General features: G+C 42.6%; 8 protein-coding genes and 1 pseudogene across 18 annotated transcripts; 7 read left to right on the top strand and 2 right to left on the bottom strand.

Annotated features, from left to right (window-relative positions):
- Nucleotides 1–14614: 14614 nt before the first annotated feature.
- tox2 (TOX high mobility group box family member 2) lies at nucleotides 14615–117922 on the top strand. 5 transcript variants are annotated; one of them, XM_028999442.1, is made up of 10 exons: nucleotides 14615–14698; nucleotides 61933–62025; nucleotides 73738–73797; nucleotides 88133–88390; nucleotides 101911–102144; nucleotides 105894–106124; nucleotides 111401–111481; nucleotides 114234–114626; nucleotides 115251–115390; nucleotides 115537–117922. In XM_028999442.1, exons 1-10 carry the CDS (start codon nucleotides 14696–14698, stop codon nucleotides 115577–115579), a joined length of 1536 nt encoding a protein of 511 aa, XP_028855275.1. In that variant the 5' UTR covers nucleotides 14615–14695; the 3' UTR covers nucleotides 115580–117922. The 5 variants fall into 5 exon arrangements, with proteins under 5 accessions (XP_028855275.1, XP_028855273.1, XP_028855274.1 ...); XM_028999440.1 differs by lacking the exon at nucleotides 14615–14698 and adding an exon at nucleotides 30337–30543; XM_028999443.1 differs by lacking the exon at nucleotides 14615–14698 and adding an exon at nucleotides 51498–51540.
- Nucleotides 117923–130326: 12404 nt separating this feature from the next.
- snta1 (syntrophin, alpha 1) lies at nucleotides 130327–151829 on the bottom strand. Its single transcript, XM_028997902.1, has 8 exons — nucleotides 151446–151829; nucleotides 141569–141754; nucleotides 134426–134624; nucleotides 134004–134193; nucleotides 133326–133447; nucleotides 133043–133239; nucleotides 132074–132261; nucleotides 130327–131967 (listed from the first exon to the last, which is right to left on the bottom strand). The coding sequence occupies exons 1-8, from the start codon at nucleotides 151726–151728 to the stop codon at nucleotides 131875–131877; spliced, it is 1458 nt and encodes a 485-aa protein (XP_028853735.1). The 5' UTR covers nucleotides 151729–151829; the 3' UTR covers nucleotides 130327–131874.
- tlr22 (toll-like receptor 22) lies at nucleotides 142295–146968 on the top strand. Of its 2 annotated transcripts, none has more exons than XM_028997900.1 (2): nucleotides 142295–142413; nucleotides 143522–146968. In XM_028997900.1, the coding sequence occupies exon 2, from the start codon at nucleotides 143658–143660 to the stop codon at nucleotides 146517–146519; it is 2862 nt and encodes a 953-aa protein (XP_028853733.1). In that variant the 5' UTR covers nucleotides 142295–142413; nucleotides 143522–143657; the 3' UTR covers nucleotides 146520–146968. The 2 variants fall into 2 exon arrangements, with proteins under 2 accessions (XP_028853733.1, XP_028853734.1); XM_028997901.1 differs by lacking the exon at nucleotides 142295–142413 and adding an exon at nucleotides 142787–142854.
- Nucleotides 151830–158991: 7162 nt separating the features above from the next.
- Nucleotides 158992–191007, top strand: cbfa2t2 (CBFA2/RUNX1 partner transcriptional co-repressor 2). Of its 4 annotated transcripts, none has more exons than XM_028997852.1 (11): nucleotides 158992–159101; nucleotides 179687–179830; nucleotides 180357–180598; nucleotides 180685–180774; nucleotides 185177–185355; nucleotides 185866–186113; nucleotides 187226–187311; nucleotides 187567–187768; nucleotides 188405–188473; nucleotides 189094–189284; nucleotides 189537–191007. In XM_028997852.1, exons 1-11 carry the CDS (start codon nucleotides 159074–159076, stop codon nucleotides 189825–189827), a joined length of 1770 nt encoding a protein of 589 aa, XP_028853685.1. In that variant the 5' UTR covers nucleotides 158992–159073; the 3' UTR covers nucleotides 189828–191007. The 4 variants fall into 4 exon arrangements, with proteins under 4 accessions (XP_028853685.1, XP_028853686.1, XP_028853687.1 ...); XM_028997853.1 differs by lacking the exon at nucleotides 158992–159101 and adding an exon at nucleotides 169264–170133; XM_028997854.1 differs by lacking the exon at nucleotides 158992–159101 and adding an exon at nucleotides 170537–171696.
- On the top strand, nucleotides 170198–170346 carry LOC114801491 (uncharacterized; annotated as a pseudogene).
- A 6056-nt stretch (nucleotides 191008–197063) lies between the features above and the next one.
- On the bottom strand, nucleotides 197064–224499 carry necab3 (N-terminal EF-hand calcium binding protein 3). 2 transcript variants are annotated; one of them, XM_028997480.1, is made up of 15 exons: nucleotides 224395–224499; nucleotides 222949–222984; nucleotides 222490–222774; nucleotides 219427–219451; nucleotides 211682–211790; nucleotides 210430–210455; nucleotides 209894–209991; nucleotides 206769–206905; nucleotides 203915–204039; nucleotides 202576–202655; nucleotides 202074–202127; nucleotides 200988–201100; nucleotides 199358–199435; nucleotides 198748–198839; nucleotides 197064–197971 (listed from the first exon to the last, which is right to left on the bottom strand). In XM_028997480.1, the coding sequence occupies exons 3-15, from the start codon at nucleotides 222616–222618 to the stop codon at nucleotides 197943–197945; spliced, it is 1095 nt and encodes a 364-aa protein (XP_028853313.1). In that variant the 5' UTR covers nucleotides 222619–222774; nucleotides 222949–222984; nucleotides 224395–224499; the 3' UTR covers nucleotides 197064–197942. The 2 variants fall into 2 exon arrangements, with proteins under 2 accessions (XP_028853313.1, XP_028853312.1); XM_028997479.1 differs by lacking the exon at nucleotides 224395–224499 and having other exon boundaries at nucleotides 222949–223663.
- Nucleotides 223822–238169, top strand: itcha (itchy E3 ubiquitin protein ligase a). The gene is made up of 24 exons (XM_028997477.1): nucleotides 223822–224042; nucleotides 227209–227270; nucleotides 227448–227589; nucleotides 227957–228081; nucleotides 228620–228751; nucleotides 228935–228980; nucleotides 229063–229235; nucleotides 229660–229879; nucleotides 231446–231541; nucleotides 231630–231804; nucleotides 231903–231972; nucleotides 232237–232321; nucleotides 232476–232604; nucleotides 232962–233034; nucleotides 233805–233876; nucleotides 234229–234317; nucleotides 234711–234870; nucleotides 234980–235113; nucleotides 235202–235342; nucleotides 235475–235595; nucleotides 235761–235865; nucleotides 236111–236207; nucleotides 236400–236472; nucleotides 236581–238169. The coding sequence occupies exons 2-24, from the start codon at nucleotides 227246–227248 to the stop codon at nucleotides 236678–236680; spliced, it is 2583 nt and encodes an 860-aa protein (XP_028853310.1). The 5' UTR covers nucleotides 223822–224042; nucleotides 227209–227245; the 3' UTR covers nucleotides 236681–238169.
- Nucleotides 238170–239265: 1096 nt separating this feature from the next.
- Nucleotides 239266–241500, top strand: pxmp4 (peroxisomal membrane protein 4). 2 transcript variants are annotated; one of them, XM_028999096.1, is made up of 4 exons: nucleotides 239266–239429; nucleotides 239873–239935; nucleotides 240036–240234; nucleotides 240317–241500. In XM_028999096.1, the coding sequence occupies exons 1-4, from the start codon at nucleotides 239317–239319 to the stop codon at nucleotides 240584–240586; spliced, it is 645 nt and encodes a 214-aa protein (XP_028854929.1). In that variant the 5' UTR covers nucleotides 239266–239316; the 3' UTR covers nucleotides 240587–241500. The 2 variants fall into 2 exon arrangements, with proteins under 2 accessions (XP_028854929.1, XP_028854930.1); XM_028999097.1 differs by having other exon boundaries at nucleotides 239324–239445.
- A 1380-nt stretch (nucleotides 241501–242880) lies between these two features.
- tgm5l (transglutaminase 5, like) lies at nucleotides 242881–248075 on the top strand. The gene is made up of 14 exons (XM_028998303.1): nucleotides 242881–243283; nucleotides 243509–243688; nucleotides 243811–244071; nucleotides 244166–244284; nucleotides 244467–244595; nucleotides 244683–244860; nucleotides 244956–245091; nucleotides 245171–245274; nucleotides 245388–245627; nucleotides 246000–246029; nucleotides 246138–246347; nucleotides 246498–246646; nucleotides 246730–246866; nucleotides 247681–248075. The coding sequence occupies exons 1-14, from the start codon at nucleotides 243277–243279 to the stop codon at nucleotides 247832–247834; spliced, it is 2034 nt and encodes a 677-aa protein (XP_028854136.1). The 5' UTR covers nucleotides 242881–243276; the 3' UTR covers nucleotides 247835–248075.
- The last annotated feature ends 29430 nt before the right edge of the window (nucleotides 248076–277505 follow it).

Raw genomic sequence — 277505 nt, 5'->3', positions numbered from 1 at the left:
CCTGGACCGTAGGTGCAACATACAATACAACAGAACAGCAGCACTCAGACACATTTTTATAACAAAGCTAAATATACTTTACTTAAAGAATGAAATAATATGAGTTACATAAGAGAAGAGGTGGTGTAAATGTGTGCAGTAGTGCATTAAGTAGAAATAGTGAAAATGTACTGAAGAGTACCATAAAACTAAACAAAAAATTGTTCGAACGTACCAATTGTGCAAGTATTGCAATATGAGGGCAGTGTTCAAGAGCCCTAGTTTGTACCAGTATCAAAAGGATGTCCGTTCAAAATATCCTCCGGAAATCTAAAGCAGATTTGTCTGAAAATCAACACACAGATTATTACAGATTATAGTCCTTGTGGGTCCATCTGATCCAGCCAACCTTCTCAATCAATCAGCACAAACATACAAATGTTCCCAAATGTTCCCAAATCTTTAATTGTTGGTCTGGTCTTGATAAGTGTGTGATAAACATTTACACCTCTTGATATTGCCACAGATTATCTCATCATTACATAATCCCCTATTAAAAATGTGCTTAAGACCTCTAGCATTATCAGTGTTGAAAAATATTTAACATTTAGACCTATAACTAGTGTAGCGCCTGTCTTGTAAGATAAAGTGGACGTGACACACTGACCATTTTTGTGGCAGCTCACTGCATCAGACCTGAAAGGTTTTATTCCAGGATTCTACTGCACCTTGTCAGAAATGTTTCTGCATCGTCACTGTAAACCCTGCACTGCACTTAATCCTCCGAATCTGAATAATTGAAGAGCTGCATATTTGCAGGTTCAGTAAAGTCGGTGGCCATTTTTCGCCTGCATGGTCGTGTAATAATCCACAGTGTATTCATTTTGTATTTTCAATATATTTTGATCTCAGATGGTACTCTGCTTAAAAATGCACAATAAAAAAAAAACAAAATATACACCATGCTAAATGTATTTATGTTTATTAATAATTTTAGTTTTGCAAAAACGTTCGAATATGAAGTCGAAACTGCAGCTTTCTAAAAACAACCTTTTCGAAACTATTTGCTGTGGTCAGTGAACCGATGGGCAGCAAAAATGAAAAGTGATCACTAGGTGGCGCCAACACAACATGGAATTAAATTACGAATATAATCTTATGTACAGGTTAAAAGATGGCGGGTTCATGCGCCAGTGCTGTAAACTTGCGTTTCCCTCTTCTAAAGTCATGATTAAGTTCTGGTAAATGTCACCTAGTTGAAAAAGTAAAAGTAAAAGCAAACTAGAACCCTAAAACTAAGATGCAGAGTTTACACCCTTTGTGATACCGCGGTGCCCACGGCCTTGCCAGGTGCCTGTCTGTTCTCATGTGTGCTGGGTCCTGATCACCCACAGCTGCCACTTTAGATGTGAGCCAAGGAACCATCCCGAGTGATGCTATATGTCTGTTTCATGTCTTTCCGGCCATTCCGCAGTGGTTTCTTTTGTTTATTAAAAGTTCCCTAGGTTTTAAATGTCATGTGTTTGTGCCTCCTCCCTCACGTGTGGCGTTACACCCCTGATGAACAAGGTATTGTCAGTGTGAGTTGTACATTCACGTTGTTCCATTGTTCTTTCGAGCAGGACACATGTATTCATACCTTCCACAGTGGCTCACAATACAGGTAAAAAAAAAAATCTTGAAATGTACACATAGGTGGGTGCCTTTGCACGACTAAATGTTCATTTGTAGTGATCTGCATGTCTACTAAAGATTTGCAAATAAGATTTACATTTACAATTTAAAAATGATCTTTTCGGTTTTGCCTTTACACACTACATATAGACAATACTATGGTATACAGTTTCTTTTAGAGTAATATTCAACTTAATCCTCATTGCATTAATCACAGAGTTATAATAATATTTTTGTTCTTTTCCAAATTCTACATGCATTAAAATTTACATAAACTTTATCTTGTATATTACACAGGTTATATCTGTATTGTTATATCTGTACATCATTGGCCCCTACACTTGAATCGCTGGAGCCCACAGAGATAAACCAGCCCCCTTAAGAAAGCTTTACGTCTCGAGGTTGCATGCCCTTGGGTGTCTCCTAATGACTGTCAGGCATGTGGAGAGGGCTAAAGACCTGTCACCCAAACCTGCCCACGTTGCCTATGAGTCTAGATCCAGCGGTGAAGCCGGAGACCACGAGGGTTCACAGTAATCGGGTCCCTATCTGACCCAGCCCGTAATTACACTCAAACAGCATTAATCACAGGCAGGGCCTTTTTTAAATACAATACTGCGGGCGCTGTTTAATATTTGCCCCTGTTAGCGCAGGGCTGCTGCTGCTGTTGTTTTAGTAATGCCGTGCAGACTGACTGTTTTTTGGTGAGGAGGAGACAGTTGGGGGCTCCAGGGGAAATTAATAATACATTGATACAGTCACAGAGAGACCGAGCGAAATGAAAACAAATGCGTTTACTGCGAATATGAGACCCATCAGTGGCATGTAACCTGCTTCTCATAGGAAGATCACAAAAAAAAAGAGTCAAAAACGAGTCCAAAAGGAGTCAAAACCCGTGTATCACCACGTCTGTTATCTCCATTAATGTTTCAATGTAGATATTATTTTAATGTGAAAACATAAACTGCACTGCAATATAAGTGAAAACACTTTTAGGATGACAGCTTTTAAAAAGGGAGTGGCAGACATGGAGAATGATGAATAAAATATTTGAATATATTAAAAAAAGAAGCAAGAAAAAGAGTGGCTTGAAATATATGGAATAAAATGTGATTTTTTTTTGAAGATGTATTGCTGACCTTGAAGTATGCAGAGGAGGCCTATTCCTCCCCCCGGTGCATGCAATGTCAAATGGAGGTCTTCAAACAACATATTATGCATACAATATTTATCATATCTGTATATTCAACAATTCTCTCCATAGGGCCCGTTTTTAAAGCGGCTTTTTAAATATTACTGAAACGTCGCCACAATGGCTTATTATTCCGTGTGTTCGGCAAATGTAATTCCATAAAGCTTTTAAAAGCCAATTTAATCATCTATAATTTACGGGTATTTTCACTATTTTGGAACGGTTATCATTATTTAAACGGCTGAGTGGGAAAGGAACTGGAGGGGTGTGTGGGCACGGTTAAAGAAAAGGCCCTTTAACAATGTTAAAGGAGCAGTTTGTCGACCGAGAAGAAGGAGATAAACAGCTTGACTAACTGTGTGTCATCATTGGTGAGGTTGCAACATGTGAGAGTTTTGATCTTGAGTCACTTTTCTTGCCTTATTTCTAAATTAGTAATGTGCTCGCGTGGCACAGGCTAAACTTTCATCATCTGGTTTCATTTTTCAGAATAATGGGGAGGTATAGCATAAATATACATTACCAGTCATAAGTTTGGAAACGCCTACTCCATGGAGGCTGTGGAGATTATGACCAAGGGTATTTTTGAAGAATCTAATACAGGAACCATATATTTAGTTTATCAGAAAATGAAACACTATGGACATCTTCATGAGGTGATCCTTAATACGAGTGAAGAAAAAACAAGTTCATAGGGCGTAGGAACACAGGAACTATTTCATTACCGTAGGAAAATCATCTCCATTGTCTAATACAGTGGGGCAAAATATTTAGTCAGCCACCAATTGTGCAAGTTCTACCACTTAAAAAGATGAGAGAGGCCTGTAATTTTCATCATAGGTATACCTGAGAGACAAAATGAGAAAAAAACATCCAGAAAATCACATCCTCTGGTTTTTAAAGAATTTATTTGCAAATTATGGTGGAAAATTAGTATTTGGTAACTAACAAAATTTCATCTCAATACTTTGTTATTTACCCTTTGTTGGCAATGACGGAGGTCAAACGTTTTCACAAGTCTTCACAAGTCTTCACAAGGTTTTCACACACTGGTATTTTGGCCCATTCTTCCATGCAGATCTCCTCTAGAGCAGTGATGATTTGGGGCACAATTGGCGGCTGACTAAATACTTTTTTGCCCCACTGTATGTGGTGGTTGAGAGAAACCAAGAGTATGCTGTCATCACAGCAAAAGATCTCTGCTTTGAAGAGCCTAAAATATGAAATCTTTGTTCATTTTTTTTTGTTTAGTCTCATTTCTAGGTCTGTCAACTTCTTAATTAACAAGTGAACTGTATCTTTAGGAATGAAGTCATTGTTATTCACTCTTAAGATCCCCCAAAAGCCTGTGAACCTCATGTCCAGTCCCGGCAGGTCTCAGACACAGGCTCGTCACAGACACACCAAGTCTGGGCGCCTCTGCAGTTGTGTGTCTCCGCTTGACTCTGCAGTGTCTCCATATTCATGCAGGCATTGTCTCTGGCCAGAACGAATTCCACATCCGTGTCACGGGCCACACAAACACAGCTATTAAATATTATGAATAAATAAATGAGTTAATTTTGGCAGCCCCGGTTATTTCACCGTTTTCTTCTACAAAAAGGAATGAGTCCGAGTGTTTGACTGGCATTGTACACAGATATGTCTCTTTTTGCAGTAACATACATTGGGACGTTTAGAGAAACATTTTCCATAATTGATTACAGTACAATGAGTCAGGGGTGAGACATGTGAGGAGTGGCAGTTTAGTGCATGTGCTGCGTCTGCGTTTCGTCCAGTCAGACATGTGACCGCTCGGGCTGATGAGAACTGAAACAGAACAGTATTTAAGTGAGCTCTTTTTCTCCCTCACGTCCTGCCACTATCTTGCTTTTTCATCGCCAGCTCTTTATCGCTCTCTTTATGACTCCTCACAACCACACCCTTGGCCGGGGGAAACCCAACGACACCTCGTTTCTCAACAAACACCCACTTTCGCACAATGCCCATTCTTTTTTTCAGTTGTCGTCCCTCTTTCTCATTAAAAACTGTCTGATTAGTTGCACTCTTCTGTAAGTAGCAATGTATTTATTCTTTCTTTCTACATTCTTGATTTACACCATTATTGGCTAGGTGGCAATATGTTTAATTCAGTGTTTTGTGTGTAAGATTATTATTATTGTTGTTGTGAATGGACACATGGACCACAGAAATCGTGGATGAAACGTACAACATAAATCCAAATTCTGCTCACTGCGTCCCAGTGGCTCTTGAAGAATTTCGGATATTGCACCTTCTATGCCTCCCCGGCTCTAGTCATTAGTAGATATGCATTTTTGTGTGTGTTGACCTTTTTTTTTTATCTTTAATGAGTGCAAACGGCCTCATGTGTGACCAGTGTCACTCTGTCCACGCGGTGGTTGGAACCACTTTATCTGTTATTTATGTCATTGGAAGCGAAAGCCATTTTGCTTGTGCGGTTCTGTCATGCGGTAGAATTATGTGCGTGTACATATCTGGACATAGACAGGGAGTTAATAGTTTGTAATCGCACCCATAGCATCGTTTGTACCTGTATGCGCCTTCTCCGTCATATGCTCCTCATAAGAAGCGTACCGCGCTCTCCTGGTTTTCTTCTTCTTTTGTTGTTGTTGTTGTTTTTTTGGGGGTTTATTATTTTTAAATGTGAAAAACAGAACAAAACCAGGTCCCTAACAATGCGTACCTCAGGAGGCTTGCACCGAGTCTGCCAATACCCAGCATTCAGTTCTCCTTCCCTTGTACTATCTTTCTCATTTTATCCACCAAGAATCAACAGCAGACATAAATGAGAATGGAAGTGATGAATAATGCATGTGGAGCTTGAACGCACCTTCATGCTGGAGTTTGGGCCTCCTTTCCTGTGCAGCTCCAGCAACACAGGTTTTCATTTTCGGTGACAATAAAACTCTGCATGGCAGAGACTGATGAAAAACAAGATTATTCCTGATATCTGCTGGGCCAGATAAGGAATGATTGTGGTATTTTCAGAAAGCTTGTGCATCTTAAAAAGGTGTTTCATCCACTGGAAAACAGTTTTGATTGCTGCATAAAAAAAAAAACACAAAGGTGTTTTGTTTTCTTATATTGCATACGATAAGACGTCCGTAAGATCCGGATTGGGTTGGCTGAAAAAAAACAACAAAAAAACAGGTAGACCCATCATCAGCTCAGGTAGAAACATACTCCGTACTCAGTGAAATGCTTTGTGGCCACAAATCTGCATAATATGCCACTCTGCTTCATTAAACTCTTAAATTATGAATCATATCCTCCCAAACATATGAAAATCATCATTATTTAAAATCTTCCTATAGGTTCAGAAGGTCAAGTTATAATTTGCTCTTGCTACAAGATGTGATTTAGTACCCAAATTGCTTCTCATGTAGGTTACTTGCAGGGGTCAGATATGCCAAACTCCATAACATTAGAAGCCATCAAGCTAACTAGCGAATAAAATGAACGTTGTTCAGCATGATCACATCATTAAGTGCAGCGGCTGAATGTTTCTGTGCTTTCAGAGGTAAATGAGGGGTTTACTCATCGGCCTCATATGTATCTTCCCTCGGCCTAAAAGCATACGAAATGGCATGAGAATGCATTTTTTTCCATGGTTTCAGACTCTATCCGAGCTAATAGGCTTTCCACTGCAATTACTGCTCTTTAGAATCAGGTAACCTTTAAAGGAAGATTTCAGAGATGACTCATCACGATCTAATTTTAGAACCCAGCGCACTCTTGATTGGCCTCGAAGTACACAATTAAACAGAATATAACGTGGCGGAACGTGGCGCTGCAGGTAGATTTCCACCATCCACGTCCATTCACGTGGCAAGAAGGGAGGACTGTATTTACGCTATAATTTCACAATCGTTTCAACAAATGCGACATGTTTTCTGTCTGTCACTTGTTAAAGTATATTATTTGGTTCGTCAAGTGCAGAGCCAAAACCAAAACCGAGAATAAAAAGGAATCTTCATCAAAAGACGAATTCAGCTGAAATGGACGAAGGTTGCTTTCAATATTTATGCATCTCAAAAAATTGGAGAAAAGAATAACTTCCAAACCACCTGCTAGGCACATTTTATTTTGTTGGTTAAATGTCAGTATGGAATGTTCAATCTTTTTTCACTGAATGCTTTAATTTGTGCATCTTCCCCATAGTTCTTTGCAATGCTGTGTTTTTCCTCAAGGTTGCACAATTTTTATTTACTGTGCTATTGGTGTGTTGTGTGTCTGAATCTCCTGTCACCTGTCATCCCCAGTTAAGCTCGATTGTTCAGATCATGATTCCAATGCTAACACGTAAAAAGGTTGTGGAAGTCAAGCTCTAGTCGCAATGAAATGTAGTCCCGTGAAATTGTGTTCCATATTTGAGCATGCACTACACCCTATCTAAAGCCTTAAAGAGAGTTCGGTTGGGGGCTTTCTGTGAAATTCAGTGCCGGTACAGGCAGCTGAGACCAAATCGGTTTTCCCAAAGACGGAATGGTGCACCCACTAAAGCACTGGCAGTGGTTTTGGCTAGATTTCTAGAGCCTCTTTGAAGGGAGAGGAGCGAGAGAAAAAGAGACGTTTTTCCACCATCAAGGTTTCATTTCTTCAGCAATTGTAATGTGTTTGCATTTGCCTGCCCATTTCTATTTTGAGTGTATTTACCATATTCAACACATTTACCGTATTCTTTTCGATGTTTCTGGGCAAAGGCGTAAGTTTCTCAAGAAAGGGACATTTTGTCTTGAAATAACCTTGTGGGTTGAAAGCATTGATCAGGGTCAGAAGCAGTGTGAGATATAAGCCTTAAGTCTTCAGAATCAAAAAAGTAGCAAATCCTTAGTAATAAGTTATTAACAATGTGCTGCTGTTTGTATTACAGTGTGATAAAAGTGAGAGGCAGTCATGCAACCTTGCTGGTGTCTCAGTTCCCCTTGACCTTTACCAGTGTGATGGAACGTGCATCAGTGTGTCAGATTCAGAGCACAGTCATACTAACACTCTTCACTCTCACAGGCTTCGCAATCGATATACATAACCCTCACGCTAAATACCTGGCACTTCACACCACAATGACATTTTTTAATAATCCGCCACGTACAGTAACACGAAATAGGCTTAAGCTATTTTACCGTATTGACCTGTGGAGAGGCTTCTGAGGCAGTCCACGTGTCATTGCATCATACGGTCTGCCACGGCATTGATCCGAAAGTCAGCGCTTTACATGTCCACATGGTGAAGCTCAGCCAATGTATTGAAGGTCTCACACATACATGGACACCAGCGTGCAGTCTGTTCATAAGTTATTCCTGCTTGGACGTTCAGTGGGTCGTGATGACGGTATTTCTGGCGGACATTATTCATTTTTTAATTTGATTAAAACTGGCCTATGAGAACAGCCTTCAATATGTACTACTGTTCAAAGGTTTAGGATCATTAATGAATTTCCTTGTTTTACATGCAAAATAGGAGAGAAGTAGAATTAAAAATATGACAAACTTATTAAAAAATTGTCACTGACAAAGTCGAACCCACATTTGCTGCTGCACTAGATACTCAACTGGACTGAATTTGACCAGTTTTATTACAGTGCAGTTGGTTTCATTTTAAAGGGTTTGCTAATAATTAGTGAACCTTTGGAAGTGCCAGAATTGCATTAGTGAACAACACTGGACCGGCTGATAATGAGTCTCTCTAAATTTGTGCAGATTACATTTCCAGTTATCATACACATTTACAACATGAACAGCGTCCAAATTGGATTTTTGATCAGTTTTATGTTTAGATTTTAATGGACTAAACAACAGTTTTCTTTTTTAAAAAAGGAAATTTACATATCTCTGTACATAAAAAAATTATTTAATACTGATTGCATCTTAAATTCTTTTCCACCTCCACTCTTTTTGTTTAATCGCTCATGGCTAGGAAACACACAAATTAACCTTTGTGTGTCACTCCCACACATCCTGACCTACTAACATGAAAGGGGCATACTTACTGGAAAAGACAGGACCACCCACAGTGATTTAGCCCCAACTTTTCACCAGCATTCACTAACTGAGCATTTTTAAACAGAGACTTCTGTTTGTTCACAGCCGTCTAAAAAATGCATTCAGTCATTACAACGAAAGCGATAGCCATGCTTGGGCCTGACATGGAATAAGAAGTTGTTGCAGTCCAGAGCAGTTATTGCCATTGTGTAACATCTGTGGCATCTGCAGTGAAAACATAACAAGCCTTTAAAGTCACATGACATTGTCTGCTCTTAGCCATGTGATAATCTCCATCTTAAAAAAATGTACCCTTCAGGGCCCGACTCCAATTTCCTCACAGACGCCTTAGCTGTTCACACTAAATAATATTTCAAGGAGCCAAAAAATAAAAAGAGAGGAAACGAGACAAGGAAATGGGCCACTGAAAATCCTAGTGATTTTCTTATTTAAGAAAGAAAAAAATTAATGTAAAATAATGCATGTTCTTTGATGTTTTTTCCCCTCCACTGCCTTTAAAAACTGTGCACAATTTTTTTTAACAATTCTCTTTAGCTGTTTCCAAATTTCACTCCATCTGTGGGAATGTGATACTTCTCTTCAGCACAATGAAGGAGAGAAGGCTGTGTTTCCCATAATCCCCCAATCCATTCAACTCTCTCATCATATCATGCAAATTCGCCAGCGCAGTTTGAGGACAGGATCCTGTTCCAAACGTATGCCTGAATCTGGTAAGATACAACAATTTATTATGCATGCATTGCACCAAGCTTATGATAATAAGGTATTAAATTAGTACTGGACATTATTGCTCCTCTAGATCATTTCTGCTCAAGAGATTTTCATAAAAGTCACAAAAAGCAAAAGGAAGCAGATTGTGGGACAGATGAAGTGCACACCATACTCCCACAGCAGTTTTTGATCATTTAGATCACCGTCACTGAGGGTTTGCTATATGTTTTCTGGCTCTGACACTGGGCACATGACCAGGAATGGCTGTTTTTTTCCCTTCTTATGCTAAATTGATTCTTAGTAAAGCTATTTGTGCAATACAGGAGGCACTCAATTTCCTCCAAATGAAAAGAGTGCATGTGTATTAAGAAAAACTGAAAATAAATATGGTGTTTTGGCAAGGAAGCAAATCCACTTTCATCCTCGGCCTCACAATACGAGAGCGGCTTATCTGCATTACCCTACTAATTATTAAGTCAGTTTGCTGTGTTATTAGAGCAGCTTCATTCGATTGAGTGAACCAGAGTGAACACACACATGGCTGAATCAGGTCAAAACAGTTTCATTAAAGTGTTGTTACCACAGTATTCTCTCATAAGGTGGATTTGAAAGAAAGCGCAGAATTAGTAGATTTTGAACATTCATTTTGTCACAGTTAATCACTGGCCGAAAAAATGATTATCTAGTCTCAGCCAAGAATTTACAAAGAGTAAACTGTGCCTCTGACCGGACTTTCTGAGAGGGCAGGTGCTTGTCTTTGAGGGTGGGACTTTTTGCGGCATCATCATAGCGGGATTTGTTTATTTACTTAATTATTATGAGCATGAATATGGACAGACACTTCTAATGGCAAGTATGCTTGCATAGACAAATACAATAATATTGTTCATATGTATATTTTAAATAAGACTACCTTGCTAGTTGTACACTAATGGCGATGCACGATGGTTGTCTGACTGACGGGCTCATGATCGAGACGTTGAAATTGTATTTTAATTTGTCTTTAATCATCAAAAGCAGGGCATGCATGTGCTGCGCCGGGTACATGAATTGCAGCATTAACAGTGACTGCTGCTATGACGACAAGGAAAGGGAGGGACCATGAGCACGTCTCACAGAATTATACAATTGTCAGAGATTAGATGCTTTTAATTGGAAACTGAAAAAATGGCAAATGTATATACACACACACACACACACACACACACACAGTATATATGTTTCACATAAATGAGCCATTTGTTTTCAGTTTCCAATTAAAAGCATCTAATTTTCGACAATTGTGTAATTCTGTGAGATATGAGCATGTATATAAATATAAAATATGCCATATATATAAAAACTTGGGAAAAATATGGGGAAAGGTCATTTATTAAGATTGTGGCCAAAAAAGGGTGGGTGCTTGAGGGTGCCTTCTGAATGATTAAATAATGTTAAATGAATGATTGTGTTTATGTAAAATGATGTGTAACTATGCAAATGATATGTGCCACAATGCCCATATATTGATCTGGTCCCCACAGAGATTAATATGGCAAAAACACAGAACCAGCTGGGTTAGAACATCAACCAATCAGATTGATGCACTGCATGCTAGCACATCAATTTAACCTCACAGCCATTTCCTGACATCAAACTTGGAGAGACTTTTACCTGATTGCTGTTCCTGCATTTCAGTCTTGTTGTCATAGCTTCTTTTCTTTGATATTGACACTATGCTGTTGATGGTGTAAAAACACTTCTGTTTCATATTCTAATTTATTTTATCTGCCGTAATCCCATGAATTTTCAAGTAATCTCTCATTTCAACTCTTCTCTAAACTCTATAGGCTTCATGGTGGCCTCGTTGTTCTTCACTTAAGTTCCTCAAAGATGTTCATTTTCTTACTATTTTTCGGATCTTTATAAGAACCTCAAGGTCCTTTAAAAGTTCCATTGCGAAAAACAATCAATAGTACAGTAATTATGTACTGAACTGAAATAGTAAAGAGGGTGACTACTGAAATGACAGGATATGACTTTTTAATTCGATTTTTAACCCAGCTTTACACACATGCTACGGTGAAGAGTTGCTATGCATGATGCACAAGTTGCTATGCATGCATGCGCCATTTTTTCTGAACACATATTAGCATCAGTAGTGCTAAATATATACTTATATGGCCATTACCACAGCATAATGCTCACTCCACCACACAGCCCTGTGTGCTGCAACAAAAAACACAAACAGCATGTGGGGAAGTCTACTTTATCTGCATTATAACACTGAGCATGGGTGCACACTGCTGCATGTCAGTGTCGTCCCTGCCGCTGTGCTCAAAAGCAAAATATGAGCCTCACCGTAACACACATGCAACGGGATTAATCGATGTAAATAATTGCATCAGCGCGGATTTGCATCGTCCATCAGAGAGCGAATGCTTGTGATATGACTGCCTCATTTCGTAATAGCCAGGCTGCAGAGGGAGAAGGAGAAGGGGAAAATGAACAGAGCGGAAAGGAGATGAGTTGGGGGGGGCAGGTGGGGTCTGGTTGGTGGGGGTGGGTATGATGTGGTTTTAATACAAGCAGTCACAGTTATTACTCCTACGGCTGCACAGACCAACCGAACATGCCACATCCTAATCGCCCTTATTTATTTAATTCCATTGTATTTGCCCGGATTAAATCCCAACATTAATAATGTTTTCATGACTAATTAATGTTTTGCACCTTGCCAAGAATCGTTTTCTTCCACCACTAATTCTAATTGGTCCAATTAATCATGCGAAAGGTAATTAGCATACTCAGATGTGATGGAAAGCCACTTAGGTCCCCCAGGGATTTGCAGAGCTTTTTGTTTCTCGATACAAATAAAAAATTAGTCAAGGGTGGTGGTGGCTTGACGCCTAGGCGCACGGCACATAATACTAATGACTGTGTTCTTTTGTGGGGATTCATGTGGGAATGACAGCTGTATTCAGACATGCTACTGGCAAACGAACAGAGGCAAATCTCAAATAAAGACAACTGTAGGGAGAAGCGGACTTGTTTTGTAACCTTTTGAAATGAACTGCCGTGGGACGTTTTTTTTGTGTGTGTATAAAATGAAAGCAGAAAGTGTGTTTTATTTTTTTTTGTCTTTCATTCGGGATGCTGTGTGTGATGTGTGACATAGATTGTACTACTTTTTTTTTTTTCTGTAAAACAGTTCAAAGAGTTTAATTCAAGTGTGTTGTGGTTGTTGCTTCGACTTTTGTCAGCTCCGACGCTGTTGTCTTGCTTGTTTGCAACGTTCAGCAGGCCTCATTGGTTAATGAGCAATTAGGCTTTCATTTATCACTGCAAAGAGGAGTGGGGGGGGGGGGGGGGGGGGTCAAAGGGGAAGTGACGCAACCGCAACACCCTGAACTGAGCGGAGCCGGGGAGGTCACAGGTTTTTGTTCATAAAGAGGAGGAAGAGTGTGATTTAAATGTTTGAAGATATCTTCATACCGGGCAACTTAAATGTCACCCAGAGCGGAAGCGACCGTTATGAACTTCAAAGTGACACACGCAGAGGGGGAAAAAAGAGAGAACAGAATGTTTTGAGAGTGATTAATTCATCAGAACATCAAGGCAGGTAATATGTATTTGCCCATGTGGTCTTAATTTGGCTGTGGTTGTGTAAAAAAAAATGTACAAAAAATTAACTATAAAAAAATTTCCCTGAGGTGCGGCGTTTTTTTTGTGCTTGCTCTTCCACACGTGAGCTGTAAGTATTGGAAGCAATTTGGCTGCAGAAGCTCAGCGTATCGATCAGCTGCGGTGAGATGAATAACCTGCCAGTCTCATATCATTCCAACCTGACTCTATATAAAGCATAGGGCCTCTTCTCATGTGCTGCATTTTAATGGCCTGTACATCATAGCAGGGCTGTATTTAGATGAGCAGAGGCCTGGCGGTTATGAGTGCGTGAACAAGCTGCAGCATCCTAAAACCGGTCTGGTTAATTTTGTATAAATAAAGAAACACTGAGGTCTTGTGCAGCAGTTCTGACAATGTCTGAAATATTATCCCTTTATTATCTTACTGCACTAAACAATACCCACACGGTTTGACCCGGAAATGCATTCTTTACCACAAAGTATCATGAATAAAACAACGAGACCAATTATTTTTTCAATATTTCACTAGAAAAATTCTGACTTCTGTCATGTACAATTAGAATATAAAAAAAGGGGGAGGGGGCAGAAACAAGATAAGCTCTGTATTTTTAGAACGTAAACATTGTCAATTTAATTGCGCTGGCATAAATATTTGATATTAAATAAATTAGATCTGTAGCTAAAAACATTTTTGTAAATGGAATTTTATCTGTAAGTCAATGCCATTAGCAGCCTGAGTCGGTGCAGCCTCGGGGGGCTGTAATTAACTCCACTCAACCGCGCCTAAACATTTTTGACGTTTTTCTTCGTCCAGAATTAACTGTCACAGCGGAGAGAGAAAGTAACCATCTTGTCACATTGGGTTTATATAAGGATCGCAGAGTGCTGTCTGTTCTGTCTCTCAAATCCTCCCTCCCTCCCTCCCTCTTCTTCTCTCTCTCTCTCTCTCTCTCTCTCTCTCGTTCTCAGTAATGCTTCCTGATGACTGGAGATGATGGAAACTATGACAAAGCCAGGACCTGCTGCTGGGGCACAAGTCAGTTCCACCGACGTGCTCCAACTACCAGGCTGGTTTTTATTCCACACTCTTCCCTTCGACTGGCGTTTTTAGCATACGCTGGATCACTTTCAAAATGGTAGACAAACCTTCCCCGAGCACAGATATGTTCTGCTGTGCTTCATTTCAATGTTCTGTAATTACCTCACTTCAAAGAGGTGAAAGTCATTTTTGGGCCATGACTAAACTTGTGGTTTCATATTCTCGAGCACATTTTCCCCCTTTTTCAGTCAGTAACAGTTGCACTGTGTGTTTTGGCAGAGCCGACCTACCCTGTTCTGTACCGTAGCTAATAAAAAAAAAAAGGTATGAGAGCACGCCAGTTCCAGCATCTACTCAATAGTCTGAGTTCAGAGATGCAGAGGCTATAAATGCCATCTGGGGATGTGTCATAAAATCTACAGTGCACAGCTCTCCAGTCCATTTGCATGACATGGTAAGTACACACAAATTGCAGGTAGACCTGGTTTTGGGCTTGTAATTGTACATGGCCGTGTGATTCCCAAATACATAGAGCAGAATCATCTGGTAAAATTCGACTGGTTATTTCAAGCTGTTTCTCATTAATCCAACATTGGAGCTAGTGTTCCTCACTAAAACTCACAAAACATTTTTTAAAAGCTGAACAAGAGGGAGTTTTTGATTCATTTATGCCCAAGAGTGGAAACGAGTAGTAAAAAGAGAGTTTTCTCGACAATATAATGTTTTTTTTGCTTGCCAACATTTTATTAGATTCCAAATGGATGTGAAAAACCTTGTGTTACAAATGTAGATGTAATATTTCTTGCCATTAACATGTCCAATACAACCTATACAATTCCTTAGGTCATACAAATAACAAATTCTAATGATAAGCTGTTATTTCATTTTTTTTTTTTTCGGTTTTAGTGAATTTGATATTGTAAAGGGGTTATTATTTTATAAGGTGATTATTGTAATGGCGACCACTTAATAGCTCTCCGAAGAAATTAGATTAGAAAAAACATTATTAGTCGCCAGTTTTGTATTACCTAACCCATCAGCGATTCTGCCTGAACCACAAATAAAATCTTTAGACACTATGGGTTTATCCGTGTACCCTTTACATTGTCAGGTTAGTGAAAGTGAAGTGAAGTGAAAGTCATTGTGCTACACAGCACAGCACACAGTGACAACAAAATGTGTCCTCTGTTTTTAACCATCACCCTTGGTGAGCACTGGGCAGCCATGCAGGCGCCTGGGGAGCAGTGTGTGGGGACGGTACTTTGCTCAGTGTCACCTTGGCGGTTCGGGATTCGAACCAGCAACCTTCTGATTATAGGCCACCGCTGCCCCGTAAAGCTTGCAATCTAGAAGATATTTTAGGAAAATGTTTGAAGTTGGAAGAGCAACTTCTGCAAATGCCTTGCGTGCCAATTCAAACATGATCACAAAGACCAATGGACATTATTCCTTACACTTTATCCAACAATGATGTATGTAAGAATAACCAGGGTGGTTGTAGACTAGTGGGTAACACACTCGCCTATGAACCAGAAGACCCGGGTTCGAATCCTGCTTACTACCATTGTGTCCCTGAGCAAGACACTTAACCCTAAGTTGCTCCAGGGAGACTGTCCCTGTAACTACTGATTGTAAGTCGCTCTGGATAAGAGCGTCTGATAAATGCTGTAAATGTAATGTAAATGAATAACCAGTGTGAAAAAAAGTTTGACATAAAATATTCAAACGAGCTGGTTGACCAGCTAGGGCTTTAAAAACTGTCTTGTACCGATGGTTACCAGAGATGGGTAGTAATGAGTTACGTTGACTTTTTGAAAAAAGGGTTTACAACCCCATACTTTTTACTTTTACTTGAGTACAATATTGAATTAGAAACTCCACTCTTACTTCTTTTCACTGCTTAACACTTAAACACTTTAAACCATTTATTCCATACTTTGGATATGCTTTATTTTTTGACAGTAGATCTACCTTCAGTAGATCTAACACATGACTACGTTTCACCATTCAGAGGTAGACACAATAATCACATGACACCGTTTCACCAAATCAGACGTAGCCATTGCAGCAGTCACATGACCACACGTGGCGGCACAAAGTCACACATAGCACAGACATGGAATGAAAAATGGCAGATGAATACAGAAACAATTCAGAATCTCAGTCTTTCATATAGACCCTGGTAGCTTTTTTAAAGATTTTGTTAAATGCCGCCTTGAGCTAAGTAGACCTCTATACATTTTCTGTGGAGGAAGGAACTAGCATTATCGTTTAGCTGTTTTATTTAATATAGTAATGCTAACACATTTAATTAGTTTATATTACATGATTTGTACGCTTAGATTTAGTCCATTAATTACTACAAATTACTTTAATAGTATATACTTCTGCTGAGACCAGGATATTACAGGGTGTAAGTTTATTATATTGTGTGTATGAATAGGATACAAAAACTGAGTAAGACCCAACATTGTAACTTAAACAGGTTAACCAAGGGGTAAAAATAATGTTTTATTCATGTTTACACATGTTAAATAGCATAAGTACCCCTTTCTTGAAAAATAAAAAGTACAATAAATTCCACAAACACTTATCACAAGAGGGACTTGCAGAGGTTTAAGACATTAACAAACGTTACATACACACAAGCAGAGGTGAACGTAATTAGGAGACCTAATCAGGGCCAAAAACCAGTGTACATTTACAATGCCTGTGTCCAAATAGCGGCTTTATTACGATTCTGCTCCCAGTTATTACAGAGCTTTCAGCTTCCAAAAAGTTTCCATTTTTGCAGCCAAACAGAATCTAACTTTTCAGTTTTGATTGAATTCACCCATAGTCTTAAAAAATGCCAATCATCCCAGAAATGTAATCCCAGACAATGTTTCAGAAGATGAAAACACAGACTCTTTCGGAGGCTCTGAAACTACAGTCCTACAGGAGAAGACCCCAGTAGGACCGCATGATTCACTCATTGTGTCTGCTCAGTTATTTTCTTTACCCAAACATTGGTCTCTCTCGCACGGAATGAAGGAAATCAGCCTTTCCGACAATTCTGGAAATGTAATGACTTCATTTACATCACCGAACAGTCAGCTCCACTCACACACAAAACTGAATATACCATCAATACATGACTGATATACATTCCATGCTGGTCTTTTTCAGGGATACATTAGCCATTAACATTGTCGTCATGTCTTAGTGTTGGTTTTCAGATGTAACCATACACACTAAATGCAACAAAAGAATGAATGCATCAGATGCACGCTTTTGCTTTTGCGGGAGAGTCTTGCCTCTGCCATAATTACAGTAGTGATTTCCTATATCAGTAGTTATGAAAGGATGTCAATTATGCTCCTTTCAGTCGGAGAAGTGCATAATGCCAAGATGACACTCCTACAAAAGCTGTGGGATTGCATTACCCACCCTGAGCTCTGATTCCACACCAAAAGCTCAGGACACATCATTTACCTCTGAATACCTAAACGACAAATCGCCCGTGGTAACACACTGTAGAAAAGTGTGAGGGGAAGGTGATGGCAGACATTTTCTCCTTTCCTCTGCATTTTTAATGGATCTGCTCTACTGAGCATGTGTGGCAGTGATAAGGTCATGCATGCAGTTGCATTCTGGGTAAATGGAAGGAAGGGCTCTAATAGCATTTCATCTTAAAGGATATGCCTTATTTGTGAGACATATTGTTTTTTTTACCTGGATCCAGTGTATATATTCCCAATATTTACAGATTGCATTAAGAAATAAAGACAAACCATGTGAAAAGTTACAGAGAATAATGTTGAATGCACCCACTCAAACGGTAAACTGCACTGGGCTCTTAGTATTGGAAGACAATCAGGAAATTCTAAAAAAACAAAAAAACAAAAGAATTGCGTTCGTATCACTTTTATTCTGGCCATTTTTTTTTTGCAGATAAAAACAAGTCCAAATTAAATGAGAGACAATGAAAACACACTCGCGTGCTCCTTTTGAACCAGACTCCTGTTTCAGCTTAAATAAGTCCCATCATCACCATGACAACAGTTGTGCGGGTAACATGGAAACATATTAATGTAAAACCATGGCAACGTTTTCCAATTGAATTAAGCAGCACCTGTGCACATTACTGTGAGAGATAAAAGACTAAAAGCACTGGCTGCCTCTCTGAACAGCTGTGCCCGACTCATTTCAATTCCATGTTTATTTTCCACCAAGTCAGACATTTTGTTTGGGGATATGTGCATTTATTCCATGGATGTAACAAAAGCACCTTATATAACAGAGCCGTGCTGAATGTTTTTTCGCTGCCATCTCGTGTCTGTTTAATCTAATGTGTGATTCAATTGCTCTTGAATCCCGGGGAAGGTTATGTGCCTATTTGATTATTTCAGAAAGCAGACATTTATTGGGAAAACAAAAGGGGTGAGATCTGCTTTCTTTATCATAATACCATCACTAATGATCGGCCCAGAGCTCCTTAATCTCTAGTGGGAGACGGGGGGTGGAGAAAAGGGTGGAAAGAGAATCAACAGCAGATGTACAGTCCATGTCCCCTCCCCAAGAAAAATAAATTGACCTGTGGCATGGCATCATTCTCTTGTAGAGCTTCTCTACACATTTTCTCTGTATTAAACAAAAATCTATGACAACTATATATATTTTGGTCTAATAAGCAGCTTTTCATAATGCCTCATGCTTGCATATTCTCCAATACTGCAGATGTCTCCAATTTGGTGTATATACAGTAGCATGTGTAAAGAATCTTCAATACCTCGTTGTTGGCATTAAAACTTAACTAGCACATTGATAACAGCATAGAAATAAAGCAGCACTGTTTAGCCATGCCACCCCATGCTCCCAGAGAACAGATCTCTAACTGGTAAAGATTTAATAGCCTCCTTCAGCATGCCTGTACTGTAATTGCAGAATGTTATGTTCCACAGTCTGAAAAATAACAGCCTTATCTTATGAATATTTATGATAAATATAGCAATTTGTGATAAATATTTAATGCCAACTCTTTCAGAGGACCGCTTTTCACAGCCCATAGATTCACAGGCTGTAGGCCGGTTAATGTTTTTCCATCAATTCAAACTGTCTGACCTTAAGATTATTCCTATACCTTTGTGTTTTTCGTATAATTTATCTATGAAATAGTGTTGAATTTTTGCTAAATTATCACACCGCGAAACACTGAACCTCAGGCTTCTGCTTAAATGTCTGCGAAATTACCATGTGGTTACTATTCCAGACTATATCCTAAGTGTGCGCTAGAATCTGCTGGGGTGTTTGGTCTTTGTTTAGTGACCGGGTTTGACGGCGATCGATGGTGAAGATGGGTTCGTGGGCTCTGCTCAGCTATGCTTTCTTATTTTTTTGTTGATTGCAGAAGTAGGCTTGAGCCTTTTGAGAGAGTGAGAGAGAAAGAGAGAGTGGTAATATAATCACATGAGATAAAAGGAAAATCCTGTAACACGCACTGACACACAGCTTACATCAAGAGCACAGAAAGAAATGGGAAAAATGTACTTCTGATAAAAAAGCCATGTTACTCTTAAAGTATTAATGGATCCATGAAAGACTCTAACACATACAGTACATCATCCACTTGGAATTCATAAGCAGTAACTCAGTACACATCATGCTGGAAAATAACACATCCGAACTCTCTCCTTCGCTCCATTCGCTCGCTCCTTCCTCTTTCTTCACTCCCTATTTATTTCCTCCCTTGTATCCACATGATTGACGGATGCTTGTATCATAGTGTTTTTCACTTTTCTCTCTTTCTTTCTTTATTTGCAAGTGTATACATAAGTGTGTGTGTGTGTGTGTGTGTGTATGTTTGTGCACTGCTGTTTGGGGGTTGTGACTTATTTTTCACTTTTCCCCAACTTCCTGTGAGTCACCCGCGCGGGAGGAAATGCTTTACAGCTGTACCTTATTTTGTGATGTGAAAACATGTCGTGATGCACGGCCCGAACAAAGGCAGGAATCTGCAGCAATCTGCTTTTGCTTCACTTGTAAATTCCTGTGCACCTACTTAATTTGCGCTGCAATTCAATGCCAAAGTGCAGTTAAAGGGGTTGCATAACCTTTGCTTATTTAAGTGTGAGCCGAGAGTGGCTTATGTAACTTTACTAGATGGCAAAAACTCCTAGGTCCCTGTCATCTATCTAAAATTTAAGATTCAGCTTTTTGCTTTGCTAAAACGTCACTTCTCTGTCCTTGATTACTATGCATGAGCAATTTCTTTTTCCTCAAGCTTCCTCATTGCATTCACCAGCACAGCAGAGTCATCCGTTGTTCAGGGACTGTCAGTGGTGCTTTAGGGTTTGCTTTTTTTTTTTCAATGTCAAAAAAGTTATAGCAGAGTGATTAAACACAGATTTACACATTACTGCTGCATGCTCCCAATAAGGCTTAAATTGGGCCAGTGCAGGTGCAAAAACAACATGAAAGAGCTCGAGAAGATCCCATCAGTCACGAGGCATGCGGGTGACACACTTCATGCTTCGTGTTTTCATATACGGGCAAATGCATGAGCAGAAGCAAAGCATTTTTCATTTATACAAATTTTAGTTTTAAAAGTGCATTTGCGATTGTGTATAGGTTTTTTTTGGGTTGTGTATGTTTGTGTGTTTCTGTTAGCAATACTTTATTGAGCGCACTGAGATATTATCAGGCCAAACCTGTTGCTCTATATATTTCCGGGTGAGCTGATGGAACATTGCCTAGTCATTACGTAAGACCAAATGGCATTCTTTCAAAAAGAGGGGTGGGGGGGTGTTACAAAAAGCAAAGTTACACAGCTGTTAGCAACCTATGGCAAGGTTTTTGATCATGCCCATTGTCTCTTGTAACATCTTTATTTTAAAGTATTTTACATTAAATTAAATGATTATTATACACATGCAAGTTGCTTCTTGGTTCTTTGTACCATTTCCATTCCAAAGTTTGATCATGATATCATCAATGATCCTGTCTCCAGTTTCTTTATTTTTGTGAAGACACACACACACACACACACACAGGACTTCCAGTGAAGGTTACATGACATAATGACAGCAGATGCTGAGCATTACCTTCGCCAGCACTGTAATGATAGAGCCAATCAGTCTGAGTGACTCCCAAACTCCTCCACAGCAGCACATTTAGGTTATTAGTTCTAGTGAGGTGTCTAGTGACAGGCGGACCCAGCGCTACCATCCGATAAGTGCGGTGCCACCATCACTTTATGTCCTTATGACAGTTAAACGCTTTACACAAGAGACACAAGGACACAGGCGAAAGCTGAGGCCTGTGTGAATGTCTTAATTAGCTAAGCCAATATTAAAGTTCATGGAAGGAACACTGACACGGAAGCATGAGGGAGAGAGTAGAAAAATGCACACATGCAGAATTAAGAACATACTTTCCATTTTCATGATTTTTTTTTTTTTGCAGCTTTCCCCATATGAGCAGTTCTCAATACTTCAATATACCTGATGGGTTTAGATTAGACTTCTTTGTTGCACACTCAGTATCGGGAAAGATATTTTTTGAGATATTTTCAGGGCAGAATGAGATTAAATTCCTTGTTTTTTGGAAGCTCGAAATTTAATTTACCGGCAATCCAATCTGACATATCCGTGTTTAATTTGATTTAATCTTGAAGAGTCTCGTCTATTTTCTCCATAACTGAATTACAAATATCGCTATCCTTGTTTTTATGGATCTCCAAGTATGTTTTCAAGACATATTCAGATGTGTGGGCTCTGAGGCCAGCTTCATGAAAACGTGCCGTGTGTTCTCAGTGAATTGAAAACATGCTTGATGCTTGTTGCTAGACACACATTCCAGAATTCCCACCAAGCATAACAAAATTCTTATTATTCAGCGTTCTTTTCTAGTTGGATACGTGATTTAATTATAAATGATAATATTGTCCTCTCGTTGTGAATCACTGAAAAAATGTAAATAGACTTTATGGCTTTGTTAGATCTGGTCTGACCCCCTTGTGCTTTAATGACCATGTCCGCTGGACTCCAGACGCGGTCCACGTAATAACAGCACGATGTGAGAAGGTTTCGGAGACAAACACAGAGTCTGTTAACCTGACTGCTGTCGCACATGTAGTGACCTACAAATAGAGCGTAATCTGAGCTTTTAATCGTTCAAATTCAGTTTATTTCCATATTCAAAATCCCATATTAGGTCAATGAGGTCTTGGACATCGCAAATATTACATAACCATGCTGTTAAAAATGAAAACAATAATATATATAAAAAAAGCAGCAAACAAATGAACAAATGATGACAAATAATATATAAATATTGATGTTTTCGGCTAAAAGACAATATGGTGTTGGTGCCTTCCCAACAGAATGGAAAAAATAGTCTGTATGGATAATGAGTGTAATAATTAGCATGTGAGTGTAATCGGAGTTTCTGAGGTTATTACATTAGTCCACACTATCACACTCAGGGTGGCACAGCAAAAAAAATGGACAGATAAATGGTCTAACAGGGGGAAAAAATGCCAAGTGACCCAGTTTCACTTTCCAGTGATAAGCTTTTAGATAATCAAGATGAAACAGCGAAAAGGGGGAGACACCCTGAGGCTCTGACAATCATAACTTCTCAAACTAATCAGACAATCGAGTTCATTAGTGCCCCGGCTGCACAGCAACTGGTGAGGAATCCAGAATTGATGACCGCTGCACAGGATTCTGGGAGGAGAAAGCCATGCGTCCTCCAACCTGACGTTTGGGCGTTGTTGGGTTTTTTTTTCTTTGGTGGTGAGCCGTAGATGGCTTCTGTGGAGAGCTGAGTCCCCCCCACACACAATTTTTTTTTTGCCCCCACCCTGATGACCTTTCTCATCTAATGCGCCATGTTTGTTAAAGGTCAACGTTGTTGTGTTTTCTCTGTGTTGATTTTGATGCACAATTGAAAATGCCTGGAGAAGCACTGTGATGTATAAATATTTCTCTGCCTCTGTCAGAAACATGGAAAGGGCAAGTAATCATAATGAGATTTAGTATCTCATATCAATGCATTGTTTCATTTGCTTCCATACATATTTCAGCACACCTTTAAAAAAAAGGTTTTCAATCTTTGAACAGTTCTGATGCATTACCTCAAACGTTCAAAAGGACTTTAAAAGAAATGAGAACACTAGAGACTTGAACCTGCTGGCCATCTTCAGATGTGGCTGAGTCACAATGCAGATGCCGAAATCACGCCACTTCTTTCCTTTAATGACTTATACACAGCTAGTCTTCTTCACATAGTGCACCCTGCTGCCGTCTCATCCCCCATGCAAATGACACAGCAGATCAAGTCACCTTCTTTCACCGTTCCATGGGCTGGTCATGGTGTCTTCATGCCTGATGCAGGGGTTCTCAACAGTAGACAGATGTCGCCGAAAGCTGTGAAAGATTGTATGGTCTGACATCCTGTCACCAGTTCACCGGTTCTTTCACCGTCTCCCGAGAACACCACACAGAACTGACACACAATTTGGAATCTAGGAGTCTTCTTCATGCTAGAATTTTGTTTGTATTTTTCCAAAGGTTTTTCGGGGGTTCAAATACATTTTAGATGTTCAAAGTGGACCGTATTGTACAAGACACTGTTCAGACTGTAGAATAGATGAGAAAAAACTGTTCTTCAAACACGGACTAATACACCTTCTACAGCTTTAAAGATTATAAGAAAGGTTTAAGTAGCTTTATCTGACAGTGAAAAAACATGAAAATCTTCAGAGACAAGATCTATCTATCTATCTATCTATCTATCTATCTATCTATCTATCTATCTATCTATCTATCTATCTGTCTGTCTGTCTGTCTGTCTGTCTGTCTGTCTGTCTGTCTGTCTGTCTGTCTATTTATCTATCTATCTATCTATCTATCTATCTATCTATCTATCTATCTATCTATCTATCTATCTATCTATCTATCTTTCTCTCTCCCTCTCTCTCTCTCTCTCTCTCTCTCTGTATATATATATATATATATATATATATACACACACACACACACACACACACACACACACACACACAACCAAAATGAGTTAGAATTGTGGTGACCTTCATAAGAATTGTTCTTTAAAAAACAGGCACACAGGAATGGTTTTTGTTTTCTGCTGTAGCACGCAGAGGAATAGATGGTAAAGCATGCAAAAAACATGCTAACAGATCATTTGCAAAGTATGCTCAAAAAAGCCTTTTATGTCAAGCCTAACCACAAAAAGCGTAATTGCCTGCAGCCTGCAAAACGCTACAGCAACAGAAATTTCAGCTATAAACACTCCAGGTAGGTGTGGTGTACAAAGTAGGGAGGCTATAAAGTAAAGGACCATATCCCAACTGTAAAAATGTTCCATGGGGCTGGTTTTCCTACAGTGCCATGTTCCATGGATAGGACCAGGACATTTTACCCCAGAATATCTGAACTAAAACTGGACAATCATTGGATCTTCTAGCAGGACAATGATCTGAATCATATGTCCAAATTCACAAAAAAAATTGCTGACCACAGAACCAGAAACAAACAATTAAATGCGGGGGTGCAATTCTTGGTAAGAGGTTTGTTTTTCTCTGAATGAGTTTATTTCCATTAAGGAGGGGGGGGGGGGTGAATTGAATAATGGATTTTCTCATTTATTGAGTGTAAGATGAAGCTACCTCCCCAAATGGAGGATTAAAGGTGGATTTTGAATCCTTTTTACAATCTTTACAGGGGGTGCAAATAGGTGCGGGGGACTCAGAGATTTTGGAAAACCTTGTCTTAAACTGATTCCAGAGCAAATTAAATTTATTAATAACATATATGCACACACACGGACACTTTGCTTTATTTTCTTGCAAATATGGTGCGATATTGTCCAATGGCACAGCATGGAGCAAGTGACATTCCCGTCCGTATTTTTTGCTCTCAAATCTCACCGTCAGTCCCGCGCCTCCGAGTGCACGGCAGCGTTTGAGATCTGAATATGTGCGAGCGCCGCTTACAATCACTTCAAATCACACGCGTCCCCAGCCAGAGTGGAAACATTAATCAATTAAGGAGGCCCTTTTAAGATATGAAAGAGTTGGGAAGTCTGGCCGCCCCCAAATGAAAATGTTGCAAATCAAGTCACAGGGCGGCTCTTTTCCACTCGTCCTGAGCCCCCTCTCGCTCTCTCTTTCTTTTTCCCATTCTGTCTCTGCTCTCCTCTTTCTCATTCATCTGCCTCCGCCCCTCCCCCTCTTTTCCATCGCCCCATTGCAGCACAAGCAGATGAAACAGGGATCACTGCTCGTGTGATGCCTATATGCAGCAGGCTGAAAGGAGAGGAATGGACACATAACGCCGAAATGTATCAAGAAACAGGCTCATTTTTCCCAACGGGACTTTCAATTTTTCAGAGCCCCTAAAAATGCCCCGCCTTTTTTTCTAGTCTTTTTTTTTTTTTTTTTTTTTTTTGCAAGAGCTCTGGAGATGAAAGTGAACTGTGAAATGGCAGAATGCCTGATGATAACCAAACTGCTGATCTAAGTCATCTCATTGGCTCAGAGTCAATTCCTTTGTCGGGGGGGGGGATTCTACTCTTCAGCGGCTGAAGTGCCCACGTTTGGTTTTAAATGTCACATTTATTACGTGTAAGCACATGTTGCCGTGACAATTATTCACAATCTAAAGAGTTTGTTGTGGCGCGCAGGGGGAGATGGGACACAGGACCACCTTCACAAGACGTTCATTTGTTACATTCTCTAGTAACAGCCTGTAAGCATGTAATAAAACAAACAATCCCGATATTCCCAAATGACCATGAAATCAACCACAGGTAAACACCGGAAAAATGCTTGTCAAGTGTGAATTACCCAAGATGGCAGAAATTCTGACAACTTGTCAAATTCCAGGAACGATGTGCCGCACAGCCAAGTGCACTTCTGCCAAAATTGACAACGTTGCTCGTTATGCTCGCCCTGCAGCGCGCTAAACGCACTCTATATGCAGGCTGTTTCATACCTCGCAACGCGTATAAAGGCTTTTTTTCTGCAGCACGCAAGTTCAGAAAATGAGCATACCAAGGCAAAGGTCAGTAGAGGTCGTGGGTGGGGTTGGGGGGCCGGGGACTTCCTGAACTGCGGCTTTCAATCTGCAATTTTAAAGTCAGGAAACAGAGAAAACATTGTCAGAGCCGAGGGCCACTGAACGTCAGCAGGTGTTCAGAGGTGAGGAGCAATGTTACACTTATGCAAAAGGCAGGTGCCATGGTAAACATGGCTAAATGCTGGAATACATTGGCACACAACTCTAAATCTTTTTTTTTTTTTACTTTTAAAAGCTAAGATAATTAAAACTAGGCAAAACAGAGCATGTGCCTATTAAAGAAAAACATTGGGGGTTAGGCATAATAATTTTTACTTGGCCTCACCCACCCACCCACACACAAAAAAGAGCACTTCTGCTAACACAGCCCCCGAAATGAGGTGCCTGAGAATGAAAGAAAAACTAATACAGAGTGTGAAAGGAGAAGAGAGATGAATCTGTGTGGCTAACACTAACCCTTTTATATACCTTCATTGGATCCAGCTGCTGAATGGCTTGTTGTGTTGAGAGAGAGAGTGAGAGAGAGAGAGAGAGAGAGAGAGAGAGAGAGAGAAACAGTCTTCAATTATACACATACAAAAATACCTGTCTCTGTCCAGCATGACTTTTGAATACCAATGCATGATTTTGTTATACTGTGTTACATTGTGTGTGTGTGTGTGTGTGTGTGTGTGTGTGTGTGTGTGTGTGTGTGTGTGTGTGTTTTTAAGGACGCTGAGACAAACATCTTTGTTTCTCGAGACAAAAACTCTGCGTTATGAACTCTGCATACTTCTAATGGCCAGAGCTCCATCTTACGCAGAGGAGGCCAGTGACGAAACCTCAACTTGACAGGTTCATCTCCAATAACCAGCGACTGTTCTGATGGTCTTATCATCCTGACACCAAATAACACTTGTGTAACCTTCTTGTATTTATCTTCAAGAAATACATAGGAAAGTCCATCAGTCCATCCAGCTAATATAAGAGGTGAATTCCAGGTACATTTCTTACAGAATAATTCATGTTGGGTACTAAGATACTACAGGGCTGTTGCTCAGTAAATAAATAAAATAAATAAATAAATAGATTTCTGGTGCATTACAAAACTTAATTAATCACAAATTGTTAATTACAATGATTGAAAGTATTATTTTATGGGGGAAAAAGACTTTTTACTATTCCCATTTGACATTCACTGCATTTTATAGAGGCTATAAAATCTGGGACTGCATTTGTTCCGCTAATTGCCTAAGTGGCTAAGTAAGTAATTAAGGCCGAATGAAGTTGTGGCTGTAATTAGTTTTCGTGCGTTTGTTGGGAAGCAGCCCATCGATTGTTCGTAAATAAAAACTAATCTTTAGTATTCACGCTGGCGCGGTTCTTATTTCTCATCCTTTTTTTTGTTAACCACTGAAGGAGGGGAGGCACTACGCATTCCATTCCCATGATGCCATAGCATCCCTGTGCCTGTTAACCCCCTGTGTGCACACACATCCGCACAGAGACCCGCACACATACGCACAGACGAACCCTGCAGTAGCTCCACCCACTCCTGTATACACAGGAAAGGACACACACACACAGGTATGCAGATAGAAACACACACACACACACACACACACACACACACTGAACTGTAAGCTGTAGCAAGCTGCACACCACAGGCCCGCCGTGTGCTCCATCTGTGACTTTTATTAAACACATCCCCGCCCTGAGCCCGGGCTCAGCCACAGGCCAGCAACATGGACACACACACACACACACACACACGGGGTAATGAGCTGCCTGACACACCAGCAGTCCCGCGGAGAGTACAAGTGTCCTACTGTGATGACAATGACAACTCACTTTCTCACACGCGCGCACACACACACACACTCAAATACAGAACGTGCCGTGGGACGCAGAGATGCTAAAACACAGAGGCAACCAGCGACTCATTTACACACACATTTACACAAACACACACGCGGAGTGGCGCAAAGGCACACAATCAACACTTCAATGACACCGAAAAAAAAGCGAAATATCAGAGAAAACTGCACAGCGTGTTGCGTTCAGATTCGGGAGTTGCTTTGAGAAGTTATTTGAGGCTATTTGCGTGCTTTCTAGGCTGATGGCAAAAAAAAAAAAAAAAATTCTTAATCTCAGGGACGTTTTTACAGCGAATCCGTGTATAATTCATGAAATAACTTCTTTGAAGCCTTTAGCGCTTAGCATTTAGCATTCCAAAAAAGCAAAACTGACCGAACCCACGAACATTTTGCGCAGAAGAGCTATAATAATGTTAAACAAGGCAGGGTGGTGGCTTTCATCATCATCCTCCCTCCTTCTTCTTCTTCTTACTACTGCGGTTAAAGTGTTTCCGAGTGTTTGTTAGACAGAGCTGCACCAGCTAGTAGGCTGCGTGTGTAGTATCTCTAGAGTATCTAAAACATTGCTTCTTCCATTTGTGCACTTGTGTCAGTTTACTCAAAAAGTACCTCTTATCTATTTTGAAAGAATAGTTACTGCTGATGAATTAAAAAAAAGCTACAAGCATACAGTACAGGCCAAAAGTTTGGACACATCTTCTCATTTAATGTGTTTTCTTTATTTTCATGACCATTTACGTTGGTAGATTCTCACTGAAGGCATCAAAACTATGAACTATGAACACATGTGGAGTTATGTACTTAACAAAAAAAAGTGAAATTACTGAAAACATGTTTTATACTCTAGTTTCTTTGCTCTGATTACTGCTTTGCACACTCTTGGCATTCTCTCGATGAGCTTCAAGAGGTCGTCAACTGAGATGGTTTTCCAACAGTCTTGAAGGAGTTCCCAGAGGTGTTTAGCACTTTTTGGCCCTTTTCCTTCACTCTGCGGTCCAGTTCACCCCAAAACATCTCGACTGGGTTCAGGTCCGGTGACTGTGGAGTCCAGGTGTTCATGTGGTGTCCACATGTGTTCATTCATAGTTTTGATGCCTTCGGTGAGAATCTACCAACGTAAATGGTCATGAAAATAAAGAAAACTTTTGGCCTGTACTGTATATGAGACTAGTAGCTGGTTTCAGCTACTCTTAGCTGGTGTAGCTAGCGTGGCCGGCGTAAAAACAGGTGTCAGATGGTCAAACTCGCTGGTGATGTGAGCGAGTTCACATTTTACATTTATGGCATCTATTCAGGGGGACTTACGACCAGTCGTGACGGGGACAGTCCCCCTGGAGACAGTCCCCCTGGAGGATTAAGCGTCTTGTTTGGGGACACAGTGGTAGTCAGTGGGGTTTGAACCTGATCCTTCTGGTTAGCCGGTCAAGTTGTCCTTTATTTACACATTGCATTTTTTTTTAAGATTGCGAACGCTTTTTGGGTCGGCACCCCGACGACAGTACACGGTGACACGGTACAGACTTCGCGTGTTAATGTCCCGGTTCTGCCACGTTTGTACCGGGGCGAAAGTGAACCGCGGCGCGGCGACCCGGGTGGATTTCACCGCCCAATTTGTCCGTCAGTCCTTAACTACTCCGTCGTCCTCGTTTACGGAGAGACGGCGCGCTGTCCCTCCACACTCGGGGCGGCGTAACCGGAGCAGCTGCCGGTCAAACGTTCCCTCTCCCATCGGCAGAGGTCGCCTGGCGTCGGGTGTGGACGGGACGGTCGCGGCGGAGCCGAACACGCTTCCCACATGGCCAGGCGACACGGAGTGGAGCCGCGCACTGGGACAAATAACAGCGACGACAACGAGAAAAAGAAACATATATATATATATATACACGAATATACATTTTTATCGCGCATCCGTCCACGATGTCTCTTCCTCTCTGACCGAACCCGAATGAATTAAACCCAATTTGTAGGAGAAAAAAAACGTGGTAATAACCATCAGATTCCTTTTCACCGCTGGACATCTGCGACCCGAGTTCTTATTTTTTATTTTAGCGCATAACGGATGAGAGAAGAGAGAGAGAGAGAGAGAGAGAGAGAGAGAGAGAGACTCAACCCCCTTTTCTCTTTCAGCCCTTCTGTTTCTTTTTGTTTGGTTTTAACAATAGAGAGGGAGAGAGAGAGAGAGGGAGAGAGAGAGAGAGAGAGAGAGGCGACTCAGACGCTCAACCTGCTTTCATGCCGCCAGTCTTGCGGACTCTGAGATGGACGTGAGGTTTTATCCTGCACCCCCTTCAAGCGTGGGCTCATGTTCTTTACCTGCTGACTCCGGCCTCGGCTCTTTGGACTATTACCACTGCAACAAGGTAAAAAAAAAAGAAATTAAAACCAGAAAAGAAACAATAAAGAATAAAAAGATACATAAACGCTTGCGCGCGCGAAAAAAAAAGTGGGTGCGCTCCCCTGCCCACTATAAACGCGTCGGTGTCGTTTATCGTGACGCCTCGGGATTCGGGTGCTTCGCTTGTATTATCGCCGTGAAAACTTATCGCCGCGGGATGCCGGTCCACCTGCACTTTCCCCCAACTTCCCTGCACTTCCCGGCGGCGGAGGTTGTTCCCCGCCCCGTGGCGTGGAGCCCCGGGGATGCGCGCCGTGCGAGTGCTGGGAATGCACTTCACTTATTCATTATTTTGTACATTTGTCGCGTTTGTGTCGAGCAAAAAAGAATGGAAGACAGAAGCGCAACTTTTCTTGCGCTGTAGGTTGCTTTATTTCGTGCGTGGTGGGAATGCGTGGCGGTCCACGGCGAGGTGCGCGGCGCTAGACGCGTGGGCAGCGGCTACACCTCCGGGGAGGTTTTGTGTAACGACGCTGGTGGTGAAAACAACGTCAAATCTGACGTCGCCGTGCTGGAGACCGGCGGTCCACGTTTCTGACCCCCGCCCGGTGCACGATGGGCCGAATCCACGCGAGTTACCGGCGCGTGGCCGGGCTCCTGCACCTGTCCCCGCAGCGGCGTGCCCGCGACTGTGGATGGACTCGCACTTTTTTTCACGCTGCGTGCGCGTGCAGCCCACGGACGGGACGTTGACCGACGCCTCGGTTCTGCCTTTCACGAACACGACTCGACATCCCACAGTAAAAAGAGCACGTTCGGGTTTCCCGACATGATGCCATAGACATCTCCTAATTCTTAACGTTTCGTGCCTTGCTGATTCTTTATTTCTTTTCTGGTCCGCGTGTAATAACCCATCTCCACGGGTTTCTGGCAATATTTTAATGCTTCGCCTTATAGCATTTGTGATGTTTTTGGATGCACATGAAAGCCCTTATCATCTGCTAACATTTTATTTTAACTTCTTTTTCTTTCTTTCTTTCTTTCTTGTTTTATTATATATTATTTGCATGGGGACCAATCAGCGGTGGCGATTAATGAGCCTGGGCTGTAGGTTGAGTAATCTCTCCCAGGCCCCTCGGATCCTATTTTAGACCCCTGTGCCTGAATGGCGGTTTTGATCGGGAGCTATTTCCAGTGTTCTCCTGCTCTCATCAAGTATTTAAGGGCTAAACTACAGCTTCCACCAGATGTCAGATATGTTTTTTTTTCCTGAGGTCCAACACAATAAAAGCTCTCCATGAACAAATGTGATCAGTGGTAGTTTAATGACCAAGGGCTGTTGAGCCACAGATGCAGCCATTATTTAAGCCACCGAGAATCCGGTGGCCAGTATGACTGTAGATGCATATAGATAAAACAGGATTATGGAAAATAACTCTCTGGACAATGCGGCATTACTGGGTAAATTCAGTAAACTACTTCATAGAAAGAGAGTACGCCGAAGTTCTAATGGATGCGATAGAAGACAGTCATTTACATAAAGCCGAGATTAAAGCGGCAACCGTTTCACACAGTGATCCGTGTCATGTCGAGTGAAAATCGCGACATTGTCCCCTGTTCCTAAGTAGTTGTGCACGCTATGATTTGTTTAATTATAAAGCTACGAAAAACTTTGTGTGCCTATTGTGATTATAACCTGCGTATCTGTACGCCATATATGTGTCATGTATGAGTCATCTTGTAATAAGACACTGGCTTGAAATAAATTGTAATTTAGTGAACTATGTTTATACAAAAGGACCCTGGTTGAGCTAGTGGCTTTCCAGCACATGGGAACCATCATACAGTAGACGGAGGAATGCATGCCAAACCCATACTTAAAAAAAAAAGTCTTATGGAAGTAGACGTTATGAAAACAGTTTGGGAAAAAAAAAAAAAGAATCACTATGATCTTAAAAAAAGAAGTGAAATGAGAGCACACTTGACAGAAAGACTTGTAGGCCACTGTTCAAAGCAGAGATGCTAACAAAATTCGGAGTAGTGAGAGTACAGTACCACCGAATGAACCGGAAGTGGTCACGGAAACTAGGCCATCCAATTATGAGCAACATTCCACTTCCTGAGCTAACTCGCTAACCTGCTAGCATCTGAGTTGCTTGTGGTGTACGGTAGAAGTGTTTTAACGTCAACTTTAGCAGGATTACTGGCAGAAGTGTGCTGGTTAGTTCTTATGCTTTAAGTGTGCACCACATTTCCATATGAAGTTTACATGAACGGTGCCCGGAATGAATTAATGCACAGTTGCCATGGCAACTCAAAGTACTCCAACAGTTATTTCTCACATGGAAAACTGTGTATGGAAAAAAAATCTGCCATCCACAGAGATGTCATGGATGATTATATACTGTAAATTCAGCCCCTCTCAGCTCTTTGCCACACTAATAAAACTTCATTTTCTTTTATTCCAAGCGTGACCGTATGGTTCTAACGAAGAAAGAAACAGGCCATGCTAATACAGAGTGAGACTCAGACACTGTAAATGGTTTATAGTGCCGGACCCTAAATCCATAATGGATTAAAATCTCCAGCGTTTCTCTCCCTTACATATAATGTCTCTGAGCTTTAGCTGCAGTTGGCTTATGAGTCATATACAGTTTCAGCAGACATTTCACCCCTCTCTCCCTCTCTCTCTCTTCCCTGTCTTTCTTTTCCTTCTCATTTTTTCTCTGATGAGTGGGCGTATTGTTTGTTCAGCATACGCTCTGTGCATGCCTTTACTAAAGGCCACTTCTTCATAAATGCATATTTCACCAAGAGACTATTTGTCGAATGCATTATGACTTGCACGTAGCCTGGGGCTAATTGACTTTGTTAAAAAAAAAAAAAGGAGTTGCATAGGTTATGCAGAGCTGCTCCGTTTTTCTTATTTACTGTCATTGCACAGAGAAAAAAAAAAAGTAAAATACAGCAGAAAAGGTTTTCTAAAAAAGTAGTGAATAAAACATTCACCCACGCCATGCTTGAAACTTTTCTGGTACGAAGGATGTTCATCTTAGGTATGGTGTCAGTGAGATTAACTCTTAGTGGCCAATTTAGTACTCCTTTATTTAAACATCTTTTTTTTTGGTCTTCAAATTTCCACCCTTAAAATAGACTTTTCTTGTAAGTGGCTGACAGAAAAGAAGATTGTCATGATCCTGACCCACAATGTGAATCAAACAGTTCAGTGTGTGGGTGATTTACTGTCACCTCTTTCCAGGGGATTTTTAATTAAATTGATCCTCATTCATTTTTGCATGTTTCTTTCTCTCTTTTTTTAGATGTAGCTGAGAATCTCATCATATCAGGCTGCAGATGCAGAACTCTGACCCGTCTTGAAGCTTTTAGACCGGCCTGTAAATGAACTAAAAATAACCCTGAGGCCTTGCAATTACTGGAAATGGGCTGCAGCTCAGCATATCTCACTGTGAAAATGTCTTTTACTTCAACAAAGAAAAGATCAATAAATTGTGGTGTACCATCAGCACTGTGAGCACCGTCTCCAGCAAGGCGTGGAGCTGTTTGCACGTCCACTAAGGACTTTTTAAAAAGCAGGATTCGCTCGTTTGGTACAATTTGATTTAAGTCCTTGTTTTAAAAGCTGGGGACCCCACAGAGTGAAAAGAGAAAAAAAAAAGTCTTAATCTGTGTTTGTGCGTATGTCTGTGCGCGTTTGTGGGTGATGCATTCAGATTGGTAATACACCCCGAGGCAAAATCTATGGAGCGTGTGATTTGATGGGAATAAGCCTCAGGTGTACAATTGTATCCCTGACTTAACTGTAACATTGTGTGTGAAACCCCCTACCCGTAACACACACTCAAGCACACAAAGACATGAAGACCTATGCTCACACACATGCCATTTTAGAGCAATCCAGTCATTCCACTTTGATCACATGTATTTGATGTCCCTCCATGACCACTTTTGCAGATAGTCACACTTGCTACTTTGAATTTTTCACCACTTTTTTGGCACGTTTCTCACCATGTCTCGCTTTTCCTTGTTGCAAAAGCCCTAATAGAGATATGAAATGAAGTGTTATGCCAGCAGGCCTGACTGCATTGGGAACACAGAGAAGTTAATTAAGTGGAAATAACAGGTCTTAGGTTGACAGAATGTACTTGGGCTTTGCTGTGGCCATTCATTTATTTTGCTGACTGGGGAATCCATGCCGCAATGCTATTCTGACGGTGAAAAGTGTTAACCTATGCAGATCATAAAGCATGGAACACATCACAAAGAGAACAACGTTTTAAATTTACGCAGTCAAAAGATAAATATGCATCACGCAAATTTAGCAAATTTTAGACTAACAAACTTTCAAAAAGGTTAAAAAAATGATTCTGTGTGAGGTAGAAGGCATAAAATGCGTATGCACTGTATGGCTGTTACGGAACTTGCTAGGCCATTTCTAGCGTATGGTTAGCACATAGCAAATACGCGCCACCAACATTCACCACTGACGACGCCTTATCAAGTGTAATGCTGCCCAAAGATCTAAAAGGTTGTATAATGCTGAATGTGAATGTACAGAATGTGAATGTGAATATGAAAACCACAGGCTAAAGTAGAGTTCATATTGGTAGAGCTAGCTTTCGGTTCTAGTGTTGGTTAGCAGTTGGCTAGCTAGCTTCAGTTGCGTGTTAGCTGTCACCATTAGCTTGGTTTGTTGGACTTGCATGCCCCAAGCTAAACTAGTGATGACCTAATAATTAGGTTCACAATGAATATAAGTGTATACATATACATTCTTGTCCTTATATCCAAAATTGTTTTGTGAATTTTTTTTGTGTACTAAATAAGAATCTGATAGCTGCACACTTGTGTTGCTCAAATCGTTTGTTTCTTGTGGAGCATTTATGTGGCTTTTGCAAGAAATGTGTATTTGTTAACGAACAATAACCCTGTGAGAGTAATTATTTTGGTTAGTTGCCATCATTGGTCATGACAAGCTTACATTATCTGATACTGATACCGAGATAATGTCCATCTCTTGTGCATTTAAGCCTGAAAGTGATACACCCATGATGCATTGCAGGTTTATATCTAGGTGGTTTACTTTCACAGTTTGGTGAGAATAATGCAGTTGTTACCATAATTATGTTGGACCTGATGTCTCTTTCTGAGAACCTGGTGAGACTCACTGTTTAGCAGAAGTCTCACCGCGATTTAGAGTTGAAGGTGAGATTCAGAAGAGAACAAAAAGATTGAGGGGAAAAGAAGCTGAAGAGGAAACGCGGCCATGATAATACTGTGATATGTATCTGGTGCCTGGCATTTTTCTTCTTCTTTCTTTTCTTTTCTGTTTTGAATTTTATTTTATTATTATTTTTTGTGTGTGCATTGGTTGCGGAGGGGGAGATCGCTCGCTGTCTGCTAATTGGGTTTGGCATGGAGAGCGCCGGAGTTACAATGAGTGGGCTGATCCTTTTGAATGGCTCCTGGCATGATGAAGAATAGCAGGCTGATTCAGTAATGCTTGCAAGTAAATAATAATGATGGCTGTCCCGCGGGAGATAGCTTGGACTTAGAACCTGCTGGATATAAAGAGAAAGTGAAAAAGAAAAGTATTTTTTTCTTCTGCCTCCCTCTGGAGCTGCCAAATCCTACTGTGTACAGATACCACATCTCATAATGTTTGCAGATAGTTTTGGCCGTTGAAACGACGGCGCACTTTTAATTTTTAGTGTCGCACCTGTCCCCGTTGCGGCCGTCCTCAAACACAAGACATTTCTGAAATCTAAACCTGGGCTTATTTTGGTTGCTGAAAGAAACTATTTGCAGATGTTAGTTTTTAGCAAACTGGCGGCAGATTAATATCTTGTGGTTTGAGAGTAGTTTTCACCAGAGGAGAAAGCCTCATGAAAAGACCCCCACTTCACTTTCCTCCACATTGTGCAGTTCGAAGAGGATCAACTCCTGTTTGATGTCGGGCGCTTGCTTCCTACTAGTTGCATTAGTGAAACAGCGGTGTGCCATTGTGCCGTACCCCGTCAGGAAGTGGCTCATGTACGCCATCGCCGCTTATTCCTGCTTGTTTTAAAGGCCCTACATTCAGGAGGGGTTGCTGGGTGGACTGAATGTTTTTTCTTTTTTTGCAGTCTTCTGTAATGTCAATCAGCGACATGGAAAACCAAAAATGATCCCTGCCACCAGATGTGTTCCAGCCCAGATCGTCACTTGAAAGACAGACGTTTATTGTTTTAGTGCACTTGATGTGGTTCAAAACCCAAACTGCATGAAATGCTGATTGATGGCTTTCACTAAAGAACAAAAAAAAAATTCAAAGGTGGTGGCGGTGGGGGTGGATTTAAAATCTAGCTCTGTGCAATTTAACCATTTCCTTGCCCTTTTCCATTTCTGAAGATGAAACCAGCAGAATTGGGAAAATACAGATTGATTGTCATAAAGCTCTGTTGTTTCAAGTGAGTGAAGGTAATATAGTCTTATACAGCAGAACAAAATGTTTAACTCTGAAAACTGAAATGCAGGGAAATCTCCCTGCATTTTTGTTAAATTAAACAAATAGGACAAGTTAATTAGAATTATTAAGATGACAACAACCATTTGTGGCTCTACAGCTTTTACCCAACAGGAAGACATGTCACATTTAGTACTTATTTGTGTCACTTGCGTGGTTTTCATTTCATTTTCTTTTTTCTCCACGTTTGTGCATATATATAAAACGTAGTCTTTTGGGGGGGTTGCCATTATGTGCTGCTGTGAAAGCTTTTTAGGTGGAATCTGCCGGTTTTTCCAGTGTTGCATGCGTCCTTGACCCTGCTTAGATAATCCCATGCATCTGGACAACGGGAAGCTATTGAAAACACAGCAGCAAGAGGATTTTTTTTTTCTCTTCTTCTATTATCTCAAAGGCAGATATTTATCAAGCCGATATTGCATGCTAGTCCATTGTGTTATGCGGCACTGGGGATTGAAGATATTCATTTTGATTATTGGTAGGCCAGTAATCAGAAAGCAGGATCCTATTTTATTTCTGTGCTGTCATTACCTGGTATTGGGCCAAGATCACTTTTTTTTTTTTTTAGATACAGACTCACAGTTCGGGGGCTCAGAATCATTGTGCTGTCTGACACAGAACTGCAGAAGAGGGCCAATTAGAGGGCCTACATTTCACTGTGTATAATTAAGAATATAACGAACAATGAATCGTGTCAGCGTTAGTGGAGCACTTTAATAGATACTAGTTTTACTTTTCTTCAAAACCTGACGCTGTGCTTCGGAGAGGAAGCGAAATAAAGGAAGGGGGGTAGAGGGAGAGAGAGCGGGAGAGAAAACAATTTCATGGAGGTTTGACAGGTCATAATGTGGAAAGTTTGACATGGTCTGGAGAGCGCTGATATTGTATCTCCGCTGATTATCGGCCTATTTAACTAGGGGCCTGTGGAAATAGTTATTAGTTCAAGCCCGCAATTTTAAGAAAAGGGGTGGGGAGCCTGACCTAGCACTGTGTGGGCAAACAGTGAAAAGTGAATCTGCCAGAAAGTTGGCTCGCTCTGCACCATGCCCAGTCATCACTCTCTGAATGTGGTGTCGGGGGCATCTGATAGGGGCTCTTACGGCATATGTAAAAAGAAAAGAAAAAAGTTTCCAACATTAAAAGTGTCAAACACAACCATCTTCCATTCCAAAAAGCGTCAAGAGGGCCGAGCTTGGATTCCATAGGATAGACGTGTAGCAAAAGGGAAGAAATAAACAGAGATGGGGAAGTATGGCGCGAGGGGGGGAAATGCAGCTGTGGGCTGAATTAGGAGAGTGTGTGCTCGGCTGGGTAAACACCAGCAGTTGTCTTAGCTTCCTATGGCATGTGCTGTGCAAACACAATGAGAGATGGCTGGCTCGGGGCCGAGCCCAGGAACAGCTCTGGGGCCTGGAGCTGGAGCCGCCCGGGGCCCTGTCTGTCTGCACACAGGACGGGCAGCTCGCGTCGGACGCTACTTGTGGCCACTTGAGAGCAGGAGCAGGCAGATTTGTGCACTATGAGGACAATACATTTATCTGATAGTGATACAAACTCAACCTGGCTGTTACACATATTTCAAGTTTTATGTTAAAGACATAAAAGTGTAATATTTGGATATGTTTGCAATATTTGCATATTGGTAATCATTGTATACTTGCAATATTTGCAATACTGTGGTCTGTAGCAGTAGCCAAAGCATTTCACTGCATATCATACCGTGTATGATTATGTATGTGACAAATAAAATTTGAATTTGAACTGGCACTGGCACCCAGCAGCAATGCATCTAGGTATTTCATTGAGTTTTTAAAAATAGTTTTTTTTGATTGTGCATGGGTGGTACTGGAATACAACTTTGGAGAGTGCTATCGTGGACAACAGACAGTGATAGTACTGTGGAAATCTCGATTATTACTGTTTTTTTTTTTTAACTTATTTAGGTCAATGGGCTGTGAGAGCCTTGCGTGAAGCCAGCACAAAGTGCTATTCAGTTTTTGTTCGTGTCCACAAGACAGAGCACTCATCACAGTTTTTTTTTTCTACTTGCAGTATCCTGTTTGGTGATGCGCCTGCGGTAATGAGGTCATGTTTTCTCACATATGATAAAACCATGCAAAATATAACGTGCGAAATGAAAGCTGCAAAAATCCCCTCCGGTACGGAATATGCAGTCTCACGCCGGAACGTCAGCTTTGGATGCTGGTAAAAGCACGAGGCAGACACGAGAGAAACCGGGTTCCGGTCTGGGAGCCTTAATGGAGGTGATGCTGCTGTGGTGCGCGTTTACAGGTACAGGAAGACCTGCTTCCGAAACAGCCTCGCCTTCTGAAGTGGTTCGTCACGTCAGCAGCTCAGGCCCCAAGTCGGCACCCGTCGTGGAGGAGATGTGCTTGGCGGCGGGCCCTCGCACACGTACGCGCGCTCATTTGAGGTTCCCTCCAGGATTAGGGCCGGTGTTTGTTTGCTTTGAGATCCGGCGGGTCTGGGCAGCCCTGCGCAGGCTCGGGGCCGATTGCCATTGGGCCCCTGCCATTTCCCCATGGCGCAATGTGTGCCCAGTGTGTGATTTCAGCATATCATTCCTCGCCTCCCCGACGGGCCCCTCTCCTCTAATTGAGCGCAGCGATTTTTGTTAAAGGCCGTTTACTGCTGCTCAATTTGCGGACACATAAAAATCGGTGGAACGAGCGTTTTTTTTTTTTGGTTGTTTTGTTTATTTATTTGTTTATTTCTATATTTGACGGTGCCAGCGCGTTTCTGATTGGAATGCGGCGCGTTGCCGTCACGAAGATAGCGTACGATCAGCGTCTAAACGGGCTGCGATCCCGTTCCCACTCCACTTCTAATCTGTGACACAAAGGCTACGGAATCTGGAGGCTGTGGCGCTGCCAGCGCTCGGGTGACAGATTGGAAGGGCGTGTGGGTAGCGGTACATAATCATATACAGTACACAAAACAAACTATGGCAAAGGAACCGAAGGCCGGCTTTATCACACTGTCAACATGTTTCAGAACAATTCTACACACTTCTACGCAGCGGGGCTGGACGGTTTATTCTAGAAAGCAGGAAGTCGCCGCGCTTCTTTCTAACGGGGATCGGTGTGAAAATAGCTCTTGGTGAAAGGAAGTGAACGTGCCCGCCAGCGAAGCGGCCCGAGGACCGAGGAGTCGGTGTTGCTGGTCTAAAAGCGTGCGTTTGCGTGGACGGGATGAGCTCGCGGCCTCGTAATTGCTCATTGGTGGACAGACAAGGTCGTGAGGTTACGGTTGGACACCTTATAAGACAAGAATAATAATAAAGCACGCACAATGAGTTTTTTTTATTGAATCACAACAGCCCCCGGCGTGTGAACGTACTGTAAGTGCAGCAGTGGAGAGAATAACGTGACATTAATTAGCCTTAAACACACACACACACACACACACACTCACACAATTTCCTACGCCAGCTCTTTTCACTGCTAACTGTTGTTTTGGCTGCTCCGTGCCTTTTTCCTCTGACCCTGGTGAAAATGGTGAAAAACATGATTTATTATTGTTTTACTGTGTTTTTGAAAATATGTGTAGCTGAGATTGAACCTCAAATCATCAAATCACACTTTAATTTTTTTTTGCTAATGAACCTATTATTTGAGGGAGCATAATCTGGAAATCCAGATGAAGCTACGGATAACATGGTTGAGATGAAGATGATTTTTTTTATCATTTATTTTTGGATTTGCCAGCAGTTTTTTGAGTTTAGAATGCGTTTATTCACCGTCTGTCACTCATGATCACATGGAAATAGTTTGGTTAAAGCCAAGTTATTTCTTTTCTTTCTCTCTGCTTTGAGTGTGTGTTCTTGAGGTTTTATCAAGATCGCTCACAGTACAAAATGTCCTATAAGGGATTGGCTGCTGTCCAGAAATGCCCTATTTGCAGCCTGCTCTCTCTGTGAAATTTTTTTTTTTTTTTAAATATACCCTTGCTGTGTGCAGTTTGTATTGCCGCCTTCCGTTTATGCACCTTTGAAATTAGTTTCAGGATGAGTCTGCCACTGTGGCTTCCCCCTTTGACATTTCAGAGATACGTGTAGCTCAAAAGACCTGGGTTTACTGTAATCTTTTTGTTTTTTCTACTACTGCTGGCTGAGTTTTAAACCCTTAATGAGGTTCACTGCTTTTTTCTAGTACAGAAACACTTATCAATGTTTTTAGTGCAGCTTGAATGCGCCGTTTTCTTTTTTTCATCTAACACTTTTCTGATTTATTGACTCCAGCGCCCTTTCGCCCAATTCGGGTTGTCAACACAGAGACGTCGGAGGAGTAGAAGTCAAGGCCGTGTGTGGAATTGCATAGTTCTAACAGTGTTTTCAGATAGACAGTAGGAATTTTAAGAGGCGAGAACTGTGTGTGAGAGTATGTTTATGGTGTTAGAATCACGCCCAAGCAGATAAATTCCCTTCGCTGTTAATGGTTGCCCTGCCTCATTAGGCGTTTAAAGAGAAATTAATTCCGTTCCGTGTATGCCCGCTTCTATGTCAATTTGCACTTTATCAACCCAATCTTGCTTCACTTTTTTAACCAAGCACCTCACTGTGGTCAAATTTCACTTCATTTTTTTCTCAATTTGGTTTGCTTAAAATACCAAAAATAGTTGTAATATCGCAGCATTTGTGTTATAAGTGACTGTGCCTGCGGAAAGATAAAAGAGGACATGAAAGGCTTCACCTTCCTAAATGTGTCACTTTAAAAAGAGAAAAGAGGAGGGAAAAATATTAACAGAAAAGTCCAATTAAAGCCACTCTGCTAATGTATCAGTGAACTCTGTCTTTTTGCCAAAGCACCCTTTTCTGTGAGGTGAGTAATGGCATTTTCTTGTACCTGTCCTGTCAAATCAACTCCTTCTGCACTATTACGGCTGTGTTTTATAGTGGCGCGGGGGGGGTGGCCGTTCTCACTTTTCAGCTTGAGGCTTAAGACTGTGCCGAAAACACGAAGAGTAAAAAGTAAAAATGAAAGCTGTTTGTTGGTGAGGTGATGATTGTGAGATATGGTGAGATTTCGGGGGTAACACTTTGACAATTCATGATAAGTGAAAGTGAAGTGATTGTCATTGTGTAACACTGCAGCACAGCACACGGTGACACAACGAATTGTGACCTCTGTTTTTAACCCATCACCTTCACTGAGCAGGGAGCAGCCGTTACAGGCCCCCGGGGACGGTGCAGTGGCACCTTGGCGGTACAGGATTCGAACCGGCAACCGGGTCCTTTTCCTTACCTGTTATGCCTCCTGATGTCCCGATTACCGCATACACAAATCTGCACTGGAACAGTGGGGACAATCAAGCAAATAATCCTAAATGTAACTCTCATTCACTCTGAATAGGAAACTGAGACAACATGCAGACCGGCTGCATAATCAAAGCATGGCGCTGACTTAGCAAGAACTATAACACAATGTCACCATATACGATTAAAGCTAATTAAATGAAGATAAGCGTAAAGCGCATTACGTAGCCATTTTGATGACTTAAGCTGTATTGAATTTGTAGATATTATGGGAAGTAGTTTGATCATTGGGAGATTCCAGAGTCCAGTTTAAAAGCATTCAGGCCTACGAACTCAGTGCAGTCAGTGCACTCTTTTAGCAGTTTAAAATACATGAATATGCTGCATTACTATAACACATTCGTATGAACAGGAATAATGTGAAGTTATTGTCGTTGCCGAGTCAACATTCATATTGAGCCGCGTACTTAGCAGCTTTTTACTACGGCCAGTATAAGTAACATAAAGCCGATATCACTCTCTTTTCTGTGTGTTTTTCATCCTGAGACTTAATCCCACATCCATCTGGAAGAGCATGCTAAATCAGACATAAAAAAAAAAACATGTAATAAAACAGCTGAAACAAGCCCACTTTTGCCTCGTGGAGGCACATTGACACCAGGGATGGCTGAGCCCCGCATGCCAAGCCTTCAGGGCGTCGGTTGGGGTTACGCTTTCATGCGAATCACATGCCAGGATACACACAAGCACACGCTCACATCTCAATAAGCACTGGCTGCAGTAGCATTCTCTTACTGTGCCTCGCCTAAAGATGCTAACAGAAAGCGCGGGTGGCCAGATGTGTGGGGTTGCCATGATGGGAGAGAAAGGAGACAGACCTGGGATTATAAAACAGAACAGCTGGTCCGTAAAGCCCGGACACAAAAACCTACAAGCCCTGGGCTCATCGTAAGTCCGCAGCACTGCTCGGCGCTTTTGTATTTAACCTTAAGTCGCAGTGTTTTAGCCACCAGCAGATTGGAAGCAAGGGGATGATGTGTAATACTGCATCGCTCACGTTTATGCTTTCAACAAGCAAATCTCTTATTAAAACGGACTAAATGGGAAGTGCTAATATCGATTGTGATGTCATTATGTAGATTTTTAGGATTTCCCTGAAATGTCTGCTAGCCCACTAAAATGATCAGCAGATCGCAGTCAAACCCACGTTGGTGTTGGTCACATTCTGACATTTGGCGCATTTATTGCTCACCCTCGTTCCACATTTATTGCAGTGTTCTCTTCGCTATGCAACATATTGTAAACGCATAAACGCAGTTCGGCCGTCTCCGGATGAATAATGAGGCAGTGTGGCGGTGACCCAGAGGTCGCTGAACTTGTCCATCAACCGGCCGACCCAAATATTTCAACCCCCCCTGCTAACAATGTGTCTTTGAACAACTCACTGAACCCTGTTCTGCTGTAAGGGGTCTGAGGCTCAAAGTGCTGAATCGATTCCGGATGAGCCCGGAATGCCAGATATATGACAATTGAAGGCCATGAGATTGAATGCTTTTTGTTTGTTTGTTTGTTTGTCATTTCTTTGCTGTTATTTGTGTCCTCATTGCCATGGGGATGACACATTTTTTGCAAGGTGGCCTCTTTTGAGGATGCGGTATTGGCCTCTGAAACAGGGGGTTCTGAAGGACATTTCCCTGTGCAGGTCTGAGCGCCGCCAATCAACTGCACAGACCTCACGCTGGGCACACACAGAAATATACATGTACACACACAAGACGCACACTGGATCTGTGCACAGTTACACACACACAAATGCAACACACACTACCTTTCTTTCTTAAGGACACACACAGGGATCTCTGTACCTCTATATCTGCCTCATCCTCTCACACCCACACACAGAGTCTCACACAAACAGACACGCACAAACATATCGAATTGTTTTTTCGTTGCTATACGTACACACACCACACATTAAAGCATCTGGCTTGGGCTACACAGCGGCCCGCTGCTGTAAATATTTTTCATTCCCCTGGCAGTCCGCTGCCGGAGTACAAATGCATCTCTCCGCCGCGGAGCGCTCTTGGAAAGAAAAAAAAAAAAAAAACAAGGGTCAGCTAGGAACACGGCTGTGTGAGAGTGCGAAGTGAAAGAGAACAGGGGTCCGGAGAGAGAGAGAGAGAGAGAGAGAGTACATCTTCATGCTGGACCCTGAGGTTTTTAAACTGCAGCAGAAAAGGATGCTTTATGCATCGTTTGTGAACCCTGATCTAAATGAGGATTTCCAGGTAATCTTGCTAGTGCTGTAAGGAAATTACACCCACAGTGTGAGCACACACACACACACACACACACACACACACACTGTGTGACAGCCTTACGTTGATTTGCATTAGACGGCATCGGTTGCAATCGCAGAACTAAATGGCTGTGACAACGTCTGCAGCGGTGCCAGCTGTCGCACATTCATCGAGTTATTAAAGTAATCTTCTGTGATTAAAAATGCTAATTTTCCCTAAATCGTTTCTGAGTTTACATCTTTTTTTTTCCCCCCATTAAGCGAATTAATTATATGGGAAACGAAACAAGGGCTGATGATTTAATCTTTTACCGTCTCTTGCCTGTGCCTCAGCCACAGCAATCCTGATTTATTTTGGGACCTGGAATCCGATTACACTTTACAAAAGGAATAAAACAAGATGGTGGTGCCTAGGGACAATGGACTTCCACGGGCCGCCTCCTTCCCTTTCAGTTTTATTTAATAAATCAGATCTGGTCTGGTCTGGGTATGTCTCAAATGTTATGATCATCCATTTGAATATTACATGAGCAAATGAATAAACCTGCAATGTCTTCTCAGAGAGATCAAATACACAAATTCAGGTTACGATCACAGTAAGCAGTAAAAACAAACTGCCAGCCCTTTTTGATTCATGTATATCTGGCTTCCACAAGGGGAACCGTGTTTAAAGTGGGATAAGCTGGTAGGGATGATTGACAGCTATCACACACTCATTACAGATGTTTCCATTGCCACCTCTCCTACTTGCCCTTATACATGGGTGCACTATATGCATTCATAAGGACGGTGTCTGTTGTAGTCATCTCGGGATGATCAGTTCATTAATTCAAGCGGTCTGACCGGTGAACTAAGGAATCTGACAGAAACATGCTTGTGTGTCCAGCCTCGAACCCGTTCAGGTGATATGTCTCCACCTGCCACATCCTTATTCTGTTCCAAGCTAGACAGTGTGGATCAATTCCTGGAAACAGCTCCTGAAAATCTGTGATTTGGCTTTCGATGTCATGCTGACAAATGCCATTGTTGGCAGTCAGCTCATAATCTGTGGTCATTTCTTGGACACTAGGAGTTTGGACACAAGAGCAGACAATTTATGTCCTTATAGTACACTGTGTTTTACATTACCAAAGCATAACCCTTTACCTTTATCAATGCAGAACCTTTGAGTAGAGTTACAGTCAAATGATTTTTTTTCTCAGTTATTAATCTACTAAATTTGTTGTACAAGAGCAATATGCTTTCATGCACATTTGTGTTGAAATACGTGTACTAAAAAAGTACAATGTAACTCATTTTATCCAATTAGCTGTTATTCCTTACGGATGAGAGGAAGTTCTTGGCCCACTGGCATATGGCTCCACTTTTATTCACCGCAGACACTTGATACGTCGTCAAATATTGAGTTAGATGGTAAGCCATGATAATACACTTCTAAATCTGTGACAATCATTCCTCCTTTGCTTCGACCTTCAACTGTTCCAGGCAGCAGCCATCAGATGTACTGTAGGTGCGCTAACAGATGTGAAGCGTGGGGCTGTGAGGGAACGAGAGGAGGTGATTTTGGTGGGGAAATATTTTCATCTTTCAGCGCTCTCTCCAATGTCAACATTTCTGCATGCATTTACATCTTTAACTCCTGCTGTAATTTGATTGCAGGGGTCGGTAGGCAATGCACAAAAATAAATAAATAAAGGTGGAGAAATCCCAGAATGCCACGTGCAACTCGACTTTTGTGCGAAACCCAATCCTTTTTTATTTTGCAACTGAAAATGAACAATTAAACGAAACAAAAAAAAAAAAGTCCTATTCGGTCACCATGAGCTCATAGTCAGTAGCGCTATAACATCTCACCCCCCCCCCCCAACGTTTGCACTCAGGATTCAAGTGACATTGCTGTAAAATCTCAGCAAATTAAACCAAAGCAGCAGCGAGTTTGGATCCCGTCCAACACCCACCCACCCTGTTTTCCTCTCGTGTCTTTCTTTTTTCCTACCAGGATTTTCTTTTAGCCAACATAGGTATGAATGTGTGTGTTGTGTGTGCGTGTGCGTGTGTGTGTGTGTGCGTGTGCGTGTGTGTGGTTAAGTAAGTATGTATGCATGTGTGTCAGATGTATTTTTCTTTCGATCAAATGTATTCAGTCACATTGCAGCGCCTTAGGCCTTCCAGATGTCAGACATAACAGAGTCTTGTCAGCGCTGAAGTCTTGGTCCTAAATGGGTCAAGCAGCAAGTATCAGCCAGTGCACACAATGACCCCACTGTTCCTCTCATATTAAAGCACGCCAGGTGGTTCTCTCTCAAAGTCACAACCAAATAAATAACACACACACACACACACACAGGGTTTTATAGAGAGATTAAATCAGGATTGTTGTTCGAGTTTGAGGAAGCGGGGGCTTTTTTTTATAACTGTCCATACCTCGTCCCTTCTCGTTGTAGGGCTGCAAATATTAACACCAGACACTGCTTGAAATGAGAAGGCGCACAACGGCTCGGCCAATCAGTAAATCTGTTTATCTGTAGCTCCATGCTCACAGTCTGGGATGGGCCATTTGGGGGGCGGGGGGGTTGGCTGTTTTATTTCTCCTCAGCCTCTTTCTCTGTGTTTGGGGCAGGAGGGGGGAGTCGGAGGACCATGATGTATGATTTATGGTTTGATTACGTTTCGCCATTTCTCTGTGGCTGAGAGGCTCGATGCTAAAGAGTTGCCTAAATCACACAAAGCCATTTTTTTTTTTGTTTCCCCAACATGCCTCAGTGCAGCCACCAATCCTTCATCATGGATGGAGGGAGGGCGGAGGGGGGGTCTGATGAAGAGATAAAATGTAGAAAGGAACCTTCTCCTTGCTTCCTTTCACTCTCTTTTTTCTTCCATTTTACCCTTTCAGAGTCGCATGCGCTGTTGCCAGACTGCCGTGTCCGTGGGTGTGCATGTGCTGTAAATACACACACACCCATACACACACGCTCACAGCAGTTGGCTGTCTTTTCAGCGCACTTACCTCCATGTTGGCATTGCCAATGTAAAAATTGGCCATTTGCAGATGCCCATAAAGCTAAGTGGGCGAAGTTCAAGGAAATTTTGGGGAGTGTGATACAGCAGGAAAGGAATTTCACCTTTTGTGTTGCTACAGTAGGACCCTCACTCTCTTTAGACCCATCACTCCATTACTCTTTTCTCACCCAGACTGTTTAACGTCTTTTCATCCCACAACTTTTAATTAACTCTACATTTAACCTTGAAACATACTTCACTCTAGACCGATTTGTCACTTATAGAGCTTTTGCCCTCTTGTCTGTCCTTCAGTGCGGTACCTTCACTAAACCTGGACCCAAAAAGGCCAACTGTGGTCGGACAAGTTCTTTTATATATTTATTTATATTAATTTGTTCTGAAGATCAATGAAATGATAAAGTGAGCTGTTAAATTTCTTTTTCTTCTTTTTGCATGTCTTTGTTAAGTATGTGTGTGATTAGCAGTCTGCGTGAAATAAAAGTGCTCAGGAGCTGCGTATCCCATTATTCACCATTAGTTATTATGAGGCAGCATTGATCCTAAATGCAATTTGCCCGAACGCTTTAATGCAGCCGCCCTTCAACTGCTCATATATTTTTTTCCATTTCATTTGCCACCTAAACCCCCCCCCCCCCCCCCCCCCCCCCCCCCCCCCCCCCCCCCCCCCCCCCCCGCCCACCCCGTACTTTTAAAACTGAACTGCTTTCTCTAGTATTGAACTAACAATTTGTGATGCTTTGAAAAATGTGTGAAGGCCGGGCAGTTACACCAAAAGAGCTCATTCCATTATAGAAAATGACAAACATAAAAACCTCAGCAGGTTAGAATATGAACAGTTTGGTAAAGGTTATAACCTGTAAAAAAAAAAGAGAGAAAGAAAGAGAAATGTCAGCGTGTGAATGGCAGGAAGTGTGTGTGTTACGAGGAAAAAGCTGCCACTGGCACCCGCTGAGTAAAAATAGGGCAGTGGGCAAGTAGCAGGAAGCCAGTGGACTGTGGCCTCTGGTAGGAATGTCTTCTGGAGCTCCGAGATAAGAGATTTAACTCTCTCCTGCCTGAAAACCAGTCCCATTAAAGTGCGTCGTGCCCCCCTATCATACCCAGAACTGGACTACAAGGCCCCATGCTTGTGCCGGAGCCACAAGATGATGCGGCCTATTTTGCGCCATAGTTCAACCAGGTGACACGTTAACTGATTTGTCCAGTGTGACGTCGTCTCATAAACTCAGAAAGCTCACCGTGACAGGTGTCCGGTCACATTTGCAGAGGTTTCGCAAAAGCGATAAATTCTTTATACAGATCGACTTCAGAGGTCACGCTGAATACACTTGTATGGTAGGCTGGTAGGTGTTAAAATAATGTGGATGGGCAGTTCTGAAGATATGGTTCTGGTGAGAAAAGAAAATTATTCCACATAAAATAATTATGCCACGGCTTGTTCTGACCTTGCTACATGGTTGGCTGGGAGGCATTGCAAGAGCGTGAGTTCTCATAAAATCCTCAGTCTAACGGCATCTCTATTGGTAAGTGTCTGGATGACTTACCAATAACCTGAAAGACATAAAAAAAACATTCATTCCATCAAATTAACGAATACTAGAAATGGTCTTAAATAAAAGATTTTGAATATAGTTTTTTTCTTAGAATGCGATTCACCCATTCCCCAGAAAGCTACCCTCATTCCTGTATAACTCTATGGGATTTTATTTCTTAAACTGTCGTATAATAGCAACAACACACCCAAGGTTATACCATTCACTATAGGCGTTAGTATGCCAGTCTATGATGGTAGCTACATTTCAATTAAACCCTCATATTGTACAAATTGAAACTGCGCTTTCAAAAAACACTCACATATGTTCCCAATACATTTTCGTGCTTGCAATTAGTAAATGTATGTTTCATATTCCTGCAACAGAAGCCCTTTTTTGACTCATACTAAAATGACAGAACATATGTAGGTCTTTTGCAATTGCATTATATCAACATTTTGAAAATATTGCTTTAGCATTGCGCACTTTCAGTGTTTCAAATGCATCCTATAACTTTTTATTGTTTTGTCCTCACTTGCGTTTCGTAGCAACTTAATCCACGTTTGGTTAGTGTGAACTTCCAAAACAAAGTTAAGACACCTCATCCACTGTTGTTAGCTGCTGGAAGAATCCAGCTACTTATGGCAGGTTAGGAACTGGTCTTGGTGTTTGGGAGAAGAAGAGCAGCACCTGGTCCTGGACCTCCTACGTTCTGGATAAAGCTCTGAAGCACCATGTGCTGGCACCGGTGCAGCATTCTACAGTGCTGAGTTTTGACAGCACACACACGTTTGGCCTGGAACATTGGGCCTGATCAGCTGCTGCTGCTGCTGCTGATGCCAGGGAAGGCGGCGGGGGAGCCTGAGTGCGTTCTTCTTCCTCCTCTGCGGCCCAGAGTCTGTCACGGAGCTGACAGGGAAGGTAGCCGAACATGCGGCTTCATCTCTCGCGTCCTTACACACTGATGAGCCAAAGTCTATTTCAAATAATGCCAGGAATAGTTCATCCCGAACGACATTCGCACACAGCAGGAGGTCAGGCAAATGATGTCACAGTCCGGAGACTCGGATCTTATTTATTTGGTTTGGTTTGACCCAAGCGAACGACTGGATGGAACCTGAGCTGTTTACCTGTTTCAGTTCTGAAGGTGCCACATTGAAATGAAACCTAGTGGGACCTTGAGTTCCACAAGATATACTGGTGAACCTTGGGAGGCTCAAGAGTGTATCACTCTGTCTTTTATTCTTAGTTTAGCTGTCTTTTTGCTTCTCTTCTAATCCCATCCACACCTTCTGTTTTACATCTCTCTCCATCTCCCTTCCTCTCCCCCTCTCTACCCCTGCAAAGGTCTGTATTATATCACACAGGCTAAATGAAAAGATGAAGGCTGGACTGTGGTGTGCCTGTGTAATCTGGCCCTGTGGCATGCCATTACCGGGCTAATGAGAGCTGTCCACAGCCCAGAGAGAGAGAGAGAGGGAGGCAGCTGCTCTAACCACCCCTGACAGACTCATTACAGAGCTGGCACTGAGCGGGAAAGCCCTCTCCTCTCCAATCCTCTCCTTCTCCTCTCCTCCTCTGATTCTCCCTCTCCGCAACACATTCCTCAGATTCACAAGTTTACGCCATGACTAATTAGAATGTTGTGTATGTCGTCCGCAGTTTATTGGTGACCTGCCGGAGCTGATTGCTCTGCATGCGATTACAGTAATAATTTCACATGCATGTCAACGTTTTATACAGCGTGGCATTACGTTGGATTATTGTGTTAGTCTAATAATGGCCTGTCGGATTAACATACCCCGATAATGCGAGAGTTGACCCAAACTGGCCCAGACGCTCTGTGCATCAGCGGGTTTGACCTGGAAGTGACAGAAGCACAGCAGAGGTCATGTTGTTGGTGCTCTCCAGGACCACACAGCGCCACTGCCTGCCTCGAGGTGACGCCTTAACCACAAGGGATGGTGTGCATGTCATTCGCAAAAGAAGCAAAGCGTACAGCACGTCCGAAATGTACCGAGCTGTAAAGCTGACCAGTTTGTTTGTATATTGCCAGCAAGCAGAGTTAGATGTTTATTGCCAGTATTTAATTCAGTGGTCCAGTTAAATGGCTCGGTTGAACCAGCTTGATTAAGCTCCTCCCAATGTAACGTTGTTCTACATAATATAACTTTTCCAAAAATTGCATTAAATTTATGTTAATGAGTGTAAAGAGCTATAATTTCACAATGAGTGCTTGTTAGTATTTTTTTTTTCACAATAATCAGCTGACCAACTGACACACAGAATCAGCGTTTTCATATCCTGCTTGTGTCCCTGTGTGTGAAGCTCCGTGGAGGACGACTTACTCGAGTTCGTGCGGTGGGCCTTAGGTGAGTTGGGGTAAAATGTTGTAAAAAAATGCCGTGAGAGCGTCTTCCTCTCAGAGCTCAGGCGAGTGTGGCCGGCCGAGTCAGGACGGGCAGAGGGCAAAGTGAAGAGTGACATCCTGCTGTTTTCAGCTGTCGGTTGTTTAAAGTGCACTATCACACACTGCGATGTACCTGATGTTCTCACAGGAAGTGCGCACACGCACACACAGAGCACACACACCAGTACAATGTAAAAATGATAAAGTGCCTTGTTTCAGCTGGGACTTCCCCCTAGCAGACTAAAAGGTAAACAGCACATTACCGGCTAATTTAGCTGCCAGCGCTGCCAACCAATCAGCTCGCGGCAGCACAGGACCGTGAACAAACAGAAAGAGAGAAGGGGTGGGGAGGGGGGGAGTGAGGTAGTGCAGTGAACGAGTGAAATGTGGGATAAGAAGAGAAAACAATGGAGGGTGGGCACGGTGCCAGCGGCACTAGCCGAGGGGAACGCCTTGATGCCAATTATCGGGGGTGGGGCAGGTCCTCTTGTGCTGAGTTAGGCCCAGAAGGAGGCCTTTCATGGCACATCGTTTCGATACTGATGTCGACTCGAAAATCACCGTCTCAATCTCTGGATATTGGAGGCGTGTCGGAACCTTAAGCGCAGTAGAGCAGCCAAAAATGTCCCATCATGCTGTTCATACAGGTCTTGTACTATATTTCCTCCACCTGGCTGCATGTCACGCCAGTGTGTTTGCGCACCGTGGTCAGTGATGTGTGAGCTCACACCAGCTGTCAGGGTAAAGTTACCTGTAACACAAGCCCCCTCGTGTTGTATTATTTACGCTGATCTGCCATTAATGATAGGGAACAGCATGTGTGTGTCTGTGTGTTTGCATATATATAGTGTTGTACTCGCGTGTACCTCTTAAGTGTTTACAGTATGTGCTGCGAGTTCATGTACATTGTCTACGTTCTAAGCTAGGTTCTACTGCCGATGTTCATAATTTGTTATATATTGCTTTCAGCCAGGTTTACATTTATTTCTACAAGTCATATGTCAGCGAGTGCATAGGTGTGTAGTATGCGTGGTTTAGTGGATGTAAACATTGCTGACTGCTGTGTGTGTGTGTGTGACAACTTTATTTTCATGGCGCTCCCCTCACTGGACAGGAATGGTCAGCATGTGAGAAGAATGTCAGACAGTCCAGACCGATAAAGAGCCTCTTATGGACTCTTATAAGTAGCTCTGCCCACTTCACACACTTGCTACATTGGCTTGAATGCATACGTGTGTGTGTGTGTGTGTGTGTGTGTGGGCGTGTGTGCATGTTAAACTGTGCAAGTGAGCATGTGCACATTTTCAGTATGCACTTGAAAGCAAGTTATTGCTTTCTCATTGCAGAGGGACTGCCCTTTTTTTTCTGTTTTATCACAGTTCCATGGCAACCATCCAACTCTACCAACCTGAATTTGACCCACAGAAGCGACGTGTTGCCCTTGGAGACCACAGGTTTCATTATTGCATAAACAGCCGGCTGTGCGGTAAACAAGTGTGATGTCTCCACCAGAGTAAAGACTGAATCGTGTTTACTGTGGTCGGATCGGAACGCCGTGTTTCCGCACGATGACGGGAGATCAGGTGACGAGACAAGTGCCGTTGTCTCCTGCGAGACAGAAACCGTTGGTTTGACCTTTTTCTGCCAAAGTCATGACTGCTTTGAGATGTTACACTTGACGCAGGTTTGGTTGGGAGCGGGTTCTGACCGGTGCAGGCTATGAAACGCCTTCAGTCAAAGGGCAGCGTACCCCTGGAGGCTGGAAGCGTAATTTGCTGTAATTATTGCCACACGCTCACAGTAACACATCGTTGCTCCATCGTGCTCCTGGAGGACCACCTGCCAGAAGGTTTTCTTTCTGACTCGCACTGTTTCCGACCTGCCACATTCATTACGAGGCTGTTAAGACACGCGGCGGCCTTAATTAGGGTCGGGTTAGAGTGAAAACATTCTGGCAGGAGAGCCTTCAGGAGTAAGATTGCTTCAAAGCACACACACACACACACACACACACATGTTGTGAATGAGAGATAGAGTACATGAGCAAATGTAAATCTCTGCATTGTTCCAGGTTAAATCAATATTGGTAGTATTAATCGTTTACATTTTTTTTTAATTGAATCAATTAATTTATTTTCAAATGATTTCACTTCATTGTGAAAGATGCTGTAGCTTTTCATTCCTCTTATTCATTGTGACCTATAACAAAATGGTATTAAACATTCATACAGGTGTCAATGGAAGGAAGAGGGGCAATATTTCAATTAATTTAAATTAATTAATAACTTAATTAATCTCAGTATCAGTCCATTTCTGTCTATTTAATCCAAGTCTTGTGCTGAAACATTGAGGAACTATTTAATGATCAACATTAAGACCACTGACAGTTGAATAATACTGATTATCCCTGTACAGCTTTTTTTTTTTCATTTTTGCTTGTGAGACTTTTAAGTTTCGCTGCTCGTTTTTACAGTTTCACTGCTGGCTTTTCAGTCGCTCCACCCCGTTTTACATTTACGCTGCCTGAGGATACGGTTGGACTCTCTTGTGTGGGCGGGGCTTCGCCTCATCGACCAACAGGTATTTGAGTGACAGCTCCATGGAAAACATAAAAAATGAGGCTACGGATGCCATAACTCCTACCCGATGTGGCACAGTACTCGGATCATGCCGCCAAAGTCACTACCAGCACTTTTGACAACAACAAGAATTTTTATACCGTCGCCAGAAAATCATTGTTGCAATATGGTTCATGCCTGCATCGCGATGCATCGATTAAAGGATTCATTTGAACACCCCTACGCTGCAGACAGATCAGGGTGCCTGTGCATGTGCATCACCAAACTCTCCTACAATGGGTATGTGAACATCAGGACTGGACCCCACAGCAATGGAAGATGGTGTCCTGGTCTGATGAATCACATTTGCTTTTACATCAGGGCGATATACAGGGGAAAACATAATGTTATGACTTGTAGGAGTATTGGTTTCTGTACAAATGGTTTTGTCTTGTTTAGATCGTGTAAATTCTGGTATAAGTACTGGTATAAGTACCTCAAACTTCACCCTCCCTACACCAGGTAACTTAAGTAGAAATTATATATTATATATTATATTATATAATTTATACATCTACATTTTTGGTTCTCCTTTATCTGCTGTACTCGCTCATTTATTTTGTGTAAAAGGCCTGTAATGAAGGACCTTAAAGTAATGAGAAAGGTGGTATTTTTCCGTAAGATTTTTTTTCCGCCCCTCCCAACGTCTCCTGTCTTCTGTTTACTCTCCTTCGCCTCGCCGCCAGCGCGCAGTGATAATTTACGCCGTCGTACAACATGAGACATCTGCTGTCGGGGGAAAGTGCCTAAGAGCTGCCAGAGTCGCCTGTCACTGGACTAAAGCCTGCCGGCTGCGACCAGGCCGTAAACGGCTGCCGCGTCACCAGGCGGCGAAGCCTGGCCAGACCAGTGGGGGTAAATGGGTTTCTGAAGTGTTTTTGGGTGTGGCTGATTTATCCCCACCTATCTTTTTAGTGCCAGGAAATGCTGCTTATACAATCCCCGTCGGGGTGTTTATGTCCTTTGTGCTTTTTTAAAAATACACTTTTATGGTCTGTATGCCTCTGTGTACTCAGGTACACAGCACACTTCCAGTTCTCTCCAGTACTCATGAGTAAAGCGGAAAATATTTGGTCTAATTGTTTAGATGAGACAATGAGCCCTGAGTTTATTTAGTGCCTTTTGACCCCTGATTATGAAAGTAAATTCTCAGAGGAGTTTAGACAGCAGCCGCTGCCTTTAACAGTTGTTGTTAAAAGTTTTTTTTTTTATATATATATATATATATATATATATATATATATATATATATATATATATTGCAAATAAGTTCCTCCATTTACATTTTCTTTTTGATTTATTTTTTTTCCCATTTCTTTACAAAAAGAGATTATGTGAAGCAGGGTAGCCTCAATACACAATACAGGCCGACACAGGGAGTCCGCTGTGCTTTTCAGAAGAGAACTCTGCTGTGATTCAGACAAGAGCAGATGGTTGTAAGTAGATTGGTTTTAGGTTAAAAAAGAAAAAAACAATTCTTTTCTGCCAATAACACATGCAAACTGTAGATTATTTTATGGCAGTCATTTTTTCACAATAATCCCCAAACAAATTTCAAGAATGGGAATTGTGCAGATGAAGGCAGAGGCCTGTTGCATTTCAATGATGTGTGACTGTCTAGGATTTTATCTCTTCGTTGCTAGCTGTGTTACTAATTAAGTAACTTGCGGATTTTTGAGTGTTTTGTTGGCACAAACGTCAGTGTTAGAAATGACTAATTATTCTAATGACTAATTATATTAGTGGAGCAGTTAAGCGGTTAAGGAAGCGGCCCCATAATCAGAAAGTTGCCTGTTCAAATCCCAATCCGCCAAGGTGCCACTGAGGTGCCACTGAGCAAAAGCAAAAGCACTTTTATAACAGGTCATGGTAATGAAACACTTTATCATGGTAGTTTTTGGGGGAACCAATGTACCAATCTGGCACCAAAAGAGATAGACAGAACAAATTAAGTATACTGGTATGTACACAAAACATCAGAAAACACCAGCATAACCTTGAACTTGCTACACCGTCCTGTAAAAGTCATATAAAACACTGAGCATAACCATGTGTCGACTACATCTAATAATGATAACTCTTTACAACAGATTGTCTAACACAACCCCATTAGTACCAATTAGTATCAACTCCGCCTACTTTCTACTTTACAATGGAATAACCATATTGTACAATACACAACCACATTGTATAATAAACACATTCTAACATACTTTAACAGCACTGTGTAAAAGAGGTTATTAGTTACATCCAGACACAAGGACAGCACGTCAAAATTCACTAAAACCACTTCTTCACCAGAAGTCCCATCAGGAAACCCAGACAATGCCCTTTCATTATGTTGAAAGGGCATCAGTGTAACTTAACAGCCACTTCACGAGGTAATACCACACCATTTGATTGGTGACTTACAAAAATCTGTATATTCTGTAACTTTATAGCATGGTCTTAATATATCTTATATGAGCGTATGCGAGCTTAGTCTCAGGTATACCCTCTATAACATGGTATTCTAAAATGTAAAGAGGTCCAACTAAATTTCCAGAAGCAATGTTGAATCAACATAGGATGTAATTAATACCTGACTGTCAAATCAAATAAATTCAGTACAATTCAAAAAGCAGGGCTGCATTTCAAAATAAGAGTGAAAATGAGACTGAAAAATGGGAAAATTGTGCATTTTTAAATACAGTGCTAAAGGGAGGAAAGCTTGAATTTCCCATTTTCTGTGTCCTATTTTGACTCATCACATCTTAACAGCTGAACAGTTTTAGAGGCTCACTTTCTTCCCCTCTGATATTCATTCACTTTTTTGTTGATTCGCTGAGTGGTATGATGTAGGAGGCTTAACTTTTATGCAATTGGGCTGTGCGTTTTATAAAATAAGCCCCTACCAAAAAGTCTATAAAAGCTTGTGGCATAAAAAGTAGACTCGCTCTGTCAGGTTATATTATAACCATCTGTTTTGGCGATTGGCCCTTCTGGGTTCCTTCTGGGTCTGGATCCAGACCACGGTCCACCAGTTCGTGACCCCTGCTCTATAGTCTGTTCAAGATTTCCTCTGAGAATCTACTCCAATGCTGAATGAGCCGGAAGATGATTGGACATGGAGAGACTTTGATTTGAGTGAAGAGAGAAGTGGTGTGATGTGCTGGAAATTAAACAGTTGCGTAACCCAATTGTCTTCATTTCTGCCCCACCGAGAGTGTTTCTGACAGGCCCGTGAGAAGTGCTGAGCTCAGGTCCAATCCCTAACAATGTTTATCTGGTTAAAACACACACACACACACACACATGCACACACACATGCATACTCATTTAGCAGTGCACATACTGAGGGGCACACACACACTAATACATACACACTAATAATACATCACACACTCTGCACAACATGCATACATGCTTTCACACAACATATGGTATGCATGTGCAGGGTCGAGCAGAAGGCGACCACCTAATCTGTAATGCAATTGCTGGCACACACACACACAGACACTGTACATAAGTACATAAACACACACATATGCGGTACACCCCCACCCAGCACCCATCGTCCTCTCCCTCTCATGTAAGGGCGTACACTCTAACACAATGAAAAAAAATGGGTAGACCGCAGCATCTAAGATATCGTTTGGATCCACTCCAACGGATCCACTTTTTTTTTTTTCTTCTGCTTTTCTCTTCTCTTTGCCTTCTGGGAACATACTGTACTGCACTGTATCGTCTTTGCTTTGAATACTAAACAAATCAGTCTTAAATGACAAAGCCTGTGCGCAGATTGCTGAGGGGGTGGCTGGGCGGAAGGGGGGGGGTGATTAATATGAAGAGGGACCATCTTAAGATTGCTCAATCAGGGGAACAGACTGTCTGAAATAACCGCTAACTAACCCAGAAAAGCAGCTGGGCCCGAGCCAGGACTCTCCTTGTGATTATATGAGGCAGGAGTGAAGCGCTACTTGGAACATTCAACAATAACATGGGAACGACGTAGCCTACAGCACCACGGACCCAGAACTACATAAATACTCTCAGCTGTTACCACGCCGCGCTGTTGCCGGCGATGAAGAACATGCCCTTTCAAGAATAGGATTAAGGCAACAACACCGATTCTACAGTTGGCAAACATCAGTGAATTCTGTCATGAAATGTTGTCTTTTTAAAACTTTGCATGATGGGGCCAAATTTGTGATGTGAAACTTTCAATTACAAATGTGTGGTAGTAGCCTACTGGGTAACCATAAGAGCCAGGCTCAAACCCCAATTACTACCATCGTGTCCCTGAATATGACCCTTAACCCTGAGTGTCTCCAGGGGGGACTGTCCCTCTAACTACTGAATGTAAGTCGCTCTGGATCAGGCGTCTGGTAAATGCTGTAAATGTAATTATAGCAGGTGATGCGCATTTTGTCTAGCATAGTTTGTACGCCTTCTTATAATCTGACATTTCCTTTATTTATCTTTGAATGGCCACTGTGTTTGAAACCTTTTTGTATGAATAAATCTGCCTTTAAATATATGTTATTGGGAATAATTGGGTAGACGCTCATTTATAACATTCTTCTCCTTTATATGTATGTTTTTGATAAAAAATGTGTGAGCAAAGCGTCTGGAATCTGGAGTTGGTGAAAAGTATTGGCTTGCAGGTGTTTACTTCACCCCTCCCCTCCGCTCCACGTGTATACTGTGTTATCTTAATTAGAATTGCCCCCACCCCCCCCAACTCCAACAGCTGAAATTCAATTTCCTGCATTTGCATAATGAGAGCGCGGCGAGTATGGGAGCGGCTTGCAAGACTTATGAAATGCACCAATCACTTTAGAGTGAGCTAGAGGGGGGTGGTGGGGTGCTAGACGTTTTGTGTATTTCTTCGTGAGGGGTTTAGTGCTTTTAAGGTGTGATATTACCCATCCTCGGCGAAGCTATTTCGAAAGCAACGCTTTTGCGTACTCCCCTTCTTTTATGATAAGATAGTCCACACCGCCAAAACGTGGTCAGTATCATACATATAATACAGGAAATTAGGGTTAGGGTTGTGTTTGAGATTTTGACAGAATTGGAGTCGAGTGTATATTTACCCTCAGCTTACATGCCATTGGAAATCGTCTGTCCTGTGTATTTGCTTAAGTACGGCCGTGAATATTTTATTTTGGAAGGTTTTGCCCACGGTGTCCTGTTTTGTGTAACTGAAGCACTGATTTGGCATCTAGATTTCTCAACATGGCATCATTGTTCTACTGACCCGACTTTAAAGGACCGAGAGGCCAGCACTTTGATCACATACATGTTTAAAATGGACAAGCACTGAGGAATGATCTTGCCTTTGTCTTTCAAAATGTGAAAATATATATCCGTCCTCTCCTCTGCTCCCCTCTCCTCCGCTCTCCATCAGGATCATGTTTACTTTAGCCCTGGCCAAGCTAATTTATCACAGCCTTTTATGTCTTTGACATGGACCAGAATGAGATGGTTGTCAGGCCCTTTTTGTCTTTCACACTCACTCTATCCCTGACACACACACACACACACACACACACCGTTGCCAGGACCTCTAGCTCTTTCACACTCACTTTAGACGCACAAGGTATTTTTACTCCACACTTACCATGACAGTGCAGGAGTGTTTCCGGTAAACCTCGCAACAAACACACCTCTGCAGTCGGCACGGTCTCACACACAGACACACACTCCCACACGCTGCTATAGTGCAGCGCTGGTCTGCATTAAAACAAGTTTTTTTTAAAACAACAGACATGCAGCGAGGACACCATTTGTGAGGCAGGGGAAACATAGGGGCAGAGTGTGCACTTACAAGTCCACTGAGCCAAGCCACTGGCCTGACAGCTATGATGCGTTTGTGGTATGAAACTCTATTATTGGAGCTCTGGGTGCTTTACCGTGCCATTTGCATTGCAACAATTCAGTCATTTGCATTGCATTCGTGCAGCAGCAGCAGCTGGGGCGTCCGATTCAGCTGCTGGCTGATATTAAAGGGGCTGGTATATATCCTGGAACATAAACTGCATTCCGGTACATGCAGTTTTGGTGGATATTTATTATGTTTTGTTAAAATAACTTGGAAATGGAAAGAAGAGCAGTAGACTAGCATTTAGATATATGGGTGGCCTGTGTCATTAATGAAGAATCATCGCTAGTTTACTCAGTGGAAGTAACCAAAGATTAAGCCCCAAACCTTCGTACGCAACATAGATTGGATACTGTATGTGAGTATCTGTATGTGTGTGTAATCTTCTGATAAGATTTGCATAGATCTGATTGGTCTATCCATGTTCACGTGACTACAGAGAGTTTCCTGGTGGCCATTGTGTATTTTTTCTCTCACAAAGCCGCTAAATTTATCTCAGGGCAAAGCAGTATGTTTCTCACAGAAAGCAAATGTGTATGTGTGTGTCTGTATGTGTGTGTGTGTGTGTGTACATCGTGAAGAATCAGATAGAGGGTAAAAACGAATAAAGCATTTCACACGTATCAGTGAAGAGAAAGAAAAGAAAATCAATGCAGAAAAATATAAATACGCATATTGTGCCATAACAGCCAATAGCCATTAGCCCGAAATGTGCTCTATAAATACATTCAGCACCTTTTGTTGCTGTCAGCATAACGTTTCTGTTGGATGCCGGAATACCACATCTTATTATTACTTGCCACTGCACTGTACAGTGAGATTCAGCCTGTCTGCCATATCAATGCAAACAAGTTCATTTTTGGATTTTTGCTCATCCAATTTGCAGATTTTCTTTTCGATCGTAGTCATTTTATTGTATTTAAATTAACTTCGCTTCTTTCAAGTAGGATGCTTTTACATTGCCATTAAAATTACAATACATTTCTGTGTCGTTTTTTTTAAGCAGGTAGCCTTGGAGAGCATTTACGCATGCATCCAGTCCCGAGGTCTCCGCAACTTCAGTAGATTCTGTTGTGAAACATCGCCCCGAGGGCTTGTTTCCTGTGTTGATCCTTGCTCACGGGCTTCTGTGGAGTTCCCCTTAAAAAAAAGAAAGAAACGCAGAGTGGTGTTGGAGCCGGCGATGCTGTCGAATGAGGGAGGAGGAGCTCGTCTCTTGGCGGGATACCTTGGGATATCTTGTGGATCTTGAGCGTTGCAGTTTATGTCACACTGCGCGCCTTCATGAGCTCATTGGCTTGGAGGAGTGTGTGAATCGTTCGTTTCAAGACTTCCCTTCTGCCCGGGGAAAAAAAGAAATAAATAAGCTCACTGCCAGTTTTCCCACAGCTCCTGTTTTCTCAAACACGCTTCAGGGAGGGAATCCATGGTGCAGAGATGCTTCCAAATAAAGGGGCGGGCACCCAGACCCCTTTACATAGCACGTTTTTAATTGTATAGGATGTTTGCAAGTTTCGATTCTGTGAATTCTGTCTTCTTTCTTCAGACTGACTCATGCCATCCCACACATGAGTAAAGTTTAGATCGATGAACACGAAAACTTTTCCAGGAAACCTGTCGATTCCCCTTAAGAGAAAAGCACCATCCTCATTTTCATTCTCTCCACCTCCTCCATGGCCTTCTCCATCCTTCGTTCATTTTCTCACCCTCTCACAATGTTCTCACAATGTCTGTTCCCCCTACTCTGTACGTCCCTCTCTCTCTCTCTCTCTCTCTCTCGCTCGCTTTCTCGTTTTATCTGTGTTGTTTGTGTACTGCTATTGCTTCCCCTCCCTCTCTCACTCTCTTTCCCCCCACTCTCTCTCTACAGAGCAGATACGGAGCAGGAGATCGCGGCGTTAGGCTGTACGGCGGCTTGCCCGTGAGGCCCAACCCTGACGGGAAAAGGCTGCCCTCTACAGGGGTGAGAGAATCCCTCCTTTTACTGTTTGCCTTTCTCCTTCCTTCGCTCCTCCTGTCCTCAGGTCGTTGTGAACAAGCGGCCTAGGTGGCTCAGCAGGAGCATCTGGGGCAGCAGCGGTGCGGGGCTGATGGTTTCGTGATCAGGGACAGATTGGCAGTAGGAATGAGAGTGACAGATAATGATGGTCAAACAAACATGCAACTCCCTGTGGAGCAAAACTTTGCGCCCGTGGTTACCCCTCAAATGTTCCCAGAGGTCTTCTGGGTTGAGCTGAAGACACAAAGGGGGATATTGCAGTGGTTTGTGGGCAGTCGCTTCTCAGTGTATGAGTGTCTTACTCAGATCAGGGGTAAAGTCGTGAAACCCAGAGCTGGTGCTGCACAAGCCACCCATCTCACTTCATTTGGAGTCAATTACATTTACCCCTGTATAAAAACACATGACGCCGAGGACACTGAGGTCCTGGAGTCTATAGGGGGAAAAATCGGATTAGTGACTTTGCCTTGTGATGACGCTTAGCAGTGAAAAGCTGACAAGTCCCATTAAATTTGAAACATTATACAATCAGGGAAGTTCAGATTAAAATTTTCATATCAAGAAGGTTTCAAGTACCTTGTGGATAACAGCGCATTTAAAATGCTCATTAAAGTGGGTGAGATTTTTTATTCTGTAGTAGGCCAATCAGAATTCTTTAAAAAGCAATGATAATCTGTCTGCATTGGTAGCCGTGAGTATAATGGCACCATGATGAAAATGAAGAGAATGCAAGGGGAATGGAGTAGACAATTTCAAATTGAGAAGAGGTTTTCAGGAAGCTATATCTTATCAAGTATGTTGATTTCAAGTTTTCATATTTCAAGTCACAGCAGTGAAATGCTTATCAGATCGTTTTAGAGGTTTTGTGCTTGAAATGTTTTGTACAATGGATGGGTGATAGGTTTTCCTCTCCAGGATAATATATAACTGTGCTAAATCATTTACCAGACAACTATTAGATAGTAACTTGTTTGTATTGGTATAATTCTGTCAAACCGGAAGACATCTTGAAAATACACATCCCATACACTGTCTATCATAGCACTCTATGGCTCTATATAATCTCTATATTTTCATAGAGTGGCATATGTTAAATACAGTTCCTCATAACACTTTTGTGTTGAACCCCCAAGGCCTAACTAGAACTAACTTCAGATAGGAAAACTTTCAACAAGGGCAGCAGTTCATTCATCTCACATCCCAATCAAGGTACTTGTGTAGTTCTGTTCAGTTAATAACCATGTTCAGTCAATGTTCAGTAAAAACCTCAGGTACTGATTCTTCCAGGGACAGAAATTTCTGTTGAAATGCAGCCATTTTGACTCTTAACTGTTTGGCATCCATTTTGAAAGTGAGCTGAACAACTGTAAACACATCAATGTTAGCAAATGTATGTTTTAAATGGTGAAAGTGCTTATTAAAGTTCCACTGAATACCAATGACCAGATGGGATATTAGATGATGTTAATTAAAAATCAAAACTTGGACTCCCATTGGATGCCTTAAAGTAATTTGGACTTTTTGCAACATTCGTGAACCAAAATAAGGAAAATTTCATAGCCATTAGGGGTGTTAGAGAATATCGATACACCAATATGTCGCAATATTTTGCATGGTGATATTGTATCAATATCGGCACATCAAATATCAATATTTTGGTATACAAATTTAGTCCACCGAGTAGTGCTGTCTAGCGTTTTCTTTAGTCAGGTCAGCAGAGATGAGAATCAGTGTGCGGCTACAACCTCCAGTCCTCTAGATGGCGCTGTACAGCTGGGTACTTTGAAGTTTTGCATATTAGGCAGAGTGAAACAGCAAATCACGACAGACCGATCACAGCATGTTGTATATCAGCTGTTTTTTTTTCAGTGAACTGTAGAATATCGCAATATGCACAGCATCACAATATATCATGATATTATCGTATCGTGACCCCTGTATCGTGATACATATTGTATTGTGCTTCCTAATACAAACCCATAATTGGCATACATAAAAAATAACCAAATGCTGGAGGGCTAATTTATTCTATATTCTATACCTAAAGACATGTCATTAGCTAGATGACTTTGACTCATTGGCAAATTTGCTTTCACTGCTCCCACCAGAATGAAAAATGTCTCACTGACTTGTAAAAATCGTAATTAAAATCTCAGCCCAGCTTGCATTATTTTATTATTTATCAGCTAATGTATGGAGAGACAGAGCGTAAAAGAACAATGGTGTTAAAGAATTTCATTTCTGAGGACTTCCTGCTTCCTTTCTTACTCTTATCCTTTGCAAAAGAGCTTTTCTGAATTATCTCTCTTTCTGTTCGGCTCCAGGGTTCAGTCCCAGTAGTCAGGCAGTGTTGGTTGGACTCTCTCTCTCTCTTTCTCTCTCTCTCACTCTATCTTACCCTCTCTCTCTTTTTTAATTACAATAGAGATGGTATTGATGTTTCTGAAGCGTCCATCTTAAATCATTTATCAAGTGCGAGAATGCTAACAAAGCATTTCCACCTAAAAAGCTCCATCCGGCTCCACAGCGGAGAATCATATGTTATCTAAAGTGAATATTATAAATGCGTATCTGTGGAGAGAGTCGACACAAATCACGAGAATGAACAGGGTGTCAGGAGAAAGTGGGCAGCCGAGAGAAAGAGAGTGGGTGAAATGGAGGTGCGAAAAACTGCACGGAGGGTTATATATGTCCCCCCCGTCCAGAGAATTAGGTAGCCCAGGGTGAAAACGGGGTGACAAAATAGTGAGATGGAAGCCATATGCGGATAACCTGACATGCGGAGCAATGTTTGAGTTCCTTCAGTGGCAGTTAATGAGATTGACAGCACATTCTTTTTTTTTTTTAATTCCAGACGTTTATGTCTAAAAAAAGAATACAGTCTCGTTTCCTCAGTTCCGGATGTTTGCAGCTTTTTTTTTTTTTTAATTCTCTTTTTCTTTTTCAATGTACTACATGAAGGGATTCGAGTTATAAACCTTCGGGCTCTTTTTTTTTTTCTTGTGATCTCTTAAAAGCTGAAACCAAACTGTTGCCGTGTCGAATGGAGAGACAACCACTTGCCTTCAGAGGGGAGGAAACCAGTCGTTTTTTTTTTTTTTTTTTTTCCACCGCCTTCATCAGGTGCTGTGGTGAGCTCAGCTCAAGGTGCTGTAGGCAGCAGGGCCTTTGTCTGCTATCTCTCCATCTTTCTGTGAACCATATTCAGTTAAAAGTGGCTTCAGCGCTACATCCGTTCTCCTTGCCAAAATAACCTCACCCTGCACCCGCCAGCTCACCTTGCTGCTTCCTCTGAAGGTGTTCTGAGCCCACCCAACACACACACACACACTCACACACACACACATCTGCACACTTTTGCATGGTAGTGTTCAGGAAATAAGGGGTCGTCAGGTTGTGAAGGGTCACAACCTCTAGGCCTTCCATTATCATTGTTACAGTTCATGAAATATGCGTTTTAAAATGCCACATTACCCACAGAGCTGTAAAACCTTCACACTTCAGATGTCTGCAGGAGACTCAACCAGGACCTTACATCACTCGCATCACTTTTGGTTTCTGCTGTATTACCCTGGGGTAAATGGCTGATAACCGCATTAGCCCGTAGCACGTTAGCCTAGCTGGCGATCAGTGGCTGCCGGCTGTCTGGGGAACTTGTGGAGAGATTACATGACGAAGGTCAGCCAGCCCTTCAGCTTAACACAAACAATGGTGCGCTAGGAGGGCTTACGCCACCAAAGAGACAAGAGCAGAGCTCTGTAAGGGAAACAGTGGACACAAGCATGAAGAGCATCCATTGTCTGTTATCTCTGCGTGTTATGTATTTTGTCTTTTCTCTCTTTTTTCCCCCTGCAGTTTGGACAAACTTGGGTCATGGCATAGCTTTAGAGGTTCCTGCATCAGAATCTGGGGGCTTTTTATGATGGCGGTGGAACATGAGACTGGCAAGTTCAGTTCTGGTCAGCTCCGCTTATCTAATGGACGCATTGGCCCAGCCTCCAGCTGCCACAGGCTGTATTTTGATGGCGTGTCTTCAGTGAGCCTCAGAGAAGCTCTCTCTTATACACATGCACAATTACTGTGTTTGTTTCTATGAGAAGAGTACCACGGAGTATTACAGCGTGCACACGCCCAATTATGGTGCATATAAGTCATTGTCTCATTCTAGACTACAGAGGAGAAAGGGTGTAACACTGGTCCACTGTTTGTATGGCAAATATAAGACCTCCTCCCTCTTTCGCCACCCCCCTCTCTTTTTTGTGGCACTTTCATTTGTGTATGGATGCTCATGCGGCAGTGACACTGTGTCTTCCAGCGAGGAGAAAATGACAGGTTATACTTTTATGCCTTTTCAGGTTTCAAGAAAAAGGCTTGATTTCTTTTTTTTTCCCACCACCCTCGGTTTTTCTTCTCGTTCTTTTCCCTTGGTTGATTTGGAAGCTTGCATAGTCAATTATGTAGAGTGTGAGAGATGGAGTGAGTTTGAGTTGCCATATTTTTGTATGATATTAATATTTCATAAGCACTAGTCTCTGCTGAATATCTAAGTGAGGCCCTATTAAAGCCAGATCTGCTGGGGATATTATTCATCTGGAGTGCAGCAGTTTCACACACAGGAATGGCCCATGTAATTAATGGGAGCAGGGTGTATTTTCAGACAAAAATACTGTATCTCCCATCATGTACTGCCACCTTATTTCAAGCTCCTACATTTAATTGTTTGCTTGTTTGGTTTTAGTAGTGGGTACTGTACTTAGTAGGTTACTGCATGTTGCCACATTCATGCAAATTAGATAGACAGATAGATTCCCTCAGCATCTATCTATCTATCTATCTATCTATCTATCTATGCATATGGTAGTATGGTAGTGAACCAGTTGCTACGGGAAGCACAGCTGACATTAAGATAATCTAATGGAACAAGATAACATCCACAGTTGTTATTTATGCCCAGTGGGGCTTCTAGGCTTCTGTAGTTAGTTAATTTGCCGAGACAGTGAGTGTGTGTTGGTGCCAAACCAAACATTGACCCTGGTGGTCCTGGAGGATGGCTGGAGCATGGTGGGTGGTGAGCCGCTGTTCCGGCTGCAATGTCCCGCCCAGCGGTCGACAAAGCCTGGACCCCGTCCCATTTGCTCCGACCCCACCCCCCGCCCAATCGACAGCAGCAAGTTCACAGCCAAGCCGGAGAAAATAATGCGTGCTGTACCCTGATACAACAAATATGCGCCACCCCTCTTATATTCCTCTTTACCCTCTATACGCTTTTACTGTAGCTCATGCATATTCTTACACACTGCAAATTGACACACATATGCAACATTTGACATCTGCACACTAACACACAACAAAAGAATTGTTCAAGGACTGTATGCATAGATTCCCCCATCGGGCATACACGCACACACACACACACACACACACATTGCAGTCTGTGAGTTTTCTCTGAAATTCAAATTGTATTGTTAAAAAAAAAAAAAAATCTCCCTCTCTTCCACGCTTGCTTTGGAAGGAGCTCAGAAAAACCTGCCATCTATCTATTAGTGCACTGTAAATATTACATGAGCTTCACAGCGGTTGCGCGCAGTGCCATTACTCCGCGCGCACGGGTATATTATTTTAGAAAAACGCGTTGCTTGTTTATCGCGCGCCATGACCTACTTCCAGCCTGCCTCTTCAGTTCACGGCAATCTGCGAAATCTCAAACGGCCGTCCCCGTAGAACAATTACAGCGCAAAGGAACCCAAATGGAGATGTTTGTACAAAATAACATGTGTGTAATTAAGGCATAATGAGGCCTTGTCACTGCGGAATGTGCAATTAGATTGGTAATAGAAAAATGCTGCCTGTCTGCCAGGGGAAAGCAGCAGAAAGAGAGAGAGAGAGAGAGTGACAGAGGGAGAGAGAGTGGATGAAAGAATGTAGTAGCATTTTTTTTTTTAAATCATTTTTCTCTGCAGTAGCTGAATTCTCTGAAGTATCTTTGATTTGTAGACTTTTAATGTCTAACTGTGTTCCCATTGTGACATTATGAGGCGTTGGTACATAAGTTAGTCCAAAAGTGACCTGACACAATCCGGTTATACCATAATGCTATGCTCTTAAAAATTAAATTGGTAATATAATTTCATGATATGCTCTATATAACAAAACAAGACAGATGGTATATACCTTATTTCAGAAATGTGTTTTTGTATTTTTTTCATTAAGCTATATAAGGTTACAATTCTTGAATGAAAGCACCAATAATGTTCCTTGTGGGCTTGGTCCTGAGATGACTGCAACAGGGAAAAGCAAAGAAAAGGGGAACGCAGGAGGAAGGGAGGAGATAGCGCCTTGTGTTGCCAGATTGTGCCTTTTTGAATTTGATGGGCAGGAGCTCAATAATTGTTTTATGTCAAATTATCCAGGCAGTGAAATACTTATCAGACAGTTTTAGCAGTTTTAACATATTTTTGATGTCTTGATGCATTTTAGTTTCTCTTTCCAAAACGCACATAACTAACAAGCAGTGCAACCTATATTATCTTTTGAAAATAGGGATCATGAATGTTTTATTGAAAGGTTGTAGGATACTAACTATATCCTCAATATTCTATTGAAAAGCACACATTATAGTAATTGCAATGATTCCTCATGGTTTGTCAGTTATGTGAGATTGCATATGAAGTATTAGTATCGAATTCCCTTCGTCTCCATGACTACTCCCCTGGGAACGGCCAGATGTAACACTTCACCTTAATGAAGTAGTTATGCCGCACAGAGCTGCATAACCATTAAAGAAATATCGGGCGGCTCTGCAAAAGCGTCCAGCGGTCCCCACTGCTACAGATGTGGATTGACTGCGAGATGGATGCAAAAAAAGGAGACTGATGCCCCTCCCCCCTTTCTCTCTGTCGAATTCTCTCCTCCTGTTGAAAAATAGAGGTCTGTTCTTTCATAAGTGCAGCAGCCCCCCATCCCACCCTCCCCCCAAAATACCATTTCTGTGTTTATGAAATTGCTTGACTACTCCCCCCAACCCTTTAAAAGAAGACCTCTTTGTTGGCGCCTCTGGGACAGTCCCTGAATGACAGCCATTGTTGTGGGCATGATATAATGCGGGCTATAGTAATAGATTTAATGGCAGATACACACATGGTTTAGTGGCCTTTATATCAGGAGAGCACTCTATCCCAGCCCTGACGAGAAGGAGGCTGGATTGAAGATCTTGATGCTAAAAGAAAGAGAAAGAGATTGCTTGGCTTAGCCACTTCATTTTTTTGCCTTGCCTTGCCTTTTTAAAAATTTTTATTATACCCGTATGTTTACTCTTGTTTACGTCCTCCTCTTTTTACATTATCTTCCATTTCAGTGTCTGGCACCATGCTCAGAGTGCACGTTGATTTTTGGTTTTTAGTTTCCCGAAGGTAAACAGAAGCGCTGTGGCTATGCCGCCGTCTCTTAATTGTGTATCTATGGAGAGCGAAGGTCGCAGGTCAGGCGCGTCTGCATATTCATGCTGCATCCCTCATTCAGAGCGGGCCGGCACGTCAGTCGGAATATTAAAAGCCATTCAGAGAGCCGCTGCCATGCCATTCATCTCGACACTGTCATGTACTGTAGGAGCTGTCAGGCGGCCTGCACTGCATTCACTTTTCAACATAAAGCACCTCAAACCTGTTTCCATCTCTCGCTCTCTCTCTCTCTCACACACACACACACACACACACACACACACACATGTTGGCATTCTGTCTCCTTTAAAACACTGTCAGTGGAAATGAAATGGGAACGAGAGAGACGGCGCATTTGAATGTGATATCACATTGTTGAGGGGGAGTAATTAAGCCTATCAGGAGAAATCTCAAGATAGATATTTTCTCCAACTATTGCCTGGTCCCAGTGCACACCCCCCTTTCCTACACACACACACACACACACACACACACACACAGAGTGCCAGGCAGGCCTTTGCGAGCCGTCGTAATTTGTGAAGATGTCTCATTGCGGCGTTTGGATATATTTGCATGTTAATCGTGGCCACGTTTCAACGGTTCCAGCTCATTTCTTAGCCTCTCAGTCGATAAAGAAACAATTATGCCGCTCTTCAGCGCTGAATTAAGTGAGGCTCGGGCCTTATGTTTAGCGTGGACTACAACAGTACAGTAATGGAGACCATATTTCATGCAGAGAGAGAGAGAGGCAAAGCGGGCTGGTGTAGTATAGGTGTGGCACGGTATCTGCTCTCTGAATCTGGACCCAATTGAGTTTATTTGTTTGCCCGTTGGTGCATGGGTAGATGCTTGAATGCTCTGGCATGCACACACACACACACACACACACACACACACACACACACACACACACACACAAACTGACTGCTGCCTTTTTCTGTCAGCACTTTTGATTGGCATGTCATTAGATACAGTTCTGCACAACACCACGGTGTCCCATCGTAACATGAAGTGGATGGTGGTCGGGTGGGGGGTGCGGGTCTTTTCTCATTTTGTAGAGGCCGCCCCTAAATTCAAACCATACGCGGCTGGGGAGCAAACATGCACGTTGGCTTTTGTGTGCTCTCGCATGTTCCGTAACCCTGGACACGGGAGCCATCTTCTTCCTCTGTCTCGCCTTCCGGCTGCTTGTACTTTTTAACTGAACTGATTATGAACCGTGCGAGGAGGGGCTTTGTTCATTCTTGCTCTCTTCTCTTCTCTTCTTTCTTTCTTTTTTTTTAAGCTGTTCTCAAGAACAACTTCAACCCCCTTCTCTCCGAACACTCACACACACACAACCAAACCGACAGCGGTTCAGGTTTACGCAAACAGCATCTATTTTTAGTGCCGTCTTTTCATGTGCTCCTTAGCTCTGCAGACCGGAATTGTCGGTGTCAACGGCGTATCTGTGTGTTTGAGCAGACTTGCTCTGTTATTATGTTTTGGTTTTTTTTATTTTACCTTTTTTCTTTGTCTGTCCCGCCTTGCTTTGCACTGCGCTTTCCATGTCTGCCTCGATTCGATTCTTCTTTCTCGTTTTTTAATTTTACTTTTTTTGTGCTCTTTGATGCGCTCATAAATAAAAGCATGATTTGAATTTGAATTAAGCATTGGAGAGAATTGCAGGCTAATTGCATTTCTGAATGCACCATTAAATACAAAAAAATCATCTTGCCAAACAAATAAATAAATTAATTAAAACACAAGGTTCGGCAGACCTTCAGCGGGAGAAAGGAAAATGCTCGTGTTGCTGCTTTATCTACTCTTTGTCTGGCCACTCATCTATTTTCCGATTTAAGCCTGAAAGCATCCATCTCTGTGACCGAGGAAATGAATTCCATTTTCTGTGCGGTGATTGTATAAGCTAAGCTAATGGCTCCATCTGAAAGACATAATCAAGATGAAACAATAAGGAATGAGAGAAAATGAATATGGAGGAGAAGGAGAGGAGAGGGCAGAAAGAAGAAAAAAGGGATGGATAGATAGCTTTCTCTCACCCCTCTTCCAGACTGGCTGGTTGAAGGGGTGTTTTTTTTTTTTTTTTTTTTGTAATATTTGAATTTAGGTCAGTTGAAATGTATTGCCATTTCTAAATCTTTTATCAATGTTAAATGTAATGTGAGTGAGAATGAAAAAAGAGGGAAATAAATTGGCAAAATAGAGTGCAATTGTTTGAATGAATGATTGCATGATGTCACATAAAGTTTACATCTGTGATGCAGTACAGTTACATTTTATATGTATAAAATACTATATTCATGCAAAATTGTGTGAATCATTCTCATCAAATGAAGCTGAATAACCATAAAGATGGGTAATTGAATAATGGACGACTGGACTGTGTTGATAGTGGTTAATAACATAGCGTGGCGCTGTGTGAAAGACGGCCGCTGACGTTGCCAGATTCGGTTATTTTCCCGCAGGGTTAGTTTGTGGTTCCCCTGATAAATTTGCAGATGAAGGAATCTTAAATCCTGGAATCGGCAGAGAGGTTTGGCGTGCGAGTGGCTCACGCCTCGTGGACTAATTATCTCATAAACACCAGGAGCCAACTAGTGGCAGACAGAGGACTGACTCGAGCAGAAGCACGCATACACACATTCCAGGTCCAGAGCACACGTTTAAACACATTAACACCGAGTGATGGGTCCATTCCAAATAAGACCCTGAATACCGGTAAGATATAACATTGTCACGTCTGTCAGCAGTGCTCTGCCAATAACTGAGCAAGATTAAGTTTTAATAGTACAGGGGTTTAGTGCACAAAACCTCTTCATCATTAAGAATACAAATATCACTAAAACATAACTGGACAGCGACATGTTTCCCTTTGACTTACAGCACTGACATTGAACTGAAGGGATACTTAATTTCAAAGTGCAAACATTTTAGTTATGTGGATTAAAGCAAATTGTTGATATGAGAAGTATTGTTGCCTACAACATGTTTCAAGGTTACTGAGCAGAATTATCTGTGGCCAAATATCTGACATGCTTAATATCTGTTCGAGTGGCCAGTCATTTTCCAAGAGTCTCACATCATTTCCCATGTCACTTGTCACTGATCTTTTCACGGCAGTACATTGTTTTGGAGGGTCAACACCCCGGGAGAGGGTGAAAGGTCATGTAGTGTGATTCCCACCCCCCTCTCAATGCCAAACAGTTAAAGTGTAAACTGTGTCTGAAGCCTCACCCATGATTTCAATTCACTCTTAACAAAAATGTGTTTATTATTTGATTTTGAAACAACGATGAATAAAAAGAAGGTTTCCTTGATGAAGAGAAATTCTAAAAGCAGCAGTGGCTTTATGCAAATAGAGAGTTAAATATTAATGCACACAGATAGAAATATACACATAGCCACAGACACACGTACACACACACACCCACACACACACAAACGTAGCCTGTAGTGTGTAGTCTGTGCTCCCAGCCATCCCAGGCAGAGAGGCCTGGCTAAAGAACAAGTGTTAATCACACCAGCAGTGCGTCACACACACACACACACACACACACACACATATGGTGGAGGGGGTTGCCCTAGTGTGCCGACGGTCTCAGTGGGAGAGTGTGAGACGGCTAAAGGCCGTTATGCCCTCTTAGCAGCATTGTGTGTGCACATGCTTGTGTGTGTGTGTGTGTGTGTTGGAGAGTGAAACAGGGAGAGCAATAGCACTCGGGTTCCACTGGGGTAATTAACACTTCCGTTTATCCGTAACCCACCATCACCCTACATGATACACATGTGTCACCCTGTAGCGCGCACCCACCCACCCACACACACACACTCACAGGCTAGTGCGCGCACACACACACAGAGACCCCTGACTAGCCTAATTACCCCTCAGCTAACGAACTGTAATTACAGACATCCACTGGGGTGATGGAGCCTCTTCTGCTTTAGAGAATGTGACTGGCGCTGTAATTGGGCCGCTGGGTTCCAAAGCATTTCCTATAGTCTCATTTACTGTCCTCCAGCGCTTCATTCACCCGCGCGCTCCCCCTTCCATTTCTCATTTACCAATTTGCCTCTTCAAAGGCTCCGACTTTCTTCATTTCTTTTTTTTTTTTTTTTTTTTTTTGGCAGGGGGAGGGTTCCGGTCCAACTGTCGCCTACAGAATTCAGAATTTCTTCATTTTTTGCTACTTGTTGCTGAATTGGGTCTTCTATGTTTTTGTTTTTCTTTTTCCTTTCGCAGTTTGATGGTGACAACATGTACATGAATGAGAACAACCAAGAGTTTCTGTCTCCAAATCAGGTGAGTCTGACTTCTGGCCAGTATTAACTCGCCATAGTAGCTGCAGTATGTATGTTGCGGTCTCCGCACATCTACCACAGGGAAGAGGTGGTGTGAAGGTGGACATCAGCAGGGCGGCACACACTCAGTAACACATCTGAGTAGGAACACATGGTACGACATATGGTTGTGTTTGTGTTTGGGGATTTGGTGAATTTGTTGCAAGCTTCCGCTGTTACACAAATCAGGAGAGGAACTATTGCACACATTGTAGGCAGCGTCTTCATAGCTATTTGAGTAGCACACAACAGTTTGACAATTCGGTAGATTTATTGCATCCTTTTGTATTTGACACTGTGTTTATATGTGTGTTTTAGCTGTAATTGTTCAATAAATATATACAGACACAGGCCCACACACCATAAACCTTGTTTTCAGGTTTAAAAGCAATCAGCTCTTTGAGAAACTGTGGAATTCATCATCTTCCTCCAACTCCCAACTCATTTTCGGCTGTCAGCTGCTCCATTACCCCAAATTTAAACATTTTTTTTTGCTCTCACCCTCAGCACATTGACATGCATTTAGGTCAGCCTCTCTGAAGTGCAAAGCACCATAAAAAAATTCAACCGTTACTTTGAACACATCGGGAAAATCTAACCGGTTCTGTTATAATAACCTCTAATCTCACCCAGCAATCTGCAGCAATCTGTAGAAACAATCCCCCTAGTGCAGCCGAATGACTGGTGCTGGTGCTACAGATTAATGCCTACAGGGCACCCAGCCTGTAGGATGAGCTGCAGCAGCTCTGTACTGGACTGCATTGTTCCTCTCGTTGTGGATGCTTGTTCATAGAAAACCTGAAATGGGTAGTTCTATGCAATATTTGATTTGAATTTGAACGTGAGAATACGTGAGGTCTTCCGGACCTATTAAAATAGACATTGAACAGGAATAAATTGTATGAAGTGGGCATTTAACAGAATGTGTGCAAACTACTGAGCTGCTTATAGATGATGAACTGAACTGAATTTTTTAATGTATACCAAAGTGATAAATGTCATAGAGACTAAATTCCTTATTTGAATTTAATCGAATTGAATTAAAGGGACAGGATTTGGAGGCCAAATGGCTAAATGTCTTATGTTAATTGAATTAAACTGAACTGAATGTGAACTGAGTGTGTGCAGACCAGAGGGCCCGATACAGTCAAGTTGAATTGAATTGAATGTGTTTCGACTCCAGTATACTCAGGTTATAACAGTGCATTTGTTTTGTCAGTCGCAGTTCATGAGTCTATGGCTCCCATGGGCCTTCTGTCAGGCCTCGGACAGCCTGTAGTGACCTTTGAACTTGTCTGAGTGGAGAGACGAGGTCAGTCTCCGCTTGGCCTCAATTGAGCACTCTGTGTGTTAGGGGTCACCCGGCATCGCCCTGGCAACCGCAGACAAAAGAGTCTGGCTCACGGAGGGCTGACCTTGTGTCCACAGCAACAATCGATATCAGCCAAACAAGAGAGACCACCATTAGATACACTCCTCTTAAAGCTATGTGAGTGAGCGATGGAGGACAGAGGGAGAGTGAGCGTGAAAGAGAGAGAGAGGAAGAGACCTCGACGAGGATTCTGGATGTAATACTGAAGGTCCCATTTCCACTTGACATGTGCATCTGAAACTTGAAAAGCCTGTAAAGTATCGAGAGTCAATAGATGCGTTTTCTATGGAAAGACGTCTTGAGTGAGTGGTGTGCAGTCTATCCATCTGTCTGTCTGTCTGTTGATGGGTGACAAATTAGTAAGATCCTGCATTAACTCTGTTAGTAAGGAATAGGGCTGTGTATGGGAAAGAATCTGAATCTACAATATTACAATACTGCCAATCAAATAAAAATTATGATAAACTACTATTTGTGAAGTGATTGTGAAACACTGCAGCACAGCACACTGTGACACAACGAAATGTGTCCTCTGCTTTTAACCATCACCCTTGGTGAGCAGTGGGCAGCCATGACAGGCAGGGGAGCAGTGTGTCGGGACTTTGCTCAGTGGCACCTTGGCGGATCGGGATTGGAACTGGAAAACTTCGGGGCAGTTTCCTTAACTGCTAGGCCACCACTGCCCCTAAAGAACTTTTGAAATAGTTAATATAGGCTATATGAATTTTTGGGATCCTACTTAATATTGTGAATCAAAAATGTATAGTCTCACAAAATAGTAAATACTACTAAAGTGTATTGATTTGTTCGTAGTAAAGTGTACAGCTTCAATGCCCTTTGTCTCATATCCTCCAGTGTCTGTTACCCTTCTGAAGGGATGATATTCCCTTACTTGGTCTGTTCTGGTCCAGTCATTTTATATCATTTTCATACTCATCAGTGACACCTCTGTCAAGATAGAAGTGTTTCTTTATGGGTAAAAGGTGTTCACTCACAATCACTTTCTATCGATCTTCATTGCTACAAACCATGGTGGCAATATGGTCCCACAAATTAGTTTCGTCACTCAGTTCTTCAGATTTTTTTTGTGCTGCACATTCATTCATTCATCCATTCACTGCGTTATTAAAGGTTGTATTAGAAACGAAGGAAGCGTGCAGTGAATAGCTGGAATAATTGTCTAATAGAGCCACTGTTTGGAAATTCAGCAGAAGTGGGATCGGAGATTATAATCTTGCAATTAGTGTAACAAGCTTTTATTGATTGCCGGCCCGCCGTTGCAGCTCTGCTCTGCCAAGTGGGGCTCGTGATTGAAAAAGCAGGGCACGGTGCTAGAAAAGAAAAAGAGAGCGAAAGGAGGAGGGGAAAAAAAAAACTGGCAGTGGAGCCTAGGAGACAACTTGGCCGTACCTCCGCCGCAGCTTCAAAGCAATGTGTTATGGATCGGCCGAGGCTCCACTTGGAGGGTCCGTGTAAAAGGCTGATGATGAAGAGAAGCACATTTACATTTTTGAGCGGGAGTGAGGCAGACAGAGGGAGAGTTGTTGGCTGGTTGTGACTGTAGCCCCTGGCATTGGCTAATGTAAACTTTGGCTCCCTTCTCCACATTCATCTTACAAATTGGAATGATTTTTCTTTCTCCATGTAGTACTTAATGCTGCTTTTCTCTCTCTCGCCATCTCTCTCAGTCTGTCTATATACTCGCAACACTTTTATTTTTTCATCCATCATTCCAGCATTGCTGTACTTAGCCCTGGACAGTATGTTTGCTGCGGTGTGTTTGGACGAGCATTTATGGGGGTCACCGCGTGTCATCTCATCACATCTCAAATCGCACATATCTACATCCATCAGAACTCATAAGAACGCTTGTGTAACAACCACTTTGAGGGCTGTGCAAAGTTGCTCATATAGCTTTATATTTCACTGTAACTGATTAGGTCTGGTTTCAGACCACATGGCTTTTAAAGGTCTCATTGCATGATGTTTCACTCCTGACTTGTCTTCAGAACAGGAGACAAAAAAAAAGATCAGTTCTGAATAATAAACCAATAAAAAAAAGAAATGCACTGGCACATGCAAGCAGTATGATTTATTCCTTCTACTGAGAGAACTGGATGCCCTTGCCCCTTTCCGTCCTCCTATGTCCTACAGTGCCATTGGCTGTAGCTTGTCTGCAACAAGTAAGCTAGATAAAATTTGGGGCTAAAATGTGCAGTCTGGCTTGAGCGGCATGTGCTGAACCTACTGGTGCATTCATGTGACATTGTGTGAATTGGTGTTACCATGACATCAATTTTTAAATGACTGTGCATCTGGATGGTACATGGGAGGAAGTACACAATATTTGAAACACTTCTTTATTAGTGCTAAGGTAGGATTCCAGCCATTTAACAACTGTAATAATAATAATAACTGACTGTCAATCTGTAAAATTATTATTTTGCTATATAACCCATAACTGCTCCATAAAGTAGAAATGCTTCTAGGCTCTGGTTGCCATGTCTGCCACATAGCCAGCAACTTTCCTGTTCATTTATCAGTAAACAAAATCCACTACACCACATCTCTGCCACACCTGTACTGAGATGCAGAGGATAAAGAGAAGCATTCCAGGTCCGTCAGTGATTGCGTTTCGATCTCTAAGGCCAGATTTGCTTTAGTTAGTCATTCATGTTTACCCTAGAAATGTCTTATGTTGCCTAAATTTTGGTTTTGTTTGACCAGTTTAATTCACAGTAAGCGATGGAGGGAGGAGAAGAGCGACTCGCTCATCTGCTATATCTGTACTACTCTCCTGGGATCACTGTTACTGTAGTAACTCAAAGGCACTAATTCCATACAAACGACTACAGATTAATTCAGTACAAACAACTGCTTGCTATTTACAAGGTACTTTCAGTAAACTGCGATGGGACCAGTTAACTCATTGCTCTTCTAAAAAAATGAACTTGAAATGTCTGTAGTCAGAAAAATGTATAAGGATGTGACACCTACTTCTTTTTTCAGTGTTATAATTAAGAAAAAAGCCAGAGCTGTTGTTCATATAAATGGCACCATTCCCATATTAAATGGCGTGATTGCAGAGTTAAAAATATTCATTTGGCTCATGCTTACTGATAACCTATAGACAACTGTGAAAAGTTAGTCTGTGAAGTTATAATAAGCAAATCACATATTTCAGAAAATGAATTCAAATTATTTCCTGGACTTTCAGTGGCATGATACATTGCGTTGTCAGTTGAATTTGGTGGTGCACACATACATGCATTAAAACATTTTTGCATAATTAATATTTAATTTTAGAGAAATGTAATGTGAATGGAACATTTGCTATGTAAGCAGTGAACTGCAGTGTTGATATGAAATGCAATGCGTCACTTTACCTTATTAGCAGAAATATTATTAGATTACTGTAACACATTTCCATTGCCCAGCACCACCGATTTGAAGGTTCTGCTATGATTGGCTGAGCTCAAGGGCTCTTCTCTCATTGGTTTGTTTTCTCTGATTAAAGGGTCAGTGTGCAGTAAAGGTAAATTCTTGCTTTCTGCCTCACTCTCTCTCCATTTTCCTCTGTCTGCTCCTGTCCCTGCTGGTCCGAATTAAGGGCGAGTGCATTACCGTGATTTACAACTTCCTCCCGCTGTTTAGATTGAGCCTCTGGTTCTGGAGAGAGAGGGAGAGAGAAAAAAGTGGCATAAACCCCCTCTCTGCACACACACACATACACACTCCTTTTCTGCCCTCTCTCCCTCCATCTTTTGTGGAATGAAAACAAAGAGCAGGCCTGCCAAAATATTTCTATAGCTGTTCGCTGACAAAGCAGACTGGCAGTCAGAGCACAAAGCAGTGAGATGTGTGGCAGGATGGATTTGATGCACCAGCAGAAAAAAATGTGTGTGTGTATGTACTGTGTGTAACTTTGTACTCTAGTAAATGTTTTTTTTTCCTCTGTGTGTGTGTGTGTGTGTGTGTGACAGGTTGCTTTTTTTAAACTGTTCCACTTTTTTTTACCCATCAACCCTAGCTGTTTAAAATACTTTCCTGACACTGGACTGCAAACAAATGCAGCTGTAGGTTTACTTAAGGAACCCGGGTTGCCAAGTTATTGCAGTCGCCTTGTTTTTAATGCTTCTCACGGAGATGAAGTGAATCTGAGAGATGTCTAGCAAAGCTTTTTAGGCCCATTCACTCAATCGGTCATGGTATTGCATATACAAGAGCAGTCAGTTCATCAGATAGCGTTTCTGATGTTGGAACGGCCGCATAAACAGCCCAGAAGTGCCTCCGTTTTTGTATACTCTGACTTGGGCTCAACACATGACTTCCAATAGGGGGTGGGGCGGATTGTTTGCACGCATATGTCATTTTGTTATCCCTTTCTTTTTCACCTTAGCCCATAGCCTCAGCTGGTGGATTTGAAACGTCCGTAAGAATCACAGAGAGTGCCGCCGCAGTGATTAGATGTGATTTCGCTGTCAGTTGCTTTAATATCAGCTTTGCTTTGCTGGCTAATAACAGCATGCAGCATCAGTGAAGAAGACAAATGTAAAAAAGAAAGGGGGGATAATTAGTCACTCGTTGTCACTTAAATAGATGCTGGGTACGTTGCTTACAAGATCTGTTTTTGGCCTTTTGACTTTTTCTGCCGTTTTTGGCTTGAGATTAATGTTATAGTGGGCAGATAATATCAGTTTTTCTGTATGTAATGGTGATTTTTTACCTGGGCCACTACAGGAGGCAGCTATAAATGTATAAATCGCTGGTGGGGAGAGGGCAACAGGTAACGGATCAGACATAACCATATATGGAATCAATGCCTCAGTATTTAAAACAGATAAGCTGGGACTGTGTGTCCTGTGTGAGTCTAAACTCACGAAAGGCTCATGAGCATCGCTAGAGCTTTTCCACAGAGTGGAGTGTGTCAGACAATGTCTAAGAATTCCTTTTTTTTTTTTGTTACAAAAAGACCAAAAAATTAAGCACATTTATTTTTTTAAGTTTCATGCTGGTTATGTAGAGGTCACAGTGGGATATGGATCAATAAAGGGTTAGCACCATTGCATAAAATCTTAATTGTACAGAGGAAAAGAAATGATACACATTTATAGAAAAAAGCAATATTTTTCAGGACACAAAAATCATTAGGACCAGCCTCAGCCTGACCGTGTTGAGGTTAATATTTTATCAATACCTGTTATCATTTTTTATTAATGGTTTTGCATAGTCTTAGTCGTGTTTTTTTTCTCATCTAGTTAAATATCATTGATAATGGAGATATTTTATGTGGCACCAATAGAGATGTTCGTTATCTACTGAAGTCACGTTTTCCATTGCTGAGGAATAATCAGCTGCATGGAACCCCAGTTCCCACTGAGAGCCAGATGATCTATTTCAGTGCCATTATAGCACTCTGTGTGAGTGTGTGCACGTGCGTGTGTGTTATTGTGCACATCAGTGACTGGGTGACAGGAGGGAGAGTCTCTTAAGAACACACTGTTACCATTGCGGAGGTTAAATGCGAGCCATTGTCACCCAGGGTAAAATGCTCCCATTTAGTGGTGATAGCAGAGACCCCAGGACAGGGTGTGATGGGTGGGGTTGCATGTTGCGGGGTGCAAATTTGCCATTTCAGACATTGTGCAAGAAGTGTGATTGTGTCTTGTTGTGTTTTATTTATTGTTCTCCTGCTTGCATTGACACAGATGCTCCGCACATGAGCAAAGTCATGCAGAGTCATACTGAACAGTACAAAGTCTGTAGGATTCACTTGATCCACTACCTCTCAGCAGCTATGTTGAAGTTCAGGATGCAACAGCAGAGCTCACATTTAGCCAAGTTAAAAGAATCTTCTTCCCGGGGGCAAGCAAGAACCCTCCCTCTTTCTCATAAAAGATAACAGAACGCCACGTCGAAGTAAAAGCTCCTGCGCCGATGTTACATGTCTCTCGTAAATACCTTGTGTCAGGCAATAAGTTTGATTATAGTTTTAAAATCCCCCCTTCCTCAACCAGACCCTTTATCTTGTCACAAATACAAACATAAATTCAGCCAAGTTACATGTGTATGTGTGTGTGTATATATATATATATATATAAAAGGTGTGTATGTGTGTGTGTGTTGCTCAATTGCTCATATTGCTCAAGTGTTGTCATGTAAAGATGACACTCAACATGCAGTAAATAATGCTTCTCCTGCTGTCCAATCAGCACTGACGTGATGCAGTGACTCATCAAGGCATGATTCTGTAATATCTGCTAGAAAAACCACATAAAAGCCTGTTCCCTCTCAGCGTAATTACGACTTTACCTCGGTTAACATCTGCGTCTTGTCAAACCTCAACTCAATCAACTCTCTTTTTCCTTTTTTCCCCTCTTTGTTAGTCTCATGGAGTCTCCTTGGTCCCCTTTTTATTTCTGCCGACTCTTTCTGAAATGTTGGGGACAGCGGCGTCTCTTCCACTCCAGTGTACAGCAGTAATGACCTGTTAGTGCCTGGCAGTCTTGGCCCAGTGGCGTGGTCTAAAAATCAAATCTAAACAGGGTTGTGATGGAGGAGGGCATTGTGTGTCATGGGTGGGGGTCTGTTACTGATTTTTTTTATGTAATGAATTGCATTGAGGTTGGCCCAGTGCCCCGCTACGTTGCGAAGGGAGCGAGTACATTAATCCCCTCCCCTTCCTGATCTCGCAGAATCTCTCTGCTTGGGGTTAAACACAAATGATATCATTTCTGTCATCCAATCAAATCACGGTGATCTCATGACCCGGGCCATAAGAGCCATGCATAATGAAACATGACATCACACGAGAGGGACGATGCTAATCTGAGCTGACGGCAAATCGTGCACAGAGTACCTTTTGACCCCAGAGCCATGCGACAGCGAGGTGAATTGTGGAGATAGACGAAGGGGAGTTGGGGGCATTTTTTTAGACTGTTTGATGGAACATCCGTCCATTCTGCTCCCTTATTTAGGCCGGCTGGTTTGAGAGGGCTTCTGTTAATCATGTGAGGGGTATCCTGTTCCCTCTCCCAAATGAAACGGCCCCTCCCCCATTCATAGACGGGAACCTGAGACGACTGGTGTCGTGTTCCCCAAATTTCCAATGAGTGACAGATAAATGAAATCTGTGAGTTTGGGTGAGAGGGCCAGAATACATAAAGAGCAACAGAACAAGCGAAGTGCAGCGGTAACCCGACCCCTCAGAGACCCCCATCCAAACATATCACTAGTAAAACCTGCTTATTTCAGTTATTATCCTTTACATAATCACACTGTAATTATGTGTTTTTGCAACATGATACAGAAACCAGTAGATTGAAAAAATGCATTTGATATATCATAGACGCTGTGAAGAGACGTAAATGGGGCGAGTAAACATGGAAAGATTAAATATAGTTACGTTAAAACGCCTTATGCAAAGAAGTGTTAAGACAGATGGAGTGTGGGCTTCAAAATGAACTTAACTGTCATGTTTTTGCTAGTTCAAAACAATTAAAATGTTCGTGTAAGGCCACACCAAATTGGCTTCCTTTTGCCAGTTGCATCCATGGAGTCTAATTGGCTGCTGCTCTGTGAGGGGAGGGGCTGTTTCTATAGGAGCCCTGCCCCCCTACCCTTCGCTGATATGTGTCTGTCTGATCTTTAGGGTAATTTATGATGGGCTAGGCTTCCAGCACTAGACTGCCAGCCAAATCAAAACAGATGAAGCTCCTAAAAGTCTGCTCCCCCAACCCCCGCACTCTCTCTCTCTCTTTCACACACACACACACACACACAAAGGAATATTCTCACAGAAACACACACATTTGTGTTGCAAAAACACAAAATGTATTCAAAGTGTATTGTGATGGGGGTTTAAGGGTTGAATATAACTCATCATATAGCAAAGCTCTCCTGCAGGCAGATAAGTGCTTATTAGCCAGCAGACTTATCTGTCATCATCTTCTATATTACACACACACACACACACACACACACACACACAGAGAATTGCCAGCATGTGAAATCTTATATCTCTGTTTACATTTACCCACCCAGAACATCTCCACTTTTTCATTTTACTGCATTAGTTTGCCATCTAACTCATAAAACCCCAGCAGGATTATGCAGCATACCTCAGGAGACAAAGCATCATTGTTTGGGGTTTTTTTTACCTTTCACACTCTGGTATGTGGGATTTGGCAGAGCTCGCCCTTGAACCCAAGCTCGACCCGGCTGGTAGTGGCACACCGTTATTTAATTCAGCAGTTACTCTTATCTGTCACAGTTATCTCACTGGTTACTGTATAATGATAGTGACATATAAAACCAATGACCTTGGTTTAAATATCATTTTGTTTAAACCAGTCTAATCATATATTTTTAGCCTATGTAAGCATTAATATTTTTAGTATAATCATCCTGTGTATTGTCATTTGGACTATTTTGTAACAGGTAATAATCAGATATTAAAAAATACCAGGACACAATTTAAAGATTAGTGAAAAGATGAATGGTAGCTATTAATATATTATAAGGTATATAATGTATAATGTATGATTGGCTCTAATAAAATGTTTTAGCTTATTTTCTCAATGGACATCTGCAAATGTAGCTTACAATCATGGTACTGTTAAGTGCAATATAAAATGCTACTATTGCCAGATTGTGCCAACTATAATATTTGGAATGACGTGTTGTAATTAGTCTGTTGTCTAACATTAATGAATGGTGTTATATTGAATCGTATTGAATGAATAACATGATTTCCTGCATGATTTATAACAAAGAAACAGAATGTTGCAGTGAAGTATTTTCAAAAAAAGTAGGGCCCAGCAGGGTTGAGGACATATCAGTGCAGTGCTGCAAGGTAACAGGTATTGATAGGGGTGATGGACAGCAGTGGTCCTGTCTATTCCAGACAGCATGACTCACTGACAACCTTTACTCTGTGCTCTGTGCGCTTGAACATGTCTCGGCGCAACACAATGCGAGCCGGAAAGCCTCTGCATGTACAGTATATGGTCCGTTATAGAGAGGGCTGGGGCAGTAGCAGCAGCGGAGGAGGAGGAGGAGGCTTCGTCTCTGCCAGCAGAGATTACCTTCGTTCTTTCTCTTGCTGATGTTGTTCTTTCACCAGCTGTCTCTGCGTCTGTTCGCTACAAATAAAAGCAGAATGCTCTCTCTTTCTCTCTCGCTCTGAGTGTGTGTTGACCCCCCCCCCCATTACTGTGTGTCTGTATTTAGACCCTCCTATTACTGGAACAACACCAAATGGTCTTCACACTCCACATGCATTGAAAATATGGTCAGGAATCTGATGCTGTTCATTTAGAGCGATGCTACTTTCTCCTTAATGAAACCTATAAATTGAAAGGCAGCAACTCAATGCAAAAAGCCATTGTGCATCCAAATTGACTTCTAATATCCTCGAAAATTGGAACAAGAAATGGGGAAGGGGATGGGCCCAATCACTACATCTCGCCATGGAGGTAAAGCTACAATAGGCCCGAGCGGGAGGGGGGAGGGATGTGCATTAACACCTGTATACCCACAGTCACATTCCAGATTTGAGCCTTATGAATTATGCATTTCCAAAAGTATCTGGGCACGTCCTTCAGATTTACATTTTATCGTCAAGGGCATTCGGCTAAGTGCTAGCGTAATGCTGCATTTGACAAAATATCTCCCTATCCGCCCCCAGAGCTCCAAGAAAACCGTCAGCAGTCACCCTTTGTTATCTTTTCCCACTGAAAACCAACCGACGCCCCCAAATGTTTGATTAATACGTCCACTTACTGGCCCTTGATAACTGATGACTAAGCAATTGTCAGCCATTACATATGATCCCTGTTACTTTGTGTGTGTGTGTGTGTGTGTGTGTGTGTGTGTGTGTGTGTGTGTGTGTGTGTGTGTGTGTGTGTGTGTGTGGATCTGATAGTGCTTATTGTGAAAGATCACAGAGATGTGAGAATTCCCTGCCGAAGCCAAGAGAGACCCTCTCCGCACAATGCTCTCGATGTTTACAACAGACAATTTAGTTTCCTTCCAACAATTATGAGGGAAATTGAATCTCAGGAAATGTTCGTTTTCAGGTCCATTAGACCAAACAATAACACCGGCCTCCCCAAAGGTTTACAAAGACATCTGTCTTCAAAAGGGACCATTTCGAAAATTAATATCCACAGTTACAGGACAATGCCTGTGACAGAAAGTAAATCACAATTGAGCCTGCCTTTTTTTTTTTTTTTTTTTTGGAGTTCCTATTCTACGGCCAAGTTTGCCAAAGGTAACTACACAGAGGGAAAAAAAAGAAAACTTAGGCCACAATCACTGGCTAAACCGTGGCTACAGTATAATACAGCACCCTCCACAATTACTGCTACTCTTCATCATTTCTCCTCAGAAGACTCACTGCTGACATACTGGTGTTGAGGGAGGTTGTAGAAAGTGTTAAATGTGGGAATGCTACTAAATGGAGCATATATGTTCTTTGTGAGTATGTACGTATTTGAAAACGCATGTTTAAATTTCGATTTGTGATTCAGTCAAACATTTGGACACACCCAACCAGTGGTCTCTTCCGTATTAGATCTGAAGAATCTAATACGGAAGAAAAGTATGTTTCAAATTTAGGATTCTTTAGAGGTGCCAGTCTTTACCTTCATTACACTTTCAGCATCATCATAAGATAATGGTCGTTAACCTGAATGAGAGAAAAGCACCAACTATGCTTAACATGAGATCATTTTCATAATGGATGGAAACCATCTTCATTTTATAACTCAATGTGGGACTGAAATCAAAACAAAAGCGAACAAATTCCGTGGGCAAATACAATGCAAATATTGTGGTAAGCACTAAGTACCAAGTTAAATACACTACTGTTCAAAAGTTTGAAATTTTCTTGATTTCCATGAACATTGGAAAGTAAAAAATTATTGTGGTACCAAACCCACAATTGTATTAGTGCAACAGTTGTAAAAGGTTGTAAAAATGCAGCATTTCATTGGAACGTAAGGCTTATATTAATAGACAAAATAAAAAAAAAAGTGTTGTAGACATATATAGTGCAGCAACACTGTACAGAAGTATTTGAAAGTGAGAGTTCAAGAGTTTGTAATATTGTTGCATATTTTTCTGCATAGGTTTCTTCAGCTACTAATCTTTACAGAGGGTACCAATCATTTTGGAGGGCATTCGTGTTTGTAATGATTACAATTGGAGCTGTCTTTAAGTCCTAATGTGTTGAATTTTACTGAACCCAACAAAATAATCCACTCTCATGAAAAATCTTTCCAATTATTAGAACAGGCCAGAAAGCTAGCAGCAAGTGAGTGATGGGCATGTAAAAAAGAATGAGTCTTACTTGAGTAATGCGTGGTGTAGAGGTGAAACCGGAGGACTACGGATCCTTGTCTTTTTTTCTCCTCGCCCCGTATTTGCTAAAGTATTTGTTTGCAAGATAAATGGCTGTTCTGGGAAAGAAGATGACAGGCAACACAAAGATGATATTGAATTGATTTCTGAAATGTTGCAGAACTGACTGTTTGATGTATATGTGCAGACATGAATCATAAGAATTCTATTAAAAAAGCTCTTGAATGGCTGACACCGGAATATTATTTGTGATGATTAATTTGACTCCGTCATTATAAAGGGACTCGAGTCAGATCGCCTCCAACAAAATTGCTTTCCATTCCCCCTTGAATAACCCTTCTAGTTCTCTGTCCTTTTCCACTCCGCCAAACCTTTCCTTCAGAATTGACAATCATAATGCATGTACAGTAAACTAAGGCCAAATGAAAGTTGGGAAATGCCGTGGTGGGCTGCTTTGTAAGTGGAATTGCAAATACAAATATGCAAAATGTAAGAAAGAGAAATTTGCTCCCTGCACACTGACTGCTGGGCATCAAACAAATCTTGGTTATAATTTTACTAATTATATTTCCCCCTACATTCAAAGCAGCATTGCAATATGAAACCTTGTAATCTGAAAGAACTGTTTGCCATGTTCATTTTTTTATGCCAGATCTAGTCGACCTCTACAGTATCCACTTTAATACATATCAGTGCTAAAACCAATGCAGATAAGAGATCATGATTGCTCACAAGAAGTGAATCTTCTATTGAATTATGCAGATATCTGGTTATAGTACAGGCCCACCCTTCGATTTTATTTAATTTTATTTTATTTTATATAAATGAAATACTTTCAAGATGTGTACAAACAACTTAAATGTATTAGAAATAAATTAGAAACAAATGTAAGTGATGTGTTGTTTGGAATATGGATAATAAAAACGAATTGATATGGAAAGTATATGTATGAGATCCATCAAAATTACCACCCCCTGTCTTTATGACTGTGTTGCCTCTGTGCCCCTGGATCAGCGGGTGGCACCAATACACACGTGTGCTGGGTCCTATTCATTCACAAGAGGATGAATGTAGGAGAGTGCAATCAAATATTGGAAAAAATGTGAAGCTGCAGATTTTTGTTGATTTTTTTTTTGTAATTAAACCTTCACTGAACTATGTTGAGTGCTTGTGCCTCCCTCTTTTCCCGATGTCACATTACAATCACAGCAGATTCACTGCATTCTTTGCAGCAGTTTTTGGAAATAAATTGTATCCAGACTCTCCCCTCACCTTTTGAAGCATGATAAGGTCCTGATAAGTCTTGTTGAGCAACCAATCGTTTGAGACTTGTGTGGCAAAATAATGTATTAATGCAGAGCTTCAGATACATTTGGTAACTGCTGGCTACTTTTTATTTCTGGTCATGAGGCAGAACACACTGTGACAACTTGATGAGACTTTGCAACAAATAAAATACAGCCTAGTTAATAATAATCATTACTGTACATTTTCAGTGCTGGAATAGTTGTCCCATAAATGTACCATCTCATGCCTCATGAATCCTCTTTTCATTCTTCAGAACTACTCCGCTCAGGGAGGGGGCAGTGGAAACGGAGGCGGAGGGGGTGACGAGGACTACGAGATCCCCCCAATAACCCCCCCAAACCACCCGGAGCCACCCCTGCTGCACCTGATGGACCCTGAATCCAGCTACCTATGCCACTCTCTGCCACATAATGGCCTGATTAACCCCTACTCTTACCCGGAGCTGCCTGCCCTCATGATGTCCAACATGTTGGCCCAGGACGGGCACCTCCTCACCAGCCAAATGCCCTCTGTAAGTCCTGCTGGGTTATATTTCTGCTTGTCGGGCTGGCTGGCTGATTGGTTGCTTGCTTGCTGTGGTTGTATGACTGATTGCTTGCTTGATCGAAATCATCACATCATCAGTTATCCTGAGACTAGCACCATATATGCATTTTGGAGCAGATTTCTGCCTCTTTTGCTTCAGTGAACCAGATTAGATTGAGAACCCGAATAGATTTATACTTGCATTCTTTAAAAAATGGCCTTTGAATACTGTGTGATGCTGACCTGTAGTGGTCAAAGCATGACATATCTGCACCTTGATCAGTCGTTGGTTGGCAACAATTCATTATGTATCCCTTGAAAGGAGAAAATTCCAGACAATAATGCATATTAGTTCATGTTAGTAAAAAATAGTATGTTGGGAGTCAGTGTTGGGAGCAGTGGATGGTCTAGCGAGTACGGAAGCGGACCGGTAATTGGAAGGTTGCCGGTTCGAATCTTGAACTGCCATGAGGCCCCTGAGGTGCCACTGAGCAAAGCACCATCCCCACACACTGCTCCCCGGGCGCCTGTCATGGCTGCCCACTGCTCACCAAGGTGACGGTTAAATGCTGAGGACACATTTCACTGTGTGCATCATGTGCTGTGCTGCATTGTTTTACAATGACAGTCATTTCACTTTCATATTAATAAATGCTCACGCATGACTTGGAGGCTTAGTTCAGATTTTGAGAGGAATCTCTGAAAGAGTTTGTGGTTTGATTACCATCATCATAATTATTTTAAAATATCAGGAACAAATATTCTTCCATCCACTTGACATCAGAAACCACAGTTACTTAGATTATTGATTTTTTTTTCTCATGGATTTGAGAAAAAAGAACAAGATGTAATATCTTTAGGGGTGCATTGTTGAAATTTACCCACAAGGTAACTTTGTTGATTCTTATTCATCTAATGGCTTTCTGAAATGGAATTCACTCAAAATGGATATTGGGCAATGTGCTAGGGAGAGGGGGGGCAGTATCTCTACTTCACTCTGTGTAGAGATGGATATTTGATATTTAATGGAATCCATTACCCTTCCTCTTTGAAGTATGACTCTGGCGTTGACTCAGGTACCCCCAGCATCATGCTACACTATATGGGACAATGAATTCATTATCATCAGTCTCCTCGATCCATTTCAGTGCCAGTGATAGAATGGATTCTCATTTGATTGATTTCCTTGCTGCTGTAATTGTGACTGCCTGTTGTGTATTAGATGAAGCTGACAAGATCTTGGAGTATTCAAAAATAGCATATAGTTTCTTCCAAGCATATAGTTTTGATATAGATTCTCCCAATGTTTGTAGTGTTTGGCTTTGACCTTTACATGTGTCTGCAACTGGTCATTGGATTTCAGCCATTTGTGGCTGTAACCTTGTCATAGTGCAGTCTGGATAGACAGAAAAATGCACTGAAATGGTTTCAGACCTGTACATTCTTTCTGAAAGTTTGCCAGTAAAAATAGATTACAAAGCGAGTGAGAAAGTGGGAACAGTCACAACCATGAAATGGTTCCAACATGCAAAAATATGAGACATTTTTACAAAAGTGCTGTTAAAATATGCTCAAAAGTTACACTTATCATTGTGCAAACATATCTTTTAAAAGTAAAATAGCATTTTAACGTTTTTTTTTTTTGCTTCTGTTCCTTTTTCCATCCCGGTAAACAACGGCTGTGCCTCTGAAATGTATCACAGGTGCCAGGAGGTCAGTGCATATATTCAGTCTTGAGCTCAGTGGAAAAAACCCATTAGGTTTCATCTTCCCTGCTATTGTAGAGATGAGACGGAGAGAAAGGGAGAGAAAGAGAGGCAGCGAGAGCGCTAGACAGGTATACGAATGAGGAAAAATACACACAGTGAAAATAAAGGCTGGAAAAGCTGCAATTTAAAAAAAAAGAAAAATAAAGCAGTTTGTGTCATTTTTAGATTGATGTATATTTGAGAACTATTTGTGTACATTTTAATCAAATAGGATTTCATCCATCAGTATTTTTTTTTTTAGAGAAATCCCAATTTAATTAACAGCCAACCTCATAATTGCACCTTTCGCTCTACATTGTGGGTGGGAAGAAGACCCCTCTGCTGTTTAGATGCAATTCCGCACTTCGTATTGCAATTTAGGCCTAATTGCAGCCACACGGGCTTCGGGTGGCAGAGTACTTAGTGCTGGGGGCCAGAGGATGGTGCTGTTGCGGACCAGAGCTCATTAGTAAATGATGATAGAGTAATCATCCGTAAGTAGACGCCTCAAGGTAACCTCCTCTCCACCAGATCTCCAGTCTCCTCCGGTGCTAATAACAGGTGAATTGCTCATGTTAAATTGTGAGTGTTGCCCCCCCTCACACACACACACACACACACACACATCCTGAATGTCATTAAAATGCATCTACCCGCTGCATACTTAAAAATGTAAAAACGTGCTTAAAAATGTTTTTTAAAAAAACAACAGTAATAATGATAATAACAATGATGACGGAAATTCCGGATTCTAGCTTTTCTAGAAACGTCTGTAAAAGACAATATCTTTTTTTTGAATGCACTTTTCATGCACTTGACAGGCTATCTGCTGCCAGCACTAATGCGCTGGCTGTCAAACCATGAAGAAACTTTGTTCTCTCACAGAGGAGGGAACCGAAAGCGACCGTGCAGATGTGGAAAGGTGTGCTGCACCTTATAATTAGGGCACTTTACATAATACATTCTTCACTTTGTGCACTAGGGCTCCCGCAACACCCCTCGTCTTCATCAGCAGTGAGCTAAACGCTCGGCATTCTCTCAAATGCGCTCCTAAATGACCCGCCCTATCTTATTACCATAGAATTCACATCGCCCTGTGCAACACAGAGCTGTAGAGTAAATTATTTAAGATAAGCACACAATTTATATCCCTGAATCATTTATGAAGCCGTACTTGTTTTCATCATAGCCATTGTGCTCAATATCAGAGTGAAACTCTGTGTAAATAACACAATGGTTGATCAAAAGGCAGGGTACTGTAACAGTTCAATGTACTTATTTATTAATTCATTTTAAAGGCTCATTCAGCATTAGCGCTTATCAGGCTAGCATTTACTGTGAGACGTAGTCCGAAAGGCAGATTATTGCAATGAAATAATCAGGCTGTGGGACCACTTCATGCACTTGACCCCTCAATGACCCACCACCAAATATGTTTATACCTCGCCGTGCCAGGCCGAAAATCAGCTGAACTCGTGGAGGTGCAAATTATCACTTTTTGTAGGTTTTAGTAATTGCTGTCCTAACTAATAAAGTTGTGTGTGTGTGTGTGTGTGTGTGTGTATCTGTATGTATGTATGTATATATATATATATATATATATATATATATATATATATAGAGAGAGAGAGAGAGAGAGAGAGAGAGAGAGAGAGAGAGAGAGAGAGAGAGATCAGATCATTTTGCCGCTATGTAGTTTCCTATAGGCAATTAACGTTTGTTTTTTTTTTGTTGTTGTTTTCCATGCTTCCTATTTGCGCAAAAAAATTACAGCTTGTACTTTAGAAAATGGATGGAGAATTCACTGGCTTGTGGGTTGGAGGTTCCATAAATAGCCCCAAAGATGATGGCTCTCCAGAGCTTTATGTGGAAGTCATGATCAGAGATTCAAACTAGCTTTTATCAAATATGCTACTGCAAACTTAGAGTGGATGCTGAAATGTTGCAATAAAGAGGAACAGAAAGAATTCTCTTGTAGGTCATGTTTTCACCGGACCTGAGCACTGAACCAATCATAGTGGTATGTATTTTCTTCCTGAAAGAAGAGAAAATGTATTAAAGTGAAAAATCAAGGCTTATGTGAAAGTAGACTTTAATAAAAGGATCGTATAGATTGCGAAAATGCATATGAACCTATTTATTTAGTTTATTTTCAGTGCAGAAACATGACTGAAAGCATTTTATACTGAATATTACATGGATGATTGATGCTTTTGCTGAAAGAAAAAAGCATTCTGTGTTCAATAAACCCATGAAGCAAGGGGAAAAGAGAGAAACCCATGGTTTTTAAACAGCTTTCATTTCACCTTTGTGATTATTTATTTTCAAATAGTCCTTCAGGGTAATGTTCCATTTTCTTATTTCACACCCCCTTTTCCCATAAATGAGCCATCGGAGTAATAAATCACCTCACAAACAGAGACTTGTGCAAACCATGAAAAGTCCAAAGATTTATGTAACACATTCATGTTTTCCACTTCCTCATTTTAGTACTGCTCTGAGAAAGCCCGTCTAATAAAAGCCCCTATTAATATTTCCTGTTGCTTAGCAACCGCAGGCAGCAAGTAATAGCATTCCATGGAAAAATAGATGACCGACCGATAAGGAAAAATTCAATTCTTTTATTATCTCCTGGGAGAAGCTGCCTTATTTCTATGTGCAATATGATATGAGACTTGCTTGTATATTAAGAAATATTTTAAAGAAATAGAAGTTATTTTCCAATTTCATTATACCAAAAAGGGGACCCATCTTTGTCACGCTTTCTTCCTCATTATATACATATATATATAAACTCAATTAGCCTCAGGATTGAGCTAATCAAGGCTTTAGGCATGGATTTAATTTTTCATCTTTTTCTCTTCCTATTTAATTATATACCATCGGAGGTGTTGCAGAAACCGATGCAGCACAATGCACCCAATCAGACCTGCATTATACTGTATATCTCGACTGTGTGGAGGTGTAATACCTCCACAAAATGAAATGCAGGGAGCAGTTGTAGTAACAAAAAAAAAAGTAATAAAATTGCAGGTTGAGGAGAAAGTATTCAGAAACCTGGCCAGAAGAAACGGTTTATTTCACTGTTATTTTAGCACGACCACGGCTGTTACAGCTCGCCGCCATCGCAGCCGCCGACCCTCTACATAAAATTAGCAGAGAGCAGTGGGTGGGAGCGGGTCGAAATAAATGTGGTGTCACCGGAAAGGGGCTTGTGCTGCTCCCGCCGCCCTGGCATTTGCACCTGATGGGCTGCATTGTGTGTCCTGAGCCGTGGCTTTGAGGCGACATTATGAGCCCCTCACGACCCGGAGACAGTCGAGACAACGGCAGAAACGGCTCAGGGCCCGGTGGTCCAGAGCGGCCCACAGCCTCGATCCGGTCACCTTTACACCAAGCTGCGGGATAGAGGTTCTTTTTTTTTATTTCCCTCGTTCACGTTCAGTCTTACTGTCGCATGAAATGATGTACATATTGGTCAAGGCTAAATCTGTATCCCGGAATCTGTCATTTTATGACAGCAGGGAGCGGAGTGGCCAGCAATTCTGCATTAACCAGCGTGGAACCGCGGGGAGGAATCTGATCCTGCTTCTCCTTCCCCTGCCCTCCGTCAGCTAAAGAGCATTAGCTGCAGGAAATGTCCTGAGTACTGCCTTTGTCTCCAGTCACTGCAATCATTCCCCTGCTTCTTATAATAGGAATCTCCATTATAGTGACATCATAGACCCAGATTTAGGCAACATTGTTGTTCACGGTGGAGTTTAAATTTAATGGAGGGCTAGGGATCTACTGCTGGGCTCCTGTCTGAAAAAGGCATTTACATGTGTAAAAAAAAAAAAGCATCTTCTTATTCCCTCGATTACATGGAGAGAAAAATAGCAGAGAACACAAATGTAAGGTGTTAAGACACTTGCAAGTAAACTGACAAATGGACCTAATTGTTACCATGACTCTCCTGCTGTGAAAGGTATGTGTGTGTTGTGAGTGCATGGGAGCCTGTGTGTGTGTGTGTGTGTGTGTGTGTGTGTGTGTGTGTGAGAGAGCGAACCTGTTTTTCTCATTAGATCAAGCAGAAATGTACTGTCTTCCCGTCTTATGTGTGGATTCTGCCTCTCTTCTTCCAAAGCCATTTCAGAGCTGTCATGTCAAACAAGTATCTAGTCTTTAGTGAGGAAGAAGGGGGGGGGGGGGGGGGGGGGGGGGGGGGTGGTTGATGAAAGTGAAAGAAGGAGGGAGAGGATGAGAGACGAGGATGAGGGAAAGGGGTGTGCACTAGATGGAGGGAAGAGAGCGCGAGGGCGAGTCTGAAGAAAGAATAGATGTGCTGACACCGCCAACTGCCGTAAGGAAATTGCATGGATTGCATTAAGGCCTCTTTTAATCCGAACAGACGGCTCCTATGTTAGATGTTGTCTTGGTTGCGCGGTCTTCCATCTTGAGCGAGTGGATTTAAAAAGTAGTGTGAGTGTCTTCTGTAGTGCGCTGCCGGATTGTGAGGCTCCAACTCACAAAGACGTGGTTTACTGTGGCAACAACAGAGGACTACATGAGCATTTGCAGGAATGTGTGTGATATGTTGCCTGCTCGCTTTCTTCTGCATCTTTATTAACTTTTCACGTCTTTGAAGGGCCCTCTGTGGCTATAGTTACACTGACAGGCTGAAGGGAGGGATTTTTCTTTTCTTTTTGCTTATTGACAGTTGATTTTTTTTTTTTTTCACAATGGTTTTAATCAGTAGTGTCTAATGTTGGGTCTGTCCACTTGGAGACATGGGTCAGATATTAAGCAATGTCTGAAAAGTCAGAATAGCCTAAGCTGGGACAACTGTGGACAGAGACGGACAGACGGACAGAGGTTTTCCATCTTATAGGAATACATTGAATGAAGGGGGAGCCAAGTGGAGCTCGGCTCCCCTGGACACGTTACAGGGGGAACCCTGCCAGGGAAAATCCACCTTGTGTTGTATTTCATTTTCCAGGCAGTTTTATCTTCCTGAGATAAAAAAAAAAAAGAAAAAGTTAAATTGCATCAATGTCATGTGAGTTTTTAACATATCGCATAGCATTTTCCAAAAATTGAGATGGAATCCGAATTTCGCAGTCAGGCTTAGTTCTGGACCCGAGGTGCCACATTCAGAGCCAAATATAAAACAGTCGGAACGTGGCATGAACGTGGCGCACTCTCACTGTAAATGATTACATCTGAAGCGATCCCTTTGTTTGCCTCAGTGGCCAGAACGTAACGTATTTGCTGTTTGCCGACATTAAGGCTGTTTATTTTCTCAACATCCATCCTCATTTAGAAGGCTGATCGTTTTCCAGGGACCTCGAAATTACATCGCTCTTAAATCAAAATGATAGAAAAAGCTCAGAAAACACAGATGTCTCTGTCAGCGGCCGTGACACGCTGTTATGAAACAGATTTTCTCCACAACAACAACATGAACATCCATTTCGCTCTTTTTAATTAGTCTCCTCTACTGAAGTGAAATGTATTTTTCATTTTAAAGTCAAACACATTTCACCATGTTCCCTTGGGACTTTTTGAAACATAAAGATGTTCTTTATGTTTTTTTTTTTATATATATATATAAAATATATATCGGAACCATGTCTATTTCTATTATATTTGACTAATGTAAACATTTTAATGGTCATGTAAAGTAAAGTACAGTGGGATATTGTATGGTATGGTATATTGCATGACAGCATGGTGTGATATGATGTACAGAACAGTACAGAATTAGATTAGATCATCAGAACTACATTATTAGATGAATGAGTTCTATAGTCCGAGGTTTTTTGAGCAGTATGTATGAAACGGTTTGTAGTTGTAGTGTATGGTGTGTATTGGTATGCAGCCATTTTGTGTTCGGTTGATGCACACTGGTGACATGCACATGCATGCGTTTGTGGGTTAAACCCAGATTTTACTTAGTTTGGAATCCCGCCCCTGAAATTTGGTTCATTTTTTCTTTCCCTGACATTTAGTCAGATAATGTCATTCACTTCTTCTACAGTAGTACTAAATTTAGAACTATTACACAGTGCAACAAGCAACGTTTTATCTGAGATTTAAATATTGCTTACTTAAAGTAAACTTTCTGTAAGGTATTTTGGACTGGTCTGGTATGAAATTTAATGCCATGGCATTATATGTTTCGGTGTAGTATGGCTTCATATGTTATGGTGTGGTGTAGTATGGCTTCATATGTTATGGTGTAGTATGGCATCATATGTTATGTTCTGGTGTAGTATGGCATCATATGTTATGGTGTGGTGTAGTATGGATTCATATGTTATGGTGTAGTATGGCATCATATGTTATGTTCTGGTGTAGTATGGCTTCATATGTTATGATGTGGTGTAGTATGGCATTATATGTTACAGTGTAGTATGGCATCATATGTTATGTAGTATGGCTTCATATGTTATGGTGTAGTATGGCATCATATGTTATGGTGTGATGTGGTATATGACATATGATGAGGGTCTTTTGTATGAGATAATATGAGTAACACGCTGCATGTATAACATTCTATGTTCTAGGTCTGATCTGGTGTGGTATAGTTCGGTACACTTTGTATACAGAATGAAGAGAAGAATTATGTATGAAGTAGTATGTTCATTGCATGTTACGGTACAGGACGGTACAGTCTGGTACATGGTGGGATTTCCAGCACACACTGTGCCTGATAAAAAGCTGAGGCAGGCATTGTTTGCTTAGCCATTTAAACAGTCAATGATTCATAAAGCTGATCTCTTAACACACTTTTATAAATGACCCTCGCGGGCGTCTGCACAGCTGTGGCGGGGCTAGCCGGAGTTCAACGCGGGCGCTCGGGGGAGGGGAAGAGTGACGGCCGAGGGTTCTCTTCTTGCCCCGAGGCCGAATGCGGAGTCACAGCGAGGGCGCGGTGGGGCGGCTGCGGGCTCGCTCTCCCTTTCGCTCTCCTTCTGCGGCTACGCATGTTTACCGTTCCTCTGAAGGATCAGTCTTCGGCACGCCGCTAATTAAAGCTGCCACGGCCGGGAGCCTGCGGGGATAATGTTCTATTATTATAGTCATTTGTTTCAATTAAACGCTCTGTGATTTTACAATAGCAACTGTGAACCTACACGAGTAAGCCATCACTCCCAACAAGATGTCTCCAATCAGAACGGAGGGAGCGGCGGAGGGAGCGAGGGACTACTGAGTGAATGGGAATAAAGAGACTTGCCACTTTTTGTTTGTTTGTTTGCTTTTCTCGTCCTGCCACAGACGTACATGGCACCCGCGGCTCTGCGAATTTACCCTGGCAAACCCAGAACCCGCCGACGGCAATGAGCCACTGTTCTCTGCAAACAGCAGATGCATTATGGGGTTTCAGACCTGTGCAGCAGTCATTCACCTGTGTCCCATTCGGGCGCTAATGATAATGCATTTGTTTTCATTTCACTTGCATTCGTTTGTGATTCAATTTAATGTCTTTCTGTAGATGAATATTATGTGCACATCGCACAGCAGGTTTCAAATGGTTTTTATTTTGCGGAAACCAACCATGTTCTAGTTCACGGTGACTAGAAACATGCAAACTAATTTCCACTATTTCACTTTGCAGTGCACGAGGAACCTCTCGAAGCTCTCTGTATTTATTGCATTGTTAAGAGCTGCATGTATATATTTTATTCCGGGCTTTTGTGCATGCTTAATCTAAATGGCTTACACCCATGCACTCATACTTCATGTTAAGTGCTACCACGAGGACGTGGACCTCGTGATCTGTGAGAGTGCTCAAAACAATAATATACAGCGGCGGTGGGGCGGCACGTCTGGCGGACAATCGCATCACTAAAAGTCTGCGAAATCTCATCACGGCAAGAAGCTGTAATGTCAAAAGAGCTAAAATGGAGGCAGCCGGTCCTCTTTTCCTTTTTACGTGCCAGGCTATGGATAATGGGCAGTGTAAAAATGGGTCCGGGCACATACAGTGTGTGAATGTTTTATGGCCCGTCCGGTCTTGGCTCCTGGCTGGGGTGGCTATGCTCGGTGTGGTCAAATCTCTTAAGCTAAATCAAACAGTGCAGGCAATCCTGGGCTAGATGAAACCATTTCAAAGGTAGGGTCATCGGATCAGGGGAACAATGGCTTTCTGATATCCCATCTCACACACAACGCGCAGCCCATAATTGGAAAGCCCTTGTTATTTGGGTCCCATTTGACTATGATGTACAAAGACGAATACAAGCAGGAAAGGAATCGGGGGGGAACTTTCCAGTGCTTTTGTTTCACGTGCATGCATGCACACGTGCGCACACACAGGAAGTACATGTGTGTGCAAGCATATGTGTGTTTTTGTTCCTGCTTTGCTTCTTTTCTTTTTTTTTGCATATCACTAAGAATATTTCAATGTACTTGTTTTTTCCATGTCATGGAGGGCAGCGAAACCTTGCTTATATGAACATACGGAGGAGCCTGCTTAAAAAAATATATATATATATATTTTACCTGCGGGCGCATTGCCACTGATGACAGTGCAGCATATTAGAGTCAGGGAGAGAGGACTGTTTGTCTTGTGGAAGCGAGACAGTAATGGCCAAATAAAAGACCATTACCCAGACACAAGATTCCCCCCCGCCAGGGATGATACCATTTAGCAATTAGCATACAGTACCTATGGCAACCAGTAACCTTTGTGAGAGTCTTTCATAATGTTTGTACAGCCGGCCCCCACCTGCTTTATATAGCTTTTACTGATGACTGTTTGAGATAGGGCTCTTTCTATCAGTCTCTTTTCTTCCGCACCCCCTCCCCATTCTCTTTTTCTTTGTCTTACTTTTTTTGATTGTTTTTTGTTTTTTTTGCCTCATTTTCTACTTCTTTTCTCTCTACTTCACTATTTTTCACGCTATCTCTTTATCACTCACATTCTTTCCAGCTGAGATGAAAGAGAGAGCGACTCTCTCTTTTGCATTGCATGCAAAGCACAAAATATGAAAGCCCTGGCAGAAATTAAACAGTGTCATAACAGTAAATTCTGTAGGACAACGGAGAGCTTTGCATGAATACGCTATCAGCAAACTGCACACACACACACACACACACACAAACACTGGCACACACACCAGCCCAGCACAGACATGCACACAGCACATACCAATCCATTCAACTGTGCTGTGCCATGGAAATGACTTTTTTCAAGGGGTTTTTAAAAGAACCCAGCACATCTTCTCTCTCTCTCTCTCTCTCTCTCTCTCTCTCTCTCTCTCTCTCTCTCTCTCTATATATATATATATATATATATATATATATATATATATATATGTGTGTGTGTGTGTGTGTGTGTGTGTGTGTGTGTGTGTGTGTATGTGTGTATGTGTGTATATATATATATATGTATATATATATGTATATATATATGTGTGTGTGTGTGTGTGTGTGTGTGTGTGTGTGTGTGTGTATATATATATATATATATATATATAAAAACACACACACTTGTGCTTGTAGTCAAAACCAACTTGCACTGGAAAAAATAAGATTGTGTGTAGGCAGGAATCAGTGTAAATTCCAGTTTTTCAGATTTTTTTAATATTATTATTATTATTTCATAGTGAAAGAGCAAGAAAAAGACCGGGTATGTCTGACTCTCAGCTCTCTGCTCATGCTACTTAAGGGTTATGGTGTCATTCATCCTGAGAACTCCTCCAATCGTGGCACATTACGGCACAGATCGCCGAATAGGAGAAAACGGAGCGGGCACCTTGCTCCTCAGCGCCCCTGACTTCTCCTCTCCTTGTCTTTTGTGTTGTTTATAAGAAACACAGTGTGCCCGGATTAAACAGCAGGGCGATGAGTCTACCCAGAGGCTGTTGCTATGGAAATAGGGCTGCTGTAGCTATGATAGGCCATTCATGTTTGATTAATTGGTTTTTCAATGCTTCTTGGTTTGTGAAGACCCTTAAAGAGCAACTCCACAGAAAATGGAAAATTAATGGATTTTTTTTTTCTCCCCCTCTCTCTTTCTCTCACTCACACACTCACTCTCTTTCTCTTTAACATTGAAGCTATTTTTTTTTTTTTTGCTTTTTTCTTATTTATTTCTTTTTCTTGAAGTGATGGTGTCTTTGAAATATGATTTGAGGTTGGAGGTTGTGCTCAGTCTGGGTGGGGGTGGGAGCAATCTTTTTTTTTCCCGTTGTTGTTGTTTTTTTCCCCTCTCCACCGTGAACATTTGAAATGCAAAAGGAATGCTTTTGTTCGAAGCTGCCTTTTGTTACCAACCACTGCAGTAAACACAAATCCAAATGTCTTCTACGGCCCAACACTCCCCTCCAGACCACCGCACACGCTCCACAAACCTCACACAGCATTTTCCATCACCCACCTTCAGAGGCCAATTAGTATGATTACAGAGTTGGGCCTAGATCACAGCTCTGGCTTTAGCATTAAGCTGGATGTGCTTTGCTGAGGCCCTCTCTTCCTTTTTCAAGTGCAGAAAACTAATATGTAATGTATAATTTAACTCATGCATTTTTCACCACGCTAATAAATGCCAGTTCATCATTTTTTGATTCGCACTGCTCTAAATATTCCTATTTATATGTAGATTAATGTCGCCATTTACATCTGTACACATCGACTGCCTTCATGAGGAGATATTTTTTGATGCGTTGGAAATGAGGCATGATGAAATATTAAGGGTGAAGCGTGGAAAAAATGTTAACGCCTAGCTTTGTTTGGCTAGTCCTTCTCTGTAAATAAAGTCATAATTCTGTTCCTTCTTAATCAAGTTCTAGAGTCATCAGTATTAGAATGGTGGCCATAACATTATGACGGGTGACAGGTTGATGAGACAAGTGAATGTAATTGATTATCTCGATACAGTGGCACCTAGCAGTTTTTGGGCATATGTTAGGCAGCAAGTGGACATTTTGTCCTTGAGGTTGATGTGATGGAAGCAAGTGTGAGGATTTGAGGGACTTTGACAAAGGATGGCTGGGTCCTAGCACCTCCAGAACTGCTGCTCTTGGGCGATTTGCCTGGCATGTAGTGGTCCAAGAAAGTAGGTGGTTTATAGGGAACACCAGCTGACCCATTTTGTTCAGTCTAATAGTGGAGATGCTGTAGATTAAAACGTTAATGCAGAATCTGATGAAATTGCGTGTGTCTTCACTTATCTGAAGAAGATTTGGCTCCAGTACCACCTGCATTAACTGTTGATGCTCACCAAGTGCAACAATTCCCTGCCAGACTGAAGAAATGGTTCAAGAACGGTTCGAGGAACAAAACAATATATCTGTGATCTTGACATTGGAGCCCATGCCTTGATGAGTCAGTTTTAGCGGCAAAAGAGGGAACTTCTCAATACTATGTCATATAATATTATGACTGATCGGTGTAGATGAAATAGAAGTAATTTTTGAACATATATATGGGTGTTGGCTAGTATATGATTATGATGCTGATACCTAAATAGAAAACAGCTAAACACCTTGTTATCATTCTGAGAGGTAAAGTTAGGAGATGTCACCAGACTTTGCAGGTTTATTCTTCTCAGTTATTGGTTGAGGGGTGAGGTAGTGTGAACAAGTATATTTTAATCTTAATTATTTATCACATAATGAAAATTAGTATAAATGTGTCGATTAAAACCCCTTGTCTTTAACCTGAGGCAAATTGGGAATTACTTTTTTTCTGTTTCAATCTGGCTTAATTGGGATTTTCCAAATATAAAGAGCAAAAAATAGTAAAGATTGGTCTTCTTCTCTTACCCTAGATCCAGGAGCTGTCGCATCAGGACCACCCCCATTACCCCCCAGCCTGCCCTCCCCCCCTGATAAACAGGTCTCCTAGGATACTGCCCCACCCAATGACCGCACTCTCCCAACTCAGCTCTCAGATTGGCCGAGGGGCCCTTACCCATGGTTCCCCCTCACCGCCAGGAAGTAAGTCAGCCACGCCCTCTCCCTCAAGCTCCGCCCAGGAAGAGGAAACAGATTACCACTCAAAGGTACTGGTGAAGAATTTGGCCGATATATTGCTGTACATTTTCAGGAGGGGTTGTGGTGTTTGCCGTTTAGCTTTTTCAGCAAGTCAGAATGGTCTCTGCTCCTTATGTTTTATTGTCCTCAGAATCCAATTACTCTGGCATGTCCCTCATCTTCTCACTATATTGAGGTTTCCGTTGAAATTTAATTGTGAATGTTTCAGTAATGTGCAAGTCGCTAGGAGTTCTTCATTATCACCATTCCCTCCCCTGACCCTAATTAGATTGGAAAGTGAAAAGAGCAAATTAACTTACATGATGTCTAAAGTTACATGGTCTAACAGATGCTGATGTACAGCTCTTTGCGGTGCACAAAGACTGGGACAGCATTTTCCAAGCAACCCCAATCCCAGTGTCCATCTATTAGTGTGGTTTTGTCAGACGGAATCATACCCGGCTTGTAGACTTGCCTTTGCTCTAAAAACATGGTAATTCTACAAGCTATTCATTGTTCCACCAAATATCCTTTTAAATATATTGAAACAAGAAGTATAGCAATCAATTAAATTCAGTTCCCCAATTAGCCTGGCTTTTTTCCTTCCCTTTTGGCTGTGCAAGATGAGAATTAGTCAACATCTGTAAAAAAAAAAAAAAAAATCTCCTGAATTGAATAAACATTTAGCATCAATCAGTAGAAGGTACCCACATTTGCTTCTGCTCCCTTTTGTGATGCACAACACTTCTGCTTTTTTTCTCTGCTCGGCCCAATGGAACACATTCTCATTAAGTCTAATGAATTTAATTTATGTAAATCCGTACAACAAAGCATACAGTGATTCACTCCCACTGAATATGTTTTTCCCATTACCTCACGATGCACGAAAAAGCAGACAAGAGAGGGCATACAGGGGCTTTAATTGAACATAGGTGCCTTAAAATTATCAGCATGTGTAAGACATGCACGTACTCGCATAATCTCTCTCTCACTTCCTCTCGTTTTATTACTTCAGCATTCGTATTGAGTGCTTTAAAGACTCTGACCCAGCAGATGTGATAGCAAACAGTTTTGCGTGTATTTGCCTCTTTTTTTACGGCATGAGAACTAGTCATCTTTAGTACAATACTAGCAAAAATAAGAGTGCTTTTTTTTCTTGTCCATGGTCAACACGCACATTCATTCACTGCTTCGGCAGTACACTGTACTACAGGCTATGCTGTATTAAAATTTCAGGCAGTGATAATTATCCTGCTGCAATTCACGTGCTACGACAGCGAACCACATTAGTGTGCAGTCTTCAGAACAAAGCCAGTTAAGGCTAATTAGCCTGCAAAAATCCCTCTGGAAGATTAATTCCTCAGGACTGGAGTAGGGATGCTCTGCATCGCGGTTAAATGTTTTTTTAGACTACGCATGCTTTCGGTCTGGGATTGCATGACTGTGTGTGTGCGTGCGTGTGTGTGTGTCTGTGTTTTCTGTAGATGGCAGCCATGTCTCTGGAACTGTGAACTTTTTCTTGATTGTGTTTTGGTCTTATGGATGCAGCTGGACACAGTCGGGCTCTATTCTGATGATGTTGAGTATGCAAATCTGCAGCCACATTGTCTTTTCACAGGCTTCTTGTGTCTCTGCAGTGTGTGATGGGAATATAGAATGGTGTATTAAAAGGGTTTTTGCATTTCCTGATGTACTGCTGCCAGTAAATGCTGCTTTATGCTCACTGTACATATATAAACAAGGATATTCACTTCATTCGTTTCGACCAACACCATTTACACACTCCTGTATATTTTACAATAGAATAGATGGTATACAGTGCATAGTGGGCAACACACCCACCAAAGAACCAGAAGACCCAGGTTCAAATCCAGGTACTACCATTGTCCCCTGAACAAGACACTTAACCCCGAGTGTCTCCAGGAGACTTTCCATGTAAATACTGATTGTAGCTCTGGATAAGGGTGTCTGATAAATCCTGTAAATGTAAATGTAAGAACCAGAAGGCCACAAAGCCACAGGTTCAAACACCACTTACTACCATTGTGTCCCTGAGCAAGACACTTAAGCCTGGATGTCTCCAGGGGGACTGTCCCTGTAACCCTGTAATTGTCCCTCTGGATAAGGGCATCTTATAAATGCTCTAAATGTAAATGTAGATGCATTCACTAGCGGGCAGTTTAAAGTCCATGACTTTTGATCTCCTGAAAAAAAAGCTGGTGCCAGTGAAGACTGTCAAACACACGAATTTATTAAGATTGCTTCCTCTTCTATGGTTTCTATGTCTGTGTTTTTTTTCTTTGCCATTTTTTGGAACTACTGGCTGTACTGAAATGCTTTTCTGTTCTGTCCACATCTGCAAGCTTCTCGGAAAATGTTCCCAATGACGGATAAAATGAACACAGAAGGCTCTCGCCTTGTTGTGCATAAATAGGCCTCTCTTTTTGGGGGGTCTTTTCACCTTGGTGCTGAAGGCCTCACATAAGGTGGTAGTTTCTACTGCCCAGAACGAGTTCCTTCCATGTTTTTTAATGCACCTGGTTTGAGGTTTGGTTTGGGACTCTGGAAAGCAAGCTCTCGCAGCACCGTGAAACATCAGCATCCCACATTACAACTGTATTTTATCTGTGACTTGAAAGTGAGAATCATAGGAGAATTGTTTAACCAAGCACACTTCTTCAAAAAATAGTGCAAAAAAATCTTATTTCAGAAATGTGCAAAAAAAATTTATATAATGTTCATGGTTATTCCTGATGTTCATGGTTGTGGGATTCTTTTGACTTTTTTATCCCTCCTGTCACACACTTTTGTTGGGGAAAAAATTTCAGTCCCTTAAATAATTAAATAGATTTTTTTTATATGAATAAGCAGCAGATATATATGTGCACACCAAATATGATATCAACTCAAGTAGCACTGATTCAAATGGGATATTAACAATGCCTGTGCAACTCTGCTTGCATTAAGCAATCAATTTCACCCTGAATATTTTAGTGCTCTTTCACTACTGCTGGTCCCAGTGCTTTTATCTCGGTGAGGTAGGCTGAAAGGGAAAGGGGTGAAATAGAAACAGGAAAAAGAGAGAGAGGGAGTTGCAGTGTCAATAAACTGTCCGAGCGGATTACGTGGCTCAAGTTTGATTGAGTGCATGCTCTGTGTTCTGCTGTGCGCATGCACATTTTTATTTTATGATGTTTATAGATAAAAAGGAGTGCATAGACAATTTGCATAGCCAAACATGAGCATAACGACTGTCTCATTAACCACATGGCTTTTATAACCAGCAGGTATTGCATGCTTCTGTCAAACATCAGCAGAGTCGGGCTGCCCCAGTAGAACAGAACAGAATATAAAAACAAGAAATATGAACTTAAAGCCAATTTGCATCAGTAGATATCTTTTCTGTTGTATATATGGGTGTGGAAATAAATGAGCGTAGAAGCTCTTTTGTGGGGCGTTTTGCTGATGGGTCAGTGCAAATCAATAGAATTGGATTGTGAGTGATCACCTTTATCCCTATGATGAAGCAGTTCTGTCTGGCAGGAGTGCTGTCTGCACAGGTTATGGTTGATGAGTAAGAAGACATGACCTTCAGTGAGCCTGCTGAACACATGTAGGCGACTAGACGGTGTGTGTCTTCATTCCATTCCAGTAACTGGAGAATATTTTGATCAGGGTCATTTCTTCATAATTGGACCAGTGATTGTCCCTCGGTGTCTGTGTGTGTAATTTGTGCTGTTCGTTTTACTAACAGTGATGTCTTGCCTCATGCCTTTAGCTCACAGGAGAAAAGCGGCCCTCCTCCGACATGATGAAGCCCAAGCCCAAACCACAGAAGAAGAAAAAGAAGAAGGACCCCAACGAGCCACAGAAGCCCGTCTCGGCTTACGCCCTCTTCTTCAGGGACACCCAAGCGGCCATCAAGGGCCAGAACCCCAACGCCACCTTTGGAGATGTGTCCAAGATTGTGGCCTCCATGTGGGACAGCTTGGGAGAAGAGCAAAAGCAGGTGAGAGCGAACATCCCAATACAATCCACACGGCAAAGCAATAGAGAACACAGGCCCCAGGGCTCCGTCCAATCAGGCTACAGGAGCAAAATGGCACATCAAGGAGCTCTGATGGTATTGGCTGAAACACTGTCACATAATACATTTCTTTGTCATTATATACATAAAATACTATTTAACGGGATATATTGTGGCCACAGGTCAACAACCAGTGGCTGCAGGCATTGAGAAGAATGTGGCAGAGCACGGTGATGCCCTGCATCGGCCGAGCTCGCATTATTTTTAGCATACACTCCGTAACTGAGCTCCTCCATTGCATGTCAAAATAAAAGCACCTGTCTGCATGACAGAGTGCAGTCTGTACACCCTGCCACCGTGTGATATTTTTCTGTCCTCTCACACTCCCTCTCTCCCACCCACTCACGTCGGCTGGACTTTTCCACGGCTGCCGTGTCCTTTTATTTGCAGTTAATTTTTGCCTCCTTCAGTGGAGCTCTTCACCATGAATCTTCATTTCGCTCCTGACACCCTTGAATGCGAATTCCTCATTTCCTGGCCTTTTATTTATATCTGTTGCCTGGTGATTTGATCATGCTGGGAATACAAGATTAGCCATCGCCTCGCCCTTGAATTCGCCTCAAGGACATCTGTTCCCGAAATGTTATTGTTTGCACTCCTTAACCCTTTGTAGCCAGGCTCCTTTTAAAGTCAAATTCGGTACCTTTCTCCTGCTCTGTTGCTCCTAAATAATTTGATTTCTGCATGAAAAAGAAGACTGTCCTTGAGTAATAATATCTATTTATTCCCCAATTCAGCACGTAATATTCACCGTAGGATAATAAGGCAATACAGTCCACCACCAGGGGGTAGCTTCCTGAACAGGATAATGGAGACAGTGCCATCAGGATAGAAATCCCAAATGGAACTGAAACTCCCATGGGTCATCTGAATGGTCACATCAGAGCCATTTACCCCTATATGTGATCCAATGGTGATCATTGGTTTTAATTCACCATAATATTTTACCAAATGTGGTAAAAATAGCTCTCCAGTGGTGTTAGATTAGAGTTTGCAGTGTTCATTGCTGAACAACATTTTATAAATGATATTGTCCATATTAAGGACCAAAGTGGTCGCAATTTTGAATCATTCTCTGATTGCATTTAATGCAAAGCCTAATAAGCCTCATAAAATTCTTTCCAAAATGGCGACTCTCTTGCTGGTGATGCAGCCATTACAGGGTGATTGATGGCCCCCTGCTCCAATGGATGAGTGTTATTTCCTCTGGTGATGGCCATGGCCTGTCACTTATACCAATGAAGAATATGTTAAATGACACTGAAGCACAAAGCTGCAGTGGCCTTATTGCAGGCAGACCCTTTTTTCAGGAACGGCGTGCAGACTGGCAGCGATAACCCTTTCAGATCCACCATTCATTACGCCGCTGATAAAAAGCTGTTGCCTTATCCGTGCTCCACCTGCCTGGCATTTCATAACCCCCTAGACCAAATCTGCATCGTGTATCCGAGCCACGGCGAGCTGTAAGCGCCTGTATTTTCCCAACTCGACTCGAATTCTCATGTACAAACGCTGTGATTGAGCAAAGTTCATAAAACATGTGTGAGTTATCACCAGCATCGCTTGGCTGGGAGAAAGGTGTGAGAGGGTGGCCTGCTGCGTTTATGGTGCAAAAACTCAAAACTATGTTATCACATATGACATCCCTTAGTAAAGCACAATCAAGCTATTGTTAAATAAAAAAAAAATGCAAGTTTAAAAATAAGTTTTCCACTTTGGTGTTCAGAAAGTTTTACGCTTCTTTTATTTACTTGGCAGAGAAGAGAAAGTTGCTCAATATTCATTTGTTATTCAAATGGTTAAATGAGGCCAGCAGAGTGTAATGCATTTTATAAATGAGATATAATACATATATTTAGTGGTAGTGTCTTTTTTTTTTTTTTGGTCAACTTTTTGTCCTTGAAGGGAGTACGGTGTATGTTTCTTATGCTGCTTTCAAACTCATTCTATCCATTTTGTGGTCTCTGAGAGATGAAGTAAACCTCTTCATTTTTTTACGTGGCGTGCCGGTCCCTGGGGACCTGCGCTTTGTGGTTTGAGGACGGCTCATTTATCGGCCGCTTTCCTTCACTTCCCAGTCAGTGTTACTCCAAACACGCTGGTATAAAAAAAAAAGGAAAGAAAGCGATGAATGCTGTCGCAAAAGGCTTTGCACCGTTTAATTGAGACCGTTCAGTTCAGTGTGTGCTAAATGAAAGGTCAGGAGAGAGAGAGGGGGGGGGGTAGGCAGATGAAAAGAAATGATAGGAGACCGAGAGTGAGAGACGACATGAAGGAAGCCAGGTGAGTTGGGAAAAGGGAAAGGAAGACAAAAAGAACGAAATGAAAGTGTTCACTCGTCGGGCCCATAGTCTCTCTTTTCCTCCCTCCCTCTTTACCTCTTCCCCGCTTCTTCCTTCCCTATCAGACCCCCAGGACAGTCGCCCCTCCCGTGTCAATGGGTCTGCGAGTTATTGTCTTCCATAATTAACCGGTTATCAAACAAGAACATTTCATTAAGGTACAATTACCAGCTAATTCTACCGGGACACCCGTGATGTTGGGATTACGACCGCAACATATGCTCCGCGCTCTGCGGTTATTTTTAATTCATCGCGACCCGCAGCCTCTGACGGCTTCAATTGCTAATGAAGCCACTCACTTTGGAATAATTAGAAATCCTTAGGCATGGTAATTTATTTAAAAGTAGCTGTCGTTCGGCGACTCATTAGCTCAGTTAAATTAATTTGAAACTAAAGCTGCTGGGAGTGCTGGGAGTTCACTACAAAAAAAAAAAGCCGGCGCTACCTCTTTCAATATTTAAGTGTCGGCACTTCAGGGTCACAACTTTGTATTAATGTAATAAGGCTTTATTCTGTGTTTTTTCTTTTTTAATCACTGTTTTTTTGAGAATGAGTTTAGACTGTGCTGTGTGCTAGAACCATTTCGACACTGTAGGGTTCCTATCTGTCACACGCAGTGTGTGAGTTTGTGTAATAATATAATAAGTTCCTGTTTTTGCAACTCTATTAAAGATAAGCATGCGTGGGGTACAGTTTGCATGTGCAGTGTGTGTGAGTGTGGTGTGTGCAAGTGAATGTGTGTGTGTTTTGGAGATGGCCTTCTATAGAGACAGTATGCATGATTATAGTAAGTGTGGTTAGTGTGGGTGTGTGTGTGGAATGGGGGTTGTGTATACCATGAGCCCAATTACTTTGCGCATGCTCTGAGTGTGTGTGTTGGGGGTGGTATGCATGATTGTAGTCAGGATGGTCTGAAAGAGACAGAGTGAGAGTGTGTTGGGGGGGGTTAGGCTCTGCACAAACAATAGATACAATATATAAAACAGTTTGTGTAATATTTATATATATATATGAAATTGCATGTGTTTGTGTAATAACCTACTACATAACATACTATACTGTCTAAGTGGGCATGTATATATGTGTTAGTGAGCATGTATCTATATTCTTATAATGGATAATGGATTTTGTGAAAAAGGGTACTTTTTTACAAAATGTTCAATCATAGTAGTAGTTTAAAAAAAAGGCCTTTGGTAGTTTGAATTTAAGTTTAGCAGATTTGGGTTTATAAATGCGGTCCTAACAAAAAAATTTAAATCAGGCCTGTATGTGTGTGTGTGTGTGTGTGTGTGTGTGCTGGAGCCCTCTGTCTCCGGTACTTGCTCTGTGACGGACAACGTGTATAAGAACACGTGTCTTCTGTTGCGGCCGGAACGCAAGCATTTGTGGATAATTCTAGCGTTTTTTCTTTCCTGTGGCTGACCACGCGCCATAATGGCCATATGGAAATGCTTAAATCTCAGCATAGCTATTCTATGCAGTTTAATAAGCCCCCTGGAGACATTGATGGGTGGTGGTGGTGGGGGGTGGCATTGTTGTTTTTCACATCAGCCAGAATGACGTCGTACTTTACCTCAAATTAAATCACTTTGTTTTTCTCATCAACTATAAAAAACGCTGCAAACTGACAGAAAATGTACATTATATTTTTAGCATAAATTTAGCAATAAATCAGTTTTAAGCAGCGCTGATTTGCGACTCCTTCTTTTCTCTTTACATTTTTTTTTTTGCCCGGGAGACAGAATTGGAGCCATTATGCCGAGATGGCAAATGATTGACACACTATTACATTAGCCAAAATTCCTGATCTAAACACTTCTTTCGTGGCTCATTCTCCAGATGCAGACTGCCGTTTCCTAAAGATATGTGCTGTTGTCCTTGTTTTGTTTTTTTTTCATCCCATTGCTTTGATGTGACATCCACTCTGATAAAGCAATGTGTTTCCTTAATGGAGTCCACAATAGGAATGCTAAGGGAGGAATAGCAGGATTTTTTTTTTATAGTCTCTGCTTGCATCGGACTGAAAGCATACAGCATATTCAATTACAGAGATAAACTGGAAACCCGGCATTAAACTCTAATGCAGGAACCTGTGAAGGGTGGAGACAGAGCTGAGTTTCATATAGCCTTCCGTGGATGTTTGAGGAGCATATTGACCAAAGCCAGATATTTAAAACACATACTATACACAGCAACTATTATTTTCAGAAGAAATGTGTCTTATGATGGCCAAGGCCAAGGTTAAACAATGAAGTGTGCTGAAGAACTATATGCGTGTGTGTGTGTGTGTGTGTGTGTGTGTGTGTGTGTGTGTGTTTCTGTGTCTAAGAGAGTGGGGTAAGAACTACAGTTTTATGTATGTTTTCCCTAATTTGGTAGTAACAGTCACCATATGTGAGCACTACATCCTCATAAACCTTGAATTCAACTGTGCCTATAAACCTGTGAAAGGTTATTCCAGAATATCTTGATGAATTAACACCAAACATTCATTTAAACGAGACGGAGCTTATTTAGCCTAAAATCGATGTACTTATGTGATCATTTTGTTAACATTGTGGTAGAAAGGTTTGTCCCTATGTACATCTCCACTATGTGCCTGTCTCTGTGTGTGTGTGTGTGTGTGTGTGTGTGTGTGTCTGTGGTTGTGTATGAGTTAGTTCCTACTAGAGAGCCTGCTGTCCCAGCAGATCAGTGATTCATGGGTTTTAATTTCAAGGCCATGATGATCTAATGTGGTGTAGACAGACATGTTGTCTGTCTGTCTGTCTGACTGGCTTTTTTTTTCCTGAAAGGGTGAATGTGTGAGTCAGTGTTGCCATCTCTGATCGCCACTGCGTTCTTGTTTTCTCACAGGCTTACAAGAGAAAAACAGAGGCGGCGAAGAAGGAGTACCTAAAAGCCCTGGCAGCGTACCGAGCCAGCCTGGTTTCCAAGGTAACGGTGGGGGTCATGTCTTTGATATCCATGGGTCAGCGGCGATATGAGGGTGATAAATTAGACAGGGAATTCAGGTAACCTCAGGGGAGGGGCTGCCCAGAGACGAGTGTGTGTTATAGTCATAGACAAGCAAATTTAGGCCCTGAACACACCCTCTCTACTCAACATATTTACAATCTCAAGAAAGAGAGAGGTTACAGAAGCAAGAAAGACGTTCTCATAGCATGGGGTTCCATTCCCTCAACACTTCCAAGGAGGAAGCCTTGGTTCTTCCACAATCCCAGCATGCCTTGCTACCTATGTGTGGTATTGAGATGGAGTGGCTCACAGCCACACACACAGACTCTGCCTCCTTTTATACAGCAGTCCTGCTGTTCCTCTAACACCTGAGCAAAATGCATCTGAGGCACCTTGAAGAAAGATGGCACCCATTCATTTGCTGCTTATTCCCGTGTGAATTTTAATGAAGGTTTACATTTGATAAAGTGCAATTCAGTGCAATCTGCTCTTCTGTCGTTGTTCAATAAAGACGCTGAAAAGACATTAACAGGAAAGAGATTGGTGTAAAATAGACAAGCTTGTCACATACATCCAAACTCAGGAAGGTTTCAATAGAGTTCACTGCAAACATCAAATCTCTCTCTCTTTCTATCACTCACACACACACACACCTTTTCAATCCCCTCATTTTGTATCCATTGTTTCCTTTTTGAAAAACACAAATTACATTTCCATGCTAAGCCCCCCTCCCTTTTTCTCTTCTCTCCTCCCTCCCTCCTTCCTGCTCTCCCTCTCTTGTACTTCCTCTTGAGCTCTCTCGCCCCAAAAACAAGTGGGCTGATTAAGCCGTGAATATGTTATTCATCAGCCCACTCCCATCGCTGCTTTTATTAAAACCCCATTCTCATCCTTCATTTTATGTAATTAAATATTCCGTCAGAATCTGCTTTTCTCTCACTCTTTGATTGATATGTCTGTGGACTGGCAGGCTTTGAAAAGGGGGGGGGGAGAAAAAAAATGAAATAACAGCAAAATAAGTGCTAAAAAAACTCGCATATTCAACGATTCAGTAGGAGAGACGAACAAAAAATGATTTTAATTACTTTGAGACGTGAGGATATTGAAAGCATCTGTGCATGTAACAGAAGAGGGGAATATTTTTTTTTGTAAGGTTTGGGGGGGTATTGAATGTAGACGGAACGTTATTTTGAGAGTGTTGACTCCTCAGCAGCTAAGTGTGCACCTGTTAGCAATTGTGCGTCGGCACTGTTAACTCATTGTTAACTCCATACAGCGGTTAACACGTGTTTTAGCCCGAGCGAGGACCGAAATTGCGCGCCTTTGTGAAACAGGCTTTTTAAAAGTTTGGTTTCATACTGGTTTTCTTCTGTACAGAGGTACAGCACAGGCGTACAGTACACGATGACATGGTTATTAGTGTCACACTGTGTCACACAGACCTTACCACAGGGCCGCAGGAGTGTTGTTAACATAGGGTTGTAATTGTCACTTTTATAAAATGGTGCCGACATCATCAATACAATCTTATTATATTAATTAATTAATAAGCACTGTAAACAAGGTTGTGGTTGACACTAAAACTGGCAATAGCAAAACCAACATAAAAGTAGCCACTGTGAATAAAAACGGTCGTGTTTGTATCACATTAAAACGTCAACGCTTGCAATTAATCTGGAAACATTAGAACATTATTATTTTTAATGCTGTACACTGATCTTCCCATAACTCCCATAATACTGCAAAAACTAAACGACTGAAATGCATTCTGGGTTGGCAGCTGGTTCAGTAGCGGTGTGAGTTTGCACTGTTGCTTATTGTCCATTTTACAATAGAGATGTAGAAAAAAAGATAATCTTTTCAGATGAATTATTATTCTTTTTGAACAATATTTATCACATCTCTATTTTGTAGTCTTTCTTCTCTTTCTGTATGTTACTATGGTAACATAGACTGTTTTGGTACCTCGATGCGAGCACATTAATTCAGATGCATCTCATTCCACAGTGTCACATGACCATAACTGCTGCCTGAACAACGTTGCTTAGGAACAGCGAGGTCATAGATAGAACTGTTTCTTTGCTGAAGCTAAATCAAACGTTTCTATTAACATAGAAATATGATAGCACAAAAACTATGTGCTGTGCTATAATAAAATTATATCGAGATTCAAGTGTATGACCACATCGATTGTATTATGGCTTCCGTTTTCCATTTGCAGTCACATGTGTGCACGTACCGGCTCAGCCAAAATTTAGAACTGGAACTAACCATTTTATAATCTTTTGTACCGCACAGACAGAGGTCTTACATGAGGTACGCATGTGGCATATTCCTCACCCCTGGATCTGTTTTTTTTCGCTCGGCCACAAATGCCTCTCTCACCTAGTGTCATCCATTCATTCTTTCATCTTTCCATCTGTAACTACTTATTGATTATTTCTGTCAGACTGCTCAATATATGTAGGCATTGCCAAATAGCCACAAGCAATAGATCATGCTAGTGATTCTGACAGATAATAAAAAGGTCTCGGAGAGTGTTATATGATGGCATTTGCGATAAATATGAACGAGATACGGCCATTTAAAATTGGTAGAATAGAAATGATAATAAATGAAATTTCTGATCAAATATTTTATTCATGCAACTGTAATCCATGAATCAATTTGCATGCCTTTTAATCTAATAGTCCAAAAATAAATCTAATCCATGGCATCTCCTCTTTTTCAGTCCTACAACGACCCAGTGGAGACAAAAAGCTCCCAGTCAAGCCAGCCTTCTCACATGATGCCACCCAACCCACCTCTCTACAGCGTGCCCCCACAGCCCTCTTCTCCCTATCTGGGCCCAAGCCCCTTCCCCCTGTCAGATCTCCAGAGCTACGCCGGGGCTCCCAGACACGGGCTGCCCAGGCCGCTGGGCCAGTCCTCCATGCTCCCCAGTCTCAGTGCCTCTCCCCCCTCCTCTTTCCAGATCAGCCCTCCCCTACACCAACAGCTCTCCCTGCACCAGGGCTCCCTCCTCAACCAGCCAATCCGCATGCAGCAGGTCCAGTCACAGCCAATCATCTCCCATCAGATGGGGCTACAGGCCTCCCTCCACTCCCCGCCCCTCGGCCAGCAGGTTAGTGTTTGCTTCAGCTGCATCCAAGTTTCTCGTTCTCTATTGCCAGATAGTGTTGGGGTGGGTTTTTACAAATAATAACTTTATTAACAATATTTTTAGAATAATCACAGTGAATATACCATGTTTTGAAAGAAATGTCTGTATACACACTTGCAAACAAAAGGCAGGTACGACTGAACTAGCATAAAAGAGGCTGGTAATGTTAACCCACGCCAACACCAGGGCTGTAACGATTCTGTACCTCATCCATCATCCATCCTTATAGCGATAAAATAACCAGCGCTTGATGCACAACATCAACATCCATACATTCGAAATTATTAAGATGCTCTTTTTTAATCTATGTGCATTACCCCAGCACAAATCTACGCCCATTTCAACAAAATGCCTGGCTAGCCTGTTAGCAGTATTTAATGATATCAGAAAAAAGATGCATTTTAACAACGTTAAGTAATCTATTGCTTGTCTGTATGTCATTTATGAGTTCATAGAAATTTAACCACTGAACCTTCTCATATCGATCACATGCCCCTAAACTAAAGTGTAGAGCTGTCAACAAATACATAATCAACATACAAATACCAATGTAAAAAATGACCTATTCTCTGGTCTGTTCAACAGGGATTCTCTCACATACAGTCAGAATATCAGAAGAGTGTGGGAGGCTCCCAGTCCCCCGGAGCCCCGAACCAAGTGGTTGGGCAAAACCCAGACTGGGACAGTGAATACTGCAATCGGGAATGCGGAGGAAACCACTGCAGGTACGGAGCAATCCAGAAACATCTCCCTGGATCTCAATTTTTCTACCTGAATCTGATTAATTTTCCTTTTTTTAAAAAGGGAAGTACACAGACCAATCACAGTTCATTTAATTTATTTACCATGTGGTCTCTTTTCTCCATTTCAGTGGCAGCATGATAGCCAGGGACAAGCCACTCTACCTCACTTGAATTGGGAGGAGGGAAAGAGGCGTAAAAGACACCAGGGAGTCCCCGTCACCTCTCCACCCCTCTCACAACATCAGTTTTACTTTTTTTTTTCCTCAGTGTCGTTTCTTCATTTGTTTTTAGAAGGATGTGTGTTCAGAAGACTACTAGTGATCCTCTCTTTTTTGCCAAGCACTTAAAACATTTTAAGGTTTCTTATTGGAACCTGAGAGCACTCATCTTAAAAAAAAGAAAAGATTAAAAGTATAAATATATATAAAAACAAACAAACAAACAACAGAACTGCCCTTTAAGGGTCACTGAGCTTTAATTCAAATAGATAAAAGAAACCTTTTCTTTTTCCTCCTGTTTCATGGTTGTATTTATTTCTTGCTTGCTACCTGCTTTCTTGCCAGTGAGTGTCAGGCTCAGTGCTGCAACATGGGGAGATGACTTTCTGATGAGTTCAGCACGGGCAGCCCGTTATATACCCATACGGGGGAGGGGGGTGCACCAGTGTAAATTTTCTACTTAGCTGGAATTGGGCAGTAATGGTAAATGATGAAAAGCAGTAAACAGTGTAGAATATGGTCTTGGCAGATTCCAGCACTTGAATGGGACAATAAGATGTTATTGCTCTAGTGGGGGAAAAAACTCAATTTGGACAAGGAAAAAAAAGGTCATTTATTAACATCCCAGCATGTAGACTTTCTGCTTTTAAATCATCTTTTTTTCCCAGCGGTGGATGGCCTGTGACTGTGATGACTGTGTGGCGTGTGTTGTGGTGCTGAGTGATAGGAACTCAGGGCAGCAGCAGCAGCATGTCACTGCTGGCATTAAGCCCATTGGTCAGAGATTTGGTATTTCCACAGGCACTTGCCAGGGAAAAGCGGTAAATAAGTGAAATAAGTCCCCCAATGGTAAAATATACACCCTCATACTATTGAGGGACAGGTGGGGTGAATGATCTGAGTTGAAGCTGAATTGAAGCAAAAAAAAATAATAAAGATTACGATGAAGTTAAAATAAATAAAGAAACATAAACTTTTTTTTTGTAATTTTGAAGACCTTCTGAGGTCTTTTATGATCTGTCACAGTGTGATTGTAAATATCACTTTTTGGATCAAATTGGGGAAACATGTCCAGGCTTTTCATGATTTATTTCTTTCTCCTTTACTTTCATATGACTTATAACTGATTGACTTGTATTTTAAATGGTCTTTTTTCTGTGCGCCAAGCGTGCATGTGTGTACCTGCCCACATGTTACACATGCATTGGAGTCTGGGTGTGTTTGTGTGTGTGTGCGCGTGTGAGAGAGGTTTGTGAATTGGAACAGCCTGTGCAGGTCGATGTCAGAGGGGCAATTCACACTCAGTCTTGCATTAAAAATGTTTACTAGTATTCTTTTCTCTCTTTTTTTGTTCCTAAATAAAAAATTGTATTAAAAAATAATTGCAGCATCCGGCTCTACGGACGGTATCCGCATTCACACGGCTCTATATGTTCAGCAGGGACAATGTCAAAGACTGCCTAAACCTGGTCCTGAATGGCCAGCATCCCTCTTATGGACACCCAGGCCTGGAATGGTTTTAATGCAGACATTAGTTGACTCAGGTGCTGAAATGACGCAGTAGAAAATATTGAACCTGGACCACGATTTGACAGAAACAGCCCTATTATTATTATTATTATTATTATTATTATTATTATTATTATTATTATTATTATTTAGACTGGTCTGACTCTCAAATCACACAATACAACATATAGAGGTGGACTAAAATGTGCTCAATGTGAATTGTTACAGCGCCCATTCAAGCAGCAGTGGGTCTATAGTTTTCTAGTAGCTTCACTTGGTGTTCTATTGTGTTGATCTCATTCCTAAGTTTTTGTGAATAAAAAAAAATATATAAAATGCATTTGATCATTTAGTCAAACTGTTTTTTTTCCACTGTAGCATATTATTTTTAGTTTTAAATAAAGAATAACTTTTAAGACATTTTAATTTGTGTAAAAAATAAATAAACAACCTGCCAATTGTAGTAATTTTATTTGTAAAGCTAGTAATAACGATTTTAAAAATTTATCAGCATTTTTTGCAAGTTGCCCATTGGCTATTTAATATTGTTTGACAGGTTTCCTATCTATTTATGAACAAATGAGATCATTTTTTGCTTATTACTACATTGAATTTTATTGTTTGTTTGTTTGTTTTTGGGGTTTGATGATGATAATGATGATGATTTTTTGTTTTGTTTTGTTTTTTACTTTTTTATGCTGGTCTTTCCTTTTGTACCAGCAAGGTCATCTTGTGTCACTATGCCTCTTTTGTTTTATTTGTCTGTAATAAAAATGTTAAAAGTGAACTGGATGTCCCCCTGCTGTTATTTTCTTTTAGGTAATCAGAAACAGAAAGATCATTCAGAGAAAAACTATTTGCACATTTTCTGCTTATTGGCCATTCTATTAAATACACACATGTAATATATTAGGTATCGGACAAAGTGGCTATTGAGGTTATTCATTGGCTGTGTTCAGCAGAAGGAAGTATAAGGCCAAAAGGGCACTGAGCTGCACTTACGAAGCTGTGTGCTTCATTGTCCCACCCACACCATTCTGTGATCCAGACGTAAGTGGCCACACACCCTCAAACCCCGTCCAGTCAAACCTGTATAAATAAACACCATTTGATTGACTGGACCAATCAAAACAAACCTTTTCATTTACTCTGAGCAGGTCAAATTCACCGTGCATTTGGCTTTGATAGAACGGAGCTCTGAGTTTGTGATGAGTGACATGAGCGACATCTCTGCGTACATCGTTTTAGAACTGGTACCAGAGCAGGACTGCTGGTTAGGGACAGCCAGAGTTTTCAGGAGTATAAATTACCAGCCTCCTTTTCAGCTTCCTCTATTACAGAGTCATGCAGTTCAGGAGAATTGCTATGAATCTGCTCCTTCGATGTTTTATTCATTCCACAGTCACCATCTCTGGCAGTGTTGAATGGCCAAATGGATCATTATTGAACAATTGGAAACCTGAACCACCATTTCGTGATATGACACACATTATGTGGAAATCACAGTCATACATTCTTAATGAAATGTGAAATAATGGAAGAGGGAGAGAACTACAGCGTGCACAGGTGGCTTCAACAACAATGGCACTGTGCCCAAGCGCACTGGTTTTTAATTTCTGGGCATAATTTAACCCCCCCCTCTTATTTTTCAAGGCAGATTGGGGACACATCATCTTGTAAAGTTCTGACACAAGGGCGGAAAGGGTAGAAAGTACCGCACTGGCCCAAATAAAAACGTCTGTGGTGGTGACTAGATTAAAACATGGAATATGGGTCAATGGAAGTGAGTCGGCCACCAAATGTGTTGCCAGATAGAAACAAGATTTCATTTCCTTAAGTTGTTTTTCATTTTTAAATCTGTATTTGGTATACAAACCGCTTAGGGTGACATACTTGGGTCAGCACTGTTTTGTCTACTTTTCAGAAGCTAAACCCTGGATGAAATTTTGGCAAAAATGGCATTCATTTTGCCATAAAGCGTTGACCGTGATGACTGCTCTGACACCTCTGGCTTTCACGGCTCATTTTAACTGCACCCTTGGTCAGAAGCAGCTCCAAATAGTAGAATGGTTGATCAAAGTCAAGAATCATTTTCCTCCCCATTATCCCTTCACTCTGTAAACAAGCTGAATATTAAAGGCTTTTATGATTCACCGCAGATGAAATGTCCTTCTTTTCAGTGCTGCTTCAAGCTTCGTTTTTCTCTTCTTTTTTTTTTTTTTTTTCTGTTTTTAATGTCAGCCACCTCTAACCGTCTCTTCTCAGATGAGTAAGAAAAGCAGGGGTCAAGGCTTCCCATGTCTGAAAGTGTTGAACACGCGGTAAAATGAATTCTGATTTTTCTTTTTTCTGAAGTGGGTCCATCATGATGGGCATAAGGACGGGGTGGTGTTAAGACGGTAAGTCAGTTTGCAAGTTGCAGCATGGAAACTTTCTGTTTCTGCGGCACCCTTGGCTTGGTGTTGCAACGTGCTCTGAACTGACTGTAGAACTGCCTCTTCTTTTTTTTTGCTCAGCACCTTTTCTTGGGCTTGTTTGTTGTGGTCACGTAACGTATGGCCTCTGGTTTCCATGTCGACACTCATAGCAAGCGTGACCACATGAGAGCGAGATGCCACCAGCTGGGGTGTCTCGCCGGAGGGGGGTTGGGGGGGTCAGCCGTGGCTGAAGCTCATGTCCTCCTTGCTCCCTTCTCTAGCCTCCCAAGCGCGGAGTCTGTCAGTTGCTGCCGCGCTGAAACAGCAGCAGGAAACGTGGGCGGCCTTGACAAGAAAGAGGTTTCAGGTTCTGGTTATCATAATCAGAAAAAGAAGAGAACTTGTGATATACTGTGTTTCGTGACAACTGTGCCAGAAGAGAGGATGACTGTAGCAGCCTTCCTCAGCTCCTAATTACAGATCAATGTGGGGATTGATTCTCCCTTTAATAATGAAGTGTAATCAAGCAGGTCTCCTGCATTTCCTTCGGTGTAAATAAAAGTGGGAAGCGGGACCTGGACTGGCCCAAAGCTTAAGGGGAAAAGATGTTGAGGAGGGACTTCTTGGTGGCTGTCATGTGTGAGCGTGAAAGCTGGGACTGGAGTGTGCATCTTGTCCTGGGAGTCTTGATCATGCTGTCCAGCATGGTGATGGTGTAGAAGGACCTTTGCATTTGTTTGTTCACACTATCTCTGCATATTTACATGTGTGAATAGTGCTGGTACCTTCACGCAGCCATTTTGGTTAAGATGAAGCCACTGCAGTGAAATAATGCTGATGGCAACGGAATCTTGCAGAATGTGATGGCGTGGATGCATCACTGAGTGTATGGGCCTTTGACATTTGTTGGGGAATCAATATATATTTTCTTTCGGCAGTAAACAAATGCATAATGCATGATGATTAAATTGGCAGTCAGTTATGAGCATTATGAGTAACTGCATTAAATTCAGATATTAAAATATGTAAATGCCTTGACAATTATAATAAGAATATGGGGTATATACGATGCATAAGCAGAATATGTGCATTTTCATGGAAGAATGTATTCAATAGGGAATACCAACATATTGCTGCACTGGAAAGCACTTATTTTATAAATAGCAATGAAAGAATACTTCCATCTACAACACATTTATGTCAAATGTATATAAAAATGTGTGACTGACATTTGCAACTAGCAAAAATGTTTTTTTGTTTTTTTTCTGTTATGCTATGTGCATATTTTATACTGGTAAAACTTTTGTCGATGCTTTATATCTCTCTTGACACCCACATCCAGTGTAAAAAAAATGAAGTAAGTAAGAATAATCGATATGCTCAGTCACCCAAATTACTTTGAACACCTGGATTTTGACGCAAGTGTCACGAGGCAGTGGTGGTCTAGTGGGCAGGGGATTCATAAAGAAGGGTTGCGGGTTCAAATATGGGGATATATACAGTACAGGCCAAATGTTTGGCTATGAATGAACACATGTGGAGTTATGTAACTGAACAGTCTTGAAGGAGTTCCCAGAGGTGTTTAGCACTTGTTGGCCCCTTTGCCTTCATCTGCGGTCCAGTTCACCCCAAACCATCTGGATTGGGTTCATGTCCGGTGACTGTGGAGACCAGGTCTCCACTTTTTGTTAAGTACATAACTCCACATGTGTTCATTCATAGTTTTGATGCCTTCAGTGAGAATCTACCAATGTTAATGGTCATGAAAATAAAGAAAACACATTGAATGAGAAGGTGTTTCCAAACTTTTGGCCTGTACAGTATACAACCCTAACGCCGGCAAATTTTAACACTGTGACATCCTGTCCAAAATACTGCGGTATTGTGATTTTAATTTGTTTTTTTTTCAATCAAGATTCATGTCATTACTTAAGTCCTACTTAAGTTTAGGTAATTTTGCTTTCTAGAATAATTCCATTGTCACAAACATTATACAGTTGGGTCAATTCTATGGAATTCTATACACCCAACTTTGTTTCTGAGCCAAAAAAATAGTTACTGAAAAAAAGCAGTATGTAGTTATGCACACAGAATCCAGCAGAAATAAACTATTGAGTTGTGTTTTGTGACTAACTTTGAAGAAAAAATGAAGAGAAACTTGACCATTCATAGGAGGGGGTGGCTAAATTAGTACAAACAAGGTGCTTCTGAAAGTGAAATGGATTGCGAGACAAAAAAAATCATTATCCAAATCAATTGAAAAGACAACATTAAATTTGATGAAACTATTGTATATATTATGTCTCTAATTCAGATGTGACTCAGTGACAGTCCTGAGCCCAATCAGCATTTAAAAGCTCTGTTGGATTGAATGTGCTCTGAAGGACATTTAACCGAGACCTGAGCTGAATTGTATTAACTGGTGACCCTGAAAGTCCATTTCAGCAGGAAATACGCCCGCATTCAGCCCCATTCTCACCTGAAGCACCTTCACACATTATAAGCGTCTCTTCTTTTTTTTTTTGTATGTATTATTTTTGCTCTTGGGAATTGAGATCAATTGGTCCATGCGGTGAACTTGGAAGGGTTAAGCCAGAAGAAGCTGAACCCTCCCCACTCCTGCAGCACATGCCAAATCAACAGAGCCGTCCAGACCTGCATTCTCACCAGCTGCACTGAGCTCTTTAAAGTCTGCGTCTGCAAATGCAATGTGGTGTCAAAACGTCACTGCCACAGGAATCCTTCCTCATCGGGACGCCTGTCGTTCTACTCAGTGACTTAAGTTAGGTTCCCACGCTTATGGTTCTGAGGAGTCTGTGATGTGGGCCCTTTTTTTATTTCTCATTCATTTGTTTGATGGATTTATTTATTTATTTATGGGTTTTGGCAGACGTACGTTCAACATGGTGGCTGCACATGTTTGGCTACATGTCCCTGTCGCAGTAGGTGATCCACTGAACGTGCCAGAGTAAAAGATGAGGCACAAACACTCATACCATTAGAACCCAGGACCTGCCTGGGAACCACCTGCCTGATGTAGTGCTGGTTCCTCCCTGTGCCACGGAAGCAGCACTTACCCGACATTAGCAGGCATTAGCAGCAGATGGGGTGGGACCTTTCCAGCACGTTCTACAGATGTTCAATGGGAACGAGGCCTGGGGATTTCAGAGTCTACACCTTGAATTGTTTTTTGCATGCGACAGAGTCCTCTGCCATCAGGGAACAGTACTGCCACGAAGCAGCATATGTGGTCTTCAGCATTGCTTAAGTAGGTGGTAGGTCCATGCTGCTTCTTCTAGCTTGCATTCCACCAACCATCATGTCCACATGCAAATTGCATGGACAAAAACCAAAAACCAAAAAAAAAAGCGGACATGGACCTCCAGACCAGGGCCACCTTCCTCCGTTGTTCCATGGTTAACGTGAGCCTTCAGCTACACCACCCCAAGCTGTGATGCGCTGTGTGTTCTGATACTTTTCTGTGCTGAGTGAGGAGTACAGCAGCTCTTCTGTGGGATCGCGTCCTTGGGAACACACCACAAGGCCTGACGTTCGCTTGGATCCGTGCGCTTCACCATACTTCCCATGAACTTGAAGATATCCTTTGTAACAAGTTAATCGAGGTTATTCATGTTCTGGCTGCTGCGTGTTTTGGACACTTGCAGGGTTTAAAGGGACAGAGGACGTGTACTCCATTGGGATTCATTTCATTTTTTTTATTCTTTTTTTTTTTTTTGCGATGTGGGCCGGGTGCGTGTTGGACTGCCAGTCTGCCTGCCCATTATCTGTTTAGCGGTGTGCTTGTAATTTACCTAATCACATTTGTTCTAACCTCCCACACGACCCCTTCGTCTGCTGCGTGCAGAATGTGAATTTAAGATAACATAAATGAGCGTGCGCCGCACCAGGCGCATTCCGCCGCTTTTGTCATTATTGGATTATCAAATTAATCGAAGCAATTCAACGGAAGTGAACATGCAGGAATGAGGGATGCTTTTTTTTTTTTTTCAACCCCGTTCTTCCTAATTGAATTATATTTCTCATTTGTCATTTGAGCTTTTTTTGTTCTTTTGGTTTTTCTAGCAGCTGAATTTAAATGTATATATTTTTAACTAGACCTTCCTCCTGTTTAGACCTGTTCACACCTGACGACTCGAAGTTTCACGGAAAATGTAACAATGGTCCACAAACCCCCCCACCGCCCCTCTCTCTCTGTCTGTCTGCATTTGTTTGTGGACAGGAATCGTATCATCCTCACACACACACACACACTCTCTTTCTCTCTCTCTCACACACACACACACACAAGCTGAGGCCGCAGTGCTTGTTTATTTAAAATGTCCACACATGAGCATATTGTCATGAATATAAAAAAGGGTATCTGTTTTTTTAAGGCTATGCAGACATATGCCTCTCTCTCTCTCTCTCTCTCCTACCCCCTCCCCCTCCCCTTAGTGCTTCTCAAACAAGAAATTCCAATCTTTCCGAATTACTCAGAATTCTCCTCACAGACCTCTCCACCTCACTTAGGCCGCTCTGCTTTAAAATTCATAACTACATTCGCCAGAATAAAAGCATCTCCGATGGAATATTTCCAGGAAGCTTACTTGAGCAAAAAAAGAAAAAAAAGAAAAACACAATTTGAAAGGCTGCAGCTTCTATTTAATATCCTTAACCCGGGTCTTTAGTACACACCACAGTAATAACAGTCATAGAGAAAAAAAAAAGGTGGGGGGGAGTCAAAACCATGTCTGAGCATGAAATGACTACCCATAATTCCTGCCACTGGGTAAGGCACAGTCGTGTGCTGCATGCATGGATAGCAGATAGCAGAGGGAGAGAGAGAGAGAGAGAGAGAGCGCAAGGAAAGCATGAAACAATTAAACAGAGCTGAAGCTGGAAAAGTCTTCGGGAAGTCAGAGGTGGATTTTTTTGCCGGGTTTATTAGGTTTCAGAGCCCAACATACCAATAATTGTGTCATGATTGGGTGACTTGTTGTGCAAATAGTTACACTTGTGCAGGGCACTTGGCCAGTAATTACTTAATTGACGGAAGGGCCCAGCTTTTGCAGCCTTATTTATGGCCTGACCCCAGGATGGGCCCGTAAAAACGTGTGGAGAACGTCCGCACAGGATCTCCCCAGCGGGCCCTTCAACGATTCGATTAGCCGCATTAATCTGTTTCTCTTGCACGTCCCCATTTCGCTTCTCCCTCTCTCTGTGTATGGGAATGTATGTGTGTGTGTGTGTGTGTGTGTGTGTGTGTGTGTGTGTGTGTGTGTGTGCGCATGCGCGAGTATTTTGGGACGTCCTGAACTGAATTAGGTCATCTCTTCAATCAGTGTTCTCTCTCTCTCCCTCTATCTGTCGATCTATCGCTCCTGATGGAGTGATGGAGAAACAGAGACCCCTATTGACGTCAAAAAAAGAGGAACACTTTAAGCTCAGGGTAACCAATACATCTCAATGAAGTCATTAAAACAGCAGCAGACAAATTTCGCACCGTGGTTTTTAAAAAGTATTTTTATTATCAACCCTTTTTTGCATATTTAATTGGCTATGCTACATTTTACACTAACATTTTGCTGCATTGTGAGGGACCCGATTAGGTCAGCCTTACTGAGATGAAGCTGTGGTGTCACAGCGCCCCCTAGCGTTAACGCTGGTACTGTGGGCCCCATATATCTAGCCAACAAGTAGGCTTATTTAACACATTTTTAAAAAATATTTTTAACAACATTTTGGCAATGTCTTTACTCAGCTGTTCGTTTTTTGTTGTATTTGTAATTTGTACATTAACATGAAATCGGTCAGACCGACCGAACTGAACTGCTGAGATGGCGCCTTGGTATTGCAGCGCCCCCCTGACGCGACCGTCGGTACTGCAGGGCTGTCGCATTAGTTTTCACTAGGAAAAAAAAGCTTTGCATAGAAAGTGCAGAACGGCAGTTTATTAAAGAGTGCTGCACAGTGTATTTCAACCACCTCACGCTTTACATTTGATTTAGTGCAAAACATCTTGTCACCGTCCCTCTCCACCTGGATGCAGATGGCATTTGCCAGCGGGGGCCATCTGTTAGGCCGTGGTTAATTGTGTGCTGGTTGTTAAAAGGACTTTTGCATCAGGCAGAGGAAGGGGCAGCATCGCAGGACCCCATTAGGAGGAGTGGTGGCTCTTTGGTGAATGTGTGGTGAGGGGTGTGTTCATGCCTTACTCTGATTGGTACTGTACAGAGGTATGAATGTGGTATTCACACACACACACACACACAGATGCCCGCTTCGAGGCTGGAAATGGACAGTGTTCCCTTGTCTTTCCATGCTCCTCATCAACATAATAGAGACAAACAATGGCTGTAATTGTGGCCGAATGGGGGGGGGGAGCCCCCCGATGCAATCTTTTCTTCGTGTGCCGCCCCTCCCCTCTGCCGCAGCCAATTTTCTCTTTTCTCTCCTTCCTAAGTGGCCTTCCATTTTTTCTAATCAAAATATATTCACTGCACCCCCCCCCCCACCCTCCTCCCTCTCTCCCTCAGCTCGATCTGAACAACTGATTGGCAATTTTTTTCCGGCTAACTGATAGAACACTGAGGCTGCTGCCAATCTCCCGGCCCTGTTTCCATAGCAACCAGCCGGTTGTGCAGCAGAGAGGGGCTAATGTGGGCTCCATCTCCTGATTTGGTAGTCTGATAAAAACACATTATTATTTTTTATTACATCTCCCTGTTTTGTCGTGCTGGGAATGTTTCTGAAATCAGCAGTTTCATCTGTTTCTGTGTGTTCAATTTTGCTAATGATAATGGTGAAATCTTAATAGACATTCATAAGCCAATAAGCCACATAAATAAACCCGCTGGCTAATACCATGTTTTCCACTCTGACCCAGTGATACTCTGAAAGATCGCAAAAGATCTCTGGAAGAAATTTGTCATAAACCCTTTAGAAGTAGATCCTTTTGGCCCCAGACGTTTTTCCAACACACACCCCACACATATTTAGAAAATTCAAAGCATTCCTGAACAATTCTGCTGTCAGCAAATGGCATTTCCAGGAAGGAGTTTATTTGTCAAAATTGTCAAAAACAAGGTTAAGGTAGGTGATACGTGTCAAGACCACCTTCCACCATCATTGTATGGCTCTGTTTATTATCTGAATATTGCAGGCACTCCTGAAGGTGGTCAGGGGTCAGCCACACATGGACCCTAGTGAGCTTACATTTGATTTACAGCCTTTATCCAGAGCGAATTACAACCAGTAGTTACAGGGACAGTCCCCCTGGAGACACTCAGGGTTAAGTGTCTTGCTCAGCGACTCAAAGTGAAGTTTGAACCTGGTTCATGAGTTTGTGTCAAACTCACTAGGCTACCACCACCACCAATCTGACACCTTTCAATCATGATCATGTATCCCTCAAATCTTCTGACTTAACCAACACATCAGCTTGAAGAGGTGATACAGTGGTTTTAATTTTGTGGCGGGTGGTGTTTTCTTTTACTTAAAATGTGGTGCATGTTTTTATAACTGTTACCTTGGCAGCCCAGTTGAAGCATGAAAGGAATTGTCCTCTGACTGGAGATAAACCCATTCCTGATTTGATGATTGGTATGCACTTTCAGGACAGTCCTCACTGCCCCGTCTCGTCTTAAAATGGACCACTCCTGAAAGCCATTGTAATTCATTATGTATAATACTGAGATGAATTATTAACAGGCTACATAAATTGTGCCTTATAGCAACCTTAAGTGCTGCCACATTGAGATTTGTGAAAAGCCTCTGACTGGGGACGCATAATATTTCACACAGCCGGGTTTACACTAATGAGGTAGATAAGTGAAATCTTAACTCAGAGAGTGGGATTCAGTATATCAAAGCTGGCATTCGCTTTTAATTTACAAAGTTGAAATCACTCAAACACCACCAACAGTTTCTGCTCAAACTCACAGAGGATACCTCCAATGTTCTAGACACGAGGCATACTTTTTGGCATGGGGTCAAGGACATGATGCTAGATTTCGGGTGCACATGATTAAATGTCATTTAAACACCTTAATTTTTGTATAATGAACATACAAAGTTAATAACCTTTCATCAGTTTGGAGGAAATATTTATTGTCAATATGTCAGTAAGTGTAAATGTATTGACCGGTCTACAGACCATTCTCTCTACTTCCCTGTCTCTCCAAACTCCTAGAACGTTCCATCTACAATCAGCTTTCTCTCTATCTTATCCAGAACAACCTTCAGGACCCAAATCAGTCTGGTTTCCAAACTGTTCACTCCACAGTCACTCTGGCTGCATGTTGCTAGCAAAATTGTCATTGGTACTAATCTTTTTGGTAAACCACAAGATCCTTTAGACCATCCTAAGAAGCTTTTGAATTAGTCGCTCTGCATGGCAGTTCCTATCAGGATTGTAGATCATCACGTGATGGAAGGGGACCACATCTACTCCTCACAAGCTCTCTACTGTTGTCCCTCAGGGCTCAGTACTTGGCCCTATCCTGTTCTCCCTTTACACCAAATCTGTTGGTCAGGTCACTGCTAAGCAGATGACACCCAACGCTTCTCCTCTGTTCCATGTCCATCAAGATCTCTGCTTGCCTGTCTGACACCTCATCCTAGGAGGCAGCTGATCATCTAAAACTCAACTTCAGCAAAACTGAACTGCTAATCCTCACTGATTCTTCCAAACAACAGGCTCTTAAAACCTCCCCGGACAATTCACCAATCTCTTCTTTTGTCATTGCATGAAACCTTGGGTTAACCATGAAAAAATTGCCTGTCCTACTTGTCCAATGTCTGGTCATCTCCAAACTGGACCACTGTAAGTAACTTCTGCTCGACTTCTCCATCTGATCCAGAATGCTGCAGCACGACTTGTTTTCAACCTTCACAAATTCTCCCACACCACTTCACTGCTGTGTCCCCTCCACTGGTTTCCTGTAGCTGCCCCTGCATTAGATTCAAAATACTGATGCTTGCCTACAAAGCCAAGGAAGGGTAGGCACCCTTCTACCTCAGATCCGTCATCACTCCTCAACTTGTGTACTTGTTATCATACAGTTCTTGAGATGAATGAGGTCTAGTGGAACATGAAAAGTTCTAAGCTGTGCAGGACTGGTGCTCTCCAGGACCAGGGTTGTTGACCCTTGATCTAGATTCTTCTCTTGGCTCCTAGGTCGTGGAATGAACTTCCACTAGATGTTCAAACAGCTGAGTTAATAAAATCTTCAAAGCTAGAAACCTTCCTTATTAGGAAATACTTTGACTAAAGTGCTTCTTTTGTATTTTAAATATATTGAAAAAACATGAATGGGTTCTGAGTTATTAAGCTAATGGTATTTCCAGATCGGTCCCTAGTGAACCAAATGAACCAAATTTCAATGACATTTTAAAGCACTCATGTAAGTCACTCTGGATAAGAGCCTCTGCCAAATGCTGAAAATGTAAGAGTAATGACATGACCCCAGAAAACATAAAAAATTCTGAAAAATTATGTATTTTAAAAAATATGTTTGAAACAATCACATCCCACCCACTGGGGACGTGACAGTGATTTTCTTGGTTTACCCCAAGCCTGGGTAAATGGAGAGGGTTGCATCAGGAAGGGCATCAGTGTAAAATGTTTGCCATTTCCAGTGTTCGGGCAACCAGACCGATTGAGCCACTGTGGCGACCCCTAACAGGAGCTGCCTAAAAAAAATCAGATCAATGTTAAGTCATTTTTTGGGACCAACCACAAATATTGCCTCCTGTGGCCAAGCAGGAGTACGGTCATGTACGGTCCCCACACACTGCTCCCCGGGTGCCTGTCATGGCTGCCTACTGTTCACTAAGGTGATGGGTTAAATGCAGAGGGCACATTTGATTTTGTGCACCGTGTGCTGTGCTGCAGTGTTTCACAATGACAATCACTTCACTTTCACTTTCAAAATGGTTAAAAGCAATTTTCCTAACTTTTTAAAATTCTGACCATTATGAACATTTGATCATTTTGAAAAGTGATTTATGAAAAAAGAAAAAAAAAAAGGTGCATTCACATTTTTGGCCACAGGCGAGAGTTACGAGATTAACTATTTGACACTACACAAAAAATATTAATGCAACAAAATTGCATTTGACATTTCCAAGACTGTAATTAAAATGTTTGATCATTTTGTAAAGGGCTCAATTTGACCAAGTGATCTATGAAAAAAAATATTGATGTATGAGGATTTTATGGGCAATTTTGTGTGTGTGCATTTTTGACCACAAAGAGCGCCAGAGAGTGCAAAATGCATACCCAGAGTATGCATGACATCTAAGAGCAAAAAACACCGGATATCAAAAATTTGGCTAAAAATAAGATATCCAGGAGAAATTCATGCCAATTCAGCTAGAATGATCGGCAAATAAAAAAATTAACAAAAAAAAGATTAACAAAAATGCCCGAAGAGGACAAATCATATAAAAATGCCAATTTGTTCACCCTTAAAATTAAACTAAATGCCTTCTATGTATGTTAACCAGATTTTGATTCCGATATAATATATGGCATTGTCCACCTAATTGGAGGAACCTAAGAGAGACATTACTATTGGTGCTTTCAGGCAGATATGACACGTTGAAAAGCACAATGTGATGCTCATTACCATACCCATGCAAAGGTTAATTAATTTTCACTTTCAGTCTCCCCAGAACTATAGGATTAAGGTATTCTGTACATGAGTATACGGTATTTTGAGAAATAAGCAAATCAGTTATAAATGAAATTATCCAGGATTCCAACACACAATGAAAGTTAACAATCAGCATTTATTACTATTTATTATATATAAACATCCCTTCAAGGCACACTTTGTTTAAATAAGAATATACAATTAAAAGCAATCAGGTTTTAGTTCATATATATTAATGTCAGTTTACACTTTTGAAAAAAAGGCCACCAAAAAGGTCATCAAAAAAAGTTTTTTGTGCTGCTTATGTCACAGTAGAGATGAGTCTGTTAGAATGCACAGCACTTCATTGTGCAAGATACACACAACTCTTGTTAAGGAAAGATTTAGCAAACATGAACTGCCACCCTCATGAAATCATGACAAATGTTCCAGTTATGACTTCAAAGAGTTCAGCTGTCAGATGCAAAGAGAAAAAAAAAAACTTGAATAATAAAAAAATGCCTCTAGCGTGCTAAAGAAAAGAAAGCAGGTCCATTGAAATGCAGCAGATTAGAGGACTGTGCAGCATAACACCTACAGGGGGCAGTATAAATGGCTGGAATACAATTATGATAAGTATTGTCTCAATCAATGCTGGCATAAAAACATATTATTGTATTTTTTTTAATTGTTGTTATTTTTGGTGTTATTATAACATTATGAAAAAAATATTGCAGAAAAGGCAAGGTATTACAGAAAATAGTGTACATGTAATCTCATCAACAGGGCAGGGTGTCTCAGCCCTGATGAAATATTAGGTACGAATAGAGCGGAGCAGCGACTAAAGAGATTAAGATAAGGGGGTGTGTGTGTGTGACGTGATTGGTGTAGCACACTCGCGGGGGTCCGACCCCACTTGGCACTTTGATTGAGTGCACCTGCACTGCACACAGTTAATGCATCAGCACTCTGTCACCATCCCATAATGGAGGAGTAAGAGGTGCTCAACTCACACCAACCGTTTACATCAGATTGCAGGACAAAACTGCAATTCAACAGCACACGCCGCTTTGCATCACACAGTTCATAGGTGAGAATTTGCTCACATATCAGGTTGAACGTGTGAGGTGTTTCATTCTCATCAAGCTTTCTCGGGTACTGAGTGATTCCGTGTTGTGTTTACATGGGCTTCACGTACCTGAAATGGAACAAGAAGTAACACGCAGTGACACCGGCATGAAGTGGAACTTAAACTGAGCAGACAGAACATCTAACAAATTCTGCATGAGAGTCTTCGTTCAAGAGCAGAGAGAGAGACTTGGGGAACAGCTTGAGGACTTGGAAAGTATATAAACCTTATGTGAATTAGTATTAGACCCCCAATGGGCTTTACAACTTTAGTGGTCATATGTTTTTTTGCTTTTTATTAAAAAGTGTTTTTTTTCAGGTACTGAAGGTGAGGATGTCCCCAAGGTCTCTCCCCTTCTTTATTTCAAAACAAGAGACCTCTAAAACAGTCTCACTGCAGTCCTGTAGGTTTTTAGTCCAGCCTACAGTGGCGGTCCTCATGGCAGTCCACAGCCGAAGTTTGTTCAGGAGCAATGTGGTCCACCCCTCGGAGTTCAAAGGTCACCCTCTTCCGGCACTGTGGTGTTTACCTGCTGTCTCTGATACTGGCCCTGTCATCATGCCAGCAAACCCAGCCGCTTGACCTTTGCTGAGAGGAAAGAGTGGATGATGAAGACCATGGTCTTAGGGCACGAATTGAGATCCAGTTGCTGAAAGAAAGTGAACAGAAGGTAGACAAATGGAGATATATGAGCAAATGCTTGATTGGATGGGTGGACACAACAGAAACAGACATCAAAAAAAAAAAGAACGCACAATTTCTGCCTCTGGGCCCCCGAAGTCCAGGAAAATCATGCGGACGCCGTCATCAGAAGACATGCGGAGTCGCTCGAAAGGCTGCTGCAGCAGGATGCTCCGCCTGATGCCGGCCTCCTCCGTGAACAACGTGAAGCCATTGTCTATGTGCACACCCAGCATGCACTGCTTCCCATTCCAGCTACAAGCTGGCAAGAGAGGATGAATTGACTAAATAAGAAACTGATAGTAGTGTTGACAGTAAGAAAAACACTTCAAACAAACTAAACAAACTAATAAATGAATGTAAGAAATGATATTAGCATGTCCTGGGTGAACTGGTTGTACCTAAAAAACATTTGGAATTATCAAGGAGCAATAATGAAGGTACTTGGTGCTGCAGGACGTTCATACCCAAAGATTAAAGCATGCTTTGGTCAGACAAATTACCCCAGACGGCAACAAAACTGGATTATTAATCGACTCAACCACAAAATAGAAACTGATCAATTAAACTCTTACTAAGCCTGCTGCTGCCACTGTGTCCCAGGACACTTAAACCTGTTTAGCTTGAGGGGACAAACCCTGAACTGCACATGGGGCAGTGGTGGCCTAGCAGTTAATGAAGCGGCCCCGTAATCAGAAGGTTGCCGGTTCGAATCCCGATCCGCCAAGGTGCCACTGAGGTGCCACTGAGCAAAGCACCGTCCCCACACACTGCTCCCCGGGCGCCTGTCATGGCATGGCTTCCCACTACTCACTCAGGGTGATGGGTTAAATGCAGAGGACAAATTTCCCTGTGTGCACCATGTGCTGTGCTGCTGTGTATCACAAGTGACAATCACTTCACTTACTTCACTTTACTTCATGGCAGCCATAATGTGCTTGTTATTGCAATATGTAAATTGCCCAGTAGAGGGAGGTAAGACACCATTTAGCTCCTATTGTATGATGTACATGTTTTAATGCTATTTGTGTACATATACACACCCGTAGAGACCTCCTGTATGAGTTCTGCTGCACTGTGACAGCCGTCCACTAGCAGGCGGGTCCAGTTTGAAAGATCTTTGGCCGAGTCAACTCTGAAAACACGGGTCTCAACCCCCTGTTTGGTCCCAGACCGCAGCCCGAAGGACAGGTCTGAGTCCTGCAGAGGGGAGCTCTTACTGGGGCCTGAGTGGACCAATCTAACATTGGGGAGGAAGGTAAAGGGTGAGGGAACCAGAGTGCGGCAGAAAAAACTGCATGTGTGTATTTGTGTGTCTGTGTGTACCTGGTTGTGATGAGGGGATAACTCTTGTCGGGGTTATTTAGACTCTCTTTGTTGTCCGGTAGAGCGTGATACAAGATCAGGTCCCTGTCTGTTAGAAGAGCTAACACTGGCTTTTCTGAACCCTGTGAACACAGACACACGCACACGCACACGCACACACAGGGTAAGATACAGGAAAACAGGCCCTAATGTCACTAATTTTGTGCAAATGTAAATATATAAAAAATTCAAGTTTAAAGTCTGGTTACTTATTGATAATCAGGTTGAATAAGACAGTAGGATATCAGGAGCTGTAGGGTCCAATTTCGTTGACACCTTCAAGCACACTCTGTGAGTTCAGATGAAAATGTGTATGTGTAGTTAGTCCTAATGTCTAATTTAATTGCTGTTTTGGTTTTCCTGGTTTAACAACTAAATTACTGGACTGGTGTTTGTAATGGTAAGTATGGGCCAGTGAGTAAAATTCCTCTAGTTGGTCGAGTTGGTTTATGTCCCAGTCCTGGCGAGTCTTGGCCACTAGGAGCCACAAGGGAACACAGGATGATTCAGGCTCATTTTTGTGTTCATTTAAGTACTGCAAGTATTGTGTCCACTTGTATTGGCACATTTGTGTTGCTCTGTTAATAATAATAATAGTAGTAATAATGATAAATGAGGGATAGAGAGCTAATCTCCTACCTGCTCACTGATCCAGCCCAGGTGCTTGAGCTCCAGGCCGGGCTGCAGGGTCCTCATCTCCTCTTTCAGTCGTGGCACCAGCGCCAGCATGCCAGCCTGGATGGCGTTGCACCAGGCCTGAGCCATTGCTGGGTCCTTCGCTCGCAAGAACACTGAGGTCTTTCTGTCGGCTGAGGCCACCTCGAAATACCTGAGGGAGAGAGAAGAGAGGAAGCGATGGGCGCGGCTGAAGGCAGCGGGTTCGACTGAGTTTTATGTGTCTCAGTGTGTGTTTTGTTTCTGACAAACTGCAGCCGATGAGGTGACAAGAAACCCCATGAACATAATTTGCACTCGTTTCTATGCAGGTTGCTATGTGTCCATATGTGGGGGTTGCACGTGCACATTTTTTAGTTTGTCTGTGTGCATTTGGGTGTGTATACCGATCTTCTGTATCTGGGGGGCACTGCCTCCTGCCGACATGGCAAATCTTTAGCGGGATGCTCCTGGTCTCCATCAGGTCTGCTTTGGCGCTGCCCTGTCCAGCCTGTTTCTGGGGGGTTGCCGGGGGAGAATCCCACATTGCCCCAGAACTCTGCGAGGCATTTTTAAAGAAGGCTGACAGCTCCTTTAGATACTTCACTGGAAGAAGAGAGATCGGTGGGTTACTGCTAAGTTGCAACTATCAATTAATTTCATCACGCCCATCTGCATTCAATGTGTTTTCTTTATTTTCATGACCATTTACGTTGGTAGATTCTCACTGAAGGCATCAAACTATGAATGAACACATGTGGAGTTATGTACTTAACAAAAAGAGGAGACCTGGCCTCCACAGTCACCGGACCTGAACCCAATCCAGATGGTTTGGGGTGAGCTGGACCGCAGAGTGAAGGCAAAGGGGCCAAAAAGTGCTAAACACCTCTGGGAACTCCTTCAAGACTGTTGGAAAACCATCTCAGGTGACGACCTCTTGAAGCTCATCGAGAGAATGCCAAGAGTGTGCAAAGCAGTAATCAGAGCAAAGAAACTAGAATATAAAACATGTTTTCAGTTATTTCACCTTTTTTTGTTAAGTACATAACTCCACATGTGTTCATTCATAGTTTTGATGCCTTCAGTTAAAATCTACCAACGTAAATGGTCATGTCTCCCATGATCCTCAGGTTGGTACTGGGTATGTGGAGGGGGTTTGAAGGCGTAGAGCGGAGGGAGTGTGCTGCTGGTTGTGAGAGTGTGTGAGGAGGGAAAACTTATTTTCAATCCCGGACGAGACGGGGAGCCAGTGAAGTGATTTGCTCATGTGCTGCACACTGGTTTGCCTTGAAAACTGGAAGCTACATTTGTTGGTTATTATAAAATTCCCAATGACCACTTTACACCAAGAAGATATTATCATGGAACAAGAAGAGGATGAGGAACAAGTTGACTTTTGACTTCAAAGAAGTCACACACACTCACAGAGGCTATTGCAGGTTTAAATACATCTGAGAATGGAAGTCAGGAGCAGCGCTACGTACAATTTCAGTCAGTCTCACTCAGCACTCTCACTCTCACTCCCACTCACAGACAGACACACTTATTTCTGTCTATGTGGGTGTCTCTGTGCAAGGCAGGAGGGCAGAGATAGAAGGGGAGCTCAGGGTTTTCCTCCAATCCTCCATGCCAGGAATAGCCCTGTGGCCCGTCGTTCATGCCTCCCACCCCGCACCCCCCCCCCCCCCCCCCCCCCCCCACACACACACACAGTCTGCAGTCATTGCTGCCCTTCAGCCACTGCCCTCCTGCCATCAGGACCACACAGAAGGCAGAACAACCCCCCCCCCCCCACACACACACACACAGTCATGCTTGATCTTATGATCATCAGGAGTATGAACTGCACTTCCTGAATAAAAAGGTCAGGGCAGAGCTTATTCACTTCTTATTAAACTCCCCTCAGCCCAAATGAAAAGTCCGTATTTGCCTCCGTCTCAGAAAGTCACAATAGCAGTTACGGATTTCAAAAGGCACCAGCGTGAGCTCAGTTTTAATACGTTCATAATTCAGCCGCGCAGTTCAACCTATTAATCTGGCTTCAAACCCAGGGACAAAAAGGAAGTGGAAAAAGCCGGCTAATGCATGCACACACTCACACACGCAATTGTGTGTTTTTTTACCAGAGGTTGCCATGAATACCAGTACTGTGCTAAAAATACCTCATTACAGGAGCAAACAGGGCAAGGACTAAAAGACAGAGGAAAAACAACCAAATGAGAGGGATGGAGAGAACGATGAAGGGAGAGCTGTCAACTCAATGGTTTCAAACCTCAGCCTCCTACAAAAAAGGTTTCTAATGTTTACTTGCATTTACTTGCCAACATGCATGTGTGTGTGTGTGTTCATGCATTACTGTATTAGGCTGGACCAAATGTCCTCACAACCATTGGAAAATGTTAAAGCTTGCAAAATATTGGAAAAACATAAGCCTCAAATATGCATTCAACTTTAAATAACCAGTAGATTAAGAGTGTGAATCAGCTTCTTTAACTTTTGTGGAAATGTCACTGCTGTTGAAATATCCCCTGCCCAGCCTGCGTACAGTTTATATAGATTTTTCTAGATTTTAAAAAACCCACATACTTCCCTGGGTCTGCACACTCGTGCGCAGCGTAATTTTTAAAAGAACGTTATGAACCCCTCTACTATAAAGATCTGACGTTAGTATTAGAAAGACCACAGAATTGTGGAAGGGAACAAATACATCATTATATGCCATTTCTAACCTACTGCACAAATATTACATAACAGTCCTCACAAAGAGGTAATAACCAGTGTGTGTGTCTGAATACTGTCTCAGACGAGCAGGCCTTAGTCAGTCTGGATAGCATTAGGCTGTTAGTCCTGCAGTCTCTTTGGACAAACAAAACTCCGAGTTGCCATGTCAAACACAACAATGGGGTGATCCTCCCCGCTTCTCGGTTGCCGCGGGAGCGTGTGGAATGCGTCTCATTGGCTACACTGTGACTTCTGAAGCATGTGGCTCTTCATGCAAACCCCATCACAGGGTATTAACACCACCTTGTGCACAAAAAAATCTATACAGATGTGTATGTGTAAAAACACACACACACTTATTGAAAGATAAAGTGTGAGAGTTGAGATGGAAAACACAAAATAACACACGACTGTCATACACCCACGCAAGAACCCAGCAAATGGCAAAATCTCAATTCTGAAAGTGTCTCAGTGTTTCTCATTTTCTGCTGCTCTTCCCTGTTATTGCTGTCACTTCTTCCCCCACAGAACTATACGTTCCTCTTTTGCCTCTATAGGTTCTGCCGGCAGGTTCTACGTATTATGAAGATTAGGCATTATGTACGTGCAGGTAAGAACAAACATGAAAAAAAAAAACACTTCCCCTTAAGGTGAATGTCTGAGTCAGTGCCAGTCAACGTCTGTTAAACCAAAGCAGAAGTAAATGACCCGGAGTTTATCGCCCCTTCACCCCAAGACAGGTGATAAGAACAGCATACACGTACAAAAGAAACGCCTTATACAGAACAGAAAGTGAGGACGGAGTACAAAAGTTTATTGTCTATGAGAATCAATAAAAATTGGTACGAGACACACATACATAGAGGATCTACACTGACTGGCAGGAGGAAGGTCTGATGAATGCTAAATATGCCTCTGTCACATAGTCTGATATCCTAAGGAAAGTTTTGCTGCAGCTGCCTGCCCAGACAGGGAGGTAAAAGACCAAAACAGAGACACTATTGTTCAGGAAAAGTCCAAAGGACACTGGCTGTGAAGGACACGGACACCCACACTTTCTGATGGCTTCAGGACAACAAACAGGGGGATAGGACATCTTTGTTCAAGCCTCTGATTGGCCGAGCAGCTCTTGAATTTTAGAATTCCATGTAAAACCACAGACAGCACAAAGGCCTAAAGTGATATAATGATAAATTATACCATCACTATATACAGTAAGATGATCAGCGAGTCTTTCGAATGTTCTAACATCATTCGGATAATGTGATTTACTCACAATGCAGGCTTATGCAACCAATAGATTATGTTACATTTTCTTGTAATGTTTCCCAGCAATGTTATACACAAAAGACGAAGATTTAATAAAAAAGCATTTGCTTAAGTTAAGAAACATGAGGTATTCGTGTTTTCACAGACATATCTGCTAAATAAATGTGAGTGTGGTGTATGTGAATGAATGAAATTACAGTAAAGGTTTGTCCCGAGAAGAATCTGTCAAACGTTTAATGAGATGCATTTAATATCATGATGTATTGTGATATTGTATAAAACAGACTGCATTTTCTTTGCATTTTTGTAACTGTACAAAATTTATGAGAGTACTAATAATACACCACTGCCTACATAGACTTTAGCAATAAAATTTCCATACATATAGCCTATGAGGTTCATTATCTAGTTTAAACAATGTCATAAAAGCATGGCGTTTTTAAAAATTACAGTATAATAAAATGCTGTGGTCCTCAAGCGTTTTTACCCAATTAGGCACACGTCACAGGAGCCATGATTCTGCATTCACTTCACTGATCTTCTTTATCCTCATTCGGATGGATGCCTGGAATTTCTCCGACCCCAAATCCCTCTGTCCACCTCCTCCTCATCCCGTGATTCATCCTCCCCTAACACACACACACACTATCCCTCTTTCGCAACGCACCCCTACAGCGGCCCATTAGCTGAGATGAAAACTGCTGATGGTGCAGCCGTCTGAGATCTGAGGGCCGATCTCCCGATCTATCTCTCACGCGGCAGGGTCCACGCAGCCAACCGCTTTCCTCATTCAAACACTGCGGTACCACACCTGAAATCACCTGAAAATATACGTTATCACCGTGGGGGAAATAATCACAGAAATTCATGCAGAGTCAGAACAGAAATAAGTACTTTCACACAAATCTCCACAAAACCTCTCTACAGACTGGGGAACAGGCACCTCTAACAATGTACACTACATTACACACACACACACACACTACACACACAAGCATGCACAATAGCATTTTTTTTTTTTTTGCTACTCGGGGTGCATTAGACTGGAAATGTGGCGTCACTGGGTGGGGTCCCGGTGCTTTCAGTGTCCCACCCAACAAACCATACAGTAACAAGCCTTTAACAACAAACTGGTTTTAAGGTTTTTAACGCATGACTGTTCATGTCATTATAGCAAAAACTCAAACTAGTTTTAAAACCAAAGAAAAGCAGACTTGCGGAGAACTAGAGACGGGAGGGGTGAAATTGTATTTTATTTATGAAGGTTTGTGATGTTGCCTGTGATTAATTATGGCTATAAGACTACAATTATAATATAACATATCCACAGAACGGCAGCAAACTAGTAGCATGCATCACTTAGAAGATCCGTTGATTGTTTCTGATAGGAAACTTATTTTGTCCAAAATAACATTGAATTGGACAAAAATTCTGTCCAGGCCTTGTTCATGTTGTAAATGGCTGCAGGAATGTAGAGATCCATTTTCAGCAACAATTTATCTTGAGGTCCAGTCAAACTAATGCAAGTCTGTCATTTTAAGGTTCATAGCTTTGCCATGATCTTATCACAGTTGCACTCTTTAAAGAAGCAATAAAACTGGCCGAATTCAGACCAGATCTGTTTTGCTACTGACTTGTAAAATCTTAAGTTCTTGGGCCGGTTCTATATGACCCTGCAAACTCTAGTCTACTTTTAAATGTAGTATTATGGCATCTGTTTATTCCGTCTCTATTGTCCGAGTGAGCGTCTCGTGTGTTCGCATTTTTCTGCAGATGTCTGTGTTTATGTGTATTTGTGTTTACTGTCACACTGACTGGTGCGGAAGTAAATACGACGATTGCGTGTTTCTGGAAGTGGAAACTTGCTGTCATCAAAGAAAGGGAAACCGTCCTCTGTTACTAGATGCCTGCAAACGGATAGATTTATCACATTTAAGTCATTTTTATAACTAAACTCGGAACTCTGCCTGCCGTGTGGTCCTGTCAGCTGCGGGGGTGTCATTTCAGACCTTTATATAAATAAATACATATCAAATGAGATAGAAATATAAACCATCTGAAGCCAAGGGCTACATGGATCAGCACAGGTCAACACACACACACACACACACACTTTCCTTATTTACAAATCCCATTCCTCATGAAAACACTATGTGTCCTCCTCTGCATCATCTCTTCAATGTTTCTTATACACACATACACACACACACACACACACACACACACACACACACACACAAAAACACACTCATATATATAAAGGCTCTGGGCATATTTGGCTCAGTTAATGACTTCATACTTCAAATCTCTTGGCAAAAAGGAGCTCATTTATAAACACTGTATATTATTTATAGCCCTACCGAGACATCTACTATAATTAGAAGGCGGGCGGCCGCAGCAGTGAGGGGGTTAGACCTTATAAGTTCATGACAGTTCTCCTGCACAATAACAAATCATCAAAAACAACGCTGGACAGGAGGTCATGGTCTCCTCTTCATCTCGCCGTTGTGGACTATGAATTGTCTGGCTATGGAACAGGTCGTAGCAAAGGTCTGCGCAATTAATCTATATCACTAAGCGTGATGCATTTCAGGATGACAACATGTTTCGTACACGTCAGTTTCAAAAGGTCACGTTCCCTCACACCTTGCAAAAAGGGGAAATAATCTGCATATTATCTGATATGAAATATGCATAGCTCGAGTCATGCAGCCATCATCGGGAATGGTGACAGCAAGAGCAGGTGCAGGATGCGCCAACAGCAGATTCGCCCAAAGCCCTTTAAATCCCGCCCCTGTGGAAAGAGGCGCCGTACAACAGCCGACTGTCAGTCACATTGCACCATGCTATGGGTCCAAAAATCACCATGTTGTGGCGCGTCCACTTCCTCATCGGTTCACCACAACGATTACGAAGCACAAAAATACCAAACCCAGCCATCTCACTGCCATCCAGCATGTTATATTATAGCCTCGACATGTGCAATGGTTGGTTTAGATAACCCACATGGCCGCTAATTACTGTAAGTGTAATGTTTCTGAGCCACATCTAAATAAAGACTATGAGGAACGCCACACCCAAACTTCCACACAACTCACAGCTTGGCATTTACCAACATTGTGAAATGTGAACATAAAGAGTGAACATGAGTACAGTTTTTTCCCCCTGTTATTAAAGTTAAAAGCATGGCTACATGCTAAATATTTTCAAATGAGTTTATATGCATGAGTTCATATCCGAGAATAGAAATTCAATGAAAATTCTATGGAAATTGTACCTTGTAGCACACTGCCATGTACACAGTTTTCAGCCTTGCCTTGAGTAATAATTGAGATATTTCCAAAAACAAAGATTAAGCTTTCAAACGTTCTTCAGTGATGCTTCAATCCATCTACTGAACTACTGGCAGAGAATATAGAATACTTGTCATAGTGAAAATGTCTAAATACGATGGAAACATGGTAGGTTTTTAAATACTGTGCTTTCTTAGGTCAGTAAATCCTTAGCATTCAGAAATGCATTATAACAATATCTGAGATCTCTGCAACCTGACATCTTACCCTCCAGGATGACCTCTTTGCCAGTCTTCTTGAGAGCCTGCACAGCCTCGTCATGAGTGGCCTCTCTCAGGTCATAACCGTTCACGGACAGGATGGCATCGCCGACGTAGAGGGCCTCTGTCTGGTCTGCAGCCAGGCCTTTGAAGATCTTAGAAATCAAGATGGGCATTCGGTTCTCCTTCCCACCTGCACCAGAAAACGATAAGAAAATTGTCCCTATTTAACAAGTTCATTGATGACATTCCATCAACTTTTTCCCTACAATAGTCTGCTGTCTTGTCTAGACTTATTGGCTAGACAATAATATATATGAACAGATATATTCATATTGTCACATTTAAAATTACTGATGCTATCTTTGTTGGTAGGTTAGGAAAACATCAGGAGTTACATAACTAGGCATTAAACATTAAAAAAACTATTTTTGTTGCTGTGTAATAATTCCTGTCATCCTGACTATGACCTATGACGTTGTTTTTTTTTTTATAAATAAGGTTTAAAATAAGACGAGCCTAATGATTGACAACTCTCACATGATCTTGCCTTACACTAGCGAACAAGCCCCACAAGTTGCACCTGTTCAAAAATAGTGGTAAAGGGTGCCTGCCGCTTGACATGAAATTTACACCAATCACATGTATCATTTTGTCACCGTATTTTCTGCCGTGCAATGCCTTCCATTATTCTGCATTGTTCTGTGGTGAGGTTAAGAGGATGATTTGGTGGAAGTTCCCCTGATGATGCAACAGCACACTTGATGAATTATGCACTTCCACTTCCCCTAATAGAGAGACACATCCGTTTTTGTCCTTCTGCATTTGTCTGGTCCTTCATCTGCCTTGAAGGTAAGCCCTCTCTGCTTTTTCTGCATTCATATGAATTTGTATTCCTACATTCTCAATTATGCATTTACTAAAAGTTATTGCTACTTTGCAATAAACATGCAGAAGAGCTTGCAGATGTGCACTGCCGAATTCTTTTTCATTGTGTGCTTTTCACATATTTGATTGGAATGGATATGTCTTAATGCAGAGCCTATTTTTGTTTAAAAGACATTTACATTTACGGCATTTATCAGATACCCTTATCCAGAGCTACTTACAATCAGTAGTTACAGGGACAGCCCCACCTGGAGCAATTTAGGGTTAAGTGTCTTGCTCAGGGACACAATGGTAGTAAGTGGGATTTGGTTCATAGGCGAGTGTGTTACCCACTAGGCTACTAGCACCCAATTCATAAATAAGTGTTATCCCAGGAGAAATTCCCTCATTTTCATTTCCAACAAGGTCAGTATCAAGTTTCCTCACAAGAAACTTTAATATATTTAATATTATCAGTGCAATGGTGACAATATATGTGAAATGAAATGTATTTCAGGAGTAACTTTCTTTTTATTTTCATTTGTCCTTCTAATGCTTTAATTTTCCTAAGTTAAATGATCACTTATATAACCTATATTCACTTAAAGTGGTAGCATAATGGTTAAGGAATCGGCCCCGTAATCATAAGGTTGCCGGTTCGAAACCTGATCCGCCAAGGTGCCACTAAGGTCCCCTCGATCAAGGTACCGTCCCCACACACTGCTCCCCGGCGCATGAATTATTGCGTTCCTGTCATTAGCCCTACTGAGACCATGTTAAGATGTGTTTACAAGATGGATATATTGGATAAGAAGTTTCTCCATTTTGGGAGGCTAACAATCAATCCATTTTTCAAAGATTTCGGCTGAAACAAAAAGAGTCATTTAACTAGTTAGCTTTGGCAGAAAAAGTGGAAATTCTCTGACTTGAATTTGTTCATTTGTGTGAAGTTGTTAGCATGCTTCATTTCCAGTCTTGGTATCACTACATGAACATATTAGGAAAAGTCTTTTTGTGCAACAAGCTGTAGATGCAATTACAAAATAAATTTAAAAAAGTCAGCAAATGATCTAATAACCTTTACAATTCACAGGAGGTCTACTCTGATGACAGAATACAACTGGGAACCCGATTGTCATTCGGTTGGTGGAATTTCATGGATGGTGGAATTATCATCTGGATAAAGCCAGGCATATTCCAAGGTGGATAGAAACTCAACTGTGGACTTCATGGATTTCCTTCTTCTACTTCTCACTTCAATTTGTTGCTGCATTAACACGGCGGCATATTCCCTGGTCAACTGCACAGTACCCAGCCCACCCCGGGGAAAGATTTTGTGTTACAGCATGGGTTTCAGCAGTGTTCCTGCACACTTGCCTGAAAGCACGAACAACTTGGACCTTTCGTTTAACTCCATCTCCCGGATTGGACCTAGAGAGTTCGCCAACCTCAAACAACTGAGATTTCTGAACATGTCGGACAACAAAATTCACTTGGTGGAGCCAGATGCCTTTAGGCATTTAGCAACGCTGGAAGTGCTGAACCTGTCCAAGAACAAAATCACGAACGTTCCTCGTAGTTTCCTGCTGGGTCTTTCCAATCTCACGCTGCTCCGACTGGATGGAAATCAAATCACAGACATTCATCAGTCTGCCTTTCACTCACTGGACAACTTAAAGACGGTTAATCTCAGCAATAATATTCTCCATCACCCTGAGAAACTGAAGCCCTTGTTCCTTGCACCCAATTTGGAAGAGCTGAGCATCGGAAGGAACAACTTCTTGTCATTCCACTCGAGAGGCTTGTCAGCAACACCTTCATCACTGAAATGGCTGGATCTGTCCTGGAATCCGCTGAGGTTTTTTCAGTTGACGGACGATATTTTTCCTCATCTGGAATACCTCGACCTTACAAGCTGCGGCAGCAACGGAAGCCTGGAGTGGATTGTTCAGGACGCTGCCTTTCTGAGATCGGTGCGAACGCTCAACCTGAGTGCCATCCACACATCAGAAGAGGGGATGGAAAGCATATTGTTAAGCTTCAACGCGTCCTTCACAAAGCTGCGGCTCAGGAACATCCCAGCTGACAATGTCACGCGTTTCCTGGACGTGGCCTGCTCTCCTGCCCTAAGCGCCTTGCATCTAACAAGCGTTCATATCGCCAACACGCCCAGTGACATGTTTCAGCCATGTGCTTTCCTGGAGAACCTCGATTTATCGGAGGATAAAATGAGCGACATGTCACCCCTGACGTTCAGAGGTCTGCAGCAGCTACAGAAACTACGTTTAAACATTAATGCTCTTACAAAAGTGAACATCAAACATGAACTCCCGGCTCTAGAAATTCTCGACCTCAGCACAAACCGAATAGAGAACTTGCTGTGCGCTGATTTTGCTTATATGGAAAATCTTAAACATCTCTACCTGTACAAAAATAATATCAAATCCATAAAACCGTGCGTCTTTGAAAATCTGAAAGACCTCCAGGTGCTAAAACTGGGATCTAACAAAATTCTGACAGTGAAACATACGTTTACAAATGGTCAGAATAGCCTCCAATATCTAGAATTAATGTATAATAATTTGGCTAAACTGGATAGCGGGGACTTTCAAGCACTGAAGTCCCTTACGTATCTGAATTTGGATGATAACAAAATTAATGTTATAGAACCAGGAGCTTTTACGGGTTTAGCAAACTTGACTTTGCTCTCCATAGGAGGAAATAAAATAAAATCTGAAACTATAAGAAATCCTGCTTCTTTTTCGGGCATGCCTGCATTAAATGAGCTTCTTTTGCACAGCAATTATCTGTCATACAGCAGCAACAGTAAACTTCGCAGCCCACCCTTTGCGTTATTGACGTCATTGGCAAAATTGTCCCTCAATAGTCAGCGCCGTGGCCTAAAACACTTTCCCTCCAATTTGCTGGAAGGGTTAACGGAGCTACGGATGCTTTACGCTGGGAGCCTGAGCATTAACAGCCTGCCTCCAGACACATTTACTAGCAACACTAACCTGTGGTTCCTCGATCTCACTCGGAACAGCCTTTCAAGCAACGACTCTCTTCCTCCAGGAGTCTTCCAGCCACTCTCCAATCTCACCAAACTCATCGTGTCAAGGGCTCAGCTTCAAACGTTAAACTTCCTGATGAACGCCAACCTCTCCAGACTCACCACCTTACGTGCCCAAGGCAACCAGCTTCAAGGAATCAACCAAACGTTAATCGACTCGCTACCAAGTCTACAGAACCTTGACCTGACGAACAACACGTTTGCCTGCGACTGCAGCAATGCCTGGTTCCTTCACTGGGCGGAAACGGACAACTTGACCCAGGTGATATACCTGAACCGCTTTACATGCAGCTATCCAGCAACCCTTAGAGGACTTCCACTGATAGATCTCAACACCGAGTCCTGCACTGTGAACCTGGACTTTACGTTCTTCATCTTAAGCGCGAACCTTGTTATTCTAAACCTTCTTGTGCCTTTTGCCTACCGCTTCCTGCAACAGCACATGGTATACGTATACTACCTCTTTCTGGCATTCATCTATGATAAGACGAGAAAGCTGAGGCGTCAGAAAACCGCTTTTCAGTATGATGCCTTCATCTCCTACAACTCCCAGGAAGAGTTGTGGGTCCTGAGGGAGCTGCTTCCCAAGCTGGAGGAGGAGCAGGGTTGGAAGCTGTGCCTGCATCATCGAGACTTTCAGCCAGGAAAACCCATCATTGATAACATTGTGGAAGGCATATACAACAGCCGCAAGACAATCTGCCTGATCACTCAGAACTACCTGAAGAGCGAGTGGTGTTCCAAGGAGATCCAGCTGGCCAGTTTCCGGCTGTTTGATGACAAAAACGATGTGCTGATCCTGGTGTTTTTAGAAGATATTCCAAAATACCAGCTGTCTCCCTACCACAGGATGCGGAAACTGGTCAAAAGACGCACCTACCTGACCTGGCCCAGACCTACAAAAGACACCAAGGTCTTCTGGCAGAAACTCAAAATGGCTATGGAAAGTAATGAAGAGGAAAGTCCAATCATCTCTTTGCGAAACAGCAATCTGTATGACCATAATAAACCAAACTCATAGGCTGAGAAATCTATATTGTAAAATGTTTACGATAAGTTTAATCAATTCAAATCAGTAGTACTTATTTGTTATATTGCTAAAGATTTAAAGTAAATCTCTCTATTATAATAATTAAATCATTGTTCCTTACAAGAACATTAAATTAGAATATTAGGAGAGAGAAAGTGTATTTTTATAGTCCATTTTGTTAACACCCAGAGAACAATATACTGTGATTCTCATGAGCTGAAAAGCTGTGACTAGTTCCACTTCCACGAAATGTGGTTTCAGCTTGTAAGTCATTAAAAAATCAATCAAATTATTAACATTTTAAAGATTAATATCATGAACAATCTGAATACACATTTGTTTTCTTGCATATTTGTCTATTTTTGTACCTGTCATATTACCCATAATTATTAGCACAATTGTTTGGTCATTCTACATTAAAAAGGTCTGATCATTTTAGAGTACTCGACCAGGCTTTGGGTTACTTGTCAGTTTTATAAAACTTTTTTTGCTTTCACATCTTCTAAATAAAATGACAACTCACACCTCATTATTCTTTAAAGGGATGTGCAACCAAATACAATATCAAGACAAGGATGTAAAAATTGGATTAATAACAGTTGACACACTCTCAATATTAAAGAAATAAAGAAAAGCCATAAGATAAACTGAGTTATTTGAGGCAATCTAAAATATTGATTAAAACTGGACAGCACAGAACAGTACCCTGTTTTATGTAATGTGTAAATTATCTTATCATTGATCCATTAGCTATGGATAACACACATGCTGTTATGACTAATTCTTTAGTTAGGTAAAATATGCACATGCATCATTAATGTTGTGCTGGAACTGAATAATTTAAGATATTCTTCAAAATCTCAGTTTAACAAGTCTTGCTAAGCTTCTCCATGACAGCTCTTACATACGATTTTGCACTTAAAGAAGACCAACCCATATCCCAAGAGGACACTTATTAATGTTTGTGAGGATTGAAGGGTCATGTGCTCCAGTATATAAAATATTATGTCCTTTTAGCTGTGTTAAGTACGTTACTGCAATTTTGCTGAAAAGGACAGAATTCCAATTCATGCAAAGCATGCAGAGCTGTAGCACCCTGTCCTCAAAATACGACAGCAGAACGTTACATGCTTTTTATTTACTGTGGTAGTCCACAGTTCCCTCACATGTCAGCATGGTTTCCAGGAGATGCTGGTGATAGTGAAAGCTGGCATGACTTTTAACTCATTCAGAGCTGGGATTATAATATAACTCTTTTAACCTCAAACAAACTGGAAGAATTTTTAAAATAGGCCAGTCTCAGATGCAATCGAAAAACTAAAATTAGGTTGGTGCCATGTTCATTAGGTGTTAGGTGTAGAAATAAACAAGGCGCTGGGCCAATCCTGTGTGGTAATGTTTGGAAGGGGTTTCAAATGGTCCAGTTTTGTGTCATAGTGTGATCTAGAATATGGATCAACAATACTTCTGGGTCTGATAACAGCGAAGTCTGTGCAGTAGACAAGAACACTAAAGGAAAGCAGTTTAAATAGAAAAAAATAATATGAACGAGTCCTTGGCAAAGTTAGAAATAGTAATATAGTATGAATTTGGCTTATTTTTGTTGCTTTTTAAAGGTCGCCTATTGTGAATTTTTCACTTTGTCAGATTATTTAACATTAATATGAGTTCCCCTGCCTCTCTATGGTCCTGCAGTGGCTAGAATAACTGGATAAAAGTGGCTGTAATTCTGCATAAAGGCTGAATTTCAGAAAGAGACTTCAGATACAGTAATAGAGGACCAACAAGACCGATATAAAAGCAAAACACTATTCAATCCAATAATAAAACAGCCATTTCCAGCAACCAGAGTCAATCGTCTTTAACATTAACAAAGTCCAGACATATTTAGTAATTGTTTGAATGGTGGTCCATGTTTGTTACTTCAATTACATGAAGGCCCACGTGGCCGATAGTTTAGCATACATGATGCATAACCACAGCCATGCCACAGCCAGCAAGGTATCATGATACCAGAATGAGCTCAGAGTAAGGGTTAAACCACGTCTTCCTACTGAATTGGCCCGTATTTTAAAACTGATTGATCAAAAACACACAGAAAAACATCTTTTTAACCTTGAGTGGGAGGCCTGTGCAAAAAAAAAATGATTTAATACGCATAGATCTATTTAAGTGCCGCTTCGGTTAAAATGGGTCCTCTCTGTAGGTGGCCGTTTTCAATGAACTTGAAGCAAAGCCCCGTCCCCACACACTGCTCCCCGGGCGCCTGTCATGGCTGCCCACTGCTCACTCAGGGTGATGGGTTAAATGCAGAGGACAAATTTCACTGTGTGCACCGTGTGCTGTGCTGCTGTGTATCACAAGTGACAATCACTTCTCAATTGTTTTTAAAGTCAGTCCGAATCTCCAAATAAAACACTACACTTTAAATAGGGGTATTCTCCCAAATTCTCCCACACCGCCCCTCTGCTACGCTCCCTCCACTGGCTCCCAGTAGCTGCACGTATCAGATTCAAAATACTGATGCTGGCCTACAAAGCCAAACATGGAGCAGCACCATCCTACCTCACAGCCCTTATTACACCTCGCACTGCACCTCGTTTACTCCGAGCCTCCAGTACTGCTCGCCTGGTCCCTCCATCTCTGAAGGTAAAAGGAAGACGCTCATCTAGACTCTTCTCCATCTTGGACCCTCGGTGGTGGAATGAACTTCCCCTCGAGGTCAGAACAGCACAGTCACTGAGCACCTTCAAACGACAGCTCAAGACCTTCCTCTTTAAAGAATATATAGATTAAATTGTAATTTTCTTGTTGTCGAACTTTGTGTACAGAATCTACAACAGAGTGAATAAAATAGATGTATTCATAGTTGGGGTCCTAGTGAACCGGAATTGATCTCTTCATCGATGGTAACTTAAGCACGTTGTAAGTCGCTCTGGATAAGGGCGTCTGCCAAATGCCGTAAATGTAAATGTAAATGGGTATTTAAATAGAGTACGGACAACTTAAACTCAACATTATTATAAGACTCACAGTGAAACACTGTCTTGTAACGGTCTGATCGCTTTCGACAGCACTGCCCTGGACAAGTGACCTGTGACCTTTTGGACAACTCACAGACTCCCCTGACACCGGCCCGGCCGTATCAATCACACCCCTCCAAAAACGTCTTCTGCTGGACTCTGGGCCTCCATGTCAATGTTCAACTTACATCCCCTGGCGTTACGTGCAGCAGCAACGGCGCACCGACCTTCCGTGCCACGCGTTCGTACCACTTCTACAAGCGCGGGGGAGCGCCACGCTTCTTCTGCTTTCAGTCTCCCCGGAGCAATGCGAAGGTACTGATCCGAGTTTCGAGGGACGTTTGTGTATACCCTCATGCAGCACCGAGCGAAAAGTAAAAGCGAACAGTGAGAGAAGCCAAGTGTCTAAAATGCGGTCGTGATAACGAAGGTTTGTTGCTTCGAAGGGCTTAGAATCTGAAAAGATTTTTTTTTTTTTTTTGCTCACTGCGTGTTGCCTCACGTTGAAATATTCCAAAATACAAAGACCCATAAGCGAGTTGCGTTTGGAAAAATAGTTGTGGGATAGTAGGGATGTCAGAAAATGATGAAGACCACATCTAGTGATGCCTCCTTACGTAACACTGAAGGGTTTGTGACGTTTTAGAGAATCAACAGCCGTTCCATTGTCCAATACGCTGATCCCAGGTCTACTTTCCTCAGCAACTCAAAACATGAAATGTATGTAGCGCAGAAACGCTACCAAAAATATGGACTACGTTAAATCTATCTGGTAAAGTGGGAAAAGATAAAAAAAAAAAAAAAACGGGAATACTGCACATTCCACCATGAGTGACTTCTTGGAAATACGGGGACGCACTTTATATTCAGCACAGGGGTGTATTTGCCACCGCAGTCCTAATAAGAGAAAGCGGAAAGGAAGAGATGTCGGTCTGGGTCGCAAATATAGATGCACTCTTGCACTTTGACCTCTCTCTCTCTCTCCGTCTCTCTCCCGTCCCTTATTTAAACTCCCTCATTCTTCCACTCTCACTACGCCCCGGCCAGGGTGGGCTCCCTAAAATAAACGGCCGCCTCCCCTCTCCTCCCCGTTCCCGTTTGACCGTCGGTGTGTGGCATGCTGGGTAGTTTTTTTTTGTTTTTTGGTCAGCTGTTGGCGTGGTGGCGTCAGCTGGCCTCCTCCAGCACCTCCTCCACGACACCTCAGACGGCGGCGATGAAACTTTACCAACACCCCCCCCCCACACACACACACACACTTATTTTAATATAAAAAAATACCTTTATTTACGTTCTCTGCAGTCGAGACCCAACACGGATGCGGCGTTTATATCGATTTCCTTTATAAAGTAACTGATACGTCTGCTGTGGACGATATGCAGTGGTGCCACGATCATTACTCATTCTGCCCACTTCAGCACACACACACACACACACACACACACACACACACACACAGAACTTACAGGAAATAAAACGTTCTAACTTCAACTGGATTAATTCTGGTGCTTTATTAACGCCTGAGAGAGAGAGAGACAGCGAGAGAGTCGGGGTACGGTGGGGGGTCAGCAGGCCTGATCCCCGCGTCTCATCCACCTTATACCCCATAAAAGCGACCTGAGCTGCGGTGGCACGGCGACGGGCGCCACGCTGCGTGGACGTGTGCGTGACAGGACGCGGGAGGCGCTCTCTGTTTCACGGTGGTGAAAAAAAAAAAGTTTCTTGTAATCTGACTTGCTGTTTTTGTGCGGGCTTGACCTTGTTCAACTAAACCAAACGCCCCTTACTCCATTTTGTCACGGCGCGGAAAGACAAAACCGAAAAGAAAAAAGTTGAAAGTTGCATAATAAAAGTATATATTCCACGCGTGCGTATTTTCCCACGTGCGTTCTACCTTTAATGCTGATCCCCAGACCGCCCACGTCCTGCTTGGCCACTCGCACCGTGCGCTTCACGTTGGTGATCGTCTCGGGCACCGCAGGCGAGCTCAGCTTGGCCGGGTCCCCGTTCACCGCCCCGGCGGGCGGCGGGCTGCCTTTCGCGGGCTCGCCGCTGACTTCCCCGGGGCTCACGGTCAGCGCCTCCTCGGTCAGAGCGGCCAGCACGCGGACCCAGCGGTCCACGGCCACCCGGAGTTCCAGGAGTCCGGTCTTCTGCGCCCTCGTCGCGGCCGCCATGTTCAGCGCATTCCTGGAATACCGGCGGACCGCTGGCGGTCCCGTACGGAGACGGGGTGGAGGGAGATGCCAGGAGATACGGGCCCCCTCCTCCAACTAACATGGAGAAGCTACAACTGCACACAGGGAAATGTACAGTACAGAGCACACCTTCTCTGTGGAGTTATGTACTTAACAAAAAAATGTGAAATAAGTGAAAACATGTTTTAAATTCAAGTTTCTTTGCTCTGATTACTGCTTTGCACACTCTTGTCATTCTCTCGATGAGCTTCAAGAGGTCGTCACCTGAAATGCTTTTCCAACAGTCTTGAAGGAGTTCCCAGAGGTGTTTAGCACTTGTTGGTCCCTTTTCCTTCACTCTGCGGTCCAGCTCACCACAAACCATCTCGACTGGGTTCAGGTCCGGTGACTGTGGAGACCAGGTCTCCACTTTTTGTTAAGTACATAACTCCACATGTGTTCATTCATAGTTTTGATGCCTTCAGTGAGAATCTACCAACGTAAATGGTCATGAAAGAATAAAGAAAACACGTTGAATGACAAGGTGTGTCCAAACTGTACTGTACTGTATGTACAAGACACAACAAGTGCACAGAGAGACAGATGTACATTTATGAGTAGAAATAAAAATAAAGTAAAAAAAAGCAGAAGTATAAGCATGCAGTAATAATGTCCCGTAATTGGATTGGAGCGTTAAAAAGACACTAAATGGGTGAAAATGTTGTAAATGTCTGTCCTACATTATAGGAATGTCTTTAAATGATGGAATATCGGCATACAAGCAGAGCGTAACTTTATCATCAACTTTTAGTCTTGAGTTCCTGTGGAATGCTGTGTTTGATAACTTTAAAAAGCTTCTTCAATTATTAGAAAAAAACCTTTTTAATCCTTTTCATAGCAATGATTAAAAAGGCAATAAAACTGGCCAAGTTCATACTAATACAGCTTCTAGTGCATCAGCAGATATGGCTTTGACTGCATCATCATTTTAACCTTGTGAATAATTATTCTCTTCAATCAGATTTTTTCTCTTCAATCAGATTTCATGGATTTTTGTAGCATGGCAAAACATTTCAAAATTCATTAAACAGTTTCTTCACCAGTATGACTAAACCAATTGACCAGTGCAAGCAGAACTAATTCATCTAATTCATCTCACCTTACACCAGGAAGCCCCGTCTTGACCAAGAAAAATATTTATATCTTGGTAGTAGCCTAGTGGGTGACACACTCGTCTACGAACCAGAAGACCCAGGTTCAAATCCCACTTACTACCATTGTGTCCCTGAGCAAGACACTTAACCCCGAGTGTCTCCAGGGGGGGACTGTCCCTGTAACTACTGACTGTAAGTCGCTCTGGATAAGGGCGTCTGATAAATGCTCTAAATGTTAATGTTAATGTAAATGTATTTCCAGCAGGGTCTCCAGCAGAACTGCTCAATATAACCTGCTGGTTACGATCAAAACTAATACAACTTTTTGTAATAAAAAATGAACTAGGCTCCATGGAAATATAAATGTAAATTGACGAACTGGAGCAACTGGTCAATTGCAATTGGTCACGATGTGATTTTGAATGATCAGAATATTTCATGTTCATGTATATTAAGATAGATGTGGCTCTGATTAGATAGTAAATGTACTCTTACGAAGACTCTAAACTTGACTGTCCAGACCATGAAAAACAGATTAAGTTCAAGTTCAAGTCGAGTTTTATTGTCATTTAGACAGAACATAGTGAAACGAAATAACGTTTCTCCGGAACCTGGTGCAACGTGTAACATTTAAAGACAAAGTTACATCACATAAAGTGCATGTGTGTGACACGACAAACTGGGATACATAAAGTGCAAACCGGGGACACCGGTCGTGCAAGAATAACAAAAAACATTTATACAACAATGAGACATACAGCGGTAAACTAGTGAAATGAATAACAAATGTGCAAAGTAACATAGTGCAAGATAATATTTACTCAATATAACAGAGGTAGTGTGTGTGTTTGTGTGTCTGTCCAGAGTGGAAAGTCCCTGAGTGTTCAGGTGTCTGATGGCCTGTGGGATGAAGCTGTTGCACAGTCTGGCAGTGAGGACCCGAATGCTTTGGTAGATTTTTCTGGATGGTAGGAGGGTGAAGAGTGCATGTGAGGGGTGTGTAGTGTCCTTCACAATGCTGGTGGCTTTCCTGATACAGCGTGTGTGGTAAATGTCCATTATGCAGTGATGCATCTGTCAGTGATGCAGACCAAGCCTGACCAGATTTTACTATTTTAAGCCAGGTCACCATCAGCATAATTTTTAAAAAATACAGCAATGCCCGATGGTCACTAGAAAACACATGTTTCTCTATGAAGAGAATGTTGATGAGAACAAGCCTTTGTTTCTTTCACATCATGATGAGCCATTAAATCTATTTCCAGCCCTACCTTCATGTGCTGATTTCAATGCTCATTCCATTCCATTCATCATTCTTTTTTTCTCCACATTCTTCAAAAATCAGGACGGTGTGATCCTTAATTGCACATAACAGTCGTGAGACAAATCCCAGTTAATTGTCAGGACTTTTGGGAGGTGCTCCAGTCCCATATTCCAGAATAAAGTTTAGTAGCCTAGTGGGTAACACACTCGAAGACCCAGGTTCAAATCCCAATTACTACTATTGTGTCCCTGAGCAAGACACTTAACCCTAAGTTGCCCCAGGGGGGGGACTGTCCCTGTAACTACTGATTGTAAGTTGCAGTGGATAAGATAATTACATGCTAGTGTTATAATATGATTATTACGAGAGTCGTGAGAGTTTGTTTTGGGCGCCTGTCCCATCAGCTAAGACGCTGGACTTCATTAAGATGCTCATTCTGAGACATGCTAACAGGCTAGGAGCAACAAAACGTGGTTGTTTTCTCGAACCCTGCTGACTGTATCTTTCGCATCTGTTGTGTCTAGATGGCAAGGGAGCTCTGCAGCAGTCGCTCCATCCTGCAGGTCCCCACATGCCAGAATGAGTGAAGGCGGGTGATAAATGAATGGAAAATTTGAATGGCAGAATGGCGAGTAATTAATTAGTCGGGGCCATTTGTCCACATGCGTCCTCATTTGTGTTTCATATTATTTACAGTAATTATCGTCCTGACGCTGTCAATCACGTTGCATTTGCGCTACCTCATGTGGCACATACTTATACACAGTGACAGCTCTTAAGAGGCGCAGGACTATAACGTGTGTTTTCTTTTATCCCTGTAAATTTTGGGCTATAAATGTTCCAAATAGGCTAACAGATTCCTACATTTCTCCAAGAATCTGTCATCAATAAAGTATCTGGAAACTTTGAAATAGCTTTAATTTGACATCTGTTTCCAGCAGGAAACACTAGATAAAATCACAACATGCAACATGCCTGCTGAGCTCCTGAGTGTTGGTGGTCAAGAGATCATTTGGTTGACCAACATTTTGGACAAATTGATCAGATGGCTGTCATGAGCCTGGCCTTTATGACCTCCGACCAAAAAAAATGGTCCAGCACCCGGACTGCCAGGCCTGTGTCTCCCCCTGGTGGTACAAATTTCCAGTCAGAGAGGGTTGCATTTCTGATGATCACTAGGTGTCACTATGATAACAGGGTCACAACAGGCTGAGACCCTCCCACTCTCTCTCTGTCATTCATACATGCTCCCTGAAGAGGATGGACAGTTGGGCTGGTCTGATGAATAATCCAGCCTCTTCTGGATACCCATATGGGCAGGACTCGGGGCATCTGCCCAACACAGAGCTCCTCAGTGAGGCTCAGTCTGTCTGTTGGAGAGGCTTATTGGAGAGTTGAGCTCAGGGTATCTGAGTACTTGGCTGTTGTACATTTCAGTGTGGTATCATTTTCCTTGAAGAACAATGAGACCTTTATCTGCTGACTGTGGATCGTTTCTTCATAAAACATGATAATGGTATGAAGACATGATTTAAAAAAAAAAAGCCCAAGTTTAATAAAACTCTCCACCTAACGTTTACATGAAACTTCTTTTGGGTAAGGTCCTATATGAGCCTTTGAGGGCCATGAGGGCCTACTGATTACTATGAGTGATGGTTTAAACACAGAGGACACATTTCGTTGTGTGCACATGTGCTGTGCTGCAGTGTTTCACAATGACAATCATTTCGCTTTCATAAAAAAAAAAAAGTCATCAATTAATTTAAATGAATGGCTCTAATTTAATTAGCTAATTTGAGTTGGAGAATATGCCCAGTAACCATAGTAATTTTAATCAGTTTCCACGCTGGGAGGCCCTGATGATCGATAGAGCCGACTCATGATTATGTTCTGAATCCATCATCTGAAGCAACAGAAGTAACGAAACATAATCAATCAACTTTGTGATTTGGCTTCTAATGAGCAGATTGCCAGGGCCCTAAACCTGTGAGCATGGCTGTGGGCAGTTTTTAACACAAAAGGTGTCAAATTGTTTATTGGTTTAAAAATATAAATGTATCTCAGTACAGATGCTGAATGTTGCAAAAAACAATACAGGTATTGTACAAAAGTAAAAATATCCCCCTTATAACAAATGCATATGTCACCTATACATTTATACTTCTCTTGACTGTGCATTTGATATACATGTAGACAATAGGCCACGTGTTTGGGACCATCCTCATTAGAAATACGGTTTTCCATACTCATAATAATATAATAACACAAATTATCTGTTTAGCCACACAGGCCCAAACTATTAACTATTGAATGAGGAAAATAATGTGTGTTTTAGATCATTCGTATCAACTCTGCATGCTTATAAAGGTTCAGGGAAGGTTTGGACCAAATCTTTTTCCAACAATAATGGGGACAGAATGCAGTGTTTTCTTTGCTGCTGTGATAAAAGGCAACATCCTTCAAACTTACTCTGCATAAGGTTACATTAACCTTCAACATTCGTGTACATGTACTTGTAATATTTTCTCTATTTCTTCTTAGAATCCATGGTGGGTCTAAACTGGTCTGCAGTTTGAAATTTAAACTTAAAATAGCCAAAATTAAACATCATCATCATCATCGACTTTATTGCTATCACAGTAAATGTCACCTTGTTTGCTGACAGAGAGACAAAACTTTCCTCCTTTGCTTTATATTAAGTTGACTGTATGTCTTCAGATGGAGGCGTGGACATACTGTGTCATCAGATAACTGGGCACCAGCAGGTCCCATCTGGTGGACTTTAATCTGCCCTGCCTGTCCGTCTGCCCGCAGTGTCCACCGGTTCATCCAAATCCCCAAAGACAACACTGATTCTGCAATCTGTATGGGTGTCTGTGCGTGAGTGAGTGAGTGCGTGGGTCTGTGTTGTAAGTGTGTGTGTGTGTGTGTGTGCTTTGCTTCAGGGGGAGGGTAGCAATGATATTACTCTAGAGGTTTAACCAGGCGTCTGCCGGCTGACCTGAATGACCCCACAGACCACGGCCGTTTGCTCCCTGCTCAGCTGATACACTGGAGAACAGCAGGTACACACACACACACACACACACACACACACACACAGAAGCTGGCGAAGAGGGGAACAGCCAGACAGCAGAGCGGCCAGGCACTGACAGGGAGAGCAGCAGACGGTTCAGCTCAGCCACGGCCTCTGAGACCTCAGACCACAGGGATGGGGGGAGCGAGAAACAAGGCTGTCAACGAACAAGGCTTTATTATGACAGAGCAGCAGCACGGCCAAATGCCACATTGCTGCTTGTGTTTGTGTGAGTGAGTGTGTGCATGTATTACTCTACTTCTAAAGGCTGAGAAGGTTCCTCGCAAGCTTCAGACAAAACTTGTTGTTGACGCTATAATTTTTTTTCTTTTTTAACCAAATCTTAATTGAAAATAAATAATTTTTTTAGCTGAAGGTTAAGATTGAGTGCCGGGTTAGTCAGACACCTATTAGGTGCATATGTATAAGGCATATTTCACAACTGTGTGTGTGTGTGTCTGCTCTCCGTGACTTCAACAGGACACAAAAAAGCTGTTCAAAAACAGACCTGCTGTTCGTCTGAAAGACCAAAGACAAAGGGGACACACAGGCACACTCCAGGAGGATACACCAGCTGTTACACAAAAAACACACACACACAATTATGTACTGCAGTACTGAATCTGACCATCAGCTGCTATTAACAAAAGAATCGAATGAATCTGTAATGGTGGCAATGGTGACCCCGGTTGGATGCCAAGTGGCCAGGGACCCCGGGTACTAATTTATATCCGCTATAAATCTATCTAAAGAAGACAACAACAGTCTCACTTTTTTTTCATTGCTGCACAAAACAGAATCCTAAGTGTCCTTATTTATATGTGGCTTATTTCTATGGTTTTGTGCTCACTTGAGCTACTGTGCTCTATACATCCAGGAGAACTTCTCTTCCATTTAGACATTTTTAGAGATTCTTTTTGTCTAAATGTTGAGCCTGTGATCATTCTCGGCCAAATGAAAAATGTACCGTTGTCACAACGAGGGACATAACCTAGCGGCTAAGAAATCAGACTCATAGGGGTTGCGGGTTATGAGCCACCAAGGATCCCATAAGCAAGTTTCCGTCCCCACACACTGCTCCCCGGTTGCTGTTCACGGCTTTCAAAATGATGTGTATGACAATGACAAAAAACATTCCCTTTTCACACAAACCGGGTTTTATTAATAAACAGAAAAGAAGCAGGGATGAATACATAATGGACGCAGATGGAGCTTTCCTGCACGGGTGGCGCAGAGCTGATCAGGACAGACACGCAAACAGCGTTCCGTTCTTCCACGGGCGTCGTCTTCATATAACCCTGTAGGTGCGTGCGGTTTGCGATGAAGTTGCATGTCGCTGTGAGCCCAACCCATGTCAGCGCAGGCCGCTTCACGTGTTCTCAAGGTCCAGCAACCAAAGAGGCCCTGGCGAGGACGCCCCATTTCTCAAACGTGCCCTCTAATGACTCTGCCACCACAGTAGTACCATTAAAAGCACCATTTGGGCACTTAATATGAAGAATGCACAGGTGCAATGGAATGCAGCGCTTATATAATAATGATTATATATTTTGTAGTATATTAGTATACGTCTTCTTTTTATGATACCAGTCCGGCTCAGGGACTGCACCTAATTTCGTTGTTACAATGACAGTAAAGATATTCCGATTCTGAAATGTAAGGTGGTATGAAAGGAAAAAAAACAAACATTGAAACTGATCCTATTTTTCATTAAAAAATAAAAGAGAGAGAGCGAGCGAGAGAGTGTGTGTGTGTGTGTGTGTGTGTGTGTGTGCTTCAGCCTGGTGGTGGTTCTGCGGTGCTGCTTCCCTCCTTCCAGGCGCGACAGTCCCGGCGACAGCTCCGAGGACCATGGTCGGGATTCCCGGCGCTTTTCGCTGTGAGTACCTTCATCTCATTTCATGTAAATGTGTATTATTTACACTCCAACGTCTGCATATTAATATCCTGCAAACACGTGGTCGTCGGAAGGCTACTTTTTGCGCTCTTTATTCTCTTTGGTTGTTGCTGGTCTTCCTGGTACTAATCTAACCGTGAAGCCGACCGTAAACGAACGTTATACGGACGTTACGCGAACGTTACATCTCCACCCGAGTCTGGGTCCGAACGCTCGGCAACCCAGAATCCGGATAATATTATTCATGGTAATAATTCTGTATTTAATGCGCCGTGGAATGGCCTGCGTGGTAATTAGGCCTCTCCTGTTCACACTCTCCTCCAAAATGACAAAGGGAGAAGAGTGAAGTGAACGCAGTTTCCATGCAGCCTAGTCTTTCAGCTCAGCCTTGGTGAATAGGAGGGGGGGGTGTTCTGTGGGTACAGTCCCCGTCACCCCACCCACCATCCCCTTGTATTCAGTGCTGGATTTGGAGCTAATCCACCAGGCGAAGTTTCACACCATCTGGAGTTCGCATCTTCTCAAGAGCGGAGCAGCGGGAGGGCCCTCAGAAGAGCGGAGGACCTCCACCGCAGTCTGGCCAAGGGGACAATGCCATGGCAGAGAAGCCACTGCTGCCCCCCTCGGGCACCCCACTCCAAATCATTAGTTAAGCATGCCACTGATGATGATGATGATGATGGTGGTGGTGGTGTTGTCCTGTGATTACAGTTGCCACTAGAGAGCAGTAATGCCTCCTTGGGCACATCGGAGTTAATGATGACAGATCTGCTGTTGGCTTTTGGGTGGGGTGGGGCAGTAACGTACCGTGGCAGTGTGCTGTGTTTAACCTGGAACAGTCTGCGGGGCATCGTGGATGCCAGATATGATCTCCACGAAGCGACATTTTGAATAGCCGTCGCCGCCCTGTTGTTGCTGGCTTGAGCGGTCCACTTTTATGAAGTGTCCCAGTGGCGAGCCAGCCGGAGTCAGGCCCTGTCCTCGCTCCCTCTCTGTCCGCACTCTGAGAGGTTTCGGTCAGGATAGAGACCTCACCGCAGACCTCCTGCCTGGAGGCTGCTGGCAGTCGGAGAGCTTCTCTGGATCTCTGGATCCCTCTGCCTCCTGTGGTCCTTCCCCGACTGGCATGGTGATCTGTTTTATTTATCTCTCCATCATCACTGCAGTGTTAGTAGTAGCAGCAGCAATGTTTTTATTTATCATTTTTTTTATACTTCAATTTGATTAATGCATCATCGCAGATTACAGTGGTTGCAATTCATTAGATTACAATTGATTGCAAAACTGTTTGCAAGGATACGGAAAGTGGGTACGGAAAGTATTCAGACCCCCCTTAAATTTTCAGTTCATTTTTCCCTCATTAAGTTCAAGTGTATTTTAAGTTCTATTTTCCCTCATTAATGTACACACAGCACCCCATATTGCAGATTATGATTGCAGAACAAAGATGAAATTAAATATCACTTGGTCCAAAGTATTCAGACCCTTTGCTCAGTATTTAGTAGAAGTTCCCTTTTGTTCTAATACAACCATGAGTCTTTTTGGGAAAGATGCAAGTTTTTCACACCTGGATTTGGGATCCTCTGCCATTCCTGCTTGCAGATCCTCTCCAGTTCCAGCAGGTTGGATAGTTAACGTTGGTGAAGAGCCATTTTAGGTCTCTTCAGAGATGCTCAATTGGGTTTAAGTCAGGACTCTTGACTGGGCCATTCAAGAACACTCACAGAGTTGTTGTGAAGCCACTCCTTTATTATTTTATCTGTGTTGTCTTGAAGGTAAACCTTCGGCCCAGTCTGAGGTCCTGAGCACTCTGGAGAAGGTTTTCATCCAGGATATCCCTGTACTTGGCGGCATTCATCTTTCCCTCAATTGCAACCAGTCGTCCTGTCCCTGCAGCTGCAAAACACCTCCACAGCATGATGCTGCCACCACCATGCTTCACTGTTGGGACTGTATTGGACAGGGGATGAGCAGTGCCTGGTTTTCTCCACACATACTTACATCACACACACATCTCATCAGACAAGATCATTTTATTTCTTTCTCACCACCTTGGAGTCTTAGCAAACTCCATGCAGACTTTCATGTGTCTTGCACTGAGGAGAGGCTTCCGTCAGGCCACTCTGCCATAAAGCCCTGACTGGTAGAGAGCTGCTGTGATCAGTATAGTCAAACACAGTAACTTTTGAAAAGTTACCTGAGAGTTCGCTATAGACTCTAATTAGGGGTCATACTTTAAGTATTGAAGAATAAAATACAAAGATTTGCATTAGGTGTCAAAGGTTAGGTTAATTAGGTTTCTACGGCGTGTGATGGGGGGTTCTTCCACACAAATAAAATGCATGATAATCATTAAACACGTGTTTTTGTATGTATGTGTGTGCAGTTGAGAGAAAGAGACAGAGAGATTCCTTTCCTCTGAGCTTCCTCTGAGGAAATAAATGACCCAAACTCCTTCAGGTTCGCGTTATGGCCTAATCGGTTTGGCTGCAGCTGAGGCTTCCAGGGACGGCAGTGGGGCGATTCGCAGTCTTGAGGGACCCTTACTGCAGTGAGACAGAGAAAGAGAGAGAGAGGTGGGTTCTATTAGCAGTTGTTTCAGGAACAACATAAAACCACCAAGTCCAAAAAGTCCCCCCCCAGAGCCCCCCAGAATCACCTGTTTGTGTTTAGCGTGGTCCAGGGGAGCTTCATTTATGGGTACTGCTTAGTCTTAATATTAAGGTTAATTTTTACTTCATATCTCACATCAAGGGTCTGATTTGTGTGTTGGCATATAAAGCATAGAAATAAAGTGAATACATGGCTTGGACTGGAGGAAATAACTGCCCACAGGGACCTTTCTGCTTGGGATTATTTCTGTCAACTAGACGATGAATGATGTTGGTTTAAAATTGGGGATGCGGTGGCGACTCCTGGGCACCCTAATTCCACATTCCGTTTGCTATTTTATGTGCACGCTCCACCGGGATGTGCAGTTAGCAATTTTTTAAATCTGACCTGTACTGTTAAAACACGAACAGTGTGAATGGTGCATGTGTCTTGTACAAACCCAAGTGGAGCAAGAACCTTCTCCAAATGGCAGCAGATGTTTGATTTGAGGGCTCCTGGAGATTTTCTTTGTGATGAATGGCGTCTTCTGGAGCTACATTAAAGCCATGTGTTGCTGCATGCCCACAGCCTACTAATTTCTACAATATACGGGTTTTCATCCTGTTGTTGAACTCCGAAGCCAATCACATTGGAAACCTCACCATAGTTGAAAAAAAAAAAAACGTGAAGCAGCAGGCCCAGCGCTTCTCCTTGTTGTGTGCTGGGAATGTCGGCTGTGGCTTTTTCCGGCGGCGTGGGCCGTGTTCCTCATCTGCTCCCATGCTGCCGGAGACGGAGACGCGAGGCGAAGCTGGGACGGGTGGGGTGAGGTGGAGGGGGTAATTGACAGCAGGCCGAGCAGCTGTTTCTTATTGCCGGGCGCTGTGCAGACAGGCTGGAGGGATTGTCTCCAGATGTGTGCCTCCGCCTCCCGTCACCCGCCAACAACAATCCCCCGGAATGTCAATCTGTTGGAGACGTGGGCCTATTAGCGTGACGGTGTTGCTGATGTTTTTTTTTTGTGAGCAAAGACAAGAAGGGAAAAGAAGGAAACTCGGCTCACAAAAGCACTTTAAGAAGTTTATGCAGATGTTTTGACGTTTAACCAACTTCCCTGTCTCGGCTGCCTCTCCATATGAGCGCTTGTCTTTGAATGTATCATAATGTGGGTGATAGTGAGTTATATGGTTGATCTTTAGTTCACTTTATTTATTTACAGTGGTATTTAGTCGGCCACCAATTGTGCAAGTTCTACCACTTAAAAAGATGAGAGAGGCCTGTAATTTTCATCATAGGTATACCTCAACTATGAGAGACAAAATGAGAAAAAATCACATCCTCTGATTTTTAAAGAATTTATTTGCAAATTATGGCGGAAAATTAGTATTTGGTCTTATATACCCCCTGTATATACTGTATATACCTCCTGGTATCATTGTCATGTGACAAGACACTGTCTGTGTGACTTTGTCTGAACAGCTGGAACTGTTTTTTAAAAAGTGGATGTTTCTCACCCATGAATACTTATCATGTGGTAAACTGGTTTGACGCTGTCATCAGAATTGCTTAACTAAGTGAAAGTGAAGTGATTGTCACTGTGTGTCCTCTGCTTTTAACCTGGTGAGCAGTGGGCAGCCATGACAGGCACCCATGAGCAGTGTGTGGGCACGGTGCTTTGCTCAGTGGCACCTTGGAGGATCGAACCGGCAACCGCCTGATTACGGGGCCGCTTCCTTAACCGCTAAGCCACCACTACCCCACTAAAAAATGTTGTTCCATTTAATAAAAAAAAAAAAGAGTTATGCATCATAGTAAAATGTAGTCATAAGAATTCAGCGTGATTAGTTCTGAATAATTGTTGCAAAATGTGCAATTTACTGGATACAGTTTTTAAATCAATTCATGTAGCAAAAGTAAAGTCTTGGCAGAAAAAATGAAATTTTTTTTGAACGTTGTTATTCCCAGCTCTACAATTGGCTCATGCTAGGGTCATTTTGCATGTTTGACCACGGTAGCTCTTACCTAGTTCTTTGTCATTGGTAAACTAGGCGTATTATACGGTAAAAACTGAAGATGAAAATTCTGCTCTGGAAGTGAGGAGACAACCGTCAGACGACCAGCGTTTTCCATTGAAAGCCGAACTCATTTAACCAGTGCCTTTTTTAGTTTCAGCGTTTCAGAAGAGATTAGTGGCTGAAGAGATTATTTTGGCACTTGATCACCCCCCCCCCCCCCCCCCCCCCCCCCCCCACTCCTTTGTCACACATATACAGAGAACAAAGGTGCCAGTCTGGCAGGAGTAAATTAGAGTGGTCACCGTTTTTAAAGGATCCCGAAAGAGGCTTATCATCACATTAAGCTTTTCTCTTTTTTTTTTATACATCCCAACTACCTCTTTCCCCCTGCTTCCATCTAAAGAAAGTTTGGGCCCCTTTTGGGATGCCGTTCCCCTTTCTTTTGGACCCTCGTTCCTCCCACTCTTTCTCTGCTGATGGGAAGTCCAGCTGTTCCACTGCTGTCAGCGCCCAGTGGACTACTCAGGAAAAAAAGGGACAAAACTGGAGATTGTGTGAACTTCCATGCGTTCCGATGGCTGGAAATCAGGGCTGGGACGTTTCCCACCAACAGCAAGCACTCAGCACCTCTGTGGTGCTGCTTGACGTGACTTAATCAGCGATAACACAGGAGACCCGCGGGACCCTGCTCTCTGCTCATTGTTTAGCCGGGTGGGGGGGGGTAGATGCCACGTCACAATTGACTACGTTTACGTTCTACTGGGGGCTCGACACAAATCGCTTCCCTTGCCCGAGGCCGTCGCTGCCTCAGGTTACCCCGCTTCCGGGGGCCGGGAGCCCCGGGTGGGCCCTGGCCGCGGGCTGTTGTCAGTTACCCGGCGAGAGAGCGTCTGTCTGATGGTCTGTGCCAGAGGCGCTGAGAGGGATCGTTGTGCCCTTGACAAGTCCCAACAGCTCCAGGATCCATTCTGGGAGAGGCACGCCCGGCAAATCCTCTCCTGAGCCCAGAGAGAGAATGCTGTCATTTCCACTTCAAAATAAATAAAAAAAGGAATGAACGAAGTGTGCAATTATCAAGTTGTCAGGGAAACTGGGCAGTGGAGCTTCACACTCGTACTTGTTAATTAAATATGAATGTAAGGGTAAAGTGCCGAGCAATTACCTCCAGGTCTTCTTTTGACAGTCGGTGTGAATGTTGGGTTTGAAAATGAATTTAGACATTCAGAAAAGCCTCAGTTTAGAAAGCAAATCAGCATCCCAAAAGCCATATTTGTAGTGGAACCGAGTAAAAGATGTTCCAGAAATTAAACGTTAATGAGAAGGGAACCTTTCTCATTGTCATTTCATAATAATAATTATAGAATATCAAGCTATAACTGCAGAGTTGTCTGCAGTTCTTCTTAAAGATGTGTCACGTGCCAGCATGCTAGTATTAAAAAAAAAAACATACGTCTCCTGGGACTTTAGTACCCTGTGCATCAGTTGGCGGTTGAGGAAAGGCCAATCTGCCTATAACATTGCACTGCATTAATTTAGAATGAATTTAAACTAATTTACTGCAAGTACCATTTTCCTTCTTTTTCAATGAACAATTCTATAGAACAAGGTCTCAGTATTCAGTTCCATACAAATAGATATAAATAATAATAAGGACGGTCAATAACAATATTTTGCAATGAATGAATAATGATTAATCACAATGAAATTGGGTGGTAGTAGCCTAGTGGGTAACACACTGGCCTATGAACCAGAAGACCCGGGTTCAAACCCCACTTACTACCATTGTGTCCCTGAGCAAGACACTGAATGCTGACCACTAATAAAGTGTGAAGCAGGTGCTCTGGGGAGTGTCTGAAAGCGGACGTCACCTTTATCTCTATTTTTATTCCCTCCCCCGCCCTGTTTCTTCAAGATTCCTTGCACCTTTATCTCCAGAGCCGTAACTGGCTACGCAACCCGTGGTTTTAAGAAGGGGAGTGGGGGATTGGGGGGATGGGGGGGCAGAAAAGGTCCTGTCCTTCTGTGGCCAGGTGTGCTGAGCAACACTGCAGCTGAACCACCTGCGAAACACAGGTGTGGATCTGACCGTGTGTGTGTGTGTGTGTGTGTGTGTGTGAGTGACAATAACACAGCTGCTGCTCGCTGCCTGGGGCCAGAGATGGAAAGGCGGATTAAAGGCTCAACCACAGGTGGAGAGGTAGAGAGAGAGAGAGTAGAGAGAGCGTTCATGAGAGGAGACCTTCCTGTGAACGTTTGTCTCCGATCAACCCTGTCAAAAAAAAAAAAAGAGAAAATCCGGACTTTTCCTTTCCCTCTCGGCTCCTGAGCCATTTCTCGTCCCCCTTTCCCGTTTAACCTTCCTCATTGTCGAAGGTCAGACATGATCGACACAAAGAGCGCCTTTGTGGGACCTAAGTGGGGGTTTGTCCTCCCCATTCTCACAGCTCAACCCAGCACAATATCTCCATTTAGCTCCGACATCTCCATTCATCTCCAATATATATCCAATAACCCTCCTTCACCACAAATCCCCCCTTTCCCCCCCAAAAAAACACCCTCTTAAATTGGATTATAGGCGTGAGTAATTCATGCTGGTTATTCCTCATTGAAAAACACATTATCATTGCACTTAAACGGGATGAGCAGTATCATAAAACTTTATCGGCAGAATGCAGCGAGACATTTCTTTTGCCACCCAAAAAGTTTTTTTTTTTTAAATCCACGTTTCGCCTGCAGGAAACACCCAGCCTGGTTTATTGAGGCAAATGCACGCTTTCCAACTGTTGGATTCAGCCTTTTATTTTTCCTTTTACAGCGAGCAGTTGTTTATGAGTGGCTCTAATGTTAATGTACTGACAATTTGGCAATACTGGCACAGGGCGGCCAAACATGGCACAGGTGGAGCCGAAAAGTTGAACAACTCACCGTGCCCTCCGTCCTTGTTCTGTGCGTGTGTGTGTGTTTGGTTTATGGTTGTGGACAGACTGGTTATTGAATAGTGGTTGCTGGTGTATCGGAGAGAGAGAGAGAGAGAGCCTGTGGCGTCTGCGCTCTTGGCTGGCCGCTGTGGAAACTTCGGCGCAGTGTAGCCAAGTGAGCGTGTGACCCACCTCCCATAAATTTTAAGTGTCGACTCGCGCGCATGCACGCATAGGCACTCCAAAGCACACACTGCGGCCACTTACCTCGGGCACTCTCGCCCGGCACCTCTCACTGGCGGCCGGTCCAGATGTAGAACATTTTAATACAGAAACGCAGAAAAACGAATACGGTCACATTTACACCGGGCCTTGCACGCGGGCTCCGCAACACACACACACACACGCGCGGTCCGCCTCTGAGGCGAGCGTTAGAGGAGATGTGAGGGTTTTCCGTGGGTGAGTAGGCGTGTCAGGTCTTACTTAAACTAATGGCTCCCAGCAGTGTGGAATGGCCAGACACTCTGGAGCCGCTGGCGGAGGCCTGGAATGCCACTGCGGCTCAGAGCCTGTCTTTCATCCACCGGGGAGCCAGAAAGGGGGAGAAAAGAGAGAGAGAGAGAGAGAGAGAGAGAGAGAGAGAGAGAGTGAGCGAGAGGCAGGAAAAGAGTGCAATTTTTTTTTTTTTTTATGAAAACAGGGGTGTCTGGAACTGAGGACATGTTACCAACAGGCTGACGCTGAAAGGACAGGAACAGTTTGCACTGGTTATCTGGGGGCTGCTTGATATGCGTGCACACGTGAAGATGAGTTATGGTGCAAATATTAGTTTATTTAGTAGAGAAGCACTTCTTAATGTGATGCATATGCTTGGATATTGTTTTAGTTTTTGTTGAGATCACCAGTGAAGATTAGAGCCAAATTTTTTTTCTGTAATATTTTTTTGCCCAGTTGAGGTAATGGAAAACATTGGTGTTTAAGATGAAATGCATCTCCAATAATTCTAGTGGATCTCGGACTAATCAGACACAGTCGTCTGAGGGATTCAACCGAGATGTTTTTGCGCTTAGATTTAATCCCGGGTTGTGGATTTTGAATCGCTGGACTCGAGCTCAAGGTCTGATTTGTGTTTTTTCTCCCCAGAGATAGACACAGAGTGAGGTGTAGTGTTATAAATCTCTTTATGCATATATATCAGCGGAGGTGGAAAGAAACGAAAATACTCTATTCGATTAAAAAGTCCTGCCGGCACTTTTTTTTCCTTTTCGTTTTTATGCTAAAGGTTGAATTTAGCCTTGTCTGTAGAGTATCTGGTACATATTACGTGGAGACCTCTGCGCCATAAATACAAGCGTAAAACTGTGCAAGATGTTGACGTGCGAGTGGCAGCCTGTTGAATCCAGCCAAATGCAATCGGAACGCCGGTACCCCTCAGCAAAAACAGTCAGGTTTGGTGATTTCGGTTTTTTTTTCCCCCGTTGCCCTATAATAACAAGCGAAATTCATCAGTCAAGTCTTATCCTAACGTGTGCACGAATAGGCACCAGTGAGTAAAGGTCTGAGTAAAACCACGCCGTAAAGGCGTTTGTTTATGTCCCCCTCCGGCCCGTCATGGCCGCTGTTAATTTTAGGAGCGGCCTCTCACTTCCCCTGCCCCGTGACTCCTTCTCTTCGGCGAGGAGCTAATTGCCCCATTTAGACGAGGGGGTGGGGCGGCGGCGGGCCGACGCGCTCCCTCTCCGAGCTTTGACATGGATCCTCGCACCCGTTGGCGGGGGCCGCCTGGCCTGGCCTGCGAGGTCTGGCTCCGCTTAGTGATGCTAATGACGGGTTGCAGGCCAGACAGTGTGATGCTAATGAGAGCGCGCGGCCTACGGCCGGCGACGTGACGCTAGCAGGTCCCCCCCCCGGCCGAGCACGGTGCCGACGCGAATCTGCGTTCAGCAGATAAAAAAAAAAAAATCGTTTTAATTAGTTAAACGCTCAGTGTCCCTGTAGCGATAACGGCTACATTGCAAGCTAAATAAGACTTAGCACATGGACTTGGTGTCATATGTGAAAGGCAGAGATCTTGGAAAGGTTGGGCAGGATTAGATTTAATCCATGAACCAGCCAAATCAGATTATCAGAAGAAAGATACCTGCACAGATGTACATTTTTCTGTTTTTTAGTCACGTACATGTTTTAGCTTGTTTTAGCTTTAAAGCTGCATTTGACGAAGTCGTAGAGTGAAAGTGATTGTTTTGTCATTGTGATGGGGATTGTTTCACCCGGATGGCCCAAGATCACGGGCCGCGGCGTTCGTGCACCCTTCAGCTCCGGGCGGATTGAGGGGAAAAGAAGGGGCCAAATTTGAACCTGCAACCTTTCAGTTACGAGTCCACTTCCTTAGGCGCTAGGCTAATAATAAGGAATAGTTTTGGTATAAGCAGTAAGATATTTGATATTGAAGTGTAGCGTAAGTAAAAATAAAGTGTCCGCAAATGGAAATACTCTAGTAAAGTACATTTAGGCAGTGGCGGCCTAGCGGTTAAGGAAGCGGCCCCAAAATCAGAAGGTTGCCGGTTCGAATCCCGAGCCGCCAAGGTGCCACTTCCTTCGTCACTGTCCAATAAGCTTCCACCAGTACATGTCAGACTTCCCTGTGACCCCGAACTGGACCTGCGGCCTTAGAAAATTGATGGATTGTTTAATAAACGCGCATTTGTAAGATGATATGCGTTCACATGACACACTGTTTGACAAAATCACCAGCCAACTGACCACACATGCTCGGGTTTATGAGTTACGAGGTGGAATTTGCACATTGATCACATGTTCCAGTTTTCCCAGTGGCAACAGCTGTGCGTTGCTCGGAAGCGCGGCGTCCGCTCGCAGCTGCGAACGGCCCGAGTCCCAGCTGCTTCGCCCGGAAGCGCGGCGCTTGTGAGCTCGCTGCCGATACTTTCACCCGGATGGCCCAGGATCGCGGGCCGCAGCGTCCGCGCACCCTTCAGCTCCGGGCGGATTGAGGGGAAACGAAGGGGCCAAAGCGCCTCCCGTGAGAGCGCTCATAGCGGCACGTCCTTTTCGCCGCGTTCCCATCCCGCGGTGTTGATGGTGCTAAAGACAGACCGGGGAGTGAGGTCATGTGTTTGCATTTTTCTCTCTCCCTCCCTCTCTCTCCTCGCTATTTTCTGCTCTGGGGAAGAGAGGGTATGATTGTCGTTGGAAGGCTCTGTTTATTTTTCTAAAAGATGGGAGCGAGGGAGCGAGGGAGAGCGTGTGAACGTTACCAGATGCTTCAGGCTCACCGAGATACCTCATTCTGTGGGAAGGGAGGTAATCTTGGGTCCTACTGCATGATTAGCATGCGCTTTGGAGGGCCGTGGCGAAAATAAAAATAATTCCAGATCATCTGACCGTTGGAGTGGACTGGAGTGGACGCACGACACCAACGTGACATTGGCCAGTGGCCAGCACAATGGCACATGAACCGGAAGGCCACAGGTTCAAACCCTACTTACTACCACTGTGTCCCTGAGAAAGACCCTTAACCCTGTGATTGTAAATCGGTCTTACCTGGCAGGTAATCAAGATGGCGGTTCACCCAGGGCGAGGCTCAGCCATTGCACTCCGGCTGTGCTGACCCCTGCGAATTCCCCAAATGTGAGAATCTCGACTGCATAATTTCTGGTAGTGGGGGACCAGAAGGAGCCGCCAAGGTGCCACTAAGGTGCCACTGAGCAAAGCACCGTCCCCACACACTGCTCCCCGGGTGCCTGTCATGGCTGCCCACTGCTCACCAAGGGTGATGGTTAAAAGCAGAGGACACATTTCATTGTGGCACCGTGTGCTGTGCTGCAGTGTTTCACAATGACAATTTTTGAGAGCTAAATAAATGCCATTAATGTATTTGCAATGTTCTTAGTGCGACTAAGGTTGTGTTTAGACCCCTCCTGATGGGTCTGAATGAGTCAATGAGTTTTGCATCCTCAGAACGACGGTGCCAGGGCATTAACAAGTCAACAAGGAAAATCTTAATGAAGTGCTAATGTTTACCCCAGGACAATAGACTGGGAGGGGGAATCGTTTGGTGGGCCCACGTTGTTCTCGCCTGGTGGCTTCAGATCCTGGAATATTCTTCATTGCGAACAAAGTCCAAACACCTTCAGCCACATTGTATTTCGGTATTTTGGTATATATTTTAACAACTAGGTATAATAGTAGCACCTCTAGATATTAGTTCCCAATCAGTAACGTGTTCTGGAACTATAGGTTCCTCATAGCTATAGGCATTTACGTGTTGATTTTGGACCAGATCTTTGGTCTCATGAAAAAACATCTACATGATGTTACATTTTGCATTGTGTCATTATTCTTCTATAACATGTATTGCTAAAACAGACAGACAGACAGACAAGTTTTTATGTAATATAAATTGAGTTTTTATTCTTTTACTTTGATATGACAGATGCGCTGCTTGAACAGGTAGACTCTTTTTAAAGTAATGAAGAATGAGTAATTTTTTTTATATGTCTTAATAAGCACCATCGAGGGAACTCAACCCAGACTTGAGAGGAGGGCGCATCACCGTTGAGAGTTGCCCCACACCCCCCTCGGCCTGGCAAAGAATCTGTTTAGCTTTTGAGTGCCAGAACAATTAGTTATGTTAATTACACTGCCCCCTTTTACTAAGTACATAAAATAGACTTAACCAGATTGGCTGAGCTCCACCGGGGTGGGTGTGGTCTGAAATGTGACATCAGGGCCGCACTTAGTAGCAGAGTGAGGGGAGTGTGGGAACAAACGAGAGAGAGAGAGAGAGAGAGAGAGAGAGAGAGGGGAGCAGACGAGTGCAGCGTGCCTGGATATCTTTTCCCATCTGGGCTCCATCTGTGCTTCTCTGCTTGAGGAGAGCAGGCTGACTGCAGCCCACATATGTGGGAAGGCTAACACATGCCCGGCATATGAACCAGTGCAGCCAGGCAGAGAGGCAGAAAAGGTAGAAGACCCGGCCGGGAGAAGCTAGGAATAAAAGCAGGCGAAGAAACTGACTACCTTCGGGAGGAGGTAAAGGGAAAAGCTTGTGTCTATCTGTGTGTGTGTGTAGCTTTGTTTATGTACAGAGTAATTCTAGTGCTGCAGAGGTCGTGCTGTATTTAATGGCGCGCATAGAAAAGCACACGTGAGGCTCCTGGAGGCTTTAAGCTTTTGCTGACCGATGCATTAAACCTTTTACGGTCCTTTTATTCCAGATTCCACTTCACAGAACCCATTGGTTCTTATGTGGAGATCTTGCTGGTAAATACGGTACAGCGGTTGTCGGCATGTCCATCCTCGGTTCCACGTGGCAAAGTGGACCCTTCGCAGAAACTGATCTGTTTCCCATGCTTCAGGGTTGTAGACTGTGGACTGAGCTGGAGGTGGCGCGCGTGTGCGTGTGTGTGTGTGTGTGTGTTGTGGATGCTATTAGGAGCACCTTCAAGCTGAGTAAACATGGGAAGGAATGTATTTTATTCGCGTGATTTCGCGGATGGAGGTGTTTGGCTTGGAATGGGTGGCTTTCTTAAATAACTGTGTGTGTATGATCAGGCAGAGAAGGAGAGATGGATGTCCTCACTGTAACAGGGGCCAGGCCACTCCATGCCTGCAGCAGCGGGGCTGCGGAGCGTCAAAGGAACATGACTTACGACAGAGAGCGGCTGCGGACTGTCAGCCTGACAGCAGTGTGTGTGTGTGTGTGTGTGTGTGTGTGTGTGTGGCTTATTATGTGTGAGAGTGTGTGTGTCCTGTCAGTCATATTTTCCTCTAAGCGTGCAGGACCTGGATCGTTTGCGTCAGAAGGGGCAGGTCTCAATAACACATAAATTCGGACGTCTAAGTGAATTCTTTGTGTTTTAATTGTGTGCCACGTACGTTTCCACGTCGGCAGCTGTTATTGCTGTTGTGGTGTAATTATAACCGATGTATTCCTGCGCGCGTGCGTGAATGGACCCTTTGTTACCCCTCGGCGGTAATGAATGTCAGATCTGTATGGGGTCTGTCCGATATCGGCCCCCCCCGGTAGCCCCTCTCTGAAGTGCTGGCCTGTGCCCTCGGCTCACTGACCCCTTAACCGCACTCTGTACTCTTGACTGGTCACTTGGGGCCCGGGGGGGGGTCCCGAAGAAGCCCGAGAGCTTTTGCCCGAGTGGCCCCCGCTCTAACGTTCCTATATTCCCGCTGGTGTGTGTGTGTGTGTGTGTGCGAGAGTGTAGTTTAGAGTAGTCACCCTGTTTACAGCCTGCGTTTGTGTGTTGGCGGCCACATGCGGACCTTCCCGGGGCCTCTTCTTCTGCCGCCTAATTCGCTTCGCGGAGGTACGATGCCGTGGATTTCTCTCTTCCCCCGCCAGTCTGGCCCTCGCGGAGCACACGCAGACACAGACGCACACGTTGCGCTCTTTTGTTCTAGTCCACAGCTGTCTCCTTTGTTGTCCTTATCGGCGCTGTTCAGGGCTTTTTAAGCGCAGTGTATTAACACTTGTCTGTGCGAGTGTGCGCCAGTAAGTAAAACCCGGAGCTGAGACGGGACTTTCTGAAACACGGGCGCAGGTCGCTGGAAGGTTTTTAGCTGGTAAACAGCAGATTAGCCCACCAAAATGTAGGACACTGTGCCACAGAGGTCTCAGGGGGCAGTTGACGGGGGCACTAGCATGACGTAGCGGAGCGGGCAGGCGGCGTTTTTTCTCACATTATGAAGGGTTAAAACAGGGCTGAACTTCTGAGATGAACGAATCCGCTAAAGACGGAGAGCAACATGGACTCTGCAACACGGCAGGACAGTCCTCTGCGACACGACCGTGGGATCTTTCGTCCCTCTCCTACCGTTAGCCCAACTCTTTTGACAATTAGCATTAGAACACAGCCACGTTTCACACCTATGTCCGATCTGGAAGATGTTGGGATTATTCATAAAATCCCGCCAATGGGCCAGACCCATGCCGCTGCACAGTAAAAAAGTGAGAATCATGCTGCTTTTAAAAACTGCTGCATTCAGTGGCATTTGGCAGCTTGAATAAAGCTGGTTTTGAACAGTGTTCGTCTCTTCTGCGCTGGCCATGCAGTGTCAGGCTGCGTGTTAAAATCCTGCCGCTGCATTTACACCGGCTGACCCTGACAATACACACCTGGCTAGAATAATAGGATGCACACACACACGTGGAGTGTGTGTGTGTTTGCCTCTGTCCATTCATCGTCCATAAGGTCAAGTGAACTGTCAATCCAGGAACACTTGTCCTCTTGCGCGTCCTCTGAGCCTGAGGAGAGTCTGTGCTTTACTGATTTATGACCAGATCTGTGTGTGTGTGTGTGTGTGTGTGTAATGTACATATATTAGTCTGCACGTCTTCCATCTGGAGACTAACGGATCTGTGGACAGAGACCGCCTGCCACCTTGTCTGTTTTTTTTAACATGATGTGTAATTGCTGCAGCCAATCGGGACTGCTGGTGGCCCAAATGATGGATTGGGGAACAAATCAATTAGTCATGCAAAGGTGGGAAAAGCAGTAACTCAATAAGCTTGTCGGATAGTTTCAGAGCAGGGGTCGTATACTTACACTGTTCCCTGTATGTGGACACACACACACACACACACACACACATTCCGCCCAGGTGCTTCCCATGTGTGGTGACGCAGGTGTCGGTGCCTCCACGGCTGACACACATTCGCAGAGCAGCGAGAATGCATCCAGAAATGTCACCTCTGTCCCTGCAGATGTTTTTCTCCGCTGTTCGCTTTCTTAAAAAAAAACGCAAGTGGAGCAGCGCTGCCGGGATCCAAAGTCCCCCACATTCCTCTCGCGGATTTTCCTCCCACGCTGCAGGCTCTCTGGGCCAGCTTCACTCGTTCCCGACCCCCTAAGCTCTTCTCCGTCCGTCCGTATATACCGCATTCATTTGCGTCCACCTCAGACGTGTTACCAGGCAGTCTAACACACACACACACACACCTTACAGACCAACACAGACACACACACTGTTGTTCGCAAACAAATAAAACAACAGTGAGATGGTGCTCTATGGTTTGTGTGTGCGATGTACGCGTTGTTGATGCTGTTCTTTACTGGGATGCCCTGACACACACACACATATTTAAAAAAATCACCGTTCACATCTGGAGGGATTCTTTAAAATCTGCATATGTGGAAAGTGTAGCAGTAATTAAACGTTTTTTCTCCGTCCATTCTCTTTGATATATATTGTAATACGGATTATTTCCAAAATGTAAAATGCACAGTGTTTTTTCCTGCCTGTTTAAGGGCCATTGGGGGGGGATGATGGGTTTGGCATTGGCGAGAGGTCAGGGCTATAAATAAGGACCCAATAATCTCAGTACTCGTTGAGGAGAATGTGTCCTGTGGTGATTAGCATGTGCACGTGCACACACACACACACACACACACACACACACAGAACGTGAGCAACCGAATGGGGACCTGTGTGTTATTTGGTCAGTTGTCCTGGAGAAAAACAGTGGCCAACCTGTTGCTGAGCCGCACGGGCACACTCACACACACCCCACACACACCCCGCACACACACCCCACACACACCCCACACACGCGCTGGCAGAGAGCAGCAGATGTGCGCGCATTGTCAGCGTGCGCGCGGACTGACAGGCACCAGGTGCAGCTTTTGTTTCCCTGCCTTACGTCCTCTCTCCCTCGCCGTACATCTCGCCCCCTCCCTTTTCGTCCCCTCCGCTTTGCATTTCGCCTCCGCGGCCTCCCTTCCCCCCACCACCACCACCACCACCCCTCCCTCCATCTCCCCGAACACATTGTCTGTCCCTTGGAAGGGGCCGGCCGCCCTTCTGTCCCTCTCCTCTGACACAGGTGACTGTTGGGGGCCCCAGCTGGTCGGCTCCTGCCCGATTAGCTCCATATGGTTGAGAGGACAGAAGGGTGGAGAGAGGGAGGGTGGACTGGGGGGAGGAAATGGAGGAATATCTACCCCCAACACACACTCACACAAACACACACCGCTCCGCTGCTAAGGAGCTGATATCTTAACCCCTTTGTATCCATTGCTTCGGGGCCCGTTCCACCCCCCACCTTCTTTTTCTCGTTTTGGCGAGATGGTGCCCGGAGGTGGTGCAAGGTTCCACAGCCTTTGTTCCTCTGTGCTTAAACGATCTCTAAGCATCACACTACCCTAGTCATCTCCAAACCATCGTATAGCATCTTAAGCAAAGCTCATTAAGCTATTTATTTTTATTGCTTTCCTTTTTACTTTAATATGACTCTTTTAAAAGACGCTTTATGTTTGATTCCCCTCCCGATACTGTATGATGACTGCTGCTGAGGGTTATTTGATGTTTTTAATTTGATGCAGTCACATCTTTAAAAATGAATTATTTATTCTGTTTTATGGTTGACATGGCTGTGTGTGTGTGTGTGTGTGTGTGTGCGAGAGAGAGAGAGAGAGAGAGAGCGTTTTTTTATTTGTCACTGTCGTCATATGACCTTCAGAGTGTGTGTGGGTGACACAAAGTGTGCCTGAATTATAGCTCAGTAGAACTGAATAGAGATATAAATCATGTTCCATTTAATCAGTCATCATTGTCCCTGTAGCGAAATTCATTTATTGAGCAGCGTATGATTATTTTTGTCACACAAAATTTGTTGAGTACACAACAAAATTTGTCCTCTGCATTTAACCCATCACCCTTAGTTAGCAGTAAGCAGCCATGAATGGCATCTGGTGAGCAGTGTGTGGGGACAGTACCTTGTTCAAGGGGACCTGATGGTGGTATCTTGTTTTTTTTGGGTTACGAGTCCTATTCCTTACCACTGCCCCACTACCCACTGTATGATAGGTGCATCCAGATTGCATCACTTGGGTATTTTTGTTCAAAATATTTTAGTCCAGGTTTAAACCAACCACAATTTGATTTATTCATTGTAAGCGTAGTTCCTGATATTAGTCTTGATCCTATACTGACGAATGACCCAGATTGCTGTGCATGGTTTCTGTATTGATTCCTTGTTTCCTCTATTTTCTTTTCATGGACAAAACAAAATCTCACAGCTGCTGTCCTCAGGCTGGGGTTGGAGGTGGTGTGTGTGTGTGGTTGTAGCCCCGTTCACCCTCAAGGGCCACAAGCACCTGGAACCCAGCAGTGTTCCTCAATCCCTCCATCATCCTCTTCTTCTCTTATTTTTCACCACTGCAGTCTTCTTTTAATTGTGTTACAGCATTGCATGGAAATGCATGGAACATAGTCCGGCTCTGGCTTCACCACATCAGGATCTTGCTATTTACCTGAACAACTCACAGTTCTCTCCTTCTGGAACTGCACAGAGGATCTATAGACAACAACTCTCCTTTTCGACTCACATCACCAATCTTTCCTGCTCCTTCTGTACAATATCAGACTGATATGTCCTTATCTATCAACACAGATACTTGTTCAGTCCCTAATAATCTCACTGGATTACTGATTACCTTCTAGCTGGTCTACCTCTGAATGCCATCCGGCCTCTACAACTTATACGGAATGCAGCACAACTGGTTTTCAACCATCCCAAATTCTCCCACACCATCCCACTGCTACGTTCCCTCCACCGCACTGCACCTCGTATACTCCGACCCTCCAAGCACTGCTCACCTGGTCCCTCCACCGCTGAAGGTACCAGGCAGATGCTCATCTAGACTCTTCTCCTTCTTGGCCCCTGGGTGGTGGAATGACCTTCCCCAGAACAGCACAGTCATTGAGTATTTTCAAAATTCATCTTTAGAGAATAGACCAACTTGTAACTTTCTTATAGACTGATTTATGCAAGAAAAACAACAACAGAGTGAATAAAATGATTGAATTCATGGTTGAGTTCTAGTGACATGAAACCACGTTGTAAGTCGCTCTGGATAAGGGCGCCTGCCAATACTATATTCCTAGACCGATTCCTAAACAACCCAAAATCTAACTGTCATCGCATATTCTAGTTTTAGTTTTAAAAGGAGCACTTCTCACCATACAGACTTGCTGTTCAGGGGTCTGATATTGGCTGCAGTGCTGACAGCCTGTGTGGGATTAAAGGGTGAGGAGGGCAGTGGGGTCATAAGGTCACAGCTCCGTCCCGTTCATTTGTCCATATCTGCGTCAGGTTAGAATCATTATATTAGCATTGAATGAATGAATGCAGAATGTGACCTTTTTCCCTGTAATGCCGGTTCTGTGCCTTGAATCCGTCTGTGGATGTGGGGACAGGTGGCCGTCACATCAGAGGTGCATATTTGTTTTTAACTGGATCAATATTTATCAGTAATGGGATGGGTGTGAGGCAGGAGCTCCCTCAATCTTGCTCTTGTGTCACTGCATTCGCCTCACATCTGCTTTAATGTGTGTGTGTGTGTGTGTGTGTGTGTGTGTGTGCGTAAACTCTCATCTTCCAAATGCTGTGGCCTCAGGTGTGAAGTGGCAGCGGCGTATTTACTCAGCCATAGTCAAACAAAGACTTCAGGTGATGCACAATTCTCATGACCACAAAAAAGGTACAAAAACAACAAATATTATTGTGTTGACATATTTAGCCACAGATTTTAGCCACAAATATTCCAACAATTTGGAGAATAATAAGCAGTTCCATACTTCTTAGAAGTATGGAACAGAAGAACCCCAAAAGCTGTTAGATAACAGATCATTCTCATCAGCAGAAGGCCGGGTGCAGGATGAGTGTACGGTCCCTTGCTGTGTGACAGGAGCCCAAATGACTGACTTCCCTCCCCCCACCTCTCCTCTCGCTCGCTTCTTTCTTCCGTTCTTCCTGCCTCCTGGGGCACGGAACAGGTGGACTCGTGGCAGGAGCTTCTCAGACAACTGTAGGCATTTCTAGGCAGGCAAGATGAAGGGGCGGCTCGGAAAAACCAGGGCTCAGGTGCAAAGCCGAGGGAGGCGGGGGCGGCGGGAGGGTGGATGTTAAGTCAAGGGGGCCTTCAATTCATTTCCTTTCAGAAAAGATCTCTTTCTCCATCCCTGTTTTTTTTATATGGAGAGGCAATATATTATTCATTTATTAGGTCTATTGTTAATTCAATTGCAATTGTGTGCATTGGCAGAACCCTGCAATGAATTGCTTTTATTGTGCACCAGCCAAACTTCCAAGCCTTAGGCTTTTGTGTAGCCATTTGCATATTACACGCAACTTATGTCTTCAATGAATAAACATGGCCGGTCTATAGAGGGGAGGCCTTGTGTAAAATTGCGGGCGAGAAGCACAGGCGATCGCATTTGAAAACTTTTTTCAGGACCCATTATTGGAGGCGTCTCGTGACCTTTGACAGCCAAATCTCTGTGTGTCTATTAGGCAGCTCTCTAAAAAGCATTTTCAACAGTCTCATACACTCTAAATGGAGACAAGGGCCGGCTTGGCGGATCTCAGAGGAACAATAGCACCTCTGATCTACAGCAGGCCTGGCCTCTCTCTGTTTGGTGGTCCATTCAGCGGCGGCGGCGCACTGAGCCGTGCGCATTTAGCGTTCAATGGCCTTTGTGGTCCTTGTTAGCAAGCGTGAAATAGCCGATCTCTGCGCTTTTGGCGAAAGGGCTCAGTGACAGGCCATTGTTAAACGTTGACCACAAAAGGCTCCTTCAGAACAGCCTCAGCTCTAGACCTTGGAGCTGCTCATGGCCCCTGAGACATCTGCTTTCTACGAGGTGCATTCGTCTTGAGTGTTTTCAGTGATAAAACTGTTCTTGCTTGAGGAGTATGGCTGGCTGAAGTTCTTCAGACTAAGACAGGATAGGGATTTCAGTTTTTCCACTGCGGTGGTTTCCATCGTCCAAAGTGACGTTATAAGGTTCAGTCAGAGTGCTTAATCTAACGGAACAACCTGTTTAATAAGTAACAACACTGTTTCTCCACCCCCATCCTCTCTTTCCTGCCCCCTCATCTCTTTTGTCCAACCCTCCAAACCCCTCACCCCTCCCAATTCACCTTCCTCCACCTCCTTCTCTCTCTCTCTTTCTCTCTCCGTCCATCTGCCTGTGCTCTCTCGCTCTCTCTCCCTCTCCCTCTTAGACAGTGGAGAGAAGAAGATCTCTGCCATGCCCGGTTCTCCTGTGGATGTGAAGGCTCATTCCAGACCGGTCCCCTCCACCATGCCTCCTCTCCCATCAGTCAACCCCAGTGGCCCGCGGCCTGCCTCCTTCTCCTCCACCGCCTGTGAGTGGTCGCTCGATAATTCTCTCTCAGCTCCTGTTACAGCTGCCTTCTCTTTCTTTCATGTTTGAATTTTGTAAATGGTTTTTCAGTCCACTGTTAGTTTTAGGTGCCTGCATGGGTACTGAATGTGCATTTGCTTTGTCCAAGAGTTTCTCAGAAAAGTGGTGTCTAGACATGTCGATGGCACCAAATATGACAATGCACAAATCTATGTTCATTTAAATTTAAATTTAGTTGTATAAATGAATTTATGGCATTCATGTTTATAAACAGTTAATGATTTGCTCTAAAAAGTCATTAGTTTTACATAAGGGGTGTTGTTTTAAATTTGGGGCCATTTTATATCTGGGCATCAAATGGAAGTCAAGATGTAGCTAAACGATTGCCCCCTGGTGGATCATTTAGGAAATGCAAATTTGCATTCCCATTTCCATTTAAGGCATTTATCAGACACCCTTTCAACCACCCTTTGCTACAGTCTTCAGATGGAAATTCTTTATTTAAATTGTTTTCCTTATGACTTTAGTGACCAATGGGATGAACCATTCCCCACCCACTTTGAACGCGGTCCCATCCCCTCCTCAACGCTACAGCAACGGGCCGTCTTCTTCATCCTCCTCATCACTGGCCAATCAGCAGCTGCCGGCCACGTGTGGCGCCCGACAACTGAGCAAGCTGAAGCGTTTCCTGACGACGCTGCAACAGTTCGGCAACGACATCTCGCCTGAAATTGGCGAGAGCGTTCGAAGCTTAGTGCTCGCCCTAGTGGTGCGTTTGAACTTGCTTTTGATAAATTAGCAGCTGATGATAACTGAAATAAAAAATCATGTGTGTGTTTATTCGATGATTTGCAGAACTCTACGGTAACTATTGAGGAGTTCCACTCCAGACTGCAAGAAGCGACCAATTTTCCCCTGCGACCATTTGTCATCCCCTTCTTAAAGGTAAGATAGTCTAATTAGTCTATCCTTCATCTCTACTCCTGACTGTTTTGGTTAAACTGGTGAAAGTGCAAGGACTCTGTTTAACTAAATTCCCTAAATAAAATGTTTGGTCTGTGATGACAGGTTGAAACTAGCAGATGACATCCTGTTACAGCAGAAACTAAGAATATGCAGAAAAGGGCTTTATAAGGTCTGGAAGTAATATATATCCAAGGTGATGGTGATCCTTTATTAGTTTTATAGATTTATGGCTGCATATTACAACAATTGATAGCCAGGGAAACTGAGACTGCTGCACCCGGGCCTGTTTCTGATTGGACACAGGACTGTCTGAAACGATATAATTTAAAAAAGAGGCACTCTGAAAAGCAGTCCCTTCTGAGACCACATGGGTCTGTTTTAGTCATTATCACTGCTGGGTATCAAATTTTTAACACATGGTTACATAGTCGCCTCATACTTGATGCATCATCTTTCAGAGAGAGATATACATTCACAAAAAAAAAAACGAGATGAGAAGAAAGAGAGAGAGTGAGTGAAAGAGAAAGCGCCTTCCCCATCTTTTGATTTTTTTGATTTATGGCAGTTCCTGACCTCGATGGGGGGGATCATTTTGAGAGCTCGGAAGTGTGAAACATGACTATAAACCATTCCAGCTCTTTTATGGGCCCTGCGCGCCATATGGACTCCAGTGCAGATTAGCACAGGCGTCCGGTGTATTTGCCTGCAGAAAAAAAAACCCTGAATAGCAGACAGCATATGTGCTACCACAGCCTTTAAGGAAAGAAGGAGGAAGTGATGGATAATTACAGTCTGAGGAGTCTGGGATTCATTACAGAAGAAATCAGATAGAGCACGTCTAGAAAGATAGGCTGAGTGGCCCGAGGGCAGGGTACAACCTAGGATTTTGTCTGGTTGTCGACTCTCCCAAAGGATCTTTTTTCCAAGATCATTCTGGAATCTGGTCTTCTGGATTTAGTTGCACTGTGGCATGCACAAATTTCCCAGAGTCACAATAGCAAAAGTAATTATTGGTCATCAGTTTACTGTATGCATTGAAAACTGTATTTACTGCATACATAATTGAAGAGATGAAGTGAACATTGTATTTAATGGCTGTCCAGGTGTTGAGTTAATGATAGATTCTGAAGATTCTGAAAAAAAAACAACGTTTTATCATTATTATGGTATATTCTTAAATAGCAATGTCTGCATTGGAACTGCGTTTTTCTATAAGTGTCTCAAATACTCGCCATACAAGAGGAGACTTTGACTGACTGCAGTTTGGTTTTGTGTATGTGCATGTGTGCGTGTGTGTGTGTGTGTGCATGTGTGTGTGTGTTTTTCCTTAGCAACAGTAGTCAACTCCATGCTAAGTGTACAGACAAACAAATCCTTCCCATTTGTTTTAATAAGCGACAACGTGAAAACTTTGCCTCCAGGTTTTTTCCTGCCACCATCATGCTTGGTCATGCAATTTGCTACCAAAAAAACACCCTCTGACCAAATGAACTCCCTCCGAACATGCTTAACAATATCAAACATAAAAATTAGTTATTAGACCGACTCTGGGCATTTGGACTAATGATAAGATAATCCTGACTGTGATTTGAGGTCGCCTTGAGAGCTCAACATGTTCTGGCCTCTAAAATGAACTGCAGCTATGGCCTTGGACATGGTCAACACCGTCCGGTCAAGCACAGTGTCTCTTTCTGGCTGCTTGGCTAAACAAAATGTTATCACCTTATATCTGGCACTGGAGACTCCCTTGACAGAAAACATCTCTTGACAAAAAAGAATCAGTATTATAGGTTCAAAAGGTTACAAGGGTTATTTAAATGAGCAGTAAAGCATACTTTGATTATGTAAATATTGTAGTTAATGTAAATGTAAATAGTTTGATGTATCTGGCCATACAAGTCAATATTTTTCCATAAACAGAGACTCAAGCTTAGTACATTTGTACTGAAAATGCATCTCATCTGGTTACATTCACATGTCCTGATTGGTCAGGTTGTGTTGTCGGGGTGATTTATTGGCTATTTTTCATGCGCCGATGTTGGAGGTGATGGTGCGCAGGCCGCCCAGTTTGACGCTGACCAGACACCCTCTTAGAGATGCCACAGGCAGAGACGCCGAGGCTGCTGGGAGGGTTTGAGGCGCCTTGCCTCCACAGGTCTGGAGTTTGTCTCAACAGGTCCATGTAGACACACAGACGCACTTGCGATTTTTTTACTCCAGGGTGGTGTTGGTTCTATGGGCCCTGGTGTTCCTTTCTTATGTTTCTTTTATATTCTAATATTCTATATTTAATTTCTAAAGGCCAGGAACCAGGAAGAACAGACAGCTACAGTGATTTTAGTCTAGTCTTTGTGTCAAACTGTCATGTACATACTAATTTCTAGTTAAGTTTAGTCTCAATGTAGTCATATTGTGAATTATAGACTTTTTGCTGACTGTTAATGTTATACTCCCCTCATCTTTTTAATGATGTATCTTAACATAATGTCTCATTTTTTAATTCTGACTGGGTAATGCAATTCCCAGTCAGTGTAGTACAAGTACCTAGTAAATCAGACAAAAACATTTTAGTTTAGTCAAGTTTATAACTTAAAACAAGTTTATCTTATTATGAGATATATATATATATCACTTCATTGTAAAGAAAGTGCATCCAAAGATCACTTAGTTGTTTTCTCCCAGCCATTTGCTAACCCATCAGAAGTATCCTGAAATTTAATTTATGTCACAATTGCGTATTGCGGAATCTGTGGGACCAGAGATAGAGGACGAAAACTACATTACAGTCAGCCTACCCCAAGAGACCCGGTTGGAGGTTCTCCAACATTATAGGCAGGGAAGCCAGGTTGTTAGCCATTAGCCTTTATAGCACACATCTAAATGAATAAAGTAAAAATCCAAAGCACTCGTCAATTAATTGTAATGAATTCTGTGAAATCTGTGTAATGTCACCAGAAGCTCTCAAGCTTTATAACAGGGATACAAATATACAGTTTAAGAGTTTGAATGCTTTTTTATTTTAGAATTTAGTGCTTTTGATGTCTACATCTTAACTACATTCCCTGTCTGTCTGAAAATGTCAGAAAAACATAAAGATGATTTATAAAAAGCTGTTGACATCAGATGTAGGCTCAGCACCTGAACGTCTTATACGACTGGAAATGGTTACACATTCCCACATACCTACTGTAGCAAAATTCATTACTGCTTTATAGTGAATGTCTGGGAAATGCACAATGGCCTGTGTACACATGCCTGATTCCAAACAGAATATACGGTGGAGGGCATATAATAGTGTGGGGTTACTTCGCTGCCTCAGAGCCTGGACCGCTTACAGCTATTGAGGGACCAATGAATTCCAAGCCGCACCAATAATCTCTACAGCAGAATGTCAGAACATCTGTCTTTGAGTAAAACGTTGGGTCAGCCAGCATGACAGTGATCCCAAACACAGGAGTAAGTCAACCACAAGTTGGCTGAGGCTGAAGAAAAATCCGTATTGAACAATGAGAAAGTCAGAGTCCAGACCTCACAATGTGGGTTAGTCCAAATGGAACATTTCTTTCACTGTTATGTACACTAAGTAAACTATATGTTCCTCTGAGATAGTTTGCAATAAAGACAATTCTATATGCTATTCCATAATAAAATAACATTTATGCTTTGTTAAGTAAGACCGCCTTTATTTGTTATTATTGCTCAGTTAGCGATCCGATTGCTTTTTAGGAGCCTTTCGTACCGAAATCCAGCTGCGCACCTTGGTTTATCTGATATCCCTAGGCTGCTCTTCCTCCTGGAATAACATCATACTGTAAGAGTGGTCAAGTTTCTGGGTAGGGGTAGTGTTATTACAGGATGAACAGAAACATAGGCAAATTTCTAGGAGCTGTTGTTTATTAAGGTTTCGGACTAGGATTTAGGGTCGGGTATGTGGGTGGGATTAGTGTCTAACATGTGCAAAAAAATTAGTTCTCTGTTGGATTGGTGGGGTTTATTATTAAGCATTAGGTACATGGGGATGAACGGTCTCCACACCTCCAAGTAAGTCGCTTTGGATAAAAGCGTCTGCCAAATAAAGTAAAGTAAAAGTAAGTAAAAGCAAGTTCATGAGTTCGAATCCCAGCTCCAGCTCTGTTTACATGCTCTCCCAGGATTTGTCTGGGTTCTCTGGACTCCTCCCACCATTCACAGGCATGCACACTAGGTGAATTAGCAACTAAACAGTCTGTAGGTGTGAGTGAATATTTGTACTGGTTCAATTAGATTTTGACATGGACAACCTGGTATTAGAGGGCAGCAGTTTATTTATTATTTTGGGAATAATATTTTGGGGTAAGTTGGTTTGGGGTGGAGTTTCTCATCTCGACACCGTTCCTCGCAGGCCAACTTGCCCCTGCTGCAGAGGGAGCTGCTGCACTGTGCCCGTGCTGCGAAACAGACGCCAGCGCAGTACCTCTCCCAGCACGAGCACCTCCTGCTCAGCACCGCCCTTCCCTCCCCGCCCGACTCTACTGAGCTGCTGCTGGAGCCCAGCGAGGCCAAGAGACACAGTCCCAACAGGTCTGTATACACACACACACACTCAATGTACATTATAACCAACAGGTACATTTTACATGTAAAAACACACGTACACTAACTCTCTACACATTTTAAAACATCTATTCATGGAAGCTATGGAGGAAACAGCTTTATTTTTTAAGATAAGAAAGCAAACTATCTGATTGTTCAGAATTGCCCCTCATTACTGCCTTGAACACTATTGTCATCATCAGAAGCAGCTTCATGAGATTAAATTAAACCATTGTGGTTGATCGAAGCCAAGAGTGTGAAAAGCCTGCAGCTTTGAAGAGCCCAATATATATATATAAAAATATAACTTTGTATGTTATTTGATAGTTTTTTTGTCTTGCAATGTACAAACAGTTAGAAAAAGAAATACCAAGAGGTAGGTGTGATGAAATTCAGGGAATGGTAGTGTACACGTTCTGATGTATTATTTTCTATCTTCAGTGGACAGAATGTGTGTCTGAACATGAGTGTGTGTGCATGATTTATACCTGTCCACAGGAGCAAAGAGAATGGCTTCCACGAGCGCCCCCCCGCCCCTCTGGAACCCCCAACCAAGCGAATCTGCACAATCAGTCCCGCCCCCAGACACAGTCCTGCTCATACGCTGCCGTTGGCTGGCCAGATTCACCCCACGCCCCCTCCTCTGCAGCACTACGCCATTGATGACATCGCCACACCTCACCTCTACAGGGAACCACACAGAATTCTGGAGCTGAGAGAGTTGAAGGACAGGCCGCGCCTTCCAGGTAGTTTAATGGCTCACAGAAACATACTAACACCCACATTCACAGGCATTAATTATAAGGTGTAAGGGCCCATGCAGACAGCTGGGGTGAGGTGTTTATTTTCTAATGGAAGCTCACAAATTAATCATTTCCCCTGCTTCACTGCACCTCTTGTCGTAAGTGGTGTAGAAAGTAACACACTTTGCTGTGATTACCAGCTGAGAGTTTTAATGACACTCGCAGCCACAGATCACAGCTGCTTTGCACATTTAAAAAGCTAGATATATAAGTCTTCAGCGTGATGAAAAGCAGCCGTGCAATGTGTGTGTGGGTTTGAAATGACATGCATGCACTTTTAGGTTTGTCAGATCCACTTAACAAGGCCTGGTGTGTTTAGAAGTGTTCTATTCTGCGCAGTCTGAGTGACTCCCTGCTGGAATGTTGCAACAGTCTGTAGACCAAAGTATATGTGTGTGTGTGTGTGTGTGTGTGTGTGTGTGCGTGTGTGCGGGGGTCATGGTAGGGTGCATGCTGACAGCTGAGTTCCAGATGTTGCGGTCTTGCCGAAGTCTGCTTCTCATCAGTCATCAGAGTCTCTCTCTATCTCCCTTTCATGCTCTCCCCCACCCCACCCCCCACAGATTAACATTATGACTCATTTGTGGCAAAACACATTTTGTCATTTTGGCAGAACCCAGTATAGCAAAATGGTGAATCTTGAGCCTTGCACACCTGGGGCCACAGGCTTGAATCCCAGCTGCATTAGGCCTCCTGTAAGAATCTGATTCTCCTCCTTCACTGGAGGAGAATAGAGGTCTGGGTACATGCCCCACACTGTCACAGCAGCTCCAGCATGTCCTTCAACACCCTGTACTCCCATGGAGGCAGTAAGTGTTCATGGGTGAAAAGATTCATTTACATTTATTCTGGTGGTACATCATATTTGACATGAATAATATAAAATTTTGAAAAACAAACCAAATAATTGCTGAGTATAGTACTTTAGGAGAGGTAGCCTTGGTATGTAGTGATATATTCTGTTATTTGTGACTGGAAATAGTCTTCATGTTATTGTGCATTTTCCTTCACTGGTTCTTCTTTGTTCTTTATTCTTTGTGTAAATCTTTTTTTAGGCTCAAATGGAGGCTACCGTGAGGAACCAGTGGACCACAGACTAACAGAAAGGGAATGGGCAGATGAATGGAGACATCTAGACCATGTATGTATTTACTAGATCTGTTATTTTATCAAACTGCACACTTATAACCACTAAAGTTTTCCAATATGATACTAGCTGTTGGACTGCTTATGTTTTTTCCATTAGATCTTTCATTCAATTGGTTTAATATATTTGTCATAACAACCTGAGTTGCCATATGGTCAGTTTTTAAAACTTAAAGCAATCTCACAGCAGAAGGCTGTGCCTGCAGCACGAAGCGTGATGAATCACGCCTCCTGCCTGCTGCTCTCGTAGGTTCTGAACTGCATCGTGGACATGGTGGAGAAGACCCGGCGCTCCATCAACGTCCTTCGGCGCTGCCAGGAGTCGGACCGCGAGGAGCTCAACTACTGGAGGCGGCGTTCAAGCGAGCAGGAAGATGCGCGGAAAGCCAGCACTGGCGTGCCTCCTTTCTCCAAGAACCACAGTCCCCACACAGGCGAGGGAATCCGTGCAGGTGAGTGCAGCGCGCCCCCTTCTGTTCAGTGTATGTCTCCTGATTTAGTCAACATTGTTACTTCCTCTTGTGGCCATATTTAATATTACATCACTTTACACATTGTTCTCTGTATACAACATTTCAGTTTAAATATAATGTATTATTAAATATAATATAATTTGAAATGTTAATAGAAATGTTAAAATCAAAGTTCATCCTTTGTACCAATCATTCTGTAATCATGCATAAGATTAAGATTTAAAATGATACTTGAGGTGGGATGGCAGTAGTTGGTGGAAATGCTGCTTAGAAATCATAAATCAGTAAAAATGCTTGGTCTAGCTGCCTAAAGTTCAATAGGTTACATGTGTGAGTGCCTGTGTCCATGTGTGTGTGTGTTTTGTTGATCTGCCTGCCCATGCAGCAGGTGTCTCAGCGGTCGGCGTAGATCTGGTGGACTAGGCGAGGTTGTTTTCTGCAGAGAGACTTTTGGCTGCAGGAGTGCAGAGCCATCTGTGTGCTGCGCTGCTCCAAAGAGCCGCAAAGCCGGGCCCAAACCAAAACAGAACACAGTGTTCATTATTCTCTCACTGCCTCTCACCCTCGCTTGCCGTCATGGTTCAACATTTCTTTTTGTTCTCCTTGATCCTGCAGAGGCCCAAAGAGATTTCACCCCACGCCCAGGTTCTGCTTATGTGTCTGATGAGATCTGGAGAAAAGCAGGTGAGAATCCGTTTAGCCTTCAGATTGGCTGTAATTATCATATGCCCTCTGTGAATAGAAATGAAAGCGGCCTGCCGCAGCGCTCTCCCTGTTCCCATAGTTCTCCCTGTAGCATACACTTCACAAAGGTACAGCACAGGACATTATAATTGTAGTTAAATTAACAATAGATGGAATATGAAATCAAGTATAAACATTGGCCAGTGTCAACTTGGACGAGCCCAAATCTGCCAAAGCTGTATGCATATTTTTTAACTACATGCATACGTGTATATGGTTCATGTATTTATTTTATCCGATGGCTAATGCATTAGAGCTTTGCACACAAGAACGCGGGTTGTAGTTGCCTTGTGTGTAACACACTCACCTATGAACCAGTCAACCACAAAGTCACAGGTTCAGACCCCACTTACCACCTGTTACAGCTTTTATAAGGAAAAATGTTAGCTGACTATTTGACTTGAATGAGGGGTGCAAGTAATCAATCTCTAGATGTATGGTCATCATCCATCACTGAAGTCTCCCGGTGCTTATTAGCAGACATCGTTAGCCAGCATTGTTGTGTAAGTGCTGAGAAGCACTGTGCTCTGTGCTCACTATGCGTGTTTGTGTCCCTGCAGAGGAGGCGGTGAACGAGGTTAAACGGCAGGCGATGGATGAGGTGCAGAAGGCCGTGGCCGAGGCCGAGCAGAAGGCCTTCGAGATGATCACAGCAGAGCGAGCCAAAATGGAGAAAACACTGGCTGAGGCCAAGAGGAAAGCCACCGAGGACGCAATACAGGTCATCAACGAACAGGAGGATTCCAGCGAGGTCAGTTTAGACAAACAAAAATGTAAACACAATTTCTAGTGAATCTCAGAAAATGAAAAAGATTGTTTGTTCATTTTTATTAGGTATAATCATGTACACAAAGACAAATATAATGAATATAGCTAATATAAAACCTGACTGTTTTTAGCTATTTTATGAAGACAGAGATGTAGTGATAGAGATATATTCACAAATACAAAATCCATATTCTAATACATGGACACTCCGTTCACTCTCTCTGCATCTCTCCAGTGCTGCTGGAACTGTGGCCGTAAAGCCAGTGAGACGTGCAGCGGTTGCAACGCTGCCCGTTACTGCGGCTCCTTCTGCCAGCACAAAGACTGGGAGAGACACCACCTCATCTGCAGCCCCGGCCTTCAGGCCCAGCCCAAGCCCATGTCCGCCGCCAGCTCCAGGATCCAGGCCAAAGCCCCCGAGAGCGTCCCCACCTCCAGCCCCAGCCTGGAGAAAACATCCAGCACCTCCAGAGCCTCCACACCTGCCTCCCCCGTCGCTACCACCCCAGAGGTCAACGGACATTAGCCCATGGGGGTTCCTTCACAGGATGGCCACGAATGAAGCAGAACGAAAGGTGTAGAGGAAAAGGGCTTCAGTAAATCCGTACAGAACAAACTGCACCAACTGGGAATTTTTGAATTAGAAGAGAGTTGTGAGAGTTGTGAGTCGAACAAGTAGACCATCTCCCTGGCCGGCGGACAGCATGTCCTTCTCCAAGGGAAAGAAAAGACAAGGAATTTTTTTCAGGGTGGCAACAGTAACTAAGGCAGATCCACCTTAGTTCTCTGTATATTCCGTCAGCTGAGACACAGTCCCACGTTAATGCTGAAACAAACCCTTGCAGGACTGAGTGCTGACTGCTCTGCCACTCTTTTTGTCTCACGGTCAGTGTTGTCTGTTATACATGCACGCACAGATTTATCGTCTGGTTCATTTGTGTGCTTGTGTTTTTATATATATACATATATATATATATATATATATGTGGGAGGATTTTTTTTCTCTTTTTTTCCAAGGTATTTTTTTCTGTCTAATGATGATACATTTGTATAATATCAGAGCAATATAAGATCATTGAGTCACTTGTCACCAAAGTTTTATCACTTTGTGGTGTTTTTCTTGCCTGTTAACGATCTTTGATAAAAGAGTAGGACTACATGCTTACAAGGGGCATACAAAAATCACCTAATTGGGAGTGTTTCACCCAATCTGTTCATTTGGAGATCCATTAAAAAGCATCAGATAATGATGAGAACTGAGGCTGAGAATAATGTCCATTGGAGAATTCAAAATATTTAAACCATGTGACCCCAATGGTTGTATATTATATAGGCATCTGGTTGTGTGCAGAGGCCTAAACCAGAATCGGCAGCCCTAACAGGCTTTGTGAACATGTACACTGTGCTTGTACTGCAGCTCGAACCTATCAGAATCTCAGGAGTCAACTATTTCCATGGAGTTACTTCTCTGTCACATTTAGATGAAGATAAAGCTGAAGATGCTTCTTTACTTTGATATCCTTTTCTTTTGTTTTTGCCCTTTCCATTACTTTTGTTCACTATGAAATGTTGTATCTGTAAAGGAAAAGATTATCATAAATAATATCTTTATTTTGTGAGCCACATTTGTTCTTGAGCAACACATTTTGGTGAGACTTGGTAAGAAAATGGTATGAAATAGAACATTAATAAAGAATTAAATATCATGTCTCCTTCTTTTTATTGCTCAGTATGCAAGTCAGCTCTTGTTATGATAATGAATAGAGATAATTGGACGTTTCCTAATTGGAAGGTTTTTGCAATGGAGCTGATATCAACATCATCTCCAGTCTGCTCTGGATCTATGCTTCATAGAAATTTAAATGTGACACTTTAATAAATGGGCCTTTGTGTAGGGCTTTCCTCTCAGTTCATTGTTGGTTTATAATGGAAGAGGGAGACGTTTCATCTCAAGAGCTTTGCGCACAAAGAGAGCAGATACAATCATTAAAAATCACCTTCCAAGTCTTATCCCGCACTGTGTGGGAGTCATGCATATTCTCCCAAACTTGACTTCCCCAGGTGCTGTCGAGTTGGTGGTGTAATATAACTTTGAACCTGCAGGTGGCAGTATTGCCCTTTAACTTGAAGAAGGCCACCAAGCAAAACATCAACCACAGTGCCATGGAAATTTACATATTCCATGACATTGTGGCAATGACCCATGGCTAATTAAAATTCATTGTATCCCACAAGCATGCATCTTTAAATGATGTTCAGATTATTTTGCTGGCAGTCCATGAAAGGACATTCTTTCTGAGTATGAATGTAACAGTTAAAATGTAATCTGTTAACTTGTCCAAATATGGTAGATTATTACCAGTTGCCATTTATTCTTTGTTGCCAGTTATGAATTAATTTCCAGTCCAATTAATGTTAACACTTTAAAATACCAAAGCAAAGCCTGGATAAAAAATATCCATCAGTCAACCCATGCAACCAAGTATTTCGCTAAAATTGCGGCTGGCAAAGTGGAATTCAAAACCACCTAACTGGGAGTGTATCATCCCACTAAATATTCAATTAAACAAACTTTTATCTGTGTAGGAAACAGTGCTGTTGGTTATGGCAATGTTTCAGCCAGTGCTGGGAAAAAACAGAATGATGGGGAATGATTTATTTGGGTTAAGGATACCGTTACGATTCAGTGCTGATTGGTGTTTTCTTTTATTACATTTCTATTGCGCAGATCATTTCATCTCCTCAGATGGATTACACAACATTAAATGGACAATCTGTATCAAAACACCAATCGACACAAATGTGTACAACACATAGTGTCATTACATGCCATAAATCAATTACTTATCCAAACCAACCAAGCCTGTGACAGGGTGCATGGGGGACTATTTAGTCATGCTGATGAGGTCAAAGGACCCCCCCCCCCCCCCAAAAAAAAAAACATTGATCGACCAAGCCAGTGACCAGAACACATCAGCATGCTAGACAAGCATATTGGCATATTGGCTTTATTTTGGATGGTTCATTTCAGAAAGGATAAGCATCAACCAAGACTGCAGCCATGGGCATTGCTGTTCAATCAAGCACTTTGAATGATTGAATTAAATGGATGAAAAACAAAATACTGTCTGGAACAATCCATTTGCAATCTATTCATCCACTCACTCACAATCTAAATGTCAATCAGTGCAGCATCACTTGCTGTTTACAAGTGGCTGCCTTCAGACGGATTTGACTGGGCATCCGTACATACATTGGGAAAGATATATCTTTTTTTCACAATGATAATTAGATTAAATTTTTCATGCAGGGTGGGAAAAATACATCTTGTAGAATAATAGAAGAATAAAGAAAACAAACATGGTCCATGCGAAGATAATCCTATTATGTTATTGGTCCATGTCAGAATGTCTATGTGCCCTCAAGATATTTCATATTTGCTTGAGGGAAGATGTCGCTACAGCAAGCGGCACATAAAAAATAAAGACCAATGCTGTGGCTATATCTGTGAACAAAATCCAATCCAGTACAATCCAATACTGTATTTACAATGTCCATGCTCAAAGGGTAAAGTACATACTTACAATTTAAAATCATTTTCTTGTGCCGAACTCAATGATGCAACTATGCCTCCGATGCGAAAATGAATCGTTTTTTTGGTTGCCTGGGGTGCATGACAGTAGAACCTGGGGAGACTGCAGCTGGAAGCAGAGGCAAGGATTTCAACCGGCTGACACAGACGCTCCACACTTCCTCTGCGCGCCTGCCAGGATGCAGGGCGAGCTCCCCGGCCTGCCAGTCGGCCTGTGACACAGTTACCCTGAGTAGCAGGACTAAATGGCTGTGGAATGTGAATGAGTGAGAGAGCGCGTGGTGATTGGAAATGAGCACAAATGCCTGGGCCTGTGCATTACATGGCTTAATGCCTGCGTAATGGCCGCCAATCAGAGTCGCTGAAGTGTTGCCCAAGTACTAAATCCACACATTTTTCTTTAACTTTTGATTGTCTTAATATATACCCTATTGTTTCAGTTGAGTGATAAATAGCTTTTTGCACTTCAAACCACTTCTAGCCCCTCTTGAAAATTCTAATCAGGTAGATTATTATGTTCATTATTAAAATGATTTAAAAAGTGATGGGTGATATCTCCTCTTTTTAATTCTGATTCCATCTTTTAAACAAACTGAGTCACAGCTCAGCCACCATATCTGTTCATCATCTGGTTCGACACTATCTGGGGAATCTCGGGATCTACCGCTCAATCCCCCCGAATCCTTTCCACCATGGAGATTAGCTCGGTCTGTTCACACCAAGCCTTATCTGGGCCTCAGCGTTCTCTCATTATACTAAAAACTTGGTGCTATTATTCGCCCCATCAGAAAATCCACTTGACAAGCAGGGCTTTGCCTCCATGCAGGAGGCATTTTTCGTAAGAAAATGGTCCATAGCAGATGAATGAAATGCGTGCCTGTCAGCTATCACGGAATACCTAGTGGCAACAGAAAATAGGCACACTGCCTCGGAAATGTCTGTCTGGGATTAATTCAATTTATGTCTTCATTATCATAAAACAGGCTCTTTGTAAACTGAGAATTCATCAGTGTACTTTTTCTGAATAGAGTTGGATGGAATAATCTTTTATTTTGCATCAATAATTGGCTCAGGAAACTATCAAGGGTATTTTTTTATCTACTTGACAGAATTCTTTTCACCCACTCACAAATCTTCAGCCCCTTCATGTATGCATCTTGTTTTTTCTTTGATTTCTGTTTCTATCCTTTGCTTTGCACAATGATGTACCATGGTATCATGGTAATGCCGAAAATCATGTAAGGGGATGTGTTTTTCGGGTTCTGTGCTGTGTGTGCAAATGGGTCAAACACAAGACCTCATTCAATCTAACGTCATGGCTTCTCCACGGTGGAAGCGATTTAAGAAAAGTGTAGTTCATTTATTCGAGTCATTCAGGAATCATTTCCCATAAACACTGCTTTTTGTAAGGGGGGGGGGGGGGTTAAAAGGATGAAAAGATTCTGAAGGAGGACATTTAGATCCTGGCGGTGGAGAACATTTGCCCTCAGGACTCGTTTGGAGTGAAGCTCTCACTGTAACATGGCGAGGAGATGCAAGGTCAGTGCAGTGGCTGATGCTCAGTAGGGCTTTTCACTGGCTGGAGCCTGATAGGATCCAAAAGAGGAAAATATTCAGATTCCATCCTCTGCATCCCCCAAGACACGATTTAGAACGCGTTGTTTGCCTCTTGTCTGTAGTCAGTTTGACTGTGTAGTCCTTGTTGCTCGTTGTGGTGTAGGGAAAGGTGAAGTGCCAAGATAGTTGGACAATTTGAATGCCCAGGTCATAACCCTCAGGTTATGTTTTCCCCAGCACACATGGTGACTTTCAGGATGACATGTGCAAGAGTATGTGCAGGTGCTGTCCTGTTACGACTCGGCAATGTCACTGTTACCAGCTAATATTGCCATTCTGTGCACATAATGCTGGTATTTAATAGCCCGCGCCACAAAGAAAGCATATGCAGCAGATTTTATGATGCCTGTGCATTGCACGGACAATATATGCATTTGCTTACAGACCACAAGCAGTTTCAGCCTAGGATGGTTCTAGCTAGTGTGGTAGCAACCTAGAGGGCCACAGGCACAGCGTCACGATCCGGACATTTCCCAGTTCTCTGGTTCCATGTCTATCCTGACTGGAGCTTCTTGTGTGCATTGCCACGTGATTACCTCTCTGATTACGTTGATTGTGATTATTAAAATAAATGTATCTTACCTGTGTCCCTTCCTCATTCTGTTATTTGTGTTTTTACATCTGTTTTATTGGTTCATGGTTTCATCTCTGCCTTTATTTTTATCAAACCCGTGTTTTTCCCTGCAATGCGTTCCTGACACATGTTTGATCAGTGTGCAGATCCCCAAATGTTTGGACTCTTCTTCTTTTACTTTGATGCTAACCAACATTCTTAAGCCTGTGTGGTTTCTGGGGTCTTAGCCAGTAAGTAAGCAATTTGTGTGAATTGGTGGCATCAGATGAATGATCGCAGATGTTGGATGAGACCTTATGTCTGTTATTTAATGTATAAACACACTGTTCTGTCCACAAGAAATGAGAAACACTGGCTATTTTCTGTGCTGCACTCCTGTCAGGGGGAATTGTTTCCTTGTGCCTTTAAGGCCGCATTATAACTGCACCCTTTGCGTGGGTGTCATTAACATTATGCTCGCCCTCTCCGCAGAGACATGCCCAGCGAAGCCTGAAGTCCCAGTAATGCAGTGGCTCTGTTACTTACTGTATTTGTGGCTTTGATTGGACATACATGCATGCATGCATACACACACACACACACACACAAGAAGACATTGAGTGCATTGCCTCAAGAACAGCAGTATGGATGTAACTACCAACAATTTAAATGTTTTGGCATAAGCTCTGCACAACTTTGTTGCCTGTAATCAGGGGCGGTGTAAAAAGTATTTACCCTCTCAAAGGTACCCTGTTTTAAAATGTTCACTTTGTGAGATTATTTAACATTAATACGAGTTCCCCTAGCCTGCCTATGGTCCTGCAGTGTCTAGAAATGGTGTTATGTGTGAAGATTGCTTTGGCCATTTGCTGGCTACTTTGCCTTCACTCTGTGGTCCAACTCATCCCAAACCATCTGAAATGGGTTTAGGTGAGGTGATTGTGGAGGCCAGGTCATCTGATACACTACATCATGCTCTTCCTTGGCCAAATAGCCCTTACATAGCCTGGAGTTGTGTTTGGGATCATTGTCCTGTTGAAAATCAAATGATGGCTCAACTAAGTGCAAAACACAGGTGGGATGCACAATACTGTGTCGCCAGCAAAGCATCCCCATACCATTACACCACACATGTGGAAGCCATCCGCTAACCTTTTCTATGTCTTGCAAAGACACAGTGGGTAGAACCACAAATCTTAAAATTGCACTCATCAGACCAAAGGACAGATTTCCATTGGTTTAATGTCAAATCCTTGGGTTTCTTGGCACAAGGAACTCTCGTTCTTGTTCTTTCTCAGAAGTTGCTTCATTGCAGCAGTCTTATTCAAACACAATCTCCTCTGAGCACTTGATGTTGAGATGTGTCTGCTACATGACCTCTGTCATGCATTTATTGTACAAAGTATAATTATTGTCATAATACTTATCTTTTAATCTTAACTGCATAATAAACAATATTTTATTTAATTTATTTAGTATTTCTCTGTCATCCATTGCTCCACATTGTCAGTGTAACATTTTGCCTGGGGTGTGGATAGGGTTTGGAATGAGGAATCACACACCTGGGAACAACTCCGTGATCTGGGGTCAGGGGGGGAACAAGGGTGGTGAAGATGTGAGGGAGCCAAAGTGTACAACAGTAGTGACAAATTTATTTTCAATATATACATACACAGGTGAAACCACCTCCTCCACCAGGCTCCTCCAGAATATACACGTGCGTGCGTGTGTGTATAATATATTGGTCACATCAGTTGTGCTTAAATGAAGTTCCTGAAAGCTTATTCGTGTTTCCAAAAAACTCTGACATTGCTGACTACAAAGACTTTCTCGCTTTGAACCCTTTTTTCTTTTGAGAGAGGAAGATGTAGCCCTGAATGTTTTCTCTTTGAGGTTCTTCAGAAAGTGAGGCTCGAAAAGTTGGAACGGCGGTGATAAGGGTCTTTAATTAACAGTTCATGAAAGCTGCCAGGAGCAACGAAGCAAGATCAGAAACAAGATTGCAAACAATCCTTACAGTTTTATTTATTTACTATCAGTACGTACAGACTTCATGAACCACAAAAATACATTTACATTGTTGTTCCGGTCATATACATAACACAAAGTCAGCCATATGCACAAAAAAAAAAAAAAGCTATTCATTTATGACAGGCAAGACAGCTATCAAGAATTTGCAAAATGTAAAAAAAACATCTCTTAATTCATATTCAAACTGGGGAATGGAATCGGTTGTGTACTCTCTATCCAGAACAACCTATCTACACAGTATAACACACTTGGTCTTATTACTAGGAAGCATGGATGATAAAGCTAACCGTATCTGAAGCATGGCAAAGAAGTGAAGTCAGCATGCGTGTTGAAACAGCTATCCTTGATATTGCTGTACAAAAATCAGGGGGAAAAAAGGTCAGTGCCGAGTCTGTGAGTCAAGTCTATTTACTCCTAAAGCACTTCAGATTCCCACATGTGCTGATCAGCGAGCATAGTCTCCTCTTTTCAGAGCTCTCGAGCTTCAAAGTATTAGCCAGTGGCTTATGCATGGAACTGAATGGCTTTGATTTTCTATACATGCACTAGAGGAAGGACAAATCACATGCCGCTGTGTGTGTGTGTGTGTTTTTTTTTCTTTTTTCATTTTGACAGAATGCTATCTATGCAAACGATGTAAGATTTTTTTTTTTTTTTTTACAGCAAGGAAAGAAGAAAGATGGACTAAGGAAAGGTGCCGCAAGTCATTGTCAAGTGTGCGGGGAACATAGGTCTCAAGCTTTTTTAACGAACACTTGAGGACTCTTTTAAAGATTGCTGTCTTGAGTCTCATTTTTCGCATAGATGGAGGGGTTGCATTGGCGCCCTGTGTGCTGTGAGCTCTGCAGCTAGTTGTTAGTCATAATCCACCAGGAGGCTACGGAGAAACAGACAGAGAGAAAGAAATGAAACCGAGCCTCATGCCTAATTGCTCCACTGGGCAGCCTGATTAAATATCTAAATCTGAATTTCTGTGTTTATTTGGGGCAATATAAACCTACAGCATCCTCCACACAACCCCAGCATTAGCCTAATGTTCATGAAGTAATGATATGTATACACTCTCTCTCTCTAACACACACACACACACCACTGTTCTGTCAATATTTCTGACTTAAAACCTGAGGTTTTAGCTTTTACAATACAAGAGGTGCATCTATGATCCTACTGTTGGTATCATTAAGGTCTGGCAGGTTTAAAACTATTTACTACTTTGCACTCAGAGGTATCAGAATTCATTGGGTTTCTCTCAGCTAATCACAAAGACAGGTATAAAATAAAAAGTGTTAAAATGTAATTAATAATATGCTATGTACTGATAAATTGAATTAATGAATAAAATATTATTCTAATATCAATGCATGTAGCTGTGCTGAATATGAAAAAAACAATTAATTGTTCATCTTAAATATCAGATTAAATATAATGCTATGCATTACAATAAGACAATCCCGAGAGGATTACAATACTGCGCTACTACAGGTATTAATATTCAATTAATTACTAAAAACACTAAATACAAGACATTCCACTGATAAGTAATGTAACTATTAATATACAGGCTAATCAGTAAAAATGCATTTGAATGAGTCTTAGGACATCATAATTTTGAAGTGAAATATGAAATATGAAAGAAAAGAAAACACATGGTACCTGGTAACAGCATGGTGGACACCAGCTCTGGGTCCTCCAGCATGTCGATGACACAGCGCTGGAAAGTCTTGCTCGGCTCGGACTGCAGGTAGCTGCGGCAAGACAGAAATTGCATCTTGGTGAAGTCAGATCAGATGCTGGGGCGGCAGCGAGCGCAGCGTGACCCGTTATCAACACAGTCAGCGCCTGCGGCTAATAACATACAGGCACTGTAACCAAAGCTTATTATACTCCGTGTGGATAATGCTCACATTTTACACATTTCATCAAAGTTGCCAGGTTTTTTTGACCATATGTAGGTGTTGTGTGTGTGTGTTTGTGTGTGTGTGTAGAGAGAAAGTGAGAAAAATGAGAGGGATAGAGATAGAAGAAAAAAAAAAGAAAATGAGTAGGTGAGAAGAAGAATAATGAAATGAAATCTGCCATCTGCTCATCACACATCTGAAAAGTGTGCCTGGATAGAGAAAAAACCCAGATGCTTCCCAAATTAACACATAGGCACACATCCACCCACACACACACACACACACACAAAGCAGCACAATGAATAGACTCATCCAGACCCTAGGCCTAGACTCACATATGGACGTATACACACAAATATACACACCTCATCCAGGAGATGCGATCCTGCCAAAACTCATACATTATGTAGCATGACTTCTCAGGGAGCTTCTGGATAGACACACTGGGAGAAGAAAAAGGGTGGCGGGGGTGAGATGAACGACAAGAGAAAACACCAGGAATCATTTAGCACCGCTTACTGCCCTTAGCACTGGGGAATTATTTCAACAGGATAAATAAAACGCTGGCTGAACTCCACATTTAAATGTACATCTTTTCATTTATCGGACACTCATCCACTGTGATTTACATTCTCTAATTATAGGATCAGTCCCCCGGAGCAACAAAGATCAGGGGCACAAAGAAATCACACCTTGTAAGAGTGTGATTTGAAATGATGTCTGTTGATAGACAGCTACTAGCACCCCAGTACTTGCCATGCTACACTCCTGCACTCTGTAACACACACTGTATCAAAACTATTCTTATGCAGATCAGTTAACACTGGTTTAGATCTTAATATTGTATAATTTATTACGTTGTTATTATTATAATGTTTTGTGGCTGAGAGACACCACTGATTTAAGCATCTTTGCCCTCATGAAGAAGACCTATTTATGTTTTTCATATCAGTGGTTAAGGTGATGGATCTGTGGGTGGCTGTGTCGACTTGTTATTTTAGCACTTTTGACCAACCTGATTCTTTCACATATTCATCAGATTGCTTCCTCCAAGTAAACACATCACATTTCTGTTTATAGATTGATAAAAATTATTCTTACAAAACAGTCAGCTGAGCCAAATAACATAGACTGAGGTTGTTAGACCCTTGTTTACCAACCAGAATTATTGAAAAAAAGGATTGATAATCTATTTCCATGTTTGGTTTGATAATTGGTGTGGTTCCAAGATGCCTCTGACGGTGCTGCAAGCAACTGGCATTACGAGCAACTAAAAAGAAGGGTAACAGGAGGAAGGGAGGAGACCGGACCTAGTCAGTGTTGCCAGATTGGGTGAATTTGAATGTAATATTTTGGAATAAACCCAGTTCTGTTAATTAGTTCTGGCAGATAAATGCATAGATAAAAATGTTTCTGGGCGATATGGCAAAAAAATTTCCCATTTTTTCTGTTAAGTTTGTGCCATTAGGGCCATAACCAAACCTTCGCCATGCAACTGACAGTGTGTAACCTTTCTGTCAACAATGCTATCAGCTTGGAACTCCAAAACATGTCCAACATTGCTTTGGCCGCCTTCTTTCAGCAAATTTTTTTTGGCTCTTCTTTCAGCAATTGTGCACTGTGAAGGCACATGGTGATGTTGTGAACCACCGCACTGCATTGATCTTTTCAAGTCTGGCGCAAGTGCCAGCCGATCAGCCCGATGCGTTGTCATGAGCAAGGACGCTTCTGTGCTCACTGCAGGGGCAGACATGTCCCTCTTCGACCATGACGCAATTTCTGAAATGTGTGATCGAGAAAATATGCCCAAAGCTGCTCACCGTTATCCCCAGTGCCAGGCATTTTAAGCAAGTATCATTATTCAAATTTGTGCTGCTTGAGGGTTAAATGTATTTTTTATGTGTAAGCTGATGCAAAGTTTTATGTTTTTTACTGTATTTCATGCAGTGGGGTGTGATCCTGTCTATGTGTGTAAGGACAGTGTATGAAGCTCACTGTAAGTTATCGTTCTGGTTGGTCGTGGTGTCGGCGTAACTCCTCAGGGCCTTCTGGAACTCCTCCAGATCTCCCTCCACCACTGTCATTTGCCTCTGAACCAGCAGGATGTTCTGTAGAAAATAAGGGGACGTGATGTGCAAAGAGCAGCAGTGGACTGGATGAGGGAGGAGAAAGAAATTCGAGAGACCGCAGGGGATAGATGGTGATGTTGTTGTGTCACAGTGTTAGAACAAAAGATTGATTCAAAGCGCCCACTGTCACATCAGTTAGCAGAATTGTCAGCTGAACATCTGAGGCCTCTTATGCATGCAATTTGAAGAATAAATGTGGCCCTCAGAGGCTCCAGGCATGATTAAATTTTACGAACCACCCTCGGTTAAACATCCCATAAAATCTCCCTTTCAGAGTTCCCCTAGCCTGTCTGCGGTCCTGCAGTGGCTAGTGGCGAGTGGTCATTCTCCTTCACCATTCATAGAGCGGCAGCTCAGATGGTCGGATCTGGAATTTGTCCCCTTATGTCGTCATAAGAGGAAAGGTTACCTCCCCTTTCTCATGCTTTGTCCGCCCAGAGAATTTCCTCTTAATAAAGTAACTCCACCAACCGTCGTGGCTTCCAAATGTGTGAAGCATTGCATTTGCTCAGTGATTGGATGTTAAAATGAGCAAAAATGTATTTGAAGAACCAGTGGGCTAATACATTTTTTTGCTCCCCCCCTTGTCCTACCTCTCACCTCCTCATTATCATTTTAAGCTACAGAAATTGAACCAGCACATCCTGGGGAAATCTCATTGTGTGACTGGTTAAAAGTGGCTGTAATTCTGCACCACAACTGAATTTTGCAAGGGAGACTTCAGACTATTAGGGAACCACAAAGACTGATGTAAATTAAAAATATAGGGGACCTTTAAGTATAATTCAGAGGATTTTGGAATCCATTTCTGGCTGTGAAGAGGCTAATGAAACACTCAGACAGCTGTCTGTAATTCTCAGCCATCAAATGATCAGACTCTGATGAAAATTGGCCATTTGTGTAAAGCAGAAAGTGAATCTGATTGAGTCGTTGAACGTGGTAGGACACTCACAGACTTGTATGTGCTGGCGAGGGGGTCCTCCTTCAGCGGTTCCAGCTTGGGACTCTGCAGAGAATGTTGGCCCGAAGGTTAGAATTAAATGAAGATTTAGCGCTTTTTGCAGCAGACAAGTAAAGAGTAAAGCTTAGCTGAGCTAAACATACACATGATGAAGACAGATTGGCACAGCCAGATTTCACATTTAAGGGGTAGAAGGAGCCTTGTACAAAAAACTGTTTAATCAAAGTTCATGACAAACAAACATATAGGAATCTACTTTGGGGAAGTGGGACAGGGGACACTCCACACACAGCCACACCTGAAACACACAAAATGTCATACATACCACATACTCATGCTCTACAACACTGGCGCAGGCACTCTCTTACAGGAGGGAAAACTGGTGTAGGGGATCCGGAAGGGGTGCGGCCTGCACTCAGTGTCCCGGGACCAACAATCCAGGAAAGATCATTACAGTCCCCTCAATGAGTGTTAGGAGACACTTAGGACTCACCTGGCACTCCAGCTTATCAATGAGCTGCTGCAGCCTGTTGATCTGGGAGCACCAGTGGTCATCTGTGTCCACTGTCACTCCTGATGATGACACACACACACCTTTTCTATGACCATGTTATGTAATTTTTAAAATATCTGTAAACATGCATCTTAACATGTATTTCTAGGTTAAAATAATATACACACACACACACACACACACACACACACACGCACACACACCATTGCCCTTGGAGAGCAGTGGGCGCCCATGGCTGCCCACTGCTCACCAAGAGCGATGGTTAAAAGCAGAGGACACATTTTGTCATGGTGTGTTGTGCTGTGCACACAGAGAAATAAAGGTACACAAAGGGAACAATATTAAACCTCCAGGTACAAAACTGTTCCTTTCAGTTGATTGTACCTCAAAAAGAACAGGACAGATCCTTTGTAATACCATGTTGTACCTTTAAAGGTACATGAAGTGCATAGTTGTACCCATGAACCTGCACCACATAGAAATAATCCCAATAAACCCAAATGTACCAACAAAAATGCTTGTAAATTGTGAGACTTCAGCAGCACAATAGTGATGGAATGGCTAGTGGATTTGACCAATTTTCCAAAAGTGGCTGATGTTCATGTTTGTAAAGGTACAAAAAAACCCAATCCAATAGACAAAGACCTGTTACAATAGACAAAGACCTGTCATTCTCCACTGACATTGACAATATTACCCTGTCATGCAAATACCTCATTTACAACATCAACTGATCCAGAATACTACTGCAAGACTTGTTCTCACACACTACAACTCTGTTTTCAAACTGCCAAAGCAGTTCAAGACATGAACTCTTGCATTCAAGATGAATAGATGAACAGTCCTGCTCCTTCCCATGTCTAAGCATGGATTAAATAAAGGGTGACTTCTCATCTTCTCAGAGTATCAAGCATAGCATCAATCAAGTATCTTCTCATCAAAATAGCAAGACATGAATCCAGACTCTTTTCAGTTCTGGTTCATCAAGGGTAGAACCAACTTCCATTTACCATCAGAATGTCTGAGCCCCCCATCTTCAAGCAAGAACTAAAGACTCACCTTTTTAAAGAGAATCTACTGAACAAAAATAAAAGTTTTATCCTGACTGTATATTTGATTTTTTTATGTAAGGTTCTTTGCATTTAGCTTATGGTCTCTGTTAAACAGCAATTGTTGATTTCAGTCTAGCTATACAGTTATGAAGATCAGTCAAGATATGGCCTACAAAGCACTGATATGCTGTTAATGTAAAGAAACAACACAGCGAGGGTTAATTAATGATGCAGTTTAGCAGTTGCTGTGTGTGTGTGTGTGCTACCTGTAGTTAGAATCCCTGAGTAGGGGTCTGTAGGTGACAGGCAGAGGTTTTTCTGGACACGACGTCCACACCTCCTGCTGCTCTTCTGCACAGAAAGGAGCTCGGGAACGGCCTTCACTTCATTACTGAGGGAAAGAGAGGGAGGGCGAGAGAGGGAAAGGACGAATAAACGGAGAGCAGTGAACAGATGGAGAGGCACTGAAAAGAACATGCACAAAACGTAAATGCAAAATAGGAAAAAACAGAGAGCAAAAAATAAAAGATAAATGACCCAATTCTCAGAGTATTCGAAGGTAAAAGGCATAATTTGTCTCCTGTCTCCCACCATTTTGCCTCCTCTTTCTCAGGTGTAGTCACAACAACTGATCCTTAACAGGGTAATTGCTCAAGACCCAACAGGGCATCCTTTCTGCTTCAGAAGAACTTGGCAAAAATAGTCCTAATCTGCAGACCGGAACCCTGAAATGTTCAGCACCTGGTACTCCGCTGACACCACAATTACCGCTAAACATGTTGGATCTCTCAGTATTCTAATCTGTCATGCAATGGAGTTAAATTCAGTTAAACTCAAAAACCACCGTTGATGGTATACTATCAATAACATAGAACATAAGCTACTGCCATGAGTTACTGTGATTATGCCTGTTTACTCTTTGATGCTCATGGCTGTTTTCGTGATAAGCCGCAACGTACAGCAGGCAACAGGTTGTAATGTGAGTAATGTACAACTGTACATTGTAATGAGGTGGAATAATATTTGAAGAAATGAATGTGACGTGTGTGATGTGTGGTGGTCAGGCGGCTAGCAAAGTGGCCTCACACCTACACTAGGTTGTGAATCCCGTCTCAGATCTTGTCTGCGCCGGAGTTTACATGCTCTCCCTGGGATGTTATGGGTTTCCTCTGGGCTCTCTGGTTTCCTCCCTCCATCCAAAGGCATAGGTGTGAGTGTGTGAGTGAATGGAGTGTATGTGTTCTGCCCCGCCTCGTGCCCGGTGCCCCAGGATGTGCTCCAGCAGCCACGAGTAACAGGACTAAGCAGCTAAGGATAATGAATGAGTGAATGAGAAATGAATGAACGATATTGTCACATTCAGGTGTGCCCTCATCCAATCAAATTGGCCAGGTGGAACTAACACTCACTTTAACTTTCACGCCAGAAGAGTTTAATCCCATTACATATGGTTACATTTCGACTCACACAGAAGAATAGCCATCCAGGTAGTTGGTACTGTCCATGGTACTGATTCCCGATTTACCATATGCAAGCTTGTGTCTAAGCAATTACAGCAAATTCATAAAACCAAGCATCTGAATCTGGTAAAATAAAAATCAGGTTCACATCCATTTTCATGTTCACAATGCCTTGTATAACGTGCATTAAATCCAGGGTATTTGCTTCTTTCTTGTTCACTGAGCACAAGTTAATTGTTTTAAATGTCTCATTAATTTTAAAGAGAGGGAATTCTCAAATAACACACACACACACACTGCTAGCAGTACCGAGCAGAAATGAAGTGCAGAGGAATGCATATCTGTCCAAACATGACTTCATAAGCAATAAACATCATTTGTGCATTATAATCTCTTCTTCTCTGTGTCCTCAGGAGTGACTCGGCTTTCGAAGTCACTTAACTAAATGACGCAGCAAGCATCCAGTCCTGCCTGGTGTCCGGGGAAAATAGAACAGCACGAGGTGCAGACCGGCTGAAGCTCAGCCAATCCCCATGTGCTGACTCCACACCCAATGAACCTGCCACATGCAGCCTGCCACCAGCGTGGACCAGCGTTTATCGAGCCTTGTGTGTGTTTAAGGGGGGAAATATAAAATTCCGAACAAAATCTAATGCACAATACTAAAACACATCCATCTAACCATCTAGCTTTATCATTGACATGCAATGTAGGCATTACAGTTACAGTTCATATTATGTATCCTACTAGCTAGCGGATACTGGGTTACATGTATGAATGTGCTCTGACAATCTCATCTCACCACTCTTATGGTACAGCAGGAACATACATGGTATGTACAGCCCAAAATGTAGCTTAATAACTATCTTGTGTTGTTAACAGGACAGTGGTACTACTGTATTTAAGCGTTGAGTGTTGAAACTGTCAAACTGTTAACAGATAGCGTCATAATTGATTATTTATAGAAAATATGTTATCACATCACAGCTGTAGTGTCAATATTACAAAACATTAATGCAGGATTCTACATAACGGATTCTGGCTTTAGAAGTCAATATATTTTATTATGTGTAAACTTACTGAAACATAGCATTAGTTCAGTGTGTGATGGTGGATCCTTCAAAACAGACTGGAGAAAAAAAAAAAATCTATTGCTTATATTGTGCAAAGGAAATGAGATTTACCGAGCTGAGAACAGCCCATCCCACTAGCAAAAAACCCCAAAACCAAATAATAAATAATATGTTTGCCCAGTGATATTGCTCTGGTTCTTATATACCTTCTGCCATAAACATCACTCTAGTACTCACTCTATTAAGGTCTATAACCTTAAATTTAACTTAAAAGACATATTTAAAGATACAATGTGTTAAATTTCACCAGAAAGCAGCCCACAGATGTGGGGAAGAGCATTGGTCCCCCTGTCTACAGGCTAATAAACATGTCGGTCCTGGTGGTCCCTGCTTAATGAAGTTTAAATTGTCCAGATGGCAAGATCTTGCACCTTTAAAATATAAATGAGCTACGTGCAACTAATTGACATGTATCATGGATTTTGTGAATCATTACATCAATATTGTGTATGTGTGAGTGTGTGTGTGTGTGTGTGTGTGTGTGTGTGTGTGTGTGCGCCTGTGCGTGTTTGTGTAAGTGCACTCACCGTGCAGGATTGCTCTGTTCCTCCACAGCCTCCATGGCGCACTGCAGAGACATTTGTAGAGACAGCAGCTGGCTGGACGTCTCCCTCAGCATGAACCGAGTCACAAACTGTCCCAGCACAGACGAACCCTGATACTCCTGAAGACAGACAAGTGATTAAGACATAAATAAATACAATCAGACAAAGGTGTCAGTGGTTAAAAGCTGGTCTTCTCTTGAATTCTCCAGAAAAGAAAAAAAATTATTTCTAGCCTGTGCTGCTGCTTTTAGAAACAGCCCAACCGAGACAGTCAACCCAGCCGAGACTGATGCTCCTGGGACAGGAAAAACATGTACTTTCAAAATATGCAATCAGGATTTCATCTGCTGCAGAATTTAAATAAGGGACATGGGATTTTGGTTACCAATCCACTGACATTCAGTTCAGGTTCCAGACAGGCAGAATCTTTACTAATGTGATGTTGGAACTGACAAATTTGATGTAAAAATGTTTAATAGGGTCTTTTGATGATTTTACTCACACATGGTACATTAGACTTGTTTTATACATATTACACATTTTTAACTACCAGTCTGGTGTTTGATGGAGCACCATTACACTTTTAAAAAGCACTTAATTTCCATGTGAAATAGAAAAGTGCATTATCCATACCATTACTATCTCAAATACAGGGAACCCATATGATTACATTTTCTTGAAGCTGTAGTTTTGGCTCCACATGACTGCAAAATTAAAAAGCAATTAAGGGTAGTGGCAAAAATAATAAGCAAAAAAAGTATGATATTCTATAACAGTCAATAGTATTTCAAGAAGTATTCCAAGGAAGTCCAGAATGCTCTGAGATCTGCTTGGTGTTCATTTGCAAATTGCAATTTCAGATGATTAAACAGACGATCCTTTGATTATATGTGATGCATATTCAGGGTCATTGCTAGCTAGAGAATTACTGTGAGCATGCAAAACCAAAAACCTACAGAACACCAAAAGCTATTCAGGCAGACTGGATTTAGCAGATTAAATACGACTGTGACCTCCACAGTCACCGGACCTGAACCCAGTTGAGATGGTTTGGTGTGAGCTGGACAACTGAGTGAAGGCAAAGGGGCCAACAAGTGCTAAACACCTCTGGGAACTCCTTCAAGACTTCTGGGAAACCATCTCAGGTGACGACCTCTTGAAGCTCATCGAGAGAATGCCAAAGAGTGTGCAAAGCAGTAATCAGAGCAAAGCGCGGCTATTTTTGAAGAAACTAGAATATAACAGTTATTTCACCTTTTTTTGTTAAGTACGTTTTATTGTGTTCATTCATAGTTTTGATGCATTCAGTTATGAGCTAGTACAGAGCTAGTAAATAATAATATCATAATATCTGCATAAATATAGATGTTTTTATGGCGAGGTGCATTAATCTAGAATCTAGGATGCTACACGTACAGACATTTCCCAAATACTATTTGACACATAGACAGAAAACTCTCATTCAGATGTGTCCTAATTAGAGAGTCTTAATATCTAGGGACCTCTGTTATGATTGCTGGCTGCTAATGGTCCTTGGGAATTATTTTTTGCATCTGTGTCCTAGATACAGTATATTGCCTTCATTTCTACCACATCCTCCTCCTCACATACTATACATGACAACATAGGAATCATCCGCACATAACAGTGACATCTTATCGGTGCTGCCCTGGATCGAGGGGGATTTTTTGTTCACAGGAGTGAATTAGAGGGGAGTGACAGGTAATTCGCCAAAAAAAAAAAAAACTGTATAAAATTCAAACTGTGTTTCAGTATCACTTAACATCATGCTACTCATTACCATCTGACAGAAGCAGTTAAGTCAGGCAATACTCCAGCTGTTGTGTTTACACGAAACAGAGCATTGGACTAATTTATAGCATAAAAACACATTATCAGAGTATATAAGACATTAAGTAAGACGTGTCTGTGGAAAAAGCTGTCAAATAAATATAGCATTTAACCTCCCGAAGATTTTCACATATTTCACCTGCTAGCAATATATAGACATTACTCCCCCATATAGACACATTCTTACTGTAGGAAAATCATTCTTTAATTTTTAAAACACTTCCATGGCACAGTTTCCTCTGTGACTTTGCAAGTGTTCAGGCCAGATATAAGGTTATCGCACTGTACCACTGGGAGTGTCTCTGAACACACGGACATAAGGTTACCGTGAATTGTTGGCCTCCGGGGCAATGCTGGGAACTGCTGACAAAGCAGCGTAGCAATGTCCCCTTCAGCTGCGCCACGGCACGCAACGACAATGCAGCAGGGTTCAGAAAAATGCACCCGCCGTGATTCAGCCCAGCAGCCGATTATGATGTTAATTCATGCAAACTGCTCAATGCTAAAATATTCCAGAAGCAGCTAAATCATTGGTAACACTGAACTGCATGTTTCCAGTAGGATGGGCAGGCCAATTATGCTCAGTAAAAACCTGGATTCTCCCCACTCACCAACAAGGTGGTATTTATATAAATTAACACAGAAAGACGGCTTTATTTGATTTAAACGTAGATGTATTTTATGCTGCTTGGTAAGGCCCAGGGAGTATTGCACTGCAGAAAACATACAGGTTGTATTTCAATATGGGAATATATAGAAAAAAGAATTATGGAAAAATTTTATTTGGGATGATTCAAAACTACAAAAAAGGTTCATATAAAATGTGTAAATGTGAATGTGTAAAGCTATGAATGTATGCATCACAATAACACAATAAATGGATAGGGAACAGAGGTGCCACTGAGGTGCCACTGAGCAAAGCACCGTCCCCACACACTGCTCCCCGGGTGCCTGTCATGGCTGCCCACTGCTCACTCACGGTGATGGGTTAAATGCAGAGGACAAATTTCACTGTGTGCACCGTGTGCTGTGCTGCTGTGTATCACATGTGACAATCACTTCACTTCACTATTTACCAAAATTTCATGTTCACATTTCAATCATTTGTGGGTTAAAAAAATAGTTTAAAAAGTGTTAAAACAAGAACACAAAAGCAGTGAACGGGACAACTTTGTACAATATAAAGCCTGGATAAACCGTGTTGAATGAGCTGTGGTGTTGAATGAATGACAGAAACGTCACTATGACAGACCTACCTCCTTAGTCTTGTCCATTGCGTTCAAAATGGCGATGTTGAGCTTCTCTAATGCCGAGAGAACATTCATGTACTCCCCCAAGTGCTGAGAGAAGTAATCTAAGGACACAAACGGAACGCAAAAGGGAATTAAATATTTAGCATGTGTACACAAGAATCTGCAGCTTATAAATCATTCCCACTATTACAGAGACCCCACGTACTTTTTGTCTGCCAACATTTTGATCTAAGAACAGTACATAAACCAGAGCAGAGAGGATTGCATTGCTACTTATTTTTATCTGCTTTATTTTAAGTGTTACACACTCAAACCTTGATGAAGGGGGTAAAATACACAAACGTTGGTGAAATAAAACAGTTTTCAATGAAGGAGGAGTTTTTTGTTTTTTTTACAGCATCTACAGCATCTGTAGCTCCGGTGGGTTGGCACCTCAGCATTTTTATAGATACAAGATCCATTACTTTCACCAAAGTGTGTAGTTTATAAAAATGCCAATATCCGCCTCCAGAGACGTGGGAGAGAAGGAATACACATACCTGATAGTTTGTCTGTGTCGAGGTTGCTAGAGCCGGAAGGGGGGAGACAGGGAGAAAGTTAATTGAATCTGAAAGGTGTTCATTAAGCTGCTGCAGTAGTAAGAGTCCATAATGTGCCAGGTTGAGGTGTGCAGAGATGTGCAGCTTGTCAGTGGTTATTTTGCACTGGGACTCAGTCCATCTGAACACACAGATATAATCTCTCAAACAATTCCATCCCTTTTTTGGCATAATGAAGAATGTGATATTGGTGTATTTGCATAATAAATTAGCCAGTGTCATGATATTAGTTACATCTTTGAAGAAAAAACAACAACATAACTGTGAATATACAGCATGTATGCACATTCTAATAATAATAGCATTTTAATAATAATCTGAATGAATTAGATTAATGATTTGTGTAACAATGTTTAATAACAAACACACAACACACACTATATTCCTTCCCATGGCACTGTAATTTTTTTAAGTGGCTTGAGACCACCTCATCTAGGATTGCTTGGTCTTTTTATGAAACAGTGACTCCAGAGGCTAAACCATAATCCCATCAGATCAGATAGGCCTTGATTTAGAAACAAGCACAGAAACAAGTTCGGCGAGGGGGAATCTCTGTCCCGCCTAAAGGGAAGTAAATGGGCCGCGCTGAATTATGCAGTGGGCTCTGCAGAACTGTACGAAGAATAAATGTTTTAATGAGGACAGGGGCAAGGCAGGACTGCTAGAACTTTTTTTTGCTGCATGGAGACACTCATTTATTGCAGGACAGTAATTACCAAGGGAACTTTTTTTTCTGATTGCAGAGCATGACCCTTTCAGGACGGAGAGAGCAGAGAGTCTGAAGACACGAGAAAATTCAAACTTTTCCTTCTCCATGCCACAGAGTAAGGCTTTAGAAAAACTGCACCCGGTTCTTTCCCTTTGTACTGCCTGCACCAAAGCCTTGTGGATTAGACTGCCAGGCTTTGACGAGTTTTTTCATCCACCAAAAAGTTGCATTGCATTTTTTTTTTGTTTTTTTTGCAGAAGGCAAGAACAAGCATTTTGACTGGAAGGGAAAATCAGTCCTTGGAGGCTTTTGTATGACTTGTACACAGACACATTAAAGAAATAACTAGAGGTTCCATATGCATTTATGATCTCATGCTCCTTTCCTGCCATATACCCATTGGGACTGTAACAGTCAGATTAAACCTAATCTCAGAGCTGTGAACACTGAGATGAACAGAAAACTGACAGAAGAGTCACCTACTTGGTCTGCCGCCCATCAATGGAATAGAAAAGCTCCTGCAATTCCTCTGTTGTAAGTATCCCATCAGCAAAGTAAGCCTTGAACTCCTCAAAGGAGAGCTTCCCATCGTCTGAAACATGAAAGAAGAAGACAGACGTGATGAAGTGTTAATAGCATCCATGGTCTCTAAGCTTTAAAATGGTAATGTATCAGAAAATATGACCAATGATGGCAACTCAATTGAACCAGTTGTGCCTACAGAAGATTTTAAAGATCTTGGTAATAGCAGAACTAGCATTTGGCCCTGATCATGTGAGTCATGTCCGCTGGGATACGGTGATGATACATGTCACAGATAACAGTGAGAAGCAGGCCGCCTCTGGTCTTCTCACTTCGGGGAATTTCAGTCATCAAGTGCCCGGCCTGAGTAACAGAGCATCAACAGGAGACTAATTCCGGTGTCATATCACCCATTTGACAAAAGTCACCCCGGCTTGATTGTCGGTGATTGCTACTCTCGAATCAAAGCTGTGCCCACGCACATAATTTTCCCAAGACTCTCAGCTTGTGATGAAAGCATGGCCACATGGCTTATCCAGATTCATTCAGCCAATATTAATATACACATTTGAATGCAGAGATGGAAAAACAGGCTTGATGAAAAAAATAATATGGATAAATGGGAGGAGAAACTCATTTTTGAGGACATTTTGTTGCCATGATTTGGGTTAGGTTGTTCCCTTGAGATGTGAGCATAATGCAAAAGACATTGTGATCTTGTCCTGAGTGTAAATTTTCGAGAACTCAAAAATGTTAATGCACACAAGTTATTTTTATGAGTGACTAATTTGTCTCCTAATGTAAAAAAATTAAACCACAAGGACATCCAAATATTGTCCAGACCCTGAAATCATCAGATCAATCACACTGCTCACTTATTAACCTTTTTAACTTGTAACAATTGCATATTCAACTGTTAGCCTGTAGTTTGAGAATACATTTTTGTAGACCTGGGATATATTTTGGGAATATTTATGTTATCAAAATATGTCCAAAATACAACACAGGTAGATGTTGCCAAATATGATATTTTTTAATTAGTCATGAGGGGGGTTGGGTTGTATTATATTAGGGCTCATACTACTGTGCATACTATCATAACATGATGGTATGGCCATCATTTAGTGCTTCCTTTTCATAAGATCAAAAACATAAGTGTGGCTTTCCCTCTCCTCTATGTAATCACTAAAATAATGGCCATCACTTCACAATTATATGCCACCTAAATATCTCTCAACCATGTGTCAAAACTGTTATTTCTTTGCATTCTGTAGATTCTTAAACACAGCATCACAAAAATTAGGTTTTGGGCAATGCTTTCTAGAATTCTTTGCTTTATTGGCTAAATTAAACTGTGATGCATCATCCTCTAATCTTAATTGGTTTTTCTCATACCCTGCAGGAAAAGGCAGAAATATAATCTCAGGAAATATTCAAATCCATGAGTAATCATATAGCCCATGAGTGTCATATTTTTAATAGAAAGCTTTGTGCTATCTCAATCTGGTGTTGTCTCATCTAAAGCTCCTGTTGGTCCAGAAGGAAGAATACTGTAGATTCACTGAAAGTGGATATGTAGGTCCTAAGCACTTGATTTACATGTTATGTTACACAACCTGTCTAGGTTTTTGTTCTTATATGTTCAGATTAGGAACAACTATATTTGGACAACCTTTGGGACTGTAACCTTGTTTAGATGTCAAGTCTCTTGTAACTCGTAACCTGACAGATCTAGGTTACGAACTCTGAATAACAGTGCTACGGAAAAAGGGAGGGGTGAAAGGAGATAGAGAGAGCATATGGCTCATACATTATTACTGTTGGATCAGGCCTGAAAGATCTACTGTACTGTTTTGTAGGGGCCAGGAGTAGATGGAAAGTCACAGAAGTCAATAAAAATCAGGCTCTGCACTCTGAGGGGCTGTACTTACATCCAGAAATGGAGATGCAGAGAGCAACTTCAGCTCCCAGGTGACCTGAGAGATGCTGCTATGATTTCTCAGCTGACACTGAGGCATCCTCCATGTCCTCAACACCTGACAAGGCTTCATGTGCTTTGTGCACATTCCCATCACGTGTCTGCCAACATGTTTCAAAATACAAGAGCCTGGAAATGACCTTTGACTTTTAAAACCCAGTCTGCCATACGCACCTTCCAGCAATTTTAAGAAATGACATGCTCACTCTCTAATAATATAGCATACGTTAGTCTTACATTATGTATGAACATTGCAACTAAATATGGAGAATTATAAAAACACAAATCTGCACATTCATATATAAATCTGATTTGCAATGTCAATATTTAAATAGTTGAGCAGGTTGGATTTTGTTTAAGCAAAGAAGCACTGAAATTAGTTTTAAAAAATGTTAACAAAGGAATAACTTTTTTTTTTGCATGATTGTCTTTTGCAACGGTTTGCCTCCTTTTCTCCACGTCACTTGCAGCTCAGTTCCAGTTACATCAGTGTGAGTGGGTGGAGGCACAACAGTGATTGAACATCAACTTAACAGGCTCTGATGCTATGAATCTCCACAACAAGCACCAAAGCCTGTTAAACTGTTAGCCCCAAAGGGTGAAAGCACAAATGTCCAATCACTGGAAATTTCTGGACCAATTTCAAAATGAATAATAAAAAAAACCCCCGAAATGCTACAGTCCATAAGTGCATATTGCACTGTGCAGGGTAGACTCAATGTTTCAATATTTTACAGTGTACCGTTGCACCCCTCCTAGATATTTTTTTTTAGCTCAGATAGTTTTGATTTTTTTGCTGATCCAGTGCTCAGTGCATGCCACACATGCATATGTGTCAGCATGCAGCTGCATCCATTTGATTTAATATGTTAAACATGACAAATTCACTGCAGCATTGAACAGATTCTCTGTTCTACTTTGTGTTCAAACACACCTGAGGATTACTTTAACTTGTGTTTTGTGGCCCTCTGGACTATTTTCTGTTCTTGTTTTGTGCACTTTTACGGCATTTAGCAGACACCCCTATCCAGAGCGACTTACAACCAGCAGTTATAGGGACAGTTTAGAACAATTTAGTGTTTAGATTTGGCAAGGCAGACCGGCTGTTGTCCACAATACCATTGACTATTAACTTCTATTAGCTACTATTAACTACTGATATATTGTAGCCCATCCGAAGAGCCAGGCTGAGTGATCCAGCCCTTATTAGAACCGGTTTGGGTTCCACTGGTTGGGTGATGCTCTTATTCAGACACACCTCAACTTTAACTGGTTAGTTTGAAATGTCAACCAGCTAATACATCCTCCTGGAACATGTGCCTATTCTCAGGGACACAATGGTAAAAAAAGTGGTTTGATGCATTGACATGAATGATCAGATGGTTGCCCCCTATAAGTCCCACACATTTACAATACAGATGTTCCTTCCAGGCAGGTTTAAAAAGAGTGCTGGGAACCGTAATCATTATATGTCATATTTTCTATGGACTATCAGCTCTTGCTGTGTTGCAAGATAAACTTAAATATTTGTGGAAATTGGAAATATTCTGGTTATTCTGCTTTCCAATTAGGCAGGAGACCAGTCATAATTGAACATCATTGAACAACATTCTCTGAATCATGTTCAGAAGAACAGATTTTGTCCTGGTCTTCCGGTTTTGCTGTCAGTTGTTAGCTGCTAAAGCTGCTGGCAAAAACAAGAGAAACGTCAAGCGCCTCCGCATGGCATACACGTTCCCTTGGAGACGATTATTACCATGAAGAGAAGTGCTTCATGTACGGTGGAGGAGGTTTGTGGCAAGCTTGGGGTCTTCTGATTAAAACCATGCTATGAGTTGGTGGTGTGCAACACACACATCAGAAGTACAGATATGGGGCTCCATTTAATTGACAAAATATACAGAATATGAACCTTACTTGACCGCAAACAAGGTCATACATTACATTATCAGTGGCAGCAGAAGTTACTATGATGCAGCTATTATAATCTGTTATTAAGATGTGGCTTTTATAAACCTGCCACTAGGAATCTCATCTCAAATGGATCCATTTCAAACGGGCTCCTGTTCGCCTTGGGATTCCCCTGGAAATATTTTCCTCTCATGTCGTTTGGTGGGTTTTCTTCCTCTTGTTCTGGTGTTATCTCTCTCTTCTCACCTTGGTCCCCCTGTTTCACCTCCCATCAACTCCTGTCCCTCCTATTTCCTCCACTGCCTCCTTTCTTCCCATTCTCTTCATCCCTCACTGCGTCTTATCTCATTCCCCTTTTCATGCCTTGTCCTCCCCCAGCATGCTTTTCTAGTAATCTGCTCTCTCAACCTTTATTCTCTCCTCGGCTGTTGGCAACACAGGGTTTCTGTCCTTCCTCGGTTCTTCTATTTATCCCCTTTCTTCAAATGTTTTGCGTTTTCTTCTTTCCTTCATTTTATTTCATAGGCAGCCTTAAGCTGAAGTTTCAGATTGGCTGCAAGTATGGTCAGACAGACAAAGACAGAGGGACCACAGCAAGTCAGCCGAGGCAGAAGGAGAGAGAAACGGAGAAACCAGAACCAGATTAAAGATAGAATAAAACAAAAAAAAGAAAAAGAAAATACATTTCATCATTCTACCATGACACCAAATCACATTCCCTTACCCCGGGTGTCTCGCCACGACACTGTCTCACTCTCTAATCTTATAGAATGACAGCTCCAGTATTTTTGGAAGTGTCCCCCGAGCGTCGGCCGACAATGACATCCATAGGAGCTCTCGGATGGGCTTGTCACTTGATTGGCCACTGCTGCTAGGCTAGGGCTGACCTTCGTTCAGGCAACGCGCCCCGTTATGTAACAGAGCTGGCTGACGTTGCTGATGAACAATGTGACAGATTAGCATGACGTGCATTTCCTGCAGTGAGCCAGCATTTAGATTAAAGACCTGCTTTGATCAAAAAGATTGGCTTGTTGCAGTATTTTTCTAAACCAGTAAAACAGTGTATGTAAAAACAGTGTCTCGTCATCAGATATGAACCAAACACATGAACCATTAATAAATATGCAAAGCATTTTTCAATTGAAAATGGTTCAAACAAATTCAGTTGGCTAATGGAGAAATACAAAATGGTGAAGTGGTAAAATTAAGCAGGACTGAGCAGGGCTATGTGAAGTGATGAAACACAGAAGCTTTGAAAAAGTTCACCTCTCAGTCCATGTGGTTTGAGCTTGGCTATGTGGTGTGTGTAATTTTCAATTATCAGTGCAAAACATTTCAGTATTTTTCCAAGCTGTGCAGTGGGAGGGGAAAGATGACCTCATGTGGTGGGCGGGTAACACTTTTAACACATTTAATTTCATCTAAGGGTGGTAGTAGCCTAGTGGGTAACACACTCGCCTATGAACCAGAACACCCGGGTTCGAATCCCACTTACTACCATTGTGTCCCTGAGCAAGACACTTAACCCTAAGTTGCTCCAGGGAGACTGTCCCTGTAACTACTGATTGTAAGTTGCTCTGGATAAGGGCGTCTGATAAATGGTCGTAAATCTATTGTGTCCATCAAATGAAAAGTCTGCATGGGAATCTGTAGTCAGAATTTTCCACCAGGCACAAATGGCAAAGTCTTGGGGCTTCCTCTCTACTTCCTCATGCCAGATGGTTTAAACAAGCACATGTGACAAGCAAAACCATCAAGAGCATGCTTTTAATGTAAATAGTAAGGCCACCTTTGACCTTTGCCAATAAGTCCCATGTTTAGCATGTAGCATTGTGCTTAGTGCCAATTTGAAAATAGTGCCAATTAAATGTATTTTCTTAGAGTCAGTGATATGAAATAAAATAGTTCATTACATGAATTATTTTATTTTATAACTCTAATCAGATCATCAGATATTGAGATCATTGATGGTGAAGCAAATCTGAGCACCTACATTTAACCAAGGGCAGATCTTCTTTGGTCCAGCTGAAGCAATAAACAGCCAAAAATAGGACAGAATGTGGTGACTTTTAAGCCACTCTGTTGATGTGCATCCAAAAAAAAAAACATTTTGATGTCCAGAATCTAAGGCCCTCTCGTAGGAGGAACTTCAGATGGGTATTTCATCAGGAACCTTTTTTCTCAACATCTCCTGAGGAACAGGCCAGCCAAAACCCCTTTTACATGCAGTGCTCTACATAGCAACCATGCTCCACTTAACCCTCTATGTAAGTATATCTCAGAAATAATGTTTTTCCCAAAAAAGCGCTGACATGTGCTTTACATGTCCATGGAACATGGTCTCATACTAAAAGTGTCCTTCAGAAAAATCTGATGGATGATGATGAAACATAATTACCATTTAGTTGGGCAACTGGACCTTGACAAGGACACCATCAGTGCACCATCACTGATTTATGATTCATTTTAACGCTCTCTTTAACACAGATGACCTTGAAATAGCCAAAACAGACAAAAGAGAACCACAAATATCCAAACAAGCTGTTTACATTCCGGCTGCTGTAAATAGTGAGAAACGTAGAGCTGCTGTGCATATTTTTTGCTGAGGGGTGATGCTTGTCGCAGATCCCCCTTACCCATCGACTCTATAATTAGGCCCGTCACCCATTCAAGCTTTCTGTATTATTGGTGGCATCGAGTAAAGCGGTAAAGTAGGTCGTGATTTATTCTCACTGAATCTCTGGGTGTATTTCCCTCATGAAATCTGAATATTCATAAAGCCTGCAGAATGCCAGATATTATGCTAATTAGCTAAATGGATTAATTAGTAAATGGATTGTCTGATTTCCGCGGATTACACTATTGTCATGACTTGAAATGACTAGTCATTATTAAAATGACTCGGTGCCCAGTGGCCCCACAGGTTCATGATTTAACAAAACATGAAAGGTAGACGGGTGCATTGAAATCAAACACTGGAAACTATGGCAATGTATTATGTATGTATTATGTATTGTGTAACTATGTATGTAAGTATGTATGAATGTATTTCGGGTCAGATTGCTGTTTGGGTGTATGAACAACAGAGATTTTTAAAACGCTGGGTGAAAAAAAAAAACAGAGGAGCATTAAAAAAAAAAAAAAAAAAGCGATGGGTTGATTGCAGAGGACACATTTCACTGTGTGCACCGTGTGCTGTTCACAATGACAGAACAATCAATTTCACTTTCCAAAATTCATTTCGTACAAGCTAAAAATTAAGCTCAGTGCAGACTACCCCTTTTAAAATGATTGGGGAGGGGGGCAGTAGCGTTTGAAGGATGTTGTCTACAAGGACAGGCAGTCTCAGCAGCAAGATTATTAAAACACCCACAAACACTACAGCAACATTTTTTAATCTTCACTGAGAATCTGTAAAATGAAAGATTTGGTACCGCTTAATGCGGTAGGTGGTACAGATTGTTGCTGTGAAATAGAGTGTCAGTAACAAACATGGCTCATACAGAAAATAAAATGTGATACAGATGTCCTGGTGTTTCTGCAACACACATAATGATCGAAAATAACCAGAGCATAATTATGTTGCAGCACAACATCCAAGCAGGGTCTAAAACAGCTGTCTGCTCACCAAATACTGAGACGTACTGTTAACTGTACAGGGAACTCCCAGGGACGCAATCCAAGCATCTGACATCCTTTTATTTCTGACAATGTGGACGCTAGCAAGCATGCCCCATGCATTCGTCTTATTTGCGCTGGCTTCAGCACACTTAAAACAGGGTCCGGCAATGGAGGCTGGAATAAACGAGCGACTCACCATTTTTGTCAGCACGTCGAAAAATCTGCAGAAAGAAAAAAAGAAGAGAAAAAAGGTCAATGGCCTGTGTGCCTTTCTCTAGCTCAATGCTGAGCACTGCTGAATGCAGAGATCGCAATAAACCCCAGGTGCAAGGCAACAGACGTTCGTGACAGAATTATCAGATCTAAACATAATATGTTTATATCCTTTCAACATATGGTGTTGAATTGAACCTCATAATCGATGCATCGTGGACGACTCGGCATTGGTCAGTGCAGAACACAATTGATTATATCATGGTGAAGATTTCTTTGGAATTTTCCGGCGGTTCAAAGTGAACGACTTATGAACGTAACATGCATTCTTGCTGAGCTTTGTTGCTGTGTTCGACTGGCGTTTGCTTGACATGGTTTTACGCTCATCACTGTTCTTCATGGTTTTGGCAGAAATTGACACCAAGTGGACATGGGGGAGAATGGCAGCGTTATTACTGATCTGCAAACCGCACAAAACAACCATAATCCTTCTAATGCTATGGGCCAGGAGGCACCCCTGCAACACACACATCCTCATGCAAAACCTAAAGCAGCAAAAGCTGCAACAGGAATAGAAAATGCATGAAGCCTTGATCTCGGCTTTGGAGTGACAAAGTATCTAACTGCCTTCTGTATTTAAAAAAATTCTCCTTTGTTAACACCCAGCACACGGAACAGACTGTGAGAAATGGAGACACTGATTAAATCTACTTGATTAAATGAAAAAAAAGAACTTTGTACACCTTAAGCCATCAAATGGATGTGCTGATGTTCTGAAATAGCAAAAGCAGCCAGCCATGTCGTCGCCGTGCCCGTGCTATTTCGATTGTGGCATTTTCATCTGTCATCGGTGCAGTTATTATATTCAGTGCAGTATTGGTTCCTTCAACCTACGTCTGATTCATCCATCATTCAGTTTTGTACGTCATGGGAGCTTGAGCCTAATGGGCAAATATTTGTGCCGAAGTGAAAATAACACTCCAAAAAAGGAGCACTTCCCAAGAGCATGTTTCCGTCATAAAAGATGAACCCATAAATTGTACCATAAATACTTGTCTCTCACCATTATCATTTTAAATGACAGTATTAAAATAAAATAAGCACTTATTCATGGTGTCTAGGATTGATAACAGGCCAAAATAAAATGTATGGCTGAATTCACTATGACACGTTTAAAGCATTCTTTTAATTATCATTCTGAAACAAATCTACAGTAAAATAGAATGTATGGGTGTCCTTACTGAAAAAGACACTCAGCTCTACTATCAGCTGTTTAAAAAAAAATCAGGTCAGCCTTCATAGTAAAAACTGACTTTGTGTCAGCTTATTGTACAAAGACATATTGGTTTTGCAGGCCTGGCTCGGAACACAAGCCAACTCATCTACTTCATCATTAACAACGCGTTTTAAAGGTCATCCTCACTTCCCAGTGAGACGTCTGTTCTGATGTCACCATGGCAGGTGTTGAAACAGTGGGACACGCAGGTCCCACCGACTCTATTCACCAAAGAGCAATAAAACAGAGAGTGACAGAGTCGGAGCACTGAATGTGAAGCTCGATAGTCGCTGAGATGAAAAAAAAAAATCGTTTCTGTTGAGAGCTCATTAAAAGTTTTAGCGGAAATAAGTTTCAGCACTCATCTGAGGATTCTCCTTTACCTTCATGTTTTCTAGTCACACCACTTTACTTCCTGCAGGAAACAATTACCCGCCTTAGGAGACAGACTTTTAAACAACAAATAGGAATCTGGACGTGCGTTCGTGGTTCTCTGCGGATTCCGGTGAGAAAGCAATCATGTTCTGTCAGCCAGGCTGGCCGTGCACTTTAAAAAGGATTAACCTGGCGCATTACTGTCCACTCCACTTGCTTGAAGAACCCCCTTTCTCTGCTTTTATACTACCTGGGTCTTCTGTCAGCTAGTTATCTTCCATTTTCCATCTACCGTATTAGATAAATTCAATTGAATTGCCTGTAATAATTGAATAAAATGTAATATGTGATCTATTGGGCGGAGGAAGCAGAGAGCCGAGAGTCTCAAGCAGATTGAAATGCACCTGGATTTTCAGGAATTTTGCAAGATTTGTCAGTTCTGGTCATGATAAAAGGTAAGGCCAAAGACAAAATTTCAATCATTGATTCCCCTCGTCAAAAGCCTGGCATATCCCTGCGAACCCCAACTTCTCTTCCAATCCATAAAGGTGGCACACAAAACGGCTGCCGAGAAGGGACACATGCCCAGGAAGCATCTGCACCCCTCCGCAAAAACCTCCAGCACTGGCCCTGTCGGGCTTTCCCCGAGAACGAAACACCCGGCCCTATTAAACCGTACCTGGATGCAGCACTGCGTTCTCCATTAATCCAACCGCAGGAGAACTCTGCACCCACATGCTCCCGCGCAGTGCCAACTGATAACCGAATGATCATTTTAATAATCTGAACAAATCAGTTCCACCACTCTCCAAAACAGAGCATGCCGTGACAATTAACCCATACGGTGGGCGTCCCTAAGACACGTCCCCCTTGGGTTGATGCTGAAATGCAAAAATACACAGACCCATACCGCTTAAAAAACAGGCACAGCGAGAAAATGACATGAGCAGCCTTTCTAATACAAAAGCCTACAGGATCTAACACTGCCGGGTCATCGCAGACCCTGTGATGCGAGCTCTGACACAAAGTCGCATGCAGCAGCCCCGTACACCAGTAAATAATTCAGCAACGCGTTCACTGGGTCGCCCATTAGGGAGATTGGAATAAATGTTTGCATCCCGTTATTGCGTCATTCGTTAGGCAGTGTGGTCATATCCATAGAGGGAAATATGAAGGAAGCGTGTGATTATTCAATATCACTCGGTCAATGAGGAGCATATAGGTTCTGATTCTGCTCTTAGACAGACAGACAGACAGACAGACAGACTCAGTGTGTGTGTATACAAAGCTGAAAGAGAGATAGATATATATATGTAGATAGATAGATAGATAGAATGATACCTAATGCATTATAAATTATATGATATGGAAGCTATGGACATTGCGTAGACTCACGTCGTGGAAAATGGAAAGTCCGTGGACGCCGTTCTGTAGGTTCTGCTGCTGCTGCTGCAGTTTAGAACGGATGTGCTCTCGCTTGGCCGACTGGAGGCACATCGTGATCATTTCCGTGCACGCCAGCATCGTCTCGGTTCGCCGTGAAGCCGTCTGATTCCGTCGGAGCCGGAGTTGCGGTGCGCTGCGGCGTCGGCGGATTCGGCGACTGATGCTGAGCAACTTTCCGCGGACGGAGACTCCGCCTTCCCCGCCTCTGATTGGCTTGCATCCTCAGTCCAGCATCTTTCCGAGCAGAGACCCGAGTCAGAGCCACACGTGAACCATATCCGTCCTGCTCCTTCATTTATATATATATAATCTATATATATGTATTAAATGGGGAGAAAATAGTAAAATGGATGCAGGCATCTTTTACAAGAGTGCACTGGACCCAAAACCTGCAATCTTAATATTTACCCTGATTATCACTCTTTATCAGACATCTGCTGCCATCTGGTGGAGGAAACAGAACACGACGTCTTATTTCAGAGAACGCGTTGCTTTTTGGCAATTAACCCTGATCTGTTCAATAATCTACTGTACAGTTCTTATTGGGCCAAAGATCAGAAGTACTCTCCGCAGCTGGCAGGTAGTTTAGGGTGTCGTTTTATTCAGGCATCAGTTTTCACACAGAAAACAGATGCAAAATTAAATTCCCGAAAGTCCTATAAATAATGTTACTCTGTGCAATTAACAGAATCTTCCAATAATATTCACATTTGACAGTTTCATTCACTTAAGCAGACTCTCTCTATCTCGCATTTCTGCAAAAAGAATTAATTCTAATCATTAATAGTTAATTAATAGTTCTAAATAGTTAGTGTACGACAATTATCATAGCCAGTCTATTACTACTCTTTCATTAAGAATAATTAATGAGGTCTTCTGGAATGAAACTAATTCTCGAGAGCCGAATTAACCTCGCTGAAGCCGACATGGTAATAAGTCGAATCCCTTTTGACAAATATCTTTTATTCCAAATTGTTCTAATACATTTATTTTGCCAGATACACAAATCAGCTTCGTGGCTGACATCGAAACGAACTCCACTGAGCAAGACTACACTGAATAATTGATCATTTGTTTGCGCCCACAGTTTTATGGGCTTCAGACTACATCCAACAGTGCCTGCAGGAGGTTACTCGTAATAAAAACCCATCTGGAATATTACTTTTGAAGAAGTTAAAGGTACAGTCTGACCTCCAAAACCCACGTGCTGACTGGCCTGTGCACAATACTAGCAACGTGATCCGACTTCACGAAAATTAATATCGCGGTGTGAATATCGACAGCGGGAGAGTGACAGGCGGAACGGCCGGAATGTGTCGGGAATGTCGGCTCTCTGGAAGTCGAACGTCAGGGCGCCACTTTGGCTCTCTGTCACATGACGAGGCTCCGAAGATGGTGGAACGCGTCCGTTCCCAAACGCGAGATGGGCCGACGACAAACTAGACGCGAGAGTGCGACTCGGCCCCGTCTCACGCCGGATTGAAGCCGCCGCGAACGCGCCGGTAAGCGGGGTCTTTCCTCCGGGGGGGACCGCGGGGTGGGGACCGCGAAAGTAGCGCGGCGGGCGCACCTGTGACAGCTCGGCGCCGCTAGCGCGCTAGGCTAGCCAGCGTATTAGCCGCCGGCGTCACGCACCCCGGACTCCCCGCGCCGGTTTCTCGGTCGAGCGGAGAAGCGACGCCCGTCGACGCCGACGCGATGCGGATGGTTTCGGCGTCGGCGCGGCCGGGCCGGCCCCTCCGGCCGCGCAGGGCTGTCGCGGGGACGGGCTAGCGCTAGCAGGCTCGGCGCTAGCGCACCTGGCTAGCGGCGTTCGCGCATTTCCTCGTCCGGTGGCGCCCGAACCGTCCCGACCTGTTTCGTGAGTAAACCGGACGGCGCCCGCGTTCGTTATCGCGGCTGTGGAGGTCGAACCGGACGGATCGTGTTTTGCGGGTGGCGCTTGGTCGCTTGGTTTGATGGCGAAAGAAACTTGGCTCGAGTGCGTAGGTGGCAACGCAATGGCGCCAGCGTAATAATTAGGTGTCGCTCGTTTAACCACCGCCGTTCGTGGCGCGGCGTGGCCCGGCTTCCCGAGTCACTTCCACCGCAGTAAGTCGAGGATGACCTTTAATGCTCGAGGTTCGAAGTGACACCTGCGTCAGGCGGCAAAGCGGTGTGACCTGTGACTGTCTGCACGTCGCGAATCGACGTTTCCAGACCTCGAGAGATTCTATTCAGACTCGAGCTCATCGGGCGACACGACTTCCTCCTCGTCAAGCGAGCAGGAGATTTCGGTCGCCGTCACCGGGTCTAAACCGGAGCGACGTCCGCAGCTCACGTCGACCTTTTCAAATGCAGCAGGTTCTGAGCAGACATGGTCCACAGTTTCTGGCCTTTCAGGTGGTACCGGGCCGTGTGGAAGATGCCCTTTCGGCAGGTTCCAGTTTCGCTACCAGAATGATGAATAATTAACTCCGAATTAGAAGCAGTCGAGTTCCACGTCTGTATCTGGGACTCGGCAACCTGCCGATGATGGTAACCATAAAACAATAAATGCAAAATATCACGCGCTGTCAAGTTGAAGATGTTTATTTGATGGACTGAAAGTTTCCATCAGTGATCAATTTCGCATAATAATTGTGGGATGTACAGTACAGGCCAAAAGATTGTACACATCTTCTCATTCAATGTGTTTTCTTTATTTTCATGACCATTTACATTGGTAGATTCTCACTGAAGGCATCAAACTACAAATGAACACGTGGAGTTATGTGCTTAACAAAAAATGTTAATGTTGAAATGACTGAAAACATGTTTTATATTCTAGTTTCTTTACTCTGATTACTGCTTTGCACACTCTTGGCATTCTCTCGATGAGCTTCAAGAGGTTGTCACCTGAAATGCTTTTCCAACAGTCTTGAAGGAGTTCCCAGAGGTGTTTAGCACTTGTTGGCCCCTTTACCTTCACTCTGTGGTCCAGCTCACCCCAAACCATCTCGACTGGGTTCAGGTCCGGTGACTGTGGAGACCAGGTCTCCTCTTTTTGTTAAGTACATAACTCCACATGTGTTCATTCATAGTTTTGATGCCTTCAGTGAGAATCTACCAACGTAACTGGTCATGAAAGAATAAAGAAAACACCTTGAATGACAAGGTGTGTCCAAACTTTTGACCTGTACTGTAAGTTGCCAGTGCAGCCATGGCAGACGGTCGGCTAAACACCAGGAACTTGTGGTTTGTTGGGGGGTTGCTGAAGTGCAGATTCGTATGTAGCCCTTTTGCACATTGCTCCCATGATGTGGCTGTGCGGTGTGTGAGGCACGCTGCCACGCTCAGCGAGTCTGTCACACTTTTGATTTGTCACACTGTCCTTTGTGCACCAAGAGTCATTCAGTCAAACCCCTTTTCTTTGAGACGTTAAGCCAGAGCGCTGTCTGTGAAGAGCCCATGTCCTCTGGGTTGCATCACTAGTAATCCTGCAAGGATTAGACCTGTTCTGCTCCTGAATTAACACTCCAGACAGCCGTGGGGGTGGATCTGCAAGGACCAGGGGAACTTCACTTTTACCCCCCGAGTTTCATAATGAAAATAATGTTGATTTTCTTTTATTTGACGCAGGGAAACACGGTTGTTTGTGCGTTTTATGTGTGTTTTACCTGGCCCAGAGCTGATGGCAGACAGAATTACACAAATTTGATATTAATCTCATAATCCCTGCCACATGAGGCGGACATGGACTATTTTGCATCAGTGCAGTGCAGAACTCAATCGATCATGTCATAATGTCATTGCTTGGTGACGGCATAACAATTCTAGTTTAAAAGTAGTTCTGGTAGGGACTGATCTGAATTCAGCGGCGCTCCATCACAACGAATGTTTATTTGAACGCTAGTGCTGGACGCCTATGTGGACACTTTTGCTCCAATGAGTAGAGAAACGGTCAGCATTTACTCCACGTTCACCTGACGCCACAAACACCGGAGAAATTCCTGGTTCAGACGTCCGTGTAAACAAGGCCTAACTCCCGTCTCACTTACGTATAGTAATCTTGAATAATGGATGGACTCCATCGTGATCCATCGATAATTGAGCCATTGATAATGGAATCGTAAGAGCACCTCTACAAAACAGCTTTGGAAGAGAATGTGTTGGTGGTAGTAGCCTAGTGGTGTAACACACTCGACTGTGAACCAGAAGACCGGGGTTCAAATCCCACTTACTACCATTGTGTCCCTGAGCAAGAAAGTTGCTCCAAGGGGGGGGACTGTCCCTGTAACTCTGGATAAGGGCGTCTGATAAATGCTGTAAATGTATTTCACCTTAAAGTCAGTCAGGATCAATGCATCTCAATAAATTCGCATGGAAATTTGCAGAAGATTTTGTGTGTGTGTGCGTGCGCATTTGAAGCAGATTCCTGCATCTAGTTATGTAATCATACCATATGCAAATGCTGCTGCAGTAAACAGAGTCCAGTGATCTGTCTTTGTAAGGGAACCTTTTTGTAGTTGAAGCCTGAGATACCTTCAGATGAGCAGTTGCAACCGTAATGCCGTCTGTATTATGATATGATATTAGGACGTTTTACTGTGAATTTTCATAAGGCTGCTTAAAAAAGTTATTTATATTCTATACCACTCAGCATGCACTTATAACAAATGCACCCCTTGTTTTTCCTTACTTGGGCAGCTTTTCGGGATCCCTGTCAACTTTTGATGGCCACACCATGAAGGCTCAGCTTCAGATCATTGGTAAGTTCTTTCAAGGTTCAATTGATTGTTCAACAAGTTCCTGCTTTTTATTTACTTATTTTACTGCGCTTGGCACAGAGTAAGTGCTGTAAATGGTCAAACATTATTCAGAAATGATGCGTTTGCACTCAGCTTTATCATGGCAGCATAATTCTTTCTCCATCTTGCACTTGACAGTTCTCTCCGCCAAACTTAAAGAAAACAAGAAGAACTGGTTCGGCCCCAGTCCCTACGTAGAAGTGGCTGTGGACGGTCAATCCAAGAAGACAGAGAAATGCACCAATACTCATAGTCCTAAATGGAAGCAGCCAATCACAGTGTGAGTATGCTGGCTGATGTGCCTGGAGGTATAAAAAAAAAAACAACAACATTATAAACAGAAATATCCTCAGACGACCCGTACTGCCAGCTTACCAAGGCCACAGGCCTGAGAGGAGAACTCCTGTTTGTCTTTTGCAGCTAGACGCGCAGTGTGTGGCTCTTTGTTTAGCAGGATCACATGATCTGAAGCTGGGTGTCATTGTGCAGGGTGAAAACGGTGTCATTTGTTTTGTTATGAATCCTCGTTCCGGGATGGAAAGTAGAAAATCGGCCTGTTTTGTGTCAACATTACATTCGATTGGCAACTCTACTTTTGTTTCTAGTAAACCTTTTCTGTCTTACGGAATTGTGTTCTGTTTTTCTAGAATCGTCACCCCCTTCAGCAAGGTGATTTTTCGGGTCTGGAGCCATCAGACGCTGAAGTCGGACATCCTACTAGGAATGGCGACGCTGGAAGTCAGTGAAACACTCAAGACTAACGACATGAAGAGTGAGTCCTGTCGTAAAGCATGCGGATGAACGTTAATGTAACGGTAATATAACGTTAGTATAAAGACAGCGCCTGATGGTGACCTTTAAACATTACGGTCAATTCCGCCCCTATCGCCGTTTAGCCGGGCAGGTGAGCAGGCTTACCCCGCCGATACAAAGAGCCTTTTCACCAGCCTGTATGTGTGCGGCCATGTGACCCACTGCACTCCATTCCACAGTGTGGTCTTGAGCGCCCTAACAGACAAACAAAAGGGAAGAAAGGCAGTTTTCACCCTTAAACCCCTTTTCCCGTTTGTTGCTGGTGTAATGCAATAACAGTAATATAATAACAGTAAACGTCCATCCAGGCAGCCACAACAAATCCGGTTTGCGCCGAAAGGCTGTCTTAAATTTGGCATGTTAGCATCAGATGATTCTTCAGAGTGGCATTTCGAAGCATTGATCTGCTGAGTGCAGCAGGCTTCGAATTGATATGACGGGGCAGTCAGTGTTGTCTCCCTCTGTCTGTCTTGCACCGTCTGTCCATTCGTCTGCAGTCTGCGAGGTGGTGCAGACGCTGCAGCTGAGCACAGACCGGGACCAGGCCGACGTGGTGGGCGACCTGTCTGTTTACCTGGACGGCATGCAGGTCGACCCGCAGACCTTTGCCTTAGAAGAGCAGAACCGAGGTGGGTCCGCACATGCTCATTAGGGCTATTTATTATAAGGCTTTAATTAATTAAGTCAATGTTTGCATTGGGGTGTTTGTGCAATTTGATTCTTCAGGATAGTGAAGTTTGCTCACCATTTTCTTTAAATTGGATAACACCGTGATGTCTGGTGGTTTAGCTTGATTTTCATTTATAAAACAGAATCTGTTCCAAATGGGGATTTGAAGCCAAATGAAGAGATTGAAAGGTATGAAAATGTTCTTATTTCTTTTAACGAAATGCTCTATGTCTGCACATTCATTTCTACTTTCTAATTTTCTAATATTTAGACCAAGCAGAGGCTCCTCCCCCTCCAGTGACGTGGCTGAAGAGACCGCACTCCCTAATGGCCACGCTGTCAATGGCACAGGATCTCCCTCTCTCAATGCAGGGACCACAAGACCACCCCGGCCTCCCAGACCCATGCGTCCACCCCCTCCCCGCAGGCCGACGTCTTCTCCAGGTCCGGTGGACTGCTCTGACAACCAGAAATTTTCCCACATCACTTTGCTGCCCGCATCATTTATCGCCCTTCCATTAGCCGCACCTATCATAGTAATGAGACGTTTCTGAGCTGTGGTAGAGCTGGAAGGAGCCTGAAAGGGCTTTCAGTGTGATTTTTAAAGATTTGTTTTCTTTTCTGTGTGTTCCTTATTTTTGCTCTCTTTTTTAAAAAAATCTTTCGTTTGATTTTGAAATGGTAGAGACTTGTACTGCAAAGCTCTCAAAGCCCAGTGTTTGGCAGTCATACATGCCCGAAGGAACAAAGAACTGTTTGTTCAGAAATCGTATTTTTTCCCTCCACACACTTGCTCCTTTCTTTTTGTTCTTGAAAAACAAATGCCTCAAATCTACAGCTTGTGGTAAAGTTTCTTTCTCCTTTGAAGCGTCCTCCAACGGGTCCACGCCCAGCCATGGCAGCGCAGCTCCCAGTCCAGAGCCGACCCCTCACTCTCGTGTGAAGACAGACACGGAGAACCAGAGCTCCACATCCGGCTCAGGTCCTGCATCGAGTTCGGGTTCAGTCCAGAACGCTAATATGACTGTCAGTTTGAACCCCACCCCTTCCAGAGTCAGCCCCATCAATACCGGGCCCCTGCCTCCAGGGTACGTTCATTATTACATTTTTTTTTTTTTAATGGCAAATTCTCTATTGTGTTTTGTGCTGCTGTCAAAAACACAACAAACATTCAGAACAATTCCCAGAACTACTGCATTTACAATGCAAAACAAATAGAAAGAGAACACCCATAATGCTCCTCTGCACGTGTGCACTAAAAGCTAGGACACTGCCACTGTCCCAGTGGGCTTCAATGACATAGCGGGTGGTTCTTTTTCCAGACGACCCTGCAGAGGCCAGAGAGTATAATTATCCTTTGGCGTTTTAACGTTAGATTCCCAATCCGCTTGCGGTGATAATGAACACATCTTATTGGCTGTCTTGAAAGAAGGTGAGAAATAAGTACATTTAAAGGAACACAGTGGGTGTGCATGGCGTTAGTCATTAAAGCTAACCAGCTTTACTGGGAAACGGGATTTTCCTATTTGTACAGTGTGCTTCTATATGTATAAAGCAGCAAGTAAGGCACCAGTCCGAGATGTTGCATTGTCTCTCAGCATGCATCAATACCCTCGTCATATTTGGACGGGGTTCCAAACTCAAACTCACTTCTCTGACTGTGCGAGCGAAAATGCTGGACTTTTGCGCTGCATACGGCTGTAATAATGAGTGAACGACGAATCAGTGCATAACATAACATAAGTTAGACTTTATTTTATTATCTTGTATGTCTCCCCCCCTAACCCCATAGGAAAGGCACAGCTTGTGTTCTGACTCCTTTATATATTGTTCATAGCTTATTCATTTTCTATTGTTTTGGAAAATCTATACAAAATGCCTCTGTTTATGGACTTGTCCTTCCTATAGTTATTTTTTCCAAATAAGCAGATAAATGGATGTTCATCTAAGAATTTTCATAGTGACCGGCCTTTGGTCATCTCTTAAGCTACAAAATGTTGACAGGCTGCTTTTTATTGGCAAAAATGGGAAAGCCCTGTTCACTTACTGTTTGTTTAAAATAGAAATTTCAATAAAAAGTGATTAAACATTATTAATTATAATGATTACAATATTGCTAAAAATAATCGTGATCATTATTTTGGCCATAATCGTGCATTTCGATTATTCTTCATATTATACAATACCAGTCAAGGACACACCTATAGGTAGCACCTGAATTGCCATGGACACGTATAAGTGTATATTTTTCTTAAAAAAAAAAAAAAAAATATATATATATATATATATATATATATATATATATATATATATATATATATATATATATATATATATATTTTTTTCTTAATAGAAGGATTAATCAAATATTTTCAATCAGAATCTTAGGATTACCTAACTTTTTTTAATTAACATAAGTGTATGTGTTATGTGTTTTCATAGTGTTCAGGTTTGTTTTTAAATGTAAAAAAAGAAGAGAATTAACCCATTATTTAGTAGGTGTACCATGTTTATGAAGGTTTTTGGTCAATGTATTTACTTTTCTAGTAGCTGGACTGTGCATTTTGAAATATGGTTTAACTTTTTTTATTATATATTGGCATATGTGATGTCAGTTTGGATTTTGTGTTTCTTTTTCCACCAACACTATACAGCTGGGAGCAGAGGGTGGACCAGAGCGGTCGAGTGTACTATGTGGATCACATTGAGAAGAGGACAACCTGGGAGAGGCCTGAGTCCTTACCCCCTGGGTAATTTTGTCCTTCAAGTTAAAATGAACAACAATCAACATTGTCCACGTAGTGGATTTTGATGTTTGTGATAATCTGGTTGTTGCAGATGGGAGCGTCGTGTGGACCCTATGGGTCGGGTTTACTATGTGGACCACATCAGCAGGACCACCACCTGGCAGAGACCCACGGTGGAGTCCGTGCGAAACTACGAGGAGTGGCAGCACCAGCGCAGTCAGCTGCAGGGAGCCATGCAGCAGTTCAACCAGAGATTCATTTACGGGGTGAGTTCACGGGGTCTCTTTAAATGAAGACACCTCTGCAATCACATGTTACAGCGGCAAACATTCAAGTGGTCACCGTGTGTGTTTTATGATTTTAGCTCCAGGAACAACTAGCTCCCACAGCCAACAAAGAGTTTGATCCTCTGGGACCACTCCCACAGGGATGGGGTAAGATGTTTACTTGTGTGCAATGTTTTGGATTAAGTCAGTGTATGCTATGGTTAATTTACCAGATTTTTTCTTTTCATAAAAGAAAATTCATTCATTTTCTTTACTTTTAAAATATTCATAATATTTATTATATATAATTTAATTTATAATGTTACATTTTAATGGGTGGGGGGAAAACTATTTTGATTTTAATGATCCTAACAAATATGTAGTGATGTTCAGTTTTCATTATAGGTGTGTCTCTTTGTCTGTCCCCTACAGAGAAGAGAACAGATAGTAATGGTAGAATGTACTTTGTGCATCATCCTACTCGAACAACACAGTGGGAGGACCCTCGCACACAAGGGTGGGTGGGAGTGAACTACTTCTGTTGGGAGTCTATAATTTGCTTTAAATGGTTGTAGTTTTTGTACACGTTGTCCAGCATTTTGTTTTGTATTGCAATTGAGAAATGAAGCTTGCCATCTTACATTTGCCTCGCCCTGTTTTTGGTGTTACAGGCTTCTGAATGATAAACCACTGCCTGAAGGCTGGGAGATGAGGTTCACAGTTGACGGGATCCCATACTTTGTTGACCACAACCGCAGAACCACTACTTACATTGACCCTCGCACCGGCAAATCATCTCTGTGAGTTAACCTATGAACAATGAGCACAGTATTACAGCTGCTAGTATTATAATATGTTCACGACGTGATTTCCTTCAGTGGAATCTAATCGATAACAAGAATCACTGGCAGTAATGTTGGGCAGTAACTCTTTACTTTCAAATTGGAAACAAGTAGTGTTTCCAGCTACCAAAAGATTAATATTATTACCCTAACTAATCAAAGAAATTATTATGTATTACTCTTAAGTAATTCAAGACTTTTTTGTTGATATAGGTTGCTATGCATTCTTTGTAAATCTGTCCTGCTAATCGTTTTTAACTAATGTTTTTCCCCTTCTCTTTCCCTCACCCTCCCTCACCTCTGTTTTTCCATCAGTGAGAATGGGCCGCAGATCACCTACGTACGCGATTTTAAAGCCAAAGTGCACTACTTCCGATTCTGGTGTCAGGTACTGTATCTGAATAGTTGCACATACTTGTCTTGGGAGAGTGCGCCACCTTGGCTGAATGAGTAATTTACGAGGAATGTATCTTTGATGTCAGACTAGCTCATCTGGGTTTGGAAAGAACATAGAGGGCCGTCTGTAGTTTCATTGGGTGTGACTCGAACAAAAGGTGCATCCCATCAGGAGAGGAACATGCGTAAAATTGATGATTCAGACGATTGTAAGCTGCCTACTAAGTAGCGTTGAATTTGGACATTTAAAGTCTTTGGGTGTCATGACAGGGCAGACACATGACTGCAGGGCTCTATCCCATATTTCCTCAGCATGTATTTTGGCATGTAGACATTCTGAACTGCAATAGCTACTCTTTATGGGGTTTAAAACCAATACTGGCACATGGTTTGCACATGGAATGTCATCAGGTAGTAGTAGCCTAGTGGGGGTGGTAGTAGCCTAGTGGGTAACACACTCGCCTATGACCCAGAAGGCAGAGGTCCAAACCCCACCTACTACCATTGTGTCCCAGAACAAAGACACATAGCCCTAAGTTGTTGTGGGGGGGGACTGTCCCTGTAACTACTGATTGTAAATCGCCCTGTATAAGGGCGTCTGATAAATGCCACAAATCTAAATCAATGTGGATTCACAACTGCGGCAACATATAATAGGATTATCTAGTTTAAAATATTAACAAACGGTTCATATTTTGTAATATGATAATATGTAATATCTGTCACATTATTTTGTGTGTATATCTTGTTTTCATTCTCTAGCAACTCTCGATGCCCCAACACATCAAAATCCACGTGAGCCGCAAGACTTTGTTTGAAGATTCGTTCCAGCAGGTAAGACAGCAAACACTGAGCTTCTACAGAGTTCTTTACCAAACACTTACCATGTTTTTCCCTGTATGGCAAGTTTATTCCTTCATTCTTTCAGTACTTCTGTGACCCATGAGAGAAGACATTTTTTGTGACCCAACTGTCAATTCCTGTTAAAAACACTGACATTTTGTGTCCCTCACTTGCATTGCATTGACAGATTTGTTTGCTCTATGCTGAATTTATTGTAAACAGATATTTGAACCATAACCTTTTCTGAAGGTCAATGAACTCTACTTCCTCATTGACAGCCTAGCTCCACCCATAAAAGGAAAATTATCATGTTGTGTTAAGTGGATTTCATTATTAATTGCAGATTATGAGTTTTCACCCACAAGATTTGAGGCGGCGACTCTGGATTATTTTCCCTGGGGAGGAGGGACTAGATTACGGTGGAGTGGCCAGGTTGGTGGTGTGACTATAGCAGTTTTCCATCTTGAGGTCTGACAACTGATGTTCAGAGTGTCTTAAATGAGAGCGAGCACTCAGAACCTCTTTGTAAGTGATATCTCACATTGTACTTTTTTCAGCCATTAGCTCAGTGGGGAAGGCAGTAATGAGCCCTGAATAAATAATTTACTGCCCTTTTTATCTCAGTCAACTGGCAGGACCTTGTTGCCTCAACTTCAAACCACTATTCCACTTCTGGTGGCAAGAGCTGTAGAAGCGAAAAGAGACTGTGATTAATCCTGAAAGTCATCAGTATGTCCAGTGTGTGCACATGTATTGTGAAATTATTCAGATATATCTCTTCTGACGTGTGTGTGTGTGTGTGTGCTTTTGTTTGTTTTTCTCTAGGGAATGGTTCTTCCTCTTATCCCATGAAGTGCTAAATCCCATGTACTGTTTGTTTGAGTATGCTGGAAAAGACAACTACTGCTTGCAAATAAACCCCGCCTCCTCCATCAACCCTGATCATTTAAAATACTTCAGGTTCATTGGTCGCTTCATTGCGATGGTATGCACATTACGATGGTATTGATCATTCTGATGTGCCACACATACATAAGTGACTGTTGAATTTTTTTTTTCTTCTTTGTTCTTTCTTGGTTTTTTAATTTACTCAGGCCCTGTTTCACGGGAAATTCATTGATACCGGGTTTTCTCTCCCATTCTACAAACGTATCCTGAACAAACAACTGGCCCTCAAGGATCTGGAGTCGATCGATCCAGAGTTCTACAACTCTCTCATCTGGATCAAGTGTGTCATTGTTGTTGGCCTGATGGTGACTATTTTTAATATAGAAAGCAATGTTTATTAAAGTTAAATAAAATGTAATTTTCTTCAGAGACAACAACATTGAGGAGTGCGGCCTTGAGATGTACTTCTCTGTGGATAAAGAGATTCTGGGTGAAGTCACCACTCATGAACTTAAGCCAGATGGAGGAAACATCTTGGTCACAGAGGAGAATAAAGAGGAGTACATCAGGTATTGTATTTGTTCAATAGATAAGTCGTAATGTATCATAAATAATGTCCATGTACTGGCATGGCTTGGGTAACAATATGTAATGTACACTCTCATTCCTTCTCTTTTCTTCTTTTGTTTGCGCATTGTCAGGCTGGTAGCAGAGTGGAGGCTGTCCAGAGGTGTGGAGGAGCAGACCCAGGCTTTCTTTGAGGGTTTTAACGAAGTGCTTCCACAGCAGTATCTGCAGTACTTTGATGCAAAGGAACTGGAGGTAATCCAAATTCATCTTTATTTTCAGCACTGTTCTCACAAGTGATGCTGCTGTTTTGAGAGCATCGGAACAGAAACCCGAAGACACGAGAAAAGCTCAACAATTTATTAACAAGTAAGGCAAAATATAATGCACTTTTCCCCCCTTTCTGTATGTGTTGTGTAGGTGATGCTATGCGGTATGCAGGAAATCGATCTCGCTGACTGGCAAAGAAACACCATCTACAGACATTACGCTCGTAGTAGCAAACAGATCCTCTGGTTCTGGCAGGTAAGAAACTTGTTTACCACGTGGATTAAATTGTCTCTCTTTAAAAAAAATACAAATAATTGTTTCTGTAGCAACAGAGATCAATTGGAGAGATCAATTTCAGAAGTTACATTTCATGTCCTGAACTCATTATAAATGTCTTTGTCATTTAAAGACCTTTGTGTGATTTTCTGCCGCTGGCAGATAGAAGGGATTTTGACATCTGCTCTTTTGTTTAATTGTGCTCTGGCATATTCTCTCTACAGGTGGTCAAAGAGATGGACAATGAGAAGAGGATGCGGCTGCTGCAGTTTGTAACAGGCACCTGTCGACTTCCTGTTGGTGGATTTGCTGACCTTATGGGTGAGCAGCATTTGTTTGAAAGGGTTTGTTTGAAGACCATAAAGTCACAGATTTAAACCCCACTTACTACATTGTGTCCCTAAGCAAGACACCTAACCCTGAGTTAGTCCTGGGGGGCTGTCCCTTTAACTACTGATTGTGAGTGGCTTTGAATAAGGGTGTCTGATCATTTTTATTTGATGTGCTTCACAGGGAGCAACGGCCCCCAGAAGTTCTGCGTTGAGAAAGTTGGGAAGGAAAACTGGCTTCCGAGAAGCCACACTTGGTAAAAATGCACCATTATTACAAGTCTGATTAAAATAATTTTGCATTGATTTACCTTGACTTGACTGTGTATGAATGTTATTAATTAAATGTTTTTGTTTCAAACTAGCTTTAATCGACTGGACTTGCCTCCCTATAAGAGCTACGAGCAGCTAAAAGAGAAGCTGATGTTTGCAATTGAGGAGACAGAGGGCTTTGGACAAGAGTAACAGTTCATTTTTTCTGGGTGGGGGGGGTCTCACTATCCTTAATTAAATTCTGTCTGAAGTTAAGTGGGAGAGAGGGAACATAAAAATGTGACCATCATTCATCTGTTGTCTGCATGTGCAGTACTCAGCACTGTGTGAAATGTCACACCTCTGTATTCTGCTACACTGGTCTTTGATTTCTATGCACCTCCATTCAGTAAGCTACACACAACCCTGCAAGTCAGCACAGGAACCCAGTGAGAATGTCGTCATGACTCCGTGATTCAAACCTGTCTATCCTCAATCTGACCAGTTTCCAAATGTAGGTTGGTGTCTTGTAGCATTTTACACATAAATCAGATTCTCTGTGAGTGTCTGTTGGTGTCGGGTAAGGCTGCAATTAGACCTTGGGAGATTGAACAAATTTATAATACTGCATTGGCCTCATATGAGACTAAACCTCTCCCCGCCAGTTCCCTAAACTAATTGTTACAAAATATTGTATTTGACACAATCTATTGATAAAAGATTATTCGGTCCAAGTATGTACTGTACCCTCATGCCTGTGGTATAAGCCCATGAAGGGCAGTGGCTCTAGCTGGTTCTTAAATCTGTATAAAATGGAAAATAAATGCAATTGAAAAATCTAACTACTATTCTAAATAACCAGGTCCATGCTCGTGGAGTCTTATTCCCCTTTCAGCCTTCAAGCCCATCAGCAGATTTTATTTTTCTTATTTTTATGACCTTCATCGGTTACCATAGATGAATGGAGAAGGTGGGGTTCCTTTTATGATAATTCAAAATTAATTTGTTCCTCTCTCAGTGGTCGTCACTGAGTGGTGTCTTTAATTGAATGGTACTTCAAGATCTCAGAAATCATAGTTTTCCAGTCTTGGCTGGGAGTCTTTGCCTGTAACACTGTGACTGTTTGTTATTATGAGTAAATATCATAGAAAAGGGCAGGAGGAAAAAAACTAAACATTTTTAGGATTTGTTAATATTACATCTGCACACGCTTTGTACAATGCTGTCTGTATGTGCTGCTTCAAATCATTTATAATTGGCCGAAGTAAAAGATTTTTAAATTTTTCACTTGGAGTAAATATATCACATTGTCGTAAGTGGGTTTTCATTTTTTCTGGATAGCTTTTTTTTTCTATGCAAATGACTGTGACATTACATTTTAAAAACAAGTAAGATGGACCTCAATGCATATTGAGATTCTTCTGTGGTGATTTGGCCGCATTTGACCTTGGGAATGTTTAGTCAATATCAGGTGTTAAACGTTAAGGTCCAATAACCAAAAGTTATGATGGGATGAAATATACAGCATGGAGAAACACTGGACCAGACACACTTCTCAATGAAAACAAAACTTTGTTTTATTATTTCATTCTTTTTTTTTTTTTTTTTTAAAACCTTATGTACTTCTGGAAAAGATTGTTATATTTCAGCAAATGATTGACATCTCAGAAATGTGTGGTAAATAATAAAATGATATAGCCACTGTGAAGATCCGATCATAAATTAACCCACCAACTGTTAACATCTTTTTGGACGTTGCCAGTTGTAAAGTCTACATAAATGTTGTCGTTTACCATGTGCAATAACTAACATTTTTATCTCCTATTTCAGCTACGTTCAGCTGAGTTACTAACCGACCTTAAAACAGACAATATAGAGCCAATATTTTTAAAATGCTACTTGATGCCTTTTGGTAAAAGGCAGATTTATGTAGACTTTATAACACTGAGTGATCCATGCCACTATTCCCACTGCAGATTTGGCTGTTTTACTATAGATTAATGTAGAATGAGTTTGTTTGAATGGGTTTGTTTTCGGCCAGTAATATGCCACTGATCAGTTCTGCTCCGGTGTGAACCTAAGAATTGGTTGTGAACTAAGAACTACACCCTTTGTAGCTACTGTATAAGTCTGTAGGCAGTTGACCATGTTATATAATACTTTCAACAAATGGGTGAATTTATTCCCCCCCCCCCATACACTTGTTCAGTGATTGTAACATTTGTTCAGTGCTAGCATATACAAAATATCACCTTCCAACATAAAATAGGCTATAGCCCCGCTCTCTAAATATGTCTCTTTCTATTGCCATGTCTTAAAACCTAGGAGAGGTTAAATGCTGTAAAAATGTATCACTAATTAATTTTTTTCCTCTTTAACACACTGTAAATCATTGAATAGTTACAATTAGCCTTGTTTTAAAAATATCTAATCTTTTAAAAATAATGGGGGAAATGATTTAAAGGCTATTTATTTTTCTTATCTGTATGTGTACAGACATATGATATGTGTACAAATGTCAATTCAGAGGTTTAAGAAATAAAAATCGATTGGTTCGTGACAGTCATTGTACACTCATCTTCATATGTACCAGCATGAATAACTGCATGTTAACCCCTCCATTTCCCTTTGTCCATCAGTAAGAAATCAGAGATGACTGTTTCATAAAATGTTACTACTGTTTCATATAATTCCATGTAATTTTTTTATACGAACATATACTTTATCGATGAAACCCGGAAGTCTAAGAGTCCTAGGAACCATTGTTTCTGACCCTGTTTCTCACCGGTCATGAATTATTGGTGTAACTTTTTAGTGTTGCACCTTAAGCAACGCTTCCACTGTCAATTATGGCAGGGTCACATTTGATGAAGACATTACTTTATACAATTAATAATTTACTTCAGCAAGAAAAATACAAGGCTGCCCTCGCGGTGGTGAAGGGGTTCAGGAATGGAGCCGTGTGAGTTGATGCAGCGGTGAATGATTTGAGTGTTCTCCGCACCGGAGGTAGCCTCAAGCTAACTTTGCCTGGCGCTAATTGTTCGCCTTAAAAATGCGAACACAATATATAATTTATTATTATTGTTATTCTGCCTGGACGTCAAATCCAGACTGGCCTTCTTGCGCCTCGCATCCTAAGTTTTGTCGTGTGAAACATTCTCGGGGAAAACGCCGTGACCTTTCGCCTAATTAGCCGGGTTCACGAGCAGGTGCAGTGGAATATTACCGCACCCGCGACAAGAAGAATAACACATTTAATGATATTGTTCGATAATATGGCGTTTAATTGTTCAGAATCCATACACAAGATGCCAAGAACAGTTTATGCAGAAAATAAAAAGAACAGCATTATAAAAGTGCAAATTACGTTTTTCACCCCCTTTTACCCTAATTTTTTTTTAGATATGGAGCAAAGATCCGAGCCCCACATGCCCTTGTAATGACATTTCTGTTCAGAAGTGGGAGGTAATTTCGATTTCAGTCTTGATTTTTTTATGTTTTCGTAAAACAGAAATGCGCAAACTAATGCCCTGTATTTGTAAAAAATAATTTCCTTGTGATCCAGCCTTCGAGATAAACTGAGAGCCATCGGACAAGCCACATACACCCATTCCCGGAATCTTGCCTACTTTGTCTTCACATACAAAGGACTCCAGGCTTTGCAGCACAAGCTACAGGGAAAGAGCCTCCAGTCCCACTCGTTCCTTGCTGCATGTCTTGGAGGATGGCTGGTGTTTGGGGATAATAACAATATAAACAGCCAGGTTGGCATGTGCAGAACTGATGTCAGAATTCGCCTTCCCAGTGCCTCTGACTCTTTATTTATACCTCCTTTATTTTTTTCAGATCAACATGTACCTGTTGTCCAGGATCCTGTTTGCACTCTCACGACTGGCCGTGGAAAAGGGCTACATCCCCCAGCCCAAGAGAGACCCTTTCCCTCTGTTCGCCACGCTGGTGTGGGGGATCGTACTCTGGCTGTTTGAGTTTTACCCTCACACCCTGCAGCCATCCCTCCAATCTTCCATGACCTACCTCTACCATGACAGCAATGTGTGGCATGATATATCAGACTTTCTAATCTATAACAAACCCAAGTCTGCTGCCGCTAAGTGAATTTATGCAACTATTTCACCAGTGTCATAAAAAGTACTTTTAGCTTTTTTTTTAAAAATCTGATTTTAAAGTTGAATTTAGTTTTATTATTTTTTTTAGCTTGATTTAATGATTTAAATTTTCCAGATGGGTAAAATTTTGTGCAATATGGCCAGGTGCAGTTTACATTTTTATTTAATTATCCAGTCTGGAACACCAGACAAAACAGTATTTCCTGTTTGAAGAAGCTATTTTAAAGATACAATCGGGGATGTTTTGGCAGCACTACAAAAGATGTAGCATGGGGACTGTTTGCTATTGTCAGGTTCACTATTTTGCCAAACAGAATGTAGTTTGGTAGTGGTCATGTCCGCTGATGAGTGTAGGGAACCAATGGAAGAGGAGGACGAAGGTGGGAGACAGGACCTTGAGTGGCATTTGAGCATGTGATGTTGACAAGAAGGAATTTAAATCGTCCAGAATAAACATGTGCCGTCTTTATACTGTCAACTGTCGGTGGGTGGAGTTCCACCGATTTCTACAGTTCACATCATGGAACAATGTTCATGAATGTTTCTCCATTTTAGTGCCTTTCTATTTCTAGTAATTGTATTACTAACTGAAAATGAATTTTGTTCTGGTGATGGGGGACTAGTGGTCATTTTCCAAAAAATTTCAGTTGAATGTTGCAACTGGCATTAGGCTTCACATTAGTGCAAATGTGCTTTTCCAAGGAACTTTTACATTCATAATTAACCTGTACATGAGAGGAGAGAAGAAAACTGATTACTTTTAAATTACTTGCTCGCATGTCACATGGGTCCAACCAGTTATCTGAGCATTCCTGAGTCTAGAACCTGATGTAAAAAGACACAGATTAAGGCATTACTGTGGTTCTCTCTCTAAGTTAAGGTCTGCCTCAAAACTGTACTCTTAGCCCCTCTATGTGCTTGTTTCCACATTTTATGCTATTGAAAATCATATGTAAAAATTAAAGAACTAATAATTTTTTTGGTTGTATGAGTAGGCAGTATCTGTGTTTCCCCACATACTGAGTTAAAATGGCTTCTTTTGTGCGGGTCTAGACTTGCACATTTTAAGTAAGCGAGATTGCATTTTGCTAATGATCCTGTGAATCTATAAGGGATCTTGCCACATCAATGTCCTTTGTCATTTTTCCTTAGGACTTTGCAGGGTTCATCTGATTAACTGGTCTCTGGGTGTGTGTGGGGAGGGTGGTATAGATTTAAATCTATTTGTCATAAGCAAAAAATTTGTGTACAAGAATGAACACACCCACCGCGCCTCACTTTCGCACCTTAAAGAACTGGGATGGTTTATATCGGGCCCATATTAATCGTTCTCACAGTGGGTGTCATGCATTTTAGTGCCTGAGCCCATCCCATAATTATGGAAAGTTTGCAAATCTTGAACGTATTTTTAGTAATTTTGCTTTGTACATCATGTTAACAATTGTGAAACACACCTTAAATAATGGCAATTGATGTGATGTAATAGAGGCTTGCACACACCCTATTGGCCCGTTTCCAAACTGTACTCGATGCAGTAAATCAAGGTCGGGTTCAAATTTGATATCCCTTTACAATACAGTGCCATCTTCCAGTCATCAATGGTGTGTGAACAATGAGATCAGTGTTGCACCTTTTGCGCTATTTGTTCATGTCCTTCGTCCAAAAGGTAGAATTAAGTGATGTGACAACAACTACACCAACTGCTTGAAAAAAAAATAATTAATGATCAAAATTTCATTATTACTCATTTCTAGTAATTTAATTTGAGATCTAGACATTTACAAACATATGACCAATACAGCAAATTAATGGAAACGCCTACACAAAATGAGTAGATTATCACTTTACTGTTTTTAACAATCTTTAATAAACATGTATTTGGCCTGTTCCAAACACAAAACACATCATCATCACCCCACTGGATCAAGAGCGTCATTTTCACTGAAGCTTTCCATTACTGCGATATTATGTCACTAAAGTCTGATTTACAGTGAAGTCATGATGATATTATTCATACTAGTGTCAGTGTCGGGGCTCTGCATTTCTGTGGCGCAATGCAGGCTCACTCAAGTCATATCAAATACTCACTCAGCTCTATGCTGTCGGTGCTGGCTCGCTTTTCCATCTAAGCAGCAAACCTCGTCATGTTCTGTTCTATTATTAAATCATGGTCAAGGACTGAACATTTTGCCCATTTCTTTTTATTAGTTGGTTGAAGGTTTTTTTTTAGAATGGAAAGCGTGTTTTTTTTTTTTTTATCAGCACCATTTAAGCACAGCACTGAATTGAATGTCTCTCTGAAATCTGAACCTGCTGACTATTTGTCAAAAGAACGTTAAGGGAACCTGTGCTATGAGCGAAAAGGAACTTGGTTACCCTGAAAACAGTTAACAGCGCCTGTACCTTTTCTCATCAATTTTAAAGTTACAGCGATAGTAAAAAAAACCATTGCACACCTGCTTTTGTGCTCTTTAGCTTTGTGGGGAGTTGGGACACCATCCTATCCCATCAAGAAAGAAAAAAAGTGCTCAGGGGCTGCTGAAACCGGATGGTCGAGATTTTTTTACACGATAATGACACACATCGGCAGGGTACAAAGTGTTTATATAAGGAGAGAAAGTCACAGTAACCAGTTGTGTCACAGTGAGAGAATTGGAAAGCCTACCAACGGACCAGCAAATGGAAGGTAAGAATATCTTCTCTCTTAGACACTCTTTATACTTCATATTTATATAGTAAATTCTCTGTCTTTTTTTTATGTTTCAGTGGTTTTTGATTTTCAAATCTGAGTAGTTTAAGCCTGACTCCTGTGCTGTCAGAAATGCACCATTGTTTTTTAAAGTCCATAAATATGTCAATATAACTGCCAATATCATATAGATCTTACGTCCTCTGGTGTCGCTGTGTGCAGATCTGAAGGTTCAGTATGTTAACCTGGAGCACAAACAAAATCAGGAGACCCACGGCACCCAAGGACTCAGTGCCAGGAACCTGGTGGTGAGAAGAGGCCAGCCATTCAAAATCAGCCTGCTGCTATGGGGACGAAAGTTCGTTCCACAAAAAGACGCCCTGGTGATGAAAGCGGTGTTGAGTAAGACATTAGCATCTCATTCTGCACCAGCATTATACATTTAGAACTATTTTGAATTTAGCCCAAAAGGATGTTATCTGAAGAGCAGATACTCACCAGCGTGGTATTCCTTGTCCTTGCAGGTGACCCCTCAGGCACTGGTGGTCTGCACATCGAGATGCCTGTCACTTACTCAGGACACCCATCACAGCCCAGCTGGATGGCTTATATTCAGCCTGACGGCCTGGCTCCCACAGGCACCCAGTCGCTGTCCATCTACGTCTGCACCTCACCTACCGCCACCGTGGGGGTCTACCAGCTCCATCTGAACCTGCTCACCCTCTCTGGACAGAGGTCTGTCAGCATTGGCCAATTCCTCCTCGTGTGCAACCCCTGGTGCCCCGGTGAGTCCGGCTTCCTCAACATGAATGAATAAATGATTAAGCCTGCTGGTATGTCTAAATAAAGGGGAGATGTGTGTGGGCTGTGTGTTTGCAGCTGATTCAGTGTATGTACCACACGAGAAGCTGAGGGACGAGTATGTGAAGAATGACTTTGGAATTTTGTACATGGGCACGCCTAGCAACATCACCTTCAGGCCATGGTCTTTCGACCAGGTGAGTCAGCCCCTCTCAGACTGATGAGGAATATGGTGATCGTGTCACATTTGGAAAAAAATGATCTGGGTGATGATGACACTGCCAACAATATTGATGATATTGATCAATTATTATTGTAGACTTTTTATGATTTTAGTGATTTTTATTCATATAGTCAAATGTATCCGTTGTGTTTACAGTATGAGCCAGACGTCCTTGAGACATGCATGAAGCTTCTTCAGGTGAGCCCACTGCACCGTGCCAACTGGAAGAAGGATTATCGTCTCCGTGCCGACCCAGTTTACATCAGCCGAGTCGTGTCTGCCATGGTGAGTTCCACCTTCATACACACACACACACACACACACACACAAAATTGTTTTTTGGCTGGAATACAACTACTTCTGTTACATTAGATTAACTGTGAAGATGACAAAGGAGTCCTAATGGGAAAATGGACAGACAACTTCAATGGGGGCATCAACCCTAACCAGTGGACAGGGAGCGGCGAGATCTTGAGGCTGTGGGCCAAATCGGGGTTTCAGCCGGTTAAATACGGCCAATGCTGGGTGTTTGCTGCAGTCATGTGCACGGGTGTGTAATGTTGTCACTGTTGATCCGAAATTAGGAAATAAAATATCCTCATATCTGACCGTCGGAATTTACCTCTCATTACGTGCTATTTGTAGTCATGAGGGCTCTGGGTGTCCCTTGCCGTGTTGTGACCAACTTCAACTCAGCCCATGATACTAACGCCAACCTGATTATTGAAGAGTATTATTCTGAAAAAGGAGAGAAACTCCATCAAAGTTCTGACAGTATCTGGTGAGTTTTGCCGCGGTTTCATATATGACAGTTTAGTTCACAGATTTTGATGTGAAGGTCTGCATGTTTCCCATTCTAGGAATTTCCATGTGTGGGTGGAGTGCTGGATGAAACGTCCAGATTTGGCCGTCGGATTTGATGGGTGGCAAGTACTCGATCCCACTCCCCAGGAAAGGAGTGAAGGTCAGAGGTCACCGTTTTGTACTCTTTAGTAGTGCAGTCCAGCTTTGCTTGAGGGTCATGTTACATGTTTCCTGAAATGTGTTTTAGACTAAACAATTTTGGCTTTTTTTTAGGAGTGTTCTGCTGTGGTCCAGCCCCTGTGAAAGCGATAAGAGAATGTTGCTTTAGCATGTTCTACGACATTCCCTTTGTGTATGCTGAGGTGAATGCAGAAGTTCACACTTTCATTGTGAAAGATCACCAGCTTCACCGGAGCAAAGTTGAAAAAGATAGAGTGGGTTCTCTCATCTGCACCAAGGGACTGGGCTCCTGCATGTACCAAAACATCACAGCAGAGTACAAATCCAACAAAGGTAAGGCTTATAGGTCTTAGGGACATTATAAAAGTCATTATTGGTTAGCGCTTTATTTTTTTAGACACTAATATATTGCATTTAGCATGGACTCAAATTAAGTACATTTTCATTCAGTTTGAATTTGTGGTTAGCAGAACAAAGTAGTCTGGAATCATAGCTATTGGAGACCACAAGAGGGCAATACAAACAATCGAAAAAATGATCAAGTAAATTTAGCATAGATAAGGCATCATTATCAAGCTCAATAACGAAATTATCTTCCCTTTTAATATAACGGAAATAGTATTTTTATTTTGATGTTTAATTACTGTATTCTTTATTATAGACAAGTTGTTATTTGGTGGATTAATGTTGTCTTTGTTTGCATAGCTTGTATGTCACCTGGCTCCAACATCAGGAGTAAGTTTTTTTTCTCTCAACATTTTTCTCCAAATAGTCATTGAATTCAGTTGCTGGGTGTGATAACTGATTAAGGCTTTTCCTTTTCTTCCATTACATGCATCTTAGAATTCAGTGAGGGCCTGTCTGTGTCTCTGAAAATCCACACAAGTCCGGTGGCTGGAGAAAGCATCACCTTCACCATCACTGTCACCAACCAGGACAGCTGCATGAAAACGCTGAAAGAACACGTCAATGCCCAGGCAAAGCAGTATCACTCCAGCCCGATGCACACCATCTGGGACGAGCACAGAATCGTTACGATTGCCCCTTGCCAAAGTACATCTGCCTTTTATTATAGAGATTTCCTTAGGATCGTCCTCTCTTATAACTATTATAATAAATGAATAAGGGAATATAGCAGATTGTGATTGTAGAGGCAAGTCTTTGAACGACTTTTTAACGACTGGTCCTTTTGAACCTCCTCAGCTGTGGAGATCCCCCACAGTATTCCTCGTCAGGCCTTGTTGTGTGAGGATCTCATAAACCTGGCTGTGGTCGTGGAGGATGCAGCCACACAGAAGCGAGTTCTGGCCTGTGAGGAATTCAGCATCAGCCGTCCGACAGTCTCCATAAGGGTACGGTGGGCAGAGGGGGAAAGGAAGCTGTATAATACATGTTTTAAAAAAATGCCTTCATATGATGCGATCATGCTCTTCAGGTCCAAAATGAAAACGATGTCGCGATAAATCAGGAAGGGTATGTCACGGTGTCGTTCCGGAACCCCTTCCCCGAGCCCGTGAGCGGCGAGCTCACCATCACAGCCTCAGGACTCCTGGAAAACAAGGTTCAGGCGCGGTAAGGATTCTCATGCTCTGTGTGTGTTCGAAAACCATGAAAGGCATCGAGCTATCTGTCATTCTTCTGATTCAGATCTGATTCAGTCGGGGAGGGGTGCTGAGATGGACGCTCTTCACCTACTGTGGAATGCTCTTGCCGTGCAAGTGAACCTGTAAACAGGCACCGCGCGCATTTCCATAATTAGAGCATGGTGCAACATTTGGAAATGTTGTCGAACATAAGAACTGTGCAGATAGTAGATAACTAGACATAAACATCCCCGGGTGCCAGACAGAATGCGCCTTTACTGCATTTTTATTGTCGTTTGACTGGACTGGAAGAATGCCCTCTGATTGGCGCTGATAACAGACAACATGCAGGAATGCAAAATTTACTGTCAATACATTTCGTCTAGTTGAACGATGCGCGTTCCGCATGGTGGCGAGGCAGCCTCATGCCTCCAGGGTTGGGAGTTTGAATCCCGGCTCGGACATTGGGATGGGCTCTGGCTGCCACGACCCTACTTAGGAAGAAGCGGCTATGGACTGTGAATGAGGTGTAATGATGTCTAACCTCCTGGGGTGTGGGGGTGGCCTACCGCTTAAGGAAGCAGCCCCGTAATCAGAAGGTTTCCGGTTTGAATCCCGAACCGCCAAGATGCCACTGAGCAAAGCACCGTCCCTACACACTGCTCCCCGGGCGCCTGTCATGGCTGCCCACTGCTCACCAAGGGTGATGGTTAAAAGCAGAGGACACATTTCGTTGCGTCACCATGTGCTGTGCTGCTGTGTTTCACAATCACTTCACTTTCACATTTATTTTTTGGCAACAGGGTCCTACTGCTACAGCCTGGAGCAGCCGTGGAGAGAAAAATTACCTTCACTGCCACCACGCCAGGGATCAAGACGCTCCACGCTGTCCTGGTGCTAAAGAACTGTCCTGCTGTGATACGTGGCTTCAAAAATTTTAGAGTTAATGGTGTCTAGAGCCTTATTGCCCTAAAGTTCTGCTACTCAATGTCCATAAATCTAAATGCGTTTTTTGTAAAAACTTCTGTACTTATTTAACTGAAACCTTGAAAAACTTGAATGAAGAGACATTACCTGTATGGATTCATATATTTGTGCTTTTTATATGTATTCCTATTATTTATTATTTATTCATTATCATAGTTATTAACTATTGATATTATTGCATTATGCTGCATATATTTATTGGAATGCTTTACTGTACATAGGTATATATTGAAGATACCACATTTCTATCTGAAATAAAAAAATTTCAAAATAAAATTTTAGAGGTGTTTCAGAACCATTTTTTTAACTAATATATCACAGAATTAGTTGAATTGTTTAAAGTTTAGGCTATGAAGATCATGTGATGATGATAGCGTCACAGAGGAAAAAGTAACAGAACTGTATTAAGATTGTGAAGGTTATTATAAATTATTTCCAACTAGCTGACTATTTCACCATTCTTTCTCATATTTGAGTCAGGACTGTGAAAGTTGGTCCTGAGGATTGAGCCCTCAGGCAGATCCAGTCCAGCCCGTAGCTGCATTCCCGCTGGAGGCAGTATAATTTTTTCCAATGTTTTTGCCCTTTGTAAAGAAATTGAAGAGTAGAATATCAAGTAAACATGCAAATCACATACAAGCATTCTGAGACACCAAGTCTTGTCAGCACCTCATGCTGGATGACAGGACAGGTTCGCCTTGGGCTTTATCGTTTCTTTAGAGTGTAATCAGTTAAATCGTCGCATTCACATGTTCCTTCACACAATCCCACAATTAATGAAAACAACATGTTGGCTGAGAAATTTCGATTTGAATCAGAAAAGATGTCTTTGTCATTCCTTGCACATGTTATTCCCTGTTGGCCACCAGGGGGCAATGTGGTTCTTAGGCCTTTAGCTCTCTGAGCATATTTCAGAGTTCATGGTGAGTTTACCTCATTCATTCCGTCTGAACATTTTAACAAACACTTCAAAGGTGCATCAGATGAGCGAGTCAACTTTAAGCAAGTGCTGACAAGCTCAATCGGCTTGTAAAAAAACGCCAGTCCTTTTTTTTTTTTTTTTTTTTTTTACCTTTGATGATGTAGACAGATGTTGGAGGAGAGTCTTTGAGGAGAGGAGAGGAGTATTTACAGTGTCTTGGAGACGGCACACCCACAAACACCTCCTATGCATTTGATCAATGTTCACTGTGCAGATTAATTAATTTTATTTCCCAAGAAGGGAACCATTGTGGGTTATGGCAATCTTGGCCATAACAGTAATTCATAACAATATTTTGCTGCTGGTATTAATAATAATGGCCTACATTACATGCTATAATCAGAAATGATAACATGTGGCATATTGAAGTAGACAAAGATAAAAGGTCGTGGTCATGTGTTGGTGGTTGGTTTTATGGCTTTACACAGGCTAGCATATTTTACAGCTGATCTTAGTAGCACAAGAGACCTCAGGGCTGTCGTTCCATCATGGCTGCCTCACTGCTGAGGCTCCGGTGGTCCTTTATGATACTGACCAAATGACAGCCTCCGGCTAATCCTGTTAGCCAGGCATGAAATATTGAATACTCGAGGGATAATTTCAGCGCTAGACAACGAGGAATCAAGAATCCATTTCCAGCTACATTAGGGGAGATGAATGTGCTGTTTGCACAGTCCATAAGAAAGCCGCTTGTGAGGTAGATAATCAAAGTATCAAGGTTTCCACTCTTAAAGTGCCCCGCCGGTTCTAGTTCAGTGCTCTCGGGCATATTCAACCCACAGCATCGTCCTCCCGAGTCACAGAGCCCGGCGCTGCGTGATGAACCCCAAAGGCTGCAGTGAAGGCGAGACGCGTCCCTCTCCGAGGATAGATGAGCAGCCGGCTGCATTAGAGGCGAACCGGATCGATCGGCGGTAATGGAGGGCTAATGAGTGTGGAACGGCTCAATGGAGGAGTGTGCCTTCTCCATTCCCTCCACAAAGTTTTCCAGACAGAGAGAAAGACGGGCCGGACATCATGTAATCCTTTCGATGGGAACGCCACAGACCTTTGCACGCAGCAACTGGGACGATTCTGCCGCATTCACGCATGTGAGGCTGAGGGCTGGTGTGGAAGTGTGGGCGTGAGCCTATCGGCATCCTCTGAGACGGGGATCTCGGAGGGCACGGGCGTGCTTGTGTGCCTTCGTTAAAACTATTCTCCGGTGACACATTGTGCTGTGATGTGCAGCCAGCTGGTAGTCGGCATCATGTTCCGAACGCGGAGCGTGCAGAATGCATACTAAACAGCAGGGGAGCCTTGCGCTCTCGCCGTGCAGACTAGCCCAGCCGATCATTAATTATTAACACACATTTTCTCTTCCCTCGCTTCATTTATGCTGAGTTATTGAAGAGAGGCAGAGGGAGGAATAAGAGAGGAGGAGGAGGAGGAGGAGAGAGAGATGAGGGAGATACATTTGGCAGGGCTTTTCTGTTGGCTGGGATGCAGCGTTGGTGGTGTTATGAAGTACACAACTGTTCACTGCTCCGTCTTACTACGACAGGCAATTATCACTGCTCAGATGACTGAAAAAAAAAAAAAAAAAACTGCCATTTGTGTCTGAATACATTTGCGGCGGGTGCAAGTTAGTCAACTTTGAAATTCTAGATCTGCCGCTGGCAGGTTATCTGATATTCCTGCACTCCGCTGCCTTATGTTGTATCTGTTCACCATTTACTTAGTTTCGACCGAGTGATAACATGATGATTACTGTGAAATATCTGACACTATCGACAGAACTCATGATAGAACTCATGTTTCTGTGACTCTATACCTGAGTGTGGCTAATATAGAGTTACCGCCATTTTGGATTTTCTAAAATCCACACAGGCTCAGAAATATACACACAGGCTTTAAATCATCATCATGGTTAACCCATGCTCCTGGTTTGCATCAGAGGACTTGAGCCCATCTAACCTTTCCATAGACAGGTCACATGGTATTGTTCATGTACTACAGAGGACCAGAAAAAGGCCAATTCGAGAACCACAATGTTCCCCAACAGTGCATGGTATGAACCAGAAGGCTGCTTTAGAAATGACAGCACAGCTGTGTGGCGTGACCACATACTCCCTCAAGGCCAGAGTGGAGCCATGGCCTTGACCAGCCAGTAATAATGTCATTGTCTAAAGACTGGCTTTCTCAGCTTCGTACAACTGAAGTAAACAAACACCTGCAGTCAGTGAAAAGCCAGTGTCCATGACAAATGCTCCCCTAAGGCCCTGAAAGAACATTGATGCCATATCATTGATTGCAGTAACATCATGGACCACCACCTGAAACATAGATGTCTATAACACTTGGTGCGTGCTATCTGAGCACATCAGAACTAGGACAAAACCGACTAATTGTTGTCTCACCAGACAATGCTCAAATCTGTTCTATGCTAGTAGTTGATCAAGACACCTATAAACCAGCTGCCAGATCATGGACTGGTCTTAGATAGGTTGTGCTCAGAGCAACGTTTTCTGTTCAACACAGGGATGATGCTGCATGGATGATTTTTTTGAATGCCTGATGGGATGTCATTCTGAATAAGACTGCCATGAGGCATTAGGGCCACCATCACACAATGGATTTCCAAACTGCACTCCATATGAGTTGGCCCTTATGCCTTCACTCTGCGGTTCAGCTCACCCCAAACCATCTCAATTGGGTTCAGGTCTGGTGACTGTGGAGGCCAGGTCTCTGCTTTTTGTTAAGTATGTAACTCCACATGTGTTCATTGATAGTGTTGATGTCTTCAGTGAGAATCTACCATATATACCCTCTTTATCATTCAGCTGTATTACATTTATAATTACAATGACGAAATGGAGGTCTGGACCCGTAGATGGGTACAAGGTTTAATCCTTTGGCATTTTGGCAGGTGATGACCCTGCACCAGTTTTCTCTGTGTGATTCAATGGCAAAAGAAAAAATGAAAAATAGTTCATCCCACTTTTTGTTTTAAGGACAAGTAAAGTATGAGAGAATTATGTTTGACCTATATTTGTTTGACCTATTAAATGCAATCATTGAGGGTTTTAATTTTTAATTCAGATGAAACTTATTCTGTCAGAACAAAGATAAAGTGATTCAGATGATAAATCTATGAATGGAATAAACTGGGAAATCTTGCAAATTTGGCCTTTTGGCCATTTTACCCGCTGTTTTTGTCTTTCCACCTCTCACTTGTCTGCACCCTCTATTGCTCTTGCCCCTTGACTCCTCATTTTCTTCTCATCTCTGTCACTGACTCACCCCAACCCCTGGCTACGTCGCCTGTCCGACCACAATTGCAGGCCATGCCACTGTTACACCCCATCCCCCTTCCCAGACCCCTCTCTCATCAAACGACAGTCCATCTCATGATCTGTAGGCTAGCTGTGATGTGGTCTGAAACGCATTTCCTGCATGGTTTTTAATTGGCTTAAATGATATGAAATGACAGCGATATGTATTTAAGGAAAGCAAACTCATCGCCACTGAAAGGGATCTCAGAAATGTGCATTCAGTGTCTTCTTTGTGACATGAAAATGTAACTCTGTTATGTGTAAACAACGCTATCTGGCTTGCAAAAAAATGAATGTCAGTTCTGCTCTCTTCTGTGTACCTCTTATGCAGAAATCTTCAATGATCATTTCTAGGATAACTTTTCACATTTTATTATACTTGCCAATACTCCCAGATGCTCTTTAAAAAATTAATTATTATAAACCAAGCACATTCAGGCACTGTTTGTGCAATCTATGAGTCTGAATACACTGTCAAGCGGTCATATTTTATGTCAGAAAGGCATGGCCATTATTATTATTATCTCTGCAAATATTATGTTTCTAATCCAAGCTAATAATCAAATGAATTCCTAGAATAGGAGAACCTTAACTTCAAATTTATTTTAGAAATCAATACATATATATTAATACTATCACATCCGAGTGTCGCAGAAGGTTGACACTTAGCACAAGATCAGTCTCAGTTACCACATTAATGCAGCAGCCCTGTTCTGCTCCCATGTTCTGCTCCTGCACCCAGCACCCAGCAGTGACAAATACATGCATTATCACATTGTGTGGGGCAGAGGTGGCCTAGCGGTTAAGGAAGCGGCCCTGTAATCAGAAGGTTGCCGGTTCGAATCCCGATCTGCCAAGGTATGACTGAGGTGCCACTGCAGCACCGTCCCCCCACACTGCTCCCCGGGCACCTGTCATGGCTGCCCACTGCTCACCAAGGGTGATAGTTAAAAGCAGAGTATACATTTTGTTGTGACACCATGTGCTGTGCTGCAGTGTATGACAATAACTTCACTTCACTTTTAAATCTTTAAATAAAATTCTAGTTGGAAATAATTTATAAAAAATCTTCTGATCCTCAAGAGCAAATTTTGTGCTGTGCATACTGCACCAAAATATACTCTAGTACCTCAGTATGATGCTTGAATAGTAAATAACAACTTTTATAGTTTGAAGGAGATTCAGTGGCTTCATTTATAATCAATTGTTTTCCTAAACCTCATACAATAAATAATCCCTCTGGGTTTGTTAACGGTTCAGCATAGTTCAGTTTACTGGAACGGTGCTGTGCTGTTCTGGTTTATTTGCGTGACAAGAGTTTTCGACGTGTCTTTCGCCCAGAGACAACGTGCTGTCGAATTTTGCAACTTCAGTGTGAAAACAAGTTTTTTTCACCACCTCTGGGTAATTCTTGTGCCTGTGCTTGTCGGAGGGTGTGTGTTTATGCTTGTGTGCTCATTTGTAGCAGCGTATGTGCGAACATACAGACGTGTGGTAATGAGATATTGATTCGGCTGCTTACATGGGCCTGAGGAAATCCTTGGGTGTGATTGAAAAGACCGACCCTGCCCTTAACCCCGGCCGTCTTCACAATTGATCTACATTACACCCTCCACAAACCCTGGACACCTCAATCGATGGTACCGAGGATGTTCAGCTCTTCCCATGGAGGAAGGAATGCATATAAGTGAAATAATGCTTGTATTTAGTGGCTCATCATAGAACATAATGGCAGCCGCTGATTTCAGAATGAGTGAGAATGAGTTCATGCTTGTGATGGTGATGTTGGGAAGTGGACTTTTACACAGTGCCTCAGCTGTAAATATGTGTGCATGTTGTGTGTGTATATATTTATATACAGTACAGGCCAAAAGTTTGGACACACATGTGTTTGGACACACATGACCATTTACGTTGGTAGATTCTCACTGAAGGCATCAAAACTATGAATGAACACATGTGGAGTTATGTACTTAACAAAAAAAGGTGAAATAACTGAAAACATGTTTTATATTCTAGTTTCTTCAAAATAGCCGCCCTTTGCTCTGATTACTGCTTTGCACACTCTTGGCATTCTCTCGATGAGCTTCAAGAGGTCGTCACCTGAGATGGTTTTCCAACAGTCTTGAAGGAGTTCCCAGAGGTGTTTAACACTTGTTGGCCCCTTTGCCTTCACTCTGCGGTCCAGCTCACCCCAAACCATCTCGACTGGGTTCAGGTCCAGTGACTGTGGAGGCCAGGTCTCCACTTTTTGTTAAGTACAGAACTCCACATGTGTTCATTCATAGTTTTGATGCATTCAGTGAGAATCTACCAATGTAAATGGCCATGAATAAAGAAATAAAGAAAACTCATTGAATGAGAAGGTGTGTCCAAACGTTTGGCCTGTACTGTATATTCTAGCTGTGAGAAGATGCTGTTCCAACAGCTGTCAGGAAGTCAGTGTGAATTTGAGGTTTCCTTCCACCATCCAGAGGCATTCCCAAGTGGTAGTAGCCTAGTGGGTAACACACTCACCTATGAACCAGAAGATCCAGGTTCAAATACCACTTACTACCATTGTGTATAAGGGTGTCTGATAAATGCTGTAAATGTAAAATGTAATGCATGCACACCAGGAGGACAGGTGACTCTAAAAAGTTACTCATAGATGTGAGTATGTGAGTGAATGGAATGTTCACACCATTGGTGTGTCCCCAACCTGCACCCAATGTCCTAGGATGGTCTCCGTCAGCAATAAACATGCTTAGGAATAATTGTGTGATGAACTGTGATAGTGTGTTTCTAGGACAATGTATCATGCTGCCCAAGTAGATGCATCTTAAATTATTACCTGTAGCATTGTAAAGTAAAGTAAAGTGAAGTGATTGTCACATGTGATACACAGCAGCACAGCACACGGTGCACACAGTGAAATTTGTCCTCTGCATTTAACCCATCACCCTGAGTGAGCAGTGGGCAGCCATGACCAGCGCCCGGGGAGCAGTGTGTGGGGACGGTGCTTTGCTCAGTGGCACCTCAGTGGCACCTTGGCGGCTCGGGATTCGAACCGGCAACCTTCTGATTACGGGGTCGCTTCCTTAACCGCTAGGCCACCACTGCCCCTGCCCACATTAAAGGCAATGACGAAGCGGTTTGTTTCATTCATTTATTAAAAGTTCATTAAAGACTTTCATATCCCTCCAGACATTGATTTGTGTCCTTTGTCTGGGATGCGTACTTTAAATCAAGCACTTTTTATTCAATCTATATGGCTACAGCCTCAGGCCTATTCTGATTTGCCTCATGACAGTGTACAGTTTTTTTATTTTGTTTTTCAGATTGTAGTCTGTCATTATATATGGACATAAAATGAATCGGATTTGTGCAAATGTGAAGTGTCAGATCAGATATCTTCACGTCATACAACATTAATTTTGTTTAATGTCATACACATTTATGCAGGGACTGCTCTGGCTCCCAAATGTCTTTTTAAATAAAAAAAAGTGAATACAGAAAACCAACCATTCAATAATATCCCATTCATAATTGTAAAGATACTATAAAAATAATTTATTTTAAGTGGATTTCACCACTGAATGTGCAGTGTGTTCTCTCTATGTGTGCTTCCTATGGGTTTTCCTGTTTGTTGTGCATTGGCAAACCTGATTTAACCGTTCTGTGTATCGGTTTGCCACTTGGGTTTGTTTCCTGGGCGATAGGAGAGACTCTAATTCCCCTAAACGTCCTGCAGAAGCTGGAAACAAGTGTGGAGGATTATCACACCTTTGATTTAGCTTGGGTGCGATGTACACTAAATGCCTGCAATTCCCAGACCACAATCAGGTATGTGCATGCTAAGTAGCCTAGCACCTCTCATGTCGCTTTACAACATGTGAGGTTGTGACTGGCAATTAAATCAGCCCCTGTGGGAACAAAGCGCTGATGAACTGCTCAGAGTCGGGCCCTGGCCTTTTTCCTCACGGGTTAATCATCTTTATAAATAGAGTGCCTCGTGGCGTTAAATGAAAAGCTGGGGAGCAGGAGCACACTTGCCACATGTTTGCTTTTGAGCAATCTTTTTGCAAATATTCAGTCGTAGTCTGCCTCAGACGGAAATTCTTGGTCTGCCTCAGTCATTTCATTTACCATTAATGAAGAGAAACACTAAGGCACAGGTGGTTTGTTGCTCGGATTTATGATACTGGGATCTTCAGTTATGCTAATTAATTTGACCTTATTGACCTTGTGGACTGCTCAGCTGGGTTTTGCCAAAATGTTATTCTGATGGCGACAGTGTCTCTGCTACTGCATTCGGAAGGGTTAAGATTAGGATAAAAGGACACAGTGAAGGAGAGAGGAGGAGAGATTGCTTAATGATTCTTCCGGTGTATATAACATGCACCAGCAAGAGCTGAATCTACACTTTCTGGGCCGAAACTCTTCCTTGCGTTGTTTACCTGTAAATGTTGCTAACCTTGAGACCGGAGAGTTTACTTGCTTATGCATTCAGCACTGTTCATTAAACCCCTATCATAGTGACCTCGGCTATGCTAATCATCCTGAGGTCTTCTGGAAAAACGTTAATTCATCTTACGTGTACAATTTACATGCTTCAGGTGTTAGGTGTTTTTGTCAGGTAATGTCAGACGGTGTGTCGCTTAATGGTGTCAGAAAAGTGTGTGTGTGTGTGTGTGTGTAAATGTGTGTTTTAATAATCACTCAGAGGTCAGTCAGTAATGGAAACATGGTTCTGTAAGGGCAACTCTATTAATCTCTTCAGGTTAATGGAAGCCATTTTACACAAGGGGTGTGTCATATGATGATGTTTTAATTGATGTTTTAACAAATTGCAGACTGAAACTTATTTTAAAAAACACAATGACGACACTATTTTTGAACAAGTACTATGCGCTAAGCATCTTATAGTATATTATCTTAAGAAACCCAGTATAAAATTGACACCCTATCATCATCCGGACCGGCAGGGGTTACTCCGGATCCGGAGTTCGTCCCTGATCATATTCACCTGATGTATATTTACATAATTGTATAAAACTATCCTGTTCATGTCTGTTCGCCGTCGGGTCATTGTGCGTGTTCATGTTCCCTTGTCTCGTGTAGTTTGTATTAAGCCCCTGTCGTGTGAAATCGTGCGAATGTGTCCTCCTTCATCGCCATGTCCAGCCCCACCGTGACACACCCGTAACTTCTTCATTCTGTATGATTTAACCCCATGGCCATCAATATGGTACATGTTCAAGCATCACTGAATATGTTATTTTGTTTGATTCACTAATATGTAATTTCTGAGGATGTATTCGATGTGTTGCGGCACGCTTAGTGACATTTCAAAAATAATGAAAGCACCGGGAGCCGCATATATTATTTTAACTTTAGGTAAAATGTCTAAAAAAAACTAGGCTGTCAGAACACTGTTTTTTACTAGCACGAATATGCGTGTAGAAGCCGATGACTATTTGGAATAACAACCTAATAACAACTTAAAGTCAACATATACAAATAATTAAAAAAACAACTGTTTACAGAGAAATGTTAGATTTTGAAATGCAACTACATTGAACAAACTGACCAATGGGGTGGCCAGACGGAGTGGCAGGCTGTCAGGATTGCCTGCAGCTGGGCTCCACACCGGAATCCAATCCTGACGCCCCATAAATGCCGAAAGTTTCCGCCCGTTCGGGGTCGCTGGCATTTTCGTGAACTTCAGTTGGTAACACTGTTTATAATTTGAGTTCTGGCAATCGCCACACGCCTACGGGTTAGTTTTAGTTTATCTGTATTTAAGTTAAATCGTTTTCGGCCACCGCGCCATTGTTTCTTTGTATTTCTTTATTGTTTGTTGTAATAAAACCCCTTCCCAGCATGTCAGACCTCTGCGCTTCCTTCCCCCGTAAGTCCGTAGTCGTGACAGAATGCCAGAGACCCCCCCAAAAGCGCAGAGGTGGAAAGCAGAGGAGAAGAAACGCCGCGAAGGACGCAGCCCGGCGTGGCGAACGCGGACGGCAGGGGAGAGACGCGCCGCCCGTTCTGGTGGAGCGTTTTCTCCCCGAGAAGCCGTGGTACGCGGCGCCGCGTGATGACGTCACCCCCGGGAAACTCCGCGAAACCCGGAAGCGACAACGTCGGCGGGTGAGTGGGCGGAGCGAGGACGTTGGCGTCGGCAGCAGCGAGGAAGTGACGTGAGCAGCAAGCGCAGAAGATGCGACCCCCACGATCTTCGCCATGTCGAGCCAAGAACTCTGCGCTCTGCTGGCAAGGCTCCCCGTGGACTGGGACGACACGGACGACGACGAGAGCACGGGAGACGAGAGTTGGGCTCCGGTGGGAGGACACGGATGACGAAAGTGATGATGACGTGGATTTTCGGTGGGCGGTCGGTGCCGGGATGGCTCCGCCCAGCGTGCGCGTCCGAGATCATCGCGGCGTCCGTGATGACCCATGTGACTTCCGGGGGTACGAGGTTGACACGGACGACGACCAGGATGACGCCGTTTGGGCAGTCGGTGCCGGGATGGCTCCGCCCATCGCGCCCATCCAGGATCGTCACGAGGTCCGTGGAGACCCACGTCCCTCCCAGCAGTGTGAGGAAAGCTGGAGGAAGAGGGCGACGGGAGGTCGCCAGCCAGCAACTGCGCTGCCGGGACTGCCTCGCAGGGAATCCTCCATTCCTGCTCCAGTCGCCGACCCGCCTTCCCTCTGCCCGGACGTTCCCCAGCGAAATGGCAGCGCAGCACCAGCGTCCACACCTGCTGGAGAAGACGTCCATCCCCCTCCACACCACACACCTACCACCATCTCCAGCGACGTGCCCAGCCCCGTGTGGGACAGCCCAATTGTCCCGGGACCCTTCAGTGGGGCAGCAGACACAGACGAGATCACTACCATCCTCACGTGTCTGACTGGATCAGCATGGGGCTGGAGCACAACCCTCTGGCAGCAGGGAGAGACAGATGAGGAGGTCCCGGAGAGCCCAGAGAGGGAGCCAGACGACCCTCTCTTCTGTCTGTCTCTGTCTGTGTGTGTCTGTGTGGCATATGTGTCCGTATGTCACCCCCACTTCCCCTCTTTGTGTCCACCAGATGGCGACCCAGCCGCGGAGCCGAACCCCAGGGAGGAGGTTCCTGACCCGAATGTGCTGGTCCAAGGCGAGGTGGACAAGCCCCAAGGTACCCCTAAGTCCAGCCGGGGGGGGTGCTCCCCCAAAGAATTTTTTGGGGGGGTGCAGTTCGGGTTGGGGACTCCTCCTGAGGGGAGGGGAGGTGGGGAAGCGATGGAGCTGGGTCCTCCGGTAGCCAGTGAGGAGGGCATGGCCAGGCATGGGCCTGCGTCTGCCTCCAGAGGGGTGGAGTGCCATAGAGCCCCCGGGTAGGCATGAGGACCCAGCTGGGACAGGCAGAAAGAGGGCCTGCTTGTCCCAACGGACGCAGAAGGGGCTAGCTGGATGGTCTGGCAATGCCCCCCCCTTTGCACCAGGGCCGTGCAGCGAGAGGGGCTGCATAGTCCCAGAAGGCACCAGCCTGGGGTGCCTGGAACAGTCGCCGGAGGCTCTGGGACAATCTCCCTGCGCGGTGCAGGGGGTGACACAAGAGGTGTCAGAGGGGACATGTGGAGACAGGGCCCACACGTACCCAGATGGATCGGCCCTGATTATTGTGTGCAGGTACGGGAGTCCGGGGCCGCCATGCGGGACCACGCCGGGGAGCCAGGCCGAGGGTCCGGGGCCGCCATGCGGGACCACGCCGGGGAGCCAGGCCGAGGGTCCGGGGCCGCCATGCGGGACCACGCCGGGGAGCCAGGCCGAGGGTCCGGGGCCGCCATGCGGGACCACGCCGGGGAGCCAGGCCGAGGGTCCGGGGCCGCCAAGCGGGACCACGCCGGGGAGCCAGGCCGAGGGTCCGGGGCCGCCAAGCGGGACCACGCCGGGGAGCCAGGCCGAGGGTCCGGGGCCGCCAAGCGGGACCACGCCGGGGAGCCAGGCCGAGGGTCCGGGGCCGTCAAGCGGGACCACGCCGGGGAGCCAGGCCGAGGGTCCGCCAAGCGGGACCACGCCGGGGAGCCAGCCCGAGGCACCGGGGCCGCCACGCCTGACCACGCCGGGGAGCCAGCCCGAGGGACCGGGGCCGCCACGCCTGACCACGCCGGGGAGCCAGCCCGAGGGACCGGGGCCGCCACGCCTGACCACGCCGGGGAGCCAGCCCGAGGGACCGGGGCCGCCACGCCTGACCACGCCGGGGAGCCAGCCCGAGGGACCGGGTCCTCCAAGGGGAGGATACAGCAGGGCAGGAGCCCTGTGGTTGCCGCCGTCCGCCCCGCCGCCTCCACTGATGGTACTGTTGGGGCTCCGAGGACGTAGCCCTTGGAGGGGGGGCTCTGTCAGGATTGCCTGCAGCTGGGCTCCACACCGGAATCCAATCCTGACGCCCCATAAATGCCGAAAGTTTCCGCCCGTTCGGGGTCGCTGGCATTTTCGTGAACTTCAGTTGGTAACACTGTTTGTAATTTGAGTTCTGGCAATCGCCACACGCCTACGGGTTAGTTTTAGTTTATCTGTATTTAAGTTAAATCGTTTTCGGCCACCGCGCCATTGTTTCTTTGTATTTCTTTATTGTTTGTTGTAATAAAACCCCCTTCCCAGCATGTCAGACCTCTGCGCTTCCTTCCCTCGTAAGTTTTGCCTGACACAGGCAAATATGCATATAGGGCATTTGTGACACATGACTAAAATGATCTAAATAATCTTCAAATTCCAGTCGACAATTGAAAAAATAAAAATAAAGAAAACTTAAAATATTATTTATTTTCTAAAGCCACAGGGAGCCACAGTGTAAGGATGAAAGAGCCACTTCCGGAGCCGTGGGTTGGTGATCCCTGGTCTATGCACCTTTTTCCTTTTCACCTAACATTATAGATGTATGCATTACACAGAGCTGGTCCGTGGCATAGGCAGCATAAGCTAATGCTATGGAAGAAACAGAGGAAAAAAAAACATTCTACTATTTTTAAAAATAGTTGGTATTAATGTGCCTAAATATGAAAAGAACAAGCCAGAATGAATTTACCTGCTCAGTAAAGTCTATTAAGTCGTAGTAGTAATTAATATTAGTTTGTCAGGACTTGAACTTTTGGAGGGGCTTCAGTCCCACATTTCAGAGTATAGTTTATATTGTGCGTCAGTGTGTCCCCCTGATTTCCTAATCATTCTTACTTGCTGTCACTGGGATAAATGTACCTTTTTTTCAACTGTGTTGCTGCCCGGTCATTGTATGTATCACCTTGTCCACGTTGCTGTACTTTGTGTCATGTATTTGTCCTTGTACTCTATTTTGTCAGTAAACCCTGTCCTGTGAAGTCATTCATTTGCATACTTCATCCGTGCCATGTCACCACTACCATGATATAGTTATATCTTAATATTGTATAAAAAAAAAAGTTCAATAATAGTGGTGTAGCGTATAGTGGTGTATTACTATACCACTCCTGCTGTGTAACTGACTGGGTAAAATAGATATACATTCCTCAAAAATACATTCCTCAACTTACAATTTACAATTTACATAGACTAAAACTAGACTAAAATGTCATCAGTTCTCATTGACTAAAACTAGACTCAAATATCATCAGTTTTGGTTAACGAGATTAGTAAGACTGAAACTTAAATGAGTACGAACTTGACTAAGACTAATAATAACTAAAATCTTTGCTGTTTAATAAGCAAATGGAAAAAAACTAATGTGTTTGCATTCTCATGTCATTTTAAAACACTGCTGCACATGACTCAGTGACACCTCAGCAGTTTAGGGCTTGAACCTGCAACCTTTCAATAAGAGGTCTGCTTTCTTACCCAGTAGGCCACCACTAGAGCAATGGATTTGTCAGCAGTCAAGAATCAAGACAAGAAGAGCATTGAACTTAACTGAGAGTTAAACGTTGGGTCGTCAATGATTTAAAAAAGCAAGAATCACCTGATTCCACTTTCCCACAAACCAACCATAAAGTTCCTAGCATTAGAAACATAATTTCTCTAGAATGTTAGATATTTTATTAAAATAAGCAATGTTGCTTATTTTATAAAAAAAATTATGATTTTATAATGGTATGAGACCTGAAGTCTGACCTTGTGGTGGCTGTTATGAAATTATCTTTATTAATTTATTTATTGAAAGGTTTTTGGCAGTAGTCAATGTTCAGTACTGCTCTAAGGTAAACACTGTCAGGTTACAAAATTTCTTAATGGTAATCTTATGATAATTCTTAATGGGAAAGTATTCAAATGTAATTAACTACACTACATTAATATACTAATTGAAATAGTTACACTACTATTAAGAGTTGTAATTGGGTATGAAAGTTAGGCCCGTCCTGAGCCTGACAGAATTTGGTAAAAGCCCGAGAGTATCTGACCCGACAAGTACATTTTTTAAAAAGCCCGGATTTCTTTGTGTGCGCTACAATCGCTTCACTAAGCACGAAAAGAAATGTGCAGAGTCTAGCCTCTGTTTCACCTCCTCAGCATCCATTTTCACTTCTCTCTCATGATAATTAAAACGCATCACCTGACGACAGTGGCCGAGAATAGCTAATTTTATTTAAAAATTAACATTTAATAAATCTAATCAAATTATAATACACTGTATACACACATCTTTTTACATTTTACCACTTTGTATACAGAATATATTAAGTCAAAGGGCCTGATAGATGTATTATATAATTTGGCAAGTATACTATTTTGTGTTGTTAGATTTAATTGAATCATTTTCACTCACATGGAGTTGGTTCTAGATATTATCCTTATTAAAGTCCCAGAAAATATCATGGAATGTTTCTGCCAAGATCACACTATATGCTGCTGTTTGAGTGTATGAGGAACATTTATGTTCCTACAGTATGTTTAGGAAAGCAGTGTGAGTGAATGTCACACTATTTATTGTGACTTGTCACCTGTTTGTGTACAATTATGTATGTGTGTGTGTGTACATGTATATATGTGTTTTGTACTGTATTTGTTTGTCAGACATCTCTTGGCTGAGCTTTGACTGTGTGACTTGCGTTGTTGTTTGTGGTTGTTCCTCTGGCGATATTTCTCCCTCGCGGCCGCTCTTTTGTCAGTGGGTGACAGGGTCGTGGGCTTGACTGATGGTGCGTCTCGGCGGGACAGACGGACGTTGGGTGACGGATGGTCCGAGCCACACTCCTCCACAAAACCGTTCACCGTACGGAAATGATTGATGCGGCAGCTAATTTTAAACACCGTGAACTAAATCGCCCCAGTCAGGCACTCTGTACTGAAACTGGGACACAGCTGGTGAGTTTAGATAACACACAAACACACATATACACTCACACACCACACACACACACACACACACACACACAGAGTGAGATAAATAAATAACAAAAAGAAGGTGTGTGTGCTTGGCGCAGTGGACAGGATATCTCTGGACAGCTGGGGTAGGACGTGAAAGTGTTGGAGGGCAAGGTATGTTTTGGTCGGGTGAGAGTGGCAAGTGGCGAGAGCCCAACAGGCTTCCGCCATAAACACGTGTCTGCGACATATGCATGAAGGGAGGGAGAATAAATGACAAGCGGTGATGTATGCAAGAGAAGAGCGAGGTGAGCCAGAGGCCATGACTGACAGGCAATAAATGTGTTTTCTGCTCAGATCAGATGTAAGGTTATGGATCGTAGATGCGTTCGAATAAACCATCAGTTATACCATGCAGGTTTGGGAAACATTTTCTGTTTCTAAAGCAGCTTTTCCTGACACCTCGAACCTGCTGCAGCACTGGAGGCCTGTGATGATTTATTCTAGTGCATGTGAAGGAGTCATGGGGAGGACAGATATGTTATTAAGAGATGCAGGGTCGGGGGGGGGGAGATAAGATGGAAGGCTTGGTGAGAGCAGGGGCCATTGGGACAGTGAAGGGGAGAGATGGAGCAGCAGAGTAAAGGAGAAGGTGTCAGGTCTATGTCAAAGTTCAGGTCTATGTGAATGGCATTGCGTAAGGGATAGAGCCTACAGGACAGGAATTAGCTCAGTTAGACACATTATAAGTAATCACATTCAGTATTTGTCAGTTAAAGGTAGGAAGATTATTGCTCAAAATCGACGTGAGGTTTTTGGATGTCAGCATGCTAATCAGTTTGTGGGGGCCCACCCTGGCTCGTAATACCGCTATGTACCTCATAGCAGTTACTCTAGTATCAAGGTTGTCCACCTGAGCACAAAGAAATAATGCACTATATTCAATGTTGGCCCTCCCTCTCTGTGACCTCTCATACCTTGTCCCCTGTAGCACTCCTACTCCTACTCTGACTTTGGGGGAGGGGGTATGTTTGAGGGGGGCAATATAAAATATAGAGCGGATCAGACGTAGAATTCTTCAGCTCTGCTGATCATCTATCTGCTCGTTTGATTAGGTAGCGAATGTAGTCCTGTGATAACTGGAATGCATGTCTTGTATGTGTGGATAATTTGTTCTAAGCAAGCAGATCTTCTATTTCAGTCTCTATCTACCTATTTCTTTTCATTTATCCCATTCTATGTGTGAACTATACAGTTTCCGTGAACTATTCAAATTTACAGCTGAATTACAATCTGTTACCAGTCAATTTGGTCTTTTATTTGTGTGAGTGTGTGTAAGGGTGATTTTTAAATAAAATATACTCACTCAGGAGTGAGATGGTTTTTATTAGTCTGCAGACATGGAGAGGGTGGACAGCTCTCTGGTGAAATTCTGCCCCCACTTTGATGGAGTTTTCAATTGCCAGCTGGCCAAATCTTACACACGGCATATAATTTATTGGCTCAGTGATAATTGTGTGCTCTTTTGGCTCCCGTCATGTAATGATTATGCTGTAACAGATTGCCAATGATTGACTGTGCTGTGGTCAGAAATACATTCTGAAGGTTTAATATGACATGCTCTTTAGTAAGGTCAAGCGTGTTGGCTGCCTGGTATTGATGTCCTTTCACTTTTGGGTTACTGATAGTACTTTTTGTGCACTGTTTACATGTGACAGTGGAGATTCCACAGCCAGCGACTTGATAGGCTGGTAAAAAAAAAGCCTCTTCTTCATGGCAATTTATTTACCTTCTACTGCAGCAGCGTACCCTGACAGATTTTTGTTGGTTTTGTATTAATGAGGATAAGGCCTCGGGCTCTCATACATTTGTCACCTGGAGACATAACCCTATTCAAAAGCTGCACCTGGGTCTAGATGGCGCTCTAGTATGATGAAAATATAAAATCATAAATGTACAACCTGGTCCATTAATTATGTCCTTGAAGATCCACCCTCCCACACACACACAGCCAGCCCCTTCTCTTTATTGAATTAGGTTGTATGCTTCCATGTTCATTGCCCTGGTGCATCAGAAGGTGTATTTATTGTGTCTAAATAAAATTTATTCTGCAATAACAAGAGCTTTGATCCCTACAAACACCGTGTGCTCACAACAATTTCAAATAAGGAATAGGCACAATACATATAACTCAAGAATTAATATCACATTCACTGTGGTAAAACATGCTAATTTAAATAAAAAGAGTATTATAACATTTTCATGAGAAAATGAATTAATCATTCAGAATTAATGCAGAACTGTCACGACTACGGATTTACGGGGTTTTTATTATAAAATAAACAATAAACAAATAAACAATGGCTCGGTGGCCGAAAACAGTTTAACTTAAGTAATGAACGTAAACGAACCCGCAGGCGTGTGGGCGGGCGGAAATCTCCGGGTTTTATGCATTGTCAGGATTGGCCACCGGTGATGAACCCAGCTGCAGTCAATCCTGACAACAACATTGTGTGTACAGTTAAAAATGTAGTAAACTAGGTCCATAAGAAGCGAACCCACGAAAAATTCTATTGCAGTTAGGTTTGTATTTTTAGTTGGTATTTTGTTTTTTCTCTACTGTCAAAAATAGGACAAGTGGCAAGAAAGATGTTGCTTAGCAACTGCTGAATTAAAGATGGAACAGTAAAATTTCACATTTGCAAAAAAGCATGTAAAAATGTATGATAAATCATGGCATACTCACAATTAAACATTCAACGTAACAGACATATAGAATTCAACTCCTGCAGATCTGAGGTTGACAGGAACAAATTCCAAACGCAAATAGCTCACTTGAAATTAACTCTAGACATATCAAATTTATTGAATACCCTCAAAGCACATTGTGTGTTTCATTTCAAATCCAAAGACATTAAAATTGTTTTGATATTTATGGACCTGACAGTAGGAAGCACCACAAGTACCATTGAACATAATTTCATTATTATTACTCCAGAGTTCAACAAAGTTGGTCATCGCAATACTAACTTCTTTAAGTCAGAATAACTTGTCATAAAGGTGACTATTATGCAATTAGGCTCTGATTTCACAACCTTTTAAAATGTCATTATCAGATTAACATTAGGCACTGAAGGGTGGTAGTAGCCTAGTGGGTAACACACTCGCCTATGAACTAGAAGACCCAGGTTCAAATCCCACTTACTACCATTGTGTCCCTGAGCAAGACACTTAACCCGAAGTTGCTCCAGGGAGACTGTCCCTGTAACTACTGATTGTAAGTCGCTCTGGATAAGGGCGTCTGATAAATGCTGTAAATGTAAATGTAAATGAACACAGCTCTTCATATTCACTAAGTGCATTTTATTTATGATGGAAATTCATGAAATAAATACATGGAATTCATCTAAATGGTGCCTTGGGTCATGTTGAGTGAGCGGCACAAATCGGGAACCAAATTGCGGGTCTGTGACTTTAAATTGTGTGCAGCAGAACAAAAAAAAAGTAAACTTTTCAAATGCAGCGCAAGTGCCAGTCAATCAGTATTTGTTTTTTGCTCAGTCGGTGGTCCCGAACCTTTACAAAGAGACCAAGGAAGAAGTCGTACAGACCGTTAAATGCATCACCATAAACATCAATGCTTTTACGTCTAGAGGTATGCTTAAAATTACAGCACACACAATCAGTAAAGACTGGCAAAATGGTAAATATTGTACTTAAATATCTGTGAAGTTTCTCAGTCGTCCAGGTCATGGTTATCACAAAAGAGGTTATTTCACTGGCAACTTCGCCCTTCCAGCCAGAGGGCTTTCGCAGACTTGAGCTCAGACTAGAGAAAGCCCTCTGGAATGGAAGGACAAGATGTTGTCAAGGATCCATGACAAGTCTAGTTGCCAGTGAAATAACCTCTTTTGAGATAAATGTTGTACTTATTTCACACAGGGGCAAACATATCCAGCGGTGATTGTGTTATAAACCTTGATTTGCCTCATCACACTCCTACAATCCAACCACCCAATCAATCAGACCAAACAAACTGCCAACCTGAATTACAGCCTGAAATAATTGCCTTCCAAAGTTTTTGGCAGATTTTCTTTTAAGCATTTTAACAGTCACTGTGACAGTGTGCTTCAGAGCTCAGAAGGAAATCAATCTATCACCTCCCATTTCAACCTTGAGCTGGGGTAACCCCCTTAAAGGTTCTGAATTTCACTCTCTCTTTTCCTCTTAAGGGCTAACAGCCCATAAATCTCAATAGAGAAATGGTGCAGAGCTTTACATTTCCTTAACAAAAACTTTAAATGAATGCAACTTTAAATGTGTTTAGAATGCAACTGGCAACTTGATCTGCAGTTGAATTAGACTCTTGTTACTTTATGTTTATGCAGCAGTGGTTGAGGCCACAATGAAACGTTTTACGCTAAACCAGCATTACTGTTTGTTTTCGAAGGAAATCTTTTACGTGCCGGCCAGGTGAGTGCACAGTTTTGTGAACAGACACAGTCATTCGTCACTGATCCACCTAGATGGACGACCTCAGCTTAGTTCTCAGTAAAGCCAGTCCATCCTGCACAGCTGCCCCAACTGATCATTTTTTTCCAAATGTTTTCCAAGTGTTAATAGTTTGGTTTTACCACAAGTAAATCGAAATGCTACCTTTTATGTAATTTGTACAAGATTACTATTTATTTTTAATGCTAACTGACCGTGAATGTTAAATAACTGCTAAATATCCTCAGGAACACATGCTGTGGATATGCATTGAAAAGCAACAATGTGATCCAGAGATTTTTCAATATTTGAAACTTTCACAGATTAAAATGTGTGCAAAAAAAATTTATTAAAGTTTGGGGTTAGGCTTGTTAGAGTAATTCAAGGAACCTTTCACAAGACAAAACTTAACCAGGTATCAACAGTATCTTCTGTGTTATTTGTGCTCTGCAAGAGTTAGCTGGACATTAGCTGTGATGTGCTTAACTAGAATGGAAAAAAAGAGATGGACAAAGTTAATCATAGCCTGAAATTCCAGATTTCTTAAAGGAGGTTTTGGATCCTGCCATAATGCCCCCCTCCTCTCCTCTCCCCCCCCCCCCAGGTTACAGTGGAAACGGTTTGTTGATGCCGAGACCATCCTCACACCTGGGCTGTCTGGGTCTCCATACGGTCAGGGTTAATAAATTGTCTGTCTATTTAACGACCTAAACGAGAGTGAGAGAGGGAAAAAACATTCTCTGGAAATGCTTTTATTTCCAAATTGGTCTATCTAGGACTTTATTTACCAAAGTTATTGGCCTGACACTTAAAAAACAGAAAGGGGCATACCACAGAGAAGGACAAATGGCTCTGTGGAGCATTCTTAAGAGCACCAAGCTGAGAATTTTAAACCTCCTTGACTCTCCAGTGGAAACAAAGAGAGAACTTATGCGCTTCTCCACCTTTACCAACATTTCCCCCTTTCGATGCATCCCTCCGGATGTGCATCCACACTCCTTCTCTGCTTATATAAATGTTATTTATTCCATTTTCATAGGGACATAATTGCAGAATAAGCAGTAAAAGCTGAAATGATAAATTAATAAAGGTTTTTTCCCCAACCAGCAATAATTTCAAACTGCAAAATAACATTTGCGTTGCCATGACAATTTTCCATAGACAAGCATTGTTGGAGGTTGGAGGCGGAAATGAGTTCAATGGAGGGTGGGCTTTTGGAAAAAAAAAAAAAATATATATATATATATACATACATACACACACACACACAATTGCCTTTGATGACGCAAATCATCTGCAGATGTCCCCGACGCTTGCTGTTTTAATGACGCCGGGCACCGACTGATTTATGAGAAAACGCTGAATTGCTTATGGGCTCATAACTTCCACTCACAACTATTTTTTTCCCCCCATTCTTCCCATTTATTTTATTTTCTTGTCACTGAGTAATTACATGGCAAAATATATTCAGGAAATCAGTAGACTTGGTGGTGGCGCAATATTACACAGTTGTGGGTCAGCGGATGTCTGTATATCACTCCAATCCATCATTCTGCCGGAAAATATGATGTGTGGGTGCTGCAGCGAGGGAGGAAAGCATTCCTCCAAGAAATGATTCAGATGTGAATGCTTGCAGCATGTCAAAGCTTTAGGCCACTGATGCGATAAGTCTGTGTGTATGTTGGGTGCAAGCACACACTTATGCAAGTGCAACAGTGTGGGTGTGTGCAATATTTTTGTGTGGTTATGTCTGTTTGTGTGAATTTGCATTTGGCTTTATGGGCTTTGGATGTGTCTCTCTCCAACACCCTCTCTGTACGCTAGTTTCTACATTACCTTTTGCGTATTTGTGTAAGCAAGTATTAAATCTTAGCAAGAAGAATTGTCACAAATGTGGGAAAATGTAAAATGTTGTAAAACTGAGAATACTTAGCTGTTCCCCACTGGGAATAATGAGTATTTTCAAATTATACAAACACACACATACACACACAGAGAGAGACAGTAGTTTAGTGTTTAGACTATTATGGAGACTAAGATGGAGCCATTTTGAAGAATCCAATACAAGAAATATATTTAGTATTTCTGTAGCTGGAGAAAGTGAAGTATGAATCTTTTTACTTCATGAGATGGCCATTCACTGTCTCTCATTGGCTGCCGACGTCACGGGTCGCCACAGTGGATCAACCGGTGTGGTTGTCCATCTAAATTTATTTGGCGAAGGTTTTCCTGATGTAACCCTCCCCATTAATCCAGGCTAGGGACCGACACCAAGAAATACACAGTCACATGCATCCCCAGTGGCAGGGTTTCATGCTCATTAACATGAGTAAACTCTGCATACGCCTTCAGGACTGTTGGAAAACCATCCCTGTCAGTTTAGATCTATCTAAAAAATGTTTATGTCTAAAAAAATGCAAGAACCATAAATGAGTAGGTGCATCCAAACCTTTGACTAATTATCTTGATTTTATTGAGATATGGATAATTTGGAGACCAAGTTAAATCTTTCGACTTGATGATGATCCTAAAACCCACTGTCACGTTCCTAGGGGTCTAGGGGTTTAAGAAACGCAACAAGGGTGTGGAGAGGAGGAGGTCCGCTGTTACACACACAACCAAACAAAGTATACAAACAGTGCTTTTATTTACAGTAAGCTAACAGGTACAATAAAACAGTGGACTCAGGACAGCTAACCAACATCAAAACAGCCTAAAGGAAGGGATGGTCCAGCGTGGATAACTCAAACACGCACAAAAGTTAACGAAAAGGGCACATAAAGCTAACAGGCTAACAACACAAAGACTATCACACAAAGCAACAGGACACACGAATGAGATCCCCAACGGAGCTCCTTGCAGATCTCCGTGGACCCTGGAGACCTCCCAAAAGTGGTCCATCCGAAGTCTCTTTATATAGGTGGAGGTGACCAATAGGCAGATGGTAGGTGGAGTTAGTAGGTTTCAACTCCTCCTACGAAGTCAACCTAAAAGATACAGGACACAAAAAAACAGCCAGCCACACAGAACACATGGGAGCATATGTCCAGGGACGTAACACCCACGTGAGTCGCTCTGGAAAAGGGCTTCTGCAAAATGCCATAAATGCCATTTTTTGGAGCTGCAGCAGGTCTTCAACTGGATCAGAAAACACAAGCCTGCTTGTATTCCCCATGTAGAACCCTGAGCTTGGTTTCCTTCATTAGATCTTCCTTGGTATGTGCTGACTACTGAAGAGAGTTAAATATCCCACCCACTTGCCTTATATTGGGGCAGCAGTGGCCTAGGGGGTAGGGAACTGGGGTTCAAATCCCAAGCTATCCCCACAATTCACAACCAATACACAATCTACTAAACAGACATGGGAGAGGGATCTTGGTATTAATATTGATGACTCACGGTGGGAAGAGGTGTGGTCTCTCTCAAGGTCTATTTCTGTTCGTAATCAAACTAAACCTATCCAGGTCAAAATTCTATATCATCTACATATCACACCTGCTCTCAATAACCTACCTATCTGCTGTAAATCTAATTGTGAAGGTGTGGATTATGTCCTTGCAAAGCTTCAACATTACTGGAAGTGCATTGTGGAGGAACAGTCTTTCTTTTCCATGGTCTTTCTGTTCCACAGTCTGACAGTCTTTCTGTTCCATTGGACCTGGACCCTATAGGTCTCCTCTTTGGTTTCCTAGACCCAAAGATTACATAAACTTTTCAACCTATTGACATTCGCTGCAAGGAAGAACATTTTATTATTCTGGATCAAGGACATGACTCTGACTAAAAAAATCTTGGCACAATCTCATTGTGGACTATATGCTTATGGAATACATCATGCGTTTGACTCATTCTACAGTGGATGCTTTCCTCAAGACCTCAGAACATTACTTCAAACATTTAGATCTACCGTCCAGGCTAACAAGGTTTATAATGGGACTGTGTTTATTATTTGTCAGTATATACTTGTGTTCTCCTTTGATTTTGTGGGTCTGGGTTGCATGTGGACGTGCTTTCTGAGACACTATGTCCGTCTGGTTGTGTCATGTCTGAGCTTCTTTTTTGTTTTATTCTTTATGAAAACTTTATGAAAAACTATGAATATATTGTTTTTAAAATACATCCCGAACTACCTAGGTGCCACCGAGGTCCCCTTGAGCAAGGTACAGTCCCCAGGCACTGCTCCCTGGGCACCTTTATGGTGGTTAAATGAAGAGGACACATTTCGTTGTGTGCACAGTGTACTGTGCTTGATGTGTATCACTATTTCACTTCCTTTTGTATCCCACCCACTACCAGGTGCCATTGCGACGTTGAAACAAAATTCTTCCTTATTCCATAAAAATTACCAGCATGCGATTAAGCTTGTATTTGCATGTTGTTTGACTGTAGATGTTGCTAAATGTATCTCCGCGTAAGTGCATTTGTATGTGTATTTGTATGTGTTTGTGAAGTGAAAGTTATTGTGAAACACTACAGTACAGCACACGGTGATACAATAAAATGTGTCCTCTGCTTTTAACCATCACCCTTAGTGAGCAGCAGCCAGTGTGAGGGGACGGTGCTTTACTCAGTGCCTCCTCAGTGGCACCTTGGCGGCTCAGGATTCGAACCGGCAACCTTCTGATTATGGGCCTGTTTACTTACCCGCTAGGAAACAATCATTAGTTGTGTAACTCGATCCGCTCCTCCACAGTAGGCCTAATCTGTCTGTCAGCCTGCCCTCATCTGGTCCAGTCTGGCTGTTCCAGCTTCTCTGCAGCCTCTTGCTGATCCATCTGACGGCTCTAAGAGAGATGGATGAACAAGGGACTTATCAGCTAATAGCTATCCTACGAGGGGAGTTGGGATAATTACACCTCCACTTCCTTCCCTGCCCTGGATCTATTCTTCCTGAGGAACTCAGGACAGAGGTCACTTTCCCAGTGTTCAACCTCAGCACAGAAGACAGACCATCCCAGATAAATTTAGAACATGTTGCAGCACTGTTGCAAAGTTGACATTATTTATTAATTAAAGATGTATGTTTGCTGACCCAATCACATCCTTCAGTCCTTTCTCCCTGGTGACACCTTTTTTCCCACCACCATTCTACATTCTTTTGGCCATCTGGTTGCCATCTGCGCCTCTACATCCAAATGCTGGATCTCAGTCATCTGAACAGAAAATGCTTACTCCGTTCCCGAGTAGATGGGTCAGTCATTTCTCCGAATCGTGCCTCAGAAAGACTACGGCGGCAACGACTCTGCTCTACAGGAATTGCCTGTAATTAGCATGATACTCCCACAAGCCATAAAACTTGCCATCAAATTAACCTTTACAGGAACAGGCCTTGCAGGAAGTATTATTATTAGGGCAGCGTGGGCCACCAAAATAAATGTGTGCGCAGAGGGCTATTGTAGCCCCGAGAAGAGGAGACTGAAATGGCGAGGGGGTGAAATGTGGGCGGCGAATTCTGGAGTGATGGATTTATCGCGCAGCAATGCTCTTCATGCACCAGCCATCTTTATCGGCGCGGCGCCGTAGCCTGCCCACCTTAATCAGATGCCGCATGCGGTCACACACATGGACGCGCACACACCTGTGCATGCATTCACATGTTAAACGCCTGTCAGCCCTGGGGTGTGACCGTTTAGTCAATACTCCGGCAATATATATTCTCCCCCATCCTGCCTGTCGCTGGCGCTCCTCTCTCTCTCTCTGCATGGCTCGCTCGCCCTTCTCCTTTTTTGGCGTGCTAAAAAGAACACATTTTTTAATCTAAATTGAAAACCAGTGGTGTAGAAAATAATCTTTTTTAACAGCCAATGGTGAGGGTACCCTATCAGGACCCATCAGGGAGAAATGATTACCTCTATTAAAGACACACACACGCACAAACCAGACAATCCAAAAAACACACGTGTTCTATATATCAACCCTTGCTTGTTTTTAGAATGCAGTAAATATGTGACAGTTAATGCTGAACTGACAGGTGATTGAACACTCAGTGGGCTGAACTATGTCTATATAGACAGAAATTTAGATAGATAGATAGATAGATAGATAGATAGATAGATAGATAGATAGATAGATAGATAGATAGATAGATAGATAGATAGATAGATACCTGGTTCTTCAGTAATACAAGCATGAGGGAAAAATCAATTATTCTCTGTGGCATTGAAACCATACTCTGTGCATGTGAAAACAAGTTCTGTGCTGAAATATCACTCTTTAGTATTCACACCATCAAGAGCTGAGAAATAGTCAAATCTATCCCCTGCATGCATCTAGCATAGTAATACTGCCAGAGGAGAAAATGGTTGCCTTAGTTTAATAAGGCAACCATTGCAATAGTTTAGCATGGTTTCTGATGCATTTTGCAAGTATGCATTGAAATCTATGTATTTACATCTGGATTATATGTGTCTGTTTTTGCATGTGTGTCTGTGGATGTGCATGTGTATATCTGATTTAGATGAGTATGTGTTACCTTTGTGGCCTTGTGAGAATATGAGGTTATGTTTTAAAGATGAAGGAGCGTCATTTGTTCATGGCTCAAGGCAGATGTAGTGGGAGTCTGGGCTCCTCTGTGGTTTATGAGTGTCCCTGGCCCTGTTTATATGGGATATAGGGGCAGATGTAGATTCCACATTGCAAGACCTTCGTTTCTTCCTCCTACCAGACTGCATCTGTCACCACTCATCTTCACAGGTGTGGCAAGGGGGTGGGTGGTTGGATGGCAAAGAAGGCATTTTGCATTAGGAGGTTTACATAGAAGCAGATTTTGCAACTTGCTCGAAGATCACTAATTTCTCAGATTATTGTTCATTTATTTATTTATTTTACTTGCATTAAGCGATTGAAACAGATCAGCTTGATTATTTTAACAGTTGAATATGCTCCTTACTTGTTACAAAATGGAAAAAAAAAATTGGATTAAGTTGTTTCTTCATGAAAAAAAGAATCCAAAATGGGTGACATCCTCTATATTGAATGCAAGGACTTTAGGGGTCAGAATGTTTCCAAGATTTCAGTTGAAGGTTCTCATGGGCTGTGCACTCAACTTTCATATAAATGATTCATTGGTCTGACCTGTTTTTGAGGTGAAATCCAACCTACTTATTGCACGCACGCACACTTTCTTAGTGGTCTGTGATGGATTCTGGGTTGCTATAAATGGTGGAAGTAAACCAAATGTGTTGCATAGGTGTGTGATGAAAGTGGGGTGGCTGGAGTTCCTCTTTTCATACAAGTCATAAAAGTCATTAAACTTTCCCCCTCCATAACTAAACCCCCTCCTCCCGTTGCCCTTCCTCTCCTAGTTGCCATAACTCCCAAGTCTTTGATTTGAAGGACTTGTAAAGAAGACTGTTTCTGTTAAATGAGGCCATAATTCTCAGATGACAACAAAGGAGCCTTGACACTGATTGGTCCATTGCCTTGTCTTAGACAAAGAGCCTTCCCCCTTGAATGTTTGGATGAACAACTTAAGGTTCTCTATGCGAGCCCATTCTCTCCCTACGGGACACAGATTACAAGTTCCCCGTTCTGTTAATCATCTCAGCTTGGGCCTGGAGCAGTAATTCAGCTCCAACTGATAGAGATTAATATAGCCCTTCACAGAGTGTACCAGATGCAGCCAATTGCTGTTTCTGAGGGCGAATGAAAGAAAGAGACAAAAATATACAACATGGGGAAGAACTCCTTTTGGCTTACCAATCTTTCAGTTTGACCAAATTAACGGCTACTAGTGCTTGGACAACTCATGGTCATTGCCAACCAAGTTGTTGGTAAACACCAGAATAATGCCTAATCCACGGAGGTGATGAGAGCTGAGTGGAACCTTCCCACTGTGGTTGAGGAGCAGTTGAGGAATCTTGGAGCAGTAATGAGGGAGCACAGCTTGAGAGAGGGGAGACCGGGCTGCCTAGATGTGATGAGCTGTGCTGGTGCTGCAGTCAGGGAGCGGTGGAGACCAAGGCACACTTCAGTATAATGTTTCATCTGTGGCCCAGTTCGTGCAGTGCTGGGAGGGAGGAGGTCTGCACTGCACAAGCTAAAATTGCTGCACTTTCTGTATGTGTGTGTGTGTGTGTGTGTGCGTGTGTGTGTTTGTTTGGCTGTGCAAGATGGATGCACGTGAGATTAGGGTCACAGCCACTTTTACATATTTTATTAAATGTTTTATGGAATATTTTTTTAAATCACTTTCTCTAATTTTAAAAATTAGCCTTTGGTGCAATTTAGTGCAAGTCGGGGATGTGCACAGATAGACCTGAGGTGGTTCCCAAGCACCTGCCCTTCTCGCAACACACCAGCCCCAAGCTGTGGCACCCAGGGGCCACTGAGCTCACACAGCAGGTGTGGAAGCAGCTGATTAAGGAGTCCTGATCACTCCAAAACTGTCACCAATGAGGCACGAGTGACCAGAACTCATTACAACCGAGGATACAGCACCCTGTAGATGCTGCAACATTGATGTGGTAACTTACCTCTGGACCTGATGATCCAGTCACACGCTGTTTATGTTCATTTATGTTTCCTTTTTTTGCATCTTTTGTATGAAATATATATCATTGTCTGAAAATGACAAGGGAGTTGCTGTGCCTCCTTCCCTCCTTTTCCCACCTGGGGTGAAAACACAGAAGAGCACCTCAGGCCAGGTGGAGTGCGGACACAAGCCTGGAGGCCCTGGAAGCGAGTTGCACCACAGCTGGGCAAGCCACGGCGAGGGAACGGATCCCACAATCTGAATGAGTGGTGCCACCTGTGTGAGGGGCAAGAAAAGCCGTGGCGAGTGAGTGGCTCTAGTGAATGGCGCGAAATGGTGCAGGGTCTGCGTCCCTGACCACACACGCACTGACCATTTGGCATAGCAGTGGAGCACCCTGTGCTCTGCAGGTCCTGGTGAGCTTGCCTCCAATACCTGCGCCGAGGAGCATCCTCCAGGGTTCCCTGAGCACATGGTCCAGTCTCCCTCTTTCCTGAATCTGCTGCCAGGGGACCATCTGTTTTGTTTGTCCTTGTGTGTGTGTATCTGCCTTTTCTGTGTGCCGACCCCCCCATCCAGAATTCCATCAGGTGACAGCTCCAGAATGCTTACTCACATTCTTACTGCACATTCCTCAAACCGTAGACCGTAGACTGTGGAGGGCAGGTGAGGTCTCGACACCTCCAGTGGGGGCACACAGGGAGTGGGCCTGCAAGTCTCACATTATGCTGGAGGGTCCCCGAGGCAATGGACAGACTGAGCTGAGACAGGGACAGCTTGGTCCTCGAATTGTCCGCCCTAATGAACGGTGACAGGCCGTCTCAGGTGGTGGGACCTTAGGGTTTGTTTATGGTGATCCGTGCGACGGAACGCTGCTGCATGTCACCTCTTCCATCTCTGCAGGACATTTACACCAAAAGATGTGGGACCCAGGCCATCGAAGATATTACGGACAAAATGCTCAGGAGGAGTCACTATCCTCAGGCCATAATGATGCTTAAGGACATGCCACCACACCTCACACCATGACCATATGAATATTCAATGTTGTTACTGTTACACTGGTCACAATC

Source organism: Denticeps clupeoides, chromosome 12 (assembly GCF_900700375.1).
Source record: "Denticeps clupeoides chromosome 12, fDenClu1.1, whole genome shotgun sequence".
NCBI lineage: Eukaryota > Metazoa > Chordata > Actinopteri > Clupeiformes > Denticipitidae > Denticeps > Denticeps clupeoides.
The sequence above is the reverse complement of the archived record's forward strand: the minus strand, read 5'-3'. Positions and strand labels throughout refer to the sequence as shown.

What these genes read in the sequence shown, in the direction of transcription:
- tox2 (XM_028999440.1), top strand. Translation starts at nt 30,442, where the DNA reads ATGGACGTGAGGTTTTATCCTGCACCCCCTTCAAGCGTGGGCTCATGT. An exon ending in AAAGGCTGCCCTCTACAGGG is followed by an intron (nt 62,026 to 73,737) that starts GTGAGAGAATCC and finishes TTCCTTTCGCAG; the next exon opens with TTTGATGGTGACAACATGTA. An exon ending in CCCCGCCCCTCGGCCAGCAG is followed by an intron (nt 114,627 to 115,250) that starts GTTAGTGTTTGC and finishes TCTGTTCAACAG; the next exon opens with GGATTCTCTCACATACAGTC.
- tlr22 (XM_028997900.1), top strand. Translation starts at nt 143,658, where the DNA reads ATGGATTTCCTTCTTCTACTTCTCACTTCAATTTGTTGCTGCATTAAC.
- snta1 (XM_028997902.1), bottom strand. Translation starts at nt 151,728, where the DNA reads ATGGCGGCCGCGACGAGGGCGCAGAAGACCGGACTCCTGGAACTCCGG. An exon ending in CCCCCAGATACAGAAGATCG is followed by an intron (nt 134,194 to 134,425) that starts GTATACACACCC and finishes TCTCTCCCTCAG; the next exon opens with GTATTTCGAGGTGGCCTCAG. An exon ending in GGGGCCCAGAGGCAGAAATT is followed by an intron (nt 131,968 to 132,073) that starts GTGCGTTCTTTT and finishes ACTTTCTTTCAG; the next exon opens with CAACTGGATCTCAATTCGTG.
- cbfa2t2 (XM_028997852.1), top strand. Translation starts at nt 159,074, where the DNA reads ATGGTCGGGATTCCCGGCGCTTTTCGCT. An exon ending in AAGAGACACAGTCCCAACAG is followed by an intron (nt 185,356 to 185,865) that starts GTCTGTATACAC and finishes ACCTGTCCACAG; the next exon opens with GAGCAAAGAGAATGGCTTCC. An exon ending in AGGCGAGGGAATCCGTGCAG is followed by an intron (nt 187,769 to 188,404) that starts GTGAGTGCAGCG and finishes TTGATCCTGCAG; the next exon opens with AGGCCCAAAGAGATTTCACC.
- necab3 (XM_028997480.1), bottom strand. Translation starts at nt 222,618, where the DNA reads ATGCTGGCGTGCACGGAAATGATCACGATGTGCCTCCAGTCGGCCAAG. An exon ending in CAATGGACAAGACTAAGGAG is followed by an intron (nt 206,906 to 209,893) that starts GTAGGTCTGTCA and finishes GTCTGTCTTCAG; the next exon opens with GAGTATCAGGGTTCGTCTGT. An exon ending in GAACAGAGCAATCCTGCACG is followed by an intron (nt 204,040 to 206,768) that starts GTGAGTGCACTT and finishes TCTTTCCCTCAG; the next exon opens with TAATGAAGTGAAGGCCGTTC.
- itcha (XM_028997477.1), top strand. Translation starts at nt 227,246, where the DNA reads ATGAAGGCTCAGCTTCAGATCATTG. An exon ending in CAAGACTAACGACATGAAGA is followed by an intron (nt 228,082 to 228,619) that starts GTGAGTCCTGTC and finishes ATTCGTCTGCAG; the next exon opens with TCTGCGAGGTGGTGCAGACG. An exon ending in AGATCCTCTGGTTCTGGCAG is followed by an intron (nt 235,866 to 236,110) that starts GTAAGAAACTTG and finishes TTCTCTCTACAG; the next exon opens with GTGGTCAAAGAGATGGACAA.
- pxmp4 (XM_028999096.1), top strand. Translation starts at nt 239,317, where the DNA reads ATGGCAGGGTCACATTTGATGAAGACATTACTTTATACAATTAATAAT. An exon ending in GGGTTCAGGAATGGAGCCGT is followed by an intron (nt 239,430 to 239,872) that starts GTGAGTTGATGC and finishes ATTTTTTTTTAG; the next exon opens with ATATGGAGCAAAGATCCGAG. An exon ending in ATAACAATATAAACAGCCAG is followed by an intron (nt 240,235 to 240,316) that starts GTTGGCATGTGC and finishes TATTTTTTTCAG; the next exon opens with ATCAACATGTACCTGTTGTC.
- tgm5l (XM_028998303.1), top strand. An exon ending in GTGCAACCCCTGGTGCCCCG is followed by an intron (nt 244,072 to 244,165) that starts GTGAGTCCGGCT and finishes GTGTGTTTGCAG; the next exon opens with CTGATTCAGTGTATGTACCA. An exon ending in TACGATTGCCCCTTGCCAAA is followed by an intron (nt 246,348 to 246,497) that starts GTACATCTGCCT and finishes GAACCTCCTCAG; the next exon opens with CTGTGGAGATCCCCCACAGT.